Below are 288,358 nucleotides of genomic sequence, written 5' to 3' on the forward strand. Positions count from 1 at the left end.
ATTTCCCGTGGAGCCAGCCCGGGCCTAGCCCTACTTTCAAACACAAATTACAGGTAAGATAAGTGTTTGGTTGGAGGTAGTATAATGGAGTATTAGGAGAGACGAGAGATTGACGGTAGTACTAATAAAGTCCTGGGACTATTCAGGAAAACAAACTTACTGTTAAACCCCCACCCACCAGACTCAAAAGCAGTAAAAACACAGGTATGGTCAGATAAAGTTTCAAAAAGTATATTTTTATAGCCCTAACAAAATAATCTCCCGCAAGACCCTCCCTAACCCCAACGATTGTCCTTCAAAAGTCCCCAAAAAAAACCAACTCCCAATTCCCACCCCCCAAAAGTCTCTAAAAAAAGGGGCAAGGGACACTACGGCAGGGTGCTGTTGACTTTAGCGGCCAGGGCATCATGCTCCCTGTGGAGGGTGGCATGGTCGAAGCGGAGGCCCTCCACCAAGTTCTTATAGCTTAGAACCTCCTGCTCCAGGTAGGACACTCTGAGGCATAAGCGGCACCCGCGTGCCTTGCAAATCCTGTGGGGGCAGCTGCTGTCTTTGCTGTCTTTGCTGCTCGGCGGTGGCGTTTGGCTTTGGTAGCCCGGCTCCGTCCCGCTGGAGCACTGTGCTGGCTGGTAGCCCGTGGGGGCACGGAGGAGGATGCAGCTGACCCAGTGGATGTTGTTGTAGTACCAGACTGCGTCTCCTCCTCCTCCAGGGCCACCAGCCGCCGATATTCAGCGACAGTGGCATCCAGCCTCCGTTGCCGGGCCATTCAAGCCAGCTCCCTCCTCCTTGATGGTCTGTTGGATTTGGAAGGAGCAACTATATGAAGAAAGAAAGACATAGTCTGTAACCAATGCTCCTTAAGATTAACACAAAATGATTGAGCAGAAAGTTGTGTCACAGTACAAGTAGCAAATTGAAAGCACAGTACATAACTATTGAGGACAGTATCTATGTAACCTCCGACTTCTTCATCCTTGCTCTAACATTAGTGGGAGTTTAAGGAACAAATTCTACGAGCACTATGGACTTCCATTACAGTCGACTATGACAGTACACCAGTCTTATTCTTCTCTCTTGTTTAGGAAAATTGGTACATTATCTTATGCAAGCCGGCATAATGCCAGCGCAGTGAACTTGCACCCGAGAAAAACAGACGCACACCATGATGAGTAAGACAGACTTGCGTTACTGTACCGGTCCAGTACATGCAGGTGGTGAAGCTCTTACTTTTCTATTACGGGTGGCACTGAGAATACTCTGTTAAAAGGGCTACTGCTTAATTCATTTAGCTTTCACCCTATAGTGCAAATGAGTATTAGAAAAGGAAAATGAAGAAGCTAAATAATCTGATTATCTATCACTTCACATGGGATGTATTTGATGACATATGGGATGACTTTAGGTGCTTTGCTTATTATTGAGTGAACAGTGATACACCCACACATGAATGACGTACTACTACTAAACTAAAGTTATTAAGAGAGGTAGGGAGTGTCCACCGTAATAACCGGATATATGCTGTGCTTGCAATTGCAATACAAACTACTGCTACTATTCATGGTAGTATTTGGACAAAATTACAACTTCTTTTCCTTGCCTTTCCTACACTGGAACGGACGTGCGGGTGTGGTGTTACATGCTCCTCAAAGTAACACTTAGTTCATCCAGTGACCATCTACTCTCTCTAGATACACATATGCTATCTAAGAGTCAGATAGTACCATGATCCAGGCATCCATCCATTCAAAGTATATGCACACATACAGTTTCTGTTTCACCCACCCAGGCTGTTCTCCTTCCACCCATCCTTGCTTCATCATTCACCCAGCCATGCACCATACCATATTCTTTCCTTTCCAGCCACCTCGGGGACCAAGCAACCACATATCATTCTTCTTTGCCAGTCATCATTACATTTCTCGTCCTTCCACACTTACTTACACCCTTCTTTCGCTTTTCGTTCATCCCATTCATCAAGTTCATTTCAGATCTGATTGGGATTCTTCTCGCCAAAAACTTCACAGCTAAGTTGAAGTACATTTAGAGGAGGCTACTACCTGGTTGATTTATAATACACCCGTGCAGAAAGCACACTAAGTAAGGAATATATAGCTTACCTCCGCCCGCCACCACCGTGTTATGCCTCACAGAATTGTCCGGCACTTCCACCGCCTCCTCCCCAGAGTTGTCTTCGTCCAATGCCACCACCACCTCCGCGCTGGCCCCGCCTCCAGATGTTCCACCTACAAAGTACATTTAATAATGTTAGAATACACCACTCACTACTATATAATATTTGGTCTAGGAGGAAGAAAGAAATGTGAAAAAAACAGAATACAATTTAATAATTTGTGACTGTCTACTCTAAAGTAAAAATGTCCCTTTTTCCAGGGAAGGCTGTTGTCTTGCTGCACTTTTTGGCACAACTGATGAATGCTTGCTTTTTATTTTTAACGCGCACCACTTTTTCTCCTAACAGACAGAAGCTTGACTTCTAAGAACACGAGCAGGATCAAGTTCAAACCAGGTGAGAGCTCGGCTCGACCACTAGAAATGTGTCCAATTAATCGTCAGCACTAAGCACTTTTCCATTTTCAGTTAAACATTTACTTTTATGACAAAATGTGTTTACTTTTAATAAAGCTTTTGAACTTAAATAGACTCTGTGGTTTTTGGTCCTCCAGACTAGAGTGGATGAGCTAAAGGTTTTGGAATGTTTGCAAGCATGAGTCCGTGCCTCTGACATCATTGGGGATCAATCATCGGTGACTTTGGGAGCTAAATGACTCTGCCACATTATCTAGTCAGTAAAGAGATTGGGGGTTCAACTACAAAGTCTGTTATCACTGAGGTATGTGGAAAGTCTAACAGCACCTATTATAATTGATAAGCAATGCATTATTTAGTGTACATAGTTCTGTTTGTGCCGATTTGTCCCTGCAACAGTAGTAGAATGGATTGTCCTCCTATCCAAACCAAAAGTAAAGTAGTATCTTATTCTTTCTTGGTGGTCATTCACCTTTTTTATTGTTGGCAATTGTCAAAGCATAAACATTTAGAAGACTTGAAAAGACATTATGGACAATCCCAGAGGACTGCACTCAGTGCATAGAGCTATTGCTGACTAGAATGGGAGTCCAATGGAATTGCCAAATGTGCAATCTTAGTTAGCTACACAGACAGACTAATAAGAATAATCTAGTAATACCACACGGAGTCATAGTCGAGGCAGGATAAGAATTTAGATCCAGTCTACAAGAAGATCAAAGACGATTTAGAAAAAATCGAATGAGGAACGCTAGGAAAAAATAAGTACTCTATATTAAAATTAAAACTTACTGGGGCCAGCAAAGGAGCCCTCGCCTGCCCGATCCTGGCCTGCATCCTGAACAGCACCCTCCTCCTCCTCCTGTGTCCTCCTCTTGCCCCTGGGGGGAGCTGATGTACAACATGAAAGAAAGAAAAACAGAAAACATGGATGATATTTGTCAACCAAATCAAACATTTCAAAAGAACTAACAAAATATTTTGGCGAAATAGCAAATAGACAACTATTCCACTGGATATATTATTGACCAATCTCATGTGGTCTACTACGTTATTAGTATTGCTTGATGTGCGGACCGTCGAATTGGAAACTTCTTATGTAACTCACTAAACAAAGTACTAAAAAGGTTTGCCTAGGATTGGCAGGCAGCAGTCCGCAGCACGCGAAGTGACAGACAAAGTCCATCGTGATTGCAGATCAGCGACAACACTAAAGTTTCCTACTACATTAACCAGTCATTAAAATACTCAAACTATCAATCCACCACCACTATTTCTTCTTATCGCCATGTGTACAAAGGAAGGACTGGACTTGAGTCTGTAGGGGCTGATTTAGAAGCCCCTTGCGGCTCTTTTGCTCCATTGTTGCGTGACTTTTGTGACGCAGCAGCAGCACAAAAGAGGCGCAATGGTGCGGCGTATATTAACAACGTGACGCATATGGGAAATGCATCACGTTGTAAAGCCCTGCGCCATCAGGGGGTGTTCCGGCGCAAGGGAGGGCGTTCCTGCGCAGGAACGCATCCTAAAAGTGGCTCAGGGAAATCTACAAGATTTCAATCACTCACTTTAACGACAATGATGCGTGACTCAAACCCTGCGCCTGCTTGAAGCAGACGTACCGCTTGACGCAGCATTGGGGAGATAGGGCACCCCAGAGCATTGATGGAGCTGCTCCATCGTTGCGACGCAACTCCAGCAATGCGCCGCCTTTACGGCACAGATGCGTAACGCTTTGGTGACGTTTTGGGCCCTTGGTGCGCCGCATTGTAAATACGGCGCACCATGGGTGATGGTGGCGTGGCGCACAATTACTGGCGCATCCCTGCTACTTTGCAGGGATGCGCCGGTAATTAAAAATCTGAACCTTAGTGTGTAGCATTACGCAGTTCTTTAAACTACACTCATACATAATTTCACAGGCCAATGAAATGAACACAAAATTGAAAACAAATAAGCATAGTAGCAACACTACTGAGAAGGAGAGCAGTGCACCTGAAATGCAGAGAAGATTTTGAAATATAATTTACCTACAATGTAATGAGCAGCATTATTGCTCTTGGTAAAAAACAACAATTTGCAATATAATAACACACAGCAGGAGAAAACAGAGTAGTAAAGAAATAGCTACTACTACTCACCAAGCCCGGGGATCTCAAGGCCAAGCAGGTCGAGCAGATCTCGTTCACGGTCCAGGACATCCGTCCAGCGGTGGGTGGCCTGGTTGTAGGTGCGCCGGACCCGAGAATGGTGGTACATGGCCCGGCACACCTTCTCCCACCGCTTCCGGCGCTCCCGGCGCTCCCGGATCCCGTACCCGACACCGATCCTGCCGCCTGCCATGATGGTCCTGGGGAGGCGGCGCTGAACATAAAAAATGAGTGCGGCCACCTCCTCCGGGCTAAAGATCTCCCGGGGTACGACCTGCTCCCCCCTCAAATGCCCTCACGGGAGCCGGGCACGGGGTGCGGGACCCTTCCCCTTCGCGGGATGCTTCCCGGCTACCTTCACCATGGTCTGGGCGGAAAGGAATAAAGAAAATAGAATAGGGAAGAGAAGAAAAGAAAAGAGTTTAAAAAAGTAGTTTAAAATGAACCAAAAGTAGCAGTAAACACAAAAATATAGGGCTAGAAAAATAGAGGGATAGATAATAAGTAAAATAGATTAAAAAAAACTTCAAACAAGCAAAGGATGGCAGAGATTTAGAGAGCATACAAAAAGCATGCCCAGAACCATAGCAAGGAATGAGAAACAAGATGGCCTCGCCCGTTCACGACCGCGCGGGTAAGTTCGCGCGAGATTTTCATCGCGAACACTCGCAAAATTGTACTGGCGAGCCGCACACTTTGTGAGATTACACTTCGCGCCCGGAAACACGTCATGCAAATAAGATGGCCGCGCCCTTGAACGACCGCGAGGGTAACTTCGCGCCTTGCGCTACAAGCGGCTCGCGAAAATGCACAAAACCTTGCGAACTAACACGCCGCAAAAAAACAAATCGCATATTCGCACAAATTCGCGGCTTCCGAATCCGATCACGCGCGTGTTTGCGCTCCGCGAATCCCGCGAAATTGCAGAAAAACGAGTTTTGCAAAACTGAAAGCACTCGGCAGGTGCAAGAGTTCAAACTCATCATTAGTAACCATTCCCTGTAGTGCTTCCTGACTGGGGCCCCTCCAGAGTTCAGTTGCTAGTTGCAACAATTGTATGACCCTGCTCTGACCCTCACAGCAGGCTCATAGAATAGCTACAAGTAGGCCACAAAGGTCCTGGAAAAAAAAATTGCACTGCAACAGAAAGCAAATTACTGATAAGGAAGCAGGTGCCAGACCTGGAATTTTAAAATAGTGACACATTAATAAACTAACCCCAAATTAATTCATGTCAGTTGAAGCAGGGCAGGTGTGCTTGCTTTCCCCCCCATAATCTACAGTGATGATGAACCAGAGGGTGGCATTGATGTAACAGAGGGTGGCATGGGTGAAACAGAGGGTGGCAGTGGTGAAACAGAGGGTGCTGGGAACCTGTAATGATGAACCAGACGTAGAAACAACATAGTCGCGACCGTTGCGAGCCGACAAGTAAGTTCGCTATTGCGAACTTGTACCAAACCCTCGCGAACTGGCTGAAACCCTTGCGAACACAAAAAAAAATCGGCAAATTCGCGAGAATTCGCGGATTTTGCGGATTGGGAGTTCGCAAATTCGCAAAATTCGCGAACGCCAGATTCGCAAAATTCGCCCATGCTTAGTTACCATTCCGACGCTGACCATAGCGACCTTGGATGGATGATTACCAAATTAGCATATATCTCTCTCTGGGCTATAGAAACCAATCCTAGCCTAAAGATAGTCTGGTCCAGAATGACCTTACACACATCAGGACTAGGGACAAAGAAGTGATAAATGTGGGGAAAGGACTTATAAGTCTTAACGAACAGGAAGATGTTCAGATTGCTTAGCAGTGCCCTGATTACTAACAGGTTACCTTTATTACTCCTGGCCCTACTGTTTCTCATCCGAGTCCTTACTTGTGAGGATGATTCACTGCAGGAACAAGAAACTCCTGTTTGTTAATGGTAAGAATATAGGCTCCGCTTCCCCTACTGGGAGCCATAAATGGGCGTTCCCAGCATCCTCCTGAAATATGCATATTACCACTGAAGGCTGAATAGAACACGTTGGACCAAGGTCTATGGCGAGTAGGACTACGGATTAATGAAGATTACCAGTATGTAATGCTACAATTGTATTTTGCACCTAAACAATTGCTTTTTGCACAAATAATAAGGAGATTGTCTTATTTTAGATACATTCCTGAATGTGTTTTTTTGGAATATTCAGAATGTATGATTGGTGTACCATAGATTAATATGTGTATTGCTGGAATGACATTCATTTATGTGGGATGGAGGTTTTAAGAATGATGTTGCATCTTAATATTAATGTATCTCAATGTATTGTTTGTATTGCCTTATTGGCAAGATATCAAACTATTAAATAAACAAACAAACAAATAAATGTATGTAATCGGGGCAGTACCTCCACATGGCTCTTCCTCATCCTAATTCTTACTTATGAGGCACAACAATGCATGACCCTGATGGCGGTGCACCCAGACCCACAGCAATGTCAAAGAGACCACAACCCTGGCACACTGAATTAGGAAGTTTAGAGATTAGGGTTTAGGGAAGAGGTGTGGCGCAGTGACCAGGGTGCCTGACTCCGGACTATGGGGTTCACGGTTCGATCGCTAGTAGCAGGTTAGCCCAGCACCATGTGACTCTGGGCAATAGCTCGCTTAATCTTCCCGACTGCCCACAGCGCCGGGACACCACTCAGGAAGTAGCTGTGTGCTTTATAAATACTGGTATTTTTAGTATTTTCATTTCAAAACCATGAGAAAAGAAGACACCAGGTAGGGCAGGGACCCTATCCAAGGCACTCCTCACAACCAGACCCAAATGTCACTTAGAGCTGGATCACAGGAGGTGTTATAGACCAAGACACTGGCACCCACACATTACATGCGGAAAACCCAATCCAGTAGGACAGTTACCCAAAGGAAGGCAAAGCAAGAAAGAGCCATAACCACCACAAAGGAAGTATCTATCAAGAAAGAGCTGCAAACAAGTGAGTAGGAAGACCAAGCAGTACCCGAAGGCCCAACAAATCCAGACCACTGTTCCCTCTAACGTGCGCGGGTGCGCTGGCGCGCACCTATATCTCCTGGAGCGCGCACTGTAAAATATAAAGCGCGCACAGTCAACTGAGGACCGTGGCGCCACGACTTTCAAAATGCATGCGGCGCAAAAAAGGTCAGATTAAGTTCCTTTGTTGAAGTAATCATGGCTCTGCGCCCGCCAAGCGCTGCAATTAACGTGATTACTTTAACAAAGGCACTCACCTGCCATGCAGATGTGCCCTATCAAGAAATCACAGTTATACAGCAGTGTTTCGTTTCGAGATGGTCTGCAGCCCCAGCAACAGCCCAGAGACCAGGATGGGTCGGAAGTGTCTGACTCTGACACCCAGAGCAGCTTCAGCTTCCCCAGCAGCCGAGGTCTGGACTCGTTTACTCAGCATAAGATCGGAGCCTGAAAAGCAGCAGTTCAATCTGCAGCCTGGGGGTGGCGACGTGTCTTTGATCCAACGAGCTGGGACTGGCACTTACAAACTGAAACAGACAACCCCTGCCCGCGCCTCGCTCTGCTGTCTGCTCTCGCCCCGCAGGGCCGGACTGGGAACTGAAAGCAGCCCTGGCAAATTTTGCCAGACCAGCCCCCGTCTGGCGCGTAGCGAGCCAGCCCCCGTCCGGCGCGTAGCAAGCGAGCGCAGCGAGAGAGCGAGAGAGAGAGGGCAAGAGAAAGAAAGAGTGGGAGGGAGGGAGAAGGAGGGCGAAAAAGGAGGTGCGAGAAAGAAAGAGCAATGGAGAGAGAGAAGTAGAGGGAGAAACAGAGGAAGAGAATGAGAGAGAGGAAGGAGTGGAATGAGAGAAAGATGGTGAGAGGGATGGAAAGAGATAGAGAGGGATGGAAAGATATAGAGAGGGATGGAAAGAGATAGAGAGAGGGAGGGGGCTCTGTGTGTGTGTGTGGCTCTGTCTGTGTGTGTGTGGGTGCGTGTGGCTCTGTGTGTGGATGCGTGTGGCTCTGTGTGTGGGTGCGTGTGGCTCTGTGTGTGGCTCTGTGTGTGGTTGTGTGTGGCTCTGTGTGTGGGTGCATGTGGCTCTGTGTGTGTGTGTGGGTGCAAATGCTATAGGTCTCGCATTTGCGAGAGATTAAACTATTGGCATTGGAAATGACAATGCCATTTATTTCTATGTTTTAAAAACAAAAATAATGTCATGAGCAATGCCAATAGCTCTAACTTTAACAAGGACAAGACCATTGCATTGTAAATGCTTGTTTAGGTCTTGCCGGCGTGAACATGTGATAGCATGTGTCAGTGAATGCCCTCTCCCTTGTTAGGCTCTTGTGTTCAATAATGGGCTTGGAACCATTGGTTAGTATCATTGTCCTTCTTCTTTGCTAACTCGTCCCTTCCCCTTCTTTCTGTGGCACACGGACCAAGTAGAGATTATTTAGGTTTGATTAGTGTCCCTACGGTGGCCATCCCTTGCTCATACCGTGATTGAGGTACTATTTCTGTCATATGATGTAGTCAACACTGGCCGCATCAAAACTCTTTTAAACGTATCCCCACTCTACCTTGTTTCCTCTACCCTCTCACTTGAATAAGTGCCCTCTAACGGACCTGAAACAAAGTTGTGTTTTTTGTTGAACTATAAGTGGGCCTTGTTCAGTCAGGACACCTTCCTGGCCTGGGCTTTATTGATTAACTAGTACAAAATGGTTCCCGGAGTTCCATTAAGGGGAAGCTACTGTGGTTCTAGGTTCCAGTAATGATGACGACCTATCTAGATAAAGTATGTACCAACGCTTCAGTCAAATAGTTTGCTTTACTGGATTACTTTCAGTTGACATTTTGCATTCTTTTTGATACAACTTTTATATTTAAATGAACACTTTCATTATTTGCCATATGAATCCGTTCCCCTCCCTTATTTTCGACTGAAAAAGCAGTTTTACTCCTAACTCTGGAATTTGTAAAAGTAAATCAACTGAGGGGTCATCCACAGCAGAAGCCATTAAAGTAGCACGAGGAAAGGGACAGCACCTGTCAGCAGTAGAAGAGGGGAAATAATACCACCCTCAGAGGGCATGACTTGTTTGGTTTCATAGCAACATGACATTTCGCTGCTGATGTACCCAGTGAGCTGCAGGTCCCGAGCTCGAATTCCATCGAGGCCGACTGGGTAACAATAACACAGGTAATTTACAGTGTTTAGAATCGGTATTAAAGAATTTGTGTAAAAAGTTATGATTGTTCAAAATAAGATAATGCACCGAGGCAAATTAATTTTCTGACAGCCAAGCCAAGTAACAAATCAAAAAGTACTGCGATAAGACATTCGTAATCTGACCTAAACTAGAAAAACAATCCGTAATTAATATACGTGGAAAACCAATCCTTTTGCAAGCTATTTGAAGTCCTGGAAAACATGAAACATACTGATGAAAGATAGGGAAGGGCCCCACTACTAAAACTCAGTATAAAGATTTTAATGCTAACATGATTTGCAGAAGAATGACAATGAAGGGGCTTTTCCTCATGAAAAGAGAGGTGTGTGACCACCACTGCACGCCGCCCAGCCCTGCCGCCAACTTCAATGTTTGTGAAGACATTAAAGATGAGTCATTAATGATGATGATAAGAGTAATTGTCGGTATGGCCGGAGGTGGGCCAGGGGGGAAAAAATACACTTACTCACGGTCACGGACCACGGTCACGGGTCGGCCCGGCTCCTGCTGTTGGTGGCAGACACAGGAGGACAGGAGGGCTACTACTTCCACGGGCGGGCACCACAGTACAATAATTAAATTATGGCCGCTACGGTCCTCTCCTGGCTGGCTCTCGTCAATCGTCGTGATGATGGCTGCAAGGCTGACTGCGCAGTTTTAATTGCCCACAAAGCAATGCGCAGGCTGGAAAATCAGAGTTGCACCCTAGGCGCGCAAACACGCCGGAGGAGGCAGGGCATGACTGCGCGCTGCGCACAGGCACCTCCCTCCACCCTCCTGAAATGCTTCCGCTTTTTTTTTGTGGTTGCATTTCAGTGTGAAACACACCGCCGGTCAATCAGGCTTGCTGCTGCTGGTGCTGCCAGGAGTATGGGCAGGCCTGGAACTTGAAGTCTACGAGTCTCACTCAATCTCTGGCACAACTCCGAGTCACAACCCAACACCTTCTTCTCTCTGTGAGTGAGTGACTGACACACTGACGCTGTGACGGTCGGGTCGGACCGAAAATCGGCCCTCACTCACAAAACTGGCCCCCTGATCCAAAACCGGCCCCCACCCCCTCCAGCCTACCGGGGAATTTCCCGGTGCCCGAAAGCACCAGTCCGGCCCTGCGCCCCAGATGCCATCCCTGAGCTCGCAGTGGGCGGGGAGTTTGTCTTGCACAAACAGATCAATCTGTTTAAACAAGGGGATAGGCGAGTCCCAAGGGGACGGGGTCTGGGAGACACACCGGACCGTTTGGGATCGTCTTCCCTGCCAGCCCCTTCGTCACTGGCAGATGGATGGGAGAGTCTGGCACTGTCTCATCAACTTTGTAACCCAACCTATCACCCACAGCTCACCCCTGGGGTGCTGTGCCCTCGGACCCGTGGTCTAATGATTGCCCTCTGCAGCCACGGTCTTGGAGCCCTTGCATATACTCAGCCCTCTCACCCCATCTCAGGATCTTACTGCTGTTCCATGTACCCAGAGGGGGCCTCAGGGCGCGGGAGAACAGTCCTGCCTTCATGCTCTCAGCAGTGTCCACACAAACCCATCCATGCCCTCTACCAGAAGGGACGGCGTGCTGCCCCATGACCTCACTGCTATCCTTCTGAACCCAGTGCTGCCCACACGAAGCCAGAGATGTAATCAGCCCCTGAAGCCATAACCGCTGCGATTTCTTTAAGATCAATGCAGCCCCTGATTCTGGCGCTGCCTCCCATCCTGGGGATCCTTGTGCTGCCACCTGACTCTATAATAACAGTTCCGTTCTTTGCTACCAGGGTTGTGGTGCAACCTTATGTGTACTTATCCAATGCTCTCACGTGGAGGTGTGGTTCCATACCTTCATGATTGCAGCGCACTCCATTGCAAAGTGAACCCCTTAAGCAGATAATCCCAAACACCCTACGACCATAGTGATGTTTACCACGTTCTCATGATCTCTGTACAGCCTTTCACCCTCATAATTGTGTTTTTCCTCATATTCCCTTTGACATTGCGGAGGCTGTAAAAGGCGGAGATGTATCAGATGCCTGCAGCCTGGCCCAGCTCATAATGAGCACCTTCTCCAGGTCTCAGAACCCTTCATTCACCCCAATAGATATTCGATAACCTGGGTGAAGGAATATCACCAAATTACAGAAAATAGCAGAACATCAAATTCCAGTTGGTTGATGAATGCTGTAGCTGCTTATGGGACATAAAGCACCGGCTAGTCATTAGCAGATTGTAAATAAAGTTATCTGAACTTATTGCTCTCTTGATAAAAGGGGGTAAACCACCACAGTCACTCCTCTTTTCCACTAACTTAATGACCTGTCTTTATAGTAAAATGCCACTTAGTTACATTGGGCCTTGATGTAATTCAAATTGTCAACAGATCTTTCAAAGGAGGTGTAGTGCGCAGTGCTGAAATGTAACAATGATTAGACGTTTTGAACCACCAAATTACCAATGCTGCTTGATCTGTCTGAAAATTTCAAATGAGAAAGCTCCAGCCGGCTCAAAATATGCTGAAAGAGAGCTACATTAAATTAAGTTGTCAAGAAGCATTAAAATAATAACTTGGTTTCTTATATAGTGCTTAATTTCACACATTTGTGGTTTCCAAGACCTGTAAGTGGCTGGGCTTACTCTTACTTAATTTAAAGTTTCTCAATTTGCTGATATGGGAGGGATGGAAGGCTGAATTGGTCTCTTTGGCATTTAAACATGTCATGAGCATTACCATCAGATGTCAGCATCACATATTTAACTCAGTGAACCATTTGCTGTCTGTGTGACACTAGTCTGTCTTCAAAGGGCGCTCTTTTCCTTCTTTCCAGGCTCAGACGTGCACAGATGACACTTTATCATACTCTGCTCCTCATCAAATTCCAAGCCTTTGTACCCCCCCCCCCCCCCAACCAACTGGGGTAAGTAATTTACCCTGCTACCCAGCCAAGGGAACAAAGACCCCTCCACACAAAATGGTTGCTCTGAATTGCATTTCTTTATTGACAGCATTAATAATGAACAGTGCAATGCATATACATTTTAAGAACACATTTCAAAATGTTTATTAATTCCATTTGTTTAAATTATGATACAAGGGTAAATCACAATATAATGCTATTTTATAAACATGGTGAAATCGTGACAAACCTGTAGGCCTGCCTTCTACCTATTGACATCCCTTTTAATGTATAGCCTTTACACAGTATGACATGGATACTGTTATTAATGTGGTAAAGGTAATAACTTGATCATACCAGTCATCCTGATTTATATATAATGATACTACCTTATAATGTGATATTATAACTGATACAAGTGGAGATGATTGTGATTATGTGGTTCTGTACCCACTAAGGTTGAAATGTGATATGAGAATGTCACCACAGTTATTTTCATCTACCTGATGTATATATTCATCAGTTAATAGTTGCATATGGTTGTGAAATAAGTGTACTTTTCCCTTTTAAAAGAAAAGGCACTAACTGGACATTTTTTTTGAGTAGTGTTGTTGCGTGCAAGAAAATTGGCATTGCTAGTCCACACCATCTCTTCTAAATAGGCCTTGAACTAATCAACATTGCTACCCTAGCCAACTGCTATAATGGGGTAAAGAAAGGTGGCTGGGTATGTAGGAACACGCAGTTCACTCAGTACATGTAGAATATATTCATAAGTGTCTGTTTCTTAAATGTCCATGTATCATTTGGTGCTCTGGAGGAGGGAGAGCCACCTAAACTTCCTCTATTGGAAAGAGAATTTTCCAAATTGAATTCAAAAGGGTTCTCGGAGCATTCAAAGAATTGATTCGAGGTCGCTGTGTCAACAGTTCATGCCCTGCAGGAACTAGGGGTGCATGGACACAGGGGGGCATACCATGTGCCCCCTGCATGTTTCCCCAGTTATGCAATCCTGTATAGGCTCCCAACATTTCCCCACCCTATGAACAGAGCTCTAGTTGAGAATCTTTTGTGAAATCTTATCTTTGTACCACCATTGGAGTCTTGTGCTTTTGCTAAAGCCAAAGTGAGCTTGCTTGTGTAACCAATTCATGTCATGGTGTGTGTATGTGAATTGCAAACCTGCCTTAAAACCCATCATGTGGAGCTTTATGTGCGGAAATGAACTGTATTTTAACTTTTTAAGCAAAATGTTTGGAGTGATTTTTGCACTGATAGTTGTCGCTGCACCCACATGCACTGGTCTGGTTCTTGGCGCACATAGCATTGGCTGCAGCGCACAGAGACCTTATACTGCCGCACATAGAGGAAACAAATTAGAGGGAACATTGATCCAGACTGATAAATTCAGGCCAGAAGCGGTGCAGCCTTAATGCGTGGGGACACTGGGCAGTTGCCCGGAGACCCCGTGAGCATAGGAGCCCCATGCAGACCAGAAATTAACACTAATTGTCCATAAAACATTTTTATTCCTATGAGTGGTTGTGTAGGCAGGGCCCTGCGCTCTGCTTTGCCCGGGGGCCTATAATGCTGTTAAGACACCCCTGGCCAGGAGTATACTGACACCCCATGGCAGCCCTCCATCAGAGGCTTTAAGGGGGGACCAAGAGCAGGGGAAGAGGTGTAGGAGAGTAGGGTTTGCTTCCTATGGTCACTCACACTTTTTGCTGTGATTTTCTGGTTTTTCGACTTTAGACTGGCTGTGGCCCCGCTAATCAGGACCACGGCCTAGCTGCTCTCTCTCTAAATTGATACCATGTACTTTAGGTACATACCAGATTGGGTATTGGGTCACCTTTGTGAGCCCCTGTATAGTGTACCATAGGTACCCAGGGCATAGGTGCATCCAAGGCCTAATAGGGGCTGCAGCATGTATTATGCCACCACTGGCAGGCCCTCCAAACTGACACCATGGGTTCACACAGCCTGGATAAGTTGGTATAATCACCCCTTACGTAGATATAGTATACCTATATCTACCTTATATATAGATACATAGTAACCTATAAGTCACTCCAATGGCAGGCCTTAACAATCCTGGAGGCAGAGTGCTTGGTTTTATGTGAGAGGGTGCCCTAGCGTGAGCTGAGCCCCTCTGCAGCTTTCGGAACCATCTCCTTATAGCTGTTCTATGACATAGCCATACCATATACTCCTAAGTGCATTATAATCCTCGCGGCTAATGCTAACTTTGGTTTGGCTTCATCAAAACATGTTGTGTAAGGTGTCAAACACTTTGGAATACTACCCCCTGGCGAGGGTGTAGCATTCCACCCTTCTAGAGGGAGAAGACATGTAGCTACTGGTTTACCAGGTTAAAGTTAAACAGAGCCTCAGCATCAGAAAATGAATGCTGCTGCCACAGACACGAGTCTGGCCTCCTGCTGCTGGACGAAACTCCGGCAGGGGAGGCCTGGACAATAGGTTTCCTGTCAAGGGAGGTGCCAGTACCTCCCCAGACAGGCTGTAGTGTATTGGGGAAGGGAGGGCTGCATTCAGAAATGCTTTTCCAGACACTGCCTGGGGCACACAAGGTGCTCCATGCATAGCCTGGTTCAAACCAGTTGCTGGGGCACTCCAGCCCGCTCTGGCGCAAAACTGGACAAAGGAAAAGGGGTGAAACCGCCCCCTTCTCAGGTCTACCCATAGGAGGGACCTAGCCAGGTAGTCCAGCCCCTAACCTTAGTATAAGTATAGGAACTATGTCCCTAGGACTTTAGATTACCCTGGAGGAATCTTTACAAGACATATCCTGGACCTTCTACATTCCATTTCGACTGGAAGATGGAAGAAATCTCCCTTGTGGTCAAGGAGTGACCACCCTGTGCAAACAGGCACCACCAGTAACTTGCCAGTCTGCATTGTTGAAGGCTCCCACCAGAACTCTGTGACTCAGAACACAGACTTCCAGACATTTCTGACCCTGCTTGACGATCGCAGCAAAGCTGAGACCGGGGGGCAGACACGAGAGACATGGGACCGGAACTCCTGGACATCCTGCATTTTGCTAGCTGCTCGATTCCTGAGATACCCTTGCAGTTGTGCATTGGGGTACGAGAAGCCCCAGACCCAAGCACCATTTTCACCAAACTCAGCCCTCCACATTCCACGATTGTCCTGTGGGGCCTGCTCTTGCATTTGAGCTCAAAGCGTCTTCCCTGTTCCTGGCCCATTGGCTAGTAGGCCCCCAAAGGACCCCATATTGAATCTAACTTGCTTTCCTGGTTGCTACAGGCTTGCTCCAGCTTCCTTATAAAGGAGAAGCCCCACAGACCTTGCTGGTCTGCGCCGAAGCCATTCTTCATCTCCTGTGTGGATTGCGTTTGCCAAGGCTTGTTGGGTCCAATTTGGATACCGACACCGCAGTCAACTAGATCCTTTGTGGGACAGCTTAAATCCAGCTCCTGGTTATCATTGATACCTCCTGGTCCTCGTGGCTGCAGAGACAAGCTTCACCTCTTCACCTGAGATCATCGCAAAATCGCCTGGTTCCTTCATGGTACCTCCTGGTCACTGGCTAGTGACCCAGACTCTGTTTTCTGCTTTCAGGTTCTTCAGATCTTCGATCCACCCTTGGATCCACCCGGACACTTTTCCTCTGGTCGCCTGCAGCACTTCTTTGCAGATCTCCATAGAAAACGACGACGAAACACGACACCAAAAGGCACCTATGCACTTGGCTTCCCTGGGTGAGGTAACACGAGTGCTCCGGTGCTCCCGTGGGTCTTGACTCTCGAAGTGTCCTAGTCTAAAGGGGTTTTGCGGTAGTCCATCCGGAAGTGTCCTTAAACAGTAACTTTGTAACTTCTTCGTTTCCCATAAAAAGTCAATGGTAACTCACGTATGTGTTCAGACACTGCACACGCCTCTACTTCCTAACCTTGGGTTGATTAGTGTAGCCCCAGTGATTCCCAAGGCCCTAGGCCTACTTTCTATTCCAGACATGGTTCTTATACCACTATTTTAGTATATGGTTTGTGAGGCCCCAGGGCATAACTGTATTTGTGCAACTTATCGTTTGCTACCTGAGTAACTTGTATTGTGCTTTTACCTCTGACCTCATAAAGAGTGCAGAGGGGTTGTGTTTAGAATAAATACATATATATTTGATATATACCTTGTGTGGTGTCCTTTCATTTGGTATTCGAGGGATTATAATTAGTAAAACAACCAGCTTCACATGCTCTACGAAGTCTTAGCCACTAGGATAGCTTTCTATAAGGTTGACTTTACAACCACCATCAATAAGGTCGATTAGACTGGTGCAAGGTGCCCACTAGAACTAGTGGACATCATATGCCAGGCTAACTTCTCACATGGGTGTGCAGCGGATGGGATAAGAGCTTGCAGTTGTTTTACCAAATAATCTTGAGATATCATTTGAAAAGATCACATTAAGGTACCTGTAGGTACATATAAATCAAGTTTCTTATGGCACATAAGTTCTACTGAACTTAGCAGTTGTAGGTGGTAAGGGCCTAGCACACCCTGACTACAACTCCTAGAGAGGTTCTAGTAGGAAACAAGTAGTTAGGTAGGTGCACACATAACATCTCACTAGCAATGTCCTTGGAAGCAGGGCCTAGTGGGCCTCTGCCAGAAGACAACATAAGGGTGTCTTCTAAATATGACACATTCACTTTTCAAGAACTGAGAGGTCTGTGTTCAGCCAGAAGGCTGAGACAAGGACAGAGTTCAACCTTTAACCACCTGGTAGATATCTTAGTAGCTCATGATGTAGAGAATGCATCAGACCCAGGTAACCAAGGTAGTAAAGAGGGGGCCAACCTTCTACTGAAGAGGATAACAATGGGCCAGACCCATTGGACTCTGAGGAAGAGGAGTTGCACCAGATAAAGGTTAATGAACTGAACCCGGTAAACTTAGGACGACCTGGGACTGGCCTTGGAAAAATCCAATCCAGACCCCAAAGTAGGCCTAATGGTGAGTACAGAAGACCCAGATCACTTTCCAGTGGATCTGAACATTCTGATTCATCAGTAGGGTCTAATGCCTCTGCTCTGAGGAGAATGCCTTCACCTCAGAGAAGAGAGCATAATGCTAGGATGAAAGAGGCCAAGCTTAGGCTTAAGAGTCAAGAAGTTGCCCTTGCAAAAGAGACATTAGCTCTTGAGAGAGAGAAGAAATTGAGTGGGTTAGAACCCACTGGTGGCAGCAACAACCCTAGTGGTAGGGAAAGGTCTCATGACCATAAAAACCTGAACAGAAATTGTCCCTCCCTACAGGAGTGGGGATGACATCCACAAGTGGATAACTGCTTTGGAGAGGGCCTGCGAAGTACAGCAGGTACCCCAGAGTCAGTGGGCAGCAATTGTGTGGCTCTCCTTTGCAGACAAAGGCAGAGATAAGCTCCTAACAGTTAGTGAATAGGATGCTGACAACTACACTGTCCTGAAGAGTGCTCTGATAGATGGGTTTGATTAACCACTGAGCAGTAGAGGTTGCTGTTCAGAGACACCCAGAAGACACAGACTCAGGACTGGACTGGCTTTGTAGATTGTACTACTAAGGCTCTGGAAGGCTGGTTACTGGGCAGTAAAGTAAGTGACTATACAGGATTGTATAACCTTATAATGAGAGAACAGATTATTAATAATGGTCAGAACCAGTTATTGCATCAGCACTTGGTTGACTCTGATCTGACCTCTCCCCAAGAATTGGGTAAGAAGGCAGACACATGGGTCAGAACCAGGGTGAAGCAGAAGGTACAGAACCAAGGTGGTAATCAGAAGAAGCAAGACCAAAAGGGTGGGGAGAAAGCAAAAGACTAGAAGTCTTCTCAAGGTCCCCAAAAAGCTTCTAATGGTGGGGGTCCCCAACAATCTAAAAAGAAAGAAGGTCCAAAGAAACCATGGTGCAAAGTATGTACGGTAAATACTCACTAGACCAGTGAATGCACCAAGAAGGAGGCAGCTCCAGCCACCATTGCCCCTAAGGCAACTGTTCCCCCTAGTTCAGCTAATAGTGGTGGTTTTCAACAGAAGGGTGTAGTAGGGTTAACCCTGGGAACTGAGATGGATTCTGGCCTAGTCAGAATACCAACTCAAGCTGTTCTTGTCTGTGATGTGGACATGGCTATGTCCTCTACTGTGAGTCCCAGTAACTTGGGCAAGTACAGACAGACTACTTTAATTAATGATACAGTGGCTCAGGCCTACAGGGACACATGTGCTAGTGTCATTATGGTGACACCCAGCTTTGTGGACCCTGGACAGATCATACTAGGTGAAAATTACCTAGTTACCAATGCTAGCAATGTCACTACCACACACAGTATGCAGTTGTTAATTTCTCCTGGGGAGGGGTAACTGGCCTAAAGAAGGTTGTTGTTAGCTCAGACCTCCCTGTAGAATGTTCGCTTGGCAATGACCTGGAATCGTCAGCATTGGCTGAAGTGGAGTATAGAACACATGCAGAAATGTTAGGCATCTCAGCACATGTGCTAGCTGTGACCAGGTCACAGGTCAAAAATTTGAAACACTGAACAGGGACTGGATTCTGGAATACTGGACCATTTGCCTACCAGGAGGAGAAGCAGTAGGGTTAAGGCAGTGCCTTCCCCCTTGCCTCAGAATGAGGATCAGCCTTCTGAGGAAGCTGATTGTGAGACCCAAGAAGGAACTGTCCTAGAAGAGCTTGAGCCTGATCAGGTTGAGTTTCTTGGGACAGAGGGACCTTCCAGGGCAGATCTGAGGCAGGCGCAGTTGGACTGCCCTTCTCTTGGACCCCTCAGACAGCAAGCTGCTGCTGGGGCTGCAGGGAATGCTAATGGAACCCATAGAGTGTATTGGGATGAAGGGCTCCTGTATTCAGAGGCTAGAGACCCCAAGCCTGGTGCTTTCAGGAGGTTGGTCATACCTTTGGCATTCAGGGGCTTCCTTCTGACATTAGCCCATGATATTCCCCTTGCAAGACATCTTGGTCAGAACAAGAATTGGGACAGGCTTGTCCCTCACTTTCACTGGCCTCACATGTCAGAAGACATAAAGGAGTGTTGTCGCTCCTGTGTCACCTGCCAAGCCAGTGGCAAATCAGGTGGCACTACAAAGGCCCCCATAATACCATTACCTGTGGTGGGGGTCCCCTTTGAACGTGTAGGGATTGACATTGTTGGACCAATGGATCCCCAAACAGCATCTGGGCACAGGTTTATTCTGGTGGTAGTGGATCATGCCACCAGATACCCAGAAGCCATCCCACTTAGGACCACAACAACACCTGTTGTAGCATAAGACCTTTTGGGAGTTTTCTCAAGAGTGGGCTTCCCTAAGGAGGTTGTATCAGACAGAGGTGCAAACTTCATGTCTAGTTACCTGACTGAAATGTGGAAGGTGTGTGGAGTGAACTATAAGTTCACCACACCCTATCATCCACAATGCAATGGTCTAGTTGAGAGATTCAACAAGACCTTAAAGGGCATGATTAAGACTCCCTGAAAAGCTCAGGTGGAGATGGGATATCCTACTGCTCTGCCTTTTATTTGCTTATAGAGAGGTCCCACAAAAGGGGGTTGGATACAGCCCTTTTGAACTTTTGTTTGGGCATCCTGTAAGAGGACTCCTTTGTCTGGTGAAGGAAGGATGGGAGTTACCTCTCAAAGTTCCCAAACAGGACATTGTGTGCTATGCACTTGGTCTCTGCTCCAGGATGGCTGAGTACATGAAAAAGACATCCAAAAACCTTAAGGCCAGTCAGCAATTACAAAAAGCCTGGCATGACCAAAAGGCTGTGCTGACTGTTTACCAGCCAGGGCAGAAAGTGTGGGTGTTGGAGCAGTGGCCCCAGCAGCTTTTCAAGACAAGTGGGTGGACCCCACACTATTGTTGAACAGAAGGGAGAGGTAACCTATTTGGTTGATCTTGGAACTCCCAGGAGCCCTACAGGGTGCTCCATGTCAACAGACTGAAACCATTTGTTGACAGGGCTGACATGGGCTTGCTCATGGGCTTGCTCATGGCTACTGATGAAGGACAGGAGGCAGAGAGTGACCCTCTCCCAGACCTTCTCTCTCAGAACCCTGATGATGGATCAGTTGATGGTGTAGCCTTGGCAGGCAGCCTCACTGATCAGCAGCAGAGGGACTACAAACAAGTTCTGCAGGCCTACAGACATATGTTTTCAATGACTCCAAGTCAGACTACCTGTTGCACTCATGAAGTGGACGCTGGGGACAGTCTACCTCTTAAAAGTAAGAATTACAGGCAAACTGATCATGTCAGGGACTGTATCAGGACAGAGGTCCACAATATGTTGGAATTGGGAGTCATTGAGCCGTCAAAGAGCCCTTGGGCCAGTCCAGTAGTCCTGCTGCCTAAACCTCACATCCAAGATGGTAGGAGAGAGATGATGTTTTGCGTGGATTACAGAGGCCTCAATGCTCTCACTAGGACAGATGCCCATCCGATACCCAGGACAGATAAACTCATAGACAGATTGGCATATGTGAAGTTCTTGAGTACATTTGACCTGACAGCTGGCTACTGGCAGATCAGACTAGCTGATGATGGAAAGCCAAAGACAACATTTTCAACCCCAGGAGGACATTATCAATTTGTGGTAATGCCCTTTGGTCTGAAAAATGCACCTGCCACATTTCAAAGGTTGGTGAACCAAGTCCTCACAGGCCTGGATGACTACTGTGCAGCTTATCTTGATGATACTGCTGTCTTTAGCTCCACCTGGGAAGATCACCTGATCCACCTGAAAAATGTTTTGGAGGCCCTGCAGAAGGCAGGCCTAACTATCAAGGCTACCAAGTGCCAGATAGGGCAGAGTAAGGTTGTGTATTTGGGCCACCTTGTAGGTGGAGGTCAGGTTCAACCATTGGAGAACAAGATCCAGACCATAAAGGACTGGGCTGCTCCCACCACCCAGACAGGTCAGAGCTTTCTTGGGCCTGACTGGGTATTGCAGGAAATTTGTCAAAGGGTATTGTTCCATTGGGACATCCCTTAATTACTTAACTTCCAAGAAAATCCCAAAGAAAGTTCAGTGGACAGTAAGCTGCCATAAGGCATTTGCTGACCTGAAGCAGGCCATGTGCACTGCACCTATTCCTGCAAAGTCCAGACTACTCCAAAGAATTCATTGCTCAAACAGATGCTTCTGAGTTGGGAGTGGGGGCTGTGCTTTCACAATTGAATAAAGATGGTCAAGACCAGCCAGTAGCTTTTATTAGCAGAAGGCTGACCCCTAGAGAGAAACGTTGGTCAGCTATTAAGAAAGAGGCCTTTGCTGTGGTGTGGGCCCTAAAGAAGCTGAGGCCATACTTGTTTGGTACTCACTTCAAGATTCAGACAGACCATAAGCCCCTCTTGTGGCTAAATCAGATGAAAGGTGAAAATCTCAAACTGCTTAGGTGGTCCATTTCCCTACAGGGGATGGACTTTACAGTGGAACATAGACCTAGGACTGGTCTTGCCAATGCAGATGGACTCTCCATATTTCCACTTAGAACATGAAGACTCAACTGGTCACGGTTAGTTTAATGTCCCTGCGTTGGGGTGGGGGAGGTGGGGGGGGATTGTGTAGGAGTGTAGGGTCTGCTTCTTATGGTCACCCCCACTTTTTGCTGCGATTTTCTGGCTTTTTCGACTTTAGACTGGCTGTGGCCCTTCTAATCAGGATCACAGCCTAGCTGTTCTCTCTCTAAATTGATACCATGTACTTTAGGTACATACCAGATTGGGTCACCTTTGTGAGCCCCTGTATAGTGTACCATAGGTACCCAGGGCATAGGTACATCCAAGGCCTACCAGAGGCTACAGCATGTATTATGCCCCCCCTGGCTGAACCTCCAAACTGAAACCACAGGTCTATTCACACAGCCTGGGTAAGGTGGTGTAATCACCCCTTACTTAGATATAGTGTACCTATATCTACCTTATATATAGACACATAGTAACCTATAAGTCACTCCTATGGCAGGCTTTAACAATCCTGGATGCAGAGTGCTTGGTTTTATGTGAGAGGGTGCCCTAGCATGAGCTGAGCCTGTCTGCAGCTTTTGGAACCATATCCTTATAGCTGTTCTATGATATAGCCATACCATATACTCTAAAGTGCATGATAATACTCGCGGTTAATGCTAACTTTGGTTTGGCTTCATCAAAACATGTTGTGTAAGGTGTGAAACACTTTGGAATACTACGCCCCCCCCCGCCTGTCCTGGCGGCGGGGGTAGTATTCCACCCTTCTAGAGGGAGAAGTCATGTAGTTACTGGTTTACCCGGTTAAAGTTAAACAGAGCCTCAGCATCACAACATAGATGCTGCTGCCACAGACACAAATCTGACCTACTGCTGCTGGATGCAACTCTGGCAGGGGAGGCCTGGACCATAGGTTTCCTGTCAAGGGAGGTGCCAGCACCTCCCCAGACAGGCTGTAGTGTATTGGGGCAGGGAGTGCTTTTCCAGACACTTCCTGGGGCACAAATGGTGCTCCATGCATCGCTCGGTTCAAACCAGCTGCTGGGGCACTCCAGCCTCGCTCTGGCGCGAAACTGGACAAAGGGAAAAGGGGTGTAACCACCCCCTTCTCAGGTCCACCCATAGGAGTTACCTAGCCAGGAAGTCCAGCCCTTTACCTTAGTATAAGTATAGGAGCTCTGTCCCTTAGACTTTAGATTACACTTGACGAATCTTCACAAGACATATCCTGGACTTTGGACATTCCATTTTGACTGGAATACGGAAGACATCTCCCTTGTGGTCAAGGAGTGACCACCCTGTGCAAAAAGGGACCACCAGTAACTTGCCAGTCTGCATTGTTGAAGGCTCCCGCCGGAACTCGAAGACTCTGCAACTCAGGAGGACACAGACATATCTGATCCTGCTTGACGAACCCAGCAAAGCTGTGACCCGTGGCGGACACGAGAGACGTGGGACCGCAACTCCTGGACATCCTGCATTTTGCTAACTGCTCGACTCCCGAGGTACTCTCGCAGTTGTGCATTGGGGTACGAGAAGCCCCAGACCCGAGCACCATTTGCACGGAAGCTCAGCCCTCCACACTCCACGAGTGTCCGTGGGGCCCACTCTTGCATTTCAGCTTGGCGCGTCTTCCTGGTTCCTGGTCCGTTGGCTAGTGAGCCCCCGGAGGATTCCATCGTGAATCCAACTTGCATTCCTGGTTGCTCCAGACTTGCTGCAGCTTCCCTACAAAGGAGAAGCCCCAAAGACCTTGCTGGTCTGCACCGAAGCCAATCTTCATCTCCTGTGTGGATTGCGTTTGCCAAGGCTTGTTGGGTCCAATCCGGATACCGATACCGCAGTCAACTAGATCCTTTGTGGGACAGCATGAATCCAGCTCCTGGTCATAATCGACATCTCCTGGTCCTCGTGGCTGCAGAGACAAGCTTCATCTCTTTACCTGAGATCATCGCGACATCGCCTGGTTCCTACCTGGTACCTTCTGGTCACTGGCTAGTTACCCAGACTTTGTCCCTTCTGCTTTCAGGTTCTTCAGGTCTTCGATCCACCCGGACATTTTTCCTTTGATTGCCTGCAGCACTTCTTTGCAGATCTCCATAGAAAATGACGACGATACCCGACACCAAAAGGCACCTATGCACCCGGCTTCCCAGGGTGAGATAACACAAGTACTCCGGTGCTCCCGTGGGTCTTGACTCTCGAAGTGTCCTACTATAAAGGGGTTTTGTCGTAGTCCATCCCTAAGTGTCCTTAAACAGTACCTTTGTAACTTCTTCGTTTCCCATAGAAAGTCAATGGTAACTTGCGGCAGTGTTTAGACACTGCACGCGTCTCCTGTGTGCCTCCTACTTCCTAACCTTTGGTTGATTAGTGTAGCCCCAGCGATTCCCTAGGCCCTAGGCCTACTTTCAATTCCAGACGTGGTTCTTTAACCCTGTATTTATAATATATGTTTTTAAAGGCCCCTGGGGCATAACTGTATTTGTGCAACTGATCGTCTGCTAATTGAGTAACTTGTATTGTGCTTTTACCTCTGACCTCATAAAGAGTGCAGAGGGATTTTGTTTAGAATAAATACATATATATTTGATATATACCTTGTGTGGTGTCCTTTCATTTGGTATTCAAGGGACTATATTTGGTAAAACAACCAGCTTCACATGATCTCTGAAGTCTTAGCCTGATGACTGCTGGTCCATGCTGCCACTAGGATAGCTTCCTATAAGGTTGACATTACAACCACCATCAATAAGGTCGATTAGACTGGTGCAAGGTGCCCCCTAGAACTAGTGGGCATCATATGCCAGGCTCACTTCTCACAAGAGGCATCAGGGATCAGAGGAAGGCTCACACAGGGGTGGAGGTATCTGGAAGGAACACTGACAGGTCAGCAGGAGAAGTGTCACTTGCACACAAAACCTCTACACAGACAGGGAGAGGAAAAGCTTTTCCCCTGCGCCGGCGCACAATGGCCTGCTGGCGCCAACACAAGCACCTTTGCACATTGGTGCAAGGGTGCCTGTGTTGAGGGGATGATTATTTTGTACAGGAAGGGAAACCTTTCTGTAGAAAAATAATCGCAAGAGGGTTTTCCTCTTTCTATGTGTGCTGCAGAATGCAGCACACATAGAAAAAGGAAAAACGAGGAGAAATAAACATATTTCTCCCCGTTACGCCTCCCTTAAGCCTCCCCTGGGGAGGCGTAAGCTTTTGGCACTGCCTCAGATTTACGATTTACGAGTATCAAAAGGCCATGGATGTTGCTGGGAACGCCCCCAGCAACACCCATTGCACGCCCCTTTAACGCAGAACACTGCATTCAAGGGACTGATATTTATCAGGCAGCAATAAGCCAAAAAAATGAAAGGGGGGGCGCTCGGCCCCCACGCACACATGGCTGGGCCCGGCCCCCCCTTCACCCGCCCTGATTGGTCCGCGGGTCCCGCCATTGACCCGGAAGCCGTTTTGCACTTCCGGGTCAAGGGGGCGGGACCCGTAGCGAGGGGGGGTTTAAGAGCCTGGGGAGCGCGGGAAGCGTCCTCTTTTTGCCTGCGCTCCCCAGGCTCCCTCCTCGCCCCGCTGTGGGGCTTTTAATTTTCTTGCTTTTATATTTTAGGTTCACAGCATTTCAAGTATCACGGAGAGCGGGAGTTCGCGTTCGTAGATTGCAGCGGAACCGAGTCGTCGCATTCGGAGACTGCAATTGCGCCGAGTCAGCGGCGGTGTGCCGTGGTCGAGCGGAAGGGGAGATGCAGGCACAGAGAGCGAGCGGGTATAGAACAGGTTTTCTTGACCACAAGGTACGTGGCGGGCTCCGCGGTACGGCCGATAGAGGGCTGGCCCATCGGAGCGTGTGCTATCTGGGCATCTGATTTTCATGTGCGACGCAGGGTCGGCCTCGGTAGCGAATTGAGGGGAGACCGGTCCAGGGCCCCTGTGAGCATAAAAACGGATCGCTGTGTATTTACATGGGGGCATAGTTTAAGTTGTGTCACAAAGCCCGAAAACGGATCGCTGTGTATTTACGTGGGGGCATAGTTTATATTGTGTTGCAAAGCCTGAAAAGGCATTTCAGGAAGCGGTACAAGTTGTGATAGAGGTGAGTCTGGGCAAATCACTTAATCTCACTGGCAGAGTTTGAATTGTGTCATAAAGCCTGAAAAGGCATTTCAGGAAGCGGTGCAAGTTGTGTTAGGGTGTGAGTCTGGGCAAATCACTTAATCTCACTGGCCGAGTTTTAAATTGTGTCACAAAGCCTGAAAAGGCAATTTTTAGGAAGCGGGACAAGTTGTGATAAGGTGTGATTCTGGGCAAATCACTTAATCCCACTGTACTCAACGAAAGTAAAGTGTCCTCATGAATGTATGGGTGCTAAGTGAAGCACTGTGTTAGCTGGTTTAGGTCACGTTTGCACTATATAAAATTACTTATAAGACAGCTTCTTTTACACTGGCATATTGTTTATCACGGCCTAGTGGCAGCCTTTGTTAAGGTGATCAGTGGGGCTATGAGGGTAAAATACTAGCGGCAATCTTTTGTGGACAATCACCAATCACCAACCCCCTTTAATTTTGTGCAGCAAAAAATTTGGTTTAAATGATTTTCTCATTTTAGGCTTAAAGTCAAGGGCCGCTGCGGACCGGGTAGCTGAGGAGCTCACGGTGAACGGCGGAATCCGAGGACACAGGCAGGCCTGCATTTCACTGCTTCTGGCGGGCCGCGTGGCTAGAGTTCGCTCGCCTAAACACTCCAGGCTAGCTGGTGTGTGCGGTCACAGTTGCGTGGGGCCTACGGCCAGCCTGTGAGCCTCCGACTTGGACAGGTACAAGGCACATTGTGCCAATAATTAACGCATTTGTGCAGTGTAGGTGTAAAAGCAGCATGTCTTTCAGGCGGGGTGCAGGGAATTCACGCATGGAGTTAATGTTTCAAACAATGATGCGCAGAATGTCAGCAATGGACAAAAGATTGGGAAAAGTGGACAAATTGGGTAAGACTGTCGCTGAGTTGGATGCGAGGGTTGAAGCACAGGCAGAACCGTCGGGAAGGCCTAAAAGGACCATAGTGTCACCCAAACCAAGGGGGATTTCGAGACACCTCCTAAACGTAGAAGAACTAGGAAGGGTAGTGGCTGCCCCCCCAAGCCCATTGTGGGAGGGGGGTCCCTGAGGCCAGTACTGAATGGAGCGCCGGTTGCACCTGGGTCACCCACGCCTGCTCCGCTAATCCCAGTAAGCGTGCCGATAGCGCCAGTCATGCCACCCATTAACCCAGTCCCTGTCATTGTTCCGCCGCAGGTCGTGCCACCGATCAACCCAGTCCCTGTCATTGTCCCGCCGGTACTTCCAGCAATCCCATCACCTGGGGCCGGTCAGGTGCCACCAGAATTAGTGGCACAGATAGCAGCAGTACTTCCATGGTTGGGGATTGGGGGAATGTTACCTCCCGCAGCAGACCCCACAGCAGAGGCACAGAGAATGTTGGCACAAATCATGGTGGCTAGGGGCGAAGGTAGCACGTCAAGCACACCGATTTCTCCCCAAACAGGTCCAGCGAGCAATGGGGGCACAGTCAAGACCGTGGAACCAACGCAAACCGCGGAAAGTGGTAAGGAGGTTCCCTTGCCGGTCCTGGGTAAAGGCGCGATTCCCTCCAGGGTGGAGAGTTTGGCGCAGCATGTATCGCAAAGTGTAAAGGAATTGATTTGGGCTGACAAATATATAAATATTTTTTCTTTGCTGATTGACAACAGGGAGTGGGAATATGCTAAAGCACAGAAGGAGATGATGTTGCCTAGTGAATGGCGATCTAAGTTGTACAAATTTAGGGTGGAGGAGACACTCATCAACTGGATCAGGGCGTTTTCTGTGTTTAGTGCAGTTACTGCCGAACGTTCCCCCGGTATGCAGGCTAAGATGGGTTGCTATCAGAGCAGGAATACTATGTTTAATGAGAGTCATAGGGGGGACTCATGGAAAGAATACGACATAGCTTTCAGGAAAGCGAGGGAGTTTGACAGATCTTTAGCTTGGGATAAAGTTGACTCAATTTCTTGGCACTCTCAGTTTCAAAAGGGCCAGTCTGCAGGTACTAGCACTACCTGGAACAAAGGATATTCACACAAGCCCCAGCAGCCCTTTCAGCAGCCCATTCGGCCAGCGCAAGGCAGGGAAGTGGCCAATAAGGCCAGGGGTACTACGGGTGGGAAGGGAGTGTGCTGGGACTTCAATAGGCGAACTTGCAATAGGCCACCGGGCACTTGCAAATTCAGGCACGCGTGTTACATATGAGGCCTCCCTTCCCACCCAGAAACGGCATGCCGGTCAAAGGGTAGTGCGTCAGGTAACAGAGGGAGGAGGAAACCAGAGTAGCGGAGGACATCCCATAATGGCGCATTCACCAATTGTCATGCCTGCTATGATTCCTTGGCTTAATAGATACCCAAACCATACTTCTGCAAGGATGCTCCAAGACGGTTTCACACATGGTTTCCGGATTCCAGCTGGGGGTTATACCGGGACACCGCAGTGTAGGAACCAGTTGTCATTTAAAAACAACCCCGGGGTGGTAGCAAAGAAAATAGAGAAAGAACTGCACTTAGGTAGAGTAGCGGGGCCTTTTCCTGACATCCCTGTGCAGAATTTTGTCTGCTCACTTTTAGGAGTGGTCCCCAAGAAAGAAAAGGGCGAGTATAGGCTCATACACAATCTGTCTGCACCCAAGGGTTTATCATTGAATGATGCGATTGACGAGTCCATTTGTAGTGTGAAATACGCGTCTTTTGACCAGGCAGTGGAAATGTTGAGAGTTCTGGGTCCTGGGGCACTGATGGCGAAATCAGACATTGAGTCAGCATTCAGACTACTCCCAATGCATCCGGCAGACCAACACTTGCTAGGTTTTTCCTTCGTAGGCAAATACTACATGGATATGTGTATGCCCATGGGTTGCTCGATCTCATGTGCTTATTTTGAAACATTCAGCTCTTTCTTTGAGTGGGTTCTGAGACAATCCACAGGCCACCAGTACGTCATGCATTACCTAGACGACTTTATTTTCCTGGGTTTGGCGGGCTCACAGGAGTGCGCGTGGGCATTGCAGGAATTTTGCGTGCTTTTGGGGTCCCGCTCGCTCAAGGAACAACAGTAGGGCCATTGACATGTCTGGAATTCTTGGGAATTGAATTGAATTCTGTAGAAGGCTGTTTCAGGTTACCCAAAGAAAAAATTGAGAAATTCAAGGCAACCCTTGAGCTATGTTTGCTGAAAAAGAAAGTCACCTTACAACATTTGCAGCAGACAGTTGGCCAGCTGAATTTTGTATTGAGGGTCATCCCTAGGGCACACCTGTTTTCCCGCTCAATTGCTCAAGCCATGAAGGGCTTGCAGGACAAGCATCATCGCACACGACTGTCAGTCGAGGTTCGCCAGGACATGCGGATATAGATTGAATTCCTGGAGGATTTCAATGGCAGAGTACTGTGGGGTGCCCCCACGCTGACCTCAGCAGAGTTAGGATTATAGACTGACGCTGCTGGGGGTGTGAGGTTTGGTGCTATACTGGGCAATAAGTGGGTGGCCCAAAGATGGCCCAACTGGTGGGTGGAGAGCGGTTTGACAGCAAACATTGGTTTTCTAGAATTGTTCCCAATCTGGGTTGCGTTGAAAGTATGGCCCGAGCAATTGGCAAATCGGTCGGTCATTTTCTGGTCAGATAACATGACTGTGGTTGAATGCATCAATCAGCAGGCAGCACGCTGTAACTTCATATTGCGCCTGATAAAGGAGATTGTGCTGAGGTGCATGAAATTGAATGTACATTTCAGGGCCAAACATGTTCCAGGGGTCTTGAATAACGCAGCTGACGCCCTTTCTCGCTTTAAGATGCAGGTATTCAGGGAACACCTACCAGCTGCAGAGGCCTTCCCAGCCCACTTCCCATCGACACTTTGGCAGATTGGTGCCCCCAACTACATGACCTCTTGGCAGCCAGCCTAGCTCCCAGGACCAGGACAGCTTACGAAGGGGCGTTCAGGTTTTACTGTAAATTTCTAGGTCAGGGTTGGGAGAACAAATGGGATCAGGAGGCTAGTTTTAATGGGTACATGGACACTTTACACAAGGAGGGGCGCTCAGCGGCGACAGCTAGCAGACATAAGGCAGCTGTTTCCTTTTTCACGCAAGCAAGGGGAGCCAGGGATCCTACGAACAGTTTTCTAATACAAAAGGCATTGAAGGGGTGGCGGCGCCTACAGGCAGCTACCACCGATAGCAGAAAACCGATAGGTCTTGAAAGGTTGGCAGTGGTATTCCTCGCCCTGCTGGACACATGCAGCTCTTCGCTAGAGGTGATATTATTCAAGGCTGCTTTTTCCCTTGCTTTTTAAAGGGCCTTTCGGGTAAGCGAATTAGTGGCTAAGAACAAACTCAACAAGATAGGTGGCCTTCAGCTCAGAGATACCAGTATACGGGGTGACACAATGAGGGTTACCATCCGGAAATCCAAGACTGGTCAGGAGGCCAGGGGTGAGAGTTTTGTATTACATCGGGCACTGAATAACCCGTGCTGCCCGGTGTCATATGTGGAGGCGTTAATCAAACAACGGACAGGTGAGGCAAGGGGTGCATTGCTAATGCATGCGGATGGTACCCCTTTGACCAGGTTTCAGTTCCAAAGAGTCTTAGATATGAGTATTGCTAAAGCAGGCCTAAACCCCAAAGAATTTGGAACACATTCTTTCCGGATAGGGGCAGCCACTGAGGCCACTGCAAGGGGATTGAATGTCAATAGTGTGAAAAGGATTGGGAGATGGTCTTCCAATGCCTATAAGCGTTATGTGCGGCTGCACATGTTGTAAGGGTTAGTTGACACCCCTGACGCCTGCATTGTTTATGTTTATTTCTAGTTTCTCGGGCCTGTGACGCAGGGCGGAAATTACTACAGGGTCATCAGAACCAACCATCAACATCTCGGCAACAGCAGGAAGACAAAAGGAGGACACACGTAGTATGGGTCGTCGGGCATTCTTATGTGAAACGTGCTAAATCAATTTTTCTTGCAGGATCAGGTAGACGGAGGGCGGAGTGCGGGGGTTTCACTGTTTCCTTTCATGGCAAAGGGGGGTTCCGCCTCAGTCAGCTTAGGGGCTACATGTTGGATTTACTTGAAAGACAGACCCCACAGCCCTCAGTGGTTATTCCGCACCTGGGAGGGAATGATTTAGTTGAGTTGGTCAGAAGGGTCCTGTTGGAGGAAATGATTTCAGCAGCAGGTTGGCTGGCAAAACTGTTACCGGATTGCACCATAGTGTGGTCACAGCTGATACCGAGGCTTCAGTGGAAGGGGGGTGAATCAGTCAGGGGGTTGAATCACTCGGTAAAGAGGGTCAACAATAAAATAGACAAACTATTTGGAACTCCTCACCTACAGAGTGTACCTCATGGTTGCATTTGGGGGGAACAGTTTTACTTGCGGGATGGGGTCCACTTGACAGAGTCAGGGAATTCCCTATTGATAGGGAACATGCTAGCATGGGTAGAAGGTTTTGCTAGGAGGGTATGACCTTTCAGTGTAGGCAGTCGGGGGGGGGGCAGATAGTTGGTCAACTATGCTGGCCTGTGGCGGTAAGGTCATAATTGGTGAGCAGCAATTTAAGGTCCTTAGGGGGCGGCACCATTAGCGAATGGGGCTGCCCAGGGGGAGGAGCCAATGGTCTCTCCTAGAACTTCAGGGATATTCGCTTGCTTGGAAGGGTGCGGGGAGGGAGTCACGCTTTCCTCGGGCTGGTAGCCACCCCACACATACACTATGACCTCAGCAAATGGCGCGAGTGTAAGTGCCCTCCTTTTTGGTTAAATGGAGTTCTCAGAGCATACGAGGGCAACCAGGAGAGGGACATACTCTCCCGGTAACCGGGTCCTTGTCGCGCATGCGCACTCAGACGTGAGGGCATAGCTGGGTAAAGGATCTGACACCGGTTAACGACCTTGCCGTGGGGCCAGAAATTATTAGAATGCAAAATTGATACGTAGGATGTTAGATTCGGTTAGGAAACACGCTGTATTAGATATTTGTTAGGGTTAGCCCATCATACCTGTCTAACTTGATGTAAATCTAATGTCTGAATTTTGCATTTAATAATTATGTAAATAACGTTATTTTATCAATTTTTAATTTGTTTTCATATTTTAATAAATACGGCCTGGGGGTCGTGAGACCCCCTGCCTTCCAAAGAATTCTGTTGTTTGACTTTTAAGTGTTATTAAATGTTGTTTGCATGTTAAGGCGGGGGTGGCCGGCAGTCCCAGACCATGGTGGCTTAGTGCTGCCTGATAAATATCACGCAGGCTTCTGCGCCACGGAACGTCACAAAAAGTGATGTTCCCATGGCGCAAGGGGCTTCATAAATGAGGCCCCACTTTCTTAGTAGTAAAGTGTTATGTCATAGCAGAATGAAGTGTGGACAGTAGAGGGGCAGCCAAAGGAGACAGACGGGTTGCAGCCATTTCCTGGAGCGCTACAGAAAAGCACATGATTAAAAGTAAGCCAAAGCTCAAGAACAACGGAATGCAAATATTATGGGGCATATTATCAAGAAAGGGCGTTCCATTATTGCCGCTTTTATCGGCAGGAAACTGCCGATAAAGTGACGATAATGGGCTTGATAATATGCTCTGTTGAATTTCAATCGAAGCCCATATTAGATGTCTTCACATCTAACATGGGCTTCGATTGGAATTCATAGAGCATATTATCAAGCCCATTATCGCCGCTTTATCAGCAGTTTCCTGCCGATAAAAGCGGCGATAATGGAACGCCCTTTCTTGATAATATGCCCCTATGTTCCTAAACAAAAGAATGCTCTTCCACCCTTGCAGGTTCTCTGCGTTCATCACACAAAAAGGTCAGACAGATGAGGTAGGGCGCAGAATTTTCATGGGGCACATTATATAAAAAGAATATTGACGGTAGAGGGCGCTCGGACCAAAAATAAGTCTTGGTAGAACAAACATAGGTATTTTAAGATTGATTGTTTGGTTACCGGGAGCCAGTGCTGAGGCCTAAAATATGAGGAGGCTGAGCAGTGCTTAATTTGTGCCGGCGCATATTGCAGAAGGGACCATGCTAGTGTCTGTGGCCCGTTCCGTAATATGAAACTAAAGTGCCACGGAGGTGCAAACATTCCAGCTTTACGGAGTTCTCAACAAGCAACTCCCCGGTGCAAATGCAGAGTTTGTTTCCTTTTTGTTTTTCGATCTGAAAAATATTTGTTCCAAGTAGACAATCCCCTTCCCGACTCCCCACCAAATCTAGGAGTGATCCGACCCCCTTTTCACCATTGAAGGGAAGTTAAATCACAGGTTGGCTGGAGTAAGTTTCCGACCACCTCCATGGTGGAGAGAGTACAAATCGCCATGTGTGTTGGCGCTCACAAACTTTCAAAGACAACCACACCTTAGAATGCCCACTTCCCCCTGCTTGAGTGGAATTTATGGTGCAGAGAACGCTGCACTCCAGAGACTTTCACACACAAAAATGGGCTTACGCCTGCCAGGAGTCCCTTTGTGAATTCCTAGCAGACGTAAGTAAAACTAATTTGATTGTAAACATAAGTTGACAACTGAATTTACCTTTGTTAACAGGTCCCACTGTGTCCATCATGCCATTTAAACTCATGGGCTCAGCACTGCCTACTGTTCTTAAGTGGGCAGATGTGCTGGGGACCAGTACACTGGATAGAGGGGGGGGGGGGGGGGAGGCACCCCCAAGGCAATGTTTGCTCTGACTGCAGGGAGTCAATCGTCATTAGGGGAGAGGAGTTGGCCTAAGGGTAGGGCGGTCGACCTCGATTCTGGGGAACTGCGATCTAGTCTGGGCAATGACACTGAACATTCTGGGCAATCTCCCCGTGCCTCACAAAAATTGAATGTGTCCTCATGTAATGCAACTGGTGCTATGTAAAGTGCTCTGATAACCGATTCGGGTCAAGTTGGCGCTATATAAAACTCTGTAAAAAAAATCATCCTTGCTGGTTGTTGTAATCTATATTGGCATGTTCCCACTTCCTCTCTGTCCATTTTTAATACTCCCCCACCTCACTTTATCCATCCTCTTCTTAAGCCCCGCGTTCTATGGAACATTTTTAACACAGGTCTTTTTTCTGGTGAGCAGAGTCACTTGTCTCTATCAGTAGTGTAGCTAGACTTTTGCCGCCCATGGCGGTCCCTGCATTTGCCGCCTGTGACGGCCACAGGTAAGAACGAAGAGTGGGGGAGAGACAGACGACAATGAGGTTTAAAGTGTCGCCGCCCCCAAAACAAGTGCCGCCCGGGTAGACTTTCTCCCCTTGGTACGCCACTGGACCTGATGACTCCCGGCCTGTCCATTCCAAGAGCTGCTCTTCTGTGCAGCTTTCAGTCTCAGCTGAACCTCTGCTGAACCTTGTATCTTTGTCCTCAGTCGACCGTAGCTTCCACTGGATCTGGACTCTGGAGACCGTCAGGCCTACTGCTAGTCTCAAGGTGGAGACAGAGTCTCAGGCAGTGCTTAATTTGAGCAGATGGTTTCAGGTGCTCAGCACCGGCACTTAATTGTCAACACCGGCTCTTATAACAGTGGTGGCGCTGTTTGTTAAATTTAGCGATGAGCATAACAATGGTTGTTAATTCATTCTATGTACATTTGAAATGACTAATACCGGCCACCTAAACTTTTGTAACAGCTTTGGAGGCTGAAATAGTCTGAACTGTCAAACTTTTAGGAATCTGATGGTTAGTAGCTGTTTTGGTACTGTCATTGGTAGCAATGGCAAAGTCAATTGCTTGTGCAAGCTGCTGGCCTCCTGTCCTGTCAAGGGCCTGGCACTTTTTTTTTTTTTTTTTTTTTTACAAATCAAGCACTGGTCCCAAGGCTGGCAATTCTTCTCCCAGCTGGGCAGGAAAGAATACTGGTGAAGCGAAAACAGAATAAACACCGGGTTTGGAGGCCTTTAGTTATATGTATGTATTCAAGAGCACTTACCAGAAGCTAGGGCTCCAATCTGTGTTAAATGTGTACTCCCCAGCCAACCAGGGCATGAAGAATGTTTCCATAGTTTCTCCAGACGGGTCTGCACCAGAGGAATAAAGGAACAATTTGGAACAAGAGAAGGGCGTACGCTCAGCATCTCACCCCAGGCATCTTCAAGGTGGGGGGTGATGCTCCTCAGAGATTTTATTGACTGTAGATTGCAGTTAAGCCTCAGCCAGGTGGGCGGTCCAATCAGGTCTCGAGGCTCACACCCCAGGACCAGCAGCGTGGCAGGCATACTGGGAATCCGCCATCATGTGAGGCTATCCCTGTGTCATTCGAAGGGCCCCAGGGGGCTGATTATATTCCTCTGGTGCAATTCACATTTCCCCAGAAGATTTCCGCACCAAATTCATGTGTGCACGCGCATTCTCCAGCAAAAGATAGGTGTTGTTCGATTTTGTTCCTCCTGAGGAAAGCACATTGTCCAGGATTTTCACATGCTTTCTTTTTCCTCCTCAGCTTTACGCAATTCGTAACGTTGGTGTTCTTTTGCAATGGGTGGAGGAGAAGTTGCTCCCTTTTTTACACACTTGGGTATAACTTAACAAAACTCATACATGTAAACCTGGTAACACAATAAAATGCAGTCCAGAATCTGGAGTATTGAGGGCCTCAATTTGGAAAAGACGCAGTTTTAGACAGAGATCTTGTAGTCTACACTCCAGGAGTGTAGGAAGAATGCCTTTCCCTCTAAAGTGCACATGACCGCCACTAAATCTGGTGGCGGCCATTGTGGTGATGAGGCCTTGCTCCAGTAGGGGCGGGATGAAATTAAATGAAATAGAGATTTATAATAAACGTGCACTACTACCCTAGGGCTGTTGCCCTAGGGTGTCTAGGCACGCCCCTGGGGTGTCTAGACTCACTTTAGGTGTCTAGGGATGCACTTTTGGTGGGTTTCCCTGTACAGCTGCTGCAAACACTGTGTTAGGGAGCAACTGAAATGCCAAGCCCAGCACCCTGTAGGATGTGAGCCCCTTTGGATAAAATACACACAAAAATAAAGCCAGCAAAGGGTTTACCCTACAGTTGACTCCACAAGGGTGGGACACTTGTAGCTGCAGTACGCACTAGTTAATTTTTAAAAAGAAAATAATAAATAAACAAATAGGCACTTTGGATTAAAGCTTTTCCTAGGAGCCCTCCACCAGCATTGCTGAACGAAGGGATTGCTCAGTTCCAAGGCAGCCTGTCGTGATCCCACCTCATGCCTCCCGCTTCCTCTGCCCTACACCATCTCTTTTTTTATCTCACTTTTGCAGTTTTGGTTTTCATCCCTGCTTTTATCCTTTGTTAGAGTTTTTCTATTTTTTCCCATTTTCTGTCTTTACCTCAGTTATCAAAATCTGGTCAATATGTCCCGCCTCCCAATAAGCGAGTGCCAGTACCCATCACCTGAAGTGACCGTCACATATTAAGTACTGGAAGACTCTGAAAGAAAAAAAGTGCTGTGCCACTCTTTTGGATAAAATACAGTTGCCAGATGAGAGCAGCTACCTCTGAATGATGGTCAAAGCTGCTGCACTACATTGCAGGTAAATGCGACAGCAGAGCAGCAGAACAGCACCGTATTGTCTAAGATATGGTGCTGTATTTCTCCCCCCTGTGCTGGTGCTCTTTAGGCTGCCTTAAGCCACGCATCCACCTTTGCACCAGAGTCCATGGGTGTCACTGGTATGTCTAGCGTAGGTTTTGTACTCGAAGGTTTTTACATAGTTTACAACATTTCCAAGTTTGTATGTGTATTGTACAGCACAGCAGACATGCAAAGTTGGAACCGTTTATGTGAGGAAATGGGGTGTATTATACAGTGTGGTTGTGCGACCTCACCATTTAATACACTTACCAACCCCTTTAGGACCCATACGTTTCATTTGTCAAACCTTTAGCTCAACTCAAGGTAGCTGTGGCTTTGAGCAGCAAGGCTTACACAAAGGAATACGTGGAAAGCATTAAAACAGCACCAAAACAATTGAAGAAGAAATCGACAAGACACCAAGGAAATTAGACACCAATTTATAAAAATGTACTGTATTTTTATGTACTTTTTGACACGACAATTAAAAAGCTCCACTGGAGGGCTACGGAGATATATAATTTAGAAGGTATAGTAAATCAAAGTATTTCCTACAGCTGCAAACAAGCACTGGCAAATTCAACAAATCTGACACTTGGAAGCGATGGTGAGAAATACTTAGGTTAATTGTAATGCGGCCACTTAGAGTCACTTTAGGTGACCAATTCCAGGAGGAAGCCAGTAAAATTGGCCAGAAAGGTCCTTACTCCTTAGAAACAGTGATCTCAAACGTAGGAGCAATCCTCAGCCAGTCCCAAGCACTTTTATCCATTGCAGTGGTTTCTTATGTAAGTGGTCCTGATGCAAGAGATACAGGATGTTCAAGATACTCAAGAATACTGTGGATGCAATGTGATCGACGGGGGTCTTCCTGCAGCTACTCCTTGGTCTATGAAGGAGGTAAGGCGGGTCTGGTCACAAGTTCGACGTCCCTCAGAGTCTTCTCGATGCAGGTAGAAGTCCAGTCATCACTATGCTACCAGTCGCTGGATATCACGGCCACAGCTAAATCCGCTCCTGGGTAATAACTCAGCTTCTGGGTGACAAGCTACACTCTGACGACCCTCCCGGGTTCAGCAAGATCGGGTCCTGGTCTCTGGGGCTGCTCTGCAGTGGTTGACAGTGTTCTCATGATTCTGGGCCACCAACTTGCTCCAGCAGGCCTCTCAGTTGTTGTGACCCTGTGCTATGAACTGAAGGTCAGGCAACTGACCCTTTGAGTGTCTTAGCTTTAGCAGGGCGCTGAAGACGACTTATCCACTAGTAGGACACACTAGGCAGAGTACCTCTCCTTTGCTAGCCATTAGGTTCAGCAGGTATGATCCTCGCAGGTGCAGCCTCTCTATGCCACTTCCACAGTGCAACAGGGTGGCCCTTCTTCTGTCCTTCTTCTAGTCCAGATGAGATCTTAGTTCTTGTTGTGAGGGATGGCCTATTTATGTCCAGGAATTGCACTCATAGAAGACATCAGCAGTAGCCAATGGGCTACTAGGTTCTCTCCTTCCTGATGACAATTTCCCAGGGAGTGTGGCATTTAACTATCCCAAGATGCACCATTTTGCCAACTCACAATAAGGTAGAATCCTTCTTTTGGCTTCCAGAGCTTCCTAGTAGAATCCAGAGATGTAGCAACCTTCCCTGTCCCTAGTGGTAGCCTGTCTCCCAACACAACAGAACTGCCCCTCTTCAAAGTATTTCCCATTTGCCCTTCAAAGGCAGGTTCAGTTTTGAAGGCCGCCTATTGAGCCAACACCCATGTGGCTTCATGCATGAGGGAAGCATTACCTCTCTCCCAAACTGGCCACTATTTTGTCCTATCCTGGGAGTCATAAGCACGTCTCCCTAGGAGGGCAGAAAGCTGTTTACGGGATATAACCCCCGTATACAAAAGTAAATGGACCCTTGAAATTTTGGGCTACTAAGGTGACAACTTCTAAAGTTGCACTTTGCCCACCAGTAACATTACTTTTGATTTAACCATTAAATCGGATTGAATGCACTGATTCTTTTCATCCCTTAAAGTGCCACCATGTCAGCCTGTAACTCTGTACTTGCTAATGGTGTTACTAGCCTTTCCACAGTAGAAATGACAATTTAGGGTTTTTACCGCTGGAACATGTAAAAGTACATGTTCCACTCTTTAATATACAGCACACTGTCACCTTGGTTGTATGATGTTACAACGCAAGTTATTACAACGTGTGCTGTTACATCGCATTTGTTACAACGACTGCGATGTTACCACGCTATGCCTTTACAACGCAAGTCTTTACATCGACTTGCGCTAGGTGGCATGCTAACATTAGAAAAGTGTAATTTACTATTCCAACTCCAGTCCACTTATCAGTAGGGAAGGTGTTGGGATAGTAAACTACACTATTTTTAATGTTAGCACGCCATCTAGCGCAAGTCGATGTAAAGACTTGCGTTGTAATGGCATAGCGTGGTTACATCGCGGTCGTTGTAACGGCCGCGATGTAACAGCATTGCGGTGTACTGACCGCGATGTTAAGGATGTTTCCCGTCGCCTTAGGGCTAGATAGGCCTAGCTTCGGACTGACGTATATTAAAAAGGGAGGTTTGGGCTTTGCGGTTACTATAAATGGCAAAGTCTAGTTAGCAGTTTTAAACTACCCTTCCAGTCTGCAGTGAGAGACTAGGAGCCTTGTTTTTACCTTGCTGGATTTGTAGTGGCAAAACTAGTGCTGCAGTCCACGAGAGTCACATCAACTTGTATGCCCTAGGTACCCTTGGTACCATATTCTAGGGACTTATAAGTAAGTTGGGCTATCCCGGTTGGGGACAAGCCAATTAAACATGCCTCATTTTAATGGTCAGAGCTCATGCAATGAGTCCTGTTTAGCAGGGCTTAGGGTATTTCAGAGCCATTACATCAGTACCTAGTAGTCAAAAGGTGAGCAAAAAGTGGGTGTGAACCTGTAAAAAGCCTGTTTCCTAACAGTTTGGTGAAAAGAAAACTTTTCTCCAACTTTATGCCTGCATCAAAGAATCCTACATTTTTGGCTAAACCCATCTACCTTATTTAGTAGATGGCGGTTAGCACCAAATACCCTGGGTGGTTGCATGGGAATTTTCATTTTACACCCTTTGTATGACCTACTTAGTGCAAAGTAGAGAAAAGTGGTGTATATCATGACTTTGCATTACTTTAGGGCCACTTTTCAGAGCAAGGCAAGATTTGTGTCGAAAAGTAAATCTCACTTCAAACTTTATTCTGGTTTATATCACCTTCGTGATGCAAACCCGCTGCAACATTTTAGAAAATTTGAGTCTTGGTGCTTTTGAAGTCATCTAGAAAGTAAGGATGCTTGTTCATATCAAGATAGAGGCTCATGTTGTTTTAGGAGACCCCTGCTTTCCTATAACATGACTACTGTCATGTTATAGGAAAGCAGTGGCTTGACATCCTTGGATTTAAACTCAACCATCTCAGGATCTTAAAAAGTATCATATTCCTCTCCCTGTATGAAGGAAATTGATATTGTTCAAACAACAATGCATAGGTTTATCTTAGATGGATCAAAATGGCATTGATAATCAGATAAATATTTTAGTTACACCAGCATAGGACTCCATTCGTATTCCAGCTCTTCGGAAGGAACTTGTGATAAATTGGGAGCATTAGTTGAGGGAGATTAGGACCCACCTCAAATATTAATCACAATCCTTGTCAAGGTGACCCATAAAATTCACTAAACATCCTGTGCTTCACCCTATGGTATCTTGGCACAAAGCAGTAAAGTCTAACGTAGAGGCAATGTGTAAAGTATTTATGCAGCACTCAAACAGTGAGAAACCAAACACGGAAAACAAGAACAAATCTGAAATCAATTTAGAAAAATAGAGAATATTTTAATAAATAAAATTAATCCAGAGCATCAAAAATCCAAAGAGTACAACTGGAGTTATGAATCTGTAAAGTTTAAGGTTCAAAATAGTATAAAAAAGCATGAGGTGCAAGCTGCGGTCAAATGGTTGCACTTCACCGGGGCAAAGTAAAAAGTTAAGCCCGACCATGATGGAGCGCAGGCTGGATACAGGGTTCATCATGGCAGAAAGTTTTGCCTTTTGACTTAATTTCTGGAATGGAAGTCCAAATTCCTCAGCTGAGTAAGGCAGTAGGTTGTGGCCGAAGAGGGCTCCATGTAGTCGGATAGCCGCTGGATGTGGTTGGCTTTTGGTGGGAAAGATTGGTCCTGGTAACCTGTTGGTTTTTAAAGGAAATGGTTGGGAAAAAGTTTTAGGTCCAAGGTTTCAGGAAATGTTAAGAAGAGGACACTTTGACATGAGCCAAGGATCCAGGACCTTCGGGTCAGCACTTGGGGGTTCAGGGCAGCTCCAGTTTAAACTAGTCAGCTGAGCAGTTGCATGAACGACCTCTTGAAGCTTGTTGTGTCTTTGTAGCTCGAACAAGAGGTCAGTCAATTTCCCCTTGGAGTCCCTTCTGGGTTCCTGGGTTCAAGGCAAGCAGATCCAGTCTTCCTTCAGGACTCAGACAGCAGAGTAGTCCTTCTTCTGATCTTTACAGGTCCAGGAATGTTCTTTTTTGCCAGTGCAAGTCTGTCGGTGGGGGAAACTCCTGACACTCCCTATCAAAGGGGTAAACATTCCCCTGGGTGACCTAACCCAATTTTGTAGCTCTTTCTGTGTGTTTTACTGTAAACTATCCCACAGTGCTCTTCTCAACCTAAATCCAACATGGCAAAACTCCCTGTGCTTACCCAGAGGAATGGCTATCATAATGAGCAAACTTGCACTTGTGGTCACTAAAACCCGGGTTCTGGGTTCAGCTCCCCTCTCCCACTGGGTTTCGATCCAAGCTGACTAGGAAGACAAAGGGATGCAGACCTAGGTATAAGACCATCTGTCAGTGACAGGAAAGGCACCCTCTGAAGCCCAGGAAAGGACTGGACACAGCCCCACAGACCATTCTGCTCAAGGAAGAAAAGCACCTCTTCAAACACAAGCTTTTTGTCCACTGTGTGGGAGAAATCCACGTCTCCCCACAGTGGAACCCTTCACCACTCATCTGATACTGGACACTAGCAAAAAGATGCATTTGGGTTATCAGGAATATCGCAACTTACTAAAAGTATCATTTTCAAACTAGTAATATAAACTCCAACGTTACCATTATGTTAGAGTTTAAATTACTGTTAAAATAAGTCCTTCCATCGATTTTCTAGCTGCTCTCAAACCGAAACTAAGCATTATAAATTGTTCCAAAATTGAGCCTTATAAGGTAATATCATTTACTCCGGCGTTTCCCCATGGGAGAGACAGCCTTGCTACAGTGAAAAACGACTCTGGAGATTTTTCAATGCCAAGGCATGTAAAAAGTAAATATACATGTCCTAATTTTTAAATACCATACATTATGCTAAACAAATAGAATTTCATCTATCAGGCATTGTTCGCCAAGCCTTTCACAATCAATTCCACCAATGAACCATTAAAAGGGTTCTTGTCATGGCGGGCAAGATGGCAATGGGCTGCTGATTGTCTCTCCATTGTGTGACCTCTGCGAATACCCCCACTCAGCCTGCGAGTCAGCTGCATGCCTAAAAGGGATGAGACTTTCTTGTCAACATGCTGAGCCGCACCGGACCCCACATGTTTATACTGTCCCCAAATTGTGATGTGTGATGATATTCCTGGTAGGAGTGCTTACCGGCAAGCTGCTGGTTCAGTCACAGGTTGCTCGTGGTTCTTTCGATGCTGGGGGTCATCTTCTGCCGTCTGTATGGGTTGGCAGCTGGCAAGGCGGTCACAATGGAGGCGTTTGGGCTAGTGAATGCAGGGTTGAATTCCTGCAATGGCGGATCACCACAGGACCCGTAGTGCAGCCAGATGAGTTATCTGAGGCCAGACTCTAGGTGGGAAGAAGCCCTGGACGCCAAGGCCCTCAGTACAGGGAGTGACGTCGACCATCGGGGAAGTGACAAGGTGGGTGATTTCACCTCTTTGGGCAGGGGACCCATGGTCCGACCTCAGATGGCTGTCGACTCCTTAGAATCAATGCAGCCCACGGAGTCCAAGCCAAAGAATCCCAAGGAGCCCAAAGAGACTAAGAAGCCCAAGCTGCTGGTGATGGATATGGAGACCAAAGAGTGCAAAAAGATAAAAGAGCCTTCGGTATTAAATTGTCTGCATCACTTGAGTTTCAGAGGATGTCAGTGCCCGGAACCCCAGTCGCCATGGTGAAGTATGAGGAGAAAGACCGAACAACTTCTGCTGGTGATGGAGACGATGGGGCAGAGAGCCTAAGCAGGTAAAGCAGGTCAGTTGAAATTTCCATGACTGCTAATTTTGTGAGAGCAGGGTATGTTGACAATGCAGGAAGCGTTAAAGTGAGGAGTATGTTGGACTGCGGCCATGCATCTCTTACACACCATAAAATAGCTGGGGGTCTAGAGGGCGGAGTCCCTTTGATTGAATTAGCTTCATCTTGCTTACCGGCCCTTAGCTCCTATGCGTCTGAGTGGTGCCATATCCATACAGGATGAGGTAATCCATGCAGGCCCTCACACAGCCCCAGTGGTTATACAAAAACACTACCGGATTTTTGGTGTCCATAAGAGGGGTTAGGCGGGAATAAGGCTTATCAAAAATGGTGGAACTGCCAAGCATCTTGTTTCAAGAACAGTGAAGAAATGGGGCGTATCCTTGCTTTTCAGCTTTGTGACCAGCAGTCTAAGAAGGTTATATCTAGTATTAGGACGACTGCGGGTCATGTGGTCTCTGGCACTGATGCTGTCCTGATCATTTTTTTAAATTACTACTCATATTTATATGAGGAAGATGCACACATTCCATTGGCAGGGACAATGGATTAGGTTGGGGAACTTACCAACTGTAACTGACAATCAGCAGGCTGTTTTGGCAGCTCCTATAACAATTGCAGAAATCAGAAAAGCCCTATCTCAATCAACTTCAGGCAAAGCGTCAGGCCCTGACTCTATTCATACTGAATTCTACAAGACCTCGGATTTAGTTGTGCCACATTTTGCCGAGTTAGTTAGCTCTTCTGCTTTTTCTGTATCAGTGCCAGGATCCTGGGAAGGCACATATTACAGTTTTTCTTAAAAAAGAGAAAGATCCCCTCAGCTGTGGTTTGTATCAACCTAGCTCATTGTTTGAAATCTGACACTAAGCTATATACACAAGTTCTGGCCAGTCAGCTGTTGATAATAATTTCTTCCCTGGTAGACTCTGTTCAATATGGGTTTATTTCCAGTCAGGACACCTCATCACATATTAATCTTGTTATCGCCCCTTTGGAGGTAGCAGAAGAACTCCACAAGCCTGCAGCTCTGATCTTGCTGGATGCAGAAAAAGCCTTTGACAGCGTCTCCTGGATTTTTTACTGCCTATTCCAGTTCAAATTTGCCAGAGTACAAGGTTTGTTTTTGCTAGTAGATCTTTATACTCCTCACTGACAGCTTGAATTATTTTGACAGGCCGGGTGTCAGACAAGTCCAATATTCAAAGGGACACCAGACAGGGATGCCTCTTGTCTCCTCTGCTCTTCTCTATATATTTAGACCCTTACAATCAATAACTTAAAGCCGCTGAGTGTATTCCTTCACTGTCGGTTAAAAAGTTTTGTGCCAAGGTCTTAGCCTATGTGGACGATATTGCCATTCTGACCTTCTCCCATTTTAAGGCCCTTCCGTACATCAAGGATATTGCAGAGAAATTTGGGACTGTTTCGGGATATAAACTTAATACTGATAAAAAACAGGTCATTACAGGTCTAAAACTGGAACCCCTAGACTCTCACTACGTAAACGCAGTCCATTCTTAGGGGTTCAGATAACCTTTGGTACTAGTGATATGGGGGCACTTAACTATGAAACTTTGTGTCAGGAATCCTCAGGAGTCCTTAGGAAATGGAACCATCCGCACTAGGGAATTATTGTCAGATGTCATTTAATTAAAATGGTAACTTTACCGTGTTTTTTATATCTGTTTTGTACAGTGCCGTTATTTTTACCAATTTTTTTTTTAAGAGATGAATGCCAGCAGGCAACATCTGCCCCTTCCTTGGGACATGGGTATTATGGCTTTACTGAAACTACAAAGAAACCTGGGGGTCTAAGCATCAAAGAGGCAGTCATGTACTCCAAAACCTATACAATTCAAAAGTCACCAAAGTACTGAGTAGAATAACCAATAGGTCTTATATAGAGTTAATAATCCAACGCGTCCAACCACCAGCAAACGTAGGTGAGACCCAAGTAGGCGTGGGCGGAAAATCCGTTCCGCTCGCGGATTTTGCGGATTTTCGGGAAATCCGCAATCCGCGAGATTTGCGAATTTCCCGCAAAATCCGCAAATCCGCGAGCAGCGGATTTTGCTCGCACTGCTCGCACTGTTCGCGTGAGTTCGCGCCCCGCGAATAAGTGCAAAATTGCAGAAATACGATTTTAGCAAAACTGAAAGTAACTACTTACCAGGTTCAAAAGTTCAGGCTCATCATTAGTAGCCATTTCCTGGAGTGCTTCCTGAGGGGCCCCTCCAGAGTTCAGTTGCCAGTTGAAACTAGTATGTGACCCTGCTCTGAACCTCAGAATAGTTACACATATGCCACAAAGGTCCTGAATTACAGCTAAGGGAGACAAGCAGGAGCCAGGCTGGAAGTTAAAATCCATTAATCAGCCCCTAATTCATTATTGTCAGTTGGGGCAGGGCAGGTGTTGTAACTAATTTTGCAACAATGAAAGCACTTAGCAAGTGCAAAAGATCACTAATCAGGGCGCACTAAGGAAGCAGGTGCCAGCTAAAAAAATATTCTGTGACACATGAATCAGCCCCAAATTAATTCAGGTCACTTGAGGCAGGGAAGGTGTGCTTTGCTTTGCCGAAAATAATGTACACTGGACAACCAGAGGGTGTGGTGATGAAACAGAGGGTGGCATGGGTGGGCCAGAGGGTGGCATGAGTAGTCAGAGAGTGGCAGTGGTGACAGAGAGTGGCAGTGATGAAGAAGAGTGTCCCAAACAGGCTGGACACGTAGAAACAACAAGTTCGCGAAACTTGCGACCCGACAGGTAAGTTCGCAATTTGCGAAAGTGTACAAAACCCTCGCGAACTGGCAGAAACACGGGCGAACACAAAAAAAAAAAAAATCCGCAAATTCGCGGGAATTCGCGGATTTTGCGGATTGCGAATCCGCAAATCCGCAAAATTCGCGAACGCGAGATCCGCAAAATTCGCTCATGCTTAGACCCAAGATCCAGAGATGGATTCCCATAAAAATCTTGTTAGTGATCTTATTTTCTCATCTGGTCATCCAAAGGTTGGACTGGAGTGTCTCTAGATCATTGAGACTGCTTCCAGATCCACCTGATAGGACTAGGGTCAAGCCCACAATCACTTGTAGACCATGCGTGGGATCACTAAATGGGACCAAGTGCAGTGCAAAGAGTGAATGTGTATAGAAAGTGAAGATTAAAAATAGAATAGAGAACAAACAGTAAGACAACTTTAATAACTGTAAGCCTCTTTCTGTTTAAAAACTAGAACAGCGCAAAAACGCAGTGAAAACAAATAACTGCTTTGGGGCCGACATGTTTCTGCCAATCAGGGGGGTACCTCCCTAGGCTTTCTTCAGGGCCTCTGTTCTTAGAAAATCTTTTGCAACTGCTAGTGTGAACCACAATCAAAAAATCATAAAGGAAACAAATAAAGTGACAACATAAAGGATATGTATTCCTATTCCTCCATGTCAGCTGGTGTACCAATCACCTAAAAAAAGGGATGCCAAGTGGTATAAGTAAATTGGATATTACTCAATATAGATCAGTAATTCTGAAAAGGACCGCCAAAGATCCTTACTCACCCATACGGACCGGGGATATTACCTCACCTCGCCTGGACCAAGCTCAGGGTAAGGGAGGCCACGCTCTAAAGAGGTAAGAAAAAAAGGGGGGAACACTCACATTAAGAGGAAAAGAAAAAGAACTAATCTTTTCTATCTATAGTGAGTCCCTTATAACTGTCTTAGCTCTAAAGCTCATTCTCACAGACAGTCTCCAGCTAGGCTCACCCACAGGCTCTCTGACTAGGTAGTATCAAAGAGGAAACCAAACTCTCTCACTTAAGGATCTCTCCAACAAGGGTTAAAAGAGTATTAAGTAACACGATAGTGAGAACTGCAGATATAGCTCTCGCTTATCTCTCCGTCGTTGCCTCGGACAATTCCTGAGGTTGGGGGAGGCAACGATCGAAAAGCAAAAGCGTCTTTTATTGGTTGTGGTTCCTATCGTTTGCCACCTATCAACCCGGTAGGATAGCATCACGTGCAAGATCGTTGGCCAATCAATGCGCTTATTAGACGAATTTCCGGCCCTTGAATCTGTACCATAGGTTTACATTTGTTGGTAATTATTATTAAAAATTTGTCTTTAGGACAAAGGTATAATTATAACATCTATTACTGGATTAGATCGCAGCCAGCAGAAGAAGTTCATCGCGGCATCGCGTAGTCTCGCTGTTTGATTTGGGGCTTAGTCTCACGAGACCGCATAAGAACTACAAAACATTGGCGCAGCAGTGGGAGTTCTAGTTCGCCGTGTTTCGTTAATATTCAAAGTGTACTCCACGGGATGTCTTCATTCAAACCCTGGCTGTCAGATGATAGTCTATGTATCCATCGTTGTTCTTTGTAAAAAAGACTCTGTTTGGATACCTTCTGGCTAGCTTCGAGTATCAACCATTGCAGTGAGTCGGGGGTGTGATCCATTTCCAAGTAATGTCTGCACATCTTGGTGTTATTCTTTTTGCACCTAAAATTACTCCGGTGTTCTGAGATTCTTGTTTTCATATTTCGTGTCGTCATACCCACGTAGTATAGGGAGCAGGGGCATATGAGTAGGTAGAGGCAGTTTGAGCTGTTGCAATTGGTGTGACCCCTCATCTCCCACACAAAGGAGTCTGTAAGGGTAATGGATTTGTGGATTTTTGTGAAGGGACATGCCGCGCAACCACCGCAAGGGTAGTGACCTCTGACGGCTGGTAGATTCCACAGGGTAGTTTGTCGAGGTGTTTGTATTGTCCTCTTTACTATCAGGTACGCAGATTGACCCGAGCATCATTCCTTTAAATTATGCCCCTTCCCCGCCTACCGCCTCCACCCGGATCCAGCGGCAAGGGGTAGGCACGAGAAGAGCAGCTCAGGAACTCCCAAGTAAGTTCCCCATACAGTGGTGTCCCCCTTTTCAACTCTAGTGCTACCCACAGAGGACCTTTTAATCACAATGCAGGGGGTTCCCTTTGCGAGAGATCTAGTGAAAACCGCTTACCGGTTGTGCGGTAACCCGAGCTCCGTTCCTTTTTTGTACCTATGATTTATATGCTACATACAGACACTAAGATTGTTAGAGAGTATCCCGCCTAGATATATGCAGGATTTTGGACAAAAGCGGACCATTTCAATCGCACTAACAGTCCCTAAGGATACTGTGGTTTTGAGCGGGAGGGTTATCCAGTTGTAGCGATATACGCATTTATACTCTGGACCCACAACCACGTGTCTCAGCCACATTTTTGCCCACAGAGTACTAACCACTTCACCCTCTACCTCGTTAAGCCTAAGAATGCAGGGCAACCTTGCCGGCGGGTACCTAACATTTCACGTGACCCTCCAACCTTTAATCTAAGAATGCAGGGTTTTATAAGTGGGCAACCTAATGAGTTGTACAAGTACAATTGAGCCATAACAGACCTTGCCCCTTGAATGAGCAGACCACCACCCACTACCATCATTTCATGCACATGTCTCCAAATGACCCTCCAACCTCTAATCTAATAATGCAGGGTTTATAAGTGGGCAATCAATTGGTCTATACAAATGAGCCACAACAGACTTTGCCCCATGAATGAACTGACCACCACCTAGTATCTTTTCATTCACATACAGAAGTGTCTCCAATTGTTTTTCATATAGTGTTGTTTAACCCCAGTTCGCCCTTGTACATAGCCTTGCGGTGGAAGACCTTACCTGAAGCTTTACCCGCTGGATACTGTTGCTAACTGTACATTACACTTTTTAGGTGAGTTTAAAACCTGCATCACTTTAGGACTGCACGCTGCATCTTATACCTTTTGGTATTTTTAAATGTTTTTCTCCACAGGAGCACTCTCACTCAAGATTCCACATAGAAGAGTGCATGTACACAACCCATAGTGTGATAATACACGCTGGTGATATATTCCACTGGCATGTTGATATGTCGTCATCCAATGTGATTATGCGTTTTCCATTTGTGATTTGCTTCTCCTTTTTCCTTAACAGGTATTGACAGCTTAACACAGACAAACACATGGAAGATGGGTAAAATAGGGACAACATAACTGGTTTCCCCCCCATATTTTTCCATTTCTGAATATTTCTATTTTTACTCTCACTAGTGTGCAATGTGAATACATTAGTGACTCACCGTAGACTGTTACTCATTAGATACCTGCGAAATATTTTTCATAGGTCCTGACGAATGGCCCGTTAACAAACACAAGTGAGAAACATGTTGACCAGATATTAGCACTCTCTGGAAGGCCTCTGGAAGCATAATACTAGAGACTCACCCTCTAGATTCTGATTTTAATTAGAGCTGCGGACCGCCAGAATAAATCATTTAATGGTACCCCTAGCTTTATTTTAACCACCCTCAATACGTCTACAATCCTTACTGGCCCCATACCCGCACTTCATCCAAACGGCTGTTGGAAAAAGATCTCCGCTAAAGAGCCCCTCTTTGAGGTGTCGCCCGTTGGGTATTGCACCGCCGACCCAACGAGGAGCAAAGCCCAAATGATGAAGCATGATACCTGCAAAGGTGTGTGAGGGCATTAAATCCAACAAAATGGATACCCAGGGGTAATATTTCTTTACCCTTACAATACCCCCCACATCCCCTCACGCATATCTCTCCTCTCTAGGAACAGCTCAGCAATTTTTGTAGTAACTTTATCCAGATTATTCATATCCTCAGTCTGCTCATATGCCTTCACTAGGGACTGCTGATACCATACATATTAAACCTACTAGGTTTAAGACACTTGCTGTCTTCAATAAAGTTTGGTCACACATTTGTCTCCAGGTTTAACCGCATTATGGCCTTAGGTGCCAACCCTAATCCTCCATTTTTCATTATTGAAGGCTATATTCAGATTTGGCGATCTTTCGGCATTGAACGGCTTTGCGAAAGACACCTTTTCTCGTTTGAGGAACTTTAGAGGATTCGTGGGGTGCACAAACAGGGCTTTTTTAGTCACCTACACGTCCAGGAGTTTCTCTGTAATTTACCAGGTCAGAAAATCTCAATGGATCAAGATTCGTCGTAGTGCACTCTCCGGAGTGGGTTTAAACAAGGGTGCATCAGCCTCTTTTATAAGATTCTGATGAATAATCGGCCAGAGATGCACTATTTTGGTCAAATGGCTGAAAAATGGTCGAATAAACTGGCTCTCAATGTTTCTCTACAAGATATTAGGTATTCTAATTCTTTGGCTTTACAATTGCTTAACGTTTCTTGTTTGAGAATCCATTCATTTAAAATCTTACATGATATGTATTATAGGCCCTATCGATGGTTTGTAATGGGATGTCAACAATTTCCAATTGTTTCAGATGCCAAGACCCTGACACATACACTCAGCATGTCATTTCCACCTACCCCTCACTGTTTCCTTTCTGGTCTAGGGTTTTCAATAAGTTAAATAACAGGATGAATGTAAACGTTCAATGCGATCCTAAGCTGATTTTGTTGTGGCATTCTTCTAATATTCTGGTTAATTTCCGCAGTATTGATCTTTTTGCAATCATGGTTGTCAGGATGGGATTGCCAGGGTTTGGCTTCAAAAGGAACCACCTGATTCTAAGGCTTGGGAGCAAGAGTTTATTTCTACGTATGGTTTGGAGCTCACCATTATCAAGACACTGCCTAATAGGAGAACATTGCGGGAGATTTGTCTTCCGGTCAGGGGAAGGCTGACCTTTTTGCCACCTGGCTACCTCCATGAGATTGTATGACATTTTTTTTTTAGCTCTCTGCAGTGTGTTTATTCTCTTAGAGGTAAATATTGTATCAATTTGTGATTGATTCCATTGCATGGAATACACTCTGGATGATTTCTTTCTGGTATTTATAAATTCGACTTTATTTATTTATTTATGAATCCAGACTTGTAATGCTTTGTTTATATGTCTTTCATCATTGTACTTTGATACTTCCCAATGGAAAAAAAACCCAACAATTCACCATCGAAATTATTTCATTGTGTTCTATGCCAGTCTCTGAAGTTTTTCCTTTCCTTTCCCTACATTCCTCGTAATCCTCTCTGGCTACCACTCTTTCTCCATTCCATTATCAGACACACTTTATATCACAGATACACTTACTATATGACCCTTTTCCAGAACAGCCAAATAATTGCATATTTTCTCTATACCACATTGTTCCACACTTCTGCTATTTTAAAGCATTTTAAATAACGGGCACTAGTAAAAACTAAATTACCAATCTCAGGTGGAAGCAAGGCTGAGCGGGCTTTGCAAGGATTCAGACTTGTGACTTACAAATCACTGCAGATGTCTTTGGTGGGAAATAGCACACTGAGCCACCTTGCTGGCACTACTGTTTGCCTACATAGAGAACTACTTGACCTAGCCTATTTGTGAAACTACTTGACGGTACCGTCAATTCAGTATTTAGAAATACCAATATGCCGCTGACATGGTAATATTCGATCTACGAATTACAGTAACGTAATAATTTATAACAATCTTAGACAATTCTCCGTGCATGCCCTGATGCAGCCATAAAGTTTTCTCTTGACAATGTATGTGAATAAAATCTTTCCCATTTTGTAGCCATTTAAACAAATTATAACTAGTACACCTAGGTTTAAAAAGAATTACACAGGCACTAAGCAAGATTATTAACTTTTAATCCTATACAGTTTAAAGTCTCTGCTTCATGACAAACTGTACACAATGTGAACAGATCTATGCATCATCCATCATCTCTTGGCTGAGCAGCAACTGGATTCTGTGACACAGATATGGAATGGAACTCTTTTCTTATCTCCATACTGCCTCATGCGAACACAACAACTAAGCTTTAGAAGCATCTGTGGTGGGCTTCCAATGACTTTGGCAAGTTTCAGGTACTATTTCTGTAGAGTTTATAGCCTGCGTCAAAAAACTGTGGGGCATATTAGCAAGAACCTCGTTAAAATTATTGCTGTTTTAGCGGCCGGAAACTGCCGATAAAACGGCGATAATGGGCTTGCTAATATGAGTTATAGAATTCCAATAGAAGCCCAGGTTAGATGTCCTGCACATCTAACCTGGGCTGCTATTGGAATTCCATAATGCATATTAGCAAGCCCATTATGGCCTTTTTTGCAACAGTGATAATTTTAACGTGGTTCTTGCTAATATGCCCCCGTAGGTTCAGTATGCATTGTTCGATCGTAGTCTGGCATATCGAGTGCAAGAATACTGTGGCCAAAATATGGAGGGACAAAATATTGAAAGGTAAGTGTATACAAGGCTTTCTGCCTTAACCATTATTTGTTTGGGTACTGAACGATAGAGCTGGCTGCAAGACTCTACAATTAAGTAGGATGGATCTGAGTGTTCAATTTGCAAAGCTTTTTTCAATGAGTATCAATTTCCTCTTAGAAATCTGCAAGTAAGCGCACCTGAAGTAAGACAACTACTACTCATGGAGGCGTTCTATGAATTATACCCTAAAGGACTAAGCAGATAGGTTTGTGCAAGATCTGCCAATCGTGGGATTTAGCTGGGTGAAGACTTAATAACCAGTGCTGAAAATGTGCAGTTGCACAACACAAAATAAAATGGCTGCGATGCATGACAAATTTGTGTAACCTAGTAAGCATACTAGAATTGTAGTGGTCTGTAAACAGATATAAAAATCACAAAGCAATTAAGTAATGAAATGTAACAGTATATTTTAAGACATACATGAGCATTAGCATTTTTGCAATACATGTAATGGTATTGAATCATAGACATAAGTATATCTCTTTTCTCCATATGAAAGACCCAACGGCAACATTTCACATCAAGTGCAAGATTTTCTGACACTACCTTTGGAACTTATGGGTACCCACATTCAATGTGGTTAGATGAAAGTACAGTGTGGGACTTCGGAAAAATCAAAGTTTATGTTTTTCAGATGACTTAAAATTGACTAATTAAGATGTGAAGGATCCTAATGCATAATCTTGATTTTAGATGTATTGCAGGGAGATACCAATATACTAACAGTTTTTTTAATGAAACACTTTTCATTCATTTTGTCCTTACTTCATTATCTCCAAATAAAGTTGTGGGGCACTACAGGGATGGAGCTCTCAAGTTAAAAAACACACATCCAAGAAGGATAGATGTGTTAACTGAATAAAGCACTTCAACCTTATAAAAACTACTCTTGAACCTACCATGGACCCCCATTGGCTCATATTCAACTATGGCGGGGAGTGAAGCCTGTGTTGAATCATGTAGGTGATTGGTTGTTATCATTTTAACTCAACATGCTGGGTAGTTTCTGGTTGGCAGTGGATGCGCAAGGAGCATATAGGTTTATTTCGTCAAGAACCTTATTTAAATATCCTAGGGATATCAGTAGCTATTAGTTTTGATTGGCAATTGTAAAGGTGCTTTGAATTGCAACTTTTGATTTCCTGGCCCTGTGATGTTTTTTACAATTGTGTCTTACTTATCTGTGCTACGGAAAAACTATTGTTACTGTTTAACTAATGTTGTCACTGTTATAAATGCATTAATTGGTAGTTGTATGTCACAATATTGTGGTTAAGATTTGTCCTGCACAAATATAGCGTCCATAACATCCACTACCAAAATGTTGTTAATATAAGTGTAGATTGACTATTATTAATTCTATAGTGACAATATTTTAGGAGTCTGAGTTATTGGCAAGAAATATCTGCAGATTGATAATCCAATCGCAATATTTTCTGTTACAACACATTCATTAATAGTGGTGAGCCTCAGGAAATCAACACCAAGTGGAAATACATGAGTACTTCATGCAGTAAATGTGCCTCTTCCTAAGAGGTCATACAAGGACATAAGTCTCAGCTAGCTTAGTTTGACAATTCACCCTTACAAATAGTACTACAGTGTTGGCACCAAACAAGAAAATGAGTCCATAACATAATGTGAATGTGATAATGCTGTAATCTAAACTTCTGGATGTGAAGGTGGGTTAGCTTTGCAAAAGTAACTTATTGCCATAAGCTTTCATTAGGTCTTACCAAACTGTACTGGGATGAAGGTGCCTCTCTCTGCTAAGAAGGCCACACATACTGTACCTCCCTTCCATCATTTGAAGGACTTATCAGAAGAAACCTTCCATTTTGTCTATGCACTTAGATTCTGGCCACAACAAGCAATCCTAAACTTGTTATAGGTGTCCTACCAGCACATTAAAATATTTAGGAAATATGAAGTCATCTGCAAAACATAAGCATGGACTTTTCTGAAGCACCACCCTGTACATACATCGAACCACATTCAGTGTGAATACCCACAAGTTCCAGAGGCAGTGTAAGAAAATCCTGCACATGGTGAGAAAAGTTGATAGTGGGACATTGTAACATGAGAAAATAGATTTACTTATATATGTGCCTTAATACCATTACATGTATTGCAAAAACTGCCAATGCGCAAGTGTGCCTTAACATGTACTGTTACATTTTATTACTGAATTGCTACATCATTTTTTTACCTGTTTACAGACCACTAAAATCATATTATGCCTGCTAAGTTACAGGCATATCTCATGCACTGAGGCCGTTTTATATTGTGTTGTACAATTGAACATTTTCTGCACTGTGTATTAAGCGTTGCCTCATTCTGAGAATTAGTCCCACAAAGCAAGAATGTTAGAAAATAGTGTATTCACCCCTTGCCAGAGCCTTCATTAAAAGTTCTGCAAGGCCTTCCCACATGCTTTCTTGTGAGAAAATCTTGGCACCTGCTCATTAACTAGTACCAGTTAGGTGCATTGGTAGTCATGTGTTGCTGCTTCTAGACACTAGTACTGAGAAAAAGCTGTATACAAATAACAAGCTTGTGTATGGATTTTAGCAATTTTGTGCTCCAAATGATTTAGGGCCCAATGTAGGTAGCCAAATACCGGTCGGTAACAGCCGAAAATACCGAATTTCGGCCGTTACCGACTGGTATTTGGAAAATGAGATGTAGGGCCACCTAAAATACAGATTCGGTAATTTTACCGAATCAGTAATTTTACCGATTCGGTAAAATTACCGAATCAGTAAAATTACCGAATCTGTATTTTGCGATGTAGGTAGAACTGTAATCAGTGCTACAGGGCATTCAGAATTCGTTATTTACCACCAAATAGAAGTTGGTGGTAAATAATGAAAAGCCTTGAAAAAGCATTTTTTTTTGCTTTTCAAACGCTGCCATGTTGCAGACATACACGCCCTTAGGGCATGTATGTCTGCAACATGTGCACCCATACACGATTGAGGGGTGCAACAGGGTGTCAAAGTGACACCCTGCCACCCTTCAATGTTTCCCCCAATTACTGAATCGGTATTTACCGATTCGGTAATTACCGAATCTTACCGATTCGGTAATTTAAAAATAGAAATTAGCTACATCCCATTTACCTACTCTTAAATACCGAATTGGTATGATTCGGTATTTAAGAGTAGGTAAATCGAGATTACCTACATCGAGCCCTTAGGGTTGAAGGTCTGGTCTGTTGAAACTGCAGTTGACTCGCATTTGTTTTTTTCCAAATTGGCTATTATGGCCTTAGAGCCTTCTGTACTGGGCTCTATGGACATTAAATGCCCACTCCAGCGTTAAAGGCCTGAGCTGAAAGCAAGGACCTTTAAAAACCGAGCAGGGCCTTTAATGGCCGGTAGAGCACACAATGGAGGGCTCTAAGGCTATTAGAACATTCTTCCCCTAGAGGGCAGAATGTTCTAATTTGTAAAACAAAGGCCTCACAGAGCCCAAGGGGGTTGAAACACAGCAACAGCTGTGAAAAAACTTTGGACTATTGATGCTCCGGGCTTCAGACAGCCATTAGAATCCCGGAGCACTCCATTGTTTTCAATGGAGCGCTCCACATTCCAATGTTCTAATATGCATTAATCATATTAGACTTTATAGGCTTTCCTGACGGTTGTGTTTTTCTTTTACAGTAACATACAGTGAAAGCAACATGCAGTGAATGAAACAACATTTCTCTGAAGGTCAGCCCAGCTATTTATTTGTTCTAAGGTAAAAAAGAGAAATGGCTCAAAGGGAGTCAAAGTGTTAGAACTTTTTCAAAAAATGCACCAACGTCTGAATCATGAGCAGTAGGAGTAGTTAATATTGTTACTGTTAGCAATTTACAGGGGACTAGATGGATTTGCAAGATATCAACCCCTTTATTTTTCATCTGCAAAATGATCGCTTTTGATCACAGACTGTTGTCTTATCAGAATATCATATGTTCAAACCAACCACACATACTGCACTGTGTGACTTGGGGAATTGAGCTTGTTGCACAGAAGGATGTATGGACAGTCAACTGCAAGGCCTTTACATGGAGCTGCTGGTCTGGACATCAAGACTTTGTACCTATATGTCAATACTCAGGGTCCGAATTTATAAAATGTGTTTCACCTGCCAGCCCACCATGCACTGCTTCGGGGGAAGGGGGCTTCATGTCTATGGTATAGTCCATTAACATTCAGGGAACAAAAGATACAAAACTGAACCAAACTTTACACAGTTAATTCTTGGCTGAGAAGTCTTGGTGACAACACTGATTGCCACACTAAAATAAATATGTCTTTAAGTACCAAATTCCATTTTCATTTGACAAAAATATATATATTTCAGATGATCGAGAATGTGATTGTGTACTTTACTACTGTGTGGGTCTATTCCACGTTAGTCAATTTAGGTCATAAAACAACTTTGCTAATGCAGTACAGGAAAATGCTTTTGTCAAGAGATCACGTTACATTATGTTACATAGCATTATAAGCCACTGCCTTTGGCTATGGTAGTCCTTTTTTCCCAAGTTACAGGCCCACACAAAGGCTTATAACAAGAGAGTGCATTTAATGACTAGGGCGCGTATTTATGTTATGTTATGTTAGTGAAGCTTGTAAAGCGCATTGCTACCCAAAGGAGTCCTAGCGCTGGAAGCTGCCTGTTTGGTTGCTGAGAAGGGATGACTGAACAGGGAAATAGCCAGGTTTTCATCCCCCTTCTTAAAGAAAGGAGCTCAGTTGCACTTCTGAGGTGGAGGGGAAGGCCGTTTCAGGCCTTTGGGCACAACCGAAGAAACTCCTACCCTCCCAACTGGCATTTTTGACGTGTGGAATTATTTGTTTTGCCTCTGCCGAGCGCGATGCTCTGCCAAGAACATGCCATTGCAGGTGTTGCCTCATGTAAACAGGACCAGGCCCCTTAAGGGCCTTAAAGACCATACAACGAGAATTAAATTACACGCGTTGTTTCACCGGAAGCCAGTGAAGGTTTTGAAGTCCCTTCTTCACTGAAACAAACCTTGGGGTGCCCAAAAGCACCCTAGCTGCTGTATTTTGTACCACCTGGAGTTGGTTAAGATGTCTTTTTATGATGTTGAGATCGAGGCCTTTGCAATAATCCAGTCGAGACAAAATGAAAGCAGTGACTACTGTCCTGAGACTATCTTCAGGAAGAAGAAATGTTATTTTACTCTGAATCCTAAGAAGATGGAAACAAGAGGCTACGACCCGGCTAATCTGATCCCCAAAGGAAAGTTTAGAGTCCAAGATCACCCCCAAATTCTTCACCTTAACGTGGCGGCTGGGGGCAAGCCCATGGCAGCAGGCCACTGGTCGGGTGTCCAGGGGTTCGAGGAATTACCGAAGATGATAACCTCAGTTTTGCCTGTGTTTAACTTAAGGCAGTTTGCTGACAACCAGCTTGCGATGGATGTGATGGATTATAAGCCTCTTGCGCCACTTGTTGTGACGCTCCGGTGGCGCAGGAGCCTGCTCCATATTTACCAGGCAGCACCAGGCCACCTTTTTTGACTTAATGTTGCCTTCTAAATATTGCTCCCTTTAACATAGTTTTCTGTATTAAAGGGGCGTGCAATGGGTATTGCTGAGGGGCGTCCCCAGCAACATCCATGGCTTTTTGACAATGCCCCAGATTTACAAGAAATGGTAACCCTGAGGCAGCGCCAAAAACGTACACCTCCCCAATATCTTTATTTCTTCTTGTTTTCCCTTTTTCTATGTGTGCTGCATTCAGGCGGAAAAAGCCTCGTGTGATTGTTTTTGTGCAGGAAGGTTTCCCTTCCTGCACAAAAATAATTAACCCTGCAACGCAGGCACCCTTGCACCATGGTACAAATTGTGCCTGCGTTGGCGCACAGCAGCGTGCCAGTGCAGGGAAAAAGGAAGACCTGCGGTGCTACCCTACAGCAAAAACTCATAAATGAGGCCCTCGATATTGCCCACAGCGGAGGGGCATGGATAGCTACTTTGCTTTGTTCAAGACCGGCTGACTGACAGCTCTTGCTCTATGTGTCTAACATTGGTTGTAGATGAACCTGACCTACCATATTTGTCATCTCTTCAGTTACACTCATTACATTTGTGAATATTTTGTCCTTTTAAACGTACGATGTATGTTTACTTAAACAGGTTTCTCCAATATGTTATGCATTCTGACACACTTGCCTTGAATCAGGACAACTCTATACAAAAAACCAATAAATATTAAATACATATATAAAAAGAATGCTTTTACAACATTCCACCCATTGATGGCAGAATGTTCACAATGAAACAAGGAGGAACAGAAAGAAAAACATTGGAATGTTGACCCAGGAGGCCTCTGTCACTCCACAGTCTTTAATGGTGCTCACATCATTCCAGTGTTCTAACTCCATGTAAGCCATCTGACGCGATTGAGCTTCAAGTGATAGTCTATGGCATTGCATGTTCTGTAGATCAAAAAATATTTTCAACGAACGACTTCCAGTTGTGATGGTCAATAGATTGGAGCGAATGTCCTGGAGAAAATGTACCTTTTATAGCATTTGGTGCTGTTTTTCTCCATCTACAGGTCCAGAATGAGGGGCATATTGTCTTGGGGCTGACTATTGCTCAACTCATTCCCAATCCCTTTTCTTCCAACCACAAAAGTCAAATTTTGGCTTCGAGCATCTCCAGGAACAGTTTGTGCATGGGTACCCTCCCCTCAATCCGGATTTGGCAAAATCCGCGGACAGCCTCCTCGGCGGTCTGGCGCAGAAGTGGAAGTGTCATAAGGAGCCTGCCCCCTCGGTGGGCATCCTCCATGTGGTGTTCCTGCTCGTAGTCCAGGAGGGCCTCGTGAAGATGGTCCTGCAGGCTGAGCACTGCTTCCATACTTTCGATGGACGTAGAATCTGCGTGGAATAAGAAAAAGATGGCGACAGGTCATTGTGTTGGTCTAACGTTGTCATTATGCATTTCTGAGCATAAAATGCATATTAAAATGACCGTTTCTATGTGCTTACAGGCTACCTTCCAATAATATTTTAATTATGATCTAATTCTCTATGGAGTTTGTAGTGAATCTGGGCCAAACAGCTGCTACTGCTAGCCAATGGGAAGTGAAATGGTTCTGCACCCCTTTGGTATTACATCATTTTATGCTGTTGACAGGGGAGACAGCACTATGTACAGTGTTCTTATGTGGTCAGGCACAGAGGCGCATAATTTACCAGGCAATAATAAATGGTAAAGGTGCTGCTCCTTGTGTTTAAAGATCTTTTTATTATTGTAGTTATTACTGTATTGTTTAGTTTGATGTACTATGGCATATTCATGCTAATAAAGAGAATTACCTGGCAATGGGATGGCACTCAAAGTTGAAACTATATTAATGTTCAGCTGCACTAATGGTCAGCCAAGAATGACATCTATGGTAAAGTTTTAAAGTCTCTAAATGGATTTGTTTGCTTTAGGATGAAAGCACAGCGGAAAGATGACTGACGTTTTATTGAAAGTTATTTGTTAGCATTTTATAATGTAGATTTTGAAGTAATCTTAATACACAAGCATGATGACCCTTGACATGAAATTAAAATAGGATTCTTGTGATTTACTTGAGCTTTGTAATGATTCACTTTGATTATGACCACTGATCAGTCCATCTGTTTGCACTAAACAAAATACATGGCATGTGACCATGCCCAGTGGAGGTGCACTTGTTATCCGGCCTTTGGCCATGTATTGTGCACTTATTCCCCCAGCACAACCAGCAGTGCACTTACTCCCCCAGCACAACCAGCAGTTCATAGCTTACAGTCAGGGGCAGCACCTCCGTAATGGGCGAGGAGCATCGCTTCACTCATCAGTCATTCACAGAAAAGTAAACTGATACTAAACAGTATCATTTTATTTTTCTGGGACTGGCTGCCATGCCTGTCCTCCTCAGCCACAATGTCTTCCATCCACTCCGAAGTGCCCACCCACCTCTCCGCCCACCACCTCTACAACATTGCAGCGTACCCTATCAGCACGCAACTCACTAGCATCCGCAACACCTCCATCTCCTCAGGAGCCTTCCCGAACAGCCGGAAACATGCAGACGTCAGACCCCTCCTAAAGGCAACATGTGCCGACCCCAGCAATCTGAAAAATTAATCGGCTGTTCTTCCTGCTCCCCTACCTGGCCAAAGTCCTCAAGAAAGCCATCAAATAGCAGTTTACCGAATTCCTGGAACAAAACCACCCACTGGACACCTGCCAGTCAGGATTCTGTGCAAATCACAGCACTGAGACCATGCTGATTGCTGCCACAGACGACATAAGAACTCTCCTCGACCACAGATAAACCGTGGCCCTGATCCTCCTCGACCTCTCCATGGTATTCAACACTATCTCCCACAACACTCTCATCAAAAGACTCTATATCATAGGCACACAGGAAGAAGCCCTCAAGTGGATTTCCTGCTTCCTTACAGTGATGGAGCAATTTCCTCTGCAGTCAGGCATTGTTTTATTTTTGTGCTTCAGACAGACTGCATTTAAATTGCCACGCACATTTTGGTGCAAGTTAAAAACATGGCACATAAAAAAACATGAAAGTGAGGCCTATTTAGTCTGACATGCTTTTGCTGAATTAACATGTGTTTTTGCAATGTAGAGAAAAGTGGCCTTTTTAGCTTTGAAGATTAATAGAATGTGTTTCTCTCTTCCCAGCGCATCCCATGTAATCTAAATCCACTATTCCTGTCTTAAAAGACTTTGACTTGTTGCATATTTTGATAAATATTTTCAGTTAATAACACCTCTTTTACTTTGTTGCACCTTGCACATTTATTTTACATGTTGTCATAAATAATAGAAAAGCTGCTTTACACTAGTAGCTTGGCTAGGAAAACATTTATAATGAGCATTAGTATGGAGTTTGGAAACATAATGTGCTGATTTACATGAAATTAATATTATCTTGTGTTTGTTTTATTTTTGGGGCCTACCATTAAATGGCTGCCTGTGAAACCATCAAAAGCTATGGCTTGCTTTGAATGAGAAGGGAGCATGCGCAGACTGTGGCAGCTTTCCTCATGCCAAGAAGTCAAGAACACCTTGAACTGTACATCCTTGTGATTCTGCCAAATGTACCAGTGTTAGTTAAAAGTGTCCATCTGACTGCGCTTTGGCAGGAAGGAAGGAAGACTATTGAAAATTTTCCCTAGCAATTGTTGCAAACTTATAAAATGTATTTATTATGTATGCTTCATTTGTTAAAAACTGGCATGGTCAGGTTTTTAGAATGCGTCAGGGTGATGAGAACTCATGCCACCATGACTAACCAATCAACATACAGGTTTTCCTGAAATGCAACATTTTGTGTAGTCTGCCAAAATTTTGTGTATAAAAACTGACAGGGGCGGGCTTTCTCAGCTCAGCTGGCTTCTAGACTCATTAGGGGGTGTGTGAGCTCTTGAAGAGAAGGAACAGATTAGGCCAGACAGCCTATCGGTTAGGTACGAGATTGTCACGGGTGCTGCAGGGGCGTCCGAGGAGAATCAGCGGGAGGTTTCTTGCTTCCACGTCATATCTTGGCCACATTCCTTTGAGGTCTCGTGAAGGGCGGGCTGTCTCCCTCCCTGCTTGATCTTTAGACACAGACAGATGCAGAAGAACAGCTGATTAAATAGAATTAGATGCTAAACTTCAAGTTATGCTTAGACAAATTAATTAGGTCTGAAAAGATTTATTTGACTTATGCATTTATTTTTCTTAATGGGAGATTTTTGCAAACTATTTGATTTTTGATTAGCCTTGCAAGACTATATTTTTCTTAGAAACTCTTTGAGTCTTGAATGACATTTTGCGCCACATTCCTACATGTTATGCCTATATGCAGACTGTAATGTGTTCTGTATTAATGCTATTTTTCCTGGTTTTCAAATTCTGTAACCTGATTGATATTTTATTAATGAATAAAGAGTCAGAGAAAATTAACTTTTTACTAGAAAATAAAACCCTTTAAACACTCAACAACTCTCTTTATTGGCTTAAAATAATAATTGCATTTTTGACTGTTCATGATTATTAAAGTCTCCTGAAGGTAATACATGGTGTGAAGGGCCCAACACCTTTTGAGCGGTAAATTAGAGGTAGCATGAGGGTTTTGCATTGAGAAATTACCAGAAGAAATTACCGCTCCATCAGTTTTTGGTAATCAGAGGATGGTTATTATTGATTAGTTTGGTGATTAATGATTATTGATTTCACCATCAACTATTCAACTAATGGATCATTGACCTTAAGAGGGAAGTAAAATAATTGCCCAAGTTAGATAAATGTCCAAGTCCTGATTCCTGACTCCAATGCTCGGAACCTGAAGACTGGCAAAGCAGTACTGAAAGGTGATGCAAGAAGTGGTGTGAGTATCAATAGGGTTGTGAAATGTTGTTAATATGCTAATATGTATTTTTGAAGTGTTGAAAATAGTAAGGATTTTTTTACTGTTGGTGACATTTTGCTCATTTTGAATTGATGGTGTTATTGATTATATTGGTAATTTCATAGGACATAATTTTTGGTTATTGATTACATGTTTTAACTCTTCATGTTAAGTTAGTGTCTTGTTCTATATTGTTTGAAACACGCAGGTATGCACACCTGTGGAATCCCGGGAAGGAATAGCGGGTGGTAAATGGAAGCCACACTGCAGTGAGGTTACTCGTCTGTTGGAATAACACTGAGAAGCTAGGTAGGGCTGGCAGTGTTAAATTAGGGACTATTTTCTGTGTGAGTGATTGTAGCAAAGAGTTCGCTGGTGAAACTTTGGTCTGATATCACCTAGAAAGGGTCACACCAAAGGAGTAGCAGGTTCTTCTGAGCTTGAGTGACAGCAAAAGGGTTCGCTGGTGAAACTTTGGACTAAGATATATCCTGAAGGATAAGTCCAAAGGAGTAGCAGGTTCTTCTGAGCTTGTGTGACAGGTAAGCGGAAGGGATTTACCTGTAGTGTTTGAAGAGTAAACGGAAGGTCTTACTTTGTGAAGGGTAAGCGGAATGTGTTACTCGCAGTGAATATAAATCTATCCTTTATTTAGCACAACAGACAGAGTAGCGAATGTATTTATGTTCTTACTAATAGAGTTATTGATTAAGAAAATATTGCAGTAAGGTTTTGTGGAGGGTCAGTGGTAGGAGTAAAACTGACTAAAATTGAGACTGACAGCTTTGGGAAAAAGAAATTGCATTGAACTATTGCAAAAATGAAATTGTTTGAAGGCTTAAAGAAGCTGTTAGGAGGTAAAGTGAAAAATTCGTTTTTTATTGGTGATGCTCCTGAAGGAACACCTGTGCATTTTATGTCTACCAATTTGGGACAAAATACATGTATGTGGGTTCAACAATGGTGCAAGATTACTGAAAAAGAGGGTGTTTTGAGGTTTCCAAAAGATGGTACTTTTGAACTGCAAATTATTGACAAATTAAGGGAAGTGTTATGTGAAATAAATACACCATCTAAAGCTGCACAATTTGAGGCCTTAAGCATATGGGAAAAGGTAGCAAGAGAGAAAGCAAGTGAGGATAAAAAGGTAAAGCACCAAATGCAGGAGAAGAGAATTAATGATGATAAAGAGCTTCAAATAAATAATGATTCAGGGGATAAAATAATGGATGCATTGTTAACTGAGTGTCCACCACTTTATGTGGTTCCCATTAAAAATACTGAAAATAGTGTACTAGTAAGCACTACAGTGGCTACTGCTTCTGTTGAACAGAGAAAAACACAGATTGAGAAAACTGTGCAAACATTTTATATTGACCCATTACCTGTTGATTCAGCACTGACAGTGATACCTCCAGGTGTTACTGCTTCAAATGTGCCTGATTCAGTCCAAGAATTGCTAACTGCAGGTGCACAGATAATGCATAGAAAACTTATGATTGTCCCAATTAATATGGCCCCTACTGAAAAGGTTAAAAGAGCTGCAGAAGGAGTGATTATGGCAGAGTTTATTTCAGAAACTCAGAATACACAGATTATTGAACAGAAATTACCCCAAGCACTGAAAGGTGAGGGAAACATGGTATTTACAACATCTGCAGCCCCAAATAAAATAAATGTAATTGAAAATGTTATTTTTCAAACCTGCTTAGAGGAAGCAGCAGTGATTAAAAAGATAGAAAACATGGGAGAACATATTAACACAGGCCCTGAAAAAGAGAAACAGCGTAGTGTTTTAAATTCAGCACTAGAACATGGAAAAAATAACAGTCCATGCTGTTTAAATAATGAAAATGTGAACCAGTGTCAGGAAAAAGAATTAATTTCCCTGAGTAAGGAAACAGTTGCATGTGCATTAACTACACATAATGGCCTGGCAGATTTGGCTCAAAAATATGAAACTGATGTTTCAGGAAGTTTTCCATTTCAGAAAAGTTTTAGGGTACACGTGGATGATGAAGCAAAGGAGAAAATGTGTTCTTCAGAAATGCAACTGCACATTGCAGAAATAAAATATATTTTTAAATGCAATGGGTTTGAGAAATTAGGAGACAAATGGGCAAGAAAACATGAGAAGAAAAAGAAACCACCAGACCTTGCATTGAAACTGGATAAGGAAAAGAAGCCACCAGATTTAGTTGAGAAAAATAATAAGCAGAATGAGGGAGAAGCTTTTGCTTACTCATTGAGAGAAAAGGTGGGAGAAGTGCATGTTCCTATGCCACAGAATAAAAGTGAATTTGCAGAATTTCTGAACACAATCCCACAATTGAGAGACAGAATTATGCTGTGGTACCCAAATGTTGAGGGATTTGTTGAAATTTTAAAAGAGTTGTGCATTAATTTGGAAATGTTCTTTTACATTGTCATGCAGACTGAATTGTGGTTTGAATCTAAAGTTTTGCAAAGGCCAGGTAAGGAGACAGTGAAAAGGGTTTGCATGAATGCACCATTATTTTCTGTTGTTATGGAGGAAAATATAGCAGTGATTATTTTCCTGAAGGGTGAAGTGCTAGCAAAGGATGTTGATTGGGTACAGATTAAAAGAACACAGGATGGAAGTAAAGGTGTTTTGGTTTGTGAACATTCAGGTATGGATGTTGTACTGCTGGAAAATGTGTCCTTTTGCCATCTTTATAGCAGATTTGAGCATTGGAAGAGGAAATATAAATTTAAACATGATGCACAAAAACATGGAGAAATGCAGATGCAAAATATGCAAGCTAAGCAAATGCAAATGTCAGTTCAGAAACAGGTACCTATGGCAGGATTTTTCCAAGCAAAGATGGTCCCACAAAATATGGAAAAAGCTAAAATTAATTTAAATAAGTGGTCCAGAGCAAATGTGAATTATTTCCAGAGGCAAAATAAGAACCCAGTCCATCAGGTTGCTGTGTTTGAAAATGAGAGTTTTAACACTCACAATTCTGAATTTACCAAGTCCATTGTGAAGGTAGTGGAAAGTCCAGATTTAAATGCAGGAGGTTTAAACAAAGAAATTATAAACCCAGTTTTAGAAAAATTTGCACCAAAATTAGGCCCATTTGAGGAAAACTGCAAAACTGTTGTCTGTGACTCTGGCCTAGCAGAAAAACAATTGTTTTGCAAATTAAATAGCACAGATTACTGTACATCAGATAATGTTATTTTTCAGATTCCTGATGAGGATGTGCATTTTAAAATGGCCCAACAAGAAACAGCTGTAGCATTATTTTCAGAAAAAACAGTTGAAAAATTACCTTCTGCTTTGGAAAAAAATGAAATTAGAGAATTCACAGAGAAGGATGCCAGATTAATAAAATGTGCAGAACATGTCTTATTAAAATTAGAACCAAATGACATGCATTCAGGAACACCATCAGTTGCAGGAATTTTACCAATAAAAGGATTTTTGATGGACTTGATTGGAAGTTTGTGTAACTTTCTGATCACAGGTTCACAGAAAATAAATGAAAAGAACAGAATAGTGCAGGAGATTAAAAGCATATTTTTTCCATGTTGTCCTGTGGTACCGAATCCAGCCAATATATTTTTTCACATTCCATGTGCTGAAGAATGGCTTACTTTTATTGATTTTTGCAAAGTCCATGTAACAGTGCCATTGCATGAGAATAGTCAGGAGTACTGTCAAAAAGCAGATGAATATCTGGGACACAAAATTGGAAAGGGAGGTAGAAAGGTGTCACCAGAGAAGGTGGAAATAATTTCCAAGATGAATCCACCTCAAATTCCGAAAGAAGTCAGGAAATTTTTGGGAATGGTTAGCTGCTGTAGAGAGTGGTTACTAAACCTTTCCCTAGTGGCTAAGCCTTTACTGAGGCTGACACACAAGGGTGTGTCTGATCCGCTTCCATTGGACAACAATTGCACAAAAGCATTCCTAGAGTTGAAAGAGAAAGAATGTTGCGCCCCAGCACTAGGAATGAAAGTTTATCTAAAAGAAAATGCACCAATTTGCAGTGAGAGGGAGGGCTGCACTCTCTCATTGCCTATTCAAAAAGATGACTGTGTTCAAAGCTCTGTGATGTATTGCCCAATGACCTTTGACCCTAACTTCACAAAAATGTCAGCAAATGATTTGGTTTGTGATGAAACTGAAAATGAGTGTCTAAATATCATGAAAATATGCATAAAGCCAAATTCAGACTTTAATGATGAACGTCTGAGTCAGCCCAACAATGTCAATTTTGTAGATGGCCCATGTTTGAAAGGTGACACATTAAAAGCAGCACATGCTGTGCTCCTTGTACATTATGTTGTCAAAGCTTCATGGCTCTCAGTAGTTGCCCCAGCCCAAAATTCGAAATTGATTGCCCTTACCATAACATGCAGTATATCTGCTCAAATGAGAGTCACTGTTGTCATGGGAGAGAGAAATGCTAATTCAGTTGCACACATTTGTGTTCTGTTAGCATGCACATTCTATGGAATCTTCACAGGTGTATTAAAAGAGGCTCAAGAAAATGTTTTTGAAGCAGCACAACAGGGTTGTATCAGAACTATTTTTGGGAAAAGTGATAAATGCAAAGTGGCAAAAGTGTTATTGCAAAGACTGATGCCCAGGTATAGATTGCCAGTTTCTCTGAAATCAGATCATAATGTGGTCTCAAAGATAATGAGTGCAGAACAACAGATTGGACAAGGAATGGATTGCAGCTATCTGCCTGAAGTGTCAAGCATGATAAAGCAACACAATGGCAGCACTGAGTTACCTTTTGCAAAAGACGGTGTCTCACCAACACCAAAGTGGCTTGAAAATGCATATGCAAATGCACTTGTGGAAAACACTGAGGTGAACACTAGCCATGGCTGTGTAGGTCTGGTTGATGTACAGTGTGCAGTTTCTCACCAGATTGCAGCTGCTACACAAGATCTGCATAATGGATGGTGCAACGGCTTTGGTCTGAGAGATGAAGTGGTGAATCATCTGAATCTGATCAAAGTGAAGATAAGAGTGAAAGGCATTGGTTGAAAAAGTGCCAAGGATTGATGGTGCTCTGTCCGAGTTTCTCAGCACCTAAGTAGTCTAATTTGCATTGAAAAGGGTACAGAATGCCAATGAGCCATTCTGATGGCAAGCTGATGACAAAGAGAAAAGAAATGCTGAAACTGTCCTGTTGAATTCTTTTTTTTATTATTTTAGTTATTTATTTTAAAGAAGACTAACTGTTCCAAGAAGCTACTTACAGAACTCTGCACTAAAACATTTGAGCTTGGCTATATATGATCTGATTACAGATAGACTTGTGTTTGCCTTAGAAATAGATTTAAAATTGTTATATGCCCAGCTTTTGCAATTTTAAAAAAATGTCACTTGTGAAAATGAAATATGTGTGATGAATTATAAATCAATTTATTATGATTTGAATCATCAGAAGGGTGGATTGATGGAGCAATTTCCTCTGCAGTCAGGCATTGTTTTATTTTTGTGCTTCAGACAGACTGTATTTAAATTGCACGCACATTTTGGTGCAAGTTAAAAACATGGCACATAAAAAAACATGAAAGTGAGGCCTATTTAGTCTGACATGCTTTTGCTGAATTAACATGTGTTTTTGCAATGTAGAGAAAAGTGGCCTTTTTAGCTTTGAAGATTAATAGAATGTGTTTCTCTCTTCCCAGCGCATCCCATGTAATCTAAATCCACTATTCCTGTCTTAAAAGACTTTGACTTGTTGCATATTTTGATAAATATTTTCAGTTAATAACACCTCTTTTACTTTGTTGCACCTTGCACATTTATTTTACATGTTGTCATAAATAATAGAAACGCTGCTTTACACTAGTAGCTTGGCTAGGAAAACATTTATAATGAGCATTAGTATGGAGTTTGGAAACATAATGTGCTGATTTACATGAAATTAATATTATCTTGTGTTTGTTTTATTTTTGGGGCCTACCATTAAATGGCTGCCTGTGAAACCATCAAAAGCTATGGCTTGCTTTGAATGAGAAGGGAGCATGCGCAGACTGTGGCAGCTTTCCTCATGCCAAGAAGTCAAGAACACCTTGAACTGTACATCCTTGTGATTCTGCCAAATGTACCAGTGTTAGTTAAAAGTGTCCATCTGACTGCGCTTTGGCAGGAAGGAAGGAAGACTATTGAAAATTTTCCCTAGCAATTGTTGCAAACTTATAAAATGTATTTATTATGTATGCTTCATTTGTTAAAAACTGGCATGGTCAGGTTTTTAGAATGCGTCAGGGTGATGAGAACTCATGCCACCATGACTAACCAATCAACATACAGGTTTTCCTGAAATGCAACATTTTGTGTAGTCTGCCAAAATTTTGTGTATAAAAACTGACAGGGGCGGGCTTTCTCAGCTCAGCTGGCTTCTAGACTCATTAGGGGGTGTGTGAGCTCTTGAAGAGAAGGAACAGATTAGGCCAGACAGCCTATCGGTTAGGTACGAGATTGTCACGGGTGCTGCAGGGGCGTCCGAGGAGAATCAGCGGGAGGTTTCTTGCTTCCACGTCATATCTTGGCCACATTCCTTTGAGGTCTCGTGAAGGGCGGGCTGTCTCCCTCCCTGCTTGATCTTTAGACACAGACAGATGCAGAAGAACAGCTGATTAAATAGAATTAGATGCTAAACTTCAAGTTATGCTTAGACAAATTAATTAGGTCTGAAAAGATTTATTTGACTTATGCATTTATTTTTCTTAATGGGAGATTTTTGCAAACTATTTGATTTTTGATTAGCCTTGCAAGACTATATTTTTCTTAGAAACTCTTTGAGTCTTGAATGACATTTTGCGCCACATTCCTACATGTTATGCCTATATGCAGACTGTAATGTGTTCTCTATTAATGCTATTTTTCCTGGTTTTCAAATTCTGTAACCTGATTGATATTTTATTAATGAATAAAGGGTCAGAGAAAATTAACTTTTTACTAGAAAATAAAACCCTTTAAACACTCAACAACTCTCTTTATTGGCTTAAAATAATAATTGCATTTTTGACTGTTCATGATTAATAAAGTCTCCTGAAGGTAATACATGGTGTGAAGGGCCCAACACCTTTTGAGCGGTAAATTAGAGGTAGCATGAGGGTTTTGCATTGAGAAATTACCAGAAGAAATTACCGCTCCATCAACAGGACGCACACAGATCTGAGCATCCGACTGCCGCACGCCACTTCGGCACCCAAAGACATCCAAAGAGCTTCCATCAGGGGGCTCACGTTTTTAGGAGTTGTTCTGGCAGCGCACCTCCTGAGAGCTTCTTTCCCTTTGCACCCTCGTTTATATTATGGCATGGGCGCAGAGTCAAAGAAATTCCCTCATTTGCAGGGGGCCACACCCCCATGCAGATGAGGGAATGCCCTCCAATGACAGCGCTGGCATTATATGTGCGCCAGCTCTATCTGTATTACAGAATGTGTTGCACAAGAGTCTGTTGCGCCCCCGGGACTCTTTGTATAATACGGGCCCTGGAAGGTAATTTGAGAGGACTGTAGGACGATTTAGAGGGCTAAAATAATTTGACTTGGTACTGGGAAGTTTAAAGCTTAAAGCATTTGAGGAAATCAGATGAATTAGTGAGGCTGGGAATTTTTGTTGTAAAACAGTGCTTAATTTGAGGCGTCGGTAACAGGTGGGGGCCCACTGGCACTCATTTTTGAGATTGGCACATATTTTTCCTCAGCACACTTTCAGAAAGACAGAAAAACAGCGACAAAGGGAGAAAGCATAGATAATAAAAGAATCTGCAAGAGTGCAAAAAAGTGACATGGAATGTATGGTGGTGATTGAAGGAGGGCTGAGATGGAATGAAAACTAGACACCCTCGGTTTTGAGCAGCCCTCATAATTATGGCACCCGTAACAGCTTCTGAGCAAAACTTTGGGTTCTGCACATATTGTTTTACAAATTAAGGGGCATATTATCAAGAAACAGTGTTAATATTATCGCCGTTTTAGCAGCAGAAAACTGCGGCGATAATGGGCTTGATAATATGCCCTGGAGAATTCCAATAGAAGCCCATGTTCTGGTGTTAATATGGGTCTCTATTGGAATTCTCTACGGCATATTATCAAGCCCATTATCGCTGCTTTAGCGGCAGATTTCTGTCCCTAAAACTTCGATAATTTTAACGCTGTGCTTGATAATATGCCCCTATGCACCAGCAAAGAGGAATTGTGCTCCCTTTACATCACAAACCTTCTTTTTTTTATTCAGAAAGAAGGCTGTGAGAAGTGAAACCGAGTACAACCTCATCCCTTAAAGCAACCAACACTCCTTAGCACACGTATCACTAATTAAACAACATAGGTATATGGGGTGTTTAATTCTGTGTAAATAAAGTTAGTCTTCCTTCTTTTTTGTTGGTCACTTTATTGTGTACAATTCTTCCCAGATGGTTTCTCTACAGCCAACACGTATTTCGTTGCATTTGGGAAGCCGTCCCGCGACTTTCTCAAGGCTCTATTCTGTGTGTGAATTGTTGTTTTTAAGCGGTGATAATTCCAAACCGCAATGGGTTTCTGGCGTAGTGGCGTCTAAAGTTCCCACAAATTAAACGGGTTGCAGTTTCCTCCAGTAACGCAAAATTCTCAGCGCTTATTCCGCTGCAAATAGAAACGCCGTCACGCAACCAAGTCTCCAAAGCCGAGTACCCTCCTCCCTTAAAGCAACACAGGCGGAATGCGTATATTTACTGGCAGAGTCTGTAGCAACCAGACAGGCTTCTTCAAATAAACGGACAGTGGAAACCAGGAGTAAGGAAAAATATCCCCTAAATCTGACAGGCTACCATTATGTTACCCCATTGGAAATTTTCCGATTTCCTGTTTGACCCATTCAAGCATAAAGTTAAAGCATGTTGTGTAGCCCCCCAAGACTCGTCAGTAGCAGCGGGGGGGGAGATAGCGATATGATAGCAATATATGAGACAAGAAGAGACGCAATATGCTACCCACCCACTGCAGATGATTTTTGATGGGGCATGTGCAGGTGGCATCCACTTATATTTTGGATTAGTATAAACTGACACATATTCCCTGGGTCCTTGATAGATGGATGTCTGAAACTAAAACAATGTAGCATTTCCTCAGTTCACCAACTCTTTGGGGAAAAAAGCAGTTGGCTGAGAGGAGGTGAGAAAGAGCAAAAATTGCTCAGCAGTTCTCTAAAACTATGCAGATTTGGGGACAAAGATCAACATCTCAAAGGGATTGTGGGGGATTTTGAAAGTCTTTGAGCAGCTTAGCACCAATAGCGTCTTTGACCTGCTGTGGTGGAAGAGAGTCTTCGTCAAGTGTAGAATATAGATTTTGCCTCTACTTTTCAGTAGTGCTCCTCTCGTCTTTTTTAGGTTTCCACCATTACATCGCAGAGAAGTTATGTTTCGAAGAGCCGTAAACCTACCCGAGAGACCAGTCCAAATGCTGCATTAAGGTTGCAAGACGACTCCATGTTCTCGGGCTCCCTGGTTTATTTCCGGGCTTGCATTTAACAGTCCAATGTGCTCTGGACTTGTAGTCCTGCTTTATTCCATCTGAACCCAATGGACCACAGTTCTAGCTAATAATAGATTGGGGAGTGAAGGGCTGGACTGCACAGCGGGATACCCAATGACCGGCTGTCATCTGATAAAGTTATGCTAAAGTTTGTCAACTTTATAACATCAAGAGGTTACAGTGAAGGCACATCAAGGAGTTACAGTGGAGGCATAATCAACTGGTACCAAAAAAATGCTGGGCAGTTTACGCGGGGGCAAGGAATAGTTTCACAGTCACAACAATACATTACGGGGCAGATTTACAAGCCCCTTGTGCCTCTTTTACGCCGCCGTTGCGTCACTTTTGTGACGCAGCGGCGGCGCAAAAGATGCGCCATGGTGCAGGGTATTTACAACGTGAAGCATCTCCCAGATGCATCACGTTGTAAAGCCCTGCGCCAGAAGGAGGCGATCCATCGCAGGGGGGGGGGCCTTCCAGAGCAGGAACGCCTCCCAAAAGTGGCTGAGTGAAATCTACAAGATTTCACTCAGTCACTTTTGGGCCCATGCTGCATCAAAACCCTGCGCCTGCTTGAAGCAGGCGTAAGGATTGACGCAGCATTGTGGAGATAGAGCCCCCCAAGCCTAGCTGGAGCTGTGTCGCGCTTGTGACGCAACTCCAGCAATGCGCCGCTTTTACGGCACAGATGCATGACGCATCTGTGCCATTTTTGCCCCATGGTGAGCCGCATTGTAAATGCGGCGCATCCATCGTTGCGGAGCTGCGGTGCACAATTACTGGCGCATCCCTACTGATATGCAGGGATGCGCCAGTAATTGTAAATCTGCCCCTACGTTTTTACATCACTATCAAATGCTGTAATCACTAACAGGACCATGTGACAGGAAAAAAAAAGAAACAGACCAGGCCCACAATAATGGTCTACCTTGGGAAATCATGATCTCGAGCCACAAAGAAGTTTTTGGCTTGCAAAATTAATAATAATAATAATAATAATAGGGACATTTATAAAGCGCTGAGTTACGCGCACCGGCGTGTCCACGCGCTAAAAGTGGGAGGGGCAGCGTACAGGGAGCACAGAAACTGAGCAGACAATTATTTGGTATAAAGGAATGTTTTTAGTTTCGCTCGGAACCTAGTTTCCTCCGGTTCCAGGCGCAGGTCCGCTGGTAGTTTATTCCAATTATTTGCCGCTAAGCATCTAAAGAATTAAGTAATTGATTCACACAGATAGCCATATATTTGCTATCCGTTCCTCTGTCCTAGCGATAAGAGAATGGACAACAACCATCCTTATTATATATGTATCTCCAACTCCAAAAAAGATGTGGTCATCTGCACTATTTAGATGAATAAGCATGCTAATGTCTCACTATGTCACGAGCATTGATGGTGGCCTGTGCCCTCAGACACCCTACAGAGATATCCGAGGAACCCATAATAGCATATTCTGAATTTTACAAGCAGACCTTTGCCTCCAGCCAAGCTGCTGCTGAGAAAAAGACTTTAGTGAGCTTAGAACTTAAAGGTGATTGTGCAAGTTCAACTTTCCCTGGTATGACCTCTCTCCGCCCTGCCATGTGCTGAAGAGTAATTAAAGATGCTATCTCATTAGAAAGAAGCCTATCTATCCATCAACAAGATTGATCACCTTATAATGAAAAAATCAATCTTTTAATTGCGGCTGTCGCTCCCACTTTCTGTCTTGTCGCCGGAAAAATGGTCCTGGCGCTTAAGCAGATGCACAATTGCAAAACAGCTGTGACACAATGTTATTTCCTAAAACAATCAGGCAAAAGAATCAATTATTGTTTTGTCAAAGAAACAGAAGGAGACTTAGAAGCAACTAAAGGAATGGAAGAACCCGATCCAGGCAACAGAGAAAAGGCTTGTTGCGTGTGACTTACAAGTCAATATGTCTGACGCATGCAGCGGTGAAGCCATGAAGAGGATGTGTGGTCTCAGGAGACCAATCTGTTAACGAACCACAAGGGCATACCTGTGAGTTCACCAGACCATACAGCAAAACAAGCATTTACAATGCAACGGTCTCGCCTTTGCAAAAGTTAGAGCTATTGGCATTGTAAATGACACATTTTTTATTTATGTGTTGTTTTTGAAAACAGATAAATAAATGGCATTGTCATTTACGATGCCAATAGCTTAATCTCTCGCAAATGCCACACACAAACACACAGACCCACACACACACGGAGCCCCATTCACACACAGAGCCCCACACACACAGAGGCACACACACACAGAGCCACACACACACAGCCATACACACAGAGCCCCCCCACACACAGAGCCACACACACACAGAGCCCCACACACACACACAGAGCCACACACACACAGAGCCACACACACACAGCCATACACACAGAGAGCCACACACACACAGAGCCACACACACACAGAGCCACACACACACACAGAGCTACGCCCACACAGTAAGCTGTAACAGACAAAAGACACACAGGCATTTGAAGTTCTACGACGTGTTTTAAGGAGTCAACAGAAAATTGAAAACACATTTATGAAAATATGCAAAGAAAACTTCCAATCCCGCATCTGACCTTCAGTAGCACTAACAGGAAGGAGAAGCCAGCGCCAGACAGGTCTTGCAGTGTTTTAGAAAGAAAAGGGGGAGGGGTGGTGGCGTGGAGGAAGTGAAAGGCCTTGTCACCCATCGGAAGAAACAAAGAATTTGACATCAGTATGTAAGTTAGTGCTTCCTTTACACAGGGCTGTCACAAAAAGTGCCTGTCCACAGAGCAAGCAAACAGCCCTTCAGAGGAAGCCAGACTCACATGGATTAACATTCTTTTTTCAGTTGTAAGAATTGATAACTTGTTTTTAAGTAAGGTTGTAATTAACTGTGAAGTGGCTATGTTAAGCGAAGGCCATGTGTAGGATGTGCTCCCTGCCATGCAAAGAGTGAATGATGTGTATGTGCTTTTTTTTAACATTTCTGCGGGTACAATAGAACTTTATTGCCACTTTTTACAATGCTTAGCAATTGTTTCAAATCTACAATAAAATATTGAAGTACAACATAAAAGCAATGGTGAGTCTGCAAGGGATCCTTAATTAAAATGATTATTTAATGAAATTCGATGTATTTATTTAAGTGCTCACCTAATCAATGTTTAGCGTAAAACGAGACGGAAAATAAGTGAAAAGTTTTAAAACACTGTACAGTATACATACTCTCACCCCAGAGTTGAGCCCCAAAAGGAAATCTTCACATCTCTAGTAGTATGAAAAAAGTGAAAATAATCTGCATCTACAATAAAGTTCTATGTATCTGAATAAAGTGTGCAATGTGAAAAATAATTAAAGCAGATGAACAAGTCTTCCTCATCACATTTTCTGTAAAGGCATGTCAGTGCAGCCCACGTGGACACCTGCATGTGTGAAATTAGAAGAAACTAGCTCACACAGCTAAAAGGGGGATGGGTGGTGGCACGCCCTCTTTGCTGCTGCCCAGAGCTTGCATGTGGGGGCAGGGTCCATATAGGTAGTCCGACGTCCACAGGTGAAACTGCAAAGGAATGTAGGGATTTGGAGACTCTGCTTCACTTGACACATTTTTGTATTTTTTTACTTTTTTGTTGCCCCTTCTCATTCAGAGCAAACGCTCTCATAGCCAGCGCCAAATTGCAACACAGTCTTGAGAGCCAACAAAGGAGCAAACAAACTTTGGGAGTAAAGGGACTTTTGTACCAAACTTTGGACAGACTGATCGACGCCACTCTTGGAATTCCTAAAAGAGCGTTATGGCATCGATCAACTGCTATAAGACACACCAGCGCGGGCCACAGCTGCTTCTCTTCTATCTAAAGCAAGCAGCACAAAAGGTGGAACAAGAAAAAAACACCCCAGAAGGAAACCGGCAGGAGATACCCGAGGAGGAGGCAAGGCTTCCCTAAAAAAAAAAACACATCTCATAACAGAAAAGACTTCAGAAGCTAGGCTACCATGTAAGCAAATAATAACTCTGTTTTAAAATTAATCACGAGAACTGTGTGTGCGAGACAGAGAAAGCGAGGGTGAGGGGTGTCCCTGTAGCTGGTTGGAAGGCAGGGAGTTTTCAGAGGTCTCTCAGGCTTGCTTACCTTGCACATTAAAACTACTCACACCCCCAGATAGCTCTAGCCAGGAGACGAGACCCCTGGGCACCAGCATTTTCATAGGTAATGTTTTATAGTCGGGGGTTGAAGCAAGAACCCAACTGGGAGCTCTAAAACTGAACAGTTTGGACCATGTACAGGCAGAAGGGTCTCTGCCAGGAGACGGTGGGTTATCTGCAAATCGCTGACATTCCAAAGGGGAAACATTAGAAATGTGTTAGCTTTGTTTTTTTTTTTAAAAAGGCGAGTACGGGAAACAGCAATTGGCTCTCCGAGCCCACGGAAAGGGTAATTCAAAGAGGGTGGCGAGCACAGGTCTGCCGGGAGAGGAAGCAGGAAAATAAAGCACCCCCGGGAGGGGCAGGGAGTCACGGGGAGAATGGAGGTGCGGAAAGAGCCAACCGACGACGGCAGCGAAACCACCGCCAACCCAACCACCCTCCCCATGGGTGGGCGAAAAAACTTTCAAACCACTCCCCACACGCACACACAGACGCACAACCGACAAAACCGCATCGGACATGCTGGCAACGGCGGCCGAGAAGGGCCGGAAAACCGACAGAAACAAAACCCACACGCAGCACAAACGGAGAGCCCAGGGTGGCGGGAGGGGAGTAGAAAGCTCTCAGCCGCACAAACATAAAGGAAAAACAAGCAGTTCAGAAAACTAAGCCCTGTCCTTTTCAGACTGGGGGGCGTGTTTTTGACTGAGAACGTCACTAGGTAGAAAGAAAGTAAAAAACACGCCCTCTAATCGCAAAAGGATGGAGCTTAGATCGAAAAGAGAACGTCACTAAGACCTCTTCTCCAATGGCTGGCCGCCGTTTAGGAGGCCAGCCAATGGAGAAGAGGGGCGGGGCATAACCTCGCTACTCAGTCATTAAATCTCAAAGAGCGACAACCCATGTGCGCAGTCTACGCTAGCCGAGACCTAAAAAGGAACAGATGACCAGTGGAGGCTCCTCCGCTATAGTGGAGGAGCATCGCCCCACTGCTTTCAAGCAGTGCGAGAAGCAAAAACATAAAATTATAATAACTTTCAGTTATTATCATTTTAAGTTTGTGCTGCTTGGCAGGCGGGGTTGCTCTGCTCTCGGAGCAGGGCAGTGGAGGAGTAGTTTGCCCACTATTAAGTGCGCAATGACTGTTTGGTCCGCCGCCTCGGGCCTCCCAAACCAGTCATGCACACTTTCCCCATTCTTCATGCAGGCTGGATTACAGCCTGCATGGAGAACATGCTCACCCCTCCAGCCCCTGGCTGACCGCCGTGTCACAGCACTCAGACCAGTCACAAAGCTGCATTGCAGTATTGTGATTGGCTTAGGGGAGGGAGCCTGGTTGCCTTCTTCCTGTTCCTGAAGTCGGAGGCAGGAGAGAAGGAGCAGAGACGTGAGACCCGGCAGCAGGGTTAAGTTATTTTTTTGTTTTGCTCACTCCCTCCCGCAATCGTGACCCTCTCCCCCCGCAATCCCTGCGTCTGCCCCCCACCGACAAGCCATGCCGGCTGCCACTGCAGATTACTGCTTAATGGTGGGAGTGGGTTGAAATGGAAAACGGACATTAGCACTTCAAGGATGTTAAGAATGGATCAGGAAAGCTCAGTCATTCATGTGGCGGTCCTCGTTTTTAAAGGACCAGACTGCATTATTGTCCATTTGAATAACTCTCTATTTATACTATAGCCTCAAAGCTGGTTATGGTGGCATGTGCCATGGCAAGCTTGCCAGATGCCTGGTCTTCAAAAGCGCACCACCATCAGACGGGCGAGTAGCAGATAAAAATAAAGGAGTTAGTCATCACTATCCTGGGGTGTCTACATATGCCATAATAATCAACAAGAGGGATGTACCCTATTGTTTGTATAGGGACTGGGTAGCACAACCAAAAACACGAACAGTCCCTGAGCAAAATGACTACAACGTGCAGTGAGTTTCCAATAGAGAACATAAGGCAATACAACGTTGATATATTAAAAAACAAATGTATTCAATTTAGACAAATTTATTCAGTTTAGACAAAACACTTATATATATGTTTTCAAAAAAACGTCTCATATTCGTAGTAAGAGAAAGTTGATGTACATGGCGAAATAATTACATATAAACTTTAAAACATCTCATATAAATTTGTCTAAATTGAATACATTTGTTTTTTAATATATCAGCTTTATTGTGCCTCATGTTCTCTATTGGAAACTCACTGCATATTTAAGTAATTGCAAATACTTTGGCTTAGTGCATCGTACAGTTGTTTGGCCAACACATGATCCAAACGTTTATGTTTGTTTTTTGCTCAGGGACTTTTTGTGTTTTTTGTTATGTCTACATATGCCTTCATCCTATAAAAGAATAATAGATGAAAAACTAGCAGGAGTGAGGAAACCCCACACACAGTTCAATATGTTCTTCAAACGTTGACAAGAAAGATAAAAGGAGGACTTGCAGAGGACATAACGTGATCCAGGTTTGCTTCTGGTCCTTGGCATGATGTCTTTGCATTTGGTTCCTTAGTTCCTGGATTCCTTCCATGCACTCTTAAAACAATTTGCCAAAGTCACCTGGCTGGGAATTGTACTGTGTAACCTGTAATATGCTTGAACCTCCGCATTGTTGTGGTGTTCTTGATGCCGTATACGAAGAAAAGGTAATAAAAAGATTTAACGAAACATTTACTAGCTTGCGTGCTTCAAGAAGCCAATGAACCTTGGATGTTCAGAGATGTCTTCACAAACAGTTGAATCCTCACCAACCTTTAAATGCATTACTTTTTCTCTAGAACTGCCATTTACATCATTGTGTGAAGTTGGATGCAACTGACCACCACTATGCAATGGGTTTGTTTGACTGAACAAGCTAGGCAGCTGGACCAAGACCAACTGATTGTTTTTGGTGACTTTCCCATTGCTCCCTTAGCCTGAAGTGAAGGCGTCCTTCTGAACTGTGTGGTGGTACTAAGGTAAAAATCAAGACCAACTTACTACAGTACAGAGCTTCCTCCAAATGTAATTCTGCAGACCCAAGATATTTCTTGGTTGGTATCTTGGTAAGGTATCACATCATACATGCGTGTACAATGGTAATATCTAGTTATGGGGCTCGTCTGCTGCACTGGCCACCAAGCCACTATAGAATCACGTTGAGTGTATTTTCTTTAGGCCAGTGCCAACTTTTCATTATACCTGCATCATTTTGTATAATTCACACAATTTAGTGTTAAGGAAATTACGCAAAATGTTGAAAATTAGGAATTTGACACATTTTTGCTGCACGGGAATGGTTTGAGAAAGAAATGTCTAGTAGGAGATAGGTTTCAATAGAAAAGATAACTTTACCAAGAAACATTTTCTCCTAGATCCTGTACCCATGCTGTTATCTCAAGTGACATTTGAATGCAAAGTATGCCTTCACTTTCAATTTTCACACGATATACCCTAAAGTGTAGTTTGCATAATGTACCCATTTAGTCACATACTTTTTCTGAAATTTCACATATTTTCAGGGGAAAAATGCAATTTCACCCACACCTAATTGTATGATCCTCAGAACATTACCCGGTTCTGTCCACACATACTTTCCTCATTCTCTGGTTCACTATAGGTGTGTGGAAGAATCAACATCAACATTATCTGTGGTTTTCCTGGAGCACACCAACGCTGGGATTGAATCTTCAATCTTCTCCTAAGGCTCATCCTGCTTCAGATGTCAGAAGGGCCATCATAGCCACACCAACATAGATGTTAGAATGGCTCACATACCCATGTCTTTATAAAACTTTAGGTAACTCAATTGAAATGGTAGCCTTGCTTTAATGAGTCTCTTATATTTGACCTGATACCATTTTAGAATTTTGTAACCGATAAGGTTGGGATTACAGTCTGAATTTAAAAGTTTGTTTGACATGATAAGGTGATGCTGTTTTATCAAGAAACAAGTGTTGGCAAGCCCAAGCCAGGTCCTCCCTGAACCGGAACACAAGCAACCCAGACATGGTTCCCGTGCACACTGTGTCATTGGAACCAAGCTGTGCCCGACTGTTGAGGCCATAACTAGTGCAAAATCTGTCCTAAGTTGCTTGTTTTCTGGCTTGGCAGTTCAGGCTGGTCTGGTCCGATCGGAGCAGGGTCAAGAGTGATATGCATATAGCTGAGTCTAAACTGATGTGACATGGTGTGTAAAATAATGATGGATTAGGATGCAGCCCCAAATAATTACCAGTGGCGGAACTTAATTCAAGCATTCCATCCATAACTTAATTGTATACTTTAGTGTGTTGTTCTAAGTAAGGTGGGTATCACCAGACGGGGGTCCCATGCACACTTGTTCACTGAAACCAGCTGTGCCCAGCTGATGATCCAATAACTAGGGGGAAACCAGTCCTGGGTTGCTTGTGTTCTGGTTCAGGGAGGGCCTGGCTTGGGAGTTTCGGATGTATTGGATGTGGCCCTACCTGAGATTAATTCAAGCATTCCATCCATCATTTTTATTGTATATTCCTCTCTATTTCACTCCACTCTATGCCAATAACCTTGATGCTATTCCATTCTACGCCACTCCACGAAACTCCACTGTACGCTATTACACTAAACCCAAATACAGTCAACCCCACTACACTCTACCCCGATCCACTCTACAAAATTCCACTCTACGTTTTTCCGGTCTACACCACACCACTCAACTCTACACCACTCCATTGTAAGCCACTCCACTGTATGCTAATTCACTCTTTGCCACTCCACTATAAGCCACTCCAATCAATTATTTTCCAGTCTACGCTATTCCACTATATGTCACTCCCCTGTTCCCCCTAACACTGAAGGCCACTCCACTCTACCCTAATCCACTTTAGGCCATTCCACTCTATGCCTCTTCACTGTATCCCACTCCAGTGTATGCTATGCCACTGTACACCACTCCACAATACGCCACTACACAGTACCTCACTTCACTCTACACCACTCCACTGCACTCTTCTGTATGCTATTCCACTCAAAGTCACTCCATTGTACACCGCTCCACTCCCCTTTACCACACTCTACTCTACAGCACTGCACTCTACACAACTCCATTTTATGCTAGTTTACTGTACGCCTCTCCATTATATAGCGTTACTGTTTATGCCACTTCAGTGTATGCCATTCCACTCTCTGCCACTCCACTCCACACTATTGCACTGCATGTAACTCCAGTGTATGCATCTCCACTCTATGCTATTCCACTCTATGCTACTCCACTCTATGTCACTCCACTCTACGCCACTCCACTATATGCTAGTCTAACCACTCTGCTCTATGCTATCCACTCTACGCTATTCCACTTTATCCCACATCACTCTACGCCACTCCAGTCCACACCACTCCACTGTACGTTACTCTACTCTATGCTACTCCACTGTATGCCACTCCATTGTATGTCATGCCACTGTATGCTATTTCACTATACGCTACTCTAGTGTATGCCACTCCACTCTATGCCACTCCACTCTATGCCACTCCACTCAACGCCACTCTATGCCACTCCACTCCACTCTATGCCATGCCACTGTATGCTATTACAGTTTACGCCTCTCTACTCTATGCCACCCCAGTGTACGCCACTCCACTCTACGCTAATCCACTCTGTGCTATTTCTGTGTACACTACTCTACTGTATGCTATTCCACTGTATGACACTCAACTCTATGCCACCCCTTGTACGCCACTCCACTGTAGCTATTCCACTGCACGTCACTCCAATCTACACCACTCCACTTTACACAACTCCATTGTACGCTACTTCACTCTACACCCCTCCACTCGAAGCCACTCCAGTCTATACCACTCCATTTGATGCCACTCTGCTCTAAGCCAGTTCGCTCTACGTCACTCCACTGTATACCACTCCACTGTATGCCACTCCACTCTACTCCAATCTACTGTATGCTACTCCACTCTCTGTCACTCCACTCAATGCTATTCCAGTCCACTCATCAACAGTGTACCCCTATCCACTGTACCAAACTGTATTCCACTCTATAGCACTCCCCTGCACAACAATGTACTCCTGTCAATGAGAGTCTGTAGCACGCTGCTTTACTCTATGCCACTGTACTCCACTGTTCTCCACTCTACAACACTTTACCTCAATGCGTCCCAGTCTACAGCTCTCCACTCTATGCTGTTCCAATCTGTTACACTCTATTCTAATGTATACAACTCCACTCTACTACTCTCTATGCCACTGTATGACACTCTACTCCACTCCATGCCCCCACACTCCATTATGCACTCCATTATACAACACACTACTCCACTCTATGACCCCGTATGACACTTCAGTGTATGCCACTCTACTATTCCACAGTACGTCACTCCACGTTTCTCAACTCAACAACATTCTAAGCCCCTCCACTGTACCACACAATACTCCACTCCATAGCACTCCACTATACAATAGTGTACTCTAGCCTATGCGAGTATATGGAACTCTAGTTTACTGTATTTTACTGTATGACACTCTACACCACTGTACAACATTCTACACAACTCTCTCTATGCCACTGCAACCCACTTTAGGGAACTAGACTCTATGACACACTACTCCATTTTACGCTACTCCACTCTACCACTGTACCACACTGTAGTCTACTCCAGCCCACTCCACAGTAGAACACTCTAATCCACTCTGTGGCACTCTGTTCTACTCCACTACTCCACTCTATGACACTCCAGACCACTCCACTGTGTGACACATCACTACATGCTATCACACTTTACTCCACTGTATGCTATTACAAACTTCTCTACTCCTCTCCATGCCACTCTACTCTACAACATAGCACTCCACTCTATTATACTTTACTCCACTCTATCTGCTGCAACTCCAATTCCCTTTACTCCACTATGCAATACTTTACTACATTCTACACCAATGTTCCACACTCCCGTCTACACCTCTCCACTGTATAACACTCTTGTATACTCTACGTAACTCCACTCTCAAAACCTATACTACACTCTATTCTACTCTGTTAGACTCTCTCCACTCTATCCCTGTACACTCTGCTATACAACTCTCTACTACACTCTATCCTGCAAGACTCCAAAGAACAACACTCTATGACACTCAAAGACACGCCACTGATGACACTCTCCTCCACTCTACTGATTGACACTCCACATTACGAAACTCAATTTTTTTTTTAAACATTGAAATTCAACGAAAAAAACAAAGGTTACAGTTCAATTATAGTTAGAAAAAATGCATGTATTCTTTCCATACAAACCATAATTAAACTGTACAAACATTAGTAATTCTAAATCGATAGTTTTATCTTACATTTATAATTTAATAACGGCTGTGGAACGCCCACGAGGGGATAATGTCCCTGCTGTGCAGGGCGTTCCATTGAGTGGGCGTGGTCATGACGAGCTCAGCTTGTCATGAGCACAACTCCACTGTGCTGCATGACGAGCTGAGCTCATCACGAGCACTGCGGCGCCATGCACCCGTGGGGGAATTAGCCATGCGGCGAAGTGGTTAACTAGCCTTCTGAGGGTGAAGAGTATGTAAAACAACATAATCGGGAGGAAAATAAAAGTTTTTGCAAAATATGTAAAACACGTTACTCACCAATCAAAATTGACGCCAAATTTTACTCCCATAATAATAATTCACTTGGCCTAGAGATTTTTCAGCCAACTCGCCATTAGAAAAGCGAAGTGGCCTTTTCATTAAGAGCCTGGTAGCCCGGCCATAGCCAGCCTGATTCTTCATAATGAACAAGGCTGCTCCCTACCACTCTCTGGCTGCAGGCCAACAAAAAACAAACCCTGGTCTACTATTGATCAGTTTGCCCGGCTCTCATCGAGGCCTGTCAATACGACAAAGCCATTCAAGTGCGGGGTCAGTGACAGCTGTCAATAGCCGTTGAGACTCATTTAGCTCTCAAAAGCTTCCCTCGCTGCTTCCTTTCTCTTGCATAGAAAATAGAAAGAGGGGGAGAAAATATAAGAGGACAGGTTACGATGCCCTTCAAAAGGTCAAACTCTTCACTGGTTGGGTTTGGGATTTACCTAACCTGAAAGGACGAGGAATATGTTGCACAATCGCTTAGCTTCTGCTACTGGTTCAGGCATAGTACTTTGCCAATCTGAAAATTCAGGACTTTGCCTTTAAAGCCAAGAAGCCCAAATTTAGGAGCATGGCCAAAAAAGAGCTCATAGGCCATAAACCATCATATATAATTTCTTCATCACAAGTTGCGTCTTGTTAGTTTGTGCATTCTCTGTCAATTTGAATGCCTTTCAGCTTGTGCTTCATTTGTATAAAGAGAGGCTAGCAAATTCCTCTATTTTGAGAAAGTTTAGGGAGTGGTTTGCTAAACTTTCTTGAAGCTTGGCGAGTCATTTTATGTACTATACTGGGGATTAACGAACCATTTTCTCCAATTTGTGAAAATCTCGTTGGTCAGATTTTATTTCTGGAGCTTGGTCAATCCATTTTTCATACGCTTTTTTTTCTTTGCCATCAAGATTTGAGAAATCATATTACTTTGTTATGCTCAGAACTGGTAACATAGTAACATGTTTTCCATTTTTCAGAAAATGTGGATGAATAATTTTTTTGATCTGCCCAAGAATAAGAGTATGATTTCTTTCCAAATTACCTGGAATGGATTGGCTCATTTTCTTTCTTCTCCTAGTGGAGAATTCTAGTGCTTTTCCCAATTCAAGGTTTTTGTCTTAATTTAATTGAAGAATTGTGGTCACTGTCTCTTTTTTGTATGATTTGGTTGGTCAGGTTTTCTAATGTTGATATTTGCTTCATGACACTAAGGAGCATATTTACAAAAAAAAGTCAGAGCGCGGGGCTACGCCAAATTTGGCAACGCCGTACTCCGTCATTTTCTAAACGCAGGAATGCGCAGAATTCACAAGAATACAGCACACCCCTGTGTTCCCCTAGCGCAGAAAAAGCTGCCTAGAGCCAGTGCAGACACCCTGCTGCCATGTTGCAAGGGTGGCTGTGCTGCAGCGGGGATTGTTTATGTGCAGGAATGGACACCTTCCTGCACATAAACAAGCATTCATGGGGATTTGCTTAGCCCATGTGTGCTGCGGAGCAGCACACACAGAAAAAGCAAATAAACGAAGAGAAATTAATAATTTCTCCTCGTCTCGCCATGCTACGACCAGGTATTCCCTGGCGTTCGTTTTTTGGCGCTGCCTCAGCCTTGTAAATCTGGAGCAGCGTCAAAATGCAACGGGTGATGCGGTGGAATGCTCACAGCAACACCCATTGCATGCCCCTTTGCAGCAGAGGGCTGCGGCGGAAAGGGGCATGTTTACAAGGTGGATTAAGCCACGTTAAGTGGCTTAACACCACCTTTTATTCACGGAAAATGGCGCATTAGCCACCGGAGCGTCAAAAAAAGTGACGCTCCGGTGGAGATAGGTGCTTTTAAATATGCCCCCTGAGATTTCTTAGTTGGAAATTTTGGAAGGTCATTTTCTTCATGTTGCTGGCTCTCAAGCACACACAGTACTGACAGAGCATGGTCAGGCAAGCTTCCTCAACACATCAAACCAGGTGAGATAAATATAGAGCTGTGCCGTGCATGCAGAGAGAGGGTGAGGTAGAGAGAAGGTTGAGATAGAGAGAGGTGGTTGAGAGGTAAAGATTTGTGGGTAGGCGCAGACAATGGCGGAAAGAAATGTGAGCCTGTGATACAGGTATAGAGAAATGGGGTAGAGAGAGGTGTTTTGAAAGAGAGAAGAGGTAGTCAAACTTGAAATAGACTGGGTGTAGTTACATACAGATGACGAGGTAGGTTGAGAGGCAAACAGAGAGGATGAGGTTGAAGCAGTGAGATATTGTGAGGAGGAAGGCAAGAGACGGAAAAATGTTTTTTAGTTTAGTTGCCGCCAAATGCCTGAGAGCATGAGGCTGAAGGTTGGGCAGGCTGGCATGTACACTAACTCTCTGTGAAGCTTTCACAAGTATTTGTTTTTTATGCACACCATTATTACTGAGGGACTTTTGACTGTTCCAGTGCCTTTTCTAGGACACATCACAGGAATGATGTAAGCATGTGCAGTGCTGGAAAACCGGGACAAGGGCGTAAAAATCACAGAGGGCCCTATTACATATAGGGCGCACTGTCTCTGTTTGCACCACGGCGCGCCTTAAAAGAGGTGCACCTGGCACAAACAGGGAAAGTGCACCCTGTTATATTGAAGGCGCTGCCCCTAGGGCAGCCGTGCAGTGGTGCTACCCTGGAGGCAGTGCATTTAAGTGAAATACGGAACATCTTTAAAGCAGCCGTTCCATTTTTCACTGTGCAGGGGGCAACACGCCTGCACTTTTAAGAGGGGAGAGAGATCCCCCTGCAGGCGGGTGCAGTGAGTGAATGCACCTGTCTGCAAAGGGATGTTTGGGGGGTCCATAGGACCCTGTTGGCCTCCTATAGAGGGCTGCCATTGGAGGTCCACTAACTGTGCACCACCTTTTTGCGGCTCACTGTCAGTGCACCTCCTGACAGATTCTTTGCCTCTCCCCCCGAATCTATAATATGATGCAGATGCAAAGAGATTCCCTCCTTTGCCTGGGGCCAAGCCTCCCTGTAAATGAGGGAACACCCTCTTGAGATATCGCTGGTGCTACATGTGAGCCAGTGCTATCTGTATTTGAGAAGGGGCTCTAATACCGAAGTGCCTCGGAGGAGCGCAACGTAGGCACATATGCCTGCTACGCCCCTAGGGCACTTTCTATAATATGGCCCCAGGGCTGGCAACCAAATCCGGAGCGAAGAAATGTGGTGGAGAAGCATAGGCATTGTTTTCATTTGTAACCTTGCAGTAGCTGAAAAGAGTTGTGCTGTGTTGCTGACAGTCACTGTCCGTATTGGCTCCCCACCATTAATGTATTAACATATTTTGCTCGAAGGACACTATGTGAAAGAGGTTAGTGCTCTAGTTCTTCCAGCCGGTGGAGGATCAATGAAGCTGTATCCACTTGCAAAGTCCTTCTGACAAAAAATGCAGTGCCTACCACCCTAACATGCCAATCCCTAAGATAAACCACTGTGCTATGTTTTCACCAAGATGCACTGTAAAGAGAGGCTGAGCTGCAGCAGCGGCTCCTCCTCAATGGCGGAGGAGCGTTGCCTCACTGCTTGGCGCGGAGCCAGCAAATGTAAAATAAAACAATGTTCTTGCATCGTTTTATTTGGCATTTTCCGGCACTTAGCCAGCACTGTAGGGAGGGGCAGGGCATAGGCATGGGATTGGGGAGGAGGAGTGCTACGTGCACTCCACTCCCTAAGTGCTCATGTGTGTTGGCCGGCCATCTCAGGCCGAATAAAACACACATGCACACTTAGATTTTATCCAGCCGAGATGCATTGAGCATCCGGGCTGGAGAAACCCTCACGGACTCCGTGGTCTGAGCAGGGCACCTTTTGAGTCTGCTCAGGCCAATCCATGAGCTTCCCTGGAGTACGGGGAGCGGGTGGGAGTCTGTCCCAGGGGCTGCTGGGACCCAAGAAGAGGAGAGGTGGCAAACGCGATGCTGGAGGGGGCCAGTGGCTAAAGGTAGTTTAAAAAAATCTATTATCTCTAACCCCCCCCTCCCGTGCGAAACCCCCTTGCCCTCCCACGCTCCCCCATCCACCTCACCACCCTTTATTTGTGGCAGCCACCACTGCTGTGCTGCAGGAAGTATTTTTGGCCTGGTGTAGGCCAGCTTGCCCAATCATCCCATATCATCCCTCACTGGTAATATTGGAATACCCATCATTATAGCGGCACTAAGCAAAGGTGAACAATGTATCCACCCCCGAGGCAAGTGGATGGAATACTCTAGTTAGTAGACTTCAGCCCTCATTGCGAGCGGCCCATAGTCTCCTATCTGGCTGGTAATCCACTTTTCTCAGGGGCATGCTTGCCACAACCAAAAAATATCAATATCAGTTCTAATGGTATTTATTGTTGCTGGAACATTGATGTAGTATAAGAGCACACCATATGATGTATGTCTTTGTGTAGAGGAGATACAAAAAATTGATAAAATACTAGTAGTGCAAACTTGAAATGTTTCTTTTGTATATGGAACTAGAAGCATTGTTGAAACATGTAATTAGGGCACTGCTAGACAGTCCAATATAATGTTTCCCTTTTTTGCATAGATTTACATTTTGAGGCACTGCTTTCTTCTGTTATTTTAGTAGAATCATCATGCTTTGGTGAAGTGCCAGGATTAGATGCCAATCATCTGCATTCTAAGTTCAGCAAATTAATCGCAACTTAATTGCTGGTTTGGAGTTTGGCAGGTAGGGTATTTTGCTGCAACCCCAACGGAGTGCCTTCTTCGCCAAACTGAAGGTGCTCCCGCCTCAGTTACTGATGGGCAGGCCTTAAGTATGTCAGCAACAGAAACTACTCCATCTCCGTTGCTCACATACTCCGTTGGTATGGCCTTTAGATTACCACATCCGTAATAGAGTGAGCGCTTGATTGGCCAGTATTCACCCCCTGCCACTGTTGGGTAAAACTTGGCAGTAAGGGGCAATGAAAACTGTAAATTGACCCACATACCATGGGAGACAACCCCCATGGTGTGGGGGCCATTAGATTTTGTATTTTCAAAAACAATACCGTCTGCCAAACTTTTAATATGTAGACACGAACCCCTGTGATGGTGGCTTCTGTGAATGTTAAGAGATGTCCACTGGGCCAGCAGACATCTCTAACGCTTTCTCTGTTAGGGTATAGACTATTTTACTCTGTTGCCCTGACAAGGTAAAAAACATAATTTGAAGTCTAAATCAGTCCCTAAGACATTTGATCACACTTACATACTTACTTCCTGCTTTTGTATTGCCTTTGTGAATATTTTTTACCATGCTCATATCCCAGAGACCTTGTTCATACTCAATAACATTTTCTCATATAATGAAAATAAATGCTTTACACCCTCTCCTTTACAGTAATTAAAACAATTCTGCTACACTGCCACCTTAAGTGAACAGTAATCTTAAACTCACAGCAGGCATTCTTACCAGAGTTTGCCAGGGCCATGGCTTTGAGGACGACAAACTCTTCTTTGTCTAGCTTCATCTTGCGGTACTTTCTGAGGAGCTGCTGGAGGACTGTGTAGAGGTGCAACAACCCTGTGCTGCGGCACTGCTCGCGGCACAGCAGGAAGTTCTCAGCGATCGCCAGGTCTTCGTTCAAGGCCAATGACCGAAAAACGATGCTAAGAATGAGAACTTCCATCCAGGCACTCTGTAGCAGGGACATTTGATCAGCCAAGGAGAGGATGGAGAAACCTAAAGGAGAAAATAAGATGATTCTCAGGTGAAGATGAGTTGCTTTGGCCAACACAGCTAGGATCTGGACTGAAAACACTAGTCAACAGCAAGATGTTCTACCAAGGTACAAAAATAAATAAGCTGATTATCTGACTCTAGCAAGCTGATAAAATTTGAAATTGTAAAAAATATACAATTTCTGAGTGTTCAGGTGGGATCACTGAAAGAATATTGAGGACAAAAATATCTTGTGGGCAGAATATTGTGTCAAAAATATCAAGAATCTAAATATTGAGGAGGTAAGTGCCAATAGGTAAGCACAGATAACGAATGTAACATACACGTCTACCTACTTTGAAATATATAAACATCTTCAAAGTACATATATGTGGAATCAAGTATAGAAAAACTTTGCTTACCATAGAAACTTACCATCACAATACTCTTGTCCTCGATTTTCTTTACATGATGATATTTTATTCACTCAATATTTTGGACTTAGAACAGTCAGAGGGGGTGCGCTTAAAGGCTGTGAGACTGTGTGGTTTGAGGGCAGGACTTTAAGCCCCGGATTCCCTGCCGCTAAATGGGAGCAAAAATGACCGCAAGGTGAGACATGCCCGGGCACGAGCCTGGGCAAACACCAGACCAAGAGCAGGCCTCTCTTCACCTGTCATTACACAAAAGAGGTCAGGCTGGGCCACCCCTTATGCTGTCTGGATCAAGATCTTTAGCGTTGAGTGCCAACCTGTTATCACTACCCGGGATAATGGTTGGAATATTGAAGTTTAGAAACATTACCTTCTCGTCAGACCTCCCTGTCACAGTCCTGGTTCACGTATTTAACCTCTTCTGCGCTACCGCGTTTTCCCGCTGTGCGCTGGATTTTTAAAAATCCTGCGTTACGTGACAAAGCCAGCTCGTCATGCGCGTAGCGCAGGTAACGCCCATGACGAGCTGGCTTTGTCATCCGCGCGGAAGGGGTTAAGGACTGTGGCGAGAAGGTCTAAGACTCAGAGTAATGAATATTACCGGTAAGTAACCAGCCATTACCTCCTCGTTAGACCTCCCTGTCACAGTTCTTACATACGTGAACCAAGTCTGTGATGTGGAGGTCTAAGTTTCGGAGTAATGAACATTAATGGTACGTAACCGGCCATTTTCCCTTATCAATACATATGGGGACTTTTTTATAGTTTGTAAGTGCCTGACCTATCTGTAATTTATAATATATCAATAATATTTTTATCAGCCGAGCCGTCAGGGGGGGTATGGGAAAAAGAAAGCTGTTTGGAGACAAGAAGAAAATTAAACTTAATACATCCCATAGTAGCACTCTGGATTATTTCCTGGCCAGAGCTGTCAGAGTTATCTCTAAAGAGATGGACCTTGCAGAATGGGGTCCTGGGGGGGGGGCGACCGACGGGAGGCCTGCCCCGCCCGGGGAAATTTGGGGGCCGGGGAAAGGGGGGGAAAGGGGGTAGAAACTGCGCTGCCCGGGGACAGGCTTAGGTCTGGTAGTTTTTGGGCTGGGGGCGGGGCTTGGATGGGCTTCCTGTGGGCTGGGCTGGGGTCCCGCCCGGCCACGTGGCAGAGACACCATTTTAAGTGAGGTGTCTCGGCCGCCGGGCGGGGGGTGGCGTTTAGAAAAATTTTGGGATGGACGATGCTTCAATGTCTCCATTTAGCGGCACGAGCGAGTCGCGGCCTGCAGAGGAATGGATTTCACGATCGTGGGCGTACGAGGGGACATTGCAGGCTTTAAGATGGGACAGTTCAGGCTGGAAACGAGGATTTCCCGGCGCGGGGCACATCGCTGGACGTAGGAAGAGCTCGGGAGAGCAGCATGCGGCTCCACGCGACCGAGCGGATGGGCCTGTTCTGGCTAGTGCGGGCGGTCAGGCTCCCACGTGGGACTAGGTGAGTCCCTTCTGCCCCTACCCGAAGGGTCCATACGGCCGCCGGGGTGCTACTTTGGGGCAGGGGGGGAATAAAGAACCTTACGTGGGATTGTTTGCGGTTTGTAAATGTGAATTATGGTGATTCAGATATTGTCGCGGTTCAAAAAGGTGGATTATTGTTCTTCAGATACTTTTAATGGTGTTCGTAGTGGGGGGTGTGCATGTGTGGCCAATTTCTAAGTGTAGATAACTATTTTCTCGTGTGTACACCCATTCTGTAGTTTTTAAGACATCTGGATTCTACAGAATATTTTGAAGCCTTGAATATTACATTTGGAACATGTTATAGATTTCTCTCAAGGTCCTACGTTTCGCTGCAGAGTCCAGGGGCCTCATTGAGGGGCCTGCCTGCTCCTCACAATCGGGGAGCGGTGGTTTGTGGCCTCGGCGGCTCCCGGAGCGGGAACATGGATCGGCGGGGGCGCGGGGGAGGTTTTCATTCCTGAAAGTGGGTGGGGGAGGGTGGCGGGCAGGTGCGTTACTACGGCGCAGCTGTCCGCGGTACACTTTTATTGGAGGTTTGGCTTTACCGTTGATCACATAACTCTTTATGGAGTAGCATCGCATTTCGTTGTCACGAGTTATACAAGCGGTGGGTTTCACGTAGTGCACTAGTGGTGTCAAGAATATTTACCGCCAAGACAGAGAGCATTGGAGCCCTTCGTAGTACAAGGAAGGCTGTATCTCCGTACTGGTTCCTAGTTTTTGTATTTTGTTGCTTTTCTCATCTCCGTTTGTGTTGTAAACACAAGGGGGTCAATATTTAATAAGCTAAAGAAGTACCAGAGTGTGAGTCATCTCGTAGCATGTATAACACAGCTACGCACACTTTGGACTCTGGTTGTATTTCCCCAATGGATGCAACTTTCCATTCTTTGGTTAAATGTGTGTGTTCATATCACGGGGATGCGCACACCCGTCTTAATGTCTCCTACTTTGACAACGGTGGCTACTTTTTTCTTTTTAGTTTGGGTTATTATGCATTGTGTGCCATTGTTCTACACTTTGTGAGTTACTGTATTTAGTTTGTGCTGATTTCTACTTAATTGGCACAATACACGGTGCCAGGTATTGTGCCACCCCCTAATTTCAATACCTGGCCTCGGAATTAAAGAAAACTGTGCACAAGGCGGCTTCTGAATAGGCAAAATAAGTTCTACCGGCTTCTTACATGCCTTGTTCGCGTGACTAGGACACACGTGAGTCTTTACTATTATTGTCGCACGAGTCGACGATGAATTTGAGAAAACTGTAATTTTAACACATTTGACCAAATTTACAGAGTGTTAGCGAGTACCACACTGTGAGGTAGGGATAGGTCAGGGAGTCTGCGTATTACGTGGAGTGGTCTGAAGTAGTGTTTTCAGGGCAGTTGTCACCTGTTGCAGGCAGCTCCGATATTGTTGGTAGGCTTGTGCTTTTTTGCATTGATTAACAGAAAGCGGAAAGGTGAAGCCCATGCAATGTGTCACGGACTGATGGAGTGACCGGCAACTGAAAGGGGTACGCGGTCTGTGGTTATCGGCCCTGCATCTCTTTGTAGTTGTCATCGGGGGCAGTTTTGCGTGAGCTCCACACACTGGTGGATTTGCTCAGCTCCCAGGGTGAATTGAGAGCGTACATAGTTGCTATACCGAAGGTATTGCTGCCTGCACTTTGCCCCCTTGTGTCCTGGCTGTCTGAGTCGTTACGTGCTGTCACCCAGAACATCCTGGTGAGTACGTAGCAATGGTAAGGAACAGTATCGCAGATACCTCGGACCCCTACGTCATGTAGCCATGCATATGATGCAAAGGGCTTTTGTTTAATACAGTACTCCACCGGATGCTAATGCACTGCTTTTACTGTGGGTTCGGTATGTCCGTTTTCGGGGCTTAGTTGGTAAATGGAAAAGGACATGTATCAGTAATTCTGTTTTGCATTCCTTAAAATAGGGAATATCGGGTAATCACGGTCTTTGTGATTTCCTACAATTGCAACCACAAAGCCTGGCGTACGTGTTGAAAGGCTATGTTTAATTTCCAAACAGGCGCAATTACGGTTTCACAGGATTTGGGAATGCCAAATTGTTTGATACATGTGGAGCAAAGTGGCTGTGCCCACACATTTGCTCAGATGCCAGTGACTGGCGCTATCAAGTGTCTGGGGGTCGAATGGCAAGACTGCATAGTTCTGATTTCGCTTCATCCCTCTGTCATCCACTACCGGACACGCCTGGCACCTTTAATGTCACTCCTGCAGGTTCTTGTCATAGCTGGGAAGGATAGTAGTGGGACGCAAAGTGTGCATTCATGTGGCGCCAGTGCAGTCGGTTTTAGCACGAGTGCCATCAAAGACCTAATTGAAAGGTAACTCTTGGTAAATTTGGTGCTACACGGTTTCCTAGCGAGCAGGGCGGAGTTGCATTGGCGCCTCCGTTTCAGTCAAATATAGTAAATCTGGGCCAAGGTTACTGGTCTTGCGTTTTATTGTTAGAATCCCAAGCTCTGAAGTATATACATGCTTTTCTTTAAAGTTACATATTGCTCATCTTTTCTATGCAAAGGGGCATTGCGGAGTGCCACGCTGATGTCTTCTGTAGAACCATTTTATTAGTATGAAGGACGGAGGCAAGTGCAGAAAAATTTTGTATGAGTGACAATTTCATAGTTGAAGTCCTAGAGCGAACAACCTTACAAAAGATCTGCTAATGCACTTGGGAAGACGCCAAACAAACTTAACAATTCAATGGGTCGGGGCATTTCGAGTCGCGCGTGGGTAAGAGGTACGTACTTCCAATTTATTAGTAGGACACGAGGAGGCAACCTCTTGAAATTTATAAAAGTGACAATTTTCGCAGTTGAAGTCCTAGAGTGCAACACCTTACAAGATATCTGCATAGGCACTTGTGAATACGGCACACAAAATTGACGTTTCGCCGGGCCGTGTGCTTTGCGGTTCGCGCGGGAGGGGTGCGTTCTTTGCAGTGGGCTTTTTCCTGGCGGACAGGCTCTGGGGTGACGCACGGTGTGGAGGACTTCTTTCTGGAATGAGAGGAGGCACGGTCCCATGTCAGTTTGGTCATTCTCCGTAGTGAGCTCGACTCCGTGGCCAGGGAGCACGCCCGCCGGAGGACAGGGGGGTCGCACCGCGCAGTGGGGTCTGACGCCGAACGGTGCTGCTGCCATGTCGGGGGCTGCGGGGTAGGGTAGGTGACGGGGAGGTTGGGGGGCACTGCGGCAGGGGTTTCTTCCTGGCGGACGGGCGCAGGTGTGGGACACGCATCCGGAGGGCTCCTCTCTGGTGGAACGGCCGGCTTCGGCGGACTGCCTGCGGGCGCAGAGTGGCTTCTCAGGCCTGGTGTTGACCGGGGGGCCCTGGGCGCCGGAGAGGGGGAACGGCCCCGTTTTAGTGTGGCAAACCTGTTGGGAGCTCGATTCCGCGGCCGGGAAGCACGCCCCGGGGGGGGGGGGGGTGACGTTGACTGACGGCATGGCCCTATTCAGTTGGTGTCGGAGGGCATGGCCCTATGCAGGGGTGACGGTGGGCACGGCCCTAGGCATTGGCGACGGAGGGCATGGCCCTACGCAGGTGACGGAGGACATGGTCTATGCATCGGTGACGAGGAGCATGACTTTCTGCAGTGGCGAGGGAGGGCATGGCCCTATGCGTGGGTAAAGGAGGGCATGGCCCTTGGCATTGGTGACGGAGGGCATGGCCCTATGCATTGAGTACAGAGGGCATGGCCCTATACGTTGGTGACGGAGGGCATGGCCTATACGTTGGTGACGGAGGGCATGGCCCTACACATTGGTGACGGAGGGCGTGGCCCTATGCATTGGTGACGGAGGGCATGGCCCTATACATTGGTGATGGAGGGCATGGCCCTATACGTGGTGGTAGAGAGCATGACCCTATGCGTTGGGACGGAGGGCATGGCCCTGTGGTAAGGGGGAAGACCTGCCGGTGGTTGGAAGGCATGGACCGGACAGCACGGGGCTTGAGGGGGTCAGCGGCGCTCCATATAGTTAGGGGGTGGTCCTGCCGACGGGGTCATGCGGCACGTCCCGGGTTAATGGGGGGGGAGTGTGAGTCAAAGGGGAATCCCTGGAGTCTACTTGTTCACCTATGCCCTAAACCCTGTCTTGTCAGGGAAGAAGGACCTATGGTGCACTGTATATCAGATAATATAAAAAGGCTTCCACAAAGAAATAGAATCGTTAACAATCTAATTTTATTAAAAACCAATGTCTAGGCAGTAAATAAACAAAGCAAATTCATACAGATCATTACAATGCAGTTTAAAATTCAAGGAATATGCCTTGAAGGGATCATACACAAATAAAAACAATGTTACACAAACACAATAATAAAATGCACAATTGATTGAGACATATCTAGAACATATAAACAATTTATGAGCAAAAGACAAAACTACATATCATGACAAAACCCCTCGTATTACTGTGGCTCACAGATATCTCTGCCACTAAATTTTTCCTAGATCCAACAGCCTCAACCACTTAGACTCATGTAAACATTAGTGATAATGTTGGATATCCATCTAAAGTTTACCAGGCCCTGACTGGATTCTTTTTGTCAAAAAACAGTGCGTCGACGCGTTTAGGTGCAGTACAGGTGATTATGTGGCACCTTCCTCAGGACTTTTCTTGCTGGGGTTTCAAGAAGCGGTTAGTTACACCGTATCCCCAAATAGTGTAGGAGACGTTCCAGTATAGGATCAGCTTTGCGTTACGCTTAGATTCTGCAAGCTTTAGTGTGGATATTTCCTCTCCCCTGAAATAGGAGCTCCTTCTCTTGGGGTGTCTTCCTTTCGTGTTGTCAAATTATTTCACAATTTTGTTAGGTATCTCTAGGTATTTTAAAACGTTCCTTGAACGGGCATAGGATGTCGTCGGTATTCCCAAGACCTGGATATGTTCTGGATATCACCGGGATCGCGTGTCTGCCTCGTTTCCTTCACTTGCTCTAGAGTGCCCGTTCAAGGAAGGTTTTAAAATACCTAGAGATACCTAACAAAATTGTGAAATAATTTGACAACACGAAAGGAAGACACCCCAAGAGAAGGAGCTCCTATTTCAGGGGAGAGGAAATATCCACACTAAAGCTTGCAGAATCTTAGCGTAACGCAAAGCTGATCCTATACTGGAACGTCTCCTACACTATTTGGGGATACGGTGTAACTAACCGCTTCTTGAAACCCCAGCAAGAAAAGTCCTGAGGAAGGTGCCACATAATCACCTGTACTGCACTGAAACGCGTCGACGCACTGTTTTTTGACAAAAAGAATCCAGTCAGGGCCTGGTAAACTTTAGATGGATATCCAACATTATCACTAATGTTTACATGAGTCTAAGTGGTTGAGGCTGTTGGATCTAGGAAAAATTTAGTGGCAGAGATATCTGTGAGCCACAGTAATACGAGGGGTTTTGTCATGATATGTAGTTTTGTCTTTTGCTCATAAATTGTTTATATGTTCTAGATATGTCTCAATCAATTGTGCATTTTATTATTGTGTTTGTGTAACATTGTTTTTATTTGTGTATGATCCCTTCAAGGCATATTCCTTGAATTTTAAACTGCATTGTAATGATCTGTATGAATTTGCTTTGTTTATTTACTGCCTAGACATTGGTTTTTAATAAAATTAGATTGTTAACGATTCTATTTCTTTGTGGAAGCCTTTTTATATTATCTGATATACAGTGCACCATAGGTCCTTCTTCCCTGACAAGACAGGGTTTAGGGCATAGGTGAACAAGTAGACTCCAGGGATTCCCCTTTGACTCACTGTCTTCCTACCCTGTTCCCTGGTGAAAGTGGGGTACCCTCTCTTTTTTTAAACTAATGGGGGGGAGTCCTAGGGGGGGTCGAGGACCGTTAGCACGTCCCTCGAGTGGCTTTTCTTCCTAATATATGGGGGAAGAGCAGGAGAACTGTTTGGATTATCGGGGGGTAGGTCAAGCACAATAAAGTATTTAGCCAGGTGGAGAGGCAAAGTGACGTTATGCTAATTGTACTGTTGTGGATTGTGGGAATCAGTTAGGGGAGGGGGTGGGGGTGAGGCAGGAAATTACATATGCATGAGGTTTAGATTGTGCGGCGCAGGCCAAGGATGTTATTGTGTAGAATGCACCTGCTTCCAATAAAGCGGCCTTTATCACACTTACATTGAGCCTCGGGTCGGTGCTTTCTTCCCCCCCCCCCTTTCGCCAATGGGCACCAATGGGGTCCTGGGGGGGGCGGGGAGGCGACCGAAGGGAGGCCTGCCCCGCCCGGGGAAATTTGGGGGCCAGGGAAAGGGGGGGAAAGGGGGTAGAAACGGCGCCGCCCGGGGACAGGCTTAGGTCTGGTAGTTTTTGGGCTGGGGGCGGGGCTTGGATGGGCTTCCTGTGGGCTGGGCTGGGGTCCCGCCCGGCCACGCGACAGAGACACCATTTTAAGTGAGGTGTCTCGGCCGCCGGGCGGGGGGTGGCGTTTAGAAAAAATGTTTCCCTCCCACCCGCCCTGGGTCATGATACGGGGGGGGTCCCAAGGGCAGCCATCGCTACATACAGGGGAGGATTTCCTTTTGCAGGGGAGTCTGGGGGGTGACGGGGATTTTGGGCAGTGTTTTGTTGGAGGCTGGTGCACTCGGGGGGTTTGGATGGGTGGGGGGGGGTTCCTTGTCGCTGGAGCAGGTGTGGGGGATGCATTCTGTATGTAGGGGCGTTTCTTCCTAATATATGGGGGAAGAGCAGGAGAACTGTTTGGATTATCGGGGGTAGGTCAAGCACAATAAAGTATTTAGCCAGGTGGAGAGGCAAAGTGACGTTATGCTAATTGTACTGTTGTGGATTGTGGGAATCAGTTAGGGGAGGGGGTGGGGGTGAGGCAGGAAATTACATATGCATGAGGTTTAGATTGTGCGGCGCAGGCCAAGGATGTTATTGTGTAGAATGCACCTGCTTCCAATAAAGCGGCCTTTATCACACTTACATTGAGCCTCGGGTCGGTGCTTTCTTCCCCCCGCCCCCCCTTTCGCCAATGGGCCCCAAAGACATCTGTCTCTGGGCCAGGGGGAAAACCTGAGCACTCCCCCTCACCCCCCGGGTTGCCTGGATCATTAGCCATGTGTTGTGATCTGCCACACGTAGTTCACCACTTGAAGAAACCATGGCTCCAATCCAAATGCCACCTAGAGGTCATCTTAATGATTGACCTGTATCTCACATTAGTGAGGGTAGGCCCACTGCAAAAACGTAGTGACAGGCAAAGCACGCTTGCAATTCGAAGAACAGGAACATAAATCATTTTTAGTTTTAATGCACATCAAAGGAAAATATGATTCTTACTGGACAAAGGAAAGGCATTACTGGCTTTGAATTACTGTTTGCTGAGGACATAGTTAAACCACACAAGTATAACAAAATAAAAATACAATAAAGCGTGGACATAAAAACAATTTGTAAAGTAATATATTGGCCCACCAGCCCTGGCACTGAAATGTACTTCTTTTTTAGCAGATGTGCCTATGTGACCAAGTAAAATACCATCGCTCAAAGTGCAAGACAACTAATGACTTAGTGGGCTGACCCATTGCCCCATTGTGCATGCTGTAGAGGGTGAAAGCATAATGGAAGTTAAAGTTGAACAGGCCAATATATACATAGGGCTGGTCCAATGCCCCTTTATGAATGTATACAGATAGGTGTTTTGCACAAGGCTGACAAGACAGAGTGGCAACATTATACATTTGTGGGGTTAAATCTGCAGGACACCCACTACAAAACCAGACCTCCTTAGGAGATAAATGATCCTCTTGCCATCTCATTTATTTACATTGTCAATTTTTTTAGACACTTGGGTGCCCATTATCAGTGAGCTAATTTCGAAAATGCTTTTGTATGAAGTGTAAGTAATAACAGGGTGGGTGAAATTGACCCCAATTAAGGCTAAGGAGGCATAACATGAAGGATTTATTTATTTATTTATTTATTAACAGCATTTATAGAGCGCGAACGAAGGCCCGTGGGCATCTCAGCGCTAAGAGAATATCTGTAGTGTTTGACCATCAAGGGGGACATATAGTTTACAGATTAAAAAGCCAGGTCTTGAGTTGCTTTCGAAAAGACCAAAGTGAGGGGCTTGTTTTAATCGAGTGTGGCAAGGTGTTCCATAGTTTGGGTGCTGCTACAAGAAATCTTCTGTCTCCCCATAAAACAGATTTGGTACGAGGTACCACCAGTTCATGTGAGCTGGAGGAGCGTAGTGTTCTAGAGGGACTGTAGGGAATAAGATTTTGAGTAAAAAAGGCTGGTCCCACGTTGTGTAGAGCCTTATACACTATGCAGAGGGCCTTGAATTTGATTCTATTTCTAACAGGAAGCCAATGTAACTTTCTAATGGTTTCTGACGCAGATTGATGTTTTGGGATTCTTCCAAGGAGCCTGGCGGCTGCGTTTTGGATAATTTGCATTTTGTATAGTACTCTTTCTTGGGCACTTAAAAACAGTGCATTACAATAATCTAATGTAGACAATACCAAGGAGCTCACCAAGGTTTTTCCAGCTGTCTCAGGAAGAAATGGCAAGATTTTTTTGATCAGCCATAGTTTGTGAAATGCCGAGGAGGAGATCTGATTTGCGTGAGGAAGGAAAGTAAGACAATCGTCGAACATGACTCCCAGATTCCTCACCTTACTGACCGGAGCCGGTGGATGGCCCAATGATATCGGCCACCAAAGGGAGGACCATTCCGGGGTCAAATTTCCGGAAATGATCACTTCCGACTTGTCGGAATTTAATTTCAGACAGTTGGAGGCCATCCAATTCCCTATTGCCAGCATGCCCAGATTAAAGTTATTAGCTATTTTATGCCCATCACTCTTGACGGCGAGGACCAGCTGGGTGTCATCTGCGTAGGAGGTAAGGCTCATCCCATGTGCACGAATGACATTGGCAAGGTCCGACACATAAATGTTAAATAGTGTCGGACTAAGGGATGAGCCTTGAGGGACTCCACATGGCAGTGACAAGGAGGGTGAGTGAAAAGATCCAATAGTGACCACCTGGGACCTGTCCGCCAGAAAGGATGCAAGAAGTTTCTTGGCATTATGTTGGATACCCATGCTTTCGACACAGTCGATCAAGGTGGTGTGGTCGACCGCGTCGAAGGCCGCCGATAGGTCAAGCAGTATCAGGACTGCTGTTCCTCCAACATCACAGATAGATCTTATATCGTCCGCCGCTTTAACCAAGGCCGTCTCCATTCCGTGGTATTGGCGAAAGCCAAACTGAGATTCATTAAGGAGATTATGTTCCTCGATGAAAGCTGATAGTTGAAGATTTAGAGCTTTTTCGACTATTTTCGCCAGGACTGGGAGACTAGCGATAGGACAATAGCTTTTTAGTTCTTCCATGTCGAGGTTTGGTTTTTTGAGCAATGGTTTAATAAGGGTCTTTTTTAGGACATCTGGATATATGCCTGTACTAAACATAGAATTACAAATTGCAGTCATAGCCGGGAGAACCACTTCAATGACCAGAAGCAAGACTTTCAGGGGACATGGGTCTAGTGCAGAGCCCGATTTGATAGATGATATGATGTTCCGAATCTGGGAGCTGGAGACATCTGCAAACTGCGAAAAAATGGGACCAGTATAGGAGGCGGGTGGTTTAGTGGAGGTATTGGTGTTATTCGCAAAGACCCGGTAAATGTCTTCAACTTTACTAAAAAAGAAATTGGATAGATCGTCGCAGAGTGATTGGGAGGGGGGAGGCGTCAGGTTGGGGGAATATCCAGCTAACTGCTTGGTGGTTTCATATAGTGCTTTGTTAGAGTTTTTTACTGATTCAATTCTCTCACAGTAGTACTTTTTCTTCGCCTCACTAATTAAGATTTTATATTTAGCCACCGATTCTTTGTACTTGATTTTAGCTTCTTCTGAATAATCCTTTCGCCAATGCCTCTCTTTGTTCCTACACTGTTGTTTGTGGATACGTAACACCTCTGAATACCAAGGGGCCGACGGGACAGATCTGTTACGAGATTGTTGTTTGACCTGGACCAATTCGGTGGTCGCAGAGCCCACCCACTCATAAAATTGAGTAGTAGCGGTGTTAGGATCATCTGATAGAAGGGGGGTGGATTCTGTCAGAATAGTTTCCAAACTGGAGCTATCGATATCACCCCACGCCAAATACGGTTGGCGAGGATTGGGGCGTGACTTAGAGGCGGCAGAGTCATGAATAGACAGTGATGCCAGGATGACATGATGATCTGACCAGATAAGGGGAAGAATTTGGGTGACTTGTAAGCCCACCAAATTAGTAAAGATGCCATCCAATATATGGCCCCCTTCATGCGTAGGTGACTTCACCAGCAGTTGGAGACCGAAGGTGGACATATCCGCTAGGAAAGTGGCGGTGTCTGGGTTTTCGGGTTTATCGAAATGAAAGTTGAAATCACCTAGTACAGTGAGGGAGCTGTCAAGGGCAGACGCTTCAAGAGTGGACCTAAGGTCAGAGATAAATTCAGTCCTGGGCCCCGGTGGACGGTAAAGGAGAATCCCTTTCAAGGTATAAGATGGGGTCAACTTGATGGAAAATTGTAGGGCTTCACAGGAGGATAGTGTAATCATGTTAGTCCTTACCGAGAATACATCGCGTGCGATGATGGCAATTCCACCACCTTTTTTACGTTGTCTATCCAATCTGTGTGTGGAAAAATCAGGATCAGACGCGTTGTCCATCCACGTTACCGTCATAAAGAGTAAGTCCAAGTTTTTATCCTCTATCAGATCGAATATGTCCTGTCGGTGTTTACCGAGCGAGCGGACATTGGTGAGGGCAAATGAGTAGGATTTCAAGGATTTATCCTTGTTACAGGGGGATAATTTCAAAACGAGGGGTATGGAAGTTTTGCAACCTGAACATAGTGAAACCGGACTTCCGGCAAGGAAATGTGGATCAAGTGTAAGGCAGGAATGAAGGACAGGGGGACGCAGCTGTTGGAGCTGGGTTGGTGAGTAGAAGCCTCGTAGGGGCAGAGGGTGACAACTAGGGGGGGTGGCCCTCGGCCCGGGCCAGGCACGGACGGGCGCAGATGGGCTTGCCTTTGGCGCGCCCGATGCGCCCCCCCGCTGCGTGGTCGGGCGGGTCTGTTGTTTATATTCATGGTTGGGTGGGTGGGAGGAGGGTGGGAGGGGCGATGAACTATACCGCCAGCCTTCCCTGCCCAAGATGGCGCCTAAAGTTGCAGAATGAAGTTACCAGCGCCTGGTAACGGCTGCGCTGTGAAATGCCGTACAAATTGGCCTCAGGCGAAGTAATCTCGCACCAAGGTGGGGGCACGAATTTAAAAGCTCACAATTTAAAATATATTACAGATTTTAAAAAGGATCGTTATTATTACAGTCAATAACAACCTCGTGTCAGCAAGTTGAACAGGGCACAAGAGAGCACAAGATTCCTCCGGCTTCCGCCTCAGAGGAGAAAAACAAACAGATTTGCTATTTCCATACCATTACTGTTAATTTGTCTCCATTTTATTGTAGATGTTCACCTTATTTTACCTCCTTTCATTAATTAAAAGACTCACACTACATGTTGTGGATCGGTAACTTCGATGGGGCCAGTAACAGATTTACAAGTCTTGCGAGAACCCTGTGGGTCCAGTGTTTTTCACCTTTCAAGCAGATGCAGTGTCCTGGTGAATTAATGGGGACAAACATGTTGGAATCAGTGTTGGTGAACTGTCCTGGTCAAGAATGTAGTATTTTTTGTGGAAACACTGGTTCCTATACTTCATTCTCCAAAACTTTTATTGAGGTATAATTCTGCTAGAGCCTGCAGTGTCGGTTTTTCCAGGTGGAGCTCCATCGCATGTTTCCCTGCACACTCATGAGGTGCACAGCAGTGTCCAGGTGGAAAACTCTGGATTTGCATTGTTCCCGTATTATTTGCACTTCTAATGGGGCTTGTAACTTAAACTTCAAGCCCCATAGAGATTAAAGTGGCAATCGTAATTAACCACAGATGTCCCAAGTTAAACTACATCAAATCCACAAATGCTATGCGATGTTGTCCCAGTGACTGGATCTGGTCATCTGTAATGCCATCAATTACATCACTTGACATGTCATCAGTGATGTAATATGAGAGGTCACTAGCAATGCATTCCAGAGTACAAGTTATAGTTAGCTCAGTAAACTGTTATTTGTGAGTTTTTATTTTATTTCAACACCTAACTATAATGCCACCTTAAACTTTGTTTTTTCAGTGAATCTGTCTGTCATCTCAGCCTGGACGGAACGCTCCTTCCTGCAACTGAATGGAGCAAAAACAGAAGTGATGCTCTTGGGTAAACCTCTTCCAGAGGGGTCCACTCCTATTTGGCCTAACTGTTTGGGCACCTCACCCATCCCCAAAGATCAAATAAAGAGTCTAGGAGTCTAGGAGTCTGGGAGTCTGGCTGGACAATAAGCTAAACATGAAAGTTCAAGCACAGAAGGTTGCAGGATGCTGCTTTGGTTTGCTCAGGATGATGAGAAAAGTTTTTCCGTTATTAACCTGGGAGACCAAGAAACTTTTGGTCCAAGCATTAATTCTTTCCCGCCTGGACTATGCTAACGCTCTTTATGCTGGATCACCACGGTCCACAATAATGAGACTCCAGGTAGTCCAGAATTGTGCAGCTAGAATGCTTCTGAATATTCCCCGCAGAGAGTCAGCCCGAGCAGCCATAGCCTCTCTTCACTGGCTACCAGTCGCCGAGAGGATTTCATTTAAAGTCCTCTGCATCACTCACAAGATCATGACCAAGAAAAGCCCGACAATCCTCCAGTCAATCATTGCCCCATATCACCCCAACAGAGCTCTTCGCTCTGTAAACAAACGCCTAGCTACTATCCCGAGAATCTACAGGACCAGAAGCGGGGGCCAACGCTTCTCATACGTGGCCTCCAGAAGATGGAACACTCTCCCCGACCACATTCGACTGGAAGAAAACGATTTGGCTTTTTGTAAGCAGCTGAAAACATTTTTATATCCATCCAGTTAAAGTGGACACTCTCACAACAGGTCCTTAGCGCTGGGAGGCCTCATGGTAGCCATGCGCTTTACAAGTGCCTTTTTCATTTCATTTCATTTCATTTCAATCTATATATCTATCTATGTATCCTTCTATCTATCTGTCGCTCCATCTATCTGCACTCACACTTAAAAAACGATTTACTTCTACCCTTATCAGGCATGCTTATTAGGCCCTCTCTGGAGGGATTTTTTACGGTATTGTCAACTTTAATTTTGAACATATGTGTAATTGCATTACTGTGTACCTCATTGCTTTGTGGGAAAGCTTACACTCAATACAGTCGGTCTGAGTTGGTTATGATGCCGGGCAACTCATAAAAGTTATGACAGATGCCAAAGTTCTGACCTGTTTTTATAAACATTACAACAAAGGCAATAGGTTTGGTTTATTTATAATAAAACACATATGTTAAAGTCAATAAGCCTTTAAGGGTGGTTTGCTATTGGACTTTGTTCAGCCTGCAGACCTGCATTTTGTCCCACAAAAGCTCACAGATTACCTTTGTGGGCAAGGATTTTGTCGTTGAGTGCCGCCTCTAACAAACCTGATGGGGCAATAAATCTGCACTGTAATAATTCTTGCTCGAATCTCTACGGAAGGTATGACATACCTACTTGTGTGCCAGGATCTTTTAATAAAAATACATAATATGTATATAGGAGATATGTTACAGATGTTGGAGATAAGGGAAGAAAGGGAAAGAAATCAGATCAGAAAACAAGCTGTCACTCAGACAGCAAGGGAGAGACGGCAATGGAGTCAACGCACTCTTCTTGCATTCATAACATTCTGCATGGGGCAATGGGTCAGTCGCGTCAGACATTCGCTGTATTGCCCTAGGCGTGATTGCTTTTTTTATGATTATGTGTACATCTACCAGAAAATGAGTGCACTTCAGTTCCAGAACTGCTGGGCCAAACCTTCAAGTTTATATTTTGTCCTCTCATTTCTTTCCTTCTCATCTTATTATTTTCAATATTTTCATGGCTTAGTAGAGCCAGACAGTGTTAACAGGCTGCTTGATCGGCATTCATTTCATCTGCAGTGCTCCGCATCCTATGAAGCTATTGCCGCTAGTTCACATCACTGTCATTGAACGATATTGTCCGTAGTTTTGCTGGCATTTCAATATGGCCAACGCATTGGTTCTAAACATTGCGGCCATGCCGAAACCTCAAAACAATGAAACACCTTGTACAATACCACTGAAAGGTACACTATACATCCTTTTTCATAAGTCTACAGCTGAGTTCAATAGTATGGCTCATTGTGTTTGTGCACCAAAAGTATGCTTCCAGGGGATGAGACTCACGGATCTTAAACTTCGGGAGCACCTCAGTCATGCTTGTGTCTGATGGCTGTGCCTGTACGCGATAAACCAAAAACAGGTACTGTTGTGATTGTGCAGGCTACCAGCCCCGTCCCAAGCGTTGTTTGAGACTACTAGGTGGAGCTACCGTTAGCCACCCCTACCCGATTGACAAGCCCAATAGGTCGCCCATGGGCGAGACCTATTGGCGTTGCCAATGCTTGTTGCGGAATAGGTCTTGCTTGTTAGCAAACTTTTCCAGAAGAGGAGAAAGAAAGGAGGAAAGGTGAGAAAGGAAGGAGGAAACGTGAGAAAAGAGGAGTAAGACAAAAACGGTGACAAAAGATGAAAGTAGGGAGAAAAAAAACCTGAACCTGGAAGAGGGAGATGAAGTAGGAAGTGAAGGGGTAACGAGAGAAGGTCATGAAAGGAATCCAAACTCGGCAACCTTTCTTTTCGACAGCGCAGGTGGTCGCCTCCTCAAAACTACTTCGGGGCCCAGGGCATAATTGTTGTACAAAATAATAAGCACCGGATCTTCAAGCCTCGGTGCCATTGTTTAACCGACCCCCGCTCTACAGGCCGTGCCAGCCCCCACCCACCCAAGGAGTCGAGGAAAGTCGAAAAGAGAAAGCTCAGCGTCTGTCAACTTTTCAATCCGCGTCCCTTTATGCCGCAGCGGTTGCCAGCCGCGGGCTCGTCTGATTATCTGCTCACGAAGGAAAAGGGCGGTAATTGTTTTATTGAGTGCTCTTTTTTTGGGCCCTAATTGAGAATTATTGGAGATTCCTATCGGGCGGCAGGCCGCGCGCTCGTCCTTTGAGGGTCCCGCGGTTGGGGGGGTCTCCTCGAGCACCCGCAGCGCGAGAATGCTGAAGTGACCCTTGATAACGGTGATTGCGAGATGGTAATCGCCGCGCCTTCTGTTGGGCTGTCAATGGGCGCCAACCCGGGCTGCGAGGAGCAGATACCGCCATCAGGGGGCAGCCTGATTGGGTTTATTCAAAAATGCTGCTTTAATTGGAAAGGAGAGGTGCGGTTGGAGGTCTTTCTGAAAGGTCAGGGTGCTGACCGCCATGGACAGGGTCTTTCGGACCTCGACTGAGTGACAGGTGATAGGCGCAACCAGGAGAGGGGCAGAGGGGTAATAGAGGAAGCGAGAGAGGGAGGCAGCCATAGGAGAGATGGGGCGAGGGAAAGGACCGGGGAGAGAAAAGGAGAAATGACGTGCAAGGATGGAGAATGGGAGTGAGGGTGGTAACACGCCTGCAACTTAGGTACAATAGAAAGAGCGAGGGGAAGAGTAGAAAACAGAGAAACCGAGGGAATTAAATAGAGATGACCAGAGGAGAATGTGGTGGATAAAGCCAAAGAAAGGGAGAGAAGGAAAAATATGAATTGTGGGGAGAGAATAGAGGAGAACGAGAGAAGAAGATGAAAGAGTGAGGAAATCAAGTAGATGAAAACGGGGTTGGGGATATGAGTATGGAGGAGGGTAAAAGAACAAATTTAAAAGCAATAGGGGAGGGAAGAGGAAAGGATAGGAGATAAGGAGAAGCGGGGGCAGGCGGGTAGGAGAGAGGAGGTGTAAAGGAAAAAAAGAAATGCAAAGAAAAAAAGAGAAAAGGGAAAGAAAGAAAAGAAAGGGGTAAGATTAGAGGCAAGCGGAGGGATGATATCGCATAGAAATAGTACCAGCAAAATCGTATGGGGTCAAGCTCCATAGAATTCATGAGGCATTCGCCTCCCTAAAGCAGTATTATCGTTTCCGATCTAAATCATTCAGGCCTCCCGCATGCCAAAGTCGTGCACGTGGACTCATCTAAAAACCATGCTTGGCCCACTCTAGCTAAATCATGTGAGTTTCACTCCTGTAAAAGGTTATGCTGCGTTAAACAAATTATGAAGTGTACACCTCTGTAAAAAAAAAAAAACATGCTGGGACCACTCCTGTCCAATTAATGTGGGACCACACATGCAAGGTTCATGAGGGTACCTGTGAAAATCAAGATGGCTGAGCTATGACGGAGCGACTTCGCCCCAATAGGCACCTGCATATATCCCTGCAGATACTTAGGCCCAGATATATAAAAGTATCATATCACACAACGCAATGGCCCACCCAAAGTTGCTGAGCTGTGCAGTATGAGAGAGAGAGCAAGAAAGCACTAAGGGGCATAATATCAAGGGATTTATCTCTGCTTTTTTGGCTTTAAAAGCCAAGAAAGCGGAGATAAAATTATTTCCCTATCAGCAACAGGGTGCTAACACGCAAATTTGCATGTTAGCACCCTTTTTCTCTACGCTTCCCCTTAGGGGGCGTTCCAGAGAAAAATAATAGGAGAAATGTTGTTAAGCGACATTTCTCCTATTATCAAGGATATCGCTAACCCTGTTAGTGATAAAAAAAAGCAGCGCTAACCGCGGTTAGCGCTGCTTTTTTTACACCTGGTATTTTCCTGACTTAGCCATGATATCCTATGGAAGGTGGATATCATGGCTAAGTTTGTGAGGCCCTATCATCAATCTAACGCCAAACTTTGAGAGATTATCGTTGGTTTTCCAGCGATAATCTCTCATTTGGCAGTTAGCGCGAGGATTTTTATCGCTTTTGAGATAAACCTTGCTAATAGCAAGTTATCTCGGCGATAATTTCCGGCGATGCTTAGCGTTAAAAAATGTGTTGCTAAGCCTCGTTAGCGTTAAATATCGCTAATCGTTGGTAATATGCCCCTAAATCTCCTGAAATATGACACTATCCTCCTTTGTCCCCAGCAGTGGACCACAATCAGGCTACCTATCACCACACATGCACCTGCGTCATATCTAACATAGGTTTTGTACTGGAAAGGTACTCTCCCAGCACAAAATACCATGCTTAGACTAACTTTAAAACTTTTCCCACTTCGGATGTGTGCTGCACAGTGCAGCAAACAAGCAAAATGGGAAATTAGAGAAATACATATATTTCTCCTTTTTAACACCTACTTCAAAGTGGCGTTATTTTATGGTGCATAACCCTGCCTACTATTGTTAGTAGACAGGGTGTTGCATTAAAAAGCATGGATGGTTGCATGGGAATGCCCATGTACCACTCATGGAATGTCCCCTTATTACAAAGTAATGCCATTCTTCATTACTTTGAGGCACCTTTCCAACAAAAAAACAAGTTATGCAATTAAATGTGAATATTTTTTTTTACGCTTGCGCAGGTTTATATAATTTTTGTGGCACAAACCCAGCTCAAAATGTTTTGCAAATCTGGACCTAAGGTCCAACATAGCAAGGGTAGCAAGAATGGCGAATCAATGTACCCATACCAGGAAGTTCCCATCGTTGTGTAGTGGCACTTTCAGGTTGCCCGTGAGACATAGGCAGGACCACTGGCCTCATGTGATTCTGCGACAGTGGTATTTTCACATAAGGTACTGCATTTGCCACATAATCCGTAATCTGCTGCATAGTTTGCAGATTTCAACAAAAATATGTTTATAGCTCAAAGTCAGGAAAAAAGCAGGAACACATTTTGCAGCACAGTAGAAGGCCCTTCCCAACGGTTGACTGGCCATCTTTCCATAACTTATTGTTGTATTTGGGTGTTAAAGTGGTACTGATGAGGTGAAAATGTCTCTAGTCAGTGTTAATATGGGTAAAAAAATGACATTACTGAAATAATACTATCACAAAATGTGCCACATTACGCCACATAATTTGTCTTTTCTTGCTGCATAATTTAGTCAACTCTGCTGCATAATTTGGTGGTCACCAACCCTATAATTTAAGTGGCCCTGGGTAAAGGGAACATTATATGGGGATTTGTTTTTCTTCCCCGATTCCCTTTTGTTATACCCCGTTCGTGGGCATTTTTTGACCCAAACATTTCTCCTGCTTTGCACAAATGAAATTGTCGAGTGTAAAATTTGTAAACTGCAGCATTCTAGTAGCACATGTGAAAATGAAAAGCTGCTAAAAAAGAGGGAACTTCCCTTGCTTCAGTAGTTCGATACCTTCTCCCAGCGCAGTACTCGGACAGTTCACTGCAGGGATTCGCTCCCTGTGAGTTTTTAGGACACATCCCTGAGGTGCCCTATCCACGTCACCTTCGGTTCTTGAATTCCTGTCACCACCCGGGCCGCTCTCCACGCAGTCCATGAACGACTCCCGCACGGCCTTAATTACAATTGTTATTGTTAATTTTTTACTTATACATTGCACAACGTCCGCACCTTGACGGAGACCGGTAATACCTAAATCGCTGTCCGCAGGTGTCCAGCTCCCGCCATGCAACCACATAGAAAGCTCCATGCAGGGACAAACTGCCCGTCAGCACCTGGACAGCTCCCTGGGAGTCAACCGACAGCTCCTTGCGCATACGTAATGAACGCCACCACTAGGCCACTGCAACATGTTCATTATGCCTGGGAAATTTGCATATTTTGCATAATGCAAAATACCGCAAATTACACGGGTTCAAAACGTCAAATCTTTTTGGATTAACTGTGGGGGATAGGTTCGAGCGAGAACTGCCTTCTGGGAGACATTTCAACTTGAATTGGTCGACCTGGTCTGTCTCAAAAACCTTACACTTGCCCTTACACGCAATGTTCATGAGCTATGCAATGCAGCGGGGACTTTGAGAAATTTCACACCAATAGTGACCAACAGTCAGCCGCGCTCGGCAGTAGAAGTTCCAGCAGGGCGGTGACGTGGGGAGGGGGAGGGGCAGGTTGGGGGATAGTAATGTATGTATTACGTAGTTTAACAGGTAAGTAAACATATGTATAAATAAAACGAATTTCGTTGCGCGCACTGCGTCGCATTTTGTGATGCAGTGCACGCAACGAAATTCGTTTTATTTATTTATATGTTTACTTACCTGTTAAACTCCGTAATCCATACATTACTACCCCCCACCCTGCCCCTCCCCTTCCCCACGTCACCGCCCTGCTGGAACTCCTACTGCCAACCGCGGCTGCCGACATTGCCAGAACTGGGACAGACCCACGGAGTGACCAACAGTGCCAGAACTGGGACAGACCCACGGATGTGACCAACAGTGCCAGAACTGGGACAGACCCATGCAGTGACCAACAGTGCCTGAACTGGGACAGACCCACGGAGTGACCAACAGTTCCAGAACTGGGACAGTCCCACGGAGTGACCAACAGTGCCAGAACTGGGAAAGACCACGGAGTGACCAACAGTGCCAGAACTGGGACAGACCCACAGAGTGACCAAAAAAGCCAGAACTGAGACAGACCCACAGAGTGACGAAAAGTGCCAGAACTGGGACAGACCCACGGAGTGACCAACAGTGCCGAAACTGGGACAGACCCACGGAGTGACCAAAATTGCCAGAGCTGGGACAGACCCACCGAGTGACCAACTGGGACAGACCCACCGAGTGACCAACAGTGCCAGAATTGGGACAGATCCAACGAGTGATCAAAAGTGCCCTAACTGGGACAGACCCACTGAGTGACCAACAGTGCAAGAACTGGGACAGACCCACCGAGTGACCAACAGCGCCAGAACTGGGACAGACCCACGGAGTTACCAAAATTGCCAGAGCTGCGACAGACCCACCGAGTGACTAACTGGGACAGACCCACTGAGTGACCAACAGTGCCAGAACTGGGACAGATCCAACGAGTGATCAAAAGTGCCCTAACTGGGACAGACCCACTGAGTGACCAACAGTGCAAGAACTGGGACAGACCCACAGAGTGACCAACAGCGCCAGAACTGGGACAGACCCACCGAGTGACCAACAGCGCCAGAACTGGGACAGACCCACGGAGTTACCAAAATTGCCAGAGCTGGGACAGCCTAACCGAGTGACCAACTGGGACAGACCCACCGAGTGACCAACAGTGCCAGAACTGGGACAGATCCAACGAGTGATCAAAAGTGCCCTAACTGGGACAGACCCACTGAGTGACCAACAGTGCAAGAACTGGGACAGACCCACTGAGTGACCAACAGCACCAGAACTGGGACAGACCCACAGAGTTACCAACAGTGCCCGAACTGGGACAGACCCTGAGAGTGACCAACAGTGCCAGAACTGCGACAGACCCACAGAGTGACCAACAGTGCCCAAACTGGGACAGACCCACGGAGTGACCAAAAGTGCAGAGACTGGGACGGACCCACCGAGTGACCAAAAGTGCCAGAACTGGGACAGTCACACCGAGTGACCAACAGTGCCAGAACTGGGACAGACCCACCGAGTGACCAACAGTGCCCAAATTGAGACAGACCCACCGAGTGACCAACAGTGCCAAAACTGGGACAGGCCCACGGAATGACCACAAGTACCAGAACTGGGACAGACCCATGGAGTGATCAAAAGTGCCAGAACTGGGACAGACCCACTGAGTGACCAAAAAAAGCCAGAACTGGGACAGACCCATGGAGTGACCAAAAGTGCCAGAACTGGGACAGACCCACGGAGTGACCAACATTATCAGAACTCGGACAGACCCACTGAGTGACCAACAGAGCCAGAACTGCGACAGACCCACCGAGTGACCAAAAGTGCCAGAACTGGGACAGACCCACCGAGTTACCAACAGTGCCAGAACTGGGACAGACCCACAGAGTGACCAACAGAGCCAGAACTGGGACAGACCCACAGAGTGACCAACAGTGCCAGAACTGGGACAAACCCACGGAGTGACCAACAGAGCCAGAACTGGGACAGACCCACCGAGTGACCAACATTACCAGAACTGGGACAGACCTACCGAGTGACCAAAAGTGCCAGAACTGGGACAGATCCACAGAGTGACCAAAAGTGCCCGAACTGGGAAAGACCCAGGGAGTGACCGTCAATGTCCGAACTGGGACAGACCCACGGAGTGACCAAAAGTGCCAGAACTGGGACAGTCCCACCGGGTAACTAAAAGTGCCAGAACTGGGACAGATCCACGGAGTGACCTAAAGTGCCCGAACTGGGACAGACCTACTGAGTAACAAACAGAGCCAGAACTGGGACAGACCCAAGGAGTGACCAACAATGTCCGAACTGGGACAGACTCACGGAGTGACCAAAAGTGCCAGAACTGGGACAGACCCATGGAGTGACCAACATTACCAGAACTGGTAGAGACCCACAGAGTGACCAACAGTGCCAGAACTGGGACAGACCCACCGAGTGACCAAAAGTGCCAGAACTGGGAAAGACTCACGGATTGACCAAAAGTGCCAGAACTGGGACAGACCCATGGAGTGACCATCATTACCAGAACTGGGACAGACCTACCGAGTGACCAAAAGTGCCAGAACTGGGACAGATCCACAGAGTGACCAAAAGTGCCCGAACTGGGAAAGACCCAGGGAGTGACCGTCAATGTCCGAACTGGGACAGACCCACGGAGTGACCAAAAGTGCCAGAACTGGGACAGTCCCACCGGGTAACTAAAAGTGCCAGAACTGGGACAGATCCACGGAGTGACCTAAAGTGCCCGAACTGGGACAGACCTACTGAGTAACAAACAGAGCCAGAACTGGGACAGACCCAAGGAGTGACCAACAATGTCCGAACTGGGACAGACTCACGGAGTGACCAAAAGTGCCAGAACTGGGACAGACCCATGGAGTGACCAACATTACCAGAACTGGTAGAGACCCACAGAGTGACCAACAGTGCCAGAACTGGGACAGATCCACCGAGTGACCAAAAGTGCCAGAACTGGGACAGACCCACGGAGTGACCAAAAGTGCCCGAACTGGGACAAACGCACTGAGTGACCAACAGTGCCAGAACTGGGACAGACCCAAGAAGTGACCAAAAGTGCCTGACCTGGGACAGAGCCACAGAGTGACCAACAGTGCCAGAACTGGGACAGACCTACCGAGTGACCAACAGTGCCAGAACTAGGACAGACCCACTGAGTGACCAAAAGTGGCAGAAATGGGACAGACCACGGAGTGACCAACAGTGCCAGAACTGGGACAGACCCACAGAGTGACCAACAGTGCCAGAACTGTGACAGACCTACCGAGTGACCAACAGTGCCAGAACTAGGACAGACCCACCGAGTGACCAAAAGTGGCAGAAATGGGACAGACCATGGAGTGACCAACAGTGCCAGAACTGGGACAGACCCACAGAGTGACCAACAGTGCCAGAACTGGGACAGACCCATGGAGTGACCAACAGTGCCATAACTGGGACAGACCCACAGAGTGACCAACAGTGCCCGAACTCGGACAGACCTACCGAGTGACCAAAAGTGGCAGAAATGGGACAGACCCACAGAGTGACCAACAGTGCCAGAACTGGGACAAACCTACCGAGTGACCAACAGTGCCAGAACTAGGACAGACCCACCGAGTGACCAAAAGTGGCAGAACTGGGACAGACCCACAGAGTGACCAAAAGTGCCAGAACTGGGACAGACCCATGGAGTGACCAAAAGTGCCAGAACTGGGACAGACCCACAGAGTGACCAAGAGTGCCAGAACTGGGACAGACCCATGGAGTGACCAACAGTGCCATAACTGGGACAGACCCACAGAGTGACCAACATTGCCCGAACTCAGACAGACCCATGGAGTGACCAAAAGTGCCAGAACTGGGACAGACCCACGAGTGACCAAAAGTGACAGAACTGGGACAGACCCACGGAGTAACCAACAGTGCCAGAACAGGGACAGACCCACCGAGTGACCAACAGTGCCAGAACTAGGACAGACCCATAGAGCGACCAACAGTGCCATAACTGGGACAGACCCACAGAGTGACCAACATTGCCCGAACTCAGACAGACCCATGGAGTGACCAAAAGTGCCAGAACTGGGACAGACCCACGAGTGACCAAAAGTGACAGAACTGGGACAGACCCACGGAGTAACCAACAGTGCCAGAACAGGGACAGACCCACCGAGTGACCAACAGCGCCAGAACTGGGACAGACCCACGGAGTTACCAAAATTGCCAGAGCTGGGACAGCCTAACCGAGTGACCAACTGGGACAGACCCACTGAGTGACCAACAGTGCCAGAACTGGGACAGATCCAACGAGTGATCAAAAGTGCCCTAACTGGGACAGTCCCACGGAGTGACCAACAGTGCCCGAACTGGGACAGACCCTGAGAGTGACCAACAGTGCCAGAACTGGGACAGACCCACAGAGTGACCAACAGTGCCCAAACTGGGACAGACCCACGGAGTGACCAAAAGTGCAGAGACTGGGACGGACCCACCGAGTGACCAAAAGTGCCAGAGCTGGGACAGTCACACCGAGTGACCAACAGTGCCAGAACTGGGACAGACCCACCGAGTGACCAACAGTGCCCAAATTGAGACAGACCCACCGAGTGACCAACAGTGCCAAAACTGGGACAGACCCACGGAATGACCACAAGTACCAGAACTGGGACAGACCCATGGAGTGATCAAAAGTGCCAGAACTGGGACAGACCCACTGAGTGACCAAAAAAAGCCAGAACTGGGACAGACCCATGGAGTGACCAAAAGTGCCAGAACTGGGACAGACCCACGGAGTGACCAACATTATCAGAACTGGGACAGACCCACTGAGTGACCAACAGAGCCAGAACTGCGACAGACCCACCGAGTGACCAAAAGTGCCAGAACTGGGACAGACCCACCGAGTTACCAACAGTGCCAGAACTGGGACAGACCCACGGAGTGACCAACAGAGCCAGAACTGGGACAGACCCACCGAGTGACCAACATTACCAGAACTGGGACAGACCCACCGAGTGACCAAAAGTGCCAGAACTGGGACAGATCCACAGAGTGACCAAAAGTGCCCGAACTGGGAAAGACCCAGGGAGTGACCGTCAATGTCCGAACTGGGACAGACCCACGGAGTGACCAAAAGTGCCAGAACTGGGACAGTCCCACCGGGTAACTAAAAGTGCCAGAACTGGGACAGATCCACGGAGTGACCTAAAGTGCCCGAACTGGGACAGACCTACTGAGTAACAAACAGAGCCAGAACTGGGACAGACCCAAGGAGTGACCAACAATGTCCGAACTGGGACAGACTCACGGAGTGACCAAAAGTGCCAGAACTGGGACAGACCCATGGAGTGACCAACATTACCAGAACTGGTAGAGACCCACAGAGTGACCAACAGTGCCAGAACTGGGACAGACCCACCGAGTGACCAAAAGTGCCAGAACTGGGAAAGACTCACGGATTGACCAAAAGTGCCAGAACTGGGACAGACCCATGGAGTGACCATCATTACCAGAACTGGGAGAGACCCACAGAGTGACCAACAGTGCCAGAACTGGGACAGATCCACCGAGTGACCAAAAGTGCCAGAACTGGGACAGACCCACGGAGTGACCAAAAGTGCCCGAACTGGGACAAACGCACTGATGACCAACAGTGGCAGAACTGGGACAGACCCAAGAAGTGACCAAAAGTGCCTGACCTGGGACAGACCCACAGAGTGACCAACAGTGCCAGAACTGGGACAGACCTACCGAGTGACCAACAGTGCCAGAACTAGGACAGACCCACTGAGTGACCAAAAGTGGCAGAAATGGGACAGACCACGGAGTGACCAACAGTGCCAGAACTGGGACAGACCCACAGAGTGACCAACAGTGCCAGAACTGCGACAGACCTACCGAGTGACCAACAGTGCCAGAACTAGGACAGACCCACCGAGTGACCAAAAGTGGCAGAAATGGGACAGACAACGGAGTGACCAACAGTGCCAGAACTGGGACAGACCCACAGAGTGACCAACAGTGCCAGAACTGGGACAGACCCACAGAGTGACCAAAAGTGCTGGAACTGGGACAGACCCATGGAGTGACCAAAAGTGCCAGAACTGGGACAGACCCATGGAGTGACCAACAGTGCCATAACTGGGACAGACCCACAGAGTGACCAACAGTGCCCGAACTCGGACAGACCTACCGAGTGACCAAAAGTGGCAGAAATGGGACAGACCCACAGAGTGACCAACAGTGCCAGAACTGGGACAAACCTACCGAGTGACCAACAGTGCCAGAACTAGGACAGACCCACCGAGTGACCAAAAGTGGCAGAAATGGGACAGACCACGGAGTGGCCAACAGTGCCAGAACTGGGACAGACCCACAGAGTGACCAAAAGTGCCAGAACTGGGACAGACCCATGGAGTGACCAAAAGTGCCAGAACTGGGACAGACCCACAGAGTGACCAAGAGTGCCAGAACTGGGACAGACCCATGGAGTGACCAACAGTGCCATAACTGGGACAGACCCACAGAGTGACCAACATTGCCCGAACTCAGACAGACCCATGGAGTGACCAAAAGTGCCAGAACTGGGACAGACCCACGAGTGACCAAAAGTGACAGAACTGGGACAGACCCACGGAGTAACCAACAGTGCCAGAACAGGGACAGACCCACCGAGTGACCAACAGTGCCAGAACTAGGACAGACCCATAGAGCGACCAACAGTGCCAGAACTGGGACAGACCCTCAGAGTGACCAACAGTGCCAAAACTGGGACAGAGCCACCGAGTGTCAGTGACCAACAGTGCCAGAACTGGGACAGGCCCACGGAGTGACCAACACACTGTTTTAACCGGGCAGCCTCCTGTCCACTGTATGCTTGTCATTATCTCCACGGCCACATCTTGCTGAAAAAATATACTGAAAAATCGATAAGGCAAAACCATGGGTGCAAAATCGTAACTTAACTTCCAAAATAGTTTTGCTTTCTTAAATCTAGCCATAACTGCATGGCTAGCTTTAGCCTCAAGTGCAGTCGCAGCCGGTGAGGTGGGGTGGGGGAGGAGCCGACAGACGATGGAATTGGGAATTACAATTTTAAAAAACAGAAAGCCACTTTACCTTGAGTTCGCTGCATCGCGAGCTCAAGATAAGTGGTTTTATTTATTTTTTTTATTTTATTTTCCCTATTCCATCGTCTGTTGACTTCCCCCTCACCCACCCCGCCCGCCCCATCGCCCCACCCGTCTTACCTTAACCGGCTGCACCTGCTCGAGTGGCATAATAGGTAAAAAACTATTGAATGGCACGTGGTCCCCAGTAATTACCACTGGCTGAGAATTATTCAGCTATTCCACCTCTCACTTTTTGCTTTTCGCCAAACTCAATTCCCTATCATTGTAGCAATGGACAATACTCTATTTTAGTTAATTGGGGATCAAGTGCTCAGTAGTGTATTTAGCTTGTATTTAGATTTTGGTGCAGTTGGCAACGGCCAATATTTTCAGTTTTATGACTTTGCACTGTATTTTTTCAAAGGCTGCCATCAAGATCCACACTTGCTGACTTCCTGGCATCGGGTAGCAAAACCTACAAACAAAACAGCTTAGATCCAGTAGATTCTGCTTGAACTGAGATTGTGATGAGGGTCTCAGAAGCCGGACTACTCCCTGTAACCATCAAGGTCTAATGAGGGGCGGAGTCTGTAGGGCACGCCAGAACTTCTTTACTGAGCTGGTTACAGGTTTAAATGGGGTGTCGGTCCACCAGGAACTGGGTAACTGGTCTGACTTTTCACACACTTTATATGTCACACACAGACATAGAAGACATGCCCAGCATTCCACACTTACTACTCACAGTATTCTGGAAGGCTGAGCCTTAACACATGTAGCCTAGGGTATTATGTTACATTAAACCCTTAACATAACATATGTATTTGTAAAGCACATGTTCCTTGATTCGGGCATCTTGGCGCGGAATAACTGATGTTTATTGTTACCTAACTCAATGTGTCTCATTTTAATGAATGCAGAAGGATGAACAGCTGAGTGAACCCGCAGGGTTTTGAACCCGTGACCTTGATGTCAAACACGGATTCCTTGAATGGCTGTATAAGTCAATGGGCCACTAAACTAGATGGGCCCGATTCACAAAGGTAAAATAAGATAAAGGTCTAACTTTATTACTTTCGGAATTCACAAAAGGCATTTACTACTCGTAAATGCACTTTGTAAATACTGAAAGTCGTAAAGTTCAACTTTTGGTATTCACAAAGGGCATTTACGAGTAGTAAATGCCCTTTGTGAACACCAAAAGGCATAAAAAGTTAGACTTTCGTCTCAGTTTACTTTTGTGAATCGGCCCCATATCATCTGTGTTCAAAGACAGCAATGTGCTGCCTCCATCTGAGGCAGATAGAACATTCTCTTAAATTTCGAAAGGTGCTTAAGACATATTTCTTGGACATACTAGCTCGTCGATGCTCTCTTTCACAGATAAGGGGGTGCATCAACACCTAGGAACACTTAGGTAATAGCTGCTCTGTAAAAGAATCATTAACAAGTCAAAATCAAAATAAATCATAATCAAATCACTATAAACGCTCAACCTGTTTTTTCTCAGTGCCCGAGTTATGAAGCAACAATGCTTGACCAATGCAGGAACTCCTAAAACCATTTACTTAAAATGTTGCCCAATAATAAAACACGTACTAAGGAAAGCTGAAGCGATGTCTGCCAATTATGACATAATGGAGCAGACAAAATCAATGTTGATCCACGTTACAAATGTGAAGTATGGGACTAAGTTTGAAACGAAAATGAAATTAGCGAAAACAGTAATAATCAGTTTACTGCATCTTTGCCGGTGTGTAACATTAAAAGAAATTATAGTAGTGCGAAAAAACATTCCTTCATTCCTGCTAATGGGAGCACACAACTTGAATGGTTTAAGAAAGATTAGGACCACTTTTACCTATCCTGACACCCTTATGCAGTATAACTACTGACCTAATATAGTGGGTGTGGTTTTGTGGGGGTCTCTGAGGAGAGGGGACGATGAGGCGAGAATGCAGCACAGTCCTCACTGCTGGTTTCATGACAGAACCATAGGGCCATATCTGACATGGATGTTGGCTACCTTGTGGCTTGCTAATTTTTTTAACAAGGTGCAAAAGCTTCCCATGTCAATTACCTTCCACTCCAGTTGCGCTCAACTTGGTGTCCCTTCACTTGCAGTCTTGGTGTTGCGCACCTGTCAACTAAGCCATATTTGGCAGGTGTCACTCTCGTTTTAGTTCTATTCACTCACCTGACAAACAAAATGCCTTCATAGACTTTAATGGGGTCACCAGCTTTTCAAACCTATATCTCTCTCCAAAAAGTGTTCATTCTCCATCCACCTTAAAGGGAGCGCTCTCGTAAACCCCAGACTTCACTCACAATTCTTAGTTTAGAGGTTTGCAGATATTTGTTGACAGTGCTGGACTGGCTTGGCTGGCAGCCTGGCACTGCCAGAAGGGGCTGCTTGAAAGAGGCAGTGTGCAGACTATTTTTGGTCCTGTCATGGCCTATAGGACCAAATAATGAAAAGCAGCCCCCAATCCGAGTCTTCCATACTGGACAATATGCCAGTGTCAGACTGCCCGACAAGCCAGTCCTACACGGCGTGTTGGCATTGGTGATACCATGGTAAAATACCTGGGATGTGCTTGGCCCAGCCAATGATGAGCAGCAGCTCGCGGTTGATGAGCTCACAAACAGTGGTCAGCGTCCGTACGTCGCTCTCCGGTATACCAGGATCTGGAGTTGCGTAGATCTTCCCAGGTTCCACCAGAAGCAGATGGGACACTACTTTGTTGACTGAGAAGAAAGCACAAATCAAAGTTTAGTACATGCTTCTAGAAATGTATTATGTCCCCTGAAACTTTCACTAGATCATTCTCTCCCTCCCTCTTGCCACCTCTCTCTACGATGTGAGTCGTGCTCAAGTTGGCATATCCCAGCGGCGGCTGGCTATATTAAAAATATGGGGGGCGCCCAACTCACCTGCCTGGTGCAGCACTCCCGGCGAAGGTGGTGTGACGTGAGGCCCGCGAGCAGTAAAGGGAAGGACTTCCCTTCCTGCTCAGTATAACGCAACTCCTGACCAATCCCAGAGCCGGTCTCAGAATGAGACCAGCCCCAGGATTGGTGGGAGCAGGCTAACCCAGGGCTTATTTTTGAGGTTGGGGGCCTGTGCCAGCAATCCCCCAGCTTTTGCACAGCATGGGGATTGCTGGGTGTACAGAGCGCCTGTCGGGCTGGCCGTAGGTAGCCAGTCGGCCAACCCGACATGCGCACTGCAGGGGCAGTTGTAATCCTGCAATACCTCACGCTCACACTGTACACATCGCTTGATGGTGGTAAAAATAAAATGGCATTATTATGCCATTTTATTTATTACACAGCAGGTGAGGCGGCGCTCCTCTGCCATTTAGGAGGAGCTGCCCCTTTGTATCTCTCTGCTTCAGTAGCTGCTGTCTCTGACCTTCCCATTGCCCATGCTGCAGGAGGATGCCTCTGGGCAGTGCTTTGTTTGGAGCTGTCTCTGGATGTGTTCCCTCTGTCTGTCGCACTGTTTATAGGCTGTGCTCTGGTGGGTATCTATGGATGTCTCAACTACAGACTCCTCAAGGACACTGCATCTAGGTTGTTCCTCGTTAAGAGGTGTCTTTTATTCTCACAATCGCTCACTGGAAGGAGGGTCTTAGGGCTGTGCTCACTTAGACGCTGTCTACTAAAGGTTCTTACTCCGTCCATGATGCAGGGGGCTGTCTCTAAAATCTTCTCTGTTATGGGAGCTGTCACTCCCGCTTTTCCTGATGCAGGACGGTTTCTTTCCAATGTGGTCACTCCTGCATCTCTCTGTCTTAAAAGCATGTCTGCCCCCCTAACTTCAGCTCTGGCGGACTCGAAAATGTTCTCATAAAGGAAGATTCACCAGTAGAGGATTTTCCTTACAGAAAAGGTTGTCACTGAACTCATACCGAGACACTATATGGGGAAAATAAAACTGCTTTCAGACTGACACCGTTGAAAACTTGTAAACCCCGGGAGGGGGCAATGAAGGAGGGTTTCGAGGAAGGGTGGGAAAATAAGGGGGCGGGGACACAACCTCGACCCACATAGGGGCCTATTCACAAACCGCATTTTGCAGTATGTTTATTAGTGCTATAATATTACCACTAACATTCTACTAAATGCTATTCAGATACCTACATGCATTGTCTACACCTCTAACTCCCCTATCTTTGATGTGTGCACATAGAGGTAAACATTTTTGTAGTAAATGTGGTAGTGGTTAACCCATGACTAAATGTAAAGCTTATTGGGAGGGGTAAGAATGGGTTATGGAAGGGATAGAGAGGGGTTTATAAATGAACATCAATTCACCAAAATGCTAGAGGTAGCAGAGGTGACATCACACACCATGTACCCTTTGCTTTCACTCACACATGCATGCTTACACATACACACACACACTTGCTTTCACTTTCACTTTAACCCACAAGCTGACACACAACATACAATTAAAATAAATATTTGCTAACCTCAGCTGTCAGGGAGGGTTATATTCTAGCAAATTGTAACTCATTCTTTATTACACTAATAGTGAAAAATAGAACATTTTTCACAATCAGTGTAATAAAGCATTGAAGGAAAGTGGAGCTGCCCTTGAGTTCCCTGCACTGATGTGCCCCCTCTGAGGCCAGAGGTCGCAAAGGCAGCGCCAGGGGTCGCAAAGGGCAAGCCAGGGGTCTCAATTCCAACCCCTGGAGACCCCTAAATGACGTCCATGGGTTTAGAAATGGACAGACAGAAAACCATATTATTTAACATACAAAAATGTGATTTAATACGTTTTATTAATTTCCTTGTACTTTACCATAGAGAGATCTCCACCCCGATTGCAGAGGTCTACACTGAGTGTGCACAATGTAAAACACATTTGGAAAGATACCTATCAGATGTAACTTTACTGTGATAATTGATGTTTCTACTGAGTCAATCACCGATTTCAGTGGGGTGTGGACATGTATGTCTACACTTTTGCCTAAGCTTACATTCGTAAATGGGAAATACCAAAAATATTTACATTACTGTAAAATGGGAGAGTTACTTTACACATGTAGATTTACTCATATATAAGGTCACCTTTGTGAATGTCCCCCTTTATCTTTAAGCCTGTTGCTCCCGCCACACTAGTGCCCATTCACTCCTTCCTTTCACTGTTATGGCAATTCTCTCTCTCTCTCTCTCTCTTTCTCTCTCTCTCGCTCTTTCTCTCTCGTTATCAGGGTCTCGATAGGATCCACCCTTCCCCGAAAGACTCACATTGCAGAGGATAAAATTGTACAAAACGTGACTCAGCAGTATCTCAAGTGAGGATTACTTGTGCGTCCATACCTCACGTAGAAAAGTCACACGAGGAACCGACCTGAGACTGCTTAGAGTAGAAAAAGGTTTTTCTGGTGTCGTTTTGCGCCATTAAAGTGTTTGTGTAGCCTATGGGAAAGAGTTGAGCCATGTTTGTATGTGAGTTCATGAATGTAGGTGTGTCACACGTCTGCCAAGGGTGTAGCTTCCATTGGTGCAGCAGGTGCAGTGGCACTGGAGCCCTGAGCCACGTGGGACCAAATAAAGCCTGTCATTTTCAGTATATGACTACCCCAATAGCAGTCAAGGGGGCCATTTTACTTGTTCGGACTAGGGCCCAGGGCATCTTTACTACACTAGTGATGTCTGAACATTGAAACGCGTCCAAGTCAAGGCCCTTAATGAAAGACCCAGGATAACGCCATTTCGAATTGATGGTTAAACACGTATTATTGCATGTGATGTCACCTGTCCTCCATTACGGCTTTGCTTACTTGGCTTTTTCAGTGGCAGGCTGTGGTGGGAGCCCAGGAAGGAGCAGGTGCCTGAGTTGTCCAAATCCAATGGCCTCCGGTACTTCTGTCGGCCTCCACGGACGCGGTCCAGTCGCACACCTGAAGATAACAGAAACCAGGATTTACCACCAGCAATCACCTGTCACAAATCTATCTCTAGGAGAATACTTAGGGGCAGATTTACAAGCCCCTTGCGCCACTTTTGCGTCACTTTTGGGGTGGGCCTGATGTCCTAGGCCCACCCCCTATGCCAAAGGAATGCGTCAAAAATCTGGGAGTCTGGGTGGACTCTGCTCTAAAGTTCACTCACCACACTAAAAAAGTAGCTGCCACGTGCTTTGGCATCTTGCGTAACATCAGGCCCATTTTGAAGTTCTTTGACTGCCGCACTCGCCAGTTAATTGTCCAGGCAACCATTCTTTCTAGACTGGACTACGCCAGCTCTCTCTTATTGGGGGCAAATCTGGCTGAAATCACCAGATTGCAGAGAGTCCAGAATGCGGCAGCCAGGGCTCTGGTAGGTCTCCCTCGCCATTCCTCGGTATCTGGAGCCTTGAAAAAACTGCATTGGCTCCCGGTGGGCAAAAGGATCCAGTTTAAGGCACTGTGCTTAGCCTTTAAAATCCTTAAAACTGCCTCTCCCCCAATGTTGCGCCCGCTTTTGTCAGAGTACATTCCTAGAAGATCGCTTCGCTCAGAGGGGCAACATCTTGCGATCATCCCCCGCACTAGACTGGCCAGAGTAGGCGGCCGTTCCTTCAGCTTCCTGGTTGCCAAGTTATGGAATAGTCTGCCCGAAGCTATCCGTGGGATACAGGACCTCTTAGCCTTTAGAAAGGCGGTCAAAACTCATCTCTTTCAATAACTGTTTCACTTTTTACGCCCCTATCTCTCTGTAAACTGTCTGCTCGCAGCGCCGGGACGCCCCTTGGCTGGGGCAGCCGTGCGCTATACAAATTACCATAACATTAACATTAACATTAACTTTTAACATGGGAAAAGTGGCGCAAGGGGTTTGTAAATCTGCCCCTTCATTTGTAAAAGTATAGTGCAGGGAGCAAAAGTGTTTCTGAGCAACCCACCCCAGATACTGGCAAATACCAGTGTTGCCAAATACGGTGGGGTGGGGGGGTTGCCTCATCGCAATTCCATGGACTGGGAACCACAACCAGCACTGGTAAGTTGCTGATGGATCCACCCTGGGAGTGGGGGGGTGTAGCAAGAAGCACTGCTACCCCTTTTCTTGCAGGGGGGCGATGTTGCAGCACCACTGCAAAACCGGCCCCCTGTAAGAAAAGCGTCTCTGTGGCCACAAAACCGGCCCCACTCCGTCGGCCCACTGGGGAAACGCCCAGTGCCTGCTAAAGCCAGTCGGGCACTGCTCATGCCTCTTTCTTCCACCATCCTACATTAGCAGTCTTTTTATCTCACTCTTACAGCTTTTTTCCATCCCTGCTTTCTCTTTCGGTCTCTTTTGCAACATATTTCTCTTCTTATTTCTGGCTTTCTCTATCTTGCTGTAATGATGAAAAATACATCTCGGTCACCAAAAATGAGTGCTGGAGCCCACCACGTGCAACCACTTACCCCGGCACAAATTAAGCCCTGTAAATCTGTGCAAATACCATGAAGAGAAGGATGGTCCCTCCCGTCCAGATGCCAGTCCAGGCAGAGTGAATCACGCCTGAACCGCCCTCCCACCCCCTCGTTGGCACTGGCTTGTCAGGGATACTTCACAATATTGCCCATCCTTCTCCTCATGACTTGAACTGAATTCAAAAAACTTGCAATTTCTTCTCTCAAACGGCGCTGGTTGTGGCAAGATCGTGCTACGGGCCGACCCGGGAGTCCTTTTCTTCAGTTTAATGAACTAATGTAATTAAGCAAATACTCTCAGGGGGGCTGCTCTGCGCAGCGTTAAGAGCTCGTGTGGAAAGTCCCTTTCCTCGCCTGTGACATTTTTTGCATTTGCATTTTAATTTGAAGCGGGCACTTAATTAGGGGATACAGAGAGACTACTTTGTGCAAGGATAAGATCAGCTCGGTGGTATAAATTGCGAGTGACTACTAAATTGGCTGAACAACAGTTTTGAAATGATTAACTCATTATCTGCTAGTGATTGCACTAGAAGAAATACACACCAGGGCTTATGTAAAGCGCTCTAATAACTTTGTGTAAAGTTTGCACTATAAAAAACTGTGAAAAAAATATATAAGGGTTGTTTGCGACCACCTGATGCACAAACAGTAGTAATAGCGATTATCAAATAGCGATTTTTTGTGAATCACTTTTTGGTAATCGCTATTACTAATGTATAAAGGGGTTATCTAGCTCTGATTTCCAAAATAGCGATTCCTAGTGGCTCGCAAATTGACTTACCTCATGAATATTAATGAGGTAGGTCGCACTAGTGACTCGCTAGGATTCGTTGACATTACAGGAACGGTGGCCTGCTGGGGTTGGAAGATCACCATGTCTGTGATTGCTTTTAAATAAAGCAACATATATATATTTTTTAATGCAGCGTGTTTTCCATAAAAAAAATGGGATGTGTTGAAAAATAAATATGAAATGTTTAATTTTTATTTTTAAGAGTAGGCAGTGGCCATGGGATCACTGCCTGGTCTTATAAATATTTTTTTAACCAATCTTAATGGGAAGTGATCGCCTTGGACCCCTTTCCATTTGTGAATGATTAAGCACCCACTTTCAGTAGGTGGTAAAGTACGAATGTTTTGCAACCGCATTTAGGTCGCAAAACATTGGTAGATACCATTCATATTCCTTATTTGGAAGAGACACCCTGAACATCCCTCTTGTAAATAGTGATTGTGTTTGTGTTAGCAACCCCAAACTGCTGTTCGGTAACAAGTTGCAGAATCGCAGCTTGGAGTTTGTATATTACAAAAATAATTTTTGCAGTCACAAAAAATTGGGCCCTTAGCTACAGCAAACATGCTTTGTTCATCTAGCTCTAACTGCTTTATAACTTGACACTTCCTTCTGCAGGTATCAGATCAGGAAATGCTACCCACTGTTAAAATCTATTCATTCCTATCACAGGCTAGAGGGAGTAAAGTTTGGTATGTGTTGAGTTTGCAATCTGGATTCATGATTGCAACATCCGACTCCCTGTTGATCGTTCTGGTATTTTTATTGAATAGTTTTGATTCTTCCATGTTTTACATTTTTTATTTGAGACTGTATTTTTTCTTTATTTATTGCACATATTTATTGATGTACTCATTTTAGTTAATTTGCTTTCCAAAACGCTCCTTCCTCTTTGGGTCCTCTGAATTGTCTAAATAAACAAATACAAAATAAACTAGCTCATGGCTCATGAGACCTTGAGAAAGGTACCGGTGTTGCAAGCATCACAAAGACTATGGTGTGAACTGAAAGGGCTTTGTAGCACGGTCTCCCATTCCTGGAGATAGCACTGCTTAAAAATATGCATTTGTGTCATGTCTGTGAGACAGTCTGTTCTCAACAATGGTCGAAGGAAAGAGATGCTTTCAGTGAAGTCAATGCTACAGCCTGTACGGAACCTAGTGGGGGGCAGCTAAAGAGGCAACCTACCAGGGGTATTTTCCTGACTGCCACCCCATGGTAGAGTGAAAGAGCAGAAGCCAGAGAAGACACGAGTGACGTGTCTGAAATGTTATCTTCCATAGATTGGAAGAGAACAAAGACCCTGGCCTGACTCTTAGGGGCTGATTCCAAGATACTTGGTGGCAGATTTACAAGCCCCTTGCGACACATTTACGCCACCGTTGCGTCACTTCTGTGACGCAGCGGCGGCGTAAATCATGTGCCATGTTGTGCCGTATTTACAATGTGACGCATCTAGGGAGATGCGCCACATTATAGGTTTCATGTGAGCGTTCCAGCCCATGGTGGGCGTTCTCTTGTAGGTACGCCTCGTAAAAGTGACGCAGTGAAATCTACAAGATTTCACTGAGTCACTTTTACGTTCATCCTGCGTCAAAACCCTGCGCCTGCTTGAAGCAGGCATGAGGAGTGATACAGCATGTTAGGCATAGGGCACCCCCGAGCCTTGCTGGAGCCGCGTCGCAATTTGTAAATGCGGCGCATCAGTTGTGGCGCACCCTTCTGATTTGCAGAGATGCGCCAGACCTTGTAAATTTGCCCCTTGGTACACAGGGGGTGGAAATACTGTGTCCACAGTTACCACATAGGCCCGAATCGGCGTTAGGCAATTCCAACTTTTCAGAGACATACCCAACCAAAACACTGACATGCATCCACCCAAACAGTAGATATTTAACCAGGTGGATCATGGAAACTTACCCTACCAGACACTTGAATGCCTCAACAAGAATCACAGTCACATTTCCAACCAAAACAGTGTCAAGATTGCAACTAACACACTAGGTTGTTCTAACACGAATCAAACACAAGTGCACAATAAATTCATCAACATATAGTCACACAGATTATCTACATATGGTATTTTAGCTCTCTTTTGTCTATAATGTGAAGAAGTTCCCAATTACATTTTTTAGGATGTCCTACCCGTAACCACTCGCGCGTCACAGACCAACTCTCATTTATTTAGCCAGTTTGTAAAGCACTTTATCAACTAACAGATGCTTCCAGGTGCCTATCAATAGCGAACGAGAGTCCATAGTTGTGGCAAGTCACAAATTCAGTCAATTTCAATTGGACAATCTTTATTCAGTTGCAACAACCATAAAAGATGAAATAAGGAACACATCATAATTCCTAAAACGATAATTTTGGAATATCAACATTATTACATTTCCAAAGAAATAAATTCAATCACCATAAGTGCATTATTATCTGTGAACACAGACAAGAAATACAAGTACAACAATCTCAGCGCAAAAGATCACATCAAATCAACAGCGAGGAACGCTCATCGGCAATAGGAGCGGCTTAATATCCTCCCATAGGTTTCCTTTCTCTTACCACTGATTTGAAAAAAGAATAAGCCCTGCAGCACATCTCCAGGCCAACACGCTGCAGCAGGTAAAGAAGGGCTTCTTTGCACTTCACAATTTTTAAACATTTTAGGATCGGTTTAAAAAACAGGATACAATAATATCTGTAAAGCTTGAAGAAAAAAAACGGAAAGTCAACAAAGACTGCGGTAAGGACCCATCATAGGGCAGGCAGGTAAACCAACACCCCATTGGTAGACTTCCTCCTGAAAATACACTGCCTCCCCCACAGTACCTGCTCTGAGGCGAAAAAGAAGTGATCTTTCCCATCTGTTAAATTCAAGGGCAAGTTGAAGCACCAGATCTATGGATGCTAAAGATACAGCATAATCCTCCACAGAATATTTAGGGCCTTATTTATGAAGGCCTTGCGCCACCGGTGCGTCACTTTTAAAATTGGAAAAAGTGACGCACTGGTGGCGCAAGGCCTTCATAAATGAGGCCCATTGTCTTTTCCAAGTCCAGCCATTGTTTTAAACAAAGATCCCTGAACTTGGATTTAACAAATAGTTTAACTATAGTGTGCGGTACAAAAAACAAGTTAGGCAACCCTAGTTCATTAAAAATGCTATTTACATAGTGGAACCAAGGAACAGATAGGCCTTTGTGGAGCTTAAAACAGTCTAAAATTACCTTCCTATTAAAATGGCATCACTGTTGGTCCAGACACTAACCCATACCAATAACAGGCCCAGCCTGATCCTTTCAGAAATAAAGGGTAGGTTCAGCTCTAAATGTAAAATAAAGTGAGAGCTAGACACTGGGAGATTAAAAAGGCGCCAACAAATCTAATTTTCCTCAGTCTACAGAGTGGAGGGATTTTGATATCTCCGAATTCCTGCACCTTACAGTGTCACCGGGACACATTGCTAAAACTGGGCCTCTAAAACTGGGCTGTATAAAATTCACAATTTGCCCTGCTGCCGGGCTAAATTTTGTGGGCGAATGTTGATCTGAGGCTGCTAGGATCCCCCCGAATTTAATGTAACCCTAAGATAACAAAAATTGTTCACACAACTCAAGGTCTGGCCCGTAACTGTCATAGGAGCCTTACATCTCTTCCTTGGGCCACATACCATAATATGAGAGTTCCCAAAATGTGTTGCAAAGTGCAGACTGCCCAAAAACAAAACAAAGGATTCTACTAAGCTGAGCAAATCTATAGGATTCCTGGCTAACATACGGCGTCATCAGCATAAAGTAATACTGGAACCTTTGTGCTGGCAATTTTGGCAACATCGTTTGTGGAGGTACCCAGATGGGACATAAGTTGTTTATGTATAGAATAAACAAAAGAAGTGCCATAATGCACCCCAACACGCCCGTAAACCAAAGGAAAAGTCTTGGAGGTTTCACCAGCTGGGCCATAACGCACCTTGGCAGTCAAGTTCTCATGTAGAGTGCATACAAAATTTACCAAGGGGACCTCTACACCCATATCCAACAGCTTAAGCCGAAGCTTGGTCCTGTTAACAGACTCAAGTCCAGTCATGTACAGGATATGAGCCCTTTCCGCTATTGCTCATGCATTGCCCAGAATTCAGAGAACTAGTCAGAAGCCAGCCTGAGTAGTTTTGTTTTACGAGTTTCCTGAATGCAGATAGTTGAGTTCTGCATTCAAGTTTGAGTTAACTGTGTTCCATATTTTTGGACCTTGAACTCATATAGAGCTGCCTTCATGTTTTAGTTTCTTAGCACCTTCGATGCTCATGACGAGCTCAGCTCGTCATGAGCCCCGGTGCTCGTGTGCTCATGACGAGCTGAGCTTGTCATGACCGTTGGAATGCTCGCACGCTGGGCTAATTCCCCTGCTGTGCGAGCGTTCTACAGGAACGGGTGTGGTCATGACGACCAGGGCGCTGTGCGCGCCCCTTCTCCCCCCAGCACAGCAGGGGAATCAGCCCTGCATGCAAGGGGTTAAAGCTTCTTCTGTTATCTGATGTGATGAGGCTGGCTGGAGAGTCCTGAGAAGACTATAGTGGGGGAGAAAAGTTGGGGGTCTAGTGGTTGCAGACGCTTCAGACTTTTTTGGCAGCCTGTTTGGTCTACTGTGAATAGAGTTTTGACTTGATTCACTCTTCCATCAGTAATTAACAAAGTGATTTCAATGCAGGCTCTCCATAATTATGCTTAAAAGGGTTCGGATATTGTTTGCCTGTATGGTTCTGCTGTTGTTAAAGTTATTCAGTCTCTTTTAGAGTGGTTTTGTCTTTACTTTGTTACCATAGTTTAACCTTGTCAATTTCACAGATCTCAGAAACTCCACCCTATCGGTGCATTGGAGTAAAAGGAAGATTTTATGGAGCAGGGATTCATAAGGTTCCGGGAAGGAGATGTAGCCGAGTGGTTAGGGCAGTTGACCATGGAACATATGGTGCTAGGTTCGTAGCCTGTCCTCGGCTCAACATCCTGTGATTCTGGGCAAATCACTTAATCTCACTGTACTTAAAAAACAGGAAAAATGTGTAGCGTAGTTAGGTTCTATTGTAAGGTGGTCTAATGCCCTATTTTTTCAAAGTAATAAAAATTGCGAAAAAACCTAAATGCATTTTTCACTATTCGCCACAGAGCTGATCTAGGTTAAAAAGGACATTTCAACATGAAACATGACTCCCAGGTTTTAAGCCTTCGTCGCTTTAGTTGGTAGGCTGCCAAGGTTCTAAGGCCATTTGAAGAATGCGTTTCACCAAATATGCAGATATATAATTTCCCCTTTCAGTCAGGGGAAACTTTCTTGCATCAAATTAAGAAACTTTTAGGGAAGTTTGAGATTTTAATTTGGTCAAACTCACCCTGTTGAATGTGAAACTGGGTATCATCAGTAGAAATGTGACGGTGTGCCCCACATTGTCCAAGAACCAGAGCTAGCAGGCACCCATACAAAATTAAGTAATATTGATAACAGAGCAGACCCTTGTGGTACTCCAAGGGACATTCAGCCAGATTCATGAAGGTACCATTCTGCGATTAGCAAATTGCGAAAATTTGCGAATCGCAGTTTGAGAATCGCAGAATGGAATTCATGTACAAATGTGATCAAAAAATGCGAATCGCAAAAGATCACAATTGCCGATTGCGATCTTGCTGCAATCGCAAAATAATCGCAGAATCTGCAATTTTCTATGTTGAAATTGCGATATCGCAAATTGCGATATCGCTATTTGCGATCTCGCTAACTGCGAAATCGCAAAAACGGGAAGTCGTATTTCGAGCCCACTGATGACATCACAACCAGGAAGTAGGCTCACCACACCCACAAACAGAACACAGAGCCAGGGAGTGGCAGCAGGAAACTGAGGAGCACCAAAACCAACACTGTGAAGCACCCCAGCCAGAAAAAAGTATCCCAAGATGTCCCAGGATGCAGCAGGGAGCCGTGGGCAGGAGAGAAAGAGGAAAATTAAGTTTTCCGAATTAGAACTGGAGCACCTAATAAGGGGGTCTGCAAGGATCATGCCCGGCTCTTTGGAAAAGACTCCTGGAGGGTGCCAGAGCCAGAGAAGCGCAGGATCTGGCAGCGCATCCGCGCTAAGGTCAATTCTGTTGGTGTGACCCAGCGCTCAATTGACGACCTAAAAAAGCGCTGGTACGACCTGAGAGGTCGTTCTAAGGAGCGGATTGCTGAGAGGCTTGGGGAGCGACTGGCCACCGGTGGAGGGGAACCTGTAGCCACACCGAACACCCCAGGACCTGATTGAGGACACCATTGCGCCAGAAGCCTGCGTGGGGGTCCTTCAGCTGGACTCATCTCGACCCAGCGAACAACCTGAAGGTAAGTGCCATGCGACTGTGACCCAGTCCCCCAACAATGACCTTAAGTCCTGAGCTAGCAACATGACATCCCCAACAATGCAGCCCATGCTCACCAAAAAAGCCCCATTGCACTGTGGAAGTTGTAGTGTAATCATGTACCCGCAGTTAGCCCAACACTGCCAGAGCAGTGAATGCAAAGTAAATCCAAAAGCCAGTCAGGGAAAGCAAGGCTGCATGCATGTATCAACATTGCCTGTGCAATATACATAACTTTAATCATGCACCCTTTCACATTACAGGTGTAGGTGAGCAAGCCAGCACAGACAGCGAGGCGCTGCACATCGCCGAGAGCCAGGAGGACACTGAGGGTGAGAGCCAGTCCTCCCAACGACCCGGCCCATCACTGCCACCAGCAGTGCTCCCACCACCACCCCGTGCGGACAGGGCCACCCCTGCAGTCACAGCCGTGCAGCCAACACCCCAGCAAACAGCCACAGCAGTGGTACAGGCTCCACCACTAGCGCCTCGGAGGCAGACGAGGCGCACAGCTGGTGCCAGGTCACACACCAGCGCACTGAGGCGCCAGCAGCGCCAGGGCCCAGCAGGCACCGGCAGGGCACTTGAAACACCAGATCCAGGCCTGGCCATCGAACGCCGCATGCTGGCGGTGCATCGCACACAGGCGCGTCACATGGCAGCAATGTTCACACAGATGCAGGCGAACGGCCAACACATAGCCCAGATGACCGCTGCAGTCCGTGAAAACAACCAGCTGCTTGTAGCCCAGCAGGACATGACCCGCCGACGCCACCGCCAACTACTGGCCCGCCTATCGGCCTACACTAGTTCCAATCATGTAGTTGGTAATGCTACATCACAGCTGGCACGAAGGTCACTCGCCATGCAGGCCCAGATGGTGCAGTGTTGCCAGGATGTGGCCAGGTCACTAGACCTACTCACCGCAGCACTGCTCGGCCGCCAGGCCACTGCCATGAAGAAGCAGAGGGGGCTGACGACGCAAGTGAGGCTGCGTCAACCAACAGCAGTGCATCCTTGCCACCGATGCCTGCACGTCGCCGCAGCAGCAGGCCAACATCAGCAACTAGGGCCAACACCGTCCCTCAGGATGCAGAGAGACGACTTGGGGCGTCTCGTCGTCACCGACCTTGAGGACTCACACACTCTGAGGGAGGCCATGCAGTCAACCCCTGCTAACCCCCTACCCCAGCATGGGGAGGTATGGAGCAATACTCTCTCCATCAGACAGTTGAATAATTAAAGGCCAATTTATTGTGCATAAACAATAAAGAGTAATGGTCAAACTTGATTCACACTCATGCCATTATTACATTTGTCATGCATGGGTGCAGTGTTGTGATAGGGGAATGGGTGCACTAGAAACAGTTAATAGTGATGTGGTTGCGGCGCCTGTGTCCTTCAGCAGGATCTTCTCAGCGTGCATGACGTACATGTGGAGGCGGCCGGTTGTCACCTTCAGACTCACTGCCAGATATCTCCACTGGTATGCTGCGCTTGGTAGCAATGTTGTGGAGTATTGCACACACGGCCACGATGCGGCAGCAGACCTCAGGTGTGTATTTGATGGCCCCACCAGTCTTGTGCAGTATGCGGAAACGGCTCTTCAATAGGCCAAATGTCCTCTCTATGCAATTTCTTGTCCGTATGTGTGCAGCATTGTAACGCTGTTGCTGTGGTGTGGCAGGGTTGAGGTATGGGGTGAGGAGGTACTCACGTAGACCGTAGGCGCTGTCACCTGCGGGTAATGAGCAGAGGGTGAGTGCCTATTCTGCGCAGATACATGCTCAAAGTGTAGTATTTGGGGACATGTGTACTTACCCAGTAGGTGTCCTTCGCCAAAGTCTCCCCTTGCCAGTCGTGTGTGAATGCCGCTGTGCCGGAAGATGAAGGAGTCATGTGTGCTGCCCGGATATTGTGCCACTATGTCCGTGATGTAATTCTTTGCGTTGCACACCATCTGGATATTGAGGGAGTGATAGGACTTGCGGTTGCGGTACATGTATTCCGTTTGTGCTGGTGGGCAGATGTGGATATGGGTACAGTCAATGCATCCAATAACATGCGGAAAATGTGCAATGTTGTAGAATTTCAGCTTGGTGTCATTTAGGTCCTGTTGGGTGGTGGGGAATGAAATGTAGTGGTGTAGCCAGGTCAGCATTGCATCCAGGAAACTCCTTAGGCAGCGGGACATGGCGGGCTGGGATATACCTCCAGCGACAGCAACTATCCCCTGGAAGCTTCCGGAGGCCAGTAGGTGCAGGCTGCACAATACCTGTACATGGGTGGGAACGGCATTGGTTCTCCTTGTTGGATGCTGCAGCAGGGGGTCTAGGTCCTGGATCAGCTTAATGATCATTGGGCCACTTAGGCGGTACTTGGCATAGATTTGCTCCCTGGTTTGGCCCAGAAGGGCGACCGGCTGCCGGAATATCCGCTCCTGGATCCAACGCCTGTTCTGTTCTGCTCGCTGCAGCCTACGCCGCCTGACCACCGTGTAGAGTCCTGGCATTGTGAGAGTCCTCAGTCTCCAGCTGCATGTCCTTTAGTGTGTTTGGTCAGGCCAGCACCTGTATACAGTTAACTTTAATCAACTTTTTTTTTTTTTCTTTGCTGGTTACCACCTGGTTTGGGTTCTCCTTAAATTGCGCGTCGCTAATAGCGATTTTTGTGTTTTTCGTAATCTGCGATTTTTCATGAATGGCAATAGCGATTATTTAGCGATTTCGCTAATGAATTCGCAGAATCCTTGGTTTCTCGCTATTTCTCAATCGCAAATGGGCAGGTATCAGGATTCTGCGAATTTATTTGCGAATTCGCTATTTTTTTTTGCGCTTCCGCACTTTTGCGACTTTCGATGTCATGAATTGCTTTTACTCATTTTGCGATCGCAATTGCTAATTCGCTGCAATTGCGATCACAAATTAGCTTCATGAATCTATCTGATTGTCCCTACAGATGAAGTATCGATCTTCTCCAAATTTTCTAGCTGTGGTCACTGAGTATCTAGAGGATCCAGTTAGGGGCTCTCGTAGAGATTCCTGCTCAGTCCTGGCTCATCCTCAGAAGTACTGAATGAGCAACTGTTTCATATGCGTCAGGCAAATCTAGAAGAATCATAACTGATTGCCAATCTTCATTCAATACAGTAAGGATTTCCTCTTTAATAGGAACCAGTTTGGTCTCTGTGCATCTTGAGACTCTGCATCCTGTTTAATTGACATTTAGAAGTTGTTTTTGTTCCATGTAGCTGTGTAGTTGATCTATGACTTATTTTGCAAAATGTTACTGTGGAAAGGTAAGTTGGAGATTGATCAAAAGTTAACCAAAATGGACCTGTCTGCTGCTCTTTTCTATTGAGATGAAGTGTATTAATAGCATGATTTAGTGATTTAGGGACTGAGCCAGGGGTAAATTTGAGCTGGTGGTTGCAGGTGGGGCCCATCAGAACTCATATTTGGAGATTGACACATATTTTTCCTCAAATAACTTTGATCCAGAGCAAGAGAGTAAAAGCACAAAATGTGGAAAGAAGTAGGAAGAGAAAGTTGGGAAACAGTGACAAAGTGAGAAAGCAGGGATGAAAAAGAACCTGCTAGAGTGAAATCATGAGGCAGGGAGTGTCTTGGGGTGGAGGTGGAAGTGTTGGGTGGAGGTGGAAGAGGCATGAAGACTACACTGCCTTGGTATTGGCACTCCAACCTACGATAATACCAACAGTGGGTTTCTGAACAAACTTTTGGGCTCCTTCCTTTAGAAAATTAAACATTGGGCTGAAGCATCTAAAAGCAATGCATTAATCACACAAGTAAGGTCTGAGGTGAAATGATACATTGTCTCCTCAAGAATGCAGTGTATGGTTCAATGCAGTCTAAAATGCATCCTCTGTTCCAGAAGAGCGAGTTATGTCAGCAACATCAGTAGAGGCAGTAGGGATATAAATGGGAAGAGGATGGACCGGTATTAATCATAATGTCTTCTTGGATTTTGGATAGATTTGTTTTTGAAGAATGAGATGATGTCATGGCAGTGTTGCAGCAGTGGCAAGAGGGCATTTCTTAGGACTTCCAGGTGTATCATTTTGCAGAAGGTAGAGAGGTTCTCTCTGGACTTGCTGAGAGCCTCCTCAGTGCATTGCATGAACAACACAATGGCTAGTTACGCGAACAGCGACATCAGATAAAAACATTTCTAAATATAGAAGGTGTGGGCAAATTAAAGGATGCCCAGAATCCATTAGGTTTTCAGATTCAAAGGGATGAACCCTCACGCCTATTCAGAAATGAGAACCCCAAACTGTGAGAAGAAGACAGGCATTTCAATTAGATTGAAGTAAAGCCTCCTTTAATGACTTGAGATGAACCCATTTCAGTAACTCACAAGTCAAGGGCTTTCGCCATATTTCAGGATGGTGACTTCGTGACATCACTCATGATGCCTGTCTTTTTCACTTTTTCACCATTATTCATAAGGTTTGGGAGCCCCGTCAAACCCCACCATCACGTCATCATGATGGCCTAACAACTCCTATAATGGCGACTTTTTTTACATTCCGCAAGGTGAAGACCTCCTGACCTAATTTATTTTTATACTATTACATATGACAGCCTATTAACATCACTCACGATGAAAATGTCTTCACATCACTCAAGATGACAACTTGTTCACATGACTTAAGAACACAGTGTCTTCAGAGTACCCAAGATAAATGACTCTCAGAGTCATTCAAGATAAACCTCTTTTGATCACTCGAAATGTCAGGTTCTTCTAGGCACACGTGTCAACTGCTTCTTAGCATCACTTAAGTTGACAGCTTCTTTTGATCGCTCAAGATGTTCCCAGCTTAAGTTTTCTGAAGAGGGCCTCTTTTTCATGTCATTCCAGATGAAAGCTTTGGCCATCACTCAAGATGACAGCATCTTAACATATCTCAGGATTGCTGCTTCTTCACGTCATCCAGGTGGAAGCTTTCTTACATCAATAAAGATGAAGGATTCTTTATATCACTCAACACAACAGCATTTTAACATCACTCAAGAGGGTAGCTTCATTCATCAGTTGTGGAAAAACCTTCTTCACATCACCAAGATGACAGCTTGATCAGATCTCTTAAGAACACAGAATCTCCACAGCGTTGAATGTGATGGACTTAAGCAGGGACCTTTTTTGCATCACTTAAAATGGCAGCTTCTACCCAACACTCAGGATGATAGCTTCTTAACATAACTCAAGATGGAAAGTCCCTAACATCACTTGAGGTGGCTACGAACTGATGTCATACAAGATGGCAGCCTCCTAATGTCCGTGGTATCGGCGTCTACTTCACATAACTTATGATGATGGTCTCTTCACGTTACCTGAAGCTACTTCCTCGCTTGACCTAAGAAACCGATCCTTTCACCTCACTTGACATGGCGTCCTCTTCACCTTACTAAAAATGATACCCTTTCCCCACCATTCAGAATATTAGTCTCCTCGCATTACTCAAGATGGAAGCCTCCTCCATTACAACTGTCACTCAGAATCACTATCATTTACTTGCTATGTATGGCAAGTGGCTCTTCCCACTTTTAGTGATGGCTTCCTCTCTCTGTCACTCAAGGATAAATGCTGACAGCATTTGTCACAATATTTTATGCCAAATAACCGGGCGGTTGAGGGATCTGAGCTAATAGCAATAAAGTAATTTTGGTTCAGGAATTAAGTACATCCCGTCAAAAATGTGATAACATTGCCTTATTACCGTTACCTTCTTTCAACATCCCAACTTTGAGGCACTTGCGGAACCGGCAAGCTTGGCATGACTTCCTCCTTCTCTTGGTGATCTCACAGTCGTTCACCACCGGGCAAGTGTACTCGATGCTGCCTGCAGACAAGATAAACAGACAAGGGGGTAACTATGCTATAGAACCAAAATCAAATGCATAAGGTCTAGTGCAATGGACAGAACCTACGATAGGGGTTACCGTATTCATATTTTAGGATACTTGTTGAGTGTGGGGATGCAGAGCTGTATTGGTGTAGCTCACTTTTCTTTGGTGAGGTAAGATGTTTGTTGTTTTGCACCTCTGGTTTAGGTTGACGAGACATGTTATTGTGACTTTTGAGAGATTATGAAGAGTCCTAAGAGGATGAAATGAGAGTGCCATGGGATAAAGGTGAAGGTTATGTGGAGTAAAGAGAGTTGAGGGTTGAAGAGATGGAGAGACAGGAGGAAAGATTAAATGAAAAGAAAGGGCAGCTGTAGAGCGAAATAATGAGGAGAAGTGTTGGCCATTATGAAGAGGGTACAAAGGTATAATACACAAGCCGAACTCAGTGATAAAAGGGTGTACATCCCTTTGCTACAGGAGGTTAGAACATAGATGAAAGCAGCTGCTTGTGTGAGTCAAATGGAGTGGAGCAAAGGTGCAGCAGAAAAGGCTCCTTGGCGGCTCACAAACAAGAAGAGAGACATTGGGTGGAAGAAAGAAAACAATGGAGATTCCACATGGGGAAAAGGAAAACAACGTGTGGGATAAAAGCTTGCAATGGTACCCAGTGGCACTACCACCGAAAATATAACACTACATTCATATTTCACTGTTCTGCAAACTTTTTTAACCTTTGAGAACATCTACATTCCCTGGCCAGCCTTCATCTGTTTAGTTCATTACCTTCTTCTTTTCTGCATCACTCCACTTCCTTATTCCATTATTGCACTGAGAAAACATAATTTGTCAAGTCTGATACCATGTCCTCGCCACTTCACTCAAACTCTTCCTATTGTTTGTTCCACCTGCAAACTGCCACTGCATTATTTTTACCTTCAAGTTATTCTATGGTGATATCGTATGCTTGAAAGTTTGTTAGCGCTGCGCCAGTCTTGGCATGTCATTTTGTCACGTCACTCAGAGACAAATAATGCTAATAATGTCTTGGGCCTGTTCTTAGTTCACATGGAATTTCCTGCAGAAATGTCCAAACCCCAGACACATCCCTTGCCTCTCTCCAACCTGCAACACATCTCTAGTTGGCGCCTTGGACCCTTTATATGGAAAAGCTATTGGTGGCCCCTGTACATTATGCAATTGAGTTAATAGTGCTCCCCAAAAGTTTTATTAGCCTCCATGTTGGCATAAGTTCCAACATAAAGATTTTTAGACTCCTGGACAAGACATATTTTAGAGTCTTGTTTCTGGGATAGCTATACATTTATTAGCAATTTTCAGCTAATTTAAGCCTCAGTGATGCCAAAAAATATTGAATTTCCTTCAAACTTTCAGAAAGGGGGGCACACGAAAGCCCAGCGCCCAGCGGTCAAATAGTACAAAAAGAGAGCTTGAACAAGCATTGATAAAGCCATTTATTTTAGCACTTCCGTCTAGATTTGTTTGTCTTATCATAACAGTATTTTGCTTTGACACTACGGGTAGCACCATGGCCTATCCACACAATTCATCTTTTTTCTTGGTGCTATTTCTTTTAACTTAAACTTCTATTTTATTTTTCTGGTTCTTCTACCTCTTTATATGTGTCAACATATTCCTGAAAGTGAGGATTTCTGTAGCCTTCAACTTTCCCTACACTTGTTTGCAAGCTGCTTTTAAAATACATCAATCCCCATGGAACTCATCTTCCACAAAGGTAAAGCCACCACACTATTAATGCTGCCATGTGACTGCCTTCATTTTTGTTATCCACCCTTCAAATATATTGTTCTAAGTTGATATGCTTTTCTACCAAATTACACCTCGAATTTCGCTATAGCTCTACTGTATACTTCTGTCCTTTTTCACCTCCCCATGTGAATATGGAAAATATGTTTACAACATTCTTAAAATGTAAACAGTGAAGCAAGATTTCTTATTTCCTGTCTTTCGGAAACCTTACGGCTCCTCCTACCAATAAGTACATTTTACAAATGTCTCTCCATTCCACCCAATGTGCAGCATGGACTGCATTATTTAACATTACACTGGGAAAAATCATAACTATCATGGATTTCAAAAATTCCAAGTTCTTCCTTACTCAAATGTAGGCAATATAACAATTACTGATGTTCACATCGCCACATTGCAAAACGCACGTGCTTCCAAAGCATCATAGTTGTGTAGAGGTATTGAACACGTTATAAATCTTTGTGTTGAAGAGTAACTCTGTGTACAGATGACAATTGAAAACTTGTGTCCAGTATGTTCCACACATATTTTTTGGTTCTGCCAAAAAAGTTTCCAACAGGGCAAAGGTTCTACATAGTAGATACTGAGGATTGTAAGCAGCCTTGAAATATTAGACAAAATCGTCTTAGCATGACAATTTCTACATAACATAGAATAATGTGTGCATCAGGTACTAACCTATGCGCGTGTTTCTTTTGCTTCAAAAGATAGGCTATCTGTAAAGTTTTCACCTCACTATGAAGGCTGCAGGCAGTACGATCTTTACCACTTCCAGCCCATAGTGTCTTTTTTTGGCACGTTTTGCATAGACCATAAACTGTTCTGATTAGATACTTCTTAATACTATGCGGTGTATTTCTCATGAGAGTTTCACTATCTGCAAACAATGTGGTACAGATGTTTAAACTCTATCCAAAGAGTAAACACTGTTAACAGAACCCACTTTTCTACTCATATCAACTTAATCTATCAATGTAGGTCTGGTGACTGTGAGGCATTTGATACAGATAAAAGCTATCCGCAGTACAGCATTCATTTTGGAACAGACGTTGAGTATGCTTTCTCTGAACATTTGAGTGCATTTTGAACACTATGTGCAATGACGGTTTCACATATATCTGTGGTTGATTGTTAACGAAATCTAGGCTACCTGTGGAGTGCATGATATATGTGTCAATGTTGCACATAAAACATGCTTGCTACTCCAGTTGTATCTGTTATGATATTAAGGATGCTTTATATTAGTCTGAGCTATGCCGTACTTACTTTCAGGCCTCTAATGCCATTATAGATTAATAGAGTAGTGTTTACAAAAGAAGATTGGATGATGCTATCAGTGATATCATCAATGATGTCATTTGAGATGTCATCAGTGATGTCATCAATGATTTCAATAAACATGTGATGAGTGATGTAATATGTGAGGTCATGAGCAGTGCTTGGTAAGGGTGCAAAGCTATAGTTTGCTCTGTTATTGATAACTGGTGAATTTCTGTTTTTTTTTTGTTGAAACGTTAATGTTGTGACTGACATATTCAGTTAATTATAACGGTGTTGTAGCCTTTGAGTTTTTCAGTGAATGTCTAAGGTTTTTAAAAAAAACAAAAATAGATCTTTTTATCACACCTAACTATGACATTACTTTAACCATTGTTTTTTTCAGTGAATGTACAAAAAAATGTTAAAGTAACATTAGAGTTAGGTGAAAATGGCAGTGACAACTTAACGTTTTAAACGTACAAATCCACTGAAATTCACCAGGTATACTTATCTCAAGGAACTATAACTCATGCCCTAAGGTAACTTTAACCCACACACCTGTCATGCACAGTTGTCTCATCAATAACTTCATTGCAAATGTAGCTTTGATATCAATGATGTCCTAGAAGCTGTCATGAGTGGTATAATGTGTGGGGTAATTAACAGTGCATGCCAAGAGCACACGTTATTTAGGTACCTTAGGGCACAAGTTATAGTGCCTTATGTGTTGTAGTATAACTTTAAGCTAAATAGGATCATTTGTCATGTTGTAATTGCGGGATAATGACTTTGTACAGAATGCATGTGAATTTGATCAAAATAATAATGAAGGAACTGGAAGAAATAAGGGTCCAATGATTCAGAAACATTTTATTTGCACCAAATTTGTCCTGAAAAGACAGTGCAATAGGTATTGTGACTGGAGCCGGCACTGCAAGGGCTTCGCTGAAGACAGTGAAGCTTTCCTGATCGGGTGCCATGTTTAATGTTCCTACTCTGCAAAATGTTTTGTTTTCAATAACAAACTCTAAACGCAGGATTTTTTTAGAGAACAACAAAAATAAAATGGCCCTGATCTGCTATTCGTTTTCTGCCAGTATTTGGGGTTATTTTCGGATTTCTTTTTTGGGACTGGTAGAATTTCCAATGAAGTTCCAAACTGGAAAAATGTGCAATGGGGCGACCACCCTAAATAGGGCTGACTGAAGACTCTTTGGAGGACGGGTTGTTGGTTAAGGGACTCCACCGGCCGAGCCACCTGAGGCTGTGCTGTTGGAAACCTGGCACTTCCCCAGAATCTGAATTGAACAAGGGAACCATGAGTTTGGTGGACAGGGCATCAGCTGCATTGCCGCAGATGCCCTGCCGCCACCAATTGAAAACAAGTTTGGACTGGCCTATAGGGAGATGGGGCATACAGAGAGACTGGACTGACAAATCAGAGTTTGGGACAGGTTTTGGTTGTTTGAGAGCTTATTTTACGGACTGTTGGTTACTGTTGATTTCCCTGATATTAGGACAAACATTGCTTGCAGCAAGCAAAAATGTCTGCAGTCTCCCATACCAGGCAAAACACATGTACAGAGTGTCTTTACAAGTTCAAAATTGGCCCAATGTACAAATGTGGGCCATTTTTTTTAGCTATCTGATTTGCTAAAGGGTCCACTTTTATTTTGGCCAGACCCCTTTTCTGTCCCAGTCAAACAATGATGGTAAATGACCCACACATGCCAACAGAACCTGTTCATGTGGGAGACTCGCAATTCTTTTATTTCAAAGAATTTTATTGAGCATTTTTCCAAAGAAAAGGAACAGGGGAGGAAAAAAGACAATACAGAATTTGCACATTGAAAAGCCGAGTGCTGGTATACAAAAGCCGGAATGGTAAACTGGTGCAGAGAACTAATAATCATATATCATATATCAAAACCAATGCGGGTCGCATCAAATAAGGACAGTATAAAATATAGCAGTATATAAGTTTACATATAATGGAAAAATGAGATAATAAAGTAAAGTAAAACAAGTACCAGTAGGTAGTTAAATGATATAATAAATATAGAGAAGTACAGCTCACTTAGTGCACAAGGTCCCGTGGTTACAGAAATGTTATAACATACATATCATTATGGGTCCGCTTGTGAGTACAGAGACCTGAGGGCCGGTGCCAGTTAGTATTGAGGTGCTCATAACTTGCTGTTTAGGGCAATTACAGAAATGAGTCAGTGGGCATACAGGTTTCACAAGTTTGAGTTTCAAGGTGGTTTGGTGGTGGCAAAATAGTTGTCAAGAGATTTCCAGACAGAGGTGTCATGCGCTTTCCATGGAGAGTTTAGGAGGGAAGCAATTGCTGGCTGTAAATTAGTACTCGCTAATTAGACTCACGATTTTTTAAGCCAAAAACAAAAAAATCCCTTTATTTTTACACTTCTCCCATCTAAAATTGCTTCTGCTTGATTTTAAGTCAACGGGAAAAATATATTCTAACAATTCGTTTTTTTCCCCCCCAAATCTCACACTTTGCCCTTCAAATTGTAGGCATGTATGGTGACCCTTTGTCTCTTGCTAAGCAGCTGGGCTAAGTTGTTGTATAGTTTCTTACAGGATTTGAGGACTGGGGAAGTTTTACAGTCGTCCTGCCGGTGAGGCGCTACGTAGGCAGGGGGGGGGGGGGGGGGGGAGGGAGGGGCTGTTGCGCGCGCAGCCTTCACATAGATTTCTTTTGCTTGGCCTGGTATTTCATAACAGCCTTTTCTCAGCGTCGGCGGGCGCAGACTCCTCTCCTGTCCTTCGTGGCACTGTACTGCTTACTTAATTAAAAAATAAAATAAAAGGAGGCGGGAGATGCGGCTCTGTGTGTGTGTTGGCAATTAGTGCCCTGGCGTCCCCCGGGGGGCCCCGTGATGATGAGCTGTCCCAGCAGCACTCAGTGCATGTAAGCCCTAATGAATATTGACTGCTCTCTGCGGCTGATGGATTCCTCTCTTCCGGAGCCTCGACAGCGGATTAGCGCCGGCGGACACGCGCAGGCCGCCGGGCGGGCCACTAATGAAAAGTTAGTGCAGCCGCTTTATCGATACGGCTGTTGCCGTGAGTGCGACGCTATCGAGGCGCTATGGGGATTCTGAATGAGGCCTGCACCTTACCGTCTAATGCGGCCGCTTCCTGGAAGACCAAAGACGGACGCCCCCCTGTGGAAAGTGGTGGACTATTTTCTGTGTAAGAGCCGGGGAAAAGTCAGTCACTAACGTGCGTGACATTAATGTGGGTATCAGTAACACATTTTTAATGCAGCACTGACGTATTATTATTGTGATTAGTAGCAGTATACCATTACTTGTAGTAACAATAAGAATATGGACATTGCATAATAAAGACGGATTCACACCTTTCATCATCCAAGGTCAATAAAATGAGTACCATTGAGCTAGGTGACAGCAAATCTTTGTCAGTGGTGCCAAGTGACCCACTGGGGTGAATACACACCTGTTATATTAATATTGATCATGCTATTATTAGTAATTTTTTTATTATAATGCAAGGAGAGTGTAACCTTCTTATAAAGTCTTGCCACCGATTTTCTCATTACAAGCGAGTCTGGCATCAGAACTCACTTGTAAAAAGAAAATTACATCACACATCGGCTGCAATAGTATATTATAGCCAATGGGTACACCATAATGCCCCTGAAGCCACTGATGTGACTCAGCTCAGCACTACATTGCTTCCCAGGCATGTGTGCGCTATGTACAAGTCTGCACATACATACACATTTACAGCTCCTTGACTTCTCCCATAAAGTGAATATAGGTTGCTGAGCTTTCTTGCGGTTAATTTGTAGGCGCTGCTACAAACACTGAAGTGAGTGCACAATGAAAAGAGAGAACGTTGGCAAGACTGGCACGTCTGGGGACAGAGCAGGCTATTCATTTTATCACAACATCTCCCAAACTTTGCAACTGCATCATACCCTTTCTAGTTCTTTTTCATCTACACTACAAGTCTTTTCAAAAAGTGGTGATTCTGGTTGCCATGCTACTTTGGATCTTTTTATGGAAAATGCTTGGACTTCCGGGCCTCATTTATGAGAAATGACGCATCGCTGCGTGAAAGCAGCGATGCGTCACTTCTCAGTGCGCACTCCTTGCGACATTCCTGATGCGTCATATTTAATGTATGACGCATCATGTCGCAAGGAGTTACAGATACGTCAGTATTTCTGACGTATCTGTATGGCGCAAAAGTGACGCATTGCTGGAGTGTGTCACAAAAGTGACGCAACTCCAGCAATGCGTCCTTTCACATGGGGCAAGCCCCATGTGAAAGGGCCTGCGTCAGTCTTACGCCTGCTGTGAGGCAGGCGCAAGATTTTGACGCAACGGCGTCCTAAAAGTGACGCAGTGAAATCTCATACATTTCACTGCGTCACTTCTACGACCCTTCCCTGCGTCAATACGCCCCCCTTGCATACATTATACCTGGCGCAGGTATAATGTGGCGCAGGGGTTTACAAAGGGACGCATCTACCTAGATGCGTCACTTTGTAAATATGGCGCAACAAGGCTCATTTATTACGCCACTGGTGCGTCACAAAAAGTGACGCGCCGGCGGCGTAAAAGTGACGCACAGCCTCATAAATGAGCCCCCCTGTTTCTCCATCCAGTGACTGTACTACAAAAATACTTTTACTTTTCCACAATATCCTTTTACTATGACTAATGTTTTTCTCTTTCATGACACCCTATTTATTATAACGTGAACGTCACGTTTTTCCTACTGCAAATAACACACATACACATTGAACATTTTGTATAGTTCCTTTGTGTGCTTTTTTATTTTATGTAATCATTGTTTAAGAACTTTTATATTAAAAGGAATGAATGACCCACACATGTGCACATTGAGGACATGGAATTCCCTTTAGAGTTATATTAAAATATAAAAAGACTCAACCTGTGGTCTTGTGCTTCAGAATGGTCATGGCATTCCTTTGTGACTTGCAATAGACTTCTTATTAACAGGGCCACTGGAATTATGCGGCAGAGGAGCACCAAATTATGAGGCATGGCAGACTAAATTATGTGGTAAGAAAACCCAAACTATGATGCATAACGTGGCAAATTTTTGATAATAATAATTTTTTATTTGATAATTTTACACACAGTAACACTGTGTGGGCAAATATTTCATCACATTAGTCTCAATTTAACAACTAGTTAAGAGACAATACGGCCTTCTGGAGGGAGGTCAACGCCCCCTTTTTTAGCGATAGGTCAAACTGACCGCATAGAAATTGCCATCACAGAAGAAGTCTGGATAAATCACTTTACCGAACTGTACAAACTAGATGACCGAATTGAACCAATGGAGAGTAATGAATCGCAAATCAATAACTCGGAGCCGTTCCCACTTTCCATCTACTTTAATTACTCAGAAGTGGAACTGGCTATCCTTGAAAGTTCAAATGCTAAAGCGCCCGGCCCAGATGGAATCCCTATAGATCTATTTAAAAACAATATTCAATTATGGGCATCTATTCTTACAAACGTCCTTAATTCTTATGCCCGTAAAGGATTCCCTGCAACATGGCAAGAAGCGATCATAATACCCATTTTTAAAAAAGGTGAAAGAACGGACCCAAAATGTTATAGACCAATTTCTTTATTGGACTCCATGATGAAGGTGGCCGGGAGAGTCCTTTTGAACCAACTACAAACATGGGCACAGGAAAATAACATTTTGTCTTAATTTCAATATGGGTTCGTTTCTGGCCTCGGGACAGTGGAAAAATGCTTAAATCTAGCTCTGATCATTGACATACATGTGCAAAAAGAGGCAATATATATATGACTTTTGTGGACTTAAGCTCTGCTTTTGATTGCCTCAACCATAGCTTACTTTGGTCTACCCTCACCAATATGGGCGTTGACCCCAATATCTTAGCTTTCATAAAAGAACTCTATCGAGGAGCTGGGGCCAAGGTCCGATATGGGAAGGATGGAGCCTGCACGAACAAGTTCCCTATCAGAAAGGGGGTCAGGCAGGGCTGTATCCTTGCCCCCTTTCTTTGTAATCTATACATCAACAGCGTCGCCGACTGCCTGGCCAAACTAGATGTTGACTATCCAAAAATAAATGGCCTTGCGGTTCCAATCCTTCTATATGCGGACGACGCCGTGATCATGTCCAGGACCCAACTAGGGCTTCAAAAAGCGCTGACTGCCTTTTCTACTTTTATGGGCTTGAGAGGCCTTAAGATCAATGTAAGCAAAACTTTTACAATGTGTTGCAGTAACAAAAAGAACATCTCTTGCAATACGTTTATCGATGCAACCAAGATCAGCCTCACAAAAACCTTCACCTACTTGGGTATACTTTTTAGCAGCACAGGCACTTGGAAGAATGCCGTACACACTCGAAACCTGGCTTTTATCAGACAAATTGGAGCCTTAAAGAAATTTGCGACTAAACTAGGTGGGAAACCAGTTAGAATTTTGTTGGACATATTTGCTGCCAAATATACGGAGCAGGTATCTGGGGCCTGGCGGAATGTGGAGAGATCCAAATCAGCAAGAACGCGTTTTTAAGATTTCTGTTGGCTGTTCCTCGATCCATTTCAACCACAGTCTGCCACAATGAGCTAGCACGAGTACATATCTCGGACATAATTAAAACCGCACCAATCCTGCTATGGCATAAAGTTTGGTCCTCGGAAAAAAAGGTGTTAAACCAGGATATATTTAAGGACTGCATGGCCTTAACTAATTCAAGAAAAATACCCTGGCTCGCCTATGTACAGAAATTTTTAACCTCACTGGATCTAGCCGATATGTACATTAACCCCGCAATGTGTCAAACGATTTCTAAAAAGGACCTCAAGGCTCGTTGTTTAGGCTTACTTTCAGACAGACGTTCTTATCTTGAAGGTAACAAACTATCGATTGCCAACCACAACCTCTTACTTTATGATGCCGGCATCCCATCTTACCTTTCTCCGATCACTACACCCTATACGAGAATGTTGCTAACAAGGATGAGGACGGATTGTTTCTTCCGTCTACTAACATTTCCCACCGTAAACGATTGGTCGGTTACCCTGGTGGCCTGTCCTTGTGACAATGTTTCCAAGCAATCCAACATTCACGTTATATTATTCTGCAAATTTTATGACTGGGGTAGAAGGAAACATCTTCTCCCACTCCTTAAACTCTGGGGCTTAAGACAGTGCAGGCTAGCCTTACTTAAGCTATATATGCTTGAAGATGAACTTACAATCAATGCAGCTACTAGCTTTTTGAAATTCGCAGTAAGGTGCAGAGCATCTATGAATTAACTGTCTTCTGTTCCCCGCCAGCCAAAATTTGCACAAATTTGCACAAACTCAATTTTTTAAAACTTTTTTCAACATGTAGTATGTTTCTTTGATTGCAATTCATACTCATTTTATGCTGTATTATATGTGCTTTTATGATTTTCCTTGTAAAAAATCGAATAAAGCTTTATTTGAATTGAATTGACTAATGTTGTTCTCTTTCATGACACCCTATTTATTATAACGTGAACGTCACGTTTTTTCTACTGCAAAATAACAAACATACACATTGAACATTTTGTATAGTTCATTTGTGTGCTTTTTTATTTTATGTAATCATTGTTTAAGAACTTTTATATTAAAAGGAATGAATGACCCACAAATGTGCACATTGAGGACATGGAATTCCCTTTAGAGTTATATTACAATATAAAAAGACTCAACCTGTGGTCTGGTTCTTCAGAATGATCATGGCATTCCTTTGTGACTTGCAATAGACTTCTTATTAACAGGGCCACTGGAATTATGCGGCAGAGGAGCACCAAATTATGAGGCATGGCAGACTAAATTATGTGGTAAGAAAACCCAAACTATGATGCATAACGTGGCAAATTTTTGATAATAATAATTTTTTATTTGATAATTTTACACACAGTAACACTGTGTGGGCAAATATTTCATCACATTAGTCTCAATTTAACAACTAGTTACAGAAATAAGCAAATGAAAGATGGCCAGTTAGGCTTTGTGAAGGGCCTTCTACTATGCATGAACACATGTCGCTGTGTTTTTAGTAACTTTTGATGAATTTTATTTTGTTAAAATCTGCAGATTATGCAGCAGATGATGGATTATGTTGCAAATCCATAATAATGCGCAAAAACTGCATCAGCATAATCACATGATTCCAGTAGCCCTGATTATGTCCATTTGTTAGTGCCTAATATTATATACAAATACCTCTAGAAAAACCTGTCCAATATTACCTTATTGCAGGCTAACTTGACATTATTAGTATCCGTATTAATAAAATTACACCTATATTCCAATGTAACAATTAATTACAGCTGAGTTGTGGCCTCACAATACCCTTTGCCAGAATGCGCTAATAGAGCATAATCAACTCCCATAAAAGGCTGCCAACTGCAAATTAAACGTAAAATTTGTGTCTAGTAGTTTGGCTGCTTCTAAGCAGTGCAAATAAATGGTGTACTCTTACCAAATTTAATAGTACTATTTTTTACCAATTTTGAATGGATGGAAGGATGAATTGATCTTGCCAGTGTCCTGTTTATGAGGGTCTGTGCCAGCTGAAATCTTGCAACTCACTAAGCCATCCTGTGGCATTAAAGAAAAGGCTAGATTTCCAGATGTCTTTCTCTGAACTTTCTGACCCTAAAAGTTCCGATTATATAGACGATGGTGTAAGGTACGAATATATGACGTTACAACGCATGCTTTTACATTGCAGCTACCTTTACTTTGCATGATTTTACAACGCATGCCATTACAATGCATTTTTTTAAGCTACCATTACAACGCTTTCCATTACAATGCATGCCATTACAATGGGTAAAACTTTTATGACAACAGTAGAGTAAGTTTTGGATAGTGTAGGGGTAAACATTACTATTCCCACTCCATTGAGTGCAACAGTAGGGAAAGTGTTGGATAGTGTAGAGGAAAAAAATACTATTCCCATGTCCCCAAAACCCATACCCACCCTAATAAAAAAAATAATTGCCATTACTTACCTTATAATGCGTTGTAATGGCATGCGTTGTAATGGTATGCGTTGTAATGGCAAGCGTTGTAGTGACATGTGACCCCGCCAAGCATATTACAAATTTCCTCATCAAACTTTTCATGGCGGTGGGACTGCCATGAAAAGTGTATCGGTGAGTATATAAAGGGGGCCCTACAGGGCCCCCTGTTGCTTCACACCATGTGGATGCACACAGGAGTGGCACATATTACATGCACACCAGTACCTGCACGGCATGGACTACAGTAGTCCATGCCGAGCGGGTACTGCCTTTCACGTTCCCATTGCAGTGCCTATTTTATAGGCAAGCCTTAGGAACCTCACAGAACCGCCCGCCAGACAGGAGAAAACTCCTAATCTGGCAGGCAGTTTGTTCGTGGGTTTGGCAGTGCAGAAGCGGGGCAATCCCGCTCCCGCACCACCAAACTCATAATGAGGCCTTTAGAATATTGAAAAACGAATCTACATTCTAGGTTTTATTTATAAATATATTCATTTATTTTTAATCAAGAAATACATTATAAACACATTAAAGTGGTGGCAATATCTCACATAATTTCCTTATATATTTTCATCAAATACAATACCATCAGGTTTGACACCACATAACAAGACCCCTCTTGACTCCTTTCCCAGTCATTTTGATGCTTACTTATGATTGTCCTTAACATCACATGTAACCACTTCACTGATTTGTCTACCTACCTTCTTGTCTCCCTCCCTTAGGCCCTGTCCATCCCAACCAAATAAGTGCAGTCAATGCATTGATCCCCCTCTTCCAACCGTCAAGTGCAGGTATTGGGCTATGTTTGTTCCCACAAATCTACATTAATAATAAATAATAATTATAATAAAGCCGTTTTTAAAGCGCCTGGCTACACTAAAGATAGTGTGTCCCCGCGCTAGAATGCTACTACATCTCAAGAGACAAAAGTGAAGGAGAGTGAAAGCGGGGGTCAGAGGAAGGAGGATCGGTTGATGCCTGGATACAGATAGGTTTTAAGTTTGGCGCGGAATCTGGTTTCTGAAGGTTCCATGCGAAGATCCAGTGGGAGTTCATTCCAGTGCTTAGGGGCCAGGAGTCTAAAAGAGCGGCCACCCATCTTGGCTCTACGGGTGCGAGGGAGTTTGAACAGCATCACTCCTGCCGATCTCAGGTTTTTGATGGGACGATGGATTGTAAGGAGTTTTTGCAAATATTCTTGGCCTTTGCCCTGGGCAATGCGATGTGTAAAGCACAGGGCTTTAAATTTGGTGCGATCTTTGACCGAGAGCCAGTGAAGTTTTGCTAGAGCATTCTTCCCAGATGCTCTGCGAGGTAGGTTGAGTACCAAGCGGGCAGCAGCGTTTTGTACGCATTGCAGTTGGTGTAGGCATTTTTTACTTAGACCTCGAAGCAGGACATTGCCGTAGTCGAGATGGGGTGTGACTAGGGCATGTACTAGTGTCTTTCTGGCGTTGATGGGGAGTAGGTCAAGGACTTTGCGGAAGGTTTTTAATGTGCTGAAGCACCTTCTCGTGACTTTATTGACCTGAGATCTGATGGAGAGGTCGGAGTCAAGCATTACATTCTATTTACATTGAAAATAAATGCTATTAAAGTAGCATTCAAGTCTTCATGAAACAATAGAATGGTTGGATGACACAGATAATCAGTCGATGCCAAACCTTATGAGCCACTGTACAATTTACTAATGACATTAGATGTGATACTGCTGGTACTAACACCAATATTCCCTTGTGAGTTGGGGTACAACACATTGCACTCTGAAATGCTAAATGCACCTCACTTATGTGGTATATGACACATGTACCTACACTACAAGAGAGACCTACCTATTCTGCCCATTTTCTTGCCTACTACAGCGATTTTGATCTGCGTGTACTCTAGCTGTGTGTTTACTCTTTCACAAGAGATAGTGTGACTACATTTAATATACATCATTGCCATTACGTTGTTGAATGAAACACTTTAATAGGACATGTGCAAATATGAAACTTTGCCCATCTAATCAGATGAAGTTGGGTAACTTCATACTGCAGAGATATGCAAATATTTCAAACTTCAACCTATGCAAATATTGGACAGAGCACCCCCCGCCACCTTTAGTGGGGGGGCGTAGCTTAGGACACAGGGACTCCATTGCTCAGGCCCCCTTTTGACCTGGCGAGGTGCCGGCCAATGGGGCTACGGCCAGTGGCGGCTTCCTGTCGCCTCACCTGACGAGAGGAAGTACGCCATGGTCCTATGTCACCCCGTCCTATCTTCTTTATTTTTTGTATGGAATGGGTTTCCCCGTTGTCACTTAAGGCTGTCAGCTCAGAGTGAAATTGGGGAAATGCAATAGCTGCTGCCTGGTGAGCTCCATACTTTACTTTTCTGGATGCCAGAAGATCCGCTATACGACTTCGGACAACCAAAAATGTGAAGTACACGGTTTCTGAGGAAAGGATGAGATACAACTGGTACGTGACGTGACATGTTCATGGCCTGGCGAGGCAAGGAAACATTCCCAAATATAAGCATGGCTTTTACTTTTTGCAGATTTAAAAAAAAAAATCTCCAACTTTGCAAACCTGGTGAAACTTCAATAAAAAAAATATGCAAAGTTGTGAAGCACACACCTTTTGCAAATTCACAATCTCCTAATCTGTGCACACCCACAATAACAGTACTCTTCTCTTAAAATCTCTGTTTACCAGACTTAATCTAACCCAAGCAAAACGTGCAATATTTTTGTGCTCAACGATACACAAATGTGTTCGCTACATACACAAGGCTAGAGCTATTTGCTTTGGCAATGGCTGTATCAGCACTCCCAAATAAATGGGTAATGTTCCTTTGAAATAGAACAGATTCAGTGTTCTGTTACTAATAGCAGAGGAAGTCGATGTTTGATAACAGCAACTCGTATACACTGTATACTAATAAGCGGGGAAACAACACTTACAACGCAACTTTTACAACTCACTACCTTTACAACGAAACTTTTACAACACAACATCCATTACAACGCATGCCATTACAACGCAACCATTACAACGCATGTCACTACAACGCATACCACTACAATGCATGCCATTACAACGCATACCTACACTATCCAACACTTACCCTACTGTTGCACCCCCTGGAGTTAGAATAGTAATTTTTACCCCTACACTATCCAATACTTACCATACATGCAATGTAATGGTATGCGTTGTAATGGTATGCGTTGTAAAGGTAGTTTCAAAGATTTCGTTGTAATGGAATTCGTTGTAATGGATGTTGCGGTGTAAAAAATGCGTTGTAAAGGTATGCATTGTAAAAGTATGCGTTGTAACGACATACATCCCTAATAAGCAGTGCTCAGGCATAGTGCAAGCTGTGGAGGGGTTAGGCTTAGAAGAGAGAGCACTGGCCAAATCGCATCAAATAAGCACAGGGTGCGCTAAGTTAAGCAAAGTGAGGCATATTTACAAGAGCATTGTGCTACCAGAGTGTCACTTTTTACAATGTTCTGGTGGCGCAATTCTCTGCTCCATCTTTGAAATGCAGCCGTAAGTCACTTTTCTTGGCTTAACACTACATTGTAAATATTGTACCCTTTCAGGCAGGTTTCTGCCTTAAAGGGGCGTACAATGGGTGTTGCTGTGAGCTTTTCACAGCAACCCTCATTGCTTTTTGCCGCTGCCCCAGATTTACAAGGATCTGTAAATCTGAGGCAGCGCCAAAAACAAACGCCATTGAAAAGCAGCCATTAGATTGGTGCAAAAAGGATAAATACATTGATTTCTCCTCGTTTTTTTTGCTCCTTCTATGTGTGCAGCATTCTGCAGCCCACTTAGAAGGAGCTAATCACCATTAGTGATTGTTTATGTGCAAGAAGGTGTCCCTTTCTGCAAATAAGCAGTCATCCCTGAACGCAGGCACCATTGCACCATGGCGTAAGGGTGTCTTCATTGGAGCTAGGTAGCTTTTTTAGCACCGGCGCAAGGGAAAACACAGGGGGGCGCCATATTCTTGTGACTGCGGCTCATCCCTGCATTTTTTAAATGACGCAGCACGTAAAATGAATGGAGCACCAACAACATAGGGTTGGGGCTTTTAAGAATCACCAAGGAGTCCCATATGCCTGAAAGAAATGTATGCTAGTGTGCTCAGTAAAACATTTTGAGAAGGGATGGTCGTGGTTTTTGTTTTCTAGAAGTTAGATGTACATAGCTTTTTTAGCACCGACGCAAGGGAAAACACATGGGGGCGCCATATTCTTGTGACTACGGCTCAACCCTGCGTTTTTAGATGACGCAGCACAGTGCTGCTAAATTGCTTGCAGCGCTGCATCATTTCTTTGTAAATATGCCCAAGTGTCTGCCATAGTTTTGGCTGACATGTGCCTTAAGTAAAGTTATGGGACAGTTCTATTTTACCACCATAGACTGCGGTAAGTGATCACTTGTCACAGGAACATTCAAGGTGTGTGCTGCTTTTGGCTCGAAAGCATATTTAAAGTCAACAACAAAACAAAACAGCGCAAACTTTACAACTCAATTAAAGCATAACAGGGCGTATCACAACAAAGTAGTCAAACGAACGCCAAGGAACATCCACAGTAGAAAACAACAAAATCATGTTGCAATAAAGCAGCACTAATTTGAAGCAGCACACAAAAACAAAAGAACACACCACCATCACAATGCCACACAAAAAGTATGCGCCAACACTCTTGTCACACACACTGCCTCCTCCAGAATTCTGTTTTCATGACATGGTGATAAAAGGTGTTTGGAGCACGCACTGTCTTAATTTAGCATCAAGGACATGATTTAAGATGTTTTGACATACAACCCTTCCAGTTTCAGACCAAGGGCCTGCTGCTGCACAGCCTGCCTCTCCTAACCCCCATCACCAGGCTGAATATTCACACACCGATCAATGTCAGGGTTTCTTCTTGGTTGGCGAAACACCATTTACAAAATGGGCCCTCTTTTGTTTTTTCAGTTTCTAAATCAATTAGGGGTCGAGCAGCAGTCCCATTCCCGGATCAATGGAAGCCCGCGATGCCCTGATCAGGCCATATTGATTAACATGACAATCGCCTCGTTTTCTTTCATTTTGCATTTTGCCTCCAGAAGTCTAATTAAAGCGCAGAGATGCAGAAGTCGCCTTTCAGATGTAAACTGGGCCAAGCGCCTGCGGCCTAGCGTCCAACGAGGTGAGCGGAGTGCTTTTAGGGAAACCAGCCTTTCCTCACTGGGAGCTATGGTGGAGCAGTGGTGGGGGAAGTTCACAAAATATAGGCCAGAGCAGCGCTGCTATGGAGAATACTTATACAACTACAAGCATAAAAGCTGATTGGCGCCATTCAGTTTTACATGTGTTGTCTATGCGCTAGGTGACAGGTTCCCTTCCATTTTGTGCTGGGTTTACATCACAAAAGTGAGACAAGCAGACCCAAAATGTTTACTCTAAGCTTACTTTCTAGTGTAAAATGTATTTTGAGCTGCAAAGTTGCCTAAAAGTAATGCAAAGCAGAGCTTTGCTTTACTTTGCATCAAGGGGGTAGTTTCATGGTTGGAACACGAGCAGCATTCCCATGTAAATTGTAAATTGTAAATTGTTGTGTCTTGTAAAGCGCACTGCTACCCGGAGGCCTCGTAGCGCTATAGACCGCTGGGGAACCCGTCCTGGCTTTCCCTGTGAGATAGTCCCTCCTGGGGGTCTCCAAGGTGAAACCAGGCATCCCCGGCGTTTGTGTGGGGCCGTTGTGGAGATGAGGCAAGCTAATGCCCAGAGTTGCCGAGTGTGATCCCTGGTCGGAGTAGGCACCGATGCGAGAATTATCAGTCCGCTGATCCTGGTCCAAGACCCTGCCGCGTCGGGAATCGAACCCTGGTCCCGGGCCGTTCTCTGCACTCGGGTCTGCCGCCTCTAACCAAGTGAGCCACACCTCTCCACCCACCCTCTCCACCCACCCAAGGTTTTTAGATCAAAACTCTATCTACTAATGATAGTGACAAGGTTTTGCACCAACAAATACTGCCTATTTTAGGCAGATGTAAAAAGGAGAAATGCTTTTATTTCTCCAAATGTATCTGACTTTGCAAGTATGGTGCAATGTACACACATCCAAAGTAGGAAAAGGTTTAAAGTTTATTTAGGAATAGTATTTTCTCCTGGAAGTAAAAGACCTATGCTAGACATGAGGAAGACACCTTTCAACTATGGTGAAAATGTGTGTGCATGGAGCTAGAAAACCTAATTATAGTCCAGAGCTCAGAGGAGGGCAGGACAGCGCTCTATCTTAGTAAATATGTTGCTTTCCTGCTCTCTTTCTCTGACGCACCCAACACAGCAACTTTGCGGGACAACTTTTGTAAATCTGGGCCTAGGTGTCATGTATATGCACAAGATGATCTTCCTGTCAGGAGAAGGCCCTTTCCAGCGGCGGCTTGCACAGGTAAATGCGGTGAGGTGGTGGGCGGGGTGGGATCGTGGGGCAGTTGACAGATGACGGTATAGGTATAATTAAATAAAAAAATACCCATTCCATCGTCTTTCCGCTTCCTCCCCTGCTGCGCCCAGCCTCACCGAGCTTACCTGTTCCAGCTGCAGCTGGTCCTTTCTTAGGTTTTGCCTGCACAGCGCTTGTGCTGTGATTGCAAAATCTCCTGTTATAAAAAAACAAGCATTTGCAATGCAATGGTCTCGGCATCATTAAAGGTAGAGCTATTGGCATTGCTCATGACATTTCTTTTTTTTTCTTTAAATCAAAAATAAATGGCCATTGTCATTAATATTGCCAATACACAGCACTCTGCACTCAACAGCACACAATGCTCTGCACACTTGCTCTGCACTCACTGCTCTGCACACTCACTCTGCACACTCACTCTGCACTCACTGCTCTGCACACTCACTCTGCACACTCGCCACTCTGCACACTCGCCACTCTGCACACTCGCCACTCTGCACACTCGCCACTCTGCACACTCGCCACTCTGCACACTCGCCACTCTGCACTCACCACTCTGCACTCACCACTCTGCACTCACCACTCTGCACTCACCACTCTGCACTCACCACTCTGCACTCACCACTCTGCACTCACCACTCTGCACTCACCACTCACCACTCTGCACTCACCACTCACCACTCTGCACTCTGCACTCACCACTCTGCACTCACCACTCTGCACTCACCACTCTGCACTCACCACTCTGCACTCACCACTCTGCACTCTGCACTCACCACTCTGCACTCTGCACTCACCACTCACCACTCACCACTCTGCACTCTGCACTCACCACTCACCACTCTGCACTCACCACTCTGCACTCTGCACTCACCACTCACCACTCTGCACTCACCACTCTGCACTCACCACTCTGCACTCACCACTCACCACTCTGCACTCACCACTCTGCACTCACCACTCACCACTCTGCACTCACCACTCACCACTCTGCACTCACCACTCTGCACTCACCACTCACCACTCTGCACTCACCACTCTGCACTCACCACTCTGCACTCACCACTCTGCACTCACCACTCTGCACTCACCACTCTGCACTCACCACTCTGCACTCACCACTCTGCACTCTGCACTCACCACTCTGCACTCACCACTCTGCACTCACCACTCTGCACTCACCACTCTGCACTCACCACTCTGCACTCACCACTCACCATCTGTCTGCTCCATCACTGTAATAGAAGTAAAATATGATGCGAGCTCTTCGCCAACTGCTGGTCTGCGGGCAATATGGTCCCCTTCAAAGTCTTGAAGCGCCTGCACATGCGGAGGTGCCTGACAAGCTGCGGATCCAAGTTCAGTGGATGGCAATGCCAGGGTGCCATGCCAAGCTGCCATGTCATGCAAGCAGATGGGCAGGATAAAGCTGTTTAGTGTAATTATTATTGTTGAAATTAGAGGCACGTGGGAGCAGTTATTTACAGCCATCGCCCAGGCTGGGTGCCAGTGTTCTGCATGCAGTGGGAAGTCCTTTCTGTGTTTATTCGAAATGCAGAAACAGAAGATCAAAGCAACTTTGGGTGAGATAGAAACTAATGGGCAAAGGAGGACTTGAGAACCCTAACACCATATATTTGTTGTGTTTCTTGCTGGCTGGTCTTCTGCATTCCAGTGCTTCAGCTGGCTGTTGTCCTTCCTTACCTGCAGTGGGAGCATGTGTTCTCATTGATCGACAGCTGAGGCATGGTGTCTGTCTGAGTCTCCAAAAGCCCTTGAAAGATTTGTTAATGCATGCCTTCTTGACTGGAGAGGCATAACTATCCCAGTATCGTGCACATGTCTCAAGGGGTACAATGGACGACACAATTACGTTTTCTAAACCAAGAGATAGCACCAGATTCGTTACCAAGCTCGCCGCCCCGGAAGTCAGGCACGGTCGCCTGTGACGGGGGCGGGGCCACGTTCACACCGGAAGAGGAGGCAGGCGGAGTCGTAGCGTCTCGCGGCCCGGGGCTCCTGTGAGCGGTGTAGAGCCCCGGGGCCGCGCCAGCAGGAGGTTGGGCGCCGCGTGCTGAGGTAAGGTAAGTTCTGGAGCGCGATTGCTGCACTTGTGTGTGTGTATGCTCGTGTGTGTGTATGTATGTGCGCGACGGTGACGGCGGGGGAGGGGGGTCTGGAGCGCGATTGGTGCACTTGTGTGTGTGTATGGTCGTGTGTGTGTGTATGTATGTGCGTGACGGCGGGGGAGGGGGAGGGGGAGGGGGGGCCTCGGTGCACTTGTGTGTGTGCGCGCGCGTGAGTATGAGTCAGGGGTGGTGTCTCTGTATGTATGTATGTGCGTGCGTGCATGGGCGCGTGTGTGTGTGTGTATGCGCATGCGTGTGTTGTGCTTGCGCTTCCCAGGAGACAGCGCCTGGCCACAGCGCGCGTTCCAGCTACAAATCGCCTGGAAGGATGCGCGTGACCTGGACTGTCTCCTGGGACTGCCACTCGCTGACATAAGATCTCGGCGGAGACGCGCTTACGCGCGTCTTTTAGCCGAGACCTAAAAAACGTAAAAGAGGCTTACATTTCTTAAAATTTAAAGGCTTCACGGTCACTCTCATTTTCAAGCGCCTCACTGATCAGCAAAAAAAAAAAGATATGTTGCAGTCAACACTAGCCGCGTCAGAGTGTTGTTTTTTAAAAACTTTAGGCCATGTTGTACAGCTGCTAGAGCCACTGTGCAACAAGTCTTAAAAACACATTTGTAAAACGAATATATTTTGCGGAGGTGAAACCCATTGGCTTTGCCATTGCTTATTATTATATGCAGGAAGCACACCTAGTTACTGTAGCATCCAGCTACAATAAACACAGACACTTATAATTGTCTTGAACTGGAGCTTTATTTAACACGTCTTATCTATGCCATGTCCCTACTCTAACCAACCCTTTCCTGTGTCCACTCCTCCTCTTCCTCTGGCCCCCTAGCTCCTCCCACTCCTAACTACTGGTGTGCTAACTTCACAACATCTCCCCCCTTTGTGACAAAACAAACAAAACATACTGACTTCTCAGTCCATCTCCTCGATCAGTCTCTTGGGTGGACGTACGTCACGATGAGGTCGTGGCGACCTGGCTCTCGGACTATTAGTACTCAGTGTCTCAATGATCGGAGCAATGTTCTCATGATCATTTGAATGCAGTTCTTCCACTCTGGGATTGTCCATTTCACTCATCATGGTTCTTGAGGTATCTTGTGGCAGTTTCTTAAAGTGCGAGATATTCCTCGTGACTCGCCGCTGCTCGGACTCCGCGGTTACCATGGTTCCTTTCCTTCTTGTGACCACCAATGGTTCGTCTTTGAAGGGACAGTCTGTCTTTTTCTGCGTCTCTTGCTTGACGATAACATGGTCCCCTTCATGTAATGATAATGACCTCGCTCTTCTCCTGTGGTCTGCGTAGGCCTTCATTTTTCCTTTGTTGCGTTCATCAGTGGCTCTTACTTCACGCGAGTCTTTCGCAGATGATGATGCTTCCAGGGCTCCATCCCACGTTGGAATGTGATTCCTCATGGGACGTCCCAGCATAAGAGTCGCCGGGCATTGGCCAGTCGTTGCGTGAGGAGTTGTACGATAAGCTTGAAGGACTTCATTGAGTGCTGTTTGCAGGTCCCTCCCTTCTGCGGTAGCATGTTGGAAGGTCTTTTTGAGTGTGGCCATGAATCTCTCAATTGTCCCATTTGCCTGTGGCCAGAGGGGTGTAATCCTGCGATGGTGAAAGTCTAGGTGTTTCGCAAAAGCTGCAAAGTCATTTCCGTTGAAAGGGGGCCCATTGTCTGATTTAACTATCTTGGGAACCCCCCACGTTGCAAAGACTTCATCGAGTACTTTAAGAGTACTGGCAGTGTTTGTGGACGGAACAAAGCAGGCAATGGGGTATCTGGAATACTCATCGATGATGGCTAGCACATATTTGCCCGATGACAGGGGTCCATAAAAGTCTATGGCGATTTCTTGCCACGCACCACTGGGCAGGATGGTCATATGTAATGGTGCCGGAGGATCGCTCTTGCTAGTGAGTTGACAGAGATGACAATCCTTCAAGGTGGCTTCCACCAGTTGATCGAGGAATGGAAACCACACTCGTTCCCTTAGTGCTCTTTTGGTGGACACGATTCCCCGATGCCCTTCATGTGCAAGAGCAACCACTCCTTGTCTCAGTTGAGTGGGAATTACAATCCTCTGATCTCGCAACAGTATGCCATCAGTTGTGACCGACAACTCACCACTCACGTGCCGGAAGGCTTGCATTTCACGTTGGGTCGAGGAGTCGGCAGTATCGTCCTGAGGATCGTGTCTCCATCGATTGTTGCGGACTCTGTGAAGGACTTTCTGCAGGATGACGTCCTGTGCTGTACTTTCTCGAATGGTCTCCATAGGGATAGCTGGCGGTAGAGCTTGGTCTGTTACAAAGTGAATGTACTCTTCTGCGATGGAGGACTTGGAAGCTGACGATGGAAGGGGGTGCCGGGACATGTAGTTTGTTGGATTTTCAGACTTCCCTGGTTTGTGAATTATGGTGAAAGTATATTCCTGTAATCGTAAGCCCCACCTTTCAATCCTCGGGGGCATCTTGGATCTTGGGTTTCCATAAATGGTGATGAGAGCTTGATGGTCTGTAATTAAAGTGAAATGTTTGCCATAAATGAAAACATGAAAATGTTCACATGCCCACACTACGGCTAGGCTCTCCTTTTCGGGCTGGGAGTAGGCCTGTTCTGGGTCAGTCAGACTACGACTCGCGTAGGCAATGATGCGGCGTTGATCCGAATCATTCTCATATTGTGCCAGGATCGCTCCAAGCCCCACGGGGCTGGCATCCACAGTTATTTCAGTCTTTCGCTTTGGGTTGAAATATGACAAGTGGTCCGCTGATTCCACCGCTTTCTTGATTTCTTTGAATGCCTGCTCACACTGGGGAGTCCATTCAAATGACTGACCCTGTTTGGTCAGCATGCGGAGGGGATGGCTGATCGTTGCGTAGTCCCTAATATAACGAGCACAATAGCTGGCCATTCCAAGGAACGACCTGAGTTCGCTGACATCTTGGGGACTCTTGGTGTTGTTTAAGGTCACAATTTTGTCAGGGTCAGGTTTCATGCCGGCTCCAGAAAAGATATGACCAAAGAACTTCAGCGTGGCCTGGTGAAACTCACATTTTTCTTTGTTCAGAGTCAGGTTTGCCGCCAATAGGGCATGGCAGACACAATTGAGTGCGATGTCGTGTTCTCGAACGTCAGAACAATAGACAAGGATGTCATCGCTATAGTTGAGCGTGTTAGGAATGTTTTGAATGACTTGCCGAATTGTTTCTTGAAATATTTCGGCCGCTGAGGAAGCTCCGAAGCTCAGTCTTTTATATCTAAACAACCCCAGGTGGGTTGCGAAGGTGGTGATATATCTGGACCCCACTTCTAGTTCCAATTGATGGTACCCTTTATTCAAATCCAACTTTGAAAACACAGTGGCCCCATTAAGCGCTGCGATCATGTCGCTCAAATGTGGCCCCGGGTGTCGTTCTCTTTCTATTGCAGTGTTGGGCAGGCGCATGTCCACACATAGTCTGACTTTGTTGGCCGTGCCCTTCTTTGGGACGATAACGACTGGTGATACCCATGGGGTCGGGCCGTCAGTGCGCTTGATGATGTCCGCAGCTAACAAGTCTTGGAGTTCTTCCTCAACAGCAGTCTGTAGATGAAAGGGTACCCGTCGAGGGTGTTGGGCGACGGGCCTGACTTGTTCATTGATGTGCAATCGCACCTGACAGTCTTTCAATTTGCCCAATCCCTGAAACAATCCGGGAAATTGGCGAGTCACATCTTGGTTGTCGCCGACCTTGAAAAGGATTTCAACCAGGTGGAGCCGTTCAGCGGTTGGTAGACTCAAAAGACAGTCTGCTTCGGCGCCCTTGATAACATGGATGACTGCTGATATAGTTGTGTTGTCGTGTGTCAGGGTCGTTGAGAACTTCCCCAGGCAGGGGAGTGGCTTCTTGGCCATCCACGTGAAAACCCTCACCGGTGCGAATGTCAGAGGAGGTCGTGGACTCATCCTTTCGTATTCGGTAACTGGAATGTAGTTTAAGGATGCACCAGAGTCTAGCACAAACTTTGTGTCGTGATTTCCAACTTTGATATCCAGCCGAGGGTATCTCTTAAGCTGGTCTGGATCTGCTGCCAAGTTCAGATATTCAATGGTGTATGCCGAGTCTCGGGACGACGGTCTGGATTCTCTGGAAGGTGACCTTCGTTCCCACCTAGACCGACGTGACTCTCTGCTAGAATGTGACGATCCAGAGGACTGTTCCGTCTGATCTTGGACAGCTCGCGCGTGGTGTCTTCGAGTGTCAGACCGAGACATTCTTGGGGCTCTGCTTCGTGTGTCAGATCGGGTTGTCCCTGTGGGACCACTTCGTTTTTCTTTATTGTAGTCCCCACACATTACTTCGAAGTGGTTAGTTTGACCACACTTCCGACATCTCTGGCCCATGGCCGGGCAGCTGTCTACATGAGGGTAATCATACCCACATCGGTAGCATTTTCTCACTCGTTCCGATCTTTTCTCCTTCTTCCATGGTTCTCGTCGTTGATGTCTTGATTGCTCTTGACGGGAAGACGTGTGCGACCTCCATTGTTTGTCTCTGGAGCTTCTCCGACTGTCACTTTTGGTGTGCACACGCCGCACCAGTTCATGACTCCCTTTGTGTTTCGTTTCCATGACGGCTGCGTACTTCTCCGCCTGATCGTAAGCTCGTGTCATTTCCTCTATTTCATCCAGTCCATGTGCTTTTCTCAGCAGGCGCCTCCTGAGTCATCTGTAGAGAAATGATCAAATTCACAGTATTTGGCTAGTCTCCGCAGACGCATCATGAAGGCACTCATGGGCTCATCCTTCCCTTGCCGAGCGGAGTGGAATGTGTGGCGCTCGTAGTCTACATTACGCTTGTGAAGAAACTTTTTATTCAAAACCTCACATGCTTTAGCATAAGTATCCACGTCGGTAGCAGGAAGGTCTTTGAGTATTTTGAATATCTCACGCCATGCCAGATTGCGCAGAGCAATCAACTTCTTTTTTTCGTCTACGATATCCGACCCTTCAGTGTAATCTTCAAACTCTTCCAACCACTCTTGCCATTTGGGACCCATGCTCCCTCCTGTTGTCACCTTGATAGGTGCGGGTGCCCGCAGGAGCGACCCACTTGGTGGGGGCTGAGCGTTCTCTTCGTCTGACATTTTGCAGCACTCTCACTTGGTTCCGCCAATGCTTGTTTCTTTGCTAGCACTTGTTTATTTCTGTCGCCAATGCTTGTTTATTTTACCAATGCTTGTTTACTTGACCAATGTTTGTTTTTTCCCAGTGCCTGACTCTAAAATGGCCGCTCTATGATAATCAAGGGGTCTGTCCTGACGAGCGCCTGACTCTAAGATGGCCGCCGTCACTGAAATCACACGAGGTTTTCTCTCTCTCTGGATTCAGGCACTCCAGACTCACCGGCCGGCAGTTGCAGGGCAGCGCGCTCCAGGAATCACTCTTCTTTGGCCACCACAGCGACCAGGTGAGGTTGGGGTGGGCTCCCGCCTTGCTCAGCACTTTCCCGCTTTTCTCGGCCGATCGCGTGCCAAAACCCACGCATCCGGCGTGAGGTCGGCACTTTCACCGGCACAGGCTCCGGTTCTGGCGCGCTTGATCGCGCTGGACGGCGATTTCTCGGGGGAGCGCCCCTTCCACCAGGGCACCTCTTGACTTGCTGTGGGGCACTGGACAGGGTCGGAGTGGGCTCCCGACTCCTGTTTTGTAACGGCTGGGTGACACACCCCCGGCGGGGATCGCGCTCAGGCGGTTCTTCGACCGAGCGTTCCAGCGCTCCCAGGTCACGATGTATTTAGGGATTCCAGCGTCTTTGGGGCCGTGGTCACTTGCTCTTGACCCTCCTCGGTCGGCCTCAGCTTCTTCCAGCAGCGGAGCTCGTCTCTCGACGCTGCAAGGGACAGGGTGTCTCTGGGTGGTCTCGTGGGCTGCACTTAACGAGATCCCACCTTCGTCGCCAGTTGTAGCATCCAGCTACAATAAACACAGACACTTATAATTGTCTTGAACTGGAGCTTTATTTAACACGTCTTATCTATGCCATGTCCCTACTCTAACCAACCCTTTCCTGTGTCCACTCCTCCTCTTCCTCTGGCCCCCTAGCTCCTCCCACTCCCAACTACTGGTGTGCTAACTTCACAACAGTTACTACTTCACATAGAAAGATATGTATATATATATATATATATATATATATGCACAAGATGCCCATCTGAACACCGATTCACTAAAATGCCAGGAGTAGCGCAAGTGACATCAATGCCCTTTGACCCCTGATGACACAACAGTGTTGTCTACAAGTTCCACTTTTAGCTCCTCAATAGCCTGACATTTGCTGGTGAGGACAAAAAGTTGAAACTACAGAAAGTAAACAGGACTCTTAAATATAGTCACAACATCTACCATGTAAGAGCAAAGCCAGTGCTGGAATCCAGGTAGTCAGTACTACAACAGGCACTGTAGGGGACCGAATTGATACGCTATCACTGTCTGCTTAGTTCTGTACCGCTATATAGAACTCTTTGCATGAAAACGTTACAGTAGATATGCTGCTAATACCTCATTTAGTTTCTGCTGCTACAGTTTCTGCAACAAGAAATCCTGGTTACCAGGGTCAGGTCAATGATAAAACACTGCTAAGGGTAATAGTGGGCAAACAAGGCTAGCAACTGCCACCCCTGGCAACCTCAGTTCGACATCCATAAAGGAGTGAATAAAGTAACAATATTTTTAAAGTGCAGAGTGAAACCAAAACACATCCATTATGCCCTGCAAATGTGTAGCGTACCTTGTGTATGTGCATTATGTTCAATTCATTTGTGTTTGAAGATGAATACATGTGTACCCAGGACTGAATTATGTACATCAAATGACCCTAGCCATAGTGTTTTGTATAGGAGCAAAGGCTGCCCATATGTTGCCCGCTATCTTGGAGAAGTGTGGCTCAATGATTAGAGCGGCAGACCCTGATGCAGAGGTCTAGCCCAGGACCACGGTTCAATTCCCCGCCTCGGCGGGCCTTGGACTCAAAATTCCACGGACCTGATCATTCTCGCCTCGGTGCCTATTCCAATCATGGAGTCCCACTCTGCAACTCTGGGCAATAGCTTGCTTAATCTCCACAACGGCCCCCACAACGCTAAGGATGCCTGGCCTTCACCCTGGGGGTGCCCAGGAGTGGACGCCTCACAGGGAAAGCCAGGATGGGTTCCACAGCGGTATTCGTACAAGCACCTTGAGAGTCTTGCGGGTGAGTAGTGCGCTATACAAGTATCAATTTACATCTTTAGCAAACGTACAGGGAGGGTTCTCCCAGGGGTATGCAGGCGAGGAGGTAAGCGTGGGTGGTATTGTGCAGCAGGCAACAGCTCAAGTATATGTCCCCCAACCAAGGTGATCCAGCTTTGGCAGCAACAGAAGGATGGACCCTGATCAGAATTTAAAGGAGGTTACTGGCTGGTGCTGGCTTTATTCTTTGGGACATAATATATTTTTTTGCAGCTTTTTTATTGCATGAACTTGGCCCAAGGAAATTACATCACTTTACAAGAGGAGCAGACTAAATACAGAATTTTAGGCACATAAGGTTGGAGTGGTTTGCACGGAATGACAGGATATTGAGCCGAGGCCAGGATGTGCTTGCAATATTTGGTGTAAAATAGGACAATTAGCAAACAAAGATAGCCCTAGCAGGATTCACTGAAAGCTGGCAGCCAATGAAAAATCACTTGGGTTCACCCTTGACATAGACTTCACCTTCAAAGTACACATCACCATGAACAACCCATGATCGCATGATACCAGCTCTCCCTCCTCAAAAAATCGAAACCCTTCCTCCCTGAAAATGACTTGAGGACCTTATTCAAGTTTGGTCGAGACAAGGCACTTTCTAACGGCCTCCCTAAGATCCCCTGACACAACTGAAAGGCATCCTACAAGTTGCTGCTCATTTATCCAATGGCTTAAAATGTTTGACTACATCATCTCTACACTAATGGAACTAGGGGCCAGATGTAGGTATCCAAATACTGGTCGGTAACGACCCAAAATACAGATTTTCGGCAGTTAACGACCGTATTTGGATACTGAGTTGTAGGGTATCTCAAAATAGAGATTCGGTAATTTTACCGGTTCGGTAATTTTTCCGAATCGGTAAATTTACAGATTCGGTAAAATTACTGAATCAGTAAAATTACTGAATCTGTATTTTGAGATGTAGGTTGCACTGTAAACGGTGCCACAGGGCTTTAAGGATTCGTTATTTACCACCATTTTTTACCTTAGGGCATTTATGTGTGCCATATGGCACACAAGCACTAATCAGGGGTGCAACAGGGTGTCAAAGTGACACCCTGCCACCCTTGAATTATTCGGTATTTACCGAATCTGTAATTACCGATTCGGTAATTGACATTCTATCCTATGGGCCAGGCCCATAGGAATCAATGGCAAATACTGAATCGGTAAATACCGATTCAGTAATTAACGAATCTTACCGTTTCGGTCAAAAATACCGAATTATTACCTACATCTAATGAACCGATTCTAAAATACCGAATCGGTAAAATTCGGTATTTTAGAATCGGTAAAAAAGATTTACCTACATCTAGCCCTTAGTATGCTCCCCCTACATGCCTGATTCTTCTTAAAGACCATCTGCAACCCAACAAAGCCTTCAGTAACAAAACCCCTGTGGCCCTTGATGAGAAACTAATAACCTCTGGGTGACGGTACAAGAACAGGAGCAAGGAAGTCAACACAATGGAGACAAAGAATTGCACAAAGGAAAACAAAAGAAGACATAACTATTCTATCACCGCATGCAGGATCTGGAAGCACGTCCCACAAACGTCAAAACTGCGCCAACCCTGCTGTAAGACAGAACAAAATGGAAGGCACAACTCTTCCAAGAAGTCCACCACTCCACACAATTGAAACAAACTGTCTCCCTGCCTCAATTGAAATGATCAAGAATCTAACCCAGTGTCACCCGTCCATTGTAAAGCACTTTCTTGTGCTCCGGCTAGTTTACGATATAAGAATGCTACTCCATACACAGACATAAATATAATCATTATATTCATCATTAAAATGGACTGTGGTAAGGCTAGCATGTCAGTTCAATTGATGTCTCCTAAAGAAAAGTATGTGACTTTGTTTTTTTGTCTGCAGATTTTGGCAATGATAATGATTTTCATTCTTTGCACTGTCTGCTAGGTTTCCAGCTTTTTCCAGACTGCTGGGGAAACATTTTTTACACACTTACTACTTCCAGTTCATATCATGCAGATTGAAACAAGCCAATTTCTAAAGCACGTGAGTCACTATATTTGCGACAAATTTCTATGGCATGTAAATGTAAATTGATACTTGTATAGCGCACTACTCACCCGCAAGGGTCTCAAGGCGCTTGTACAAATACCGCTGTGGAACCCATCCTGGCTTTCCCTGTGAGGCATCCACTCCTGGGCACCCCCAAGGTGGAGGACAGGCATCCTTAGCGTTGTGGGGGCCATTGTGGAGATTAAGCAAGCTATTGCCCTGAGTTGCAGAGTGGGACTCCATGATTGGAATAGGCACCGAGGCGAGAATTATCAGGTCCGTGGAATTTTCTGAGCCCAAGACCCGCCGAGGCGGGGAATTGAGCCCTGGTCCCAGGCTAGACCTCTGCATCAGGGTCTGCCGCTTTAACCATTGAACCACACTTCTCCACATAAAATTCATTAGAGTTGATTCTCGACAAGTATATATATTATTTTTAGCTTTTCTACACAATATGGAATTGCCATGAAGAAGAAGACCTGGGCTGTATTACAGAAGGTGCCCCAAGGGAGCAACAAGTGTTTGTGCCTGCTCTGCGTGCCCCAGGGTACTTTGGTACAACAGTAAGGGCCGCAGAAGCATGTGCGTCCCCTTCTGTAATACCAATAGCGCTGGCGCACTTAAAGCGCTAGTGCTACCTTCAGAGAGCGTTCCCTCATTTGCATGGAGGTGTGGCCCATGTAAATAAGGTAATCCCTTTGCCTCTGCAGCCCTACCTATTACAGATGCGGGCACAGAGGCAAAGAAGCTGCTAAGAGGCACACTTAGAGTGCGTTACCTAAAAGGTGGCTCGCTGTCAGTGCGCACCCTGAGAGCAGCCCTCTGTACAGTGGCGTAACGATAATTGAGGGGGCCTCCCTGCCAGGTACGTGGAGGGGTCCCCTCCGGGCTCTAGTAGGAGCTCTCCGGCCGAAATGCTGTGCTGAGGGGGCCCCCTTGAGCTTGAGTGCCCCCCCCCCCGCACTGCGGGGGATGCGTGGGCCTGTGTTACGCCCCAGCCTCTGTAAGGTGGAAAGGGGGTCCCATGCACCCCCCAGAACTCCCCTTGCAGACAGGTGCAGTCACTGACTGCACCCACCTCAAAAGGGATCTCTAATTTCCTTTTAAAGTGCAGCCGGGTTGCCACCTGCGCTGCGAAACACAGAGTGGCTGCTTTAATGCCGCTCCGAATTTCACCTAAATGAAATTTAGTGTGTGGCTGCCCTAGTGGCAGCGCATTCTATGTAATAGGGCGCACTTTCCCTGTTTGTGCCTGGGGTGCCTCTTTTAACGTGGGCTAAGCGCAAACAGGGAAAATGCGCCCTAATACATAAAATGGCCCCAGCTGTTGTCTTCAAGGTATATCTTTTCTAAAGTCATTTATATCCATAAATAAGGATAAACAAGGAATACATTTACATATAGTCGCAGTTGTATTGCGTAGCCCAGTGGCAAATACCTTCTAAACCTCCACAAAGCATGCACATTTTTTCCACACTCAACCCATAGAGATATTCATTTTAGAGTTCAGGACCTACAGGAGTCCTCGTCTTTGGTTCTTGCTCTGTCGCTAATGACGCTCACCTAGTTTGTCCAATGCAGGAATCCCTAGTTGACCCTATGGTCACAGGTTCAAATGCCTACAGAACCTTTCATCCTTCTGAGGTTGATAAAATGAGCACCACTGAGTTGGGCAACAATTTCTGTTATTTAACACCTCGAGGAGGCATGTGATTGTAATGATGTATAAATTACATCTTAATGTGAGATGTAAAAGAATGTCAAAGATAAAAGAATGTTTGGATTTGTTTACAGTGATAAGCGTGCCTATTTCAAGTACACAATTTTTGATTTTACTCAAATGTTTTAGAATGTTTTGTCGCACTCGCATTTAGGATATCCCCTTAAGAGTATAGTAATTGGTATTGTATTCGACTTTATGTACTAGGTGCAGACTTAGCAAAAAAAAGCAAGACATCTCTTTACAATGGACACTAACTGTAGCCGGATATAAGGTACCATTCAAAGAAGCACAATGGACTTGTTGAAACCATAGAACAGAGATTAGGATGTCGCACACACATGTAATTGGGTTTTTCTTTACAGAATATTGTGCAGTCATTTTTCATATTTAAGGTGTACATATATACACCCTTTACAATACAGTCGGAGGCACATGTAGATAAAATGCCCAGGGTCACACAGTGTTTAGTCAGGGAGATTAGATTTTAGGTTTAAACGAGGTGGGGACAATTGAAGGGCTGCTAGTGAATGAATGACGTCACAAAAGCTCTCGAAACCAAAGCAGGGGGCAACATTGGTGATTGTTCGTCATGATGGCCTCGGCTAATTGATCTATTTTTTTCTCTACTCTGTCAACTTCTCTAAAAGACTATTAACAGTTACCATACCAAGGAGCACATTGAACAGAGGAAAATAGTGCTCTTAGAGTGTCTAAGATATGAGAATACAAGTGAGGCCCCCTAGTCCCAGACTTTTGTTATTTGTAAATTGTTTACAGTAACGCAAAGCACTTCACATTAGCATGAGATTCCATTACAATTTTTGTTTTTTCTTAGGCACCAGGAGAGTAAGTGATTTGTTCAAAACCACATGAAGCTGAGCCGAGGTTGGGACTCGAACCCGGTTGCTCAGTCAAAGTCAGCAGTTCTGGCCACACGGTTGCATCTATTTTTAGGTCGAGCCAGGGCAGCGCATGCGCTGCTCCGCAAGGCATGCTGTATTGGAGTATGGACTTGAAGCCCCCGCCCACACTCTGCCCATATTTGCCATTGGCTTGTGTCATTGTCCTTCGTAAATGCTGGCTTCTGATTTGTTAATATACTTGTTAGTCCCTCCTTAATACCGCCTTGTCTTCATTTGTAACCTCCCATGAGGACTGGCCCTTTTACTTCGGTTGTTACACGGTACATCTTTTCTTAGTCTGTAAGCACTATTTTCTTTAATGAGTTTCTCCTACTGCAGGCACTACATGCTTTCCTGCAACATTCAGCGCGCCATGCACACATTCACGGGGCGCTTTTACAAAAAAAAGCATTTGTTTGTCAACTTGACAAGCAGATGCTTTTTTGGTAAAATCACCCCATACCATGCTTTCACTTTAATAGGGGCTGCAGACATTTCTTTAAACTTGGCTCCTATCAAGAAAGGGCTGTGGCCTCTTCTAACATGAAAGCGCAGCATGTGGCGCTTGTAAACAACAAGCATTTGCAATGCAATAGGTTTTGCGTTTTAGATACTTTGATCTAATGGTATTGTAAATGACAATGCCTTTTATTATTGCAGGTTATTTTAAGCACATAAATAAAAGGCATTGCCATTTACAATGCCAATAGCTCAAAATCTCGCAATTGCGAGATCTATTGCATTGCAAATGATTGTTAAGCATTGTTTGCAGAGTGGAGTTAGGTACTCCTGTAAAATCTGTGGACTAAAGATCGGAGGAAGCCGAGAATAAAATGGCCTAGGAACTTGGGGGCATATCATCAAGAACCGGTGTTAAAATTATCGCCGTTTTATCGGCAGGAAACTGCAGATAAAAGGGCGATAATGGGCTTGATAATATGCCCTTGTTAATTCCCATAGAAGCCCATGTTAACACCAGAACATGGGTTTCTATGGGAATTAACAAGGGCGTATTATCAAGCCCATTATCGCTGTTTTATCAGCAGTGTCCTGCCAAACAAACGGCGATAATTTTAACACCGGTCCTTGATAATATACTCCCTAGTCCCATCTTCTGGAGCTGTGAGTTGATTCTCCCGCTCCCAGAATGATGGAGGCCAGCGGTGGATGCAAACTAACTGCATCTCTCAGCGAGGCGTGAATTAATTACAGACGCGTCAACGTTTCAGCGCTTCTAAGCAGGCCTCTCTCTGCCCAAGAAGATTTGCATCCTTCTTAATCCAATAAAAGCTCGTGTTACCCTTAATACTAAACTCCTAGCTTAAGCTTCAATTGTGCAAAGAAGCCCTTACACAATGGGATTACACCTCGCTCCAGCTTTCCATTCCCCATCCTGTCAACCATCCGTTTTCCTGCCTCTGTGGAACCAAAGACGTGAGACGTGCACGTCACAACACAGCTAAATTTGTTACAAAAAACAAGTGGGTTTTCTTTGTAATTGTAATTGCATTTAAATATCACTTTGTAGCCCTTCGTGGGCGCTGCTGAATGTCTGGGGCCTTCTTTATGAAGGCCTTTCGTCAGTTTTGCGCCGCCGGTGCGTCACTTTTTGTGACGCACCAGCGGTGTAAAAAATGCGCCTCGTTGCGCCATATTTAAAAAGTGACGCATCTAGGTAGATGCGTCACTTTGTAAACTCCTGCGCCACATTATACCTGCGTCAGGTATAATGTATGCAGAGGGGGCGTTCCACCGCAAAAAGCCTCGTAATAGTGACGCAGTGAAATCTATGAGATTTCACTGCGTCACTTTTAGGACGCTGTTGCGTCAAAATCTTGCGCCTGCCTCACAGCAGGCGTAAGACTGACGCAAGCCCTTTCACATGGGGCTTTCCCCATGTGAAAGGACGCATTGCTGGAGCTGCGTCACTTTTGTGACACACTCCAGCAATGCGTCACTTTTGCGCTTACAGATACGTCAGAAATACTGACGTATCTGTAACTCCTTGCGACTAGGTATGGGCGAATTTTGCGAATCTCGCGTTCGCGAATTTTGCAGATTTGCGAACTCGCAATCCGCAAAATCCGCGAATTACCGCGAATTTGCGGATTTTTTTTTTATGTTCGCACGGGTTTCTGCAAGTTCGCGAGGGTTTTGTACAATTTTGCAAATTGCGAAATTGTACAAAACGCGTGCGAACTTGCAGAAACCCGTGCGAACACAATGTGCCCAGTAGGGTATGTGCCTCGTCTTGTGTGAATAAAAGGTCAGAGAAAGATCAGTTCAGCAGATGAAGAGAAAGAAGCTCCTGGTCACAGGAACAGCACGGGTATTGCGCTCGTGAAAGTCAAGGATGCAAAGCCTATCCAGCATCACAGCTGATTTTCCACGGTAGATTTGGGAAGAAGGCACACCTGTCCAGCCTCGACGACGCTCACGATTGTTTTTGGGATAATGAATGAGTCACTGAATTTTAGCATCAACTAGTTAGAGCGTCCATGTGTGTGTTACTATGCAATCGTCCCGAAGGGCGCAGGGGTCCCTTGAGTCCTGTGTGAGCTGTAACTATTTTACAATGGCGCCAGCAAGCTGCCAGCGCTGTTGTAAAATAGTTACAAAGTTAGCTTGCACAGGAAGCACTTAGATAAAATAAAGCAGCACCTGCTTCGTTTTATCTAGTGGTTCCTGTGCAAGCTAACTTTGTAACTATTTTACAACGGCGCTGGCAGCTTGCTGGCGCCATTGTAAAATAGCTGCATGAGTGGGGGTTCAACTTTTGAACCCGTTACGTTCGCGGATTTTTTTTTGCGGATTTTGCGGGAAATCCGCAAAATTCGCGGATTGCGGATTTCCCAAAGATCCGCAAAATCCACGAGCGTAACGGATTTCCCGCTCACACTTACTTGCGACATGATGCGTCATACATTAAATATGACGCATCAGGAATGTCGTAAGGAGTGCGCAATGAAAAGTGACGCATCGCTGTTTTCACGCAGCGATCCGTCACTTTTCATAAATGAGGCCCCTGGTTTGCTGACAACCAGGGTTGCCCAGTCTTGATTTCATGTCATGCCTTTTTCTTCCTCCACCCTATAATTCGGGTCTCTTTATCTCACTCTAGCAATTTCTTTTTCATGCCTGCTTTTTCCCTTTGTCACTGTTTTCCTACCTTCCTCTTCCTTCTTCTGGCCAAAGTTTGATGGGGAGAAAGTATTCCCTGTCCTCACCACCTGCAGCCACCTGCACAAATTAAGTACTACATTTGCACAAAGGTGAGATGTTTGTGTGCACTGCACATTCAATCTAATGCAACAGACAGTACCTGGAAAATTCCGTTTGCATTTGAGTTTGCAATGTTTAAACCCACATTTTTACATTAAGTCTCAGAAATTCTGCTTGTTGCACTGCAAACCCCGCCTCCTTCCCACCGGGTTTCATCATTGTCATACTCATAATTCCATTAAAATCTGTTTGGAACTGCTATGCTCTCTTCCTAAGCTAAATTTCTTCAGCACTCACCTAAAGAAAGGTCTCCTCAACATGTCCTATCCTGATCGATTCCCATCATTCCCCTAAAGAGATTAGAGCAGAAGAGATTTTGACATAGGATTTTCATCTACGGAGAATGGTCCAACTGATGAGCACTTTCCATTACCACTTAACTAAATCAGGTGCTATGGACAACTCCTATATTAATGTCTGCTTTGGCCTACCACAGTGCTGAACCTCTTGTGGCTGGAAAGTAAGGGACGGAGAGCAACAGGAATACTGTGAAGAGTGTGACGGCTCTCAGGAAGCATGTACACTGTGCAGGTGTTTATAGTGCGGATCCAACAGTTGTTTGCAGTCTTAGGGCCTAATTTAGAGTTTGGTGGACAGGTTTCTCCATCACAACGAGACCGGTTTACCATCTTCAGTATTACAAGTGCCATAGCCTACTAGAATGCGCTTGTAATATGGGGGACAAGGCATTCGCCACATTGTGACAGGGTAACCTGTCTGCCAAATCTAAATCTTGTTAGATTATCACCTGTGGCGGGGTTGAAATGACAGTACATAGGCCAGGTCGGGTAAGATAGGGTTTTATTTTCCCAAAGACACCTTTCTGTCTACTTGTAAGTCTCCGTTTGGCAAATGTGCTGGGATCCGTCTTAGCGATGGTTCTGGGGATGGTTCTGGGCTTCCCTGAAGCTGGTTAGGGTCGAGTTGTAGGAGCTCCAAGCGTATGGATCCTGGGTCTCGGATGTCCCGTCAGGCCAAGGAGTGTTGCGTACAATAAAGGAAATGAAAAGAGATATCAGGACACTTGTCCTTTTAAGCCCATTTCGTAAGGGATTGAGAAGTGAGGGAAAACACCACACACAGTGCACTTTGTGACACAAAACAAAAAGGGTTTGAACTTGTGCTGGTGCGGGTGAATCAAAAAGGTTTTATAAACTGGTGGAGGTTGGAGGTTTCTCGAAAGCTGGTTTACGCTCCTTCCTTCCCACCCACCCCGAGAACTTGCACCGTACCTGTTCGAGCCACGCTGCTCCGGAAGCGTGACACGGCGGCTTGCGGTGTCATTGGCCTCCTGGCTCAATCACGGCTACAGCGGGACCAGTTCTCTGTTCTTCCTAACTCTCTCCTTGGACTCCTTTCGTCGCTGTAATCACCCTCACACTCGACCCCATCTCTCCTCCGGTGGCAGTGCACCCTGGAATCCAGGAAGTCTCCGCACTTAATGCCGTGTGCGTGCTGACATTATCAGGGGGAGGAGTCTCATCTGGCATGAATCCCCAGTTAAAGGAGCCGTCCTCCTGTTCGTTGTATGCATGGTGCAATAAAGTTCTATTCTCGGGCATCCATTCCTCCTGCTGGAAGGCTACAAGAGTTGGGGAAAAAGGTACAGTGGACCACCAGTCACTCTTCTGCTCTACTTTCCTGTCGGGTGACCCCAACACATCACATTCCTCCCCCCCTGGATTCTCCCGATCGGGGAGAGGAAAGACCCTGGACAGAAAATCAGTATTCCCATCGTCCTTCCCCTTCCGATGGTGCACCTCAAAGGCAAATGGCTGTAGAGATAAAACCAGCGGAGTACCCTGGGGTTCTGGTATTTGTTCCGACACATCCATTGTAAGGGGGCATGGTCCGTGTACAGGATGAATGGTTTTCCCTCCAGGTAGTAACACAGTTTATCGATGACCCACTAAATAGCAAGACACTCCCTCTCTATTGTGGGGTACTTGCACTCTCGGGGAAACAATTTTCTGCTGACAAATAGTACAGGGTGTTCAAGCCTGTCACTCCCTATTTGTTATATGACTTCCCCCAACCCTGTGTTGGATGCATCTGTGGACAAGATGAATGTTTTTCTGTAGTCTGGAGAGATGAGGACAGGCTCAGAGGTGATAGTTTTTTTCAGCGACTTTAACATTTCAGAGGAGGGATATAGGAGCTGTCGGGCCGTACCTCCTTTTGAAGGAGATTAGTCAAAGGGACTGCCAATTCTGCAAATTGGGGGATGAACCTCCGATAATAGTCAATTAGGCCTAAGAAGGCCCGCAGTTCTTTTTTTGTGGTTGGAAAGGGTGTATTCATTATGGCCTTTACTTTTTCTGCCTGTGGGGCGATCAATCCATCTTCCAACACATATCCGAGGTATTTTACTCTTTGATATGCGGGCCGTGATTTTTTTGCATTGATGTGTAGACCTGCACTCTCGAGTGCATGTAAAATGGTCTCCAAGTGTTTCAAGTGTTCTGCCCAATTTGGGCTAAAGACAACTATATCGTCCAGGTATGCTGAACAGAAGGAGGGGTACTTCTGAAGGATGGTATTCATCAGCCTTTGAAATGTGGCAGATGCCTCGTGGAGACCGAAAGGAAGAACAATAAATTCAAACAATCCTGCATCAGTTGAGAACGCTGTTTTCTTTCGGTCTTCTCCGCAGAGGGGCACCTGCCAGTACCCCTTTGTTAAATCAAAAGTCGTGATGAACTTGGCTTCAGCTAGCTCTTCTATAAGTTCATTGACCCTCGGAATGGGGTAGGCGTCATAGGTTGATATAGCGTTTAAGGCCCTAAAGTCCATGCAGAAGCGTGTTGATCTGTTTGGTTTTGGGACCATTATGATTGGAGATGACCAATCCCTGGCGGAGAGTCGTATCACGCCTAATTTCAACATCTCCTGCACTTCTCTTCTTTCCGCCTCTTTCATCACCGCAGGTATCCGGTAGGCCCTTTGTTTTACTACTTTTCCTATGGGTGTTTCGATCTTATGTTCTGCCAGTGTCGTTTTTCCTGGTATATCCGAAAAGATGCATGAAAAACAACGCAGGGTTTGCTGTAGATCTTCTCACATCCCATCCGTGATATCTTCGTTGATCACAAGTTTGTCTAGGGTAGAGTCCTGGGAAATATATGTAGGCTAAGACAGGTGGGCTGCTTTGGGGGGGGGGCGAGCCATTTCTTCAGCATGTTGATATGGTAGCATTGCGTCTTGGTAGGTGATATCTGTACTCGATAAGTCGTGTTGCCCAGGGTTTCTGTTACCCGGTATGGGCCTAACCATTCACTCTGGAACGTACGGGTAGAAGAAGGGAGTGGGACTAGTACCCAGTCCCCAATTGATAGATGCCTCCATTTCTTTCCCCTATCGTAATACTTCTTTTGTTTACTCCTACTTTTTTCCAGGTTTGAGTAGGTCAGATCCCTCAATTTTCCTAGCTTTGACCTTAGTTGTTGGGTATACTCTAATAAGAAACGCTAATTGTTTTCTTCTTCTGTCTCCCACACATCTTTGGTCATCTTTAGGAGGGATCTGGGCTGTTGTCCGTACAGCATCTCGAATGCCGAACAGCCCAGGCTGCTTTGTGTTTGGGAGCGTAACACATATAGGGCGAGTGGTAGTAGATGGTCCCAATCCTGTCCCTCGATTGTGAGCATCTTTTTCAGAGTGGTCTTTAGGGACCGGTTATACCTCTTGACAAGACCGTCAGTCTGGGGATGGTATACTGAGGTACGGAGGCAATGAATATCCAATGATCTGCAGACTTCCTTCATCAGGCGGGACACAAATGGAGTCCCTTGGTCCGTTAGTACTTCTTTGGGGAAGCCAACCCGGGAAAACAACTCCACACATTTTTCTGCGATGTTCTTAGTAGTGGGGGACTTGAGGGGAAACGCCTCAGGGAATCTGGTGGCATAGTCCATAATAACTAATGCATACAGGTTCCCTTTTGACGTTTTAGGTAGTGGTCCTATTAAGTCCATACTGACTCTATTAAAGGGTGTTCCTATGATTGGCATGGGTTGTAACGGGACTGCTGGAGGTCTTTGCATATTCTTTCTTTGGCAGATTTCACATGTTTGGCAGTATCTCTGGATATCTTTATAGATACCTGGCCAGAAGAAATGGCGCAGTATACTCTCAGTAGTTTTTTCTGCGCCTGTGTGTCCTGCGGTGATATGGTCGTGTGAGAAAAAGAGGATCTGCTCTCGGAATGGTGCAGGGACCAGAAGTTGTGCGGGTTCCCGCGGATGCCCTTCTCTGTACAGGAGGTCGTTTTTGATCAAAAACCAGATGTTACTCTGATTAACATGGGCGGGCTCCCAAGCGTTAAACAAAGTGGGTTCATTGGTTTGTGCGAAGCGGAAGCTACGATCTAACAACCAAGGGTCTGGGGAGGTGAAGGCGGGAAGAGGGATCGCTTGTACTTCTGTTTCCCTCCCTACTCTATCTTGGAACAGAGAGAGGAACCTGGGATTGTCAACTCCCAGTTTGATATCTTCGGGAAGGGAGTCCACCACCCCCACCCTTACTGTGCACAAGCTTCTGTCTTTTGGCACCATAGTGACTAGGGCCAGTAGGTAGGGCTTTATGTTCCCGTGTACACTGCGTATGTGGACCAAAGTGTCAGGAATGATCTGGGAGGGCAGGATGATACTTCTCTGAACCACTGGCTGCTTACACCCGGAGTCTAATAGTGCTTTTAGTGTTTTGCCGTTCACCTGCACATGGACATAAAAGGATGTCCCCATCTCTGCGGAGTATAGTACTGCCTTCGGGATATACCCAACCTCCATGGGCTCCTCCACTGGTTTCTTTCTGGGGCATAGACGAGCTATGTGGCCCCAGTCTTCACATTCAAAACACTGGGGCCCTTTGAACTGTGAAATCTCCATTCGAGCCGCTTTGGATTTTGGAAAGTCCCTCAAGGGTTTTGGTTTCTTGTCGGACTTCTGGGGCAGAGCGCTTTTGTAAGGCCTTTCAGTGTTCCATACCATTGTTCTTGGTTGTGCTCTTGAGTAATTTGCTGCCATCTCCACGGCTTGCTCTGCCGAGAGGTTGGAGTGTTACTTAAGCCACCTCTGGGTCCCGTAGGGGAGAGCTTCCATGAATTGTTCCAGGTACACCCTTGTCATAATCTCATCCTTGGTGCTTGTGGCCGGCGTTAGCCACTTGTCAGCGGCCATTTCAAGGAAAAACAATAGAGTCTTTGGGTTCTCTCCTGATATTCCTTGTTCTTTTCGGAATCTCACTCAGTAGGCTTTCGAGTCCAGACCGAGATGGTCGAGGATTACGTCCTTAATCATCTGGTAAGGGGTATCCCCCGTAGGATTGGCAACTTGGTAGGCAAATTGGGCTTCTCTGGTGAGGAGGGGCGCCAGGAAAAAGGGCCATTTGTCCTCTGGCCATCCACATGCCCGGGCCGCCCTCCCGAAATTCAATACGAAGGCATCTGAATCCTCCCCGGGCAAGCACTTCTGGAGGGTTATTTCAGAGGGGTTCGGCATGGAGGCATGCCTTTCCACGTGGACCGAGGTATTGGGGACCTGTCCACCCATCGCGGTCTGCCGGCGCCGAGGTCATCTGCCTCTCGATGGCCCATTTCCACTTCTCCTGGCCTTTAATAAGGTGTTGAATAAGGGCGTCCATCATGGGTTGGCTGGTGGACTGGGATGTTGATCCCACATCTGACACCAGCTGTGGCGGGGTTGAAATGACAGGACGTAGGCCAGATCAGGTAAGGTAGGGTTTTATTTTCCCAAAGACATGTTTATGTCTACTTGTAAGTCTCTGTTTGGCAAATGCGAAGGGATCCGTCTTAGAGGTTGTTCTGGGCTTCCCTGAAGCTGGTTAGGGTCGAGTTGTAGGAACTCCAAGCGTCTGGATCCTGGATCTCAGATGTGCCTTCAGGCCATGGAGTGTTTTGTGCAATAAAAGAAATGAAAAGAGATATCAGGACACTTGTCCTTTCAAGCCCGTTTTGTAAGGGACCGAAAAGTGAGGGGAAACACCACACAAACAGTGCACTTTGTGACACAAAAAAAAGGGTTTGGACTTGTGCTTGTGCGGGTGAATAGAAAAGGTTTTATAAACTGGTGGGGGTTGGAGGTTTCTCGATAGCTGGTATACGCTCCTTCCCACCCACCCTGAGAACTTGCCCCGTACCTGTTCAAGCCACGCTCCTCCGGGAGCGTGGCGCGGCGGCTCGCGGTGTCGTTGGCCTCCTTGCTCAATCACAGCTACAGCAGGACCAGTTCTCTGTTCTTCCTCACTCTCTTCTTGGACTCCTTTCGTCACTGTTATCACCTTCGCACTCGGCTCCGTCTCTCCTCCGGTGGCTGTGCACCCTGGAATCCAGGAAGGCTCCGCACTTAACGCCGTGTGCGTGCTGACGTCATCAGGGGAGGAGTCTCGTCTGGCATGAATCCCCAGTTAAAGGAGCCATTCTCCTGTTCGTTGTATGCATGGTGCAATAAAGTTCTATTCTCTGGCATCCATTCCTCCTGCTGGGAGGGAACAAGAGTTGGGGAAAAAGGAACAGCGGACTACCAGTCACTCTTTTGCTCTACTTTCCTGTCGGGTGACCCCAACCCGTCACGTCACCATATTAGATGCTCAGTGTCTCCTATTGTGTAAAACCCTCTGCACTGCAATACCGCATACATATGCAAGTCCACAAGTCGACGGCAAAACTGACTCCCATGATCTGTTGTTTTCACTATTTACAACTACACTGTAGTAAATCCCACACTGTTTTCTACACCATAGTAAATCCCACACAAGCGGGGATGGTGTGGGCAGATCAAGGCAACGCTTGTATTCACAGTTTGTGAATACCCTCAACTAGGCATTCACAAACTTTTCTTGGTGTCTTACCCACACTAGAAGTGCCCAGAGATTTCTCCAGCAAAGAGCTGAACGGAAAACCCCAAAACTTCTTGGGGGTGTAGAGGAAGAGGTTCCTTTACAGTGGAAGCATATTTCTCCGTGAATAACAAAATAAAAAGGAAAAAACTGCATTTGCATAGCGGGATCCTTAGTACACTGTGGAACTGGATTAAATGTGCATCTCCACAATGAGGAAATAGCCGGTGCCACATGTAATGTTCAATAATTTGCTGGGTAAACTGCTACTGATGCAGCTGTTTGGGCACACTATACCAGTCCAAGGGCACACAAATATAGTGAGACTACCCTTGCTAAGTGACTGAAAATCAACGGGATATACAGCCAGGTCGGGTGGCACAGTGTACTAATGTATCCAATGCAGAGGCCTGTGTTCGACTTCATGGTCACAGGTTCAAATCCCGGCGGGTCCACTCAGCTTACATCTATTTGAGGTTGATAAAATGAGTACCATTGAGGTGGGTAACAATAAACATCTGTTCAAATTCAAAAGTACTTTATTCAAGTTTTTTTGTACAAAACCATAAAAGTTCATAGAACAGAATATATTTCAAGCTTTCAGTTAAAATACATGTTACAATATACACCAGTTAAAACAAATTTTTCATAACGTTAAAATCCAGCTATTGCACGTTAGGAAGAGCATCATTTGGGGGATTACTTATACAGTTCTAGGTATCCAGGCATTTTCTATACTTCATTGAGCTTTTTAAAAAGCCGGTCACATGGGCTATACAATCAGGTTTTAACAATTGTAAATACAGTAGGGCAGGGCGAGCTTGTACAAATTGCAATCTTTTAAAAATAGGTTTAAGATAAAAAGCCCTGGGGAATTCATAATATTTACAAAAAAACATAAAGTGCAGCAAATCCTGTGGAGACAAGTTGTCGCAGCCACAGGGTGCTAGCACTGTCCCTCTATGACACCCCCTTGGGACTGCTATTAAAAAGTGAAACAAATTAAACCTAAACCTAATTAGTAAAAAAACGCTCATAGGCTGGTAGTGGCCAAAGTAGATATGGTTCCTCACCTGGCGAGGTTTTGAGCATCATATGGTGACGCACATTGGGCTTCAACAGGTCCTTTTCCTGCCTTTCCATTATTTTTCGTGCAGTGAAGGACTGTTTAATATATGCTACGTCTTTTCTAGTGATTCCTTCCGGTTTTGTCCCTCCTTCCCAAAACTAGCGTCCCTCCTTCCCAAAACTAGTTTTAAGGTATTTCATCCAAGGAATTTTGGTCATACAATCTAGGCTCAATATCTCTTTTAAGAGAATATGAGCAAGCTGTTTATTGAGCCAGCATTGAAGCCAAAAGGTAAGGGGTCGCAAGGACAGGGTGTCACTGATAAAAGGCATGCCAGTCTCTTCATGCACAGACATATTCGATGTCCCCTGTGGGACATACAAGAGCTGTTTTAGGAATATGTTTTCGACCACCTGGAGACCCTCTAGGTTGCCGTATCCCCATAGTTCGCTTCCATATCTAGTTATCGAGATGCTCTTTGCACGATAAACCTTCAACATGGCCACCACTGGTCTATTGCCCATTCTAGCAAAAAAATCAAAGAGCGCTGCGTTAGCCCTAATAACTTCTCCCCTTTTCTTATTCAGGAGTGAGGCCCAGTTCAGCTGATGATCCAAGAAAACGCCCAGGTAGGAAAAAGAGGTACACGTAGGCACCCTGGTGCCATTTACCCTAAATGGGTACTGTTTTTTTTCTCCTTTTCCCACCTGCATCACGTAGGATTTTGTGTTATTTATGGATAGGTCGCGACTAGCCATAAACCCGTGAAAGGCGTCGAGTATTGTTTGTAGCCCTTTCGGGGTGCGGGCTAGAAGGACAGCATCGTCCGCATACAGCAGGACGGGCAGTCCCCGACGACCCACGTAGGGGTAATCCGCCCCTGTGTCAACCAGTGTTTCTTCAAGGTCATTTATATAAAGGTTAAAAAGAAAGGGGGCCAGGATGCACCCTTGCCTGACCCCCCGACTAGTACTAAAATTTCTTGTTACCTTGAGATCCATGGTGTATCTAACATTTGCCTTTGTGTCTCTGTGTAGATCTTTTAGGAAGTTCACCAGGTGTTGCTCTACCCCCATGGCCTCCATGGACTGCCACAGCTTTCCCCGGTTGACACAGTCGAAAGCCGAGGAAAGGTCCATGAAGGCCATGTAGATAGTCCCAGGACGTGAAAGGGTGTACTTGCCCAAAATCAAAATGAGGTTTAGGCATTGGGCCAAGGTTGAGTGCCCTGTGCGGAACCCGTGCTGGATGTCAGAAATGATCTCTTTCTCCTCCGCCCAAGTAGTCAGCCTCTTTAATATAACGCCCCCTAGAACTTTTGCAATAGAATCAATTAAGGAGATAGGCCTATAGTTTAAAATACTGTTTTGATCTCCCTTCTTGAAGCTGACCTGCTCCCTGCTGACGAGTGGCAAATACCACGAAACACGTGTCCAGGGATGGCGAAGATATGATATTTAATATTAATAAGAAGAAGATATGATGTTCTGAACAATGGTACTACATTGACCATGATCCTGTGGGGTGATCCCGCTGAGCAGTGAGCGGTGTGCGAGCCCACCTTTATGATATCCTGTTCTTGTTGCTGACGAGCATGGGACTCTGCACCCGCGCGCCTCTGTATTGGTACTACACCCGGTGATATGCGGCAGCCATCGGCAACCCCTGAAGCTGACCTGCTCCCTGCTGACGAGTGGCAAATACCACGAAACACGTGTCCAGGGATGGCGAAGATATGATATTTAATATTAATAAGAAGAAGATATGATGTTCTGAACAATGGTACTACATTGACCATGATCCTGTGGGGTGATCCCGCTGATGAGTGAGCGGTGTGCGAGCCCACCTTTACGATATCCTGTTCTTGTTGCTGACGAGCATGGGACTCTGCACCCGCGCGCCTCTGTATTGGTACTACACCCGGTGATATGCGGCAGCCATCGGCAACCCCTGAAGCTGATCTGCTCCCTGCTGACGACTGGCAAATACCACAAAACACGTGTCCAGGGATGGTGAAGATATGATATTTAATATTAATAAGAAGAAGATATGATGTTCTGAACAATGGTACTACATTGACCATGATCCTGTGGGGTGATCCCGCTGATGAGTGAGCGGTGTGCGAGCCCACCTTTACGATATCCTGTTCTTGTTGCTGACGAGCATGGGACTCTGCACCCGCGCGCCTCTGTATTGGTACTACACCCGGTGATATGCGGCAGCCATCGGCAACCCCTGAAGCTGACCTGCTCCCTGCTGATGAGTGGCAAATACCACGAAACACGTGTCCAGGGATGGCGAAGATATGATATTTAATATTAATAAGAAGAAGATATGATGTTCTGAACAATGGTACTACATTGACCATGATCCTGTGGGGTGATCCCGCTGATGAGTGAGCGGTGTGCGAGCCCACCTTTACGATATCCTGTACTTGTTGCTGACGAGCATGGGACTCTGCACCCGCGCGCCTCTGTATTGGTACTACACCCGGTGATATGCGGCAGCCATCGGCAACCCCTGAAGCTGACCTGCTCCCTGCTGACGAGTGGCAAATACCACGAAACACGTGTCCAGGGATGGCGAAGATATGATATTTAATATTAATAAGAAGAAGATATGATGTTCTGAACAATGGTACTACATTGACCATGATCCTGTGGGGTGATCCCGCTGATGAGTGAGCGGTGTGCGAGCCCACCTTTACGATATCCTGTTCTTGTTGCTGACGAGCATGGGACTCTGCACCCGCGCGCCTCTGTATTGGTACTACACCCGGTGATATGCAGCAGCCATCGGCAACCCCTGAAGCTGACCTGCTCCCTGCTGACGAGTGGCAAATACCACGAAACACGTGTCCAGGGATGGCGAAGATATGATATTTAATATTAATAAGAAGAAGATATGATGTTCTGAACAATGGTACTACATTGACCATGATCCTGTGGGGTGATCCCGCTGATGAGTGAGCGGTGTGTGAGCCCACCTTTACGATATCCTGTTCTTGTTGCTGACGAGCATGGGACTCTGCACCCGCGCGCCTCTGTATTGGTACTACACCCGGTGATATGCGGCAGCCATCGGCAACCCCTGAAGCTGACCTGCTCCCTGCTGACGAGTGGCAAATACCACGAAACACGTGTCCAGGGATGGCGAAGATATGATATTTAATATTAATAAGAAGAAGATATGATGTTCTGAACAATGGTACTACATTGACCATGATCCTGTGGGGTGATCCCGCTGATGAGTGAGCGGTGTGCGAGCCCACCTTTACGATATCCTGTTCTTGTTGCTGACGAGCATGGGACTCTGCACCCGCGCGCCTCTGTATTGGTACTACACCCGGTGATATGCGGCAGCCATCGGCAACCCCTGAAGCTGACCTGCTCCCTGCTGACGAGTGGCAAATACCACGAAACACGTGTCCAGTGATGGCGAAGATATGATATTTAATATTAATAAGAAGAAGATATAATGTTCTGAACAATGGTACTACATTGACCATGATCCTGTGGGGTGATCCCGCTGATGAGTGAGCGGTGTGCGAGCCCACCTTTACGATATCCTGTTCTTGTTGCTGACGAGCATGGGACTCTGCACCCGCGCGCCTCTGTTTTGGTACTACACCCGGTGATATGCGGCAGCCATCGGCAACCCCTGAAGCTGACCTGCTCCCTGCTGATGAGTGGCAAATACCACGAAACACGTGTCCAGGGATGGCGAAGATATGATATTTAATATTAATAAGAAGAAGATATGATGTTCTGAACAATGGTACTACATTGACCATGATCCTGTGGGGTGATCCCGCTGATGAGTGAGCGGTGTGCGAGCCCACCTTTACGATATCCTGTTCTTGTTGCTGACGAGCATGGGACTCTGCACCCGCACGCCTCTGTATTGGTACTACACCCGGTGATATGCGGCAGCCATCGGCAACCCCTGAAGCTGACCTGCTCCCTGCTGACGAGTGGCAAATACCACGAAACACGTGTCCAGGGATGGCGAAGATATGATATTTAATATTAATAAGAAGAAGATATGATGTTCTGAACAATGGTAGTACATTGACCATGATCCTGTGGGGTGATCCCGCTGATGAGTGAGCGGTGTGCGAGCCCACCTTTACGATATCCTGTTCTTGTTGCTGACTAGCATGGGACTCTGCACCCACGCCTCTGTATTGGTACTACACCCAGTGATATGCGGCAGCCATCGGCAACCCCTGCCTGCTCCCTGCTGACGAGAGGCAAATATCACGAAACACGTGTCCAGGGATGGCGAAGATATGATATTTAATATTAATAAGAAGAAGATATGATGTTCTGAACAATGGTACTACATTGACCATTATCCTGTGGGGTGATCCCGCTGATGAGTGAGCGGTGTGCGAGCCCACCTTTACGATATCCTGTTCTTGTTGCTGACGAGCATGGGACCCTGCACCCGCGCGCCTCTGTATTGGTACTACACCCGGTAATATGCAGCAGCCATCGGCAACCCCTGAAGCTGACCTGCTCCCTGCTGACGAGTGGCAAATACCACGAAACACGTGTCCAGGGATGGCGAAGATATGATATTTAATATTAATAAGAAGAAGATATGATGTTCTGAACAATGGTACTACATTGATCATGATCCTGTGGGGTGATCCCGCTGATGATTGAGCGGTGTGCGAGCCCACCTTTACGATATCCTGTTCTTGTTGCTGACGAGCATGGGACTCTGCACCCGCGCGCCTCTGTATTGGTACTACACCCGGTGATATGCGGCAGCAATCGGCAACCCCTGAAGCTGACCTGCTCCCTGCTGACGAGTGGCAAATACCACGAAACACGTGTCCAGGGATGGCGAAGATATGATATTTAATATTAATAAGAAGAAGATATGATGTTCTGAACAATGGTACTACATTGACCAGGATCCTGTGGGGTGATCCCGCTGATGAGTGAGCGGTGTGCGAGCCCACCTTTACGATATCCTGTTCTTGTTGCTGACGAGCATGGGACTCTGCACCCGCGCGCCTCTGTATTGGTACTTCACCCGGTGATATGCGGCAGCCATCGGCAACCCCTGAAGCTGACCTGCTCCCTGCTGACGAGTGGCAAATACCACGAAACACGTGTCCAGGGATGGCGAAGATATGATATTTAATATTAATAAGAAGAAGATATGATGTTCTGAACAATGGTACTACATTGACCATGATCCTGTGGGGTGATCCCGCTGATGAGTGAGCGGTGTGCGAGCCCACCTTTACGATATCCTGTTCTTGTTGCTGACGAGCATGGGACTCTGCACCCGCGCGCCTCTGTATTGGTACTACACCCGGTGATATGCGGCAGCCATCGGCAACCCCTGAAGCTGACCTGCTCCCTGCTGACGAGTGGCAAATACCACGAAACACGTGTCCAGGGATGGCGAAGATATGATATTTAATATTAATAAGAAGAAGATATGATGTTCTGAACAATGGTACTACATTGACCATGATCCTGTGGGGTGATCCCGCTGATGAGTGAGCGGTGTGCGAGCCCACCTTTACGATATCCTGTTCTTGTTGCTGACAAGCATGGGACTCTGCACCCGCGCGCCTCTGTATTGGTACTACACCCGGTGATATGCGGCAGCCATCGGCAACCCCTGAAGCTGACCTGCTCCCTGCTGACGAGTGGCAAATACCACGAAACACGTGTCCAGGGATGGCGAAGATATGATATTTAATATTAATAAGAAGAAGATATGATGTTCTGAACAGTGGTACTACATTGACCATGATCCTGTGGGGTTATCCCGCTGATGAGTGAGCGGTGTGCGAGCCCACCTTTACGATAACGGGTACAATTGTTGATAATCCCCAGGAGGTTGGACAGCCCTTTTCCGCTGCGGCATTTCCCACTGCTGTCAGAATTGGGGCCCAGAATAGAGGGCTAGATTTAAATAAGTCAGGGGGGATGCCCTCGGGACCTGGGGCCTTCTTGTTTGAGAGGTTGTTAATTCCCTCTGTCATTTCCACAACTGAGAACACCACAGAGGCCAACCCCAGCACCTCTTTTGGTTGGACTGGACATATAACGGTATCCTTAAAGATTGTGGTAAAATGGGACACCCATTCATCCTCCGTGATATTTGACCCCACTTCTTTAACCCCTGACATTAATAAAGGTGAGCGGTTAATTGTGGACCAGAATTTTGAGCTGCTTGCTAGGGTCAAAGGATCTAAGAGCTCCTTCCAAAGCGCATTTTTCAACTCCTTTTTCCTATTAGCCAGCAGACCTTTATAAGTTGATCGAAATGTGCGGATCATGAATCTATCTCAGGGAATTGTTTTAAGGGCCTTCTTCAAGTCTCTGGCTGCTTTGTGGCAGAACCATTTAGGGTCTCCAGATGGAGTTTCCTCCCCCCCCCCCCCCCCCCCCGGGGCATGTAACATCTTTCCTACATGAAGGGCAATACTTTCGAAGGCTTTAAGGACTCCTTCGCCCAAGGGTTCAGTGCTAAGGCAGGTTGAAAGTTCAGCAGCGCAATCTTTTTTAAGTCTATCAAGGAAGGCGGGCGGTATGACCTGATTCCATTTAATGCGTCGCCCTCCATTTATAGGTTGCAGCATAATTCCTCCTACAACTTTATCCTTTTTTTTCATAAGGTTCCCTCCTAACAACACACAGACTGGATTGTGGTCGCTGTGTGTGCTCGGTATTATACAGAAGGCCAAGAGGAGGCTCATAATAGTTCTAGAAACTAGATTAAAGTCTATAAAGGTCCCAAGACTTCTAACCTTAAAAGTAGGTTCCTTATGAGTGGATAATGGTGGTGCAATACTCATGGTAAACAAAAGGTCACGCTCATCTAGCATGAGGTTCAGCGCATTTCCCTGTTTTGTGTGTTCAAAATGTAACCCCGTTATCGTGTGGCAACCTATGGTCGTTAAAGTATTTACCATAGGGTCACCGCAAGGGTGTACGTTGAAGTCGCCTGCAAGTAGGAGGTTCCTTCTTGTTGGTCCACGACACTGAGTAATAAAATTATGCAGTTCAGTAATCCTACATCCCCCGCCCTGGTTACTTGCGTTATAAAAGTTTATCACACACAGGCTGAATGAATGAATGAATGAATGAATGAATGAATGAATGAATGAATGAATGAATGAATGAAAAATAACTTATATTGCGGAACTAAAACCCGAAGGCATCAAGGCGCCTATCAAAAAAGTTCAAAAGAGGGCAAAACAAAACTACAGGTAGGCTTTGGCAAATAGCCGAGTCTTCAGGGCCTTTCTAAAGGACTGCATAGTAGGAAGGGACTGCTGTCTTCTTTCCCCAAGATAATGGCCTGGATGTTTCTGTTACCTGAGGAAAAGGCCCTTATGCTGCATCTTAATGCCAGGGAGGTAAAGATGACCAAGCCTACCACTGTTTGAGCTTATTGCTGGAACACAAAATGATTTATAACCCTCCAGTGAAGTATTGCAGTTGGTGGCCTATGTCTCTTGGAGACAGATAATAGAGTGTTGGCTTACAAACTGCACCCATAAGGGGTCTAAAACCTTTCCTGACAGCCCGCAACATTCCATGAGAGAACATTAAATTCTGAGTTTACCTCCATGGTCACAGGAACAGGCTTTCTGGGTGAATCAAGTTGAGTTGTTCCAAAGTGGTTAACCTCACAGGAACCTTCTTCTACTGATGGTGCCATTTTATTAGGGATAACAACAACTGGACTATTACAACCTCTCACTGAACTAACCAGGGGTAAGGGATATACAGGCAAAGTGCTAGGACGGTTATGAGGGGGTAGCTAGTTGGGTTACCACACAGTCAATCGCAATCATTAAGGCCCGAGAAGGCATTAAATCTGTTTGTGACCTCCATATGTGGGAGATATTCTGGTCCACCCCTCATCTAAACTCTGTTGGACCTCAGAGGTATTGTGTCCCACCCATCTGGTTCTCTAGGGTAAGGTAGTTTGTTAGCAAACATCCTGTTCCTATTGTTGAAAGCGCCCCGCTGCCCTGGTCTATAGAAAAACCCGAGGGGCAATATTTCTATACCCTGTCCCCCCAGCGAAGTACCTCCCTGTTAAAGTTTATTACTATACAGTCTCCATTTCTGGTTTTCCTAGAATATCCCAGCCAGGCTACTGGTCGGGCCATAATTATGTTATGCCCTACCATATGGCCTCCTACAGTATTTCGGGATAGCCAGTGTGTAACCTTGTTTTTAAACTGTGAAAAGTCCTCTCTTTCTCCTTGACGGAGGGGGGGGAACATTTCCCAGGACTGTCACTAAAGGGGTACTTTGTGAGGGTAGGTCTAGGATAGTTCGATTACCCACACCCTGGGCCAGCTTATTAGTCTGTATGGATCCGTTAGTCAGTAAGGCTGGTTGTGTGCCCTCATCCTGATGTATCTGGGGGCCCCCACAAGACTGCGACTTCCCTCCGTGCCCTGAGGTCTGTCCTTTATGTCCACTGGTCTACTATCCCCGTTAGTCAAGGTCTCTCTTTCTGTTGACGTTACAGGTTGACTGGGGATGGATGCGGGGATTGGTTAGTATCAATCCGTTTGCTTGGGTATATAGCTTGTCCCCCCGACCTCTTGTTGTCTGTTAGGGAGTGTAGCAGTTGGGTGTTATGTAATGTGGCCTGTTGTAACTTGCCTAGATTTTCATTAATTATTTTCAGTCTCTCAATGAGGGGGAGCATTAAAGACTTTACAATCTGTTCCACCTGCCCTATCAGCCAACCATCTCCCTGTAGGGTCATTGGCAATCTTTTCAGCGACTGATAATGGCCATTTTTAGATGGAAGGGGGACGCTCTAATTCTGGGCAGAAGCGGCGGCCTGTGTGTGGTTATGTGTGCCCGATGGATTAACAATTTTGTTCGCTAGTTTGGGGATCTTTGCCCGTTTGCCTTTCTGCCCGCCCCCACCCCGCTTTCTTTTCCCTATTAGTTTGGTGCTTGTGGTTATCGTTTCAACAGTGGGGCATACATGTGTCTTCGTGGGGGGTGTCTTACAAGGCCCACTTTCCTTGTGAGTAGTATTACTGTTCTGTGTACTATTCCCCAGGGTAATGATACTTTGTGCATCCGACCCCATGCTAATCTCTGGCAATCGTAGATCAACAAGTCGTTGACTTATTCAATTTTCAGGAGTTATGCAGCTCTTGATAGATCCCAAAGAGGATCGTTTGGAAAATATTTCTAGTGAGAGCCGTTTTTCGGTGTCTGCTATCTCCCGGTCAAGGGCAGCTGCTGCCCGGGTGATATAATTATCAAGAGTTCCGATAAGGCTTCCACCGGTGGATTTAGATGTTAGCTTTCCCTCTTTATCTGATCGCGAGGACATGATTAGTAATACAGCACATGTTAATAATATAAACAGATAGGGAATATTTTAAACAGATATCGGCTCAGTCCTTTAGTATTCACAATCGTCCTAATCACCTGCATTAACAGTCACACCGATGTTCGAGACCTTAGGGGGGTGGCCCAGCTCGGCCTCCTCTGGCCCCGAACGGCCACAGACGGTCCCGCTGTAGTCCCGGGCTTCTCCCGGTCGCGTCCAGCGCGCGTTTCCGCGACGCGGGGAGTCAGCGTAATTTGTAGCGCCTCCGGGCGTGGTAAATGCCGAAGGGGGCTCCAGCCGCTACTCGCTCTGGGACTGGTAGTCCTCCACTCGGCGGTCGCGAGGATTTTGGTACGCGGCAGCGTGAGGGCAAAGGGTGAAGTTCAGTGTCCCTACTCCCGTTCTCCAGCACGATGCAAACAGGTAGGAGATGCCCCTGTACAAAAAGCAGACACCTAAAACATCTGTTATTCAGTGCTAAGATTCCCCATCAGGGGTGAATGTGCGCTTGACAAATACACATGTTATATGAATATAATTAGAGCAAAAAAAAGAATGCTATGTCAGGACTGGAGACAAGGATTATGCTGTACTTTCTTTATTTCCTTTCCAGCAGTTTTCAAAGAAATAACTCAAACACTATCTTTCCCATGACGCACAGGGAAAAGGTCAACAGCAATCCACCAATGAACAGTCCAGAATGCCCACAAAGGCGAGAGCCCCCGGATAGCTTCCTCATTTTTTTCCTGATTCCAACCAGTTAAGAACATATTTTCCTTACCCAGTCGCGGCCGGCATGACTCGCAGGTGGGAGGGGGGGGGGGGGGGGGGGGAAAGGGTGGGGGTTGAGCGGGGGTTTGCGCTAGGGGGATTTAAAAATATTTTTAGAACTTACGTTACCTGGTCCCACGCCGCCTCCGCTCCTGGCCGGGTCCCGTGTTTTCCTGCTGCTTTCCTGCTCTCCTGCCTCCGGTAGGAACAGGAAGAAGGCAGCCTCCCTCCTCTCCCAATTACAACCCTACAATGGCTGCGCTGTGATTGGTGAGGACGGCGCCCAGCCGGGCGCCTATGTGGAGGCCATTTTCTTTATTTAGTCTGCATGTAGCCTACATAGATAAAATCCAGGGTGCCCATGACTAGTTTGGTCGGCCCCAGAGGGCTGACCAAACAGTCAGGGCCCACAGCATTGGGCAAGCAATTCCTCCCCGACCCGCCCACCCACCCGCCCCCATCCAGGCATACCCTTCTGCTTTCTCGCAGTGTGAGAAGCAGAAACATAAAATGGTATTTAAAATACTATTTTATGTTTCTGCTTCGCGCACTGCGAGAAAGCACTAGGGCGGCGCTCCTCCGCCCTAATGGAGGAACCGCCCCTTCCTTACCACTATTCATATTGTGCTTTTACTGCTTAACAATTGTGGGTTACAAAATTTGTTTGTGTTAATTTGAGCGCGGATCACGCCACAGGAGCATTTTCATCGCTCCACTCGTTGTGCCCTGTTAGAAGCGTCATGCTGCGTCAGTGCGATAGGCCCAGGGGTTACTAGAAGGCGCGCTGTCGTTAGTTTCATTAGATCTGACAGGCAGCGCCCTCGCAGAGTCTGTGCCTGCTCGAGCTGCCTGGAAGCCCAGACGTCCGTGACTCACGGATCGGTAATTACTCTCACAGCCTCAGGCCCGCGTGTGAGCGGGTCTGCAATCCCTGTTCAACCGCTCCTGATCGGCACCTATAACGCGCTTTGCATATGCCATCTCCTCTCCCCTCCCCCACCCTTTCTGGCTATCAAAGGCAGGACCCAGGCGTTTCTGACACCCGGTGCTCAGCGCGGCCAAACCATTGGCTGTTTCAGTTGCCAAAATTGAAGCCTCAGGCTGCCCAAACTTGCTCCCTATTGTGAAATTCATAAGTTTTAAAGTTCTGGCCTCATATAGCTGGTCTCAGTTGTGGTGAGTACCCAGCCTGACAGGTTGACAAGCGCATTGCACTATTAGCCATTGCAGTTACATATACATTTGAAGGGGTCATGGAGGAAGACTACACAGAGGAGGAGTCCTTACAGATCCTTCCTCTACATGATGAGTTTTGTGAGGTCGTGGATGCCTTCTTCCAGCAGGCAGTGGCTGCATCCATGGGACCTTTCGAACGCCGCATTATAGAAATGGTCTATGCCTACCAGAACCCCCAGTCTAGCCTAGCGCCCACCCCTCCCAATAAACCACCCCCTAAGCAAAGGAAATTATTCTGGGATAGATTTGGGGGCATTCAAAAGCCTAAAAAATTCTTTCCTGGCAAACCCAGACTCGGGTGCATATGATGCCCTAGCAGACATGGCCAACTTCACCTCCACCCCCAGGCCTCGATGCGGAGGAGGATGACTCCCATGGCGATTCAAATGATGAGGGTGGCCCTTCCAGGACATGGAACCCTCATTGGTATCGGCCCTTACAGAGCTAACAAATGACCCAGAGGTCCCTCGCACATGTTGCTCCCTGAGGTCCTCGTGGACCCCTGCTCGGCGAAGTGGACCCTGTCCAGTCAGGGTTCTCAATTTGTTGCAGGGCACCTTGAAAAACCCCCAGAGAAAGAGGTCAGTGCCACCCTAGGGTCGAGTGACCCAACCTGCCCGACCGGGTAAGGTGGCAGCAACCCTGGAGATTGGTCCAAGAATGGCCACATTACTCCAGAAATATATTGGAGACCTAAAGAAAAGCTTTGATAGATCCTGGAAGTCCTGCAAGAACAAGCAACTAGACATCTGTGGTCCTAACACGATTTTGGAGCTGGCAGAGGAGTCCAAGGCATCAGGCAACCTCCTTTCCTCAGAGAAAATCTCAGTGTGGGCGCAGCATGCTGTTGTCTTCTTACGGAATGCAAATTGTGATCTCTTAATGAAGAGGCATCACTCCCTTCTCTTAAAGGTTGACCCCAAAATGGAGGACGCGGCACAGTGGCTCAGCACGGGTTCTTGGGGGAGTAATTTATTAAGTAGCTGAGCAAGTTTGTAGCCAATGTTCACCGCCTTAGACAAGGTGCAGGCCTTCATAAAGAAAATATTTCATCCACAAATTTTTGTTGGGGCCAGACATGGCAGAGGCTGCTTGGCCTACTGTTTTAACATCCAAGGATCTCAGAGAGGATTCAAGAACTTCGAAGACCTGCCAAAGAAAACAGAGTTCTTCCAGATACGACGAGGTCACCACAGCTGTGGTTCCAGAGCAACCTCCAGAGGGCAATTCCAAGCCTAAACAGGGGAGAGTTTCCTCCTTTCTCCAAATGAAGGTGGGAGGCCGGTTGGCGCAGTTCGAACAGTATTGGGGGCAAATTACTTCAGATGCATGGGTTCTTCAGACCATCAAGGGTTTTCATATAGAATTCTACGGATTCTGGATCCAGGAGTCCCGCCCCCTCCTGTTCATTTTTGCAGAGGATAAGGTCCCCATAATAGATAAGGAGGTGACGGACCTGCTGCAAAAAGTTGTGGTTTCCCTCACCTGCCTCCATCCATTAGGCTTCCTCAGCAAAAATGTTTTTGTGGACAAGGCCGATGGTGGTTAACCCCGGTGATAAACCTGAGAGAGTTCAATCAGTGGTTGGTTTACTGACACTTCAACAGGGATGTTATCCATCTTCTGCACAATCTCCTTCGACCCGAAGACTGGATGGTGTGCTTGGATGTGAAGGGCACGTACTTGGCGGTTCCCATTTTTCCCCCACAAACCATTGTTTCCTTCAGAACGCATGGAGAGATCAATTCTACAAGTTTACAACCCTGCCCTTTGGTCTATCCTCAGCTCCATGATGTTTCAACAAGGTCCTCAAGCTGGTAACGGAAACTCTAAGGGCACAGGGTTTTCTCCTCATAATCTATCTTGACGATCTCCTTCTGACGTGTCTGATGTGCGGGCTCTGGATATTTTGGAAAGGGTCCTTACTCCACATGGGATAACCTTCCATATCTTCCAGTGTACCAGTCCAATTCCATATTGGTGTTTTCTAGTGCTTTTGACAAGTCACCCAAGTTATGTGTGATCTGTTGTCTCAATGCTTATGAGAGCATGAAGGAAGAGCTCGGTCCACCAGGCAAACATCAAATATCTCACAGGAAACCTTTAATTGTGGTCACCCCTCCCATTATCACTTGTTGGATCTGTTGAGTCATGCAAGAAGCGGGCACTGATGTCTCGCAATTGGCGCCGATTCTGTTAGAGGAGTGATGGCTTCTAAAGATTTCTCCCTTGGGGCTCGCCTTGAACACACTATCAATGCAGCAGACTTGACTTTGGACTCCATGTTCAAAAGGTTCGATTTTAAGCCAGTTGTCGATATGGCGTAGTTGGTGGTGGATAAGCTTTGAACAAGCATAATCCTTGCCTCCGATGCTGAATGAAAATGTTCCTATAATCATGAAGGAAAGTTTCAATTCTATTAAGGATACAGAGGCAAGGATTATTCCCGCCCAAGGATCCTGAGATCCTTGTTCCCAGCCCACAGAGTTAATTAGAGTATTGGATTATTTCACTGTACATCCATAGTCGTATGGCATAAGTATTGCTTATTTATTCTTTCCACAGAAATATTTAGTTCAACTATGCATGTTCTCAGATGTATTTGCATAGTCTCTGTTTACTCTGTTATTGTTTTACATCTTATCAGTTTTGTTAAGAATCCACGATTTTGTGTGAGCCTATGGAATAACGGACTGTCTGACGGATTGCTGGTTGGATTGTTAGTTGATCTCCCTGAGCCTTTAAGGGGCTAGGGCCTAACCTGGGAGTACAAAGAGTTTGTAATCCCAGATACGAGCATCGGGGATGGCCCCCAAGAAAAATAAAAGTACCCTGGGGCATAAACTGAGGTCAACAGCAATCTCAGTGGTTTCAAGAGCCTCTAGAGAAAGTGGAGGGAGCCCAGAGCCGAGACCAGAGAAGGGAAAAAAGCAAAGAGAAGCATGGCCATAAGCAAAAAACGGGGTGGTTCCGCCTCAAATTCGATCAAAGAAGGAGTGGGAATGGGAATATCTCTCTACCCCTTGAGGAGCATACAACTGAGTCGCTAATCTTGGCCAATCAGTCTCTACAGCTTTTATTGGACCAAAAGGGACTATCGTCACTACGGTTGTCCTCTTCACCACGTGGTCAGTTTACTTATCATCCGGAGATAGGATTCCGGGATTGCCCAATCTCAAATGAGGATAGAAGGATAGAAGAAGAAGGGACACCTGGTAGAGAGTTAAGGCTGAAAAGAATGAAAATCGTAATCAGCTTAATAAACAGAAAACAGTGGCAGAACAAAGCGTGGAACTGAACTTAACCCCAGGGTCAAATCTGGAACTCTCTGCAACGCCCGCTTCTTCAATGTTGGACCTTATGTTAATATTACAGAGAACTCTACAAGGGCTTCTAGAAGTTAACTTGTCAAACAATGACATTTAAAAAGTACAAGAAAAGTATCTAGGCAAGATAGAGGGTGCGCTACAGGGGATTAGATGTCAAATGCTATCTATGGTAAGACCAGTCCCAGGCCCCGAATCACAGCCCTTCGTTGAGGAACATGCCGAAACAGTTGACTCACCTAAAGCAATACATGAGGTTTATATTTCAAGATGGCCAATGAGAGTAATAAGAAGAGGCGAGGTCCCCAGATTTGGGCTAGCAAACAGAGTGGGACGAGGAGGAAGGAAACCACAAAAAAGGGGAGTGACAAGATAGTGAAAAGATCAAGGGTTGTTGAGGCGAAGGGTGGGGATAGGGTGCAAGAATCAAAGTCACTCAACCCCATTAGGGGAATAACGAGGAAGAAAACCCCAAAGAAACAAGAAACGCAATTAGATAGTAACTCATGTACGCAGGATAAACAAGTAAGGTACATAATTCCAATTCAGCCCAAAATCCCTGGTAGTTGTTCAGGTCATGGCTACGGAGGAAGGTTACAACCCGGGAATTCTCGGGAGGCAGGAATTAGTAGGCCCAATAATCATATAAACAAGGCACACTCATGGTACAACATCTGGCATCAAAAGGGGTAAGGAAGGAGGGTAAAGTGAATAAGTGGTATATTTTGAACCAATCCCAATAGGTAAAGGTGGTAAGAAGTTAAGGAAGAGGTAGCCGCTAAATAGGTCACAACTTCTGCAAGCGTTTGCCCAGTGCCCAAACTTGAAAGGTATAGGGTCAAATGACTTAAGGCAAGTGGGATTTAAGCAAAATAAGGAAGGAAAGGATGTGACCAGAGTATTGGTGTACTCGGATCTGGTAAAGATTATGATTGAAAAAGCGGTGAGAGAGGTACATATGAAAGTGAAACGGATAATACCCAAAGAGGAAGTGGAAATAGAAGTAGAAGGGAAGGAGTTGCAAGGAAAGAATTTTTTAAGGTGCCACGTAGGATTAAGAAAGAGACAGGTACGGATATTTGACCTGGAAGAAGATGAAGGAGTAGCCTTGGGAAATTTTAAAATAGTAGCAAATAATTCAGATGTGGAAAATTGGTGGGGAAACTGGAGCCAGGGAACAAGCCATGTAGGCCCCTCAACTAGGTATACTGAGGTGCTTGGGGAGGAAGGATTCCTAGATGACTATGAATAGGTAAAGGGTACGCCGCATGGCATAAGAATAGCTTCCTGGAACATATATGGCCTCGGAGATCAATCTAAACAAGAAAATATAAGGGAATAAGGAAAAAATACTGAGATCATCTGTATCCAGGAAACCTGGCTATGGGGCAAGTACCCGACATTCGATGGTTTCGGGCGCCGAGCGTGGGGAAATAATGACATTGTTGTCAACTAAAATAGTGAAAAAGGTGACTGAATTAACTGTAAAATGTAAATGGTTGCTTGCATGTGTGTTAACATTATCTGCCACTGACAAAAAGAATACAATGCTGATGCTTTTAAATGTGTATATGCAATGGGGTAGTACAGAGGAATATGCCGCTGAAATGGGATATTTTAAAGAAGACATGGACTTAATATGTGAAAAGTATGGCATGGATTTGGTCATATTAATGGGGGGTTTTAATCATAAACTGCACCCAAAGAAAGTAGATTGCTGGTTCCAAGAATTGTTGGAGGCTTATGATATAACGCAAGCAACTTTCCCAGATTGTGTGCCACATCCAATGATACTCAGTTGGGGACTAAAAGCCTTTTTTGCCTAAATGGAAGATCAACCCTAGACTGTCCAGCGAACAAAACCTTTAAATTAGGCTTACAAAATTGCCCAATAGATTACGTCTTTACGTCACCGTGGAATTTTCACTTAATTAAAGGATTTAGGATTACTAACAGAGAAGGGAGTGACCATAACCTTTTAGAACTAGACCTCCTAGATGTTCATTTGAATCCCCGTAACAAAGTCATCGAACAACAGGTGGGATATCCCAGGCGGATCACAACAAGGCTAACAGAAGTATATATAACCCGGCTAGTAAGATTGCAGCAGAACCTAGATCTGGGCACAGTAAGTGGTCAGTGCTTGGATATTATGTGGAAAAAATTGAAGAAGTGGTCCAAAGCCTTTGCGATGGTCTGAGGAAAGATTAAATAAAAGCCAAAATGAACCAAAAAAAGCCGGAGAGACAAAGAAGGTGGTTCTCAAAGAAATGTTTGGAAAAGAAGAGAGAATTAAGGAGAGTAGCATGTAGCCTTAGAATAAAGTATCAACAGGGTAGGGTCGATATTCCCACAAAACTAAAAAGAGAATATAAAACGTTAATTAGGAGGGCAAAAAGAGCTTATGAAGAAGTCTGTTGGACAAAGTTGCTTGAGGCAATAGAAACAAAGAAAACACGTCAGTTCTGTAAACCGGTTCAATCAGCAGTGGATCGCCCCGGTAGCCACAATGAACTGTGTGGTAGAAGAAGCTGTTTGGGAGGAATATTTGCTGGAATTATATAGCCGAGGGAGAGAACCAGAAGAGGGTGTGCAACCGGATTGGAGCGGTCTGGTAGCAGACTCAAAACCCGACTTTTCGGCCTCAGAAGTGAAGAACGCGATGAAATCTCTGAATTTAGCAAGGGCTGCTAATCTAGACAACCTCCCTGCCCAGATAATTAAAACCTAGATGGACTGGTGGGCAGAATTATTTTCTAAGATGTTTCAAGTTATTTTAGATACTGGGAAGTTCCCAAATAATTGTAAGGGTGCAATAATTAGGCCTATAAACAAGAAAGGTGATATGCATGCCCCAAAGAACTACAGATTAATTAATCTGATAGATATTGGGGAAAAGATCTTCACAAAAATAATACTAGGTAAACTAAAAGATTGGGCTGACCAGAACTCAGTGGTACCGGTTGAACAGGGGGATTCAAAGAAGGTCATTCCATCATAGAACATTGTTTCACCCCCTGGGCACTCGCCCGGAAATCAATAGAGCAAAAGGGGAAAATGTATTGCTGCTTTGTTGATTTTCGGGCAGCCTTTGACTCAGTGGATTTCAAGAGCTTATGGGAGTGCCTTATAAAGTATGATATACCAGAAGGCCTACTGGCCAACCTAAAGGAACTGCATAGGGGGAACTGGGCCCAAGTAATTAAGGACACACACGGGACACTGACACAGAAAATAGCCATAGGGAATGGGCTAAGACAGGGTTGTGTCTAGGCCCCCCCCTGCGCAATATTCCTAGCTGACTTACCAGCAGCACTAGCAGTGCAAACCCCAGAATGAGTGGCAAAAAAGTATCAAGTCTTCTATATGCTGATGACCTTGTGATAATTGATCAAACTGAACTTGGGCTCCAAAAGAAATTAAATGTTTTTAGAGAATACTGTGAGGCAAAGTTTTTAGTTGCAAATATGGGTAAAACAAAGATTTTATGTTTTGGTAAGAAAGACAAAAATCTTAGGTGGTTTTTAGGACAAATAAAACTGGAAATTGTAAAAGAATATAAATATCTGGGCCTTTGGTTCGACAGCTGCCTAAAATGGTGTACCCACCTAGAAGCCCCCCCCCCCCCTCAAAAAGCTTTTTCATCCATTTGTGGGCTGAAAACATGTAATAACGATTATGGGGATATGTCGCATAAACCAATGTTAAAGCTTATTGAAATATGATTCCACCTCAAGTATTGTATGGGGCAGAAGTTCTCCATCTAATTGGTAAAGGAGGGTGGGATCTAGATGAAGGTGAGGCCTTAAAAACGCTATTGTCCCTACTAAGCTCCGCAATGATTCAGGCAATTAGAATGGAGATAGGAACAATAGCGTGGATCAGCCAAGTCCAAATGTCTCTGTTAAGATTCTAGAAATGCCAGGACCCAGGGGGAGTGCAGAAAGGCTCACACTGGTGTAGTGAGGAGATCAGGTACAGTAGTTTAAAATGGGCAAAGGAAGCGAGAAGAAAAATCCAGGTAATAGAAGGGAGTTTAAATATGAGTTCAACAAAGCAGCCTCTGGATGTAGAATTTACAAAGAGATCGCTCAGGTACCAAGGTATGGAGCAGTCAAGGAATCAGGATCTGGAGTACCTGTTTAAGAAAAACATCAGTTCAAGGTATAATAAACTCCTGCGTAAATGCTGCATGGTATCCTTATCTGGAAACTTTACCTAACCACAGGCTTAGGTGCGAAATCCTTAGAGTATGAATTGGCATTAACCCATGGCTAATGGAGGGAAAAATAAATGCAGAAATGTTATACCCATACGGAACATGTAAATGTGGGCTTGGGACCAGATCCAAAATTTTGCACATATTGCTAGATTGCCTTGCGGTTTTAGATTTGAGGAAATTGTTTTTAGGCCCAGTATTTTTTAAATATGGAATACGGTCACGAGCCCAAGCTATTGTTCTACTGACAGAAATGACAAGTCTTGATATTGCTATTGCACTAGGGAACTACATGAAAGGCATAAACCGTTTTGTACGGAATAAACTCAAGCGAGGTTAGACATTTTATTTACTGTCAAAATCCTCCTATTCTGAGTATATAAATATCTTAGCCTAACAAATATTTCATGGATCCAACTGTTTTAAATTATTGCTGCTATTGGGGAAAGGATGTGGACAATGTAACCCTTTTAATTTAGAGTATTAATGGTACCGCTGTTCAATTAATTTTATGCTAGTTTAATTATTTAATTAGTGTATATAATATTGAAAATGTTGATGCTATTGGGAGAGAAGGTGGATACCAGACTTTTAAACATATGCACTAAGCTAAGCTAGTTTTAAGGAATTATATGGTTTTATTTGTTTACAAAATCTTTTTGTGTTTAAAGACTACGGTCTAAATAAGCAGAGTTCTGAATCTCATTCTCAGTTTTGTTTTACTGCATGTTTTCATCAGTGTGTCTTCTGCTTTTACTTGCTTAAGGCAGGAAGGTTCTGATTCATTCTTCTCGTCCTGGCTTCATTCAGGTTCCGATGGTTCCAAAGCAGAATAATGGAAAATAGTGGAGGAACCTGTTGCAGTCATGAAAGAGGAAGCTTTCTAGGGTGCTCCCATCTTTGCGGACATCCTCGACTATTCATTAATGGATTGTTGTTGACTTTTTCCTTGTGCACCATCTGAGCGATAGCTTTTGATATATTTCATTGAAAGCTGCTGAAGGGTGACCTGTTCTCAGGACACCCCCGCGCCGCACGGCCACCAGCTGTTGCGTGTGCAACTCGCCCCGCTGCTGCCCGCAGCCTCGCTGAGCCTGCCTCACCCCCGCCGTATTTGCGTGTTCTGCTGATTTTCATTTTGTCTCCTTTGTCTCCTTTTTGTTTCCCTGCATCTTGCTAATCTAAATTTTATTTCCCATTTACTGTTATTGAGTATTTGTCATTGCCTGTGCTGTTTACTGTGTCTCTGCCCCTTGCCCGCCCCGCTCCCCGCTTCCCACCGCTGTGCTAGCGGCCACGCCCCCTTTTCCTTCTGTGCCCTCCCCGCTCCCGCCTCCCAGCTGCTCCTCCCTCCCTCCCACTTCGCCATAAATGGCGACCGCGCGGACGCGCAGCGGGAGCGCCGATTGTGCGCCGAAGGCGCGCCAAAGGTAAGCCCGTCTGCGCCCGTCTGCGCCTGGACCGCGCCCAGCGCCAGGACCCCTGGCCCCCACCGTCGCAAGACGACCCGACTGACCTACGACGCCGCCGCCCTCAATGCACTCAATGCCAGCCGGAACCCCGCCTGCTGCCGGGCCGCCCCGAAACGCTTCCACGGACCCTTCACCTGCACTACCTGCAAGTTCACCTGCCTCCGAACATGCACCGCGCCCGCCAAGCCAAACCCCAGCAGCGACCTCAAGTGCATCCTGCTCAACACCCGCCCCGTCCACAGACACGCCGTCGAACTCTGGAACCTGCTCGACACAACATCACCAGACGTCGCCTTCCTCACTGAAACATGGATGAACGCCTCCTCAGCCCCCGACATCGTCATCGCCATCCCGGATGGATACAAGATAATCAGGAGGGACCGCGTCAACCAGACGGGAGGAGGCATCGCCATCGTCCACAAGAACACCATCCGCATCACGACCGACGCCGACGACACCTACACCGCCGCCAAACACCTCCACTTCCAGATTCACACCGACCCAAAGACGACCCTCAGAGGCACCCTCATCTACAGACCCCCGGGACCACGCACACAATTCAGCGAAGACATCACAGACTTCATCAGCCCACACGCCCTCCCCTCTGCCGACTACATCCTCCTAAGGGATCTCAACTTCCACCTGGAGAACAACAAGGACCGCAACACCGTCACCCTGCTGGACAACCTCGCCAACTTCGGACTCAAGCAACTGGTCAACACCCCCACCCACTACGCCGGCCACACGCTCGACCCCGTCTTCTCATCCAGCAAGCACATCGCCTTCAGCCACTCCACCGGACTTCACTGGACCGACCACAGTTGCGTCCACTTCAGCTTCAGAAAAACCACCACCCAGTACCACCCTCAACAGGTTCCTCACAGAAGCTGGAGCAAGATCACCGCCGACCAGCTCACCGCCTCCCTCAGCCAGAACCCACCTGCCAGCACACCGGACCCCAACGAAGCAGCCCGCAACTTCACGCAATGGCTGACCGCCTGCGCCGATGACCTCGCACCACTGAAGAACCCTCCCAGCAAACCCAGAAGCAAGAAGGCCCCCTGGTTCACCGACGAACTCAAGGACTCCAAGAAGACCTGCCGCACCCTCGAGAAAGCCTGGCTCCTCGACCAGACCACTGACAACATGACCGCCCTCAAACACGCGACCCGCAAGCACCACCAGCTCATCCGCACCACCAAGAAGAAATCACTGAAGGATCTACTGGACAACAACGCCCACGACAGCAAGGAACTCTTCAGCATCGTCAAGGAGTTCTCCAACCCCAGCACCGGCAACAACGACATCACCCCTTCACAAGATCTCTGCGACTACCTCGCCTCATTCTTCCACCGCAAGATTGCCGACATCCACAACAGCTTCGGCACACCATCCTTGCACCCAACCGTCGAACCAATGCACCCCACTACCACCCTCCGCACCTGGACCGCAGTGACCACCGAAGACACAGCCCGCACGATGAACACCATCCACTCCGGATCTCCGACTGACCCCTGCCCCCACCACGTCTTCAACAAGGCCGACTCCACCATCGCACCCCAACTCCGAGACATCATCAACACCTCCTTCGACACCGTCACCTTCCCGGAGAGCTGGAAGCATGCCGAGCTCAGCGCCCTACTGAAGAAACCAACAGCGGACCCCACCGACCTCAAGAACATCCGCCCCATCTCGCTCCTCCCTTTTCCTGCCAAAGTCATCGAGAAGATCGCCAACAGACAGCTTGCCGCCTTCCTCGAGACGAATGGATCCCTCGACCCCTCGCAGCCACAGCACGAGACCGCCCTCATCGCAGCCACTGACGACATCCGAGCACTTCTCGACAATGGGGAAACAGCGACACTCATCCTCCTGGACCTCTCCGCTGCGTTCGACACTGTCTGCCACCGCACCCTAGTCCAACGCCTCAGCAACACCGGCATCCAAGAGAAGGCATTGAAGTGGATCATCTCGTTCCTCGCTGGAAGAACACAGAGACTCCGCCTCCCCCCGTTTCGTTACGAGGCCACCAAAGTCATCTGCGGCGTCCCGCAAGGATCGTCACTCAGCCCCACGCTCTTCAAGGGCGGCTCTAGGCTCATGGCGGCCCTGGGCAGGGAGCGTAGGTAGGGGGCCCCGGTAGAGGGGGTACGGGCGGAGCGCGGAGGCCAGTGAAGAGGTGGGGGGGGGGGGGATCAGGGTGTTTGGAAGTGGAACAGAGCCGAAGGCCGCCAAATCCCTGCCAGGGGCCACCACGCAAATATGTATCCATCCTCAGAGGATTAATATATTAAGGATATATATTGGCGTGGTGGCCCCTGGGGTTTGGTGGCCCTGTGCAGGTGCACAGCTTGCACATGCCTAAGGCCGCCCCTGCGCTCTTCAACGTCTACATGAGACCTCTCGCAGCCATCGCACGCCAACACAACCTCAACATCATCTCCTACGCCGACGACACCCAGCTGATCCTCTCCCTCACCAGAGACCCCGACACCGCCAGAACCAGCCTCCACGAAGGGATGAAAGACGTCGCCGAGTGGATGAAGAACAGCTGCTTGAAACTGAACTCAGACAAGACGGAAGTCCTCATCCTTGGACCATCACCCACCGCCTGGGACGACTCCTGGTGGCCCCCAGCCCTGGGCAACACCCCCAAGCCGACAGACCACGCACGCAACCTGGGCTTCATCCTGGACTCCTCCCTCTCGATGACCAGACAAGTCAACGCCGTCTCCTCTTCATGCTTTCACACCCTCCGCATGCTCCGCAAGATATTCCGATGGATCCCGATCGAAACCAGGAAGACGGTCACCCAGGCCCTCGTCGCCAGCCGGCTGGACTACGGAAACAATCTCTACGCCGGAACCACAGCCAAGCTTCAGAAAAGACTACAACGCATCCAGAACGCCTCCGCCCGACTCATCCTAGACATCCCTCGATGCAGCCACATCTCCGGCCACCTGAGGAACCTGCACTGGCTCCCCGTCAACAAGAGGATCACGTTCAGGTTCCTCACCCACGCACAGATGTCTCTCCACAACCTGGGCCCCAAGTACCTCAACGACCGCCTGACCGTCCACACGCCCACCCGCCAGCTACGATCCGCTAGCCTAGCCCTCGCCGCCGTACCACGCATCCGAAGAGCCACCGCCGGAGGCAGATCCTTCTCCTACCTGGCGGCCAAGACATGGAACTCCCTCCCCATCCACCTTCGGCTGACCCAGGACCACCTCGCCTTCAGGAGACAACTCAAGACCTGGCTGTTCGAGCAGTAGCAGCCCCCCTCCCCCAAGCGCCTTGAGACCCTTCCGGGTGAGTAGCGCGCTATACAAGTGTTATGATTGATTGATTGAAGGGAAATAAAAAGAGTAGAGCATAATCCTCACCTCAGTGTCCTTAATAGAATTGAAACTTTCTTTCATGATTACTATGACATTTTTAATTTCTAGCTATTAAACCAGTTCTTGTAAAAGACACAGACTGACAGCCTCAGCACTTTTAGTTAGAAAATTATCTAGATTAATCCAGTAGTGAACAAAAACGGATATTGTGTCCTCAGCTCTGCCCAATTTACTGAGACAACAGGGCTTAGCTGCCATCTTACACCATCACCGCCATATTGGAAGAATTTAACTAAAGTTATTTGGGGCCCATCTAGCTATTGATGGCTCCCAAACAGGGCCTAGGCCAGGACACTGACCACACATGATCCCTAATCAGCCAGGGGAGGATCAGAGTTCTGTCACCATAGCTGTAAATTCAGTTGTCAGATAACAAGACAAGTAGAACCTGGATAATGAGATTGAGGTTAAAAAGGGTTAAAAACAGACCCGATCCCTGGGGGAAGCACTTAGTCAGATGGTAGAAATTGGATTGGTGCGACACCTTACAAACAGTCAATGTCAGAGTGTCCAAAAAACGTAAACCAGTCCAGCACGAGTCCCTTGACTACCATCTAGTACAAATGAGATACTAAAATATTATTTTGTTATATTATCAAAGGGTCTGACCGGCATAAGTGCTTCAAGACTCTTACTCAGCAAACATCAGTAATCCACTGAACCTATCCAGCACTGCCAGAATTGCTGACTCAGTCCGAATGGAATAAATCTGGCACTGTGTTTATTCAAATAACTGGAGCTATCTAAATTTGAAAGAGAAGAAAAGGGTAGAATGCCAGGATGACTACCCCAATTGGTAAAACACCATTCCAGAATGAGGAACACTCTTCTTTTCGAAAGTTTTATGATATTCAAGAAATAAGGAAAAAAGAAACATGTGGCAAGCAACCAGAACAAAAATTGGCAAGAAGAAAAGAGAGTAGGAGTGATAGATTGCAAAGCTGGAAGACATATTAGGGTGTAGGAAGGACTAGAGTTACTAGGATGAAGACATGTGCAAATACTAGATTACAGGCAGATGAAGAGGGGCCATGGTATATGGAGGAGTAGGGTATTCTGGCTATCCGTGGGTGTAAATGTAAAGCGGAATGGGCAGAGTAGAAGCACTAGATCATAGGCATGGTTAAAGGGGCCGAGGTACTGTTAAAGGTCAAGACAAGAACACAGGGAAAAAAGATAGTTTAGGGAGCAGGGAAGAGCTAGTGACCTGGATATGGAGGCAATTCAATGGATAGATTTTACGGCACTAGAGTACCTTGTATTTGGGGGAAATGAGGAAACAGTCTAGTGGAGAAAATTTCTCCTAAACAGGATGTCCTAAGCACATTATTCTGAAGAATCACACAAAACGCAACTAGACGTTCTCTCTAATGAGCTTACCTTTCCCAATTATTTTTCAGTAACTGCATATTGAGGGAATAGACAAAGGAATTAGTTCAATTCGGCTCACGATCAGGCTTCTTCGGAGATACCACCAATGTAGTCAGAACCCCTTGCAATCCTGAAGAAGTCCTCTTTTGCCTAAAAATGAGTTGAAGCATCTGCTTTCACAAACCTTCTAGACACCTTCGCTAGTCCGGACTCCTACCTTGCACAAATCCCACACATTTGGAAAACCAGATCTGCCGATCGAGCCTTCTCCTTCCTCACTGCTAAAGTGTGGCACGACTTGCCGCTACACATAAGAAATTTACAAACTACCTGTCTTTGCCACATTTGTAAAAGTTACATTGTAATCATTTTTTTTTTGCAAAAATATTTTTTAAATGTCTGATTTTATTATGCTAAAACGCTTTTTGTAGACCCATTTCTCCTAAAAAAAAAAGTAACATTTTGTGTTTTTATCTCAAAACTCTTCTCTCCCCGAGTTTTCTTCTTTTTTTAATTTTTGAAGTTTTGCAAAGTTGATGAACTTTCAAGAAATGGTATTATGACTAAGTACACATAGAAGCATAGTCTAGGTAGTGATTAAAGTCTACAAAATCATGTAACGTGCAATAAATGGATTTCAGTGTGTTTAAGACAATTATTCTTGATTGGGAACAGTGAAATCACTGCATTAGGAAATGCTGTATGGGAACATTGTGACTGTTAGCACTAGGAAAAAGCTGCTGCTAATGAATGTATGACGTTACAATGCATACTTTTGCAACGCATACCTTTACAACGCATTTTTTACAACACAAAATTCATTACAACGCATGCCATTACAACGAATTCTTAAAAACTACCTTTACAACGCATTCCATTACAACACATACTACCTTTACAACGCATACCATTACAACGCATACCATTACATTGCATGTATGGTAAGTATTGGATAGTGTAGGGGTACAAATTACTATTCTAACTCCAGGGGGTGCGACAGTAGGGTAAGTGTTGGATAGTGTAAGGGTACTATGCGTTGTCATGGTATGCATTGTAATGGTATGCGTTGTAATGACTGCGTTGTAATGACATGCGTTGTAGCGGTATGCGTTGTAGTGTCATGCGTTGTAATGGTTGCGTTGTAATGGCATGCGATGTAATGGATGTTGCGTTGTTAAAGTTTTGTTGTAATGGTAGTGCGTTGTAAAAGTTGCATTGTAAAGGTTGTTTCCCGCTACGAATAAGTGCTACGTGTTATATATTCCAGTTAAATCAAAATATTTTGTAATAAATTAACTAAGATTTATGTGGAAAAGTTACTAAAACTGTGGTATTACCATGACCCTTGCTAAATGTGAGTGTTTGTGTGTGTAAAAAAACAACTGGGTTGATTTTTCAGTGAGTGCATTGACACACACATTTCCTGTGTTTTTACAATGCATAGATACACAATTACTTCAATCTTAGTATTACTGCCACAGTCTTTACTTTCTCTAAATGAGCACCAAAGAGATAAGATGTTCATTTGGAGAACACAAACAGCTGGAGTGCTGCAGCTGTTTTTATGAATGAAACACCAAAAGTGTTGTAGCCAGTAGCTGCTCTTCGAGGGAGTGCTGCGGGAAGGAGGTGCGGGCGGCAGAGGGGCAGGGTGGGGGTTAGTAAACTCCGGCATACGGCCAAAAGGAGGTAAGTAAAGTAATAAATAAATCAAATGATGTACATTGCGCGTGCTGCATCGCCATTTGGCGTTGCAGCGTGCGCAATGTAATTCGTTTTATTTATTTATTTCTTTACCTACTTCCGTTTGGCCGTTTGCCGGAGTTTACTAACCCCCACCCTGCCCCTCTGCCACCCCGTCTCACCGCCCCGCAGCACCCCCTCGAGGAGCCGCTACTGGTCGTAGCACCGCCATAGTTTAAATCGTAAGAAGACTTGCAAGTCAGCATTCAATAATAAATTGCATGCTAAAGTTTGGCTTAAAAAAAAAAAAAAATATATATATATATATATATATATATATAGTGTGCTGCCACTGAAGAGGGCGTTGGCCCGAAACGCGTCTGGCAGGAAAGGGACTCTGTTCGCAGCTCGCGCCCTTGCGCTGGCATCAATTCCTACCTGTAAGTGCATCCCCACCTAGCGGCAACCTTTTCTTTCCATTTTTTGCGGCCTGCCCGGTCGCGGGGTTGCACTACCGCTTACAACTGCGGGTCCACAGCTGATTTACTTGGGCAACTTTCTGTGGTACAGGAGGTGCCTTTACTTGCGGGGTGCTTGCGGGGACATTGGCAATCCCTTTAACAGTTTTTTTGCATGCAAATGGCGGCGGCGACCCACTTGGGTTTTACCGAACCACCAGTCCCAGAAAGCATTGCTTCAGGTTTTACACCTGTGCATAATTACTGAGGGTATTTACTGGTGCCTGCAGCCTGCGGTCATGTCACATGTGCTGCCACTGAAGAGGGCGTTGGCCCGAAACACGTCTGGCAGGAAAGGGACTCTGTTCGCAGCTCGCGCCCTTGCGCTGGCATCAATTCCTACCTGTAAGTGCATCCCCACCTAGCGGCAACCTTTTCTTTCCATTTTTTGCGGCCTGCCAGGTCGCGGGGTTGCACTACCGCTTACAACTGCGGGTCCACAGCTGCCTTACTTGGGCAGCTTTCTGTGGTACAGGAGGTGCCTTTACTTGCGGAGTGTTTGCGGGGACATTGGCAATCCCTTTAACACTTTTTTGCATGCGAATGGCGGCGGCTACCCACTTGGGTTTTACCGAACCACCAGTCCCAGAAAGCATTGCTTCAGGTTTTACACATGTGCATAATTACTGAGGGTATTTACTGGTGCCTGCAGCCTGCGGTCATGTCACATGTGCTGCCACTGAAGAGGGCGTTGGCCCGAAATGCGTCTGGCAGGAAAGGGACTCTGTTCGCAGCTCGCGCCCTTGCGCTGGCATCAATTCCTAACTGTAAGTGCATCCCCACCTAGCAGCAACCTTTTCTTTCCATATATTTGAACCTGTAATTTGTGTGCAATAAAATCCGTCTTGGATTTGACCCCCGCGAGTTCAGTTTTTCTGTTCGTGCTGAATCATATATATATATATATATATATATATATATATATATATATATATATGAACCGTGATCAAGGTGTCAGGGGACACTGAAACGCGTTGATTATGCGATGACCTTAAAACCTTGAAAAATAAATGAGAACACTTGGAAAGTGCTTGTGAGTGCGACTCAGTTTCTTCTTGTAAAAAGAGGGTGGAAGTATATTATACGGCTTGGCTCCGCCGTGGAGGTTTGCACCGCAGAAAGAGGTGCCAAAGCCCTGACGCGACTTGAGCTACCAAACAAAAGATATATATATATATACATATGGGCCAGGCTGAGTTAAATAGAGCAAATTTTAAAAACTACTGGTGCTGTAGGCGCTAATTATGCGTCATTCACAAAATAGTATATGACAAGTAACAGGCCCAGGCAAAATGAGGAAAAAGGCAATGAAAACAAACAAAGCAAATGTACACTTTAAATTGCAAAATTATTCAGTTTAATACATTTTATAAAAGTAGGATAAAATTATTTCAAGCATGTTTACTGTTAAAAAGATTACAAATTCTCTATACACAAAATCAAGGCTAATTAATCATTTGTGTTCACTGTATCCAAATTAGTGTAGAGAGAAAGGACAGATTTCATTCGACGCGTTTCGACACAGGAGTGTCTTCATCAGGAAATACCATCACATATAAGATATCTCAAAATGTATGAAATGTCTGTGTATATAATGACAGAAATTGATGATAAATCTTTTAAAGGGTGACCAGGTCGGGAAATAGACGACACCCAAGGAGAAACTGTAATATGCTTGAAAAAGCAGACGATATGTGCGGCTGTAGTTGCTGGTGCACAGAAATCAATGTAGATAAAAATGGGTGTCAGGAGCTGCAGAAAAGACCGGCACTCAATACTAGTTCGATATCATGAATAACTTGAGAACGGGTCAAGAATCGTGTGCGCGTGTCGTCTCAATCGGGCAGCAACCCGATTGAGAGCATTACCCGCCTATTTTCTGCTCAAATTTTGGCATTTACTTTTATAAAATGTATTAAACTGAATAATTTTGCAATTTAAAGTGTACATTTGCTTTGTTTGTTTTTATTGCCTTTTTCCTAATTTTGCCTGGGCCTGTTACTTGTCATATATTGTTTTACCCTGACCCAGGAATTTGATCCAATATCAGGGGGTCCCTGTTACTTTGCAAGTTCATTCACAAAATAGTGCAGCCAGGGAGCGTTGATGTAATGCAGGCGCGGATGTGTGCAGTTGTGCCGGTTTTGTTTCCGCCATTGACAGTGTTTCTAGGAAGTGTCTCTGTGTTCGGTACTGTCGCTTTAAGCATCAGGCTCCGCAGGGATAGTTAGTTATGAAGACTAATCAATAGGCATTTAATCATGTAGCTGTAACCCCTGGCCCTGCCGTCACGCGCCTGTCCGACTGCATTGTTCCCTGAGATGTACCAGGGCCCAGACATCAGAGTTGCATGAGCGTGGGGGAGCTGACGTGAGGAGACTAATAAATATTAGAAGTGTCTCAGTGCCAGAGACCTCCCTGGCCCAAAAAAGACACCCCTTCCCCGTCCAGTTGAGCAATACTGTTCTCACTTTTGAGCACAGTAAAATAACAAGTTTCGGCAAAGAGGTTAGGGCCCAGATTTATGAAGCCCTTGCGTTGCCAATGCGTCACTCCACCCATGGATTCTGGTGCTTTCCCAGATCTAGTTAGACTACAAAACCTGGGAATACGGCAAAATGACAAGCCTTCCCAGGTGAAGCATATTGGGAAGAAATAGGTTTATTTCCCCCTCGTTTTTTACCTCTTTCTACGTGTGATGCACTCTGCAAAACACATAGAAAGAGGAAAAAAGCCTAAGAAGATTGTGTTGGTGCAGTAAAGTGTTCCTTCCTTCGTAAAAAGATCCTGGCTGTAACGCAGGCCCCCTTGCGCCATTGTGTCAGAGGTCCAGTACTTATGCCCATTTAGTGATTTGAATTAGGAAGACGTCAAATAAGGGTCTTTGTAGAGCACAAGACCCTGCCCTTGCTGGCCCTGACTCCACACAGAGTACAGTGGGGTATGCAGTTATTTGTGTGGGGTCAGGCACGGCCCTACTCAGGGTCAAATGTAAACTTCTCGCACCACACTAGCTCAGGAAGACCCACCAGCTTGATGATGGGCCATCAGGATATGCCTAGCACACCTCAGCTCCCTTTGTGTGTGACAGTTTAGTGTGAATTTACAAAGCCCAACTGTCATCCAACCTAGACGTGTAATCGAGCGACAGGCAGAGGCACCAAATGGTTAAAGTAAGAAAATTCCAACTTTCTAAAAGTGGCATTTTCAGACCTGCAATTTAAAAACCATCTTCACTAAAAATGTGTTTTTAAATTGTGATTCCACACACAATCTATCAGCTCCCAATTGGAAGATACCCGTGTAAAATGCTACAGGGCAGCTTCAATGCTAACCTATAGGAGAGATATGCCTTGTTGTAGTGAAAAGTGAATTTAGTGACTTTTCACTACCAGGACATGTAAAAATTAAAAGCACATGTACCACTTTAAAAGAACAGCACCTGTCCCCTGGGCTACCTAGGGCCTGCCTTAGTGGTGCCTTACGTGTAGTAAAAGGGAAGGTTTGGGTCCGGCAAGTAGGTGCACTTGCCAAGTCGACATGGCAGTTAAAAACTGCGCACACAGGCTCTGCAGTGAAAGACCTGAGACATAAATGGAGGGCTACTCGTGTGTGGCACAATCAATGCTGCAGGCCCACTGGTAGCAATAGGTTTACAAGCCCTGGGCACATGTAGTGCACTGTACGAGGGACTTACTGGTAAATCAAAATGCTAATCATGGAGAAACCAAATGCAATTACATTTTAGACAGAGAGCACACACAAGTTAACACCGGTCATCAGTGTGCCAGAGTCCAGACACCATAGTATAGGAGAACAAGGGTACCCCGATATGCGAACATGGGGTTGTATCTTTAGGGAGTACAATGGTTCAGGGCTGTCCTTACTAGGTCCAGAGAGAGAGACTGTGTGTCTATATATTTGCCCTTGTGTGGAGGGGTACGTTCAATTTAGGTTTGACACTTGATTATAGAGCGAGCAGGGCTGTAGGAAAACATTTGAGGTTTATTTTCATTTAAAAGCTAAAAAATACGTTCAAGAGGCCAAAAGCAAAAAGACAGGGGAAACCAAGCCAAAAGATGCTGGGTCTGACACATGTCCCATCTAGCATAAAGTGGGGAGAACTACCCAACCTCAGATCTCATCACTAAGGCAGAAACACCTGGAAAGACCATCAGTGTTGGCGTAATGAGGATAAATATGTTTATTAATCCATATTATGTTCCTCTTTCTACACGTGATGCACTCTGCAGCACACATAGAAAGAGGAATAAAGCCTAAGAGTGTTTGTGCAGGAAGGTGTCCCTTCCTCCGTAAGAACGATCCTGGCTGTAACACAGGTAACCTTGCACCATGGCGCGAGGGTGCCTACGTTGGTGCTAGGCTGTACTCAGTGCTCTGTAGAGTGTTGTGTATTATAGAGCATGGGACCCCTCTGGGCCCTAATGGACTCCGTTGTCTAGTGTCATAATTGATTGGGTGTGGTTGATCAAAATTCATAGTGCAGTACGTGTCAGTTAGCGGTTACACTTTAGAGAATAAAGAGGTGTAATACTGAGCTCCTTGTGTGGCGTGCTTCATTTACGTGCTACCGAGCTGGCGAGGACGCTACACATTTGCCAGTGCAAGGAGAAAGCAGGAATGCTCCACACCTTAGTAGATATGGCACATCCCTGCCCTCTCTCTGCCGTGTAAGGCAGAGCAGCACATTGTTTTCTCTGCATTGCATTGTGTGACTTCTTAGTATTGGCCCCTTGGTCTGAGATTAATGCGCTAATGCATGCATTAATAGCACATTAAAATGAGACTCGAGAGAGAGAGAGCCAACAGGAGCAGCCAGAGAGGGCTTAGTGGGGAAATATTCCCTCATGCAGTTCGATGCAAGTACTGGAGTAGAGGCAGAAGGAAACACCCAAACAGCTAATAGCATTTGGGAAGAATAATCCATTGGGTTGAACCAAGATGTGAACGGCAAAGTCTCAAGCCGGTCGCTGAAAGAGGCTTGGCAAAGAAAGCTAAAGACTGAAGCCTTCTGTATGGATAAGTTTTTTATCTAGATTTTTACATGCAAACAAGGATCAGGTTGAAGACATATAGATTCTCATGTAGCACATATTGGCATATCGATTGAGGAATACAATGTGCAATGTTATTTATTGAACGGTCATATACGGGGGCATCCCCTAGGAAGCCAACCATCCACACCCCGTCTGTTCATAAACTTCTCTCTGGGATCCAACCACTCCAGTGACCCCTAGAGTTACTATGTGGATCTAGGCTTCAGGACCATATTTACACAATGTCAGAAGCCTGACTCATAGGGTATCCATAGATCCAGCGTCAAGTTTGTAGAATTCTAACCATCATATCCATACTTTCTGAACTTTATTGAGACAACCGCTATTCGTATACACCACTCTCTTGACTCCCACATATGCATCCATTCCCAGTGGCCATTTTTCCTGCGTCAGCAAAACCAGAAACCCTCCTGATTGTTCAATATCCCTTTTTACCACCACCATGACAAGTGGGAAAAACTGTAATTCTACCTGTAGAAGGTCTATATCTCCTGGGACACCCAGCAGTGCAAATTGGGGATTATGCAGAATTATGCTTTCTAGGACATTGCTCAGCTCTTTCAGTAACGTGAACCAATAAGTATGAATCCCGTGATAACACAATAATGTGTGAAAGAAGTATCCTTTAATATTGTTACATCTAAGGCACATAGGGGGTTGGTCTTTAACCATTTTTAATAATTTAGCCCTATATTGGAACGTTTTATGGAGGATTATATATTGAAATTATTTTATGTGTGGAGGAAACTGCCACCCTCCACTACGGGTCCTGTAACACATGAGACATGAGCAAATTTGGTAAGGTTTCTCCTGCGATAGCCTTTGCGTGCATGGCATACTTCAGTTGGTTATATTTAGTATTTATAGTGTTGTGAGTGTGAAAGCCCATATTGTACAGCCCCTCAATCTCTACAGGCTTTGTTAGCAATAGGTCTGTTTGATAGCCATCAGAACTTACCTAAAAAAGTATATCAGGGATTTTTTATAGGTTAGTAGATGGGAAGGAGTAATATCTGGGAGTAAGACTCTAGCAACCAGTATTTGAATCTCAGCTTTGGCCTGCACCTAAATACCCCTATAGAGGAGGGGAACTCTGCAGTGAAGACTTACATTTCTGCTACTTTGGATAAGTTGACTCGTTTTACAACTACATCCAGGATAGGCCTGGGTGTTGAACTCTGCTCCATTCTCAGAGATTACTGAGTTTTCCGCAATTCGCGGAACATGGGGAATTCCAAAGAACTCTGCACTGCAAAGTGGAGCGGAGTTTTTTCTTTGCTCGCTCTCATCAATATTAAGCTGGCGAGCGGAAGCAAGAAAAATCCAATGTTAGACCACCTTCCAGTGAGATTTCTCAATGCGGGCGGTTGCGAATGATTGCGACTGCTCACGTTGAAAAAACATCCGTTTGTGTTAAGGAAGCTGCCACTCAAGTAGAAAATCCACTCGAGCGGCAAAAAGAAGCAGCCCCCTCTTGGCGAAACGACACTTACAACGCAACTTTTACAACGCACTACCTTTACAACGAAACTTTTACAACGCAACATTCATTACAACGCATACCATTACAACGCAACCATTACAACATATGTCACTACAACGCATACCACTACAACGCATGTCATTACAACGCAGTCATTACAACGCATACCATTACAATGCATACCTGCACTATCCAACACTTACCCTACTGTTGCACCCCCTGGAGTTAGAATAATAATTTTTACCCCTACACTATCCAATACTTACCCTACTGTTGCACCCCTTGGAGTTAGAATAGTAATTGTTACCCCTACACTATGCAACACATACCCTACTGCTACACCCCCTGGAGTTAGAATAGTAATTTTTACCCCTACACTATCCAATACTTACCATACATGCAATGTAATGGTATGCGTTGTAATGGTATGCGTTGTAAATGTAGTATGCGTTGTAGTGGAATGCGTTGTAAAGGTAGTTTCAAAGAATTCGTTGTAATGGCATGCGTTGTAATGGAATGCGTTGTAATGGATGTTGCGGTGTAAAAAATGCGTTGTAAAGGTATGCGTTGTAAAAGTATGCGTTGTAACGACATACACCCCCCTCTTGTGCTGCGCATGGTGCCATTCGTGCTGATTTTCCAGTGTGGGACAAACACCTGGCACTAAAAATCAGTGCAAACACTGTGACCTAACGCACTCTGCCCCTTGCGGAACTCCGCGTAGCGTGGCTAAGTTTTTGGATCACTTGGCGAAGTTCTGCATAGAGGAACTCTGCCAAGGGATAATCCAAGACAACCACTTAACAGCTAGCTCCCTGGTTTAGCTCCTTTCTTTTTATTCCTAAAAAGGAGTGCAAAATTAGAATGGGCGTGGCAAAACAATATGACCATATTTGCAAAAGAAATTACAAGGAAGGAATTAAACTTTACAGCAAAGTCATCAGGATTGCTCATTCTACACTCGATGCTTTAAATATTGAAGCCTCCAACTCGCCCAGTGAGATTATTACAGTTGTTACATTGATTTTAGACTCTACCTCCGAAGCCACTGCGGGCACTACTACCACTGGCACACTTCATCTCGAAAGAAATGTGTGATATCTATTCCGCTTTCCCCACTGATGCTCGGGATACAACAGCTCCAGGTATCTCTGACCCTCTTAATCGATTGGGTCCTTGCCAGTCTCCCTTTAGTTCTGTTCTGCTGAAGGATATTCAGGTGTTGGCCAACACAGTTAAAGAGGACTCCCCTTTAGACCCCACTCCACTCCATTTATAATAATGGTGCTTGTTTCATCTATGCATCTCTGACCATTCACCTTAATCATTCAATCTCCAAGGCATAGGTCCCCCTTGCGTGGAAACATGCAGATCTTAGAAAAACATATCAATTGACAACTCTCTGCTTACCTTGAATCTCACAATCGGCTCCACTCTTCTGTGTCGGGTTTTCACCCTCATCATAGTAAGGAGTCTGCTTTGTTAGCAGTTTGAGAAGAACTTAGAACAAGCCTTTGATCAATGCTGTTTGGCAGCAATATTCGTGCTCGATTTGAGCTCTGCATGTGACACAGTGTCCCATAATTTGTCATTATGGAGACTCATAAGGTGAGGGTTTAACAACAAGGCCCTGGAGCAACATGACTCCTTTCTTAAGGGCCTATGTTTTCAAGTTTAAGACAATCCATTCAGCTCTTCCGCTTTGCCAATTCCTTGTGGGTTGCCTCTGGGTTCTTTCTTTCGTCCAACCCTTTTCAACATTCATGTCTGCGCCCTAGCTGCCATTGTGGAATCATTTGGCTGTACCTTGATCACTTACGCGGATGAAACCCAACTCGTAATTTCGCTGTTGCCATAGAAGGGAAATATTTCGGAGCAGTTAAGGAACTGCCTTTCTGATATGGCCAGCTGGATAGGACTTCGTTGCCTGACTCCGAACAGCGTAAATCCAGAAGTGATGGTAGTAGGGAACCACCTTCATCTCTGGACCCCTGCTTAGTGACTGGATGTTTTAGGCTCTTATCCTGCCCTAAAGCTGGTAGTAACAAATCTGGGCCTCTGGGTGGTGACAAATTAACCGTACAACTCCAGATTAATAGCAGTCTTTCCGTTGTCATGGTCTCCTCGGAAGCTTCAAAAATGTATTATGGGCCCGCCAGTCTCCCACCCAAAAAGCTGTGGTCCAACCTACAATTGCATCCAGCCTAGACTATTGGAAAGTATTGGTTCTGGAAATCTCTCTGGCTTTAAGAAAATGTCTGAAAATAATGCAGATGCAGCAGCATGCCTGCTTCCGCATATCCCCAAACATCAGGCGATCTCTTCTCACCTATCATACTTTCACTGGCTTCTTGTACAAAAGAGAATCAAATGTAAGGCCCCCTGCTTTGCTTTTCGTGCCTTCGCTAACACTGGCGCCATTTTCCTTGGACACCTGATTCAGACCTATATTCCAACTAGTGCTTTGAAGCCCTCCAACTAAAGACTGGCCCTTCTACCCAGGATGAGAAGAAGCAAGCCGGATAAAAGCTCTTTTCAGTCCTTGGCATCCAAACCCTGCAATTCCCTTCCACCTCGGATGTGTCACTGGCCTAATGAAGTGGTCTTTAGAAAACAATTAAAGGCTTGGCCCTTTCAATGACTTTCTGCAGAATTTCTGTCTTGTGGATTGTTTGTTAGCACTGGCTACCCCTATGTTGAGAAGCTGTATAGGTTGTAAACAAAAACTGAAATGTATAGGGGCTTTCAGCCAGCTCTCTTCGTCCATTGGTCTGTTATTATGTCATTCACATTTGTTTTACAGCATACAGTATGGGGCAGTGGGTGAGCAGACATCAGCCATTCGCTTACTTCATTCTGAGTGACAGTAGTCTGCCCTTTCACAAGGAGCACTTCCACTCACAAAGTAGTTCCTTCCTTCAGTGCCAGGGACCACTAGGCCAATATGTGGTATTTGAGACAAAAAATGTTTTTGCTTTTAGAGATTTGTTTTTGATTGATAAGGGCCCAACAATATCATTTTGAAAAATTCATCACAAAACAAAACACTCTATGACAAAGTCAAAATGCAGGCTGACACTGCCAGAGCTATGGGCTTTGCCAGTGCTTGTTTTCTTTAGCGACAAGGTGGTGATGAGATGTGGAGTCACCAGGGTCATATAAGGGGATGGAAGAAAACTTATACCAAAAAGGGCATCAGAGGAGATTTATGGTCACTCACACAATTTAATTGCTGCAACTGGAAAGGACTGGCTTCAAATCAGCAAAAAACGAATACCTATAGATAGAACCATTTTGGGTAATCCCACTATTTCACAATGTCTAATTCTCCCTGCTGCCCTCTCCTGGAGAATTCCAACATCCATCTCTCCCGTACTGCAGTGGTGGGCATATTCCCACCCTGCGGGCATGCATAACCCTCTATACCACTTGGTGTTGCTACCATGCTAGTGTCTTCCATGTTGCCCCAAAGACCGTCTCGACCTTTTGAAATTTTGCTGGAGCACAGCACAGACAGTAGCGGAGAAAATTCAGGTTTCTAGCCAGATTAAATTGGCATCAATATACACCCACCTGCCACCCACACACACTCTTGCAGAAGCTTCAAGGAGAATTGTATTTTAGCCCATACATAATAAATTCACCCTCTTGCTAAGTTTATTAATGTTCCTTCATTTTTCCACTGCCTTTTTATCCATGCCCAGTGTTTTCTTTGACCCCTCTCCGATACTATTTTACGCCTCCCCACATCACTCATTGGCTTCTACGGCCTCTCTGAGACTTCGGATTGGTTGCCTCTACTTTCTGGTTAACTTAAATTGCTGTAATGGATTTCTGGTGAATATTACACTGATTTAAGAGGAGGTCTAGGGGATAAATTGCTTAACTTGCTGAAGGCCACTCCAACTTTCCACTGATAGCTGTGAGCTTAGAGAGGAATCAAACCGCCACCGCCCTAAGCATCTGAGAAATCCAGGCCTTACCTTGAATGGTTCGCTTGAAGAAAGCCTTGCATGCTTCGCAGGAGGCAACCCCATAATGATAGCCGGATGCTGTATCCCCGCACACCAGGCACAGCCGCTTGGGCAGTGAGCTGAGCATGCACTGCATGGCTGACTCCTCCTCCATCGATATGGGGCTGTCCGCAAACTGCTTGTCTCCTGAGTCGGAGAAGCCCAGGAGGGTAGTTGGTGAGTCCAGGCCCTGCGATTGGCCTCCGATGGACAGGCCATAGCTGCTGCTCGTGTCTGACATCCCGCTCGGGCTGAAATAGCCGCTCGTCTCCATCTGCAGGGGTGGACTCGATGGCTCTGTCTTGACCTGTAGGTTGATGGCGTGATTGTCTGCTGCCATTCCACAGAGAAACCTGCAATAAACAGTACAATAGGCATTGTTAAATTAATTGAATTGTTTAAGCTCTGCCAATATACCATACCTGTGGGTTTTGTGTTTTGTCTAGCAGCCATGTTAGAGTCAGGCAGACAAATGCACTTTGGGGGACAAATGATTATAGTAATGGGTTACATTTCAACGTTGAACTAACCTGTCCAGCAGTCAGATCACACGGGGGCTCATGATTTTTGCCAGTATTAACCCCTGCGGTGCTCATGACGAGCTCAGCTCGTCATGAGGCACAGTGCTCGTGTGCTCATGACGAGCTGAGCTCGTCATGACCACACCCATTAACATTATGGCCCAGCACAGCAGGGGAATATCTTCAGCAACCAAGGTGTTAAAGTGACAGAAAAGGAAATGCATAGAATCATAATTATTTTACTTTTAGCACAGCTCCCCCACCACCCCCTCACATTATGCGGTGCCAACAGGCTTTACTGTAAGAACTAGGGATTATTAAATGGGGGCCGTGGTGGGGTACAAAGTGAAAAACACAGTGGATAGAACGACACTTGGGAGTGATTTCCACAGCTTTGGTGCCCTGAATGACAACGAATTGCTTTAGCGATTACTATATTATCAACCTTTTCTGGTTAGTGCTATATGCAAATATTCGAAGTATTTTAAGTCAGTATTCCATATACTCATTTTTTATTTTGCATTCGAACTGTCTTAAATTTAAAGTGTAATTTTGCTTTCCTCATTAGAATAAGTCTTTACCTTTCATGTTATCACTTATAAACTTTACATTTTGTCTTTTGTTATTTTCATTCATAATGGCTTGTTTAATTGTAAATTTGATTAACAACATTTGCTACCAGATCCTTTTATCTGTAACCATACGTTTACAATCCAAAAAAGTAGAAAAAAAGAATGCATTGCTCCCTAAGGAATGCAGAACCTTTGAAGAAGCCAGACGTAAGCCACCTTAGGTTCTTATGTGTTAGCTACTACCCCTAGGCGCGGCAGTCAAGAATGCAGCTATAAAGACCGAGCGATTTGCATAGCTTTTTTTTTACAAAAAAGTGTTATTGTATAAACCAAAATTCTACATTCATACAGACAGCGAACCATAAATGATACATCTACTAAAGATTAACCACCATCTTCAGACTTTATTCTCTCATTTCTCTATCTTCTTCCTCCTCTTCCACTCCTCGGATATAGAGGACATTGTTACAGCTTATCAGGACTTCACCCAGATGTCCAGGTAACGCCCCATCAATGTATTCTTCTGTGTTTGCCAGCTGCATGTTCATATATCCATCGACAGATACAAGTTACCCTTTGCATTCCATTCCCCATTTTAGTTTGACCATTACTGGCTTGCCAGTCAGTCCATTGAGGAAAGGCTTAGGGTTAAGTGGTAAACTCATGCTGGGTTAATTTTCCCTGACGGGGATTTGGATTTGCATAGCTTTTCTATGTCAACCCAGCCATTTTGAATCTGAGCCGGGAGATCACAGACAGCAGGCACATAGGATGCATAATGGGAATTGTAACCTTCAATCATGAAACTGATCTTTGCCGTTAAGCAAGAGGGCTCTGCACTGGCTGGTGCCTTCTGCTCGGAAGATCTCCATAGTTTTCCCACAATCCAATTGCGTCCACACAAGAACATGGTTCACAACTGCATGATTGGTGTCCCTCTAGCCGGAGGGACAGGCCAGTGAGCTAAACATTCACTGCTACAGCAAATAGTGATGGGCAGATCCTGAGCTTAAATATCGACAAGGCCCACTCAACTTTACGAACTCACAAAGAGTGAATTGATTCTCATGAGTGAGTCCTGGAAACATCTGTATTTAGAAGCGCTTGGAAACAGAAGTGCAGTATGAAGCACTATATATATAAAAGTGGCATTTTTATTAGTATATATTATTATTGCTGTTGTAATTATTACAATATGGAGAAAAACTTGATTGCCCCAGTCCCGGGCCAGTAGAACGTTTGATCCGGCTTGTTCGGACTGTGGCTATCAGGGTTGTACCCCTGTGTCCTGGGGAATGGCCGCACTCCGCTAATTAGGGGCTGCTCACACTCCCCACGACCCATCCTAAGGTCTTTTGCGGAGATAACAATGACTGCCTTCACTTTGTCTAGATTTGACTCTAAAGGTCTTGTCTGCCTCAAGGGTATCACAGAGGATTAAAATGAAGATTGTTTCACTGCTTTTATAACTAAGACTTGCAAGTTTCAAAAATACTTTAAAAAACATTTCTTGACAGCACATGACTAAACGCAGTGCTCAACAATAACCACTGGATTGACCAGTAACCTTGTGTTGCGCAGCAGTGTGCTACTCAAAGTAGAGCACTTCAAACCCTCATTATGGATGCAATATGATTGCAATTACAATTGCAGCAGGTGCAAGGCCCAGCTGAGCTATATCAGCTGCTGCTGTAGTAGTCACTACAATGACTAAACATTTGCAGGTCAGCTGCCTCAACTAGCTATGCAGCTGAGCTGGAATTGCTGGTACTCTGATTTATTGTCTCCTTTTGATGGGCACTTGATGTGAGGAGAAGGGTCTATGAAATGTGCTATTAAAACCCCTCTTAACTATGTATGTCTAGAGCAGTGATACTCAAAGTACGGCCTGGGGGCCGCTTGCGGTCCTCTTGTTCTTTACATGGGGCCCATCTGGTGAACAGCACCACAAGCTACTGTTAAGTTGCTGAGCACTAATATTCAGGAAAAAAAGTTAAATAAACAGGCAAGCATTTATTAACCTGCAAATGAATGCTTTCCCATTTTTAACATGTTTTTAGACCTCTTTACACAATCCCTGATCCACCCATACCCCCTGCTGGCATCATTGCGGCCCTCGGACACATTGCAGACCATACTTTGTGGTCCCTGGGCAAATGTTTGCAAGCACCCATGGTATGGAGCTTGTGTAACTCGGGTAGGAATGTGGTTGTCGCATAAAACGCGCTGACCATAGCTTATTGATAAACGGCATGGTGTGAAAGTTGAAACATTTAGACAAAACGTACATTTCACGAAAATCGCTCACAGAAAAAAGATCCTTGGTGAACGAATTTGTCACGTCTTCATAAATTTGTTGGAATTCTGCGGTGTTCACCTAATTTTCAAACTCCCTACCCTCACATGAACCAACAACGCACCAGGAAGCACCAAAGATCGGCAAAGGTTTGCGAACGTGAAGAACTGAGGAAGCAAAGTAGTTCATAGCCCCAGTTCCTCCAGGACTACCAGGTGGTATACATGGAAGAGCAGCTGTAGTGCCGATCAATGTTTTCCATTTTAAAATATTTGTATAAGTACTCATCCGATCTACTCTGACTTCCAGGGCTCATACTCGGTGTTGCTGTTTATTTATTTTGATTTATTTATTTATTTATTTACTTAATGAATTTTTATAAAGGTCGGACTTTACCCGAAGGTGTCAGAGCACTGTACAATAGAACCAGTTACGTTACATGAGAGAACTGTTACAAAAATGGAACAAACAAAAATAGCAGGCCATAGAATCAAAACAACGCAGACAAAAGGAACACAATATCAAACTCAGCAAGCACAGAATGTACAAACAAAAATATAAATATATATGACAAATTTACAATGACTAAAAAACTTCCTGGAGTGGTTTGTAAAAAAAAAAATAAGTGCTGGGCTGTCTTCAAGAGGCAGCTTGCACCAGCCCATTTCTTCTGTTAGTGCCACCTAAAGCTGAACCAACTGCTAACCACGAAAGTGGGACGAGGATGTGGCATAATGGCCAGAGCTACTGGAGAACCAGGTTTTGGCTGTGATTCTGGGTAAATCACTTACTCTCCCTGTACCTACCATAAATGTATGTATCATTAACTGGTGATCATAAAAAGCGCAGGTATTGATGATTAAGTGTAGGTGCCGAACACCGGAAACCACCGGCTCTTGAGTGACACTTATTTGACTGCCATTTGAAAGATTACATTCCACCAGGACTTGCGTCTGTGACCTTCACAGCTCTATAGAGCTGGGACACTATCCCACTGACCTATTTTGTCAGTGAAAAAGAGTCTCGCCATTGGAAATACGTGCTCTTGACTTGATTCTGTCGTGAAAGAATTAGGATCCACTTTGCCACTTCCCAGAGCATACCACTACCGTAGATGCCCGTGTACACAGGAAGTACAATTACGGAATCAGCTGTAAACAGCACCGTGTGCATTACAGTATCCAGGCCATACTATTTAATTTGTTTAATCACCATATAAAGTGGCCACTGAGCGGTGCCTCCACCTGTCAATCTTACGTTCTTGTATGCTTTGTCCCGCCTACTATTTGATGCGGCATTGTGTGTTCGCAAAAGAAAGTGGCTAATCGATACATTTGGACATCCCTTCATTCACTTCCAGACCTTTCCATCCCTTGTACTCTGATACAAAGGAGAGTGGTATGGGGGAGGGGGTCAAATGTCACCAGAGGCGCCCCTTGAATGAGATGTCCAGGTTAGATTCTGTCCCCCTGCTCGTCCCCTTGGGTTTTCACGGGGAAAGGAGGCACCAAATCCGAATAGGTTCCTGCTTTCGACCATCACCCGGTGTTCAGGCCACCGCAGTGCCCCCTGGGAGCGCCTGCCCGCGCGGGAAGGCTGATTGTGTGTTAAAAACAAAATCAATATCACACTAGAACAAAAAGAGCTTTGTAAACCTGACAAGTGGCGGGGGGACAAAGTGGATAGATAAGAGTTGAAGCGCACAGTAGATAGTCACCGTCTTTTTTAATTCGAGACTCGCAACATCACGTGTTTTTTCGAGAAAATTTACAAAAATGACACAAAATTATGCAAATTGCTCAGAATGTAGTTTGCTGGTACCTCGCGTGGAATTTTCTCACGAGAGTGCACCTCACGTAAAAAAGGCATGTGACTGAGCATCAAATGTATGTCGGGGAAACGTTTTCTGCTCAAATCAGCCTCCTGTGAGCAAAAATGACAAGAAATTGCGTAGTCCAAAATTGCGTAAGTGTTGCAAATTTCGTGTCACTCAAAATTTAAAAAAAAATGCAAATTGTGAGACCCTAATTAAAATTTCACACGGCCGACCTCAAATGCGGGCTAACATGGGTTTTATTTCATGAGCTCTGTTTTGGGTGAGATTGTTGCTTCCAGGAGTGGATTGCTAAAAATGTAAAGTAGTACATTTCCGAGCATATCAGTGCCAGTGACTGCTTTATGGTGGCCGGTCAGTGTCAGGCTTGTGTCATGAAAGTAAGAAGGTGAATGTCCCTCTCAATGTTGAAATTACACTTGCTCAATTGTTTTATCTAAGTAAAGGGCGTATTATTTCAATTGACATTTTTTTTAATGTGTGCACTCTTCTTTCCAGAGTCAAGAAAGTCTGCATAACTGGCTACAAAATCAGAGCATTGCTGTATCCCCCCTCCACCCTCCAGGTGTGTCTCCTGACTAAACTTCTCAACCAGTAACACAAAATTCAGCTTCAGCCTCAGAAATACTCTTATTTCTCTGGGGGCGAGGGCCTTCCATTGGCTTCCTATTCAGAAGTGTCTGAGCTAGTTGCCTCCATGCACGGTTCACAATGGTTTAAATATTAAAGACATAAGAACATATTAGGTAACAGAATGCCAGTAACCCCTTATGCTCAGAAATAAGTCTGAAAGATCATTACCATACTTTGAGATATAAGATAGCAGCTTCTCAAGACCTCTGTAATTAAATTGCCACAATCACTTGGAAATCCTTCCATTGGAATCCAAAAAAACAAATAGGGAATTTGCCTTTTCTGTCTCCGAAACCTCTGAAAGTGGTCCTTTCTGGATCACTTTTTTCTCAATTGTCACTGAACCTGTAACTGAGCTATTACAAAATGGCAAAATCGAATAATTAACCCTATATAAAGGTCACATTATAATTAGGGCTCCCGGTTTTATGGTATTCATTTTTTTTACATTACCATCTGTATTTATCCATATATATTTTTTTCAACTTTATCTTTATTTATCCATATTTATTATGGGTTTTGTGAAAAAAATAAAGCTGAAACTGGTATATTTCCACATTTATTTCATCAATAAATATGCAGTAATTCTTGAATGCCTGCCAGGTTTCAGTGATATGGACACCCGCAGAAGAAAAATCAAATCACTTACATGACAATATGCACATTTCAGTGTCAGCCTTGTGCGTATCTACTGCTGTTTAAGCCTCTTTCCTAAACTCCCTTTCTTTTTTAACCCCTTACCTATCAATCCACATAGTTATTGGCCTGGCAGTCAAGGCAAAGTGTATTTAGAATCACAGAAAAACCACCCAATTTCCGTTTTTATCCACATTTGAAAATAAATACAGACGAGAAAATAAAGGGGTTTCTGTCTGTATTTATCTGTAAAAATCAGTAAAAACGGAAAACAGGGAGCCTTAAGTATACTTTTGAAATACATCTTTCTTCTCACAAAAGACTTGTGACTTAACACTAGTTATTAATTAATTCCAAATCACAGGATCCATCCATTTGCATTAAAAGAAAGTGGTTGTAACACCTTTACTGAAGAAACCTCATGAAGACCCGGCTGACCTTTCGAACCAAGGGTCAAGCACTAATCTTCCCCAGTTGTCTAAATTACTCAAACATTTAGTAAGAAGCAAGTTACAAGGTTTCAGCGAACCAAATTCTATTCTCATTGACCATCATGCTAGGTTTCGGCCTGCTGTCAGCACTGAATTTGATATCGCTACTATCCAGGACAGTCCCTGCAAGCGACTTCACTGTCCGCCTTGTCATAATGGCGACAAAATAGGAGAATGTGTGCTGGGCTTCTTCCTTCACAGGCAATGCCAAACCGTGAAACTGGCAATGTTTACTTTCAGCAGCAAGCCAGTAGAATGTGATATCCCTCAAAGGGCAGCCTTATCAACCTTAATATTTGACATAAAAATGCTGCTCTGATAAGTGCAAAAAAACCTCACCTTCATTTTAGAATGCAATTCTGAAATATCCAAAATGTGATTAATAGTTTTATGACAATTTCTGTTTATCAGTTTTGATACAGTTGCTTAGTTGCCACTGTCAAATATGAAAAAGGCTTGTTTTGTGGTGAGACCTACTCAATGCCTTTTTGATTACTTCTTATAAACATTAGGACACTTTGTACCCTTAGACAATGTTGGCCCTTAAAACTCTCTCACCTCTATCTGTCATTCAAGACGTCCATGGCACGAGTGGTTGACATTTACATAAAACAAATATTCCTAGCTCTGGGGTTAGAATTCATGGTAAATTCAAAATGGAAGCCTGGTAACAACAAACACTTCAAGGTTTAGAGATGGATTTCGACAAAGGGGATTTCAAACTCAGGAATTGATAATAACTTTGTCAACTTTGATTGCATTGAAAGAGGTGCTTGGATCTTGGTATGCTTAAGCACTTAGGGGTATACCAGGGGTATCCAAGGCAGTTCTCCCTTCCCTGGTCATAGCCATTTTGTGACAGTGTCACTGGCACTGAATGTTGCAGGGTGTGTTTATCTGTATTATGCTTTCACATGTCTAACTAAGTTACAAATCCCAAATCCATTGAAAGTGACCCAGCATTGGCAGTGAGCATGGCTTGGAAGTGTTGCCTGTACATCTATAATTGGTACAATTTAGTCAATACGTGGAACCAAAAATGTGCATGGATTTGCCTATTACTGGGATGGAAATGCTTTTTTTCTATTGAAGAAATATGAAATTTAATTTGTCATTTCTAGATATTCAACCCAAAAATATTATATACACTTGGGCAGTGTTATGGCCTTCCAACATCCACAGTCAAAAATCCAAAGATGTATCCAATTTTTACTGAACTGTTATCTTTCACTTAGAAAAGACCGGAAAGTGATTTCTTTCAGCGCAACCATTTCAGAGCAATCTTGAACTTACCAGTAATATGTCATGATTAAAAACTGAATATTTTTCAAAACACTGGAAGGAATCGGCAGTTGAAGAATTGGTAGAAAAAATTCCAACACTCTGAGAGAAATCTAAATAAGAACAGCCAATATTGAGGACAGAGACATGAAAGGAACATATAGAAACATACTATAATCTATAAGCGCTAAGCGGCAGGTTATGAATATTTGCAGTTAAAGGAATGTAAAGTCTTAGATCTACATATCCAGTCCAGCCACTTAAGGTTCTGGAATGCAAACGGCTTCAGGGAGTTGGGCCATTTTTGCTGGGAGGGAGATGTGTCACCGGGCAGAAAATTCAAGCTAGGTGCAGGGATCGTTGTATGCAATTTTTGGGGGGATTCTTACAAATTGCGTGTTTAGGGGAAAAAATACTGTCTCGTATCCTGTGCTGACCCATCATCACTAACGGCTGCTCTCTTTAAAGCAAGGCTAATTGGTGTGAGTAATTGGTATAGATTTCTGCAGAGTCAAGGGGAAAACCATCTCATAAAGAATTTCTTGGCTAAAGTTACTGAGACAACGCAATGCTCTTTTTCTGAAGTTGATTGGCAGACGATCTCACAACTTGGTAGCAAGGCTTTAAGAGGCGCAAATTTTTAGCATATGTCTTTTCTGTCATGGTGGATGACTTATTATACTTCTAAAGCCCTCCAGAGGATGTACCCCTCTTTACAAGATAGGTGCTTTCGCTTCCAGCAATCAGGTGGATCAGATTGGCCTGATATCTTCTTCACCTGCCCAATGGTGGGCCAATTTTGGGAAGAAATATTTTGTGCTCTTAGCAAAGGCTTACAGAGCCGACTCGACCCGGAGGCAGCAGTGGCCCTTTTTGTCCTGTCAAAACAGAGGCAAACTTCCAAAAATATAAAAGGCAAGGAAGCTTTTATTGCGATTACCTCCTTAGTGGCACAATTCTTGATTTTGCTGAATTGGAGGACAACTAGAGTCCCTAAATACTTAGAATGGTATAGGAAAATGACTCGTACAAGGACATTTGAAGAGGCCTAGGCTCGATGATTAAAAGGTTTACATGGGTCTGGTTCTATATGGAACAACTGGAGAAGGATTTAAGTGTCAATTAGAGCCACCACGTTAGAGCCCGTGTTTGACCATAGAAATTGATTAAGCATTTTATTGATCCTCGCCTGGCTTTAGCTATAAAAGATATGAAATTTGCACTTTTAGTATCTAAAGATTTTGCTATACTGAACTTTATCTGGTGTAGGGAGGAGTACAGTTGATTGATGTCACCTCTTTTTATAAAATACATATTTTTTGTAATGTCACAAGCCGCTTTTTAAGTACTGAAGTCACATTGCACTTTATTCCTCTTTAAGGAGGGCCGGAGATATCTATACCAAAGCTATAACTGATCTCTGTGTATTTATAAAAGATATGAAATTTGCACTTCTAGGGCCATTATTTATGAAGGTCTTGCGCTGCCGGTGCGTCACTTTTAAAATGGGAAAAAGTGACGTACCAGTGGTGCAAGGCCTTCATAAATAAGGCCCCTAGTATCTAAAGATTTTGCTATACTGTACTTTATCTAGGGTAGGAAGGGGTACTGCTGTTTGCTGTCACTTCTTTTTACAATCTTTTTTGTAATGTTACAAGCCGCTTCTTAAAAGTACTGTGTTCACATTGCACTTTATTCCTATTTAAGGAGGGCCGAGATAACTGTATCAAAGCTATAACTGATCTCAGTGATTTATCGTTTTATCATGAAGTTTATTTAGTAGTTTCAAAAATAAAATTATTATTGGACTTTTATTGTTCATGATGTAATGAAATACTTTATTCTTCTGCTCAATAAAATAAATAAATAAATAAAGATAAGCTATGTTCAAACTACTCAGACTGAATTTAAAGAATGAAAGAAAACAATATTTATTTTTAAGGGAAAAGGCTCACTTTGAGATGGCAGAACAATTCTGTAAGTTAGAAATATTATACAAACCTGAAAGAAAAAAACTCTAGACACTAGTTCCGATTGTGTCTGTCGGTTCCAATCTCAGTGCAAATCCCTTGTTTGTGCAAGGTTTTTAGCTGTTCAGTAAGCACTACACACCCAGCAATTTTTTCCTGGTGAATTTTGGGCAATTCAAACCTACCAACATTTTCCTGAGAAATGATTTGGTAAATTTCAAATGTAGTTCCGTGTTTTCAAAGGGAATTTGAGAATGTGTAGGTGGTTAATGCACCTGATCGGTGCCGCCTACTTGGGAAAACCTTTTACATTGAAGAGGGAATACTTAAACATTTTAAGACACTCTAAATGGAGTTATCACCAGGTCCTCCGAAATGGGACTCAATGACTGAAATATTAGAGCAAAAACCCTGGACCCAATTCACAACGGCATTCGCACACCTAAGTTGAACTTACATAGAGCTCTGTGCAGTTGACACTCAAACCACATAGATATATCACTATTTTGACAAAGGGAGTGTATGAAGAGATACGAGGAGAAATAGGTTTGAGTTGGGAACAGGAAGAAATGGCGCTCTACCGAGTTCGAAATAAGTAGATAATCAATCAATCAATCAAAGCATTTATATAGCGCACTACTCACCCAGAGGATCTCAAGGCTCTAGGGGGGGGGTCCGCTACTGCTCGAACAGCCAGACCTTGAGTTGCTTCCTGAAGACGAGGTGGTCCTGGGTCAGGCGGGTGGTGGGTCGGGAGGGAGTTCCAAGTTTTGGCGGCGAGGTAGGAGAAGGACCGTCCCCCTGTGGTGGCTCTTCGGATGCGGGGGACGGCGGTGAGGGCGTGGCCTGTCGATCGAAGCTGGCGTTTGGGTGCGTAGAAGTTGAGGCGGCTGTTGAGGTATCCTGGGCCTTGGTTGTGTAGGGCTTTGTGTGCGTGGGTGAGGAGACGGAAGGTGATTCTCTTGTTGACCGGGAGCCAGTGCAGGTCTCTCAGGTGTTCGGAGATGTGGCTGCGACCAGGGATGTCCAGGATGAGTCGTGCTGAGGCATTCTGGATTCGCTGGAGCATCTTCTGGAGTTTGGCGGTGGTTCCGGCATAGAGGGAGTTTCCGTAGTCCAGACGGCTGGTGACGAGGGCCTAGTGTTGTGTTCAGATAATTCGGTGCAGTATGAGGAGATGATGAAGACATAGCAGGGACGGTGGTGACCATGGTACGGTGTGTATCCTTCCTATGTGTGCTATTCCTATGTGTGCTACTCAATAAGAGCATACAGCAATGAGTCAATGAGTTTGTATAACAACTGAAGCTAATACAGACTCTTCTACGTACTTGTGTGAGTTCAATTGATTTATTGACTAGGACACAATGTGGCAGGTGGAGCAAAAAATAGGTTCTGGATTGCAGAAGTGATGCAAAATTCAGTGAATGGATTATACAAGGGGCCACAGATGCTAGCTCCGGGCCTTCTGTAATAGTCATTATGCGGGGACACATTTGGACCTATATTAGAAAGTGTGCTGGGCATGCAATGGGCGTATGCAGGGCTTTGGTATCACAGACGGGTCTACAGAAGCTTGTGCAGCCTCTTCTGTAATACTGATAGCGTTGGTGCACAGGTACCACCAGAGCAATCGTTAGAGGGCATTCCCATGCGTCTCATAAACATAAGGAAATCACCATGCTTCTGTGCGGATGTACCATGTTACAACGCATACCATTACAACTACCTACTGTTACAACGCGACCATTTACAACGCATACCATTACAACGCATAGCGCTTTGAGGTGCTGGATAGTGGTAAATATAATTTACTATTCTAACTCCAGTCCCCGTGGACCCTAGGGAAGGTGTTGGATAGTAAATTATACTTATTCCCTATCCTAGAGCGCCCCCCAGCGCAATGCGTTGTAATGGTATGCGTTGTAAAAGTCGCGTTGTAACAGTAGTGCGTTGTAAGAAATGCGTTGTAACAGGTGTATACCTTCTGTGCCCGCGCCGTATTACCTACATGGGCACAGAGGCAGACATGCCATTAGGAGTCGCCTTGAAGGTACTCCACAAACAGGTTGTGCACTGTCAGTGAGCTCCCTTAGGCCAGCTCTCTCAAAGTTGTATAGGGGTCCAATGGATCCCGCCCAGATATCCACCTACAGGGAATGTATGGCGTTACAACGCATACATTCACAACGCATACCATTACAACAAAACTTTTACAACGCAGGATCCATTACAACGCATGCCATTACAATGCATGTCATTACAACGCAGATGCTATTACAACGCATGCCATTACAACATAAGTATGGGTAAGTATTTTATTTTAATTTTAATCAATGGGAATGTAATAGTAGTGTAAATGTTGGGTAGTGTAGGGGTTAAAATTACTATTCTGACTCCAGGGGGGTGTAATAGTAGGGTAAGTGTTGGATAATGTAGGGGTTAAAATTACTATTCTAACTCCAGGGGGGTGTAATAGTAGGGTAAGTGTTTGATAGTGTAGGTGTTAAAATTAAATTAAATACTTACCCATATTAAATTAAATTAAATTAAATAATACCCATATGGCATGCGTTGTAATGGATCCTGTGTTGTAAAAGTTTCGTTGTAATGGTAGTGCGTTGTGAAAGTTGCGTTGTAATGGCTGTTTCCCCCTACAGGTGTGTTCAGTCACTCACTGCACCCGTCTGCAAGGGGATGTCTAATCCAGCCCTGTTGAGTACCACACATCAGGGGTTAGACTAACGCATTTTAGTGTTGGAGTCCGCATTACCACACTGAAATGCATTAGTCAAGCATAATAGTGCCCCTGGGGCCATCTGAGTGCGAGGAGTGCTTCAGGATGTTGCATGTAACATTAGCAGCCAGCATTCTAAACTGGAGTTGCTCTGGGAGTGCTTGCTGTTGCCCAGAGCCTCTGATAGTTGCTATACATTTTTTCACAGGAACGGGAGGGGTGAGCGCTAGTGTCTGTGTGGTTATTGCGATCTTTGAAGGTGGACGGGGCTTCTTCCAATCAATAAAGCCCAGCGTCTAAGCTTCTCTGGATGGCCCATGTGGTTTGTCTAAGGGAAGCATAATAGGGGCGAGCATTCAGCAGCCGATCATGATTACCCAGACAGCAGTGTCTCTCAATGGGCCCAGGCAGACTGAGGCGCCAGGCGACATCTTTGTTTTGTTTCCTTGGCACGCCCGCCTCCAAAACAGTCAAGTGGCACCTCTCAGTACGACGACCCTCACGTTGCTCTGTGCTGGAGAGGACAGGAGGTCATGCTGTTCGGATTCTGTTTTCCTGCATTTCAAGCCCTATCAGTCTTCTCAGCAGCCTCCCTAAGCCAGGAATAATTTCACCTGGTTGCCGGATGATTAAGACCATGTGTCCTATCATGCCCATAACTACAGCGCCTAGAACAAGAGAGGAACTGGACCAATGGTGTTGAGCGGATTCATCGCTGTTCTGTAGATTGTGCCCTGTCATCAGCGAAGCTGCATCAGTAAGCAGCAAGTCGTTCACTATTTTAGCTGACAGGCTGCTTGGTGGGTAGTTTATTACATGGGAAGGTAATAAAGTAAGCCAATATTAAATATCGGTTAGAAACTTTCCAAATGTCGCGTTGCACATGGTAAGTTGTTTATGGTATGTGTTCTCCAAAGAAGCCCTTAGTGGCTGGAAGTCAGGGGTGTAACGCAGGCCCCTGCAGCTCCTGCAGCACAGGGGGGGGGGGGGGGGGACACAACTCTTTATGGGGCCCTAAACCAATCAATGACCCTCACTGAGCTCGTACCATTAAATACCTGTGAGATATTGGAGACTCAGGGGCCCCTCCTCACATTCTGCAGGGCAACCCCAACTTTCGTGTTACACCACTGCTGGAAGTATATTACTTTTTGTTGTCTTTTTTTTTTTAAGGACCACATGCAGTTTTCATGACCTTATTGGAAAATATTTTACTCAATGGGACAATATACTACTCATTTATAAAATGTTCATTACAGATTCCCCTAACTGCATATATAGTGTAAAAGAACAAAGGCCACATTTATGATGTTGCTTGCTGTAGACTCTTCCACTTCTGACTGATTACTCGCTCATAACCGCTTCTTTCACTCACTGCAAAGTGTCACACAAAGTGTCACACGTGAGGCAATGACATGTCACACATCCACAATGAAATAATAGAAATATCACATAGAAGCAAACTGCAAACTAGGCAGCTATGCTAATCCCTCTTGAAAGTGTAGGCCGGATGCCACCTGCACAGTGAGACACGGAGAAGCTTTTTAACAGCTATTTCATGTTCCACTTGGATGCTCTGCCCACAGGGCAGGTTAAGTTCGCAGCTGCCCTGTGGGCAGTGCAATCTTCATATTAGGGTGCACTTTCCCCGAGTGTCCTGGGCGCGCCTGTTTAAAGGTGCACAGTGGTGCAAACAGGGAAAGTACGTCCTTTTAGCAGCACGCGTCTCTGGGCAGAGTCAGATTGGGAAGGTGGGCAGTCGGGCATTGGGCGAAGGGCTGGTGCCTCAGGGTCATCGGTGGGCTGTTTTTTCAGGGCTTCTGTATACCAGTCCCAAAAAACGTACTATCTTCTCTGGTTATGGACAGACCACAATAATTTGTTGCCAGTGTCATGGGCACTCCTCTGCCATGCTGTCAAGCTTAGACTGGGGGCCAGGTGCTGTTCTGGCCCATAGGACATTCTCACCTCGGCCCCCTGACCCGTCTAGCGGCCCGACACAGAAGCAGTGTCATTCCCCCGCCTGCACGTTACTTTCAGGCCATGGCTGGGGCGTTGAGAGGGTGGGAGTAGGCCGGGGCCTAGCTGGGGGAGGGGGACATTCTCACCTACGCCCCCCTGGAGTAGCAGCATCAGCTGTGAGCTTTTCTTGACACCTGCCCCACCAGGTGATAGCCTTAGTCTATAATGGAATGGGGAGGGGGTTAGCAAGAGAAGTGGCCTTGTCAAGGGGCAGGTGTTGTCACCTCGGTCCTAGAGTCTTTTAGGCCTATGTGGAGGGGTGGGGAGGTGTTTGTATAGGCTTCGCTGTGAGGTCACCTCTCCCAAAGAAAAAGGACCATAGGATGCAGCATTATGGTCTCAAAGCTGCTGACATTGGATCTGATTCAGAAAAGGGGTGGTGATGAACAGAGTGTCTGAATTAAGCAGACCACTCTTACCCAGTCCAAAGATCAGGGCTTGATCCATCACCGTTATTCATCTCACTGCACCATCCCAGTTCAGAACCTGGCTATGTGCAAATCAGTCTGTCCCTGGCCGAGTGCATCATGGGAACAGGGCAGACTAAACTACCAAGCCAATTCTTCACCAGAAAGGAGACAAGCTACCGGGGACCGGTTTCTGGCATTTCAGCCGTCTTCGGCCCGGCTTGCTTGAATCCTGATGGTGCAGTGAGAAAGGGACTCATGTCTGAGTATACCCTGCCACACCTATAGTGGCCAAAAACGATTCAGAAAAGGGGGTGGTGATGAACAGAGTGTCTGAATTAAGCAGACCACTCTTACCCAGTCCAAAGGTCAGGGCTTGATCCATCACCGTTATTTATCTCACTGCACCATCCCAGTTCAGAACCTGGCTATATGCAAATCAGTCTGTCCCTGGCCCAGTGCATCATGGGAACAGGGCAGACCAAACTACCAAGCCAATTCTTATACTGGGAAGGAAACAAGCTTCCGGGGACCGGTTTCTGGCATTACAGCCGTCTTCGGCCCTGCTTGCTTGAATCCTGATGGTGCAGTGAGCAAGGGACTCACATCTGAGTATACCCTTCCACGCTTATGGTGGACAAAACGATTCAGAAAAGGGGGTGGTGATGGACAGAGTGTCTGAATTAAGCAGACCACTCTTACCCAGTCCAAAGATCAGGGCTTGATCCATCACCGTTATTTATCTCACTGCACCATCCCAGTTCAGAACCTGGCTATATGCAAATCAGTCTGTCCCTGGCCCAGTGCATCATGGGAACAGGGCAGACTAAACTACCAAGCCAATTCTTCACCAGAAAGGAGACAAGCTACCGGGGACCGGTTTCTGGCATTTCAGCCGTCTTCGGCCCGGCTTGCTTGAATCCTGATGGTGCAGTGAGAAAGGGACTCATGTCTGAGTATACCCTGCCACACACATAGTGGCCAAAAACGATTCAGAAAAGGGGGTGGTGATGAACAGAGTGTCTGAATTAAGCAGACCACTCTTACCCAGTCCAAAAATCAGGGCTTGATCCATCACCGTTATTTATCTCACTGCACCATCCCAGTTCAGAACCTGGCTATATGCAAATCAGTCTGTCCCTGGCCCAGTGCATCATGGGAACAGGGCAGACTAAACTACCATGCCAATTCTTCACCAGAAAGGAGACAAGCTACCGGGGACCGGTTTCTGGCATTTCAGCCATCTTCGGCCCGGCTTGCTTGAACCCTGATGGTGCAGTGAGAAAGGGACTCATGTCTGAGTATACCCTGCCACACCTATAGTGGCCAAAAACGATTCAGAAAAGGGTATGGTGATGAACAGAGTGTCTGAATTAAGCAGACCACTCTTACCCAGTCCAAAGATCAGGGCTTGATCCATCACCGTTATTTATCTCACTGCACCATCCCAGTTCAGAACCTGGCTATATGCAAATCAGTCTGTCCCTGGCCCAGTGCAAGGGGCAGGTGTTGTCACCTCGGTCCTAGAGTCTTTTAGGCCTATGTGGAGGGATGGGGAGGTGTTTGTATAGGCTTCGCTGTGAGGTCACCTCTCCAGAAGAAAAAGGACCATAAGATGCAGCATTATGGTCTCAAAGCTGCTGACATTGGATCTGAAGCAGTACGTTTGAGCTCTGGCATCAACTCAACTACTAGTGATTATGTGCAAATCACTTAGGGCCAGATGTAGGTCGCCCAATACCGGTCGATAACGGCCGAAATTACCGAATTTCGGCAGTTACCCACCTGTATTGAGCTTTTTAGATGTAGGTGGCATTTTTTTAGGATTCGGTATTTTACCGAATCGGTAATTTAAGGATTCAGTAAAATACCGGATTCTTAGCATACCGATTGAGTAAATTACCGAATCCAGGATGTAGGGAGCACTCAAGTTGGTACATTCCTCAGTTGAGGATTCGTTATTTACTACCAACTACAAGTTGGTGGTAAATAATAAAAACCTTTGAAAAAGCATTTTTTTTGCTTTTCCAACAGTGCAATGTGGCAGACATACATGCCCCATGTGCACCCATACACAATTGAGGGGTGCAACAGGGTGTCAAAGTGACACCCTGCCACCCATCAATGTTTTCCCCCTTTTACCGAATCGGTATTTTACGATTCGGTAATTGCCATTCATTCCTATGGGCCTTCAGGCCCATAGGAATGAATGGCAATTACCGAATTGGTAAATACCATTCGGTCATTACCGAACCTTACCGATTCGGTAATTTTTAACAACAAATTACCTACATCCCATTTACCTATTCTTAAATACCGAATCGGTATGATTCGGTATTTAAGAATAGGTAAATTGAGATTACCTACATCTGGCCCTTAATCTCCCTACCTAGGCTAAAAATTAATTTGATTTTATGCAATGTAGCTGATGATCATGGTAATTTTTAGGTCTCGCCCTTGAGACCTATTGTCGCCCACTTGCCTCTCAAGGGAGACAACCCAGGGCACTTGCGGCAATTCTGGTCTGTGGACCCGCACGTCGGCGGCGTCCACATTCCTAGCAAGTCAGCCTATCGCGCATGCATGCACACAGACACACACATGCGCGCACACACACACGCGCGCACACACACGCACGCACACACACCTCCTGCAACTCTCACACATGTTTATTAACCCCTCCCATGCTGGTGACGTGATGACGGCTGGGGTTCGTCACGGCCCGCCTTGTTCTTTTGTTTACCGCACAGCAGTAAAATTGCGGCAGCAGCGAAAGGGTTAATTTCCCCCAAAGTGTCCGCTTTTGTTTTTGTTTGTTTCGCTCCCCACGTGTACTCCCCTCCCTCTCGGTGATCCAGGGGCCCGGCTTGCATAGGAATCCCTCTCTAAGTCCTCACAGGCACTCACCTCGCTCTTGGTGATGCAGTGTCTCGCTAGCTTCACAACGGCGAAGTTGCCCTTCCCCAGCATGCTCTTGATGTTGTAGAAGGCCTCCCGCACCCGGCCGCGCTGGGGTGCCCCGGGGGCTCGGCCATGACCATGCTGGGGCCGGGGAGCAGCGGAGGCGGCACCGGGGTGCGGGAGCCTGGGGAAGCGGCACGAGCAGCTCCGGCTCTGGCGGCAGAGCTCAGCCTCGGCCGGGGGGCGTGGCGTGCTAAGGCCAAAGAGAAAGTGCGTCACCTTTGCGTGGCCCTCGTTCTCTCCAGTGTGGCGCACGCAGGTCACCCCAGGCAGCAATAAACTCTCACCTGCGCGTCCGTGAGCCCCACCATAGCGGCCAGCTACTTCCGGTCTGGCTTGGTGACGTACTTCTGGATCTCGAAGCGCTTCTCCAGGCTCTTCCGCTGCAGGTTGGAGAAGACTGCGCGGGACCAGGAGCGCTTCCGCTTTTAGGTCTGCGGCATGGTGTACTTGGTGAGCACGGCATAGGGGCTTGTGTGGGGTGGCAGGAGGGAGAGGCGCGTGTTACACCACATGTCTCCAGAGGGCCATCATAGAGCAGGACACGCGAGCACACATGCCACGAACACACTTCACACAAGCGCACATCACACGAGAACACATCCCACAGGCACACGTCACACAAGAACACATACCCCCAAGCATCCATCCCTCAAATGACAAACTAATAAGAGCTTCCACGCAGTGTGGGGTTACGATTATTTGAAGACAGAGGGAGCAGACATTTCTACTTGCACTTTAACACTTGTCCGGAGCACCCTATTGCTACCCACCCGCTAATGTGTATAACAGAATCAAAAGGATTTCCACTGGAACAAATCTAAACATGGTTTGGTACGTTTAGAACGCATTTTAGCAAATTCTTGTGAAACACGGTTGAACGTGAGCATAGTAAAGTCGTCCCAGCTTTCTCCACAAAAGAATGTGTTTAAGACGAAGCCATATACAACTAATCGGTGATGACAAACACTCTAAGCTGTTTGAACATAAAGATAAGTGCCTCGAGTTTTGTGTGTGTTTTAAATGCGGCAGCCTTTTTTATCCATGCCCACCTAACTTCCTGCTACCACCTCCCATCTCCCCCCCCCCCCCCCCCGTGCCAGTGCAGATTGGTTTATAAGACAGCTGTCGGTGCAGGGTTTTTCTTTTCTATGCCAGACCGCGCACTCCAAATGCCCCTTCTATGCCCTCTCCCGGAAGTAAAAACAGGAATTCCCGTGCATTGGGAAGGGAGATGCCAGTACTGGCACCTGATGCACGAATCAGCTGATGTCAGCACTGGTAGGTAATGTGCCTGCCATGCTCCTTTCCTCGCTAACCCCAGTGCTCCTAAGTGACAATTTATGTCATCGTCTTTTCATTTAATCATTTTGATTTTCGTTTCTCGTGCTATATTTTTCATTAGGATTCGTTTGATATGTAATTATACAGCCCAGCAGATTTAATAGAGTAAAATATGTTTTATTATGGTACAAATCGCAGATGCTTGTGGTACACGATAATCTGCGATTTGTACCGCTCGTAATTTGCTGAAGACTCCGCTGGAAATTACAACTGACCAATTTCACAGGTGTGACACGTGCGTTTTTTGGACATTGAACTATTTTACCATACCATCATAATGCAACAAGAACGCTACTGAGTAGATATTATACAATACCAGCTGACCCCAATAGACACCATCGGACCCGAGGAAACGCAAAACATGGGCCCATTACACTCTGAGAGCGGCCCACTGGCACTGCCACCAGGGAGAGACTCGGTCACCGTTTTGTTCCATGTTCACAAAGATTTGCACTGACTCACATCTGCAGAGGCCTTCTCCATTTCAAGTGGCTCTTGTGCAAAGGCTTGTGAATAATTTTGGTTTTACCTGAGCATCATGAAACTGCTGCACACATCTTTAGACGTGCTCCAGTGCCAGTGTGTGACCGTATCGCATGAGGCGCTAGAACTATTGGGTTATGTCCCCAGGCACATTTGTTCCAGAGTAAATATCCGTTAATTAAACACGTATGTTTACTTTACATCCTTACATCTGTTATTAAAAGTTGTTATTCTGTCGCAGACGTAGGGTATATGTATTTTTTGATACAAAAAAAATAAATTTCACTTCTAGGCTATAATGTCTTGAACAACACAAAAGAGGGAACATAGGCTGGTCTCCCGGTCTGGGGCGGGGGTGACTGATAGAGGAAGAGGCAGGAATGTACCTGGAAACGTGTCCTGAAACTGCTGCTGCGCTGTGCTCCGTGGATGTGAGTGTAGGGGCCCAAGGACGGAGGAGGCCTCGGGACCGGGCTCTAGCGCTGCAAAGTACTGGCCGGACGAAGACTACAAGTGGGGGACGTGAGCCCCGGTCTGCCGGCTCGCGCTTATTAAGGAGGTGAGATCTGTGGTCACAGAAACAAGGAGAGGCTCCGTTATTAGAATACTGATGACTCAACATCCTGCACTTTGTATGGTGTGTGTGTGTGTGTGTGTGTGTGTGTGTACTGCGTGCAATCCATGGCGACTCCGTTTTTTACCAATAAGGTGGTGATTTCAGGGCACACAAGAATGCAGCCTTCAACAAGAGCCACTCCCCACTGCACACACTGCCACTGGTGCTGAGAATGTGCGGCATGAGTTATACTCTGTGTGTAAATCAACCGCCCTACACTGGATGGGCCCTTTAGGAGACATAGTCAAGACTCATGATGTCACACTACACCTCAAACTCTCAGCTGACATCATCAAAAGAAGCTGCAATCCAGAACGTCTATTGTGGGGGACTGTAATAGATGCATAACTGGACAATGAGAACTGCGCTTCCTCTTCACTGGATGGTCCCTTTAGAACATAGACAAGATTCATGCTGTCACACTACACCTCACACCCTCAGCTGGCAGCCTGAAAAGAAGCAGCAATCTGGAACGTCTATTGTGGATGATTGTTTAGAGATGCAGGATCTGGCAAAGAGAACTGCGCTTTCTCTACACTGGATGGCCCTTTATGAGCAGTTTAGCACACTTATTGTTTCAGAAGGATTCATTGGGGGCCATAGAAGGGCGCGGCAGAGCTGTCCAGAAGATACCAGGAACCGAATCCCAACGCCACATTGGCGCCTATCCTTAATCCGATGTTAACGCGGCATGGTATACTACGTGTTCTATTATGAGAGGCTGTTTTATGCTGCTGCGTGATGCTGGCTTTAATTGCGTTATATTGCGTTACACTACTTTACTGGATGTTACGTTTTGACATGTTGGAACTGTCTTTGGTCTAAAAATGCAATTCGCGTTTTACGTGATTTCATAGATTGCTTGTCACTCTCATTGGCTGACACCTCTTTACACTAATCCAGAGAAATAATTTTTCATTGTCCTGGCATGTTTAGTGGCAGTGGAATGGCGCGGGTTGTCTTTGTTGTAGTGATCGAAATACGCGCTGTCCATATATCATGCGAGTGAAACGCCTAATTTTCCATCAAAGGTTGACCCACGTCCTTTATTCAATATCAAGATTTTTTTGTTGTTGTCTAAATTGGTAGAATCGAATATGAACCCGTATGCACTGTTTAGCTTTCATGGCATCGGTTTCTCAGCATTGAGTGTATGTTGATTGAAAGATACATAAAAATCACAAATTGTAGTTCTTCACTGTACATACAGTTTATCTAAAGCAAGAGGAAATACTAGAGAGAAAAGTAATTTCTCTTTTTTTACTTGCCTTTGTTTGACATATACTAAACAATATACCGTATTTTCCGGCGTATAAGACGACCTTTTAACCCCTTAAAATTTTCTGGAAAGTCGGGGGTCGTCTTATACGCCGGGTACAAAATTTTATGGTATTTTTTCATGCGCTTTTTCATAGCGAGGACTTCACTCGAAGGTGTCAGATCGCTTCACAATACAAAATAACAAGAAACAACACACCTTATGTTAAAAAATACAGCCACCGACCCTGGCAACGTCCAAAAATACAGCCACCGACCCTGGCAACGTCCACACCCAGGCCCCGCGCCATGAATTGTGCAAGTATCGAAAGCGAGCGTGTTTTTGTCATAGCGAGGACTTCACTCGAAGGTGTCAGACCGCTTCACAATAGGAAATAACCAGAAACAACACACCTTATGTCAAAAAATACAGCCACCGACCCTGGCAGCGTCCACACCCAGGCCCCGCGCCATGAAGTATCGAAAGCGAGCGTTTTTTTCATAGCAAGGACTTCACTCGAAGGTGTCAAACCGCTTCACAAGCGAGCAAATGGCGCCATGAGTCTTACCTCGACTGCCGCTGCCGCTGTACACGCGCCTCCAACCGCTTGCACATCCCCAGGCAGACGAGGCAGCAGGACGAGGCAGCAGGACGTCCGAAACACGGTACATGGTAATGGGCAGCCAACGCCGAAGATGGCAGCGCCCGGTGTGTTGACACGTTTGGCACGTTTGGCACGTTTTGGCACGCTCACCTCTCCCCTTGGCATGGGCGTGGCATAGAAAGGGGACTGTACAATGTTCCCAAATGTTCCCGAAGGCAGTAGAGCACTTGCCGTGATTGGCTGGTTGTTGCTAAGAGGAAAAACAGTCTCGTGACCAGATAGCGTATTTGCCGTACCGTACGTGTGGTGTTGAAGACAGTCTCTGCACCTGTCCATTCTGTACAGCACCAGTACCGTACATCGAGTGCAAATGGCTGACAGTCAAGAACCCGGCAAGGCTCCAGCAGCACATTCCGTGCAAACGGCAGACAGCGAAGAACCCGGCAAGGCTCCAGCAGCGCATCCAGAGCAAATGGCTGGCAGTCTAGAACTCAGCAAGGCTCCAGCAGTGGCAAGGAGAAGAAAATATGAAGCCAGCTACAAACTCAAAGTTGTGGCTTTTGCCACGGAACATAATAACTGTGCTGCTGCTAGGCAATATGGAGTGACAGAGAAGATGGTTCGGGCCTGGAGAGCAAATGAGCAAGCATTGCGGAGTATGCCAAGGGGCAAGTGTGCACTAAGAAGAGGCACCGCACATTGGCCAGAACTGGAAAAGCATGTAGCAGCCATGGTGGCCGAGCATCGGCAAAGCGGGTATGTCGTGACCCGAAATAAAATCCGCTTGGTTGCACTTCAGTGGGCCAAATCTAATCCCGATCTCAGCCACAGATTTAAGGCCACTGTGTCCTGGTGTACCAGATTCTTGGGAAGGCATAATCTGGTATTGCGGCAAAAGACAAAAATTGCCCAGAAATTACCAGCGGATCTTGATGCCAAAATGCATAGCTTCCATCGCTACGTCATTAGGCTGCGCAATGAACATGTGTATGCGCTAAGTAGCATCGGAAACATGGATGAAACTCCGATGAATTTTGATATGATCGCCAACAAAACTGTCCATCAAAAAGGCGAAAAGACAATTTTAATAAAAACAACAGGACATGAGAAGTCCAGTTTCACTGTGGTACTTGCATGCACAGCTGATGGTGGCAAACTGAGGCCAATGGTTATTTTTAAAAGGAAAACAATGCCGAAACTCAAGTTTCCTGCTGGTTGTTTTGTGCATGTTAATGAGAAAGGATGGATGGATGAAGAAGGGGTAAAGCTATGGCTTGATAACGTATGGAGCAGGCGACCAGGTGGACTTCTACAAAGGCGTAGTCTACTGGTGTGGGATATGTTCAGGGCTCATTTAACTCCCAGCACCAAGCAAAGGCTGGCAAGACTGAAAACGGATGCTGCTGTTATACCTGGAGGACTGACATCGTTGGTGCAGCCACTGGATGTGTGCCTAAACAAGCCATTTAAAGATCGCATCCGAGAACAGTGGAATGAGTGGATGGTTAGCGGTGAAAAAACATTCACAAAAGGAGGAAACATGCGTGCGCCACAGTTGGATGTTTTGTGCAACTTTGTCATAAAGGCCTGGAACGACATCGATGCAGAAACAGTCATAAAGTCTTTCAAGAAGTGTGGCATATCGAACTCATTAGATGGTATGGAGGACGACTATCTGTGGGAAGGTGAAGAGGATGCCGAAGAAGAGACCACATCATCTGATACGGAATTGGTACAAGATCCATACGATGACTGCCTTACAGATGTACCACAAGATCTCATAGACTTACTTATGAGATCAGATGACGAAGAGGAGGATTTTGAAGGTTTTTAAAGGGAACGTTATAAATCCTGTAGAAATCGCTTGGATTTATGGGAAGTTATGGAACGTTTAATGCACTTGCACTGTTTCATGCACTACGTTATTTATGTTTGCCGTTATTCAGAAGTGACAGTTTTTGATATGGTTTTAAATAAAATGTTTCCGAGTAAAGCAAGATTGTTTCTACAACCAATTTCTTTGCGTTCAGTCTTTCAGTTTGTAAAATAAACGCTTATAGGTACCCACTGCCCACTGATAAAGCCTTACTGCTCACCCACAGGGAGGAGGACTAGACTAATACGGTAAGTTCAAAATACCGGTACATACTCGGAATGGCTATGCTGCGCTGGAAGTGGGGGGTCGTCTTATACGGCGAGTATAGCACTAAACCTAAAATTTTTCTGCCAAAGTCGGGGGTCGTCTTATACGCCGGGTCGTCTTATACGCCGGAAAATACGGTACATTTTTATGATAATCTGCCCAGTAAAGAACACATTGGATCATTGGAACTTTGTTGCCATAACACGTTTTCATTTTTATGTCTCTTCTACAGATAGCTTTAGCTGTTTGTTATCCATTATCTATTCTTTACTCTTCAATCTCATAGAGGCGGCCTTGGCCCAGTCCTTTGGTCATGATTGGACGCTTGTCCTGTCGCTCCCAGTTCTCTGATCCTATTCAATGTCCTTCCTCCCTATCGAAGTGTTTGTCTCACCTCTGGAACATTGCTGCTTTTCTGATTGGTCGAGATGTATCCTTTTATTGCTGACAGAGGGGACTCTTTATTAGGTCTCGCTCTCGAGACCTATTGTTGCTAAGATCCCTCTCAAGGGAGACAGACCAGGGCACACGTGGCGATTCTGGTCTGTGGACGCGCACGTCGGCGCCGTCCACATTCCCAGCAAGTCTGTGTGCATGCACACAGACACACAGACACACAAACACACAGACACACAGACACGCAGACATGCAGACACGCAGACTCGCACACACACCTCCCGCAACTTTCACACATGTTTGTTAATTTCCCCCAAAGTGTCCGCTTTTGTTTTTGTTTGTTTCGCTCCCCACGTGTACTCCCCTCCCTCTCGGTGATCCAGGGGCCCGGCTTGCATAGGAATCCCTCTCTAGGTCCTCACAGGCACTTACCTTGCTCTTGGTGATGCGGTGTCTCGCTAGCTTCACAACGGCCAAGTTGCCCTTCCCTAGCGTGCTCTCGATGTCGTAGAAGGCCACCCACATCGGGTCGCGCTGGGGGTGCCCCGGGGGCTCGGCCATGACCATGCTGGGGCCGGTGAGCAGCGGAGGCGGCACCGGTGTGCGGGAGCCCAGGGAATCGGCACGAGCAGCAGAGCTCAGCCTCGGCCTGGGGGCGTGGCAGCCACGCCTACCTCGCCTCCTACTACCTGTGAACATGCACGTGCATTTTAGTGTTGCGCGCCATTCCCATCGGGTTTGCAGTTGTGCTTCCGGCTCAGTCCTGTTGCCCTGCTGGGAGTTGTAGTCATCAAGCGGCATTGGTGGATTCCTTGATGAGGGCCGCTGGGCCCGGTTCAGCAGTGGAAAAGCAACCTGAGTATTCCAAGTAGCAAGAGAGACTGAGCAACCAGGGGCCCCAAACAACGTTAATCTACAAATAGCCCGCCGAGACCTACACCCAACATGGCCGCCTATAATTGATCTGTCCGGTCTAGCTTTAAAAAGTCTTCGGTGACGCAATCCTGAGAACCCAAGCAAGACCCTGGAAAATTGCTATTTGGTGCTGACACGATTCCGACCTGGAGTCATGGGTTCCATATGATGCTTTAACTGCAATTGTCTCATGTGGTATCTCGTACTACACGCATCCACCGATGTTTAAGCCCCAGTTTAATTTCTGGAACTCGCTTTGACCCGTGTATCCTGCTTCTCTTGTTAAGGGCTGTGATGATGCCTTCAGGCCTTTTCATGCTATGTAAATGTGAAAACAAATAACAATTGTAAAGAATAGTGTACCTTTCAGGCTTACTGTGGAGGATGCTGAGTGTCTTGAATCATTTTACATGGTCGAACACTATGTTTTGCAGTTGCACTTTGTTAAGGTTAGGGGTTTCAAAGTTTCCGCACCGCTCATCATATTCTCCGAGACGTCCGTGAACGGGCGATAAAGTCTGACGTATAAGGTAACGTGGAATGCAGCATGTTAGCCAATCGTAGTACGCCGCACAAAATGCCCACGTGCTGATTGGTTGTGGAATCCGCATGTGCCTCTGACCCAGTCGTTCGATAACAGACTTGCGGGTTTGCTAGAGGCGTGTCCGAGGCGGGTAAGGCGCTGAATGGGCGAGAACGACCTCTTTCTACCCAATGTCTTCAGTGGCAGTTCTGGCTTTTTTAAAGGACGACCAATGCACATTATATAAAGTATTTGTACGTCTATTGTAAAATGTGGGATGGTTTTAAACGACTCAAAATGCAATGCATGGCAGACCTGGCTTACGATGTTACACATGCATTGGGTCCTTAATAAGAAAAAATGTCACTGAAGTGGCTCTAAAGCACCACAACTACTTCCTCTTTTGTAATCGTATGTAAGATTCCACAGCTGTCATTAAGTGTCCAGAGGTCCTGCTGTCATGTTAATCGGATACAGGGGTTCCCTCTTCTGCAGTAGCTGAATGCTAGCCTGTCCTGCAAGTCTGTGATGTGTCACATGTTTCTTGGATGGTAGTTGGCATAGAAATTGTCGGATGTTCGCAGTGGTGACGAGGCTTCCTTTTCAATAATTGGCATGCTGATGAGATCACTGCACAAAAGAAGGGGTCTGGCACTGTTGATAGCTAAACGTGCCAACGTTGTAAAGAGGCTCCAATAAAACTCGCAATAGAAAAGTATTGGGCTGAAATATTATTTTGGACAGTCCTAACATAATGGTAAGTATTTGATAATATAAATAACTAATAATTACTACTATAAATAAACTGTAGTACATCTAAACAATAGTTACTTTAGACTTCAGTATTATAGGGCTGCCCCCTTACACACTGCCTACTCCAAACTGCCCCCTCACACTCTTCCCACTCCCACTCTGCCCATTCACACACTGCCCACTCACACTCTGCCCACTCACACTCTGCCCACTCATGCTCTGTCCACTCATGCTCTGCCCACTCACGCTCTGCCCACTCACACACTGCCCCTCACACACTGCTCACTCACAGTAATGTAGTCCACACATACTGCACCCTCACACACACTGCCCCCTCAACACATTGCGCACTCAGACTACTTTTGGCCACACACACTGCACCCGCACCCTCGCACACCTTGCACCCTCACACACTCTCATTACACTGTGCCCTCACACACTGCCCCCTCACACACTTCCCCTCACACACTGCCCACTCACACAGACCACTCACACACAGACCACTCACACACTGCCCCCTCACACATCGCCCCTCACACACTGCCCCCTCACACACTGACCCCTCACACACTGCACACTCACACATTACTCACTCACACTACTTTAGGGCACACACACTGCACAATCACACCCCTCACACACTGCCCCCTCACACATTGCCCCCTCACACATTGCTCACTCACACTACTTTAGGGCACACAGCACAATCACACCCCGCACCCTCACACACTGCACCCTCACACACTGCCCACTCACACATTAGCCCCCACTCGTCACCACAACATCACCCAGCGCCACCACAGCATCAATCTATGCAACCATTCAACAACAACTGGTTCAAATATGTTCTCTCAGTGTTTCAAGCTTTATTACAAATGTCACAAAAAAAATTTAATATTTCACTTCTGTTCTTGGATTGTGCGCCATTTTGTGGAAGGGAGGCAGGCGTTCAGAGGTTCCCCTGGAAGAAATCGTCAGAGGTTTGAGCCCTACCCTTTTCAAAGACCGAACGGGTCCACCTGCAGAGAAAGTGTAGCAGGTTGATTCTACTGCGCCGTGCTTTACTGGAGTATTCACTCTCTTCAGAGCACGCGCCAGCTGGGTACACTGGAGGCAGCGCGTGCGTGCTCTTGTATTCGGGTGCGTGGCGGTTGGCTGTGCTGAAGCACCAAAGAAGTGCACACACCTTCGCTGATTGGACCACGCGCCTGATATGCCATCAAGTACCTGCTGTAAAGCGACAGAAAAGTAGATAGCATATCTCAGACCTGTGGAAAACTTGGACAATTTGGAGAATCTGCTGCGTACGTGGTAGCAGTAATTCTATAGCTCTGTTATATTTAACGGGTCGGGGGTTGTTATAATTCAAAGACTACCTATTACAGTGTTCGTTTTGTAATGTTGTAGTACTGGGTTATTGACAGACAAAAGCCTAATTGTAAAATATAGGTCAAGGGTCATGAACCTGTGGGAGGAAATCAAGTAGACGAATTCTACTTAACCTTTGGGTGGGAACCGTGAGTGCGCGAGTGAGTTACCGAGTTATAGTCGAACAGTTTAACACGCGGTCCACCGAATTTATTTAGTTGCTAATAAGTGTCTTAAAGCCGTTTTTTAGGCATTATGGGGCATATTACCAATAACCAGCGATAATTATCGCTATGTTGGCTTAGCGGCAATATTTTTATCGCCGAGCTGCGGTGATTTCTATCGTTTAGGAACCTTGCTATTATCAAGGTTTATCTCCTAAGCGATAAAAATCGGCCGAAATGCATGAATATCGCTGAAAAGTCAGCGATATTCATGCATTACCGAGCTAATGCTCTTAGCCATGTTATCCACCTACCATTGGATAACATGGCTAAGAACTGCTCAGGGGCAGGTGTTAGCTTTCGGAGATAATCGCGCTTAGCGCGAATATCTCCAAAAGTTGGTAATAGGAGATAGCGATGTTAGCAACTGTTTACAGTCGCTAACATCTTGGCACGCCCACTTTGCATGTCATTAGTGATAAATATCACTGACATGCAAAGCGGGGCCCAAGATGGTCGCTATCTCCTACTAGCTGTCGCTAACTGGTGTTAGCGACAGCTAGGTAATAGGGAGATAATTTTATCTCCGCTTTCTTGGCTTTTAAAGCCAAAAAAGCGGAGATAAACCCCCTTGATAATATGCCCCTGTATTTCTACCCAAACAAACCGTTTTTAGAAACATTAGGATAATGAAAGACTCGGATAAAAACATAACCTTCTGACTTGTACCTGCAGTTTGCATACAGCTCTTTCATGACACTTTAGCTCACTGTGCTAGATTATGATTGTAACTTATATACTGCACAGTAACAAAAGGGTTTCTGTGAGAAAAGCAGTAACGCACTGAGTATTGCAAATAAAATACTGGTCTCTGATCTGCATGGTACATGTCCTTTGCAGCAGCCATATTAACCCACTGCATTAGCATACATGCCCCCCACACTTGCAGCCTCGCGCCGAAACGCTTGATGCCTGGTCCGGCCAGTCCGTCTTTGGGCATGCTGCACCTAAGACTTTGATATTATTTGGACGGTTAACTTACTGAGACCCCAGCAGGAAAGAGACACCACAGGTGCCATAAGATCAGGTCCCTTGCCACACCTGGGGGCGGCCATTTTGATCAAAGTCAGTAATCCGTATATATTTACCATAATATAACAGCAGGCGTATTTGTAGAGCACAAGCTCACCCAACGATTCACTTCACGCTGTTGATAAATAAAAGATCAAGTGTCCATTCTTACCCAACTTAATGTAATTGACTTAGGAAGGATGAAAGTCTAACTGGCCGCACCACATTTATAAATGTGACAAAGGGGGCAAAAACAGATCCCTTGAATGGATGAATTAGTCTCCTGAGCCATCAGACCTGCATTTAAATGGATAGATAATGATGTTTTATTATTACAAAACAAGCTTCAGATAACTATAATCTTGGTTGTAACACATTTCTTTTTTTGGGGGGGTTGGATTTAGAAGAGTTGGTCTCATAAGATTTTTTTGTTGTGAGTTTGGAGAAAGTGAACAGCCAAATATAATTCCTAATGGAAGGAAATGAGTTTGCCTGTGTTTGTTAACATTTGAGAAGAGTGAAGAACCCGGTGAGGGGATCCCTGCTGTGAACTGGACTTGAGCACGTTGGTGTATTGGAAAAGATCAAACTCAACAGGTTAATAGTAAAAATCTGGTGCATGTATTATTAGTGGGCAGGAAAAAAGAGAGCAGTGTTAAAGACTTGCAGTGGACAAGGGCAGTAGGCATTGATGCAAAAAGCCTGACACTTAGGCCTATGTTAGGAATACTGTGTAAATTACGCTGTGTGTGCAAACCCCTGTTTGCATGGGTGTTACAATTATGAGTGGGTCTGCATAACTCAACATTTTCCCCAGGTAAATATCTGCAGGTCAAATCTGGGGCATACCGATGTTGATGCGGAGAGCTCCAAAATGAAGATGTTATTACCCGATGGAAATCGGAAAAACTAATAGGTGCTATAATAGGAGTGTGGCTCAATGGTTAGAGCGGCAGACCCTGATGCAGAGTTCTGGCCAGGGACCAGGGTTCGATATCCGCCTCGGCGGGGTCTCGGGCTCAATTTCCTCGGACCTGTTAATTCTCGCCTCGGTGCCTATTCTAATCACGGGCCCCACGCTGCAACTCTGGGCAATAGCTTGCTTAACCTCCACACCGGCCCCAACAGTGCTAAGGATGCCTGGCTTCACCCTGGGGGTGCCCAGGAATGGACCCTTCACAGGGAAAGCCAGGAGGGGTTCCACAGCGGTATGAGTATCAGCGCCAGGAAGCCGAATAGGCAACATCGCAAGGTGACCGTCTGGTGACAGTGTGCTCTATAAGTACCATGACATTTACATTTACTTATACCGCAATTAAATTCGGAACCCCAGAGTGAGCTAGAGCAATCGACCTTGAAGCTTGGGAACCGGGTTCTAGTCTTGGCAGGGACACTCAACATCCTGTGATTCTGGGCAAATCACTTAATCTCCCTGTGTCTAACAAAATGAATGTGTCCATCTATAACACAACTGGTGCTCATGTAAAGCGGTCCGTTACCTTTGGGTCGAGTTCGCGCTATATAAACACCCCCAACCCCCCAAACTGTTTTTTAAAGAAAATAGCACCTGTCCCTACAGTCAGATGGTCATCGAAGCCCATGTATGGTGTGCATTCCTAAAACCGTCAGGGCTTATCAACAAATCACACCAGTCAACACTATGCCTCAAAATGAACACACAAGAGTAGTTAAACACACCTGTGATTAATGTGTAGAATATATGTATTTATTATAGAATGGTACTAAATCAGCCACTTCATTTCTTCGACCACTAGAACTGTGCTGTGTAAAGCAGTGGTTTTTAACCTTTTGACCGAGAACCCCTATGAGTCTACAAGGCCTACTCAGGGGGTCCGTAACTATGCTACCAAATTAAATAATATTATAATTACTACGTTAAAATGAATAAAGTATGTAGAAATAAAAAAGCAAACTTGAGAATGAGGAAACTTTCTCTATATTTGAGCAATTGTTTGGAGTAAACTTGTTTTTTGTATTTTTGTGTATTTATTGTTATGAAGTTGAAATCCGGGAAATGTATTAGCCTTGGCCTCCAGCTTCCAATAATGACTCAGTGAGGGTCCCCGGGTTCCAGGTCTGATTCATTGGTGGTCCACATACGTCAAAATGTTAAGAACCATTGGATTTAAGAATAACTGTACCAGCAGACAGTGTACATCACAACTAGTCCACTGCCTAATGAGCGGAGATCCTGGAGGAATGGTGCACATATCACTTGGATCCGGTGGGGCAGATCCAACAAGGTGTTTTGTAAAATGGTCGTATTACACACCTTACACATTTTCCTTGTACAATGTGCGTAATAAGCAGTAGCAGCCCGGACAGATAAGAGTGGTGAGGTGGGTCAGGTGGGGGGGGGGGGGGGGGGGGGGTGGAAGTCAACAGACGACGGGATAAGTAATATTAAATAAATAAGACCACTTACTTTGCGCTTCACTCATCGCCGACGCTCCAATGCCTCGAGCGCAAAGTAAGTGGTTTTATTTATTTAATATTACTTATCATGTCGTCTGTCAACTTCCACCACTCACAACCACGCCCCACCCCACTGCTCACCTCTCTTACCTGTCCGAGCCACTGCTGGTAATTGGGAATACGTCATTGCGAACCAGATGTGAATTATGCATGGCGTTACCTAGACATACAAATATGTGGCTGTTAGTCCTGAGGCATAGCGACTTAGATTCACTTTTTGTCATCAAAAGAGTGATACATTACACCTACACAGTGCTATGAATATTGTTGAGCTGATTCATAAATCAGGATCTAAATCGGATTTATGAGCACAGATAGCAGGATGTACGACTGCTAGGAGTTCAGAAATAGTGAAATATCAGCCGTAAATCCGTTTACCGTTGCAGAATTCTACGTCAAAATACATACAAGTCCGTAGTAGTAAACCCTACACAAAAAAGTTGGGAGTGCATGGAATAAACCTTGTAAGTTTCCAACCCCATCGAACCCTAGAAGCAGTCAGTTCTACCCATTAAAAGCAGTGGCAATCCCCTTTCCCTGGCAGGGAGGGGAATTCATCACCCCCAGACTTGGTAGGGGTGGAGGGGAAAGGGTTTCTCCATGGGGAAAACTAAGTTCCCATGCACAAAAAAAAATACATACAGTAGCACAGTGTATAACTGGAGACTACGAATAATTACGCATTGAAACATAAACAGCCTTTAAAAACAGCCCTCGACTTACCCAGTAGTAAGCCTGGAAAGCTGGCCTCTGGCTAAGGTATGCAGGTGTACTACTGCTGAGTTGTGGGATAATGAGACTCGTGAGGAATATACTTCTAAGAGTACAAATATACAATTCTTTTTGAGAATCAGGCCCTGTTTTATTCAATGTCCTCTTCCTTCCGGAAAAATAATTACTTTTTACATATTTTACACATCTTGCTGTACAAATGCTCTCAATACTGGTGGTAGGAGCAATCCTCAAAGGTGTTTATGAGTATATGCATTAGTATTAGAACACATTCATATTTTTGATATTTTGAGGCCATTTCACACAGGCATTCATGAGTACGCAAAGTAGTGATATATAAATACTCAATAGGCGCAATTTAGTTGTTTTCTGTGTGTGTAGCAAGTGCAATCTTAAAACATTATTTAATGACATAACAACTGATAGTGATACATTTGTTTATTGCTTTGATGTTAGCCTTTACATAATTAGTTCCTTTATTTATAACAGGCTACTTTTACTTTAGAATGCATTTACTATGCTTACACTTCAATTTTAGCCTCTGATTGTTTGTGTATCTTGCCTCAATTGTATCATTTTTTATTATATTATGTACCTTTTATTCTTTGTCACTTCTTTATAAAATAAAATGCTTTGAAATCAAAAAACATTATTTAATGACCCAAATTGTACTCCTCCTTCTAAGTAAGCAATATAATAATTGTATGTTCATGGCCATTCATTTGACACTCCCATGGGCATACTCAATGTTTCGTGCCCTGTTAGAATTTAGCTGAACCTGAAGTATGCCTTTGTTGTGTGCATCATGCACTCTTGTTACTCACTTGCATATATGCATTTCACTGCTTTTCCTCTATTGTGAATAGGTGCATAATTTAGGCTTTTGTACTTCATAATTTGTTTTGGCCTGGGCAAAATTTAAATTATGTTAATGTAATTATGCAAGATTCCTGAAATTGCACCATTATGCATGCCACTTCTCATAATTATCTGCCGTTCTCTGTAAAACGTTCAGAAAATGGTGTACTTCTCTGTACTTTGTGGGAAATGTGCAGTAAGCTAAGAATGCAAAGGAACAACAGCCTTTGTTAGTGGTGCACTCGTTTAAATGCATCCTTGTACTAAAAAATTACATAAAGGTGTATTTCACACAAGAATATAGCATGAAAGGCGTATATGCTGTTTGTGTAATTATGATTGATTGACTGAGTAATTCCGTGTAATTATGCCATAATTGTGCGTAATTTCGGTAAAAGCAAAATATACAATATTAGAAGACCCCTACAATTTTTACAACTTTTTTCTTGAATTACCTCTATAGTATACTCTTTATTTTATCATCTTTTACTTTTGTGATTTACCTTTGTGTCAATTCCCACACCAAGCAGTTGAATAATGTAATAGTAAAATGTTTACTATTGCACATATTTTTGAAGATAAGCAATTGCCCTCCAGTGACTAAATGTTTAGCAACTTCTCTGTAAAATTTACTTTTACAGTTGCTCAGAATAATTGAACTAGTCTTTTGAAAAATGTACATCAGTGCCTTCTGTAACCCTTTGCTTGTATGTGTAACTAATTGTGAAGCATGGTTCAGTCTTCTTACATGTTGCGGAAGAGTCAAGTCTCCAGTTCTCTTTGTCTGTGATTAGATGTTTGCGTAGCATGAAAATGGCTGCCAAGTCACGTAAGATAGTATCGCATAGGCACATTGTGCAGATGGTACTTTCAGGTAAAAGAGTATGAAATGATGTCCCTAAGTGATCATATTTGCATATGTAGGTATTGATTTCAATTTTGCTGCACTATTTAGTATCCAAGAAGTACCTCTTTGAAAAAGTTCCAGCTTTTTTTCCTTAGAAGTTGTAAGTTTCAAAATAGCGTTTTTGCATTCCTGAATTTCATTACCTATCTTGTGGAGACAGTGCATTTTCGAAAGGGCTATGTAATTTGTCACCTTTTTCCCGATATGTTTCAATATCCAACCTTTTTATTGTGAAATAATAAATTGCATGTTAAGTTGTGGTACATTTTGTTTATTTGACCCATATTGTGCTTACCAGTTATGGAGCAGTTAGTTAAATTTGAAAATACACCTTAGATATCAAAGGGGAATTGAACGGCTAAGGTTTATACGAATGGTAGGTTTAAGAGGGATTTAGGGAAAGCAAAGGTGTTTTAGGGGCTCAAATCCTAATTCAAGATCTCTTAGTTTGCAACATATCAAGCTAAATCACAATTTGATATGTCTCACTAATTATGTTAAACATTCTTGCAGTGAAAAGAGGGAGAAGTGGGCTGATTTATATATTTCCTTCAGGATTTGTTCTTTATCTAACTACATGAAAACACTGTTAACCTATTTTATATTCTCTCACCGTTAATTGCGATAGGCCAGAGGAACTAATTTTATCTTATTTTATTGATTCATTGTAAAGCCTATCTTTTCCACTTTTTGGTAAATTCCTATAAGTATTTCAATACTGAAATATTTTTTAAGTGAGTAACTCAATCTGCTGGAGCTGTCAAGTAGGTGAATGACCAACATTTTGGAGATAAAATATTACGTGTCCAAAATCTCATGGTAAGAATATCAAGGACAGGAATATCATGAAGGTAAGTTTCTATGGCATGCAAAGTTTTACTATGTTTCACTCTCCATATTTATACCTTTATGATATATATATATATGTGCACAGATGGGGAGTTAAGAACAGTAAATCTCTGCTTACCTATTTCCGCTTACCTTCTCGATATTCTGGTCCTCAATATATTTGCCACAATATTTCGGCCATACAAATGTTTTGTCATCGATATTCTTGTCAGACAGCCAACAAGGGCAGTCAAAACATATATGTAATCTCATGGCTAGATTGTCTTCAGTCAAACCAGCTGAACTAAATTGGATCATGGTTTCCACATTAAACACAACGTGAGAACCTGGAATAACACTGGGTCTCCCCTTCTCTTAGTCCCCTTATTTGGTAAAACTAAGACCAGAAACAGGCTGATCTTTCATTTTTGTAGGGTTGTACAATATATGAATCATATAACTCCCTGTCTACATACAATCTACTATAGAAATGTAAATGACAACTCACATAATCTCTTATGAATACATAGCATACTTATTGTATTTAGTTTCGATGGAGGATTTTGTATAGGCATACAAAGCATATTCACTGGAATGTACAGTGCACACCTGTTTTGACCGCTCCTGCACACTTAGCATGGATGAATGTGCAGGGTGCAAAATAGATGGCTTGTCATACACATACGGCATACACTGTGGACTGTAAGATGTGCATTTTATATGATATACCATGCAAACACAGCATCCTTTCTGGAATGTACACTGTACAGTTCAAATGAAAGTTCACGCACATCCAACATAATTATTTATATCTAGGGTGTACGACTTTTGCAAACTCTCAACCACTCACAGCTTACTTATGGAAGTGGGCTGTGACCAACTGTAGCATCAGCGGATGCACCGTGTGGGGCAGCGGGAGGAGTGAGGACCATGTATAAATGCCAATTTATGCGGTTCGAAAACAGCAAAGGCCTGTGGGATACAGGCATGCCACTTTACTATTTGAACAGATGGGTGGGTGAGTGATTGTGAGTATTGGGTTAGTGAGTGGACAGGCTGGAAAGGGGGTAGATTGGATTGTTTGATGGGCCATGGAATGTTGGCAGATACTTACTTATGCCTACCACCCTTCCTGGGGTGCAGGGCATCAACCAGGGCTCTCCAGCCATCTCTGTCCTCGTCCTGGATGAGTGGGTGTGAGGATTTATGGATGGACAGACGGATGAATGGTCCAATGTGCGAGTGAATGGATTGATGGATTGGTTAGGGATGAATAGGTTGAACGCATGTGCGGCTTTAGGTCTGCTAATATAAGGGCAGTGCCATGCTGGAATGTGACAGCCCTTCAACATACGCGTAAGGAGTGCAAGTTTTATACCAAACCATACCTCTAGCTGAACATATAGATACATTCAAGGTCACTACACATTACCTCTGAGGGAAATTAGATCAACAATATTGCAACGCCACTATAGATACAGCAATTCTTAGAAGGAAAGTCTGCAGAACAAGGACACCAATAACAACATAGGGTTTATCACTGTTATCGCATACCTTGGCCATCAAGCGTAACCTTGAGTGCAACCCACAGCAGTCGTGGGACCTCCTACGAGCCTGAATGCACTCAGAGCCCTCATTCCCTTTCCTGTTATAACAAGAGTTACCAGCCCGATCAGGATAACGAGATCCATGGTAAATGGGTAGTTTGGGAGTGTTTCTCCAGGAGACTTCACAAACATGCAGGAATCACTGCGGAAACACGGATTAGTGTATGGTATTCTCAAAAACTTGTAGTAGGAATATTCTGCCTCTCGCAGTAACTGCGCCTCTCCAGGACATCAACGCAGGTGGTTGGTGGGGGCCAAGTCCCGAGCCATTAAAAGTCACAAGATCTCACAAGTCCCGTTCCAGGTTGGACACTTTAAAAAAGTGTCCAACCTGGAACGGGACATTTTAAAACCTTACGCTCATTAACGCATTTGGGAAAACCAAAATAAAAAATAGCTCTTCCCCCTGAAAATAGATGTCTGCAGCAATTCGAAGAATAACTCAGTACTTTGAGTAGGTTAGCGAGAGTTGTTTTAAACTGACAGCTTTGAAATCCCTAGACCCTTGTTCCAACATTTCCCACTTGATCAAATTGTGTGATCTTGGGCTGATAACTTCTCCTTGTTCCTGGATTTCCATTTCTACGCTAGCACTGAGAGTGCATCGAGAAAGGCTATTAATCACTATCCACAAATTGGCCATTTCCAAGGTCAAGGTACTTACGGCATGTCCGAGTGCTGGGCGGGGGGCATCTGATACCAGCAGAGCTCCAGGTAGTTCATGGTGGGGGGTCTTTGGCGGGAAGAAGTCTCCACTCCTGTCGCTTGCTCACACTCCTCACGTCACAACTGAGCCCGCAGCCTCCTCACGCGAGGCGGAATTGACTTTTCCCTCTCTCTCTCTTTTTTTATTTTTTCTTTAATTAGCATATAGAGGCCGGGCGGTGCCACGAGGGAAGGGGTGGGCTGTTTGGGAGGTGGGGGGACGGCCTGCGGAGATGAGGGGGGAAGCGAAGCCGACCCCCGCCCCCTCACATTGATTGAGAGCATTTGATTACATGTTGAACCAAACCATACAGGGACAGTGACAATAATTTCCTGTCCCAGCTCCCAGGGGGGCCCTCGCCGCCTCCGATGCACAATTCGGCCCACGGTAGATTATTTATTGGATATATCACTCTACGGTGCTCGACGACAAATAGGAGTGTATCCTTTTATTCTGAACAAATTAATTTCATTTTCCGTAATTTATTCCGCCAGAGACACGTTCATTAGACTAATTGTGACCGTTGAGGAATATTTAAATTAATTAGAAAAGTATCATTGGTTCAGAGGGTCAAATTCCTGTATTCGGAACACGTTCCTACAGGAAAGTACTAGTGTAAGTTCGAATGGACAGTTTTATCCGCGGGGACGAGGCTGGACACTTGGGACCAGGGCTGCGCCTTAAATCTTGAAAAACGAACCCATGACGTTTCTCGACGACTGTTGCAGGGACCACAGTTTAGCTAGGATGTCAGGGTCCTTTTGAACCCCCCCCTCCGCCCCCTTCCCACCTTCTTGTACAGTAAAAAAAGAGAGTCCTAATTACGGGGTAGTAAGACCTCACATCAAAGGGGCCTCGGTGCCCCTGCACCCGCTGCACTAAAGGCCATGTTATATTAACAGCGAATTTTGGGAAAAGTCGGAGGGTCTTTCCAAATGGGCCAAAAATAGTGTTTCAAATAGAAATATAAACGTGCACATACTGAACTGCTGATAATAATGCCTTTCTGCTTAGAAGTGCTGGTACTTTCCATTAAAAGTATTGCGCTTCTGCTTAGAAGTGCTGGCACGCTCCCATTAACATTTTTGGTCTACTGCTGAGAACCGAGAAATGCTGATACTCTTCCATTAAAGGTATTGCCCTTCGGCTTAGAAGTGCTGGTGCTCTCCCGTTAAAAGTATTGCACTTCTGCTTAGAAAAGCTGGTACTTTCTATTAAAAGTATTGCACTTCTGCTTAGCAGTTCTGCTGGTACTTTTCATTAAAAGTATGGCACTTCTGCTTAGAAGTGCTGGCACACTCCCATCAAAAGTTTCGCACTACTGCTGAGAACCGAGAACTGCTGATTCTCTCCCATTACAGGTATTGCACTTCGGCTTAGAAGTGCTGGTGCTCTCCCATTAAAAGTATTGCACTTCTACTTAGAAGTGCTGTCAGTCTTCCATTAAACGTTTTGCACTTCTGCTGAGAACTGCTGGTACTCTCCCATTAAAAGTATTGCACTTCTGCTTAGAAGTACTGGCACTCTCCCATTAACAATTTTGGTCCACTGCTGAGAACCGAGAAATGCTGATACTCTCCCATTAAAGGTATTGCACTTCGGCTTAGAAGTGCTGGTGCTCTCCCATTAAAAGTATTGCACTTCTGCTTAGAAGTGCTGTCACTCTCCTATAAACATTTTGCACTTCTGCTGAGAACTGCTGGTACTCTCCCATTAAAAGTATTGCACTTCTGCTTAGAAGTACGGACACTCTCCTATTAAAAGTTTTGGTCTACTGCTGAGAAAAGAGAAATGCTGATACTCTCCCATTAAAGGTATTGCACTTCGGCTTAGAAGTGCTGGGGCTCTCCCATTAAAAGTATTGCACTTCTGCTTAGAAATGCTGTCACTCTCCCATTAAACGTTTTGCACTTCTGCTGAGAACTGCTGGTACTCTCCCATTAAAAGTATTGCACTTCTGCTTAGAAGTGCTGGTACTCTCCCATTAACAGTATTGCACTTCTGCTTAGAAGTGCTGGTACTCTCCCATTAAAAGTATTGCATTTATGCTTAGAAGTGCTGGTGCTCTCTCATTAAAAGTATTGCACTTCTACTTAGAAGTGCTGTCAGTCTCCCATTAAACGTTTTGCACTTCTGCTGAGAACTGCTGGTACTCTCCCATTAAAAGTATTGCACTTCTGCTTAGAAGTATTGGCACTCTTCCATTAACAATTTTGGTCTACTGCTGGTAACCGTGAAATGCTGATACTCTCCCATTAAAGGTATTGCCTTTTGGCTTAGAAGTGCTGGTGCTCTCCCATTAAAAGTATTGCACTTCTGCTTAGAAGTGCTGTCACTCTCCTATTAAACATTTTGCACTTCTGCTGAGAACTACTGGTACTCTCCCATTAAAAGTATTGCACTTCTGCTTAGAAGTACGGACACTCTCCCATTAACAGTTTTGGTCTACTGCTGAGAACCGAGAAATGCTGATACTCTCCCATTAAAGGTATTGCACTTCGGCTTAGAAGTGCGGGTGCTCTCCCATTAAAAGTATTGCACTTCTGCTTAGAAATGCTGTCACTCTCCCATTAAACGTTTTGCACTTCTGCTGAGAACTGCTGGTACTCTCCCATTAACAGTATTGCACTTCTGCTTAGAAGTGCTGGCACTCTCCCATTAAAAGTATTGCACTTCTGCTTAGAAGTGCTGATATTCTCCCATTAAAAGTATTGCACTACTGCTAAAAACTGCTGGTACTCTATTCAATTAAAGGTATTGGACTTCAGCCGAGAAGAGCTGTTACTCCCCTCTTAAATGTAAGAACTGCAGGTACTCAGTGCCTGTGAGCACCTTCCCATTTAAAGCACTGATCAAGGAGTCGGGATCTGTTGCACAAATAAGGACGATGCGCCAAATTCACATGATTTTTCTCTGAGTAGGTGTCGCTTACCCATGGCATGATGGTGAATTTTCGTAAGTAAATCACACCTTTTTGTGGAGAAAAGCTTTGTAAGTAGGGCCCTTCGATTACTTCCATAAGAGAAACGAGGTGTCTCATCCAGTGCTGAAATTTGTAAAAAAAAAAAAAAAAACTGAGTGCCATGGCCTTCATCATGAGGCCACTGCAGCTTGCACCCCCCCCACCCCCGCCCCGCGAGCACTGCCAATGACAGAACCAACACAACTACTAACCATCACACGCCTAAAAGGGTGACAACTCAGACTACTCCAGGCTCCTAAAGTTATGAGTGGCTCGAGCAGAGGTATTAGCCTTTTACAATGTATATTGAATTAATAAACTACTGTTATTATGCTCATCTCTAAATGATTTAGACAGCCTCGCCATGTGGCACACTGCCATAAGTTAGTGTGTTGACAATTAAGTGCTAGTGTCGAGCATCGGAAACCACAGGCTCAAAGTGAGCACTGGTCTGATCAAACATGTATCCTTTGCTGCGCTCTGTCTCATATCTTTCAATGATCTGTGTCTAAGGCCCTCATTTAAAGTTTGGGGTTGGCCCCTCGGCTGACCCCCTGGCAGTAGGCCACCCACTTTAGGTAGAGGGATGTCTAACTACAGCAGAGGGGTCTTCCATACCTAACTGCATATGTTAGTGTGGCGGATGCACTTGAAGGATTAGATGAAAGCTGGGAAGGGGCTACACTTTATTTCGCCCACTTAACATTAATGTAATGTAATGTATGTGGTCTTGTAAAGCGCACTGCTGCCCTGAGGCGTCGTGGCGCTGTAGACCGCTGGGGAACCCGTCCTGGCCATCCCTGTGAGATGTTCCCTCCTGGGCATCTCCAAGGTGAAACCAGGCATCCCCAGCAAATGTGGGGGGCCGTTGTAGAGATGAGGCAAGCTAATGCCAGAGTTGCCGAGTGTGATCCCTGGTTAGAGTAGGCACCGAGGCGAGAATTCTCGAATCCCCTGACCCTGGTCCACGACCCTGCCGCGTCGGGAATTGAACCCTGGTCCCGGGCCGTTCTCTGCTTCCGGGTCTGCCGCCTCTAACCAGTGAGCCACACCACTCCACTAAAATCAAAATCTTAGTTTTTTTTTTAACCATCTTTATTGAAGTTTTATACTGACTCTGGCAGCCTGCTTGCCGCCACCACGACAAACGCAAACAGGACATTGCAGGCAAATAATACCATGTACATTACATAATGAAGGTTTACGATGGCGTGCTAATTCCAAACAAAGTCAACAGAACCGAAGCCATGAACCTAAGCATCCCATCTGCATAAAGGTAGACCCCAGCGGGGTGCAAAAATATGTGCAGTACACCCAAGAGTAGGGAAAGGAGGGTGAACATGCACAACACGAGGAAAGAACCACAGATCGAATATTGCAATAACACTGCGCACATGCATTAGCCTACTATTCATGGGGGAGGGGGCGTAATTGGGCTGAGAGAGGAAAGGAACCAAGGGAACCGGTCAGTCATGTCAACAAAAAGCCCCTGCCTCCCAAAACGCGTTATGGCACTTCAAGCAGAGCTATTAACACTGTTAGGGGTCCCCAGAAAAGAGGAGAGAAGTTCCTCCCACACAGCCCCAATGGGTAGGGTGACCAGAATTTTAAAACAAAAACTGGGACATTTCTTTAAAATACAAAAAGGACTACAATTTTACTTCAAGTGAGGGGACAGAATGACAGCGCTCCTCAGCAGAGAATTACAGAACAGGCAGTTAGAACATACATAAAATGCAATTTTTTTAAAGTCAGTGGCTTGCCTGTTAATTAAATTGCTCTCTTGAAGCAACTGACAACTATCCCTGCTTTGTAAAACATAAAAAAGCACCTCTGCCGTTTTCAGTCGAACCGCTCTAAAAACCAGAACAGGAGCTAAATTTGCTTAAATCTGCAGGGACCACTGGTGATAAACCGGGACCGTCCAGGCAAATCCCGGACGCCTGGTCACCCTATCAATGGTCTAGAATAAACTCCCTTTGGGGTATTCTTTCAGCATTCCATTCGGACACTCGTACCACAAACTCCACTCAAACCACACCGGTCAGTTCTCCCGTTGCCAACTGAAGAATTGACCCGGTGTGGTTCGAGTGGAGTTTGTGGTATGAGTGTCCAATTGGAATGCTGAAAGAATACCCCAAAGGGAGTTTATTCTAGACCTACGTCTTCTTGGTGTCCTGTCCGTTTGGCGTGTTGGACCCCTCTCTCTTTTTTAGAGAGCACCCTATCAATGGGACTTCTCCTTAACCTTCCCACCTTCTCCCGCCAACGCTGTAGCCTCCGCCTCCCCCCATTTAATGTTAGCAGCCTGCCAATGCCCTGAACTTGGTAGCATCAAGACCTTTTAGAACATTGATATCACATGAGTGACCAACCATAACGCCAGGTCAATGAATCTATGAACAGCACCACCCACCCTGCAACACTTATAAGGGCCCAGTAGGCAACTAGACACCAGTGGCGTAACGAAACATGAGGGGGCCCCCCTGCAAACTACATGGAGGGGGCCCCCCCTCCCATCCTCCGTGCCAGTCTAGAGCTCTGAGGCTAGCGACCCGCCATACTGCAGCGGAAGCGGGGCGATTGTTACGCCACTGTCACCAATACAGCCGTTATAAGTAACTCTGGATGGTGGAGTTAAAGGTTGGGCTTAGTCTGCCGGCAGGCTGTCATAGGTGGTGGTCCATTCATTACAGGGTCCCTGCCATCAGTTGGCCGGGGAAGTTTGCCCAATTTTAGGTGTTTTTCCTGATGTAGACTCCTCTCATGATATACAACACCGGGCCCACTTATCGTTCAGTTTTGACAAAAGTGCATCCACTGCTCCTTCTCGTTTCCGTTTAAAAACATTAGACAATGCTTCAATGCAGTATTTCAAAAGCAGATGTAACTACAAAGAGCACATTTTGATAATACATTTTTATTTTTATTAGACAATAGCAATCTTGAGAGGCATTGCATAGCTTCATACACACTCTGACCCCAATTCCATCACAGTCTCTCTCTCTCTCTCTGTCAGTCAGTATCTCTCTTTCAGTCAGTCAGTCTATCTCTCTGTCATTCAGTCTCTCTTAGTCAGTCACTCTCAGTCAGTCAGTCTCTCTCTCTCCCTCTGTCAGTCAGTCAGTCAGTCCCTCTCTGTCAGTCAGTCTCTCTCTGTGTCAGTCAGTCTATTACTCTCTGTCATTCAGTCTCTCTCAGTCAGTCTCTCTCAGTCAGTCAGTCAGTCTCTCGCTCTCTCTCTGTCTGTCAGTCAGTCTCTCTCTGTCAGTCTCTCTCAGTCAGTCTCTCTCAGTCAGTCTCTCTCAGTCAGTCTCTCTTAGTCAGTCTCTCTCTCTGTCAGTCAGTCTCTCTCTCTGTCAGTCTTAGTCTCTCTCTCTGTCAGTCAGTCTCTCTCTCAGTCAGTCTCTCTCAATCAGTCTCTCTCAGTCTGTCAGTTTTTCTCTTAGTCAGTCTCTCTGTCAGTCAGTCTCTGTCAGTCAGTCTCTCTCTGTGAGTCTCTCTCTCAGTCAGTCTCTGTCAGTCAGTCTCTCTCTCTCTGTTAGCCAGTCTCTCTTTCCCTGTCAGTCTCTCAGTCTCTTTCTCTCTCTGTCAGTCTTTGTCAGTCAGTCTATCTCTCTCAGTCAGTCAATCTCTCTCTGTCAGCCAGTCTCTCTCTCCCAGTCAGCCTCTCTCTCTCCCAGTCAGTCAGTCAGTCTCTCTCAGTCAGTCATTCTCTCTTTACCCCAGTCAGTCAGTCAGTCTCTCTCTCTCTCTCTCTCTCTCTCTCTCTCTCTCTCTCTCTCTCTCTCAGTCAGTCTCTCTCTCAGTCAGTCTCTCTCCAAGTCAGTCTCTCTCCAAGTCAGTCTCTCTCTGTCAGTCTCTCTCCAAGTCAGTCTCTCTCTGTCAGTCTCTCTGTCAGTCTCTCTCAGTCAGTCTCTCTCAGTCAGTCAGTCTCTCTCACAGTCAATCAGTCTATATCTCTGTCAGTCAGTCTCTGCCTCTCTCTCTCAGTCTCTCTTTCTCAGTCAGTTTCTCTCTACCATAGTCAGTCTCTGTCAGTCAGTCAGTCTCACTCTCAACCAGTCTCTCTCTCTCTCTGTCAGTCAGTCACTCTCTCTCTCAGTCAGTTTCTCAGTCAGTCAGTCTCTCGGTCAGTCAGTATTCAGTCTGAGTCAGTCAGTCTCTACTCTCTCTCCATTCTCTCTCTCAACTCTGTCCACTCTATCTCTGCTGTCTCTCTCTCCACTTTCTCTCTCCACTGTCTCCCTCCACTGTCTCCTTCCACTGTCTCCCTCCACTCTCTCTCTCCACCCTCTCCCCCTTCTCTCTCTACTTTCTCTCCACTCTCTCTCTCCACTCTCTCTCTCCACTCTCTCTCTCCACTCTCTCTCCACTCTCTCTCCACTCTCTCTCCACTCTCTCTCTCTCCACTCTCTCTCTCTCCACTCTCTCTCTCTCCACTCTCTCTCTCTCCACTCACTCTCTCTCCACTCACTCTCTCTCCACTCACTCTCTCTCCACTCACTCTCTCTCTGCTGTCTCCCTCCACTGTCTCTCTCTCCACTGTCTCTCTCTCTCCACTGTCTCTCTCTCCACTGTCTCTCTACTCTCCACTCTCTCTCCACTCTCTCTCCACTCTCCACTCTCTCTCCACTCTCTCTCTCTCTCCACTCTCTCTCTCTCTCTCTCTCTCGACTCTCTCTCTCTCCACCCACTCTCTCTCTCTCCACTCTCTCTCTCTCCACTCTCTCTCTCTCTCTCCTCACTCTCTCTCTCTCCACACTCTCTCTCTCTCCACACTCTCTCTCTCTCCACTCTCTCTCTCTCTCCACTCTCTCTCTCTCTCTCTCTCTCTCTCTCTCTCTCTCTCTGACTCTCTCTCTCTCCACCCACTCTCTCTCTCCACTCTCTCCAGTGTCTCTCCATGCTCTCTCCACTCTCTTTCTCTCCACTGTCTATCTCCACTCTCTCTCCACTGTCTACTCTCTCTCCACTGTCTCTCTCCACCCTCTCTCTCTCTAGCTACTCTCTCTCTCCACTGTTTCTCTCCACTGTTTCTCTCCACTCTCTCTCTCTCCACTCTTTCCCACTCTCCCTTACAAAGTAGTGTGCGTTCCATGGTTGTCTGCAGAAATGTTTCCAGGGTGGCACATTTTTAACTTCATCACCATCCCCCTTGCACCCTTCTCTCCTCTGCCTTGCACTCTTCTCCCCTCTGCCTTGCACCCTTCTCCCCTCTGCCTTGCACCCTTCTCCCCCTCCACCTTGCACCCTTCTCCCCCTCCGCCTTTCACCCTTCTCTACCTTGCATCCTTTTCCTCTCTGCCTTGCACCCTTCTCCCCCTCTGCCTTGCACCCTTCTCCCCTCTGCCTTGCACCCTTCTCCCCTTTGCCTTGCACCCTTCTCCCCTTTGCCTTGCACCCTTCTCCCCTTTGCCTTTCACCCTTCTCCCCTTTGCCTTTCACCCTTCTCCTCTCTGCCTTGCACCCTTCTCCTCTCTGCCTTGCACCCTTCTCCCCTCTGCCTTGCACCCTTCTCCCCCTCCGCCTTGCACCCTTCTCTACCTTGCACCCTTCTCCTCTCTTCCTTGCACCCTTCTCCCCTCTGCCTTGCACCCTTCTCCCCTCTGCCTTGCACCCTTCTCCCCTCTGCCTTGCACCCTTCTCCCCCTCCACCTTGCACCCTTCTCCCCCTCCGCCTTGCACCCTTCTCTACCTTGCACCCTTATCCTCCCTTCCTTGCACCCTTATCCCCTCTGCCTTACACCCTTCTCCCCTCTGCCTTGCACCCTTCTCCCCTCCGCCTTGCACCCTTCTCCCCTCCGCCTTGCACCCTTCTCCCCTCTGTCTTGCACCCTTCTCCTCTCTGCCTTGCACCCTTCTCCCCTCTACCCTGCACCCTTCTCCCCCTCCGCCTTGCACCCTTCTCTACCTTGCACCCTTCTCCTCTCTTCCTTGCACCCTTCTCCTCTTTGCCTTGCACCCTTCTCTTCTCTGCCTTGCACCCTTCTCCCCTCTGCCTTGCACCCTTCTCCCCTCTGCCTTGCACCCTTCTCCCCTCTGCCTTACACCCTTCTCCCCTCCGCCTTGCACCCTTCTCTACCTTGCATCCTTCTCCCCCTCTGCCTTGCACCCTTTTCCCCTCTGCCTTACACCCTTCTCCCCTCCGCCTTGCACCCTTCTCTACCTTGCATCCTTCTCCCCCTCTGCCTTGCACCCTTTTCCCCTCTGCCTTGCACCCTTCTCGGCCCCCCTCCTTCCCTCCTGCGGATGCCCATGGTGTGCTCTAACAAGAGGGCTTACCTGAGGGCACCATTTTGCTGCCTCATCCCTTCTCATGTGAGATTTTGCCCTGGAGAATGCTCTCTCTAGGGGCCCCCACTCCCACCCTTGTCAGGGTCCAGAGCACTGCTCTGTGCTGTCTCCTGCTCTTGCTCTCTGAGGCCCCCACCCCATCCTTGTCCCTGTCTCTTCTCTTCTCTTCTCTTGTGGGATGGGGCCCCCAGCCCATCCTTGTCCCTGTCACTTCTTGGGTGGGGGCCTGTCCCTGTCTCTTCTCTTGTGGGATGGGGTCCCCACCCCATCCTTGTCCCTGTCTCTTCTCTTCTCTTGTGGGGTGGGGCCCCCACCCCATCCTTGTCCCTGTCTCTTCTCTTCTCTTGTCCTTGTCCCTGTCTCTTCTCTTCTCTTGTGGGGTGGGGCCCCCACCCCATCCTTGTCCCTGTCTCTTCTCTTCTCTTGTGGGGTGGGGCCCCCACCCAATCCTTGTCCATGTCTCTTCTCTTCTCTTGTGGGGTGGGGCCCCCACCCCATCCTTGTCCCTGTCTCTTCTCGGGTAGGGGCCTGTCACTGTCTCTTCTCTTGTGGGTTGGGGCCCCCACCCAATCCTTGTCCCTGTCTCTTCTCTTCTCTTGTGGGGTGGGGCCCCCACCCCACCCCATCCTTGTCCCTGTCTCTTCTCGGGTGGGGGCCTGTCACTGTCTCTTCTCTTGTGGGATGGGGCACCCACCCCATCCTTGTCCCTGTCTCTTCTCGGGTGGGGGCCTGTCACTGTCTCTTCTCTTGTGGGATGGGGCACCCACCCCATCCTTGTCCCTATCTCTTCTCTTCTCTTCTCTTGTGGGGTGGGGCCCCCACCCCATCCTTGTCCCTGTCTCTTCTCGGGTGGTGGCCTGTCACTGTCTCTTCTCTTGTGGGATGGGGAACCCACCCCATCCTTGTCCCTGTCTCTTCTCGGATTGGGGCCTGTCACTGTCTCTTCTCTTGTGGGATGGGGCCCCCACCCCATCCTTGTCCCTATCTCTTCTCTTCTCTTGTGGGGTGGGGCCCCCACCCCATCCTTGTCCCTGTCTCTTCTCGGGTGGGGGCCTGTCACTCTCTCTTCTCTTGTGGGATGGGGCCCCACCCCATCCTTGTCCCTATCTCTTCTCTTCTCTTGTGGGGTGGGGCCCCCACCCCATCCTTGTCCCTGTCTCTTCTCGGGTGGGGGCCTGTCACTGTCTCTTCTCTTGTGGGATGGGGCACCCACCCCATCCTTGTCCCTGTCTCTTCTCTTCTCTTGTGGGGTGGGGCCCCCACCCCATCCTTGTCCCTGTCTCTTCTCTTCTCTTGTGGGGTGGGGCCCCCACCCCATCCTTGTCCCTGTCTCTTCTCTTCTCTTGTGGGGTGGGGCACTCACCCCATCCTTGTCCCTGTCTCTTCTCTTCTCTTGTGGGGTGGGGCCCCCACCCCATCCTTGTCCCTGTCTCTTCTCGGGTGGGGGCCTGTCACTGTCTCTTCTCTTGTGGGATGGGGCACCCACCCCATCCTTGTCCCTGTCTCTTCTCTTCTCTTGTGGGGTGGGGCCCCCACCCCATCCTTGTCCCTGTCTCTTCTCTTCTCTTGTGGGGTGGGGCCCCCACCCCATCCTTGTCCCTGTCTCTTCTCTTCTCTTGTGGGGTGGGGCACTCACCCCATCCTTGTCCCTGTCTCTTCTCTTCTCTTGTGGGGTGGGGCCCCCACCCCATCCTTGTCCCTGTCTCTTCTCTTCTCTTGTGGTGTGGGCCCCCCACCCTCTCTTCTCTTCTCTTGTGGGGTGGGCCCCCCACCCCATCCTTGTCCCTGTCTCTTCTCTTTTCTTGTGGGGTGCGCTTTGTTGAGAGGAGAGAGTGGGGGCCGGGCTCTGTGCTGCCTCAGAGGAGCAGTGGAGACTGCTGTCTCTGGGGCCCCCATCCTCTTTCCGGGTCTGCCTCTGGCTCTGACTGAAGTGAAACAATGTATATTGATACTTTGTTTCTCTTCAGCCAGAGGGAGGGGGCGAAGGGCTCCGAGCAGGCTGCACCTGCTTCAGATGCAGAGGGAGAGAGGCTTGCTTCAGCGCAGGCCTCTCTCACAGCCCTCCGAAGAACTGAGGGGGCCGGGGTCCCCTGGGGGCCCCCTTCATTAACTGTAGAGAGTGAGGCCCCCCGCGCTGTGGGGGCTGCAGGGGCGTTTGTTACACCTGCTAGACACCTCATCCAGATCCAAACCGGCATAAACACAAGTCAGGACAGCACAGACCCCTGCCATAGCTCAGGAATGCCCAAAACAGGTGCAGCATGTCCGCCATGGTGGCGTGGCAGCAAGGGCTATCAGGAAAGGCCATAGAATACATTCTATGTAATTTGGTCGGAGTGAAATAAGCCCTATGCAAGATGTCTGTAAGGCGTCTGTAATTTGGGGACCCCAAATTACGGACGCCTTGTGGACATCATACTAAAATAACGGATGGTCCGTGAAATTTAAGGGCCGTTGGTCACCCTAATCTGACCATATGTGTAACAACCGCGATGCAACATGGGAAGCAATCCAGATGTAACGGGAACAGACACAATTTAGCCCAACTGACTTCCAAGCCCAAAGTGGCTCGAAATTCCTCCATGATGTTGGTGACCTCGGCTATACCATCTCGGTCATCTCTTTTGTACACTAGAACATAATCAGCATATAAGGAGACAATGTGGACATCGCTGCCTACCGGAATACCTCAGTCAGTGCCAGATTGCCAAAGAGTAGTGATAATTGCTCCATTGCCGTGGAAAAAAGCAAAGGGGAGAGGGGGCAACCCTGATGTTTACCCCTACCAACGATAAATGAGTCAGATACCCTATGACCTATCTTCACCTGCTCTGATGGCCCCATGTAAAGAAGCTTGATCTTTCTTAAAAGTCCACCCTTACAGCCCATGTGTTGTAAGACCGCAAACATACATCCCCAGTCAAGGATGCCGTGGATCTACCTGGCATGAATACATTCTAATCAGAGGTGATCATTTTCAGCATAAGGTCCAAAAGCTGTGCTGTCAGCACCTTACTAAGAATCTTATAGTCAGTACCCATCAATGACAGGAGCCTAAAGGAGGAAATCTCTAAGAGGTCCCGCCCCAGCTTGGGAAGGGACACCAGAAGGGCCCCCTAATGGATGGGGGCAAATGCCCTGCCGCAAGGGCGGCAGTGTATAATTGCACGTATTTAGGGGCCAATAAGGCTTCATAGGTCTTAAAGAATTCAATTGCTAATCAAGACCTCTGGTTTTACAGGTAGAGGAGTCCCATATCGCGCTTCTAATTTCCTACTCAGTTACAGGGCCAGTCATGGCCTCCCTCTGCCCCCAGGGACCGGTGGCAGTGTCACATCAGACAAGTAACCTGGGATCCTGATCCATTAAGATTGGGTCATAGGGTCACAAAGGGTCTGGTAGTGCACACAGAAAGCATGGTGGATCACTTCCTGGGTGGGGGCAATTGTGTCTGGGAAAATACAGATGGGGGTCACCCGTACAGTGCCCAATGCACTCCATAGTAACCAAGCCAGCAGATGTCCCATCTTTTCCTCCTCTGAATGGGGCCTGGATTTTTTATGCCTTGTAATCCAGGGCAACTCAGCGACTCTAGTAGTTGAGCATGTCAGTTCCTCGTATCATTTAGTTCTACGCTAGCGGCCTCTTCTCCAATCGCTGCCCACTCAAGACCCACCAAGTAGGTTTCTTCCTGTAGGAGGTCCCAGCTGAGCGAGCCTGAGCACCTATGCAATGCTCTGAACCACAGTTTTCAACGTGTCCAACTCCACCAACCGTATCAAAGCCATGCCACTGTTCTCTCTTATATTGTTAGCTAGAGTGTCACAAACTGAGTCGCTGAACACAGCGCCCTCCAAAACACCAACAGGATGGGGTCCCACACACAACCTGCCAGAGCTGCGGGTTGTGATCTGACATTGTCTTCTCCAAGTATTCTGCTGATGTGATCGTAATCTGCATGGCGGGGAAGTACAAGAAATGCTCACGCTGCACATGGAGATCATGCAGCAAAGAATAGAATGAATATTCCCCGCATCCGGATTCAGGGCTCACCAGAAGTCCACTTAGGACCAGTGGGCAAGCCACTGTGACAGGTAGGTCACAGCACTCATAGTGGAGGACTGGAGAAGAGGAGGGTAGTATCTATCAAGTGCAGGGTCCAGAATATAATTAAAATTGCTCCCAAGCAACCAGGACAAATGGGACCAACGGTTCAGCAATGAGGAGATGTGTGCAAGGAAGTCCACCTGAGCCACTTTTTGCAGATACAGACTCCCCAACAACACCTCCACCCGATCCAATCTCCCCACCTCAAACACATAGTGCTCCTCTGGGTGCACTTCAACCACTTTGACCTGGAAGGACACCTCTGGTTGTATCCATAACAACGCCCCTCTAGCATAGCCCAAATAGGCCGTTCAGAAAAACCTTCCACTCCAGCGTTTTTTGAAGTTGAATATCTTCCCCACTCTCCAGGTGAGTCTCCTGTATGACCACATGTGCCCTACGTCACTTGAGTATTGATGGACTGAGTGGCATATGGCCACCATTCCCAGTACTCAAACATTCATGGTAAGAAAAGTCAGTTTAGCCATAGAGTAAATAAGCGGAGAGGGAAGCTAACCGCTCCTCCCCAACAGGGTTCCCCACATGTGCTGCAAAAGAAAGTATGATGAGAGGCTGAATGATATCAACAAAACAGAATCCCCAACTCCAATCCCAAAGTGACAGGGCAGCTTCTGCCTGCCCAAACCGTAAACGTAATGCTGCAAGTTCCTGGGCCCTCTAACGCAGCAATGCAATGGTCGCAGGGTATGCCAGGGGAAGTAAACATTATGAAATATTTTCCCAGCACTATTCCGGCAGAGACAGAGAGGGCCCGATATTGGCAACAGATTTTCCTGAATCCCGTGAGCCAGCAGACAGAGAGTCTGGGGTATCCGTCTCAGCATCCTCCTGCTGAGAAGTCACTGGATTCAAGCTAGCCTGGCTGATGATGGCTGATTATCCACAAACCGGTCCCAGGATGCTTGTTTCCGGTCCAGGGAAGACATGGCTTGGCAGTTCGGGCTGGACTGTTCCCATGAGGCACAGGGTCAGACTGATTTGCATATGGCCATGTCTGAACTGGGGTGGCTGAGTGAGCTAAAGAATGATGATGAATTAAACCCAGATCAGTTGACTGTTTGATTTGCTCAAATGCTCCGTCCATCATCCCCTTTGGTATCCTCCAGCAAGCAAGCATAAAAAAGTCCTACAAATAAAGCAAGTTGTTGACGATCTGTGTCATGACAGCGGGAAGCAAGGTAGATGATGCACTCAGCCGGGATGTTGCAGAGTTTCCACCTGAGAAAGGATCATCTGAGTCTTCTGTGGCACCAGGTGTGCCTGGGTCCTGGAAATAAGCCACCACAGTGAGGGCGGAAATCCTTCTGTAGTGCTCCTGTGCCAGTGTGGGAGTGCCATAGGTACTAACAACAGGTCCACTCGGCCTGCCCCACTGGCACCCCTGCCGCAGGAGTCCGAGGTGGGCCTCCGTGGCAAGGCATCAGTAACGTCAGACAAAGCATGTTTCCGCTGTTCTACTCAGTCTCAGGCGTTCCCCAGCTCTTTGAAGACATATGAGGCTTCATTGAACAATACTTTCAGTTTGGCAGAAAAAAAGAGTGAATACTTGAACCCCTCCTCCCGCAACTTGCATTTCACACCTGTAAAAGAGGCTCAGTGACTCTGGACTGACATTGTATAATCAAGAAGAAGAAAAATCAGTGCGTTGTCGTACCTGATATGGTCCAGCAACCGGGCAGCCTACAACAATGTGTCCCGGTCCCTAAAGTTCTGTAACCTGGCCATTATTAGCCATGGGAGAGTGGCAGCCAGGGGCCACATGTATGTATGTATATATAAATCGTTTTGTAACGCGCTCTGTTACTTGGGAGTATCCTGGCGCGATGGGAAAGAGCAAAGGAGAACAAACAAGAATCAACCTATGTTACACTCCTAAACAGATGGGTTTTGAGATTTTTCTTGAACTGGGCTACACATTGACTGAAAGGGAAGGGCGTTCCAGGCTCGGGCTGCTACTACTGCAATGGACTGGCCTCCTAGCCTGGTTCGCTTAAACCGGGGGAGGGTCATTTTAAACAAAGAGGACGATCTAAGTACTCTTGTAGGGGCATAGAGAGTAAATCTCTTCTTCAGATAGGCAGGTCCTTGGTCGTGAGTAGCTCTGAATGAGAGCACTAGGGTTTTGAAAAGAATACGTTGTGGTACTGGGAGCCAGTGAAGGCTAGACATATAAGACCGAACGCTCTTCCATCTCGGAACATTAAAAAGGAGACGGACAGCGGCATTCTGAATGACCAGCAGACGCTTAACCAAGGAAGCAGGAATGCCCCTAAAAGGGCGTTCGCATAGTCCAGCCTTGCTAAAATGAGTGCTCGGGCAACAGTCTCCCTAGCCTCTCTAGGAAGTAGTAAAAAAAAATTTCTGAGCATTCTTAAAGTAGCAAAGCATGTCCCGGATAATTTTTTTATGTGGTCCTCAAATCTTAGATCCTCCCCAAACCAAATCCCAAGATTTTTCGCAGGGTCACCCATCTCCTTGGGGCAGGGAATATTCGGGGGCCACAGCCAGTTCTTGAAACTGAGGGGGAAGGAACCATAGAAGAGGACCTCCGATTTATCCTCGTTACATTTTAACTGAGCCAAGGTTAGCCAACGAAAAACTGAAGACAGGCAGAGCTGGACCGTTGCAGTGTCCAGATGATCGTCTGGCCAAGTAAAGAGTAGCTGCGTATCATCAGCATACCCTATAATCTTAGCCCCGTACCTTTCCGCTAGATAAACCAGGGGGGTGATGTAGATATTGAACAGTAGGGGACTAAGGGTAGATCCCTGTGGAACCCCAGTAAGAAGTGATTTAGGCTCAGAGGCATAGGGTGGCATCCAGACCTGTTGTGTCCTGCCAGAAAGAAATGAGGACAACCAGGCCAGGACATTGCCGCCAATGCCAATTGTGGATAGCCTGCCGATGAGTAGCGCGTGGGGGACGGTATAGAAGGCGGCAGAGATATCCAACAAAATCAGGACCGCTCTGCCGCCCCCGTCCAGACACTCCCGGATCGACTCCGTCATCTCTACTAGCGCCGTCTCCGTACTATAGGCCGCCCTGAAGCCTGACTGGGCTGGGTGCAGAGCATTAGAGGTCTCTACAAAACTCTCCAATTGTCGAAAGACTACTTTCTCGCATATTTTAGCCAATGCAGGCAAAAGGGAAATGGAACAGTAGCATCAAGGCCTGGTTTCTTCAGAAGCGGCAGGAGCTTTGCCTGCTTCCATTTAACAGGGACCTCTGCCAAAGAGAGAGAAAGATTCACTATCTGGGTGACATCCCTGCAGACAATACTGGCCACTTTCGAAAATACCCGGGCAGGGCAGGGATCCGAGGGAGAGCCCGATTTAAGGGACTGAAGAAGAGGCAAGACATCACACTCTGCAACCAGCGAAAAGTTGATGAGCTGCTGAGTTTCACAATGGCATGGCCGGATAGAGGGGCCATCCCCTAAACTATCAGCCGGTAACGCAGAGAGCAAGTCCTGCTGAATCTTTGCTATTTTATTTATAAAGAAGTTAGACAGATCATCGCACCATTGCGCAGAGGACGGGAGTATGGTAGTTTCAGCAACCGGAGATACGAAACTTTTAACAATAGAGAAAATTTCTCTGCTGTTATTTTCCGCTATAGGGATTCTCCCCGCATAGTAATTCCCTTTGGCAGTTTTGATAGCGGCATAGTAGTTTTTTTGGGCTGAGCGCAGGGCGGCCTTTGCGTCAGAGCTATGCCCTCGCCTCCAAACTCGCTCTAGCTTTTTACAACCCAATTTTAACTCCCTCAGCTCAGGCGAGAACCAAGGTTGAGAAGGTCCGATTACCACCGAAGATGTGACCTTCTTTGTTCGCTCAGATTTGTGTAAATCTACTATGGACAGACGATGGAAACTGCGCCAGCTAATCGACTCTTTTAAAACCGCAGGGGCTCAGGTTTTCCTCCAAGAGCCTGCATGTTTAAAGGTTATGAAAGACGGGCATACGTATTATCTCAATCAGGTCAAGGAGGCAGAAAATGTGCTAGATAAACTTACAAAAGCATAAGTAATATAATATTATACCTTTGGGATTGCTAGGTGAAAATGTCTGATTAATGTGACAATATACAGGATAAAAAGTGAGGATATGGGATACAAGACAAGCTAAACCTTGCAAAAGTGGCATACGTAAAGTGGTTGGTGGAAAGCGGCGGGTAGCTGCACCGATGAGAGGCTGCCCTACCAATAGGCAGCAGATATAAAGGGGGGGTGTTTTTCTGTGGCACAGGGGGGGAGAGAAAGGAAGGGGGGGGGGAAACAAAAAGGACAAGACAAGTCAAGGCGAAGGCGAAGTCACAATGTACTTAATAAGAAAGAGAGCTTTATGGAGTAATAAGAAAAGGGAAGAGACTTTTTTTTTATTGTATGTAAAATGACGTACTGCAGGTGTCTTGCCTGGAACGTATCAGGTCTGAACAACAAGACAAAAAGAAATCTAATCTATCAAGAGCTAAAGATGTATGATGCACAGATAATAATGCTTACAGAAACCCATATTTGTTATAAAGATAAAAAATTGTTGAGTCAATTGGGATACGAATTGGTGATCTGCACGACTTTAAATGCACCGATAAGAGGTGTGGCTATCTTAAAGAAAAAACACTGGCAAGGGGAAGTTGTTAAAACAGCAGCAGATAAGGGACGGCGGTGGGCAATAATGCAGTTGAGATTGGAAGGTACTTTATATGTTTTTTGTTCAGTGTATGGTCCTAACAAAGATGAGCCACGGTTATTTGATTGGTTGAATATGGAATTAGTATCTTGGTCAGGAGAACTTATTCTAATGGGAGATTTTAACTGTGTTATGAACTATCAACAGGATACAACTAAAAAAGGTGTAGGGCTACGTATGCGCCAAACAAGAGCAACAATATTGGAACTAGCTAAAATACACAATATAAAAGATATTTGGCGTAGTTTATATCCAGGCTTACCCGGTTTTACGTATTACTCAGCTCCTCATAAAATCTGCTCTAGGATTGATTTAGCTTGGGCCTCGGACGAAGTAATGAGCAGAGGAGATATGAAGGTCATGCCAAAAATTTCTTCGGATCACAATCCTATAATATTTACATTTGATCTGGCCTCAGGTATAAAAAAAAGACGCTCTTTCTCTTTTCCAAGATATTTACTCTCAGATGAGGTCTTTGTTACCATGCTTAAAAAACAGATAAAGGAGTTCATTACATATAATAAAGATACTGCTAGCTTGCTCTCAGTCTGGGACGCTTGCAAGGCCTTTATCAGAGGAATAACTCAACAATATATATTTAAACAAAACGCATCAAGGAAAAGAGAAACAAAGCTAATGACAGATAATATTCTATATATCGAAAAACTATTGGCAGACAAGCTTAGAGATGGGGAACGGAATAGCAGAGATATATTAATCTTAGAAAGTAGACTTATAAATATACGTACAGGCACGAAAAGTTCTTTTAAAGAAAAAAACAGTTGTAAGATACTGAAATACAGATTATCACAGTATGAATCTGGTGATCGAATAGGAAAGCTCTTGGCATACAAGGTAGCCGAGGACCGAGCATCTACATTAATTAAAGCGATAAAAGGTTCTAATGGTATTATTTATACACAGCCTGGAGATATAATGGAGCAATTTGCTTCATATTATGTAGAACTATATACTCCTGAGAGTAGGGCTAGGCCAGAGCAGATCCAATCTTATTTAAATGACAATCTTCCCTTGGGACACTTTTTAGACCAGGAGATTTTGGATAATTTGGAACTTGATTATACATTAGAAGAATTACGTTTAGCGGTGTTCTCGCTTCCCTCTAATAAAGCGGCAGGCGAGGACTCGATTCTGATTGAATTATATAAGATATGTGCCGAAGAGCTACTTCCTTTACTCTGCTCAGTGATAAACTCTATAGGCTTATCTGGCAAGGCCCCGGACTCTTGGAAAACGGCGAAAATTATGTTTTTTTTGAAAAAAAATAAACCTCCAATGGAATGTGGGTCATATCGGCCTATTTCTTTAATAAATGCTGATGCTAAGGCCTATTCCAAACTAATATCAAGGCGATTGGCATCTATTATGCCGCAGCTAGTTAATGATCAACAACATGGTTTCATTGAGGAAAGGGACACTACCAACCACATCAATATGGCGGTCACGGCATTTGATGTTGCTGCAACTAATCTCACCCCACTCGGTATGATATTACTGGATGCAGAAAAGGCGTTCGACCGTGTGGGGTGGGATTATCTGTGGAAAGTGCTAAAGCAGTATGGGTTTAAGGATCGCTTCCTTGGAGGCATACAAGCTATATACAGAGACCCTAACGCTAAAATTAGCTATGCCGGAGCACTTTCATCAACATTTACTATATCAAGGGGGACCCGACAGGGGTGCCCACTTTCACCCCTGTTGTTTGCTCTCTCTATGGAGCCCTTCATAAATGCCTTGCAGAATCAAGAGAAGATATCTCCAGTGGAGCATGAAAATAAAATTCTTAAAATCACTGCATATGCTGATGATTTAGCTATATTCACTACTAATGTTATAGACGCTTTAGCAGGAATTACAGACGAAGCGGAAAAATTTGGAGAGATTTCCGGTTACAAATTAAACTTTAATAAAACTCAAACCATCATGAACTACCAAGCTAATCAATCAGTTACTGGGTTATGCAACTCGGCCGTTTACTTAGGGGTGACCATATCTTCTAAAATAAATGAAATAATCAAATTGAACTATGAACCTTTACTCAAACAAGTTACCTTGATGCTTAAAAAATGGCATAAAATTCCGCTGAACATTCTGGGAAGAATTAATTGGATAAAAATGAATATATTGCCCAAATTTTTATATTTTTTTCGCTCTATACCCCTTCGAGTTCATAATATATTTTTTAAGAAACTGGAAGGAATTTGCAGTAGCTTTATTTGGAGTTATAAAAAACCTAGGAGGTCAATAGCGATACTAAAACTGTCTATAGAGAAGGGTGGATTGGATTTCCCGGACTTTAAGTCTTACTATTTTGCATCCTTTATAGGGCGTTTCAGAAGCTTATTAAATAAGAATAAAACTCTTTTTTTTCACCAATTCATGTTAGGGATAAATGCATCTCAATTTTTAACAAGAATTCAGGATCCGAACTTCTTCAAAAGAGTAAAATTTAAGACAGCAAAGGATATCGTAGGGATGTTTAATTTAGTTATGAAGTTTTGTGACACTTCCTTTTTTCATTCAGAGCTACCTCTATGGGATAACCCAGGGCTACCAGGTATTTTTAATGATAGAACTGGGAGAGAGTGGGCTGAATACGGGATCAAGAGACTGGGAGACTTATATGGACACGAGGGGTTTCTACAGTTTCCTACGTTACAATTAATGTATTCGCTACCAAGTGAGATGATACTTAAATATATGCAAGCAAGGGACTATCTGGTGCGGAAAAGGAACTTAAAAAAAATTACTAGCTCGGATATTTGGGAAGTTCTGTATAGTTCTAAAGAGAAATCAATAATTAGTACAGGATATAAACAGTTTTCCCAGCATAACTCGGACGATTGTCCTTGACTGTCTCAAAAATGGACGCTTGCATTGGGAACTAATGTGACCCCCCAGAATATCTCTAATGCTTTCACAGTCCTTAACAAAACAATACATTCTTCAAGCTTAAAACTTCAACTATACAGAACGGTCAGTCAACTATATTATACCCCTCAGAAAATTGCCAAATGGTCACAAAATAATGAACGTACTAAATGCCCTAAATGCGATCTGAATGCAGCTGATCTAATTCATATGATCTATTCTTGTCCAGTCTTGAACCCTTTCTGGAGAGAAATTGAATCTATTTTATATGAGAAAAAAACTGATCAGCTCCCCACTTACTTCATATATGGTGTTACTTTATATACATGAGAAGGGGCATGATAATAAAAGCTGGCTAGATATAGCGATTTCTTGTGCCAGACTGGTAGTTACTAGAGCCTGGATATCACCGAATCCACCACAGAGGTCGGAATGGCTCTTGCTACTACATGAAATATACACTATGGAGAAGGCCCTTGCTAAGAATAGGAGTTGGAAAACTGTAGATAGAATGGAAAAGATCTGGGCTAACTTTGTCTAAATATTAATGGAATCTGAGATGAACTTGCTTGTTTTTCATTTTCTTATAAATGTCTTTTTGTTCAGGCTAAGAAGTAACATATAAAGATTGCTGTTTGAATTAATGTATGGACGGTCTTCCCGATGTCACTCTAAAAGTTTGATATATTATTTTTCTTTCTTTTCTTTCTGTTTTTTTCTATAATGTCTTTTTGCTTGTGACTTGTCTGTCAAATAAAAAATTTAAAAAAAAAAAAAAAAAGAGAAGGTCTGTGCCGAAACCTAGATACAGTAGCATGCTTGGTGGACGCATTCGCCGCCTGCAGCACCCTCCCATTAAAATCATCAACCGCCTTGTCCATCTCAGGGGTGAGCTTCAGGCAAGTTTTTAATAGCTCCTGGCCGAACACAGCCAGGTTGATCTTCTGGGAGTGGCTAACGGGCAGTGCAAGGGCTGATCTGCCTACATTTTCCACCTCCCACGAGAATCTGACGAGATCATGATCCGACCAAGTTACCTTTTCTACGCCTAGCACCTTGATGGGAAAATTGGAGCACACTAAGTCTAAGAGATGGCCTCCAACATGAGTCGGAGAAATCACCCATTGTTTGAGCTGTGCCAAATCAAAAACCTCCCCCAGTCGGCGCGTTTCCGAAGAATCAGTGTCATCTACGTGAATGTTGAAATCACCGACCAGAAGAAATTTTGGAAAACTCAGGGCCCGTGGCACTATACATTCCTCCAAAGTCTCTATAAAGTGGCTGGCATAGCCCGGAGGCCCGTAGATCAAAGACCCCCCCAAAGTGAAGTGGGGACTAATAGTGAGGGAAAAATGGAGAACTTCACCATCCACCCCTTCCGCTGATTGCTCAGAGGCAAAGTGCCACCCTTCCTTAAAAATTACCGCTAGACCCCCCCTCTACCTAGTGGTCTATCAGCTCTAGCAATCTTGAAACCCCTAGGGACAGCATGTTCAATAGTCGGGGCACACGAATCTGTGAGCCACGTCTCTGTGATAAAAAGGAGCTCAAGCTGGCCATCCGCCAGTACATCAAAAATATCAGCTGCGTGTTTCACCACAGATCTGGCATTGATTAGGCCGGCCCTAATTGTTGTGTGGCCTATACCAACAACTGAGCGTGGGGGTAAGGAGGGCTGGGGGAGAAAACCACAACTTGGACACACCGCCATAACACACTCCCGTCCCGACCGCAAGCAGCCACCTTCTGCAGTGGGGGGAAACAACTCCAAAAGATCACCACGAGAGTAAGTGATCCTGTGGGGCCCGGATCGACCATGGGAAAGAAGTGCAGAGTGACTGGCTCTGGGCCCGTCCGTGGCACGGACGGGCACAGACGGGCCCTCCTTTGGCGCTCCTTCGGCGCGACGACGGTGCGCCCGCTGCGCGAGACCGCTGCGCGTTCTAGGTGTCATCGCTATTTGAGGCCCAAGCCCCTCCCCGGGCTGGACCGCTAACTCGAGTCCAGTAGGGGTCCGGGACTCCAAAGATGGCGCCCGACCTGTTCCTCCACACAATCGGCACAGGCGAGCCGCGGTGGACCGGGGCACAGGGGGACCGGGAAGCAGCACACAGGTTATTTTAAAAACCTTTGTTATAAACAACAAACTTAGGGGTCTGAATTAGAATCCAGTAGTGATTCTCAAATTTTGTGCCTAGACCAACTCATGTGCATAGGAACAAAAAATCTTTACTAGGTGAAAATGACAAATGACAGACCATATCGCCAAGATGTGAGGCACCAGTAACCGTGAGTCACCCTGGATTGAGGATTCCCATCAAAGTCTTGTATGGATCAATATTTTCATCTGGTAATCCTTATCGGGTATTGTGTCTCTTGATCATTGAGACCTCTAGCATACCCAGATGGTTATTTCCGGGTAGCGACCCACAATCACTCGGATGTACCACATGAGGTGGATATGATGGGAATGTGCAGTGCAAAAAAGGATATATGTGGTGGTTAAAAAGGGATAGGGAACTTAACAAAAACCTATTTTATTAACCGTTAGCCCCTTCCTGTTTAAAAACAAGAACAGTTTAGCATAATCTACGCAGTACACACAAATAGCTGCGGGAAAACCAACATGTTTCAGCCCCAGAGGGAAGTTCCTCAGGCTTTCGTCAGGGTCTCTGTTCTCTACTACTGCTACTGCTTGCAAGTGATAATTAAAGTGTGAAAAAATTATATGAAAAAACACACAAGTGAAGTATAACAGTAAAGGATATGTGATTCCTTCATCTGTACGAACTCCTCTTCGGAACCTGGTGTCTTAGTACATTCTGTAGGGGACAAACGTACAAGTGAGTCACATTCAGCTACCCTGGTCTGTACCGGGAGTAACACCATTACGAGAATATTTACAATATCATTACTCACCCAGTGTGTCCGGGGAGTGGACCTCACCTCTACCTGGACCTGGCTCAGGATATATGAGACCCCGCTCTACAAGAACAAAAACCGACTTCGTGAATCCAGTGAACAGAAAGATCAATGTGTTGATCTATTCTGACACTCCACCATCTACGAGGTCACAAGGTCTTTTGAACGTAGAGTTAACTGACATAAACCAACAAGTTCCCACTATAAACCCGCTGTCCGTTATATCACCAGCTATGGTCTGCACATTTTAACTGTGTTAGTTAAAGAATTGGACGACCAGAGGCTAATTAAAAAGCATCCTCGTTCTAGATATAGTGAGTAGACTGGGGAACTGCAATCCTACCTGTCCGTCGTTGTCTCGGACTGTGACTGAGTCAGGGGGAGGCAAAGAGCTACCATCGTCGCTCATCTTTCAATGGTTTGGTCTGACAGTTCTTAGCCAATCAGGCCCTCCGTAGGAGGAGTTATACCGAAAGGCTAAGGTGGAATAGCAATATACTTTGTCAATCACTAATGTTTAGGGAGTATGTACATGGCTAAAGAAGTCGAATTATGTCACTATGTTTCCTTGGTCTTCGTGTGTGAGATTCTCTAGCTAGGAGATGGTTCAGTCGACCTCCGCTAAGAGTGACGATGTTATTCGCTCACTGGTGCTGGGAACTACAAGTGATGCTGTGCATAGAGCCTATGCGGTGACGCCAAACTGATGGTGGGCGTATTCTACAGGGAAAACGAAGAACTACTGAATGACGTAATAAAACTTACGTAAGTAGTTCATGTGAGTTGCAGTCATTACGTAAATGCTTAAACACAAACAGACATACTGGATAGAGGGCACCCTACTCGAGATTTTAGGATAGACTGAACCAAGGTATATCATCATTCAATCCTTGTCTATCAGTGCCCAGTTTGAACACCCATTTCTGTTCTTTACGGAATAGAAAATTCGAAACATCGCTCACGTGTGGCGGAATGAACGGCTTTTCCAGGACATGCCATTTGAAATCAGATTCTCCATGATTGTGTGTTATGAAGTGTTTGGTGAGTTTTGAAATGTCCTTCTTACACCGAAACGTGCTTTTATGTTCTTGCATCCTCACCCGCACCTTTCTCGTGGTCATACCCACATATCGTTCATTGCAGGTACAGGTGAGGAGATAGATCACGTTGGTGCTGTTACAGTTTGAAAACTGTCTCAATTCCCAAGGGCGCTCAGTGCCAATGTCGACATTGGTAATCTTTGATGTCAGGGGACAAACAGAACAACCACCACAAGGATGGTGACCCTTGACGGGTGGTAAGTCCCAAAGAGTGCCTACCTCTCTCCTAGGTGTACCTTTGGGACGAGTGTGTATCAGACAATCTCTGAGATTCCTGGCACGTTTGAAGGCAAAGAGCGGAAACTCAATTTTGTCTTTGCCACTGTTTAGAATGCGCCAGTGTTTTTTAATGATTTTCGGAACACTGTTAGGCTTCGTATTGTAAGTGCTCACTAGTGTCAGACGAGTCGAAGGTGGTTTCTCAGGTTTAGGTTCAAGTAGGGCTGCACGATGGTTGTTGGCTGCTCGTTTACAAGAACGTTGCACCAATTTCTTGGGGTAATGTCTAGAGATCAACTGTTTAGACAGGTCGCCAGCATTTTAAAAACCTTACAATTAATAGACAGCACAACACAATTATTAAATCAATTGAGTGTTAAAACTTATTCGTTTTTAAAAAGGCTAAAAAGGGCTAATGAAACAATACTGCGCAGAGTGGGTGAGCAGAAGAGAATCACTCGCAGTCTGCTCGCCTTTCCCAAGCGATATCGCAAGGCGCTGCCACCACCTTGTTCAAACGCACTGGGCCGCAGAATCCGATCCTATTTGAGGCCCAAGCCCCTCCCCGAGCTGGACCGGTAACTCGAGTCCAGTAGGGGTCCGGGACTCCAAAGATGGCGCCCGACCTGTCCCTCCACACAATCGGCACAGGCAAGCCGCGGTGGGCCGGGGCACAGGGGGACCGGGAAGCAGCACACAGGTTATTTTAAAAACCTTACAATTAATAGACAGCACAACACAATTATTAAATCAATTGAGTGTTAAAACTTATTCGTTTTTAAAAAGGCTAAAAAGGGCTAATGAAACAATACTGCGCAGAGTGGTTGAGCAGAAGAGAATCACTCGCAGTCTGCTCGCTTTTCCCAAGCGATATCGCAAGGCGCTGCCACCACCTTGTTCAACACATGGCAAGGATTCGGCACACCTGCTTATCTCTGGAGTGGGAGGGAAGCCCATTGGGCATGATGGCATTGGTCAACCAAGTTTCAAAGGAGGCAGTGGGGTTGCCAGCCTCCGGGCTTCTGGAAGACCAATGACATAGACATTGTTGGGCCGAAAGCGGCCCTCCAGGTCATCCAGTTTTCCTTCAAACTGTTTGACCCTGCTGGTAATATCACCGGGTTGTTTGGTGAGTGAGTGAGTCTGCGGCTGCATCTCTGAGATGGCGGTTTCAGCACCTTTTACCCTGTCTGATAACTTATTCTGGTCCTCTCTAAGGAGTTCCTGATCCAGGCCACAGCATTCACCCTACCCCCAAGGTCCGGCTGGGTCACCATAATGGCATTAGGAGTGGTGTCCAACTTCAGGGCCACAGGGTCTGCATCTGATGGGAACTGATCTCCTGCGGCGTGGGCCCCGCAACCTAGCCACCAGCACCAGGAGCACTCTGGGGGGTCTTCCCCAATTTTTGCTGTACCATTGTGTCCTCTTGATTACGGCTACTCGCAATCTGTCCTCAGGAGTTAATGATGTCCGTTAAGGATGGTTAAACACACTATAAGCTCGCCGCCCCCAGCGACACACTCCAAGCCTAGCGGTACCAGGAAGGCATGAGCAACAAGAGTCCCCACCTCCGAACTGTCTCCCTCAAGCAGGCCTTCCTTTCAGTCCCATCACCAAACAACAACCCCCAATGTGCTGGGTAGGCCCATGCAGGCACACTCCCTCCAAGGTGTAATCCACACTCTCCTCCACCTGAAGGTCCTCTTGTCATGGGGGTGGGGCACACAGGTGAGTGACACCACTAGCAGCCAGGCAAAGTCCTTAAATCACCTGGTCCAGGCCCTGTCTGGGACACTGATGTGACAGAGGAGTAAGGGCTCGCTTGACCCACATCTCAATTCCTGGCACCCCAGGAGGGGGGAAACGCCCCAACACAGGCCTAACATACCATAGGGAAAAGCGACCTGGCCAAATTTGCTGACCGCTCCCCGAGTGCCATCAGTTCCTTCGCACACCAATCTGTGCCAATCTGACCCCCTCCGCACACCCAGGCAGCCTCACTTATTCTTGCAGTCACCTGCCACAGAGAGGCCGTCCAAAGCCTCCAGTGCACATTTGCACTGCCAACACACCTTCGCAGCCCACGTGCCACAATTCCGTGGTACTGCGCAGGCTGCTCTTAGTAGGCAGGGGAGACCCCCGGCCCAACCCCACTGTAGTTCCAGTCCGGGCCCCCTCTCTGTCATCACCAACTTGGGGCTGTTGCGGTGGCCCCAAGATGCAGACTGCTTTATGGGCTCTCTGCTCCAGAGCCTTGCTAGATCGCAGACTCCATCTTTTGTGGAACCTGACCGTGCCCCACAATATTAATCTTAAATTAAAAAAACTACCAAAGCAGGAGTTTATTTGTGAAAAAGAAAGTAAAAATGATCATGTAGCACAGGGAGCTGTCTGTCTATACATGGCGCAGTTTGAGTTTTCCCTCCCCCAGTCTACATTCCTCGCATGACAAAACAGGCAGGGAAAATGTGTGATTATTACCCAGTCCAATATATGGTGGGGCAACCATCACTGTTAGTTGAATGGTTTCTTAAAGCCAGATAGTTGACACATTTGGATACCCTTTTGGTGGCCCAACTCTAAATGAGGCTACCGAATTTTGAGTTTTGAGGCAGAAGGACCATAAATATATGCTCCAGCTCTGCCAAACCTTAAATGAGGACGTAAGAGCAATAAAGTTATATTCTAGTGTAATGGAGCTCTTCCATACAAGCAATGTTGGCAGTTCTTTAAAATTTGTTGTGGAACACTGACAGCACTACCAAGTACCTTATCTCTTTGCTGACTCCACTGACGAGTATGGAAGTTTAATGTAGGAGCAATACCAATATTCTAAGTAGAAAGAGATGGAAAGGTAAGCCTGGCACTGATGAAACTTGTAATATAGCCTAATAGCCCACCGTAGTGGGCAATGCGGCCATTAAAGGCCCGCTCCAGAGTTTCGGCTTGGGCATTTATCAAGGGAGCGGGACTTTTAGGCCAGTATAGCCCAGCTACCAAGGCTAAAAGGCTATTAGAACATTCCATCACTGAAGGACAGAATGGTCTAACAAATTTAACTAAGACCTCATGGAGCCCGAGGGGATTTATTGTGAATCTTTTGTTCACAGCAACAACTTGGAATTAACACATTGCAATGTTAGCTTCGGGCTTTTACCTCCATTGGATTCCGAGAGCACTCCCATTGTTTTCAATGGAGCTCCCTAAATTCCCATGTTCTAAAAGGCTTTAAAACCTCTTTGAAGAATAAAAACAATACTTATACACATTGTATATGTACTGTGTGAAGGATTAGACATACTGTCACCATACCTTCACACATTCACTTTTCTACCAGAATAATACACTTTTGACATGCCAAAGTATTGTGACCAAGTATCGACTATCATCATATCATGAAAGTATAAATCAAAAAATACAAGACTCACCAAGACAACCACAATGCTCTATATAAAGCCCCAAAGAGGACAACGTTGGTTATTCATTCCTTTCTGACAGCAAAAAAGAGCACACTATAGTACAATTGAGTAGGCAGAACCGGCAAAGCCAATAACATGACCGAATTGTACAACAACATAATTAAGCAGCAGAAATGGTCTATTTGTGCTGTCAACTGGTCGATTGAGCAGTTTAAACAGTAGAATTGGCTTGCCTAACTGACATACATCAGCAGCCTAATATTACTGGCAGGAACCTGAACTATTTAAACAACACTTTGATCTGAACAACACTTTCTGATCAACTAGCATAAAAAGCAACATTATGGCATGCCAGGTTTTATGTAGATCAATCTAGGGGGCTAGGGGAGAGGAAAGAATTTGGGGTGAGAGGAAGAAAGCAAAGTGGGTCAAAATGGAGCGTCTTCCATTTTAACTCCAATAGGAAACTTGGCTCTTTGGTACAGTAAAACTGCTGAAAAGAATACACCAAAACCAGGCATGAAACTAGAATTTCACTCAGAAATGTGACTTTGCTAAGTTTGGTGTAAAAAGATTCAGTAGGTTTGGGAAAGTTGCGTCACAAAATGGTGTCACATGGGTTTGAAGGGTTCATTTGCGAAATATCTGGACTTTTAATGTGTGCATCCTTCAAAGAATCCTTTGGATGAATTAGATTGGAAAAATAAAAATAAATCCAATAGGAAGAGGGATTATTTCTCTTCCTTGTTCAATGCAGGATTTCTAGATATCGCTGGTCATCTATTGGACCCAATTTTTTCCAACATTACTAATAGGAACACTTTCCCTGCCTTGCCTATTCCTTGGTCAGACCACTTTCCTATTAAATTCTCATTTCGAGTACAACCGTCAAATAAGGTCACATTGTCGGTTCCAACTTATGTTGTTAGGAAATGGAAAAGATTAGACATTAACATTCTGAATGCTTTTCTAGAAGACACTACACCTTGCACTACATCAAGAGTGCAAAATCTTTCGACATCTGTCCAAACATGGCTTATGACAGCCATCGACTCATGTCTGGCCAAAACGAAGCTAAAGGGTCAAAATCAGCGCCCCCCTGCCCCATGGTTCAATGATTCTTTAAAGCAAGAAAAAAACTAAATGTAAAAATGCTGAACGTCAGTGGAGGAAGTCTTACTCCATAGAAACCAAGAAGGAATATAAAATAAAACTAACACACTATCAAAAGA

At 45.6% G+C, this 288,358-nt stretch overlaps 1 protein-coding gene and 1 pseudogene across 1 annotated transcript; both read right to left on the bottom strand.

Moving 5' to 3' along the window:
* Window positions 1-58,881: 58,881 nt before the first annotated feature.
* LOC147691945 (estrogen-related receptor gamma-like) lies at window positions 58,882-220,706 on the bottom strand. Its single transcript, XM_086936707.1, has 6 exons — window positions 220,331-220,706; window positions 138,445-138,561; window positions 123,900-124,019; window positions 120,688-120,849; window positions 89,674-89,943; window positions 58,882-59,456 (listed from the first exon to the last, which is right to left on the bottom strand). Exons 1-6 carry the CDS (start codon window positions 220,698-220,700, stop codon window positions 59,212-59,214), a joined length of 1,284 nt encoding a protein of 427 aa, XP_086792833.1. The 5' UTR covers window positions 220,701-220,706; the 3' UTR covers window positions 58,882-59,211.
* A 1,151-nt stretch (window positions 220,707-221,857) lies between these two features.
* On the bottom strand, window positions 221,858-222,118 carry LOC147691946 (small nuclear ribonucleoprotein F pseudogene; annotated as a pseudogene).
* Between the last annotated feature and the right edge of the window lie 66,240 nt (window positions 222,119-288,358).

This window comes from Lissotriton vulgaris, chromosome 9, assembly GCF_964263255.1.
Source record: "Lissotriton vulgaris chromosome 9, aLisVul1.2, whole genome shotgun sequence".
In the NCBI taxonomy this organism is placed as follows: Eukaryota; Metazoa; Chordata; class Amphibia; order Caudata; family Salamandridae; genus Lissotriton; species Lissotriton vulgaris.

Coding starts and splice junctions, on each gene's coding strand:
- LOC147691945 (XM_086936707.1), bottom strand. CDS start 220,700: ATGGCAGCAGACAATCACGCCATCAACCTACAGGTCAAGACAGAGCCA. Junction 89,944..120,687: donor CTGGGCCAAGCACATCCCAG/GTATTTTACCAT, acceptor TTTCTCCTTTAG/GTTTCTCCATCCTCTCCTTG. Junction 59,457..89,673: donor CATGGCCCTGGCAAACTCTG/GTAAGAATGCCT, acceptor TATTCCACGCAG/ATTCTACGTCCATCGAAAGT.